Source organism: Pelophylax lessonae (assembly GCF_965119305.1).
Source record: "Pelophylax lessonae genome assembly, chromosome: 2".
Lineage (NCBI taxonomy): Eukaryota > Metazoa > Chordata > Amphibia > Anura > Ranidae > Pelophylax > Pelophylax lessonae.
The window spans coordinates 106660436-106945321 of record NC_138769.1 but is presented as its reverse complement, the minus strand read 5'-3'; the positions used below and the strand labels follow the sequence as shown (position 1 = coordinate 106945321).

Sequence of the window (284886 nt, the reverse complement as noted above, 5' to 3'; positions counted from 1 at the left end):
AGAAAACAAGATGGATAGATAACATCATCAAAACAATGTACATGAAATTAGGAAAGCTCCGGGAGGCAGTGGAGGACAGAAAAGCCTGGAGCGTTATGGTCCATGAGGTCACAAAGAGTCGAATACAACTAAACGACTGAACAACAACAATATATGACCAAATGTTGGCTGTGCTAGAGCAATTAGGTTATGAACACAAATTCTATATGTTACAATTCTTTGCATGCCAAAACACATGTGTAAGTTAATTATTATTATAACATACAAACATACAGTATGTGCAAGTCAATCAGCCACACAAATGGTGTGACACTACTAAAAAGTATTCAAAAGTGAAAACACATAGATATGAAAAGCAATGTGATGCAAAAGGTACACAATCCGCATGCCATGTCCCATTAAATTCCAAAGAAAATCACAATAAATTCCAAGGAAAAACACCCAGCTGTTGAAGATTCTAGCCTCCCCCAGTATACTAAAAAAAAAAAAAAAAAAAAAAAAAAACATTTGATGGCATTGTGTTTCTGATTTAGAGATTTTGCATTCACTTTCTGTCCCAGAGAATACAGTTTCATAGGTACAGAAAGTGAGGAGATATCTCCCTAACTGCAACACAGACAGTAATAAAAGTTAAACAGAGGTTTCAACCCATCCCGATTCTATCAATAAAAAAATAGTTGGCTGGAGTTCCACTTTCATCATGCTGCAGAATAAATGACTTTACTTTATGCTGGTCCAGCAGCAAGGCTTAAACAGCGAGAAAATGGCCTGCAGACAACGTCATTATTATAACAGATCAACATATGAGATATTGCACTCAGCATGATTTATTTCTTATCTCTGAGAACTGGCATAAAGTGAGGACATTCAATAAACGAATGGATGGTGGTGAGATAACTGTACTGTTTCCCAGGATGTCTGCTGCTGCTGCATTCTTGGAATCTCTTTGGCAGTGTGTTCAGACACATATTTTTCATAGATGGAGACAGTAATTGAACAATCAGTAGGCAAATCCTGCTAGATGCACATATTAGACTTATAAGTGTGCAGTTATTCAAATGGTGGGTGACAAACCTTACTGATTGGCCACGTTGCAGTTACCATATTTTTCTTGTGCAGTTTATGGATACATACCTAAATCTGATTCTTCTGGGTGATCATACAGGCTTACATTATTCAATTAAGAGAAGTTTGGCTAATGCTTTTTTGGCCATACTTCTCCTTTGAGTAACAGGAATAACTTTTGCTCTCCTGTGACCCAGAATCAGATGATAGTGGGCTTTGGCCCATTATCAGCTGACATGGCAAAACTACATTAGGCTCTAGAAGGGAGATAAAGTGATAAAAAAAATGGGAGGAAACAGGAGGGAATGGGAGGGGGTTTGAGGATGGGGGTCTTATGCATCAGTCCATTTGGTGAAGATGACACCTCCTTTTTTTTTTTGGCTATTGGTCTAAAAATTTGGGAATGAGGACTTCTCACCCCTCCTGAGCAGAGTTTGGTTGTGGTTTGTGAGTGTGGTCATGTTGGGTGCTGTTGGGGTTTTCCTGGGTTTTTTTGCTTTGTTTTTTATCACTTTGTACTTTATATATATATATATATATATATATATATATATATATATATATATATATATATATTTTTTTTTTTTTTTTTATATAATTCTGTAGCACCCTACCGATAGGTGCTAGGTAAAACCATAGTGGGTCTTGTCTGCTTATCAGCAGGGCTGTGATTTATCTAGACAGGGTGCCAGGGCTTCCAGATGTGCCTGCTGAGGGGAGAAGTATCCCCACTGGCTCCTGTGAGAGGCTTCTCATAGGGCAGTGGGGGAAGCCCAATCAGGGGACACATCCCAGCTTGTAACTACCCCAGAAGGCAGATTATGCTGCAAGGGATTCTGGGAGTGGGTATAAGTTGGGGGGAAGTGCATGGCACAGTGTCTTCGGCGGGAGCAGAGTCCCAGGAAGGAGAGTGCGGCTGTCTCTCCTCCTGTCTGAGGAAGGTGGATGTCTTGGGGTGTCGCCAGAGAATCCAGAGAGTGCTGAGTTGAGCTGAGGGGGATCCGGTGTGCCGAGAGCCTGCGGAGAGAGAGAGAGGGGTCCAGTCCCAGGAAAGCCTACACAGGTTGTGAGTACCATTGCCCATGGGGATCTGCCTAGTGTCAGAAGGGACCACTCCGTCAGAGGTTCGGGGATCCAAGGTCAGCTAGCTGTAAAGGGGGTACCTATGTCGAGGACCCTGAAGTGTAAAGGGGGTGCATAGTCAGTGGACCCTGAAGAGTTCAAGGAGCAAAGGGGGCACCTGCCGTCAGGGCCCTGAATTGTATTGCGTGTGCCAGTTACAGTGTTAACTATTTGGAGTTCTACAAAATACTACCTCAAGCTGTGCCAGGCTGGGGAAAAGTATTCAAAGACTTACACAGTGAAGCAGTGTCAGGAGTTCTACAGTCCTCAGTCTTGGATCTACTGGACTATAGGTCGGGGATTCAACGCTTCCTTTGTTTTACAAAGTGTTCTCAGAGTCAGTGAGCGTTGGCTGGCGCTGGCTAGCGTCAAGTAAGCGCCAACGGGCATTTTTCCAGGATCAAAGTCCCAACTGTAATTAGTTCAAGCCAAGAGGAGTATCCCACTCATTCCCATCCCCTAATTTAGAATAAAAACCACAAACAAAGATGCCAGAGTTGTCACTGTTTCAATTGTCACACCTGGGGACTTAGCTCACATGGGCTGGAGAGGATTCCGGTACGAATGGCAGACCCACATCAGGCCACAGGCCTGGAAACCTTGTTACATTTCATTTAATTTGTTTGTTTGTTTTCTGTACCTCTTGTGTTTTATTTTTTGTATGTCCTCTATAATATCATTTTTTTTCCCCTTTCCAGGTTTTTGGTTGTGAGTGTTGGTTGTCTATGTGTTCACTTGGGGGCAGGTTTGTGGTCCTTGGCAGAGGGAGAATGTTATGCTCCAATGTCCCCGCTGAAGAAGTCACGCCCATTGACGCAACGCGTACGGGGGAGGAGCTGTGACGTCACCCGCAACGCTCCGAGAGGATCACACGTCCGAGCACATCGTTCTTATGTTTGTTTGCTGATCTCGATGCACTAGGAATAGTGCTATCTTTGTAAGTACCTTGTTTTTATTCGCAATAAATGTACATTCCAAACGGAGAGCACTAGATGTCCGTATTATTCTTTCATGTGGAATTCCAAATGCTGATCTGCTGAGGTGCTGAGGTATCCAAGCTTATGAGATTGGGACTGGAGGAGGTCTTCACAGTCTTTTATAATAAGCGCAATGGCCTTTGCGGTCAGTGAATGGAGGTGAGAGGCTGGCATATACTGTGGTGGTGGAAACACGAATTTTTGGTGATACATTCATCCTTTTCAGCACGGGTCACCCTACCTTGCTTTTATCCTCGGCTTTGTGTACTTAAGGACGTTCTCCTATCCATTTTGATTGTTATGGACATTGCTCTTTAGTATTGGTTTTATTATTTACAGCGCTGCACCACTCCTGTATTATATGCTCCAATGTCCCCTGTCTGAGTTGGTGGGGGTAAGTTTGTGCAGTGTGACACGCACCGTTTCCGGAATCAGCCGATCCCAACAAAAGTGGTACAGGGAGTAGCATCTTATCCCACCCCACCATTTCCGGTCATGTGCGGCTTCTAGTCTTTGCCGCACATGCCCGGAAACATACCCACTCACGATCCTGCCGCCATGTACGTAGCGCAGCAGGCGTGAGGTAGGAGTCTCACCCTTGGGAGTCATCTTTCCCCCCTATATGTATATTTGTTACAAGCCTGGCTGTAGCAATCCCTGACCTTTTATGGGCATTGTACATGTATGCTGAAGTTTCAAACTATAAGATCAACATGCATAAGTCAGAAGCTTTAAATATTAATTTGCTGCCAGATGTCCTACACTCGCAGGAGGCTATCTTTCAGTTTTAATTGGGTCCAAAAGAAAATTAAATACCTGAACATATATCTAACTTCTTCAGTTTCTGAGATATTTAGAGAAAACTTTCCTCAGTGGTTGGCTATGATCAGGGCGGATCTGAAACATTGGCACCAACAAACATTTACATAGTTTGGAGGAAATAGTATGCTAAAAATAACGATGCTTCCCCAACTACAGTATGTTCTGCAGACCCTCCTTTGACTATACCTTGATCGCTCCTCTGGGTGACAAAGGCTGAATTCTGACATTGTATTTGGGGTCATAAGACAAAGCAGATTGCCTATTGACTTTTGGCCCTTCTGAAGTGGGTAGTGGTTTCCCAGACCCCTTAAAATACTATTATGCCGTCCACAGGTCCTGCATGTTGGACTGGATTAAACACACCATGGAGAAGGGATGAGTAGGCCTGGAGCAAGACATGTCCTCTCTTCCACTGCGGACCCTGCCATGACAGTGCTCAGCTTTATCACATTAAATTAAATCACATCCCTTAACAGGAACCACTTTAGCAGACTTGAAGAAGGTGGGTTGTATCGCGTTATCCTCCCAGCTGCCAACTCTTATGTCCCAGGTAATCAGGGCATGAGAATTTGTTCCAGGCTTCACAGACTCTAAGTTTAAGACCTTCCTCTTATCAAACCAGTTCTGGATCGCATGTTTCCTGCATAGGGGCTGCTGGAGGACTGTTACAGAAATTCAGGAAATGCTTTCTCCCCCACTTTTTGTGAGCCATGCAAATTTGCCATTTTCTGACGACTATACAGTTGAGGAATGTGTCCCCAGCTCCTATTTCCCCATTCAAGCAGCATTGTTTGAACACTTTACTGCTCCGTCACAAATTATTGATTTCATAGTTCCTAGCCAATTCTACTACAGCGGATCATGTCCTTCCATTTCTCCAAAAATGGATGTCCGTATTTCATCCATCAACGGATGGATGAAAAACAGACAAACGGACAGCATGTGTGAAAGGGACCTTATTGAAGTCTATTTATAGGTAGGTGCAGTTATATTTGACACTCTGATTAAGGGAGATGAAGAACACTAAGATTATGAATAGTTTAAGTTGTTAGGGACAACAGGGAAATAATGATATTAATACACATTTTATGCAGCTTTATTGGTGCAGATAAAACATTTGCTTTAAAGAAGTGCACAGTTCAGATTAATAAGTGAATGCTGGGCCAAAAAAAAGTGGCGCCATAGTGGAACTATTAATTATTAGTATTAATTATTGGACCAATCACCCAAAAATATCTAATTATTGAAATGCTGCATCTATACCACACAAGAATATACCAGAAAAGGAGTACCACAAAATTTGGCGCTCACTAACCCACACAATATACATTAAATACCTATCATAATAAAAATGACACACTATCTACAATGATTAATTGTGTGTGCCAATGAAGGAATTATAAATACCAAACAAAATCATGTGCAAACATATATTACCAAAAATTTCTAACCAGTACATAATATTTAAGTTCTTTTGAACAGATCTTGTATAATGTGCAAAAGCTATAACAAATATATAAATAAAAAACAAGTATATAGTTCTTAAAATGTGCACCCAGCAAGTGCAGCCCATCAATGTCCATCCACTAATATTAAAAATGAAAGTGTCCTCTTATAGTAAAACTAAGGGCAAAACCTTTTTTTTTTTTTTTTTTTTTGGATAGAGTAAGGTTGTGTTATTACCTTTATCAAGTTTATTTTTTCTATTTATATCCCATTAGGGAGATTTATCTTCACTCCCTGTCACATAGTCAAGCAGGTAGTGAGAGGAAATCTCTTCAAAATGAGGGAATTCCTTGCTGTCACTAGGGTCACCAGAACTAATGTCCCCATTAGAAGATATCTGCTATTACTGTTCTGGGGCTAACCTAAAATTTAGGATTTTCTTTACGATTACTTTTGATGATAATGGTAAGAAGGACAAATAGAGATGTTGAATTCCCTAATGCTGGCACAGACAGCAATAAAAACCTGTCAGGGGGTCTAATCACTCTTCACTCTATTGAAAACTGCAAAGAAAAGTTATGTCTGTAGTTATATTTTAAACATGTTTGTGCGCATTATCCAAAATGTGCTGTTATAGTGTTAAAAATCATATTTCAGTTTATTCTTAATAGTGCTTCATCCATCGCTTCTAAGGTGACCCCAGTGACCACACATGCTTACTGGATAAAAACACCCCTTAATTAATAAAATATTTATTATTTAGGTTAGTAAGTGCTGCATTTTGTGGTACTCTTCAATTGGAACTATTATCTATTACCTTAAATAAAACAAGTAATTTTTTTTGTTTCTATGAGGAAGTAGAAGTTTTGCTCCTAAATTGGTATATGTGATGTTCAGTGCTACTGTTGGTCCATTTTTCATAAACCAGCCCTAGAGAGCACTGTATATGTCATGGATTATAGTAGAAATAAACATAGAAGGATATGTATTGGCTATGTATTGACAAATAAAATTGACGAAAAAAGAGGCATTAGCTGCTTCATATAGTTATCAGTTAATAAGGGTACTTGACTTCATGGAGGTCTGAAAGGTATGTCATGTATGAAGATTTCTTTCCTTCCAACAAATTCCACAAATAGCAATAGTTCCTCTTTGTGTCTCCTTCCTGGACAGAGCAAAAGGACAACTGAGGTTCTATTATTACATATTATATACTCAGTATAGAATTCTTCACTGTGCTGAGCGCAAAAATAATTAAATTGTTGCTGGAGAAGTTCTAGCTACAGCATTCTGACATAGATTTTTATATATACTGTATATGTGTATATAGCTATATATATATATATATATATATATATATATATACACAGTATGTAGCACTGCCCCCTTGGGAGCTGCTGAGAACGGATTCCCCTGGGTTACTCTTAGCAACAGCTTGTAAATTCTTAGCACTTTAAGTCTTTGGCTCAGTCAGGATTTGGCTCAGTCCAGGGGATTTGGTTTTTTGTATTTTATTTGAACTTGGATGGGAGAAGGGATGACTGGGATACTCCAACTTGAACTATGCACAAATGTTGAGGACAATACCTCTAGAATGCGGCAAGGCCGCTGCCTCACCTTGATACTGCAGTGAAGATAATAAATGTGATCCTGTTGTGTTGAACCTTCAGGGTCCTACCTTGGCACCCCCTTTCTCTACTTGCGGTGTGTGCTATCCCCTGTCCACTGACTCTCCACTGGTGTGGTCCCCTTCCTGGGCAGACTCTGGCAAGCTTCCCGGTACTCACGGAAACCGTTTTTCCCTGGGTCACTCTGCCTTCAGCTCCACTGTCAGTATCCTGGACCTTCTGGCCCAGCACCACACTCCTGTGCACTAGGCCGACTGCCCGTGACCACCTTCCTTGCTGACAGGAGGAGAGACCAATGTCACCCTCCTTCTGGGACCTGACTTCCCGCCCAAAGTCCGCTCTGTCACATGTGGTCCTGGCTTTTAAAGCCTATCCCAGGATGCACCGTTCTTGTGCCTTTCCTCCGGGATAGCCACAAAAGCCTGTGTGTCACTGGCTGGGTTTTCTCCACTGTCCAATATGCTCCCCTATTGGATACAGCGGGGACACTCTCTCAGACCAAGTGAATCACACATGGACACATGCAACAGGACTAACTACCAATCAGGCTCCCCTGATAAGCAGATGAAGTAAAACAATGCCTTTACCTACCACCTATCTAGAAGGGTGCTACATATATACAGTGCCTTGCGAAAGTATTCAGCCCCCTTGAACTTTGCGAACTTTTGCCACAGTTCAGGCTTCAAACATAAAGATATAAAACTGTAATTTTTTGTGAAGAATCAACAACAAGTGGGACACAATCATGAAGTGGAATGAAATTTATTGGATATTTAAAACTTTGTTAACAAATAAAAAACTGAAAAATTGGGCGTGCAAAATTATTCAGCAGGGACAAGGAAGATGGTTAAAATTGATGGGAAGATGGATGGAGCCAAATACAGGACCATTCTGGAAGAAAACCTGATGGAGTCTGCAAAAGATCTGAGACTGGGACGGAGATTTGTCTTCCAACAAGACAATGATCCAAAACATAAAGCAAAATCTACAATGGAATGGTTCACAAATAAACATATCCAGGTGTTAGAATGGCCAAGTCAAAGCCCAGACATGAATCCAATCGAGAATCTGTGGAAATAACTGAAAACTGCTGTTCACAAACGCTGTCCATCCAACCTCACCGAGCTCGAGCTGTTTTGCAAGGAGGAATGGGCAAAACTGATAGAGACATACCCCAAGCGACTTACAGCTGTAATCGCAGCAAAAGGTGGCGCTACAAAGTATTAACTTAAGGGGGCTGAATAATTTTGCACGCCCAATTTTTCAGTTTTTTATTTTTTTAAAAAGTTTGAAATATCCAATAAATTTCGTTCCACTTCATGATTGTGTCCAACTTGTTGTTGAATCTTCACAAAAAATTATAGTTTTATATCTTTATGTTTGAAGCCTGAAATGTGGCAAAAGTTCGCAAAGTTCAAGGGGGGCGAATACTTTTGCATGGCACCGTAAATCAACAACAGAATGGCTTAAACAGAAGAAAATACGCCTTCTGAAGTGGCCCAGTCAGAGTCCTGACCTTAACCCGATTGAGATGCTGTGGCATGACTTCAAGAAAGGGATTCACACCAGACATCCCAAGAATATTGCTGAACTGAAATAGTTCTGTAAAGAGGAATGGTCAAGAATTACTCCTGACCGTTGTGCACGTCTGATCTGCAACTACAGGAAACGTTTGGTTGAAGTTATTGCTGCCAAAGGAGGTTCAACCAGTTATTAAATACAAGGGTTTACATACTTTTTCCAGCTGCACTGTGAATGTTCACATGGTGTGTTCAATAAAAACATGGCAACATTTCATTCTTTGTGTGTTATTAGTTTAAGCAGACTGTGATTGTCTATTGTTGTGACTTAGATGATGATCAGATCACATTTTATGACCAATTTGTGCTGAAATCCATATCTTTCCAAAGGGTTCACACTTTTTCTGGCAGCTGTATATCTATATATACAGTATATATACAGTATATATATAAAATCTATATATTTAAATATAAATATATATATATATATATATATATACAAACCCAAATCCAAAAAAAGTTGGGACACTGTACAAATTGTGAGTAAAAAAGGAATGGACTAATTTACAAATCTTATAATCTTATATTTTATTCACAATATAATATAGATAGCATATCAAATGTTGAAAGTGAGACATTTTGAAATGTCATGCCAAATATTGGCTCATTTTGGATTTCATGAGAGCTACACATTCCAAAAAAGTTGGGACAGGTAGCAATAAGAGGCTGGAAAAGTTAAATGTACATATAAGGAACAGCTGGAGGACCAATTTGCAACTTATTAGGTCAATTGGCAACATGATTGGGTATAAAAAGAGCCTCTTAGAGTGGCAGTGTCTCTCAGAAGTCAAGATGGACAGAGGATCACCAATTCCCCCAATGCTGCGGCGAAAAATAGTGGAGCAATATCAGAAAGGAGTTTCTCAGAGAAAAATTTGAAAGAGTTTGAAAGAGTTTGGAGTTATCATCATCTACAGTACATAATATAATCCAAAGATTCAGAGAATCTGATACAATCTCTGTGCGTAAGGGTCAAGACTGGAAAACCATACTGGATGCCCGTGATCTTCGGGCCCTTAGACGGCACTGCATCACATACAGGAATGCTACTGTAATAGAAATCACAACATGGGCTCAGGAATACTTCCAGAAAACATTGTCGGTGAACACAATCCACCGTGCCATTCGCCATTGCCATCTAAAACTCGATTCACCAAAAAAGAAGTGTAGGTGTTTTCTCTGGGCCAAGGCTCATTTAAAATGGTCTGTGGCAAAGTGGAAAAATGTTCTGTGGTCAGACGAATCAAAATTTGAAGTTCTTTGTGGAAAACTGGGACGCCATGTCATCCGGACTAAAGAGGACAAGGACAACCCAAGTTGTTATCAGCGCTCAGTTATGAAGCCTGCATCTCTGATGGTATGGGGTTTCATGTGTGTGTGTGGCATGGGCAGCTTACACATCTGGAAAGGCACCATCAATGCTGAAAGGTATATCCAAGTTCTAGAACAACATATACTCCCATCCAGACGTCGTTTCTTTCAGGGAAGACCTTGCATTTTCCAACATGACAATGCCAGGCCACATTCTGCATCACTTACAACATCATGGCGGCGTAGAAGAAGGATCCGGGTACTGAAATGGCCAGCCTGCAGTCCAGGTCTTTCACCCATAGAAAACAATTGGCGCATCATAAAGAGGAAGATGCGACAAAGAAGACCTAAGACAGTTGAGCGACTAGAAGCCTGTATTAGACAAGAATGGGACAAAATTCCTATTCCTAAACTTGAGCAACTTGTCTTCTCAGTCCCCAGACATTTGCAGACTGTTACAAAAAGAAGAGGGGATGCCACACAGTGGTAAACATGGCCTTGTCCCAACTTTTTTGAGATGTGTTGATGCCATGAAATTTAAAATCAACTTATTTTTCCCTTAAAATTATACATTTTCTCAGTTTAAACATTTGATATGTCATCTATGTTGTATTCTGAATAAAATATTTGAAATTTGAAACTTCCACATCATTGCATTCTTTTTTTATTCACAATTTGTACAGTGTCCCAACTTTTTTGGAATCGGGTTTGTATATATATACAGTATATATTTGTATAGTATCCATGGTCACTTGGACCATCTAAACATATTATGTAAAGGGATGTTCAGAAGTCATTCTAGAATGCAGTCCCAAATAAGAAGTGACCATTAGATGCAATCACTGCACAGTCATGTTGGACTTTAATATTCTCCTCCTTCAGTAAATATTAAATAACTCCGTTACACCCTGTCTCAGAAAACAAATTTAGTTTTTACAGTGTCCCCATGGATCTGCCACCCAATCATGCAATAATTTGAATTTTTTTCCTATATTCAACTATTTCTCTTCTGCATTGATCAAAAAAGGATCTTCTGCTTGTATGCTGTTCATAATCTGTGCTGAAATGGAATTAACGATGTGAATACAGTCTGACATTTATCTTTTAAATTATTTATAATACCTTGTTTAATTCAAAGTAATGTATTATTAGTGTGATATTGATATTTAAACACCTTTTGCTAAAGAATCAAATAAATTTACTCACCTCTGCAATAGAAATCAAGAAAACTGCTCTCCTATTCAAAGTGCTTTATTTCTCAGGATAGGTGGGATAATGTACACTGATCAGTCATAACTTTATGCCCACCCACCTAATATTGAGTAGGCTCCCCTTTTGCCACCAAAGCACTTTTGCCAAACAGCCCTGAGCTTTCAAGGTATGGATACCACTAGACATCTGAAGGTATGCTTTGGTATCTGGCACCAAGCTGTCAGTAGCATATCCTTTAAAGCCTATAAGTTGAAATGTGGGGCCTCCATTGTTTGGGCTTTTTTTCCCAACGCATCCCACAGATGCTTGCTTGGATTGAGATTTGGAGTATTTGGAATATCAATATCAATTGGAATATCAATATCAACACCTCAAACCCATTGTATTTCTCAAACCTTTCTTAACCCATTTTTGTAGTGTGGCAGGGCGTATTACCCTGCTGAAAGAGGCCACTGCCATCAGGAAACACTGTTTCCATATAGGGATGTAATTGATCAGCAACAATGTTAGGTGAAAGGTATGTGTCAAGTACCATCCACATACATGACAGGATCCATGATTTCCCAGCAAAGCATTGCCCAAAGCATTCCACTGCTTCTACTGGCTTGTCTTCTTCCCATACTGCATCCTGGTGTCATCTCTTCCCCAGGTAGACAACATACATGCATCTGGCCATCCACATGATTTAAAAGAAAACGTGCTTCATCAGACCAGGCCACCTTCTTCCATTGCTCTGTGGTCTAATTCTGATGCTCATGTGCCCATCGTAGGCACTTTTGGCTATGTACATGGGTTAGCATGGGCACCCTGACTGGTCTGCGGCTACGCAGCCCCATACACAACAAGCTGTGAAGCCCATAATAATAAACATTATAATAACATAAATTAAATTAAATGAACACATAAATATACACACTAGATAAAACTTTAATTTAAACAGCATAAACAGACTTTAAAGTGTTACTAAACCCATGACCCTGTATTCACTATATCTGATCTCCCACAGTACACAGAACATAGAAATGCAATTATTTTAGTAAATATAAACTGCTAAATACCTTTTCTCATCAGCAGTATATACCAGTGTTGTGACTTCTGTCAGTGCCTGGTTAAAGTTTGTAGGAGGAGTCTTCATTCTCCTCTGACTGTCCTATGAAGCTGCAAGACCCCTAACCCTCTGTCTGGACAGTGTTGATTGGCCCTGTGCTGATCACATGTAGCCTCCAAAAAAGAAAAAAGAAAAACTCTCTAGCAATACACACCAAACTGAGCATGTGCAGAGTTCCCTCAAGGCTGTGTACTATCAGGAGATGAATTGGAGACTGTGGAAGAAGGGAAGGAACAGAGAAGACAGGATCAAATAGCCTTTTTATGCAATGTGCAGGATTACCCCTTAGGTTCAGCTATGAGTATAACAAGCATGCTTTACTGCAAATACAGACTGATTTTACTGTTGTGGGTTTAGTAACACTTTAGGCCTCCTTCACACAAATGCGCTTAAAGTGGAACTAAAGTCTATTTTTTTTTACTATATGGGCCCCCAGGTGGGTTATGCCATAATATGCTAGTATGCACCACACAGTGCATTACGACAGACTTTTCTGCCAAATCTTGTCTGTCATAATGTGCCTTCAAGCACTGTCAATGATCCTGCAGGTCCCCGGAGATTCTATCTACGTCAGTCTTCCTTCTGGGTTCCGACTGTTTGGCTGTGATGATGTCAGTCCAGCCTATGCGCACGTGAGTCACATCACAACGGCACATAGTGGGTGCCGTAAATTTGCACTGTGTGTACATTACAGCTGACAGTATGTTTTTAAAAAGTGGCCATGTTTCACCAGGATTCACAGGTGTTCTGTGCATCCACATGCAGGCAGTCCCACTTATGTCATTTGAGATGCAGCAGCTGCATGGACGCAAACTCACGAATGTCAAATTAAGGACAGCAACTGTGCATGGGTATACTTAAGTAAATCCATGTGTACAAGAGCTATTGTGCATTATAGGAAACATGACAGACAATTTATTGCAAACAACTAAGGAGTACCTCTTAGTAACTTTTCAAGTCCACATGGATACATTTCAAATGTAACAATAGCAAAATATACATTAATAAATAGCTTGACCTTGTATTACAATAAAGCCATCCTAGAGCTCCAGACAAGCGACTGTGCCTAAGCCAAGTGCAGTCTGGAAGAATGATGTCATCAGTTTGTAGCATGCAGGAGGAAACATTTCCTCAGTCTCCCGATCTACATAAGACAACATGTGTACACACAAATCAAAAATAATGAGAAAAGGTGGTGTACCAAAAAGAACTGCGCAAATGGATCTTGGTTACACAAATTAGTGCTGTGCTAAACCTTTAAATAATCGTGAATAAAGAGTTATAATTAAATGATTACAATAAATGTGAATATATAATTTGTGGGAATCTCTTCTCCACTGCAAGCAGCAAACAAAACGTATGGAACGTGACAAATGTGCAATTTAGGAAAATTATTGCACTCAACAAAAATATTCACAAAAAGTGCTTGGGTGCATAAATAAATAAATAAATAAAGGCTGATTTACAATCCAACAGTGCTTAAAGACCATCAGTAGCTAAAATAAAAGCGACAATAATAGATAAAAGCACAAACCAGCCTATATATATATATATATATATATATATATATATATATATATATATATATATAAATAAATAAATAAAGTCCTTAAAGTGCTTTGAAATCAAAGTGATTAAATGGTTAATCGCAGCAATGTTTCAAGCATAGACTTGATAGAAGTGATGTGAAACCTTCACCTCCACACCTTCACCCAGTGCTCTTACTAGATACTCCTTACCAGAAGTATATGACCCCTTGATTATAGGGGGTCATAATCAGCATTAGTATCCACAATAACTCCAAGCCATCCACATAAATATCCTCTCGCCAATAGAGATGTGTGACCAGGTATTGATGGAGCTCCGATTAAAGGACATCTACGCACTGTGACAGCCGCCCGCTTTGTGTTTTCCCGCTGCTCTGCTGTCACAGTGCGTAGATGTCCTTTAATCGGAGCTCCATCAATACCTGGTCACACATCTCTATTGGCGAGAGGATATTTATGTGGATGGCTTGGAGTTATTGTGGATACTAATGCTGATTATGACCCCCTATAATCAAGGGGTCATATACTTCTGGTAAGGAGTATCTAGTAAGAGCACTGGGTGAAGGTATGGAGGTGAAGGTTTCACATCACTTCTATCAAGTCTATGCTTGAAACATTGCTGCGATTAACCATTTAATCACTTTGATTTCAAAGCACTTTAAGGACTTTATTTATTTATTTATTTATTTATTTATTTATTTATATATATAGGCTGGTTTGTGCTTTTATCTATTATTGTCCCTTTTATTTTAGCTACTGATGGTTTTTAAGCACTGTTGGATTGTAAATCAGCCTTTATTAATTTATGCACCCAAGCACTTTTTGTGAATATTTTTGTTGAGCGCAATAATTTTCCTAAATTGCACAAATCAAAAATAAAGGCTAAATTCTAAGTACTAGGATGTAAAATGAACGAACCCAATCTACGTTTATTTTTAAGTACCTTGTAGAGTGTTTTATACTTATCTAAGTCCACAATCTGGATCACCAGCCGGCATCATTTTCATGTGCGGGTGAATGGTAATTCAGCCCTGTGATGTGCTCACGTCAGCTGGTCCTTGCCTGTCCCCTCAAACTAATATCATTACCTGCTGACTTTGTTTGTGGATCCTTAGATGTCCCCCGACACTGGAAGCCATTAGGAATTGTCTTCTGTGTACACCTACCTCCTGTACACAGAAGAAGGAAATGAGCATCACTTGGCCATTAGATTCAGAGGACCGTTTTAGATTCAAGAGGACATTTACATAGGGTTTTTAATTTTTTTTTTTTTTTTAATTAGCTAGAGGGATTTTGGGGGAGCCAAGTGTTCAGCTTTAAATGACTGTGACTCAGGGTCTGATTTTAGTCTAAGAACTAGATCCTCAAGCCAAGCAATAAATATTCTCATCTAAATTGATCAAAAGGAACTTATGAATGGGTGTTGTGGTGATTTTCATTCACATTATTCACTTTTTTTTTTTTGTTTTATGTTGTGGATGAAAGATGATTAAAAGCCACCAAAACTGCCAGACATATGACTAGCAAAAAGTCTCTAGGACAGCAAGGGCAGCATACACTACCAACCTATAGGATGGGTGCAAATCTTTCTGGTTACTGCACAAATGTTAACAGGCTTTATGTCAAGCTTTAATGTGTGTTGTGATAAAGCAGCCCATTCATTTTGAGTAGGCTCTCAAAGCACTGCAATGGATCGTTTAACTCACCTGCGCCTTTTTTATTCCTAGAGCACCCACAGTCCATAGATAGATCACAGCTGCGCATTAGGATGCCCTAAAAGTTATGTCCATGGTGGTACACTGGGCAAATGAATGAGGCACTGTGAGGTGAGAGGAGAAGCCTGCATTTTATTTTTATGTCTGTAAATGTAGACGGCACAGCCTAGGCTACCACTATTTTATAGAAATTGAACATCCCTCCTGAGAGCCAGGCTGTGTGGACAGAAGTGGCAGCTTGCTGATTTGAAGGAAATCCACAGGCAATGTCAACTCACCAAGAAGATTTGAAGTGGATTCCAATGTAGTTTATTCCAGACTTGCAAGATTATCGATAGATACAAGCATTATAGCCATTGGAGAAGATTAAGAGGTCCTATATGGTGAAAGATTGTACTTAAACGCTCATCTGAGTGTGAATGGAGTTGAGCGGCCATTACACCTAATGCTGGATTGTTAGCTCACCTACTCATGCACCTGGCTGTCACCGAAATCTTGACTTCACTTTTTTAGTCACCTGATCTTTTAAATGGACATTTGAGCACTTTATTTATTCGCTGCAATCATCTTTTTATTGCCATTAATATTTTTATGGACTTCCTAGCATTTTATTTATTCACGTTTTTGATTGGCACTTGGATATTTATTTATATATATATTATCTATTGAGATTCTCAGGATTTACATTACTTCTCTCACCATCATTATTCTCACTATACTTGCACATTTTGATTTTTTACTACTATTAGAAGCTGAATCACTACCACACTTTCCAGCTACGAATATTATACCACTACTTTTGCACTTATCACTTTATCACTTCAAAATATTCTTTCTATTTATATATTCTTTCCACTATTTATGAATATTTGAGTGATTATTTTATTGTTTTTCCCACACCTTGGATATTTATTGTGACTTTATCACATCAGTTTTGACATATTTTTAGATACATTTTTTATCATTAGTGTTTTTCCATTTTTGCATCTGTTACACTACACTGTGGTATGTGGTGACACTACTGAATTAGCTGCTCAATCCGTGGTGTTCCACTTTAATTTCGTTTTTACATCTTTTTCATCCTTCACGTCTTATACCTACTGGTAGCGCATAGGTTTACTCCTTATATTTTATGATTAAAAATGAACGACACCCCAATGTAAAATGGTTTGCGTGTTACAGTAAAGAGTTTTACTGCATATTACTGCAACACAAAACTATGAATCCAGCCTAATATTCTCAATAAACGGTGAACTGAGTGAAATAGGAAGTTGTTTGTCACCAGTCTAGTTTTACCTGAATCAAGTACAGCCTCAGTAAATTCATATGGTTTTGAGTAAATGGCAGGTAGCCTCAGGTCTCTAAGTATTATCTTTGGTAACATTTCCCAGCAATGCTTCTTAGTTCTATACAGTATGTACAAGTGAGGTTTAAATGTATGGCTTAGTATTTTTAAATCAAGTTTACAATTTTTTTTTAAAATTTAAGTGGTAAGATATAACCATGGACAAAATGCAAAAGTGGAATTTGGGCAATAAATGTCAGCTGTGCTCTAAAAAAAAAAAGTAGTAAGTGAAAAAGTACAACCCGCACCTAGGATTCAGTCACCTTCTGAAGTTGGCAAGGGAATCAGTCCTAGACAGGCTCCTGAATTTTTTATTTTATTTTAAAGTGAACCTAGAATGAATATAAGATTGTTTCCTTTTTTGACGAGCTGCATGGTAACCACACTTTGCTTATTTTTATACTGGCTGAGCTCACATTAGAAACATGGACTCAATTTAAAAGGTTCCATCAAACATGAAAATAGGAGGGTAAATAAACAGGAACATTTAGTACGTGAAATGTCATGTACAACACAGACAGTCCTTTAATAGCCCTGAAAGGCTGATCTGAATTGCTGTTTACTGATGTTTAGTAAATAGCTGCACTTGACTAGGGAGTGGCTGCCCTTTTTAACATACATCAGCCTTCTCAAGAAACACATCACTGACTGAGCTGCCGGTTGAAACATTGATATTATGCAGGCAGGTTTTATGAGGTGTGAATTCATTTTTGTTATCTACACTCAAAATCAGAAAAAAACAAATACTCCCTTCTTCTTAAAGCCTTGCATATGTCACTCAAAGGTGAAAACTAATATTTGATATGCATTAAGGATCATAGCATACCTACCCAAGGCTTCTTTTTAGCTTTAGTTGACCAGGTCACCAGGCCACTGATGTTTCTTTAGATCCTTAAAAATGACATACAATATTCAATTTACTTTTCTTATTTGCTGTGTTGAATATAGCTCTGGTTGTTATATGTGTTCTATAAGTGTAAAGAAAAAACTTGTTAACCCTTCTCCTGCATAGATATACGGTTTGCTGAGTGAGCATTGTCTCCTTAGTACAGGAATTGTGTTACTAGCCATAGTACCAAGTGAAAACAAAGTTAAAAATCCTAAACAAAAAATCAAACTAGTGCAATCTCCACATCTTAAAAGCTGGTAATCTGGAAAATATTTTAGATTTTTCTTTTTCTTGGGTTTAGATACTCCTGCAGTGTTTTCAGGATTCAGCAAGCTTTGAAATCCTAGAAAAAGAGCATGTTTAAAGTATTACTATGGTAAAAATTACAATGCTACTGGAAATGCTGTGGAATCACCCTGCACTGTACAGCAGTGACTACATTTTCAGTGTTCCAGATCTTCCACAATACAATGGGTGTAGGCCACCAGTCATCTCATTTAGGCCTAGCAAAGTAATGCATGAAAGAAAATGTGAGCTGCACATCAAGTTTGATCTGACATAAAATGTTATTAACCATAAGTCAATGCCCGGCATTAGAGAGATCAGTAGGGATGATCGAACTTTTGAAAAGTTCGGTTCGACCAGAACAACCGAACTTCCGCTCCTATCACACCTATATGTGTGTATGTGTATATATACATATATGTGTGTGTGTATATATACCCCTACACAGAAGTTCAGATGTTATGCCTGCCTCCAAAGATGGCCAAAAAATGCCCAATAAACGCCTGCAACAACACGGGCGTTTTTGTTGCAGGCGTTTATTGGGCATTTTTTGGGCGTCTTTTGAGGCAGGCATAACATCAGGCATAACATCTGAACTTCTGTATAGGGGTATATATACACACACACACATATATGAATATATACACATACACACATATAGGTGTGAAAGTAGCGGAACCCCATCCATGCAAATAATTTCATTAGCGCAGGGATGGGGTTCCACTCCTATTACACCTATATGTGTGTATGTGTATATATACATATATGTGTGTGTGTATATAAACCCCTATACAGAAGTTCAGATGTTATGCCTGCCTCCAAAGACTCCCAAAAATGCCCAATAAACGCCTGCAACAAAAACGCCCAGGTGTGTTGTTGCAGGCGTTTATTGGGCACCCTGACACTTAACACTTTCCCTACAGAAACTAGATTATTGAATCTAACTATAGTGGTATATAGTACCCTAACTACACTAGATATCCCTTTCCTCACACTAATAATTGCTAAATGACACTTTTGCAGCAGAACTGCTTCCACTCTCTTCCACAGCCCCTGTATTACAGTGCTAGAGATTTGGCGGGGCTATGTTATATACTGGGGGGGCGTATTCACTACTGATTGGCCTCTGGACCCCCTAGTCACTCCAATCACATTCCTAGCATCCTCCTGCCCCCTCAATTGGCTTTTACTGATGTTTCTGGTCCAATCACGGCTTTTAAAGCCCAGTTCCTGTCCCATTGCAGGTCGGTTCTGGCTGCCGAATTCCAAACTTTTTCCGCAAAAAAGTTTGGAATTCGGCTGAATTTCAAACAGTCAATGTTCGGGTCGAACCGATGGTCGACCTGAACCGTTTGATCATCAAAAGAGATCAGCCCAGGTGGCTAGTTCATTAATTTTTGGCCAAGAAAGTATTATGCAGGATCAAAGCCTGTTGTGTGGTTTACATGTTTCTTTCTCTCTCTCTCTCTCTCGCTCTCTCTCTCTCTCTTTCTCTCTCTCTCTCTCTCTCTCTCTCTCTTTCTCTCCCTCCCTCCCTCTCTCTCTCTCTCTCTCTCTCCCTTTTGCTCTCTCTCTCTTTTCATCTTTTTTTAGTCTCTCTAACATTTGCTGTAATTTATTGGCCCTCAGGATTGGTGTCATACTTCCTATACTAACTCTCTGCCTGGTTACCCTACTTTCTCTCTCTGCCTTTAACATTCCTGCTAATGCTAACATCCAGGCTGTCACTCAACTTCACAACTCAACTGCATCTTTTGACCTAACACAATGAAAACACAACATAACAAACTCTTGACCTTGTATTCTCCCACCTCTGCAATCCTAGCAACATTTTCAACACCCCTCCCACTCTTTATGCTTACAACCTTATCAGTATAATTTTCTCCCATTCTTCAACCCCCTATTCCTCCAACCAGAAAACAGTTACACATAGAAACCTTAACAATTTTTCTATTCTCTATTCTGCAGCTGAAAACTATACTTCTACAATGAAATTTCAGCAATGTCCAGCCCCGACCTGGTCAATTCTGTGTGCAACAGCTGGTTCTCAACCTCTGTGGACATACTTGCACTCCTCACTATGCAAAAAAATGAGGTCCTGATTACTACAATTGTCAAAGAGACAACACTAGAAGTCTCAAACCGCACACCGAGCCATGTTCTTGAGTGAGTGTGGCATAAAACTAAATCCCTGCTGGGCTTCACTATGTATAAATTGTTCCCTCCGTGCTTCCAAACAGATCTATTTTATCACTTACAATGACACCCTCTCATCAAGTCCCCATCAACTCATTTCTACCTGTGACTCTCTACTTTTTTCCTCACCACCTCCAGTCACAAGTCCATTCACTGTCCAGTACATTGCCACTCTTTCAAACACGAGATAGATGCAATTCATGACAAGATCCCCACTGTCTAGATATCTCCACCACATTCAATACTTTTCTCTTTTGACCATGTCACAACACGAGGATGCTAAACTTTTTTTCATGCCCACCTAACCACCTGCCTGTTCCTTTAAAACTACTCCACTCACTCCCTTGCTCTATTCTGCGCAATCTGGTCACCTCCACACTTAAAAGGTTCTTGCTGTACCCTACCAGTGTGAACAACTTAAGACCCATCTCCTTGCTCTCATTTACCTCAAAACTTCTATAACACCTTATCTAACAACCTTCCTAACCTCCTACAGTCTGACTTTCATCCACAACACTTCTCAAAAACGATGCTTCTATAACTTACTAATGTATTACTAACTGCTAAAAGCATTGGTCATTTACTCCTTACACACACTATTACATCTGTCTGATGCCTTTGTTACAGTTACTGACCTGCTCCTTTTAAAAAAAACTCTATTCCCTTGGCCTCCAAGACTCTGTTCATGCCTAGTTCTCTTACCCATTTAAGTGCTCCTTCAGTGTCATGCACAACTGTAGCTCCTACTCTCATCTTCCTCTTTTCTTAGGGGTCCCCCAAGACTCTGTCCTCAGACCCCTCTATTCTCTACCTGGACCTGCTCCCTTGGTTGGCTGATAAACTCCCATGTCTTCCAGTAACATTTTTATGCTAAAGATACATAAATCTCCTTCTGCATCACTAGTTTAATACTTGACATGTCAGTAGAGATGTCACACCATTTCCTCAAATTCAATATTTCCAAAACTGACCTCATAATATTTTTATTCAAATTATATTCTTACTCTGAAAGAAAAGCATTTGTACGGCTACAACTGAGAGAGAGGACTGGTTCTGCAAACATAAAAGTGAAACAAAAATGGAATCCACATGTTCCCCAAAGATTTGACTGTTTTCCTGGCAATTACCACATTCCCTTGGACACCTCAGTCACTTAATTTATTCATGCCTATAGGTTGACTGCCCATACCATATTCAATAAGTTTAAAAAAATTAATAGTTTAATTCCTGCCACAGGAATCAGTATTTGTTAAAGAATGTACATAGCCTCTGAGTTCCAGAGATTCTCTGAAATCAAATGACTGCTTTTCTCCATTACCACACATGAGGATATGCAGGCCAAATGGTGTGGAAAACAGTTCTTCATTATCTTGGATGTGAGGGTTGGCTACTAGCAGGCGAGTACAGGTGAACAGTGATTACTACTGTGTAATTTTTACAGTGGAAATTTAACTTAGCTACCAATAGAAAAATAAAATTTAATAGTAAATTTATTCAACAAAGAATATCACAAAAACATGTGGAGAGTTTGAAAGCATGCTAATAGTATATGACATTAATATGATTTCCGTGACCAGGCAGGACATGATAAAATTATGTGCAAAGTTTTGGAAAGAATAAAAAACATATTAATGTCAACCAAGATATTACCGAATGAATGATAAAAGAAGTAAAATACACACATTATAAATTCAGAGGTCGTAAAGCCAGATTTTAATTTAACTTTATCAATTCAAAACTTGACAAAAATTTTACTAACCAGAACAAGGTGATAAGTGCAACATATTCTATTCTGATCTTTGCCATTAGGAATCCATAAAAAGATATTGGAGTTGGTTCTACTACAAACCCGAATCCAAAAAAGTTGGGACACTGTACAAATTGTGAGTAAAAAAGGAATGGACTAATTTACAAATCTCACAAACTTAAATTTTATTCACAATATAATATAGATAACATATTAAATGTTGATAGTGAGACATATTGAAATGCCATGCCAAATATTGGCTCATTTTGGATTTCATGAGAGCTACACATTCCAAAAAAGTTGGGAAAGGTAGCAATAAGAGGCCGGAAAAGTTAAATGTACATATAAGGAACAGCTGGAGGACCAAATTGCAACATATTAGGTCAATTGGCAACATGATTGGGTATAAGAAAAGCCTCTCAGAGTGGCAGTGTCTCTCAAAAGTCAAAATGGGCAGAGGAACACCTATTCCCCAATGCTGCGGCAAAACATAGTGGAGCAATATCAGAAAGGAGTTTCTCAGAGAAAAAATGTAAATAGTTTGAAGTTATCATCCTCTACAGTGCATGATATCATCCAAAGATTCAGAGAATCTGGAACAATCTCTGTGCGTAAGGGTCAAGGCCAGAAAACCATACTGAATGCCCGTGATCTTCGAGCCCTTAGATGGCACTGCATCACATACAGGAATGCTACTGTAATGGAAATCACAACATGGACTCAGGAATACTTCCAGAAAACATTGTCGGTGAACACAACCCACCATTGCCGGCTAAACCTCTAGGCCAAAAAAGAAGCCATATCTAAACATGATCCAGAAGCGCAGGCTTTTTCTCTGGGCCAAGGCTTATTTAAAATGGACTGTGGCAAAGTGGAAAACTGTTCTGTGGTCAGATGAATCAAAATTTTAAGTTCTTTTTGGAAAACTGGGACGCCATGTCATCAGGACTAAAGAGGACAAGGACAACCCAAGTTGTTATCAGCGCTCAGTTCAGAAGCCTGCATCTATGATGGTATGGGGTGGCATGAGTGCGTGTGGCATGGGCAGCTTACACATCTGGCAAGGCATCATCAATGCTGAAAGGTATATCCAAGTTCTAGAACAACATATGCTCCCATCCAGACGTTGTCTCTTTCAGGGAAGACCTTGCATTTACCAACATGACAATGCCAGGCCACATACTGCATCAATTACAACATCATGGCTGCGTAGAAGAAGGATCCGGGTACTGAAATAGCCAACCTGCAGTCCAGATCTTTCACCCATAGAAAACATTTTGTGCATCATAAAGAGGAAGATGTGACAAAGAAGACCTAAGACAGCTGGTTAACTAGAAGCCTGTATTAGACAAGAATGGGACGACATTCCTATTCCTAAACTTGAGCAACTTTTCTCCTCAGTCCTCAGACGTTTACAGACTGTTATAAAAAGAAGAGGGGATGCCACATAGTGGTAAACATGGCCTTGTCTCAACTTTTTTGAGATGTGTTGATGCCATGAAATTTAAAATCAACTTATTTTTCCCTGAAAATGATACATTTTCTCAGTTTGAACATTTGAAATGTCATCTATGTTGTATTCCGAATAAAATATTGAAATTTGAAACTTCCACATCATTGCATTCTGTTTTCATTCACAATTTGTTCAGTGTCCCAACTTTTTTGGAATCGGGTTTGTACTTGGGGTTGGTACTACTTGACTAGAGGCTGTTCACTTTAAAAAACAGAATAGTTTCTACACTTCTAAATCATCCCAATTATGTGACAGCAGGAAATAGAGCAACTGTTGCTGGGTGCAGGAACGGGCCCTGCTGTTAAAAATTAGAAAAAAAAAAAAAAATTATATTACATGCACTTGTCAAACAGGTGCAGAAAAATTGGGCCTTGCGTGTTGGTGGCACCTAAACACTATATAACATAAATTGTGCAGCCCTCAAATGTTAAAGTGAGTACAATGGGATACACACTGAAATAAAGTCCAATATTCAAAATTAGACAAAAAAGGAAGGTGACCAGTCCCACATAGAAGAGTGAATACTTGTGATAAATCCCACACCATAATAATTATAATTCGCTCACCAGATGGCATGGACCCAAAGTACCTTACAGCAATTGGATCATGCAGGCTGAAAGTGATGATCTCCTTGGAACAGATGGCAGAGGTTTCCATTTCCACAAATTCTCCTCCAAATGGTGGATATAGGAAGGTCACTCAAGGATGGTACACATATGGATATCTGGAAATCCCCACTCAGAAAGGTGTATGTGGGATAAATCGAAAAGACACCATAGCGTGATACCGTTTAAATGGTTTATTAAAGCAAAGAAAGTAATGCACTTACAATGGGTCAGATGGTAAGAAGCATTCAATACAATTCGGCACTCTTGACAATCCTAACACGTTTCATTACACATAACATTTTCAAAGGAATTAATTCCCATTGTGACCCATTGTAAGTGCATTACTGGGTCTGACCCATTGTGGGTGCTGCATCTGAATAACAGTATTTGACTGGCAACCTGGGGATCACTAGAGGAAGTGAGGAGGGCCCGCCATGATTCAAAATGGCATTGTTTAACATTTACAGCTTATCCTTAATCTGTAAAGAAAAATAGGGCCAGTATTAGGAAAATGTTGCTGTTATTTTTTATTATTATTATTCTGACCATAAGGCCCCTTTCATACTTACAGACCGTTCCTATCCACCTGTCAGTTTTTCAGGCGGATCTGAACGGATGCCCCATGCATCTCTATGGGGCATTGGATGTCAGCGTAGATATGTCCGCTGACATATGATCCGATCCTGTCCATCAAATCCGGATGGATGGAAATCCTATTTTCCATCTGACTGGCGCATTGGATTGGATGAGAACGGATAGGCGGTCCGTTCTCATCTGATTCCCCCATAGAGGAGAGCGGGGATCTGACACCTCCATCTCCGCACACAGAGTGGAGATGGAGCTGTCATCCACCTGCTCAGCGAGGGATCGGCGGATCGATCCCCCGCTGAGCAGCACAGCTCAGTCGACGGAACGGAGCTGTGTGAAAGGGGCCTAAAGGTTTTTATTCAATTTTAAAGTAGCAAGATAGTTTGTACTACCTGCAGTTAATTTTTATATGTTACAGAGACTAACAGAGACTGTGGACATGTTACAAAGCACTGTCATATACTGCTTGCATGTACCAAAGCATGCCCGCAAAACAACAGCCTGTCAAAATGAAACAATTCTATTGCATATGATTTTCAATGCAGAGAATATAAACGGAAAGCTTACTGTACATGCTGTCTGCGTTAAAACACTTAAGAAAGACTAATGGTGCCCAACCACAAGACAAAAAATCATTAGAAAAACTGTCATATAGACAGCTTGTTTGTTTCTTGTCCAGTTAATGGGCACAAATTAACCAATGCTATATAAGTGACATATACGGTAAATTGGCAGTGCTATATAAGTACCTGTAATGAATAAATACAATAAATCAGTGGTGTTTAGCAGGTTTACTTACCTCAGTGCCCACACCTGGCTGCTCCCTGTTTCACATGCTGTTCCATTTGCCAGAGTTGAAACTATAATCTAACTATTGAACAGCAGATCACTGTTAACACTACAGCTAATTAGCACAGTTGCATACAGGACTGCTGGAATGCAGAGAACCCCGGTACATTGCACTTTTTTACTACTGCAGCAGAGCATTTTTTTTTTTTACTACTGCAGCATGGGTCTATCGGAGGAGCCTCTATTCCGCTGGTGAGCCAGTCCAAGCCTTTTGCATGTCATCAGAAAGTCTTCATATATACAAAAGAGTTCCCCTTGAGGTATGGGACTATAAATGCCGCTAGACACTGTATACTATATAAAAAATACTTTATTGGTACAGAAAACATATAGTGAAAACACAATATGGGAAGAAACACAAATACACATACAGGGCATTAAAATTGCATGCATTTGACAGACCGAATACCGAACCAAGATGTGGACACCTAGGTACATAGGGCAATCGTGGAACCGGAACCGACCCTACGCGTTTCGGGCGTGAAAGCCCTTCCTCAGGGGTCACCCAGAGTTACCAAATAGAGCACCTAGTGTATCTAGAAAAATAAAGCAGTTTAGTAAATTGTAGAGCAAGTATCTGTGTAGTTGCATATCTCCTAGTGTATCTAGGAAAACAAAATTGCTTTGATATACTTTCAAACAGACATTTGTACAACTATATATACACAGGTCGACAGTTGTAAACTCTGTCTTTCAATATCAGCTCTATGAGGATCGACCTACCCTTTGTGTCCAACCAATGGATTGGATCGATCTGTCGGATAAAAACGGTATTGCTACCGTGTGGAGGGATGCCCAAATTTTCCCAAAGCCCGGACAGGGCATGGAGCTCCGTACGAGTATGAAGAGTATAGTAGCAGTAGCTGCCTGGAGGAATCGACAGGGCACCACGATGACCAGTCAGTGGCTCAACATGGACCGCTCACATGTAGAAGAGTATAAACATTTGTGATACCTAATGCAAAGAATATAAGAGTACAACACCAAGGGTTGGAGATAACTAGGAACAGTGATTCCCTATGAGTTTGACTTAGGCCCATGATGGGGACCATGAAAATATTTACCTTGAGTATATAAGGTGAATATGACCGAAAGGTCAAATAAAGTAGATATAATATAAATCTTATGTTGGCGTGGTCAACATTGTGAAGGTGGTCTGAAAAATATAAAGGAGGGGTATAGAGGCTATTAGGGCCCCAATGGATTACAGAAGGTAAAAATAAAAAGAAAAGGGGGGAGATGTGATGAAGTCAACATCCCAGGTTCGTGTAGAAAAACCAGGAGAACCATGCACAACACATAATAGTGCAACAGAAATTAGAATTACCAACAAATGTGCATAGGATACAAAGTGCATATAACATGCGCATAATGGAGGGCATGGGCGCGCAGGTGCCTGAATTCGTTCATAATGTGCAGCATAACAGTGTGCTATATCTTCACACTGACATGACTTCAAATAGTCAAAGAGGAAATTAACTCAAGCTGTCCACATTGATGTATGCCATAAACATATGGTCAAATATACGTGAGCAATACAAGTTTAAATCCCAGGCAGTGCACATACATGGCCCCCCACACCAACCGGTAAAACGTGCCCCATAGCAGAGTGATGATATAAGGAAAAAAGGGGGTGATGAGTCTTAAATCTTGGAGAAGAAATGAATGTGAGGAAAATACTAGAGGAAAGGGGGGATGGTGTGGTGAGTGAGGAATTGTATGCTGAATAGTAGTACAGACCATTAGACCAATGGTACAGGTCGAGAGCATGCAAAAGTACAATAAGAATCAAAGTAATAAGAAGCCAGGTTAGTGAACCGATGACATATGTCATCGGTTCACTAACCTGGCTTCTTATTACTTTGATTCTTATTGTACTTTTGCATGCTCTCGACCTGTACCATTGGTCTAATGGTCTGTACTACTATTCAGCATACAATTCCTCACTCACCACACCATCCCCCCTTTCCTCTAGTATTTTCCTCACATTCATTTCTTCTCCAAGATTTAAGACTCATCACCCCCTTTTTTCCTTATATCATCACTCTGCTATGGGGCACGTTTTACCGGTTGGTGTGGGGGGCCATGTATGTGCACTGCCTGGGATTTAAACTTGTATTGCTCACGTATATTTGACCATATGTTTATGGCATACATCAATGTGGACAGCTTGAGTTAATTTCCTCTTTGACTATTTGAAGTCATGTCAGTGTGAAGATATAGCACACTGTTATGCTGCACATTATGAACGAATTCAGGCACCTGCGCGCCCATGCCCTCCATTATGCGCATGTTATATGCACTTTGTATCCTATGCACATTTGTTGGTAATTCTAATTTCTGTTGCACTATTATGTGTTGTGCATGGTTCTCCTGGTTTTTCTACACGAACCTGGGATGTTGACTTCATCACATCTCCCCCCTTTTCTTTTTATTTTTACCTTCTGTAATCCATTGGGGCCCTAATAGCCTCTATACCCCTCCTTTATATTTTTCAGACCACCTTCACAATGTTGACCACGCCAACATAAGATATATATTATATCTACTTTATTTGACCTTTCGGTCATATTCACCTTATATACTCAAGGTAAATATTTTCATGGTCCCCATCATGGGCCTAAGTCAAACTCATAGGGAATCACTGTTCCTAGTTATCTCCAACCCTTGGTGTTGTACTCTTATATTCTTTGCATTAGGTATCACAAATGTTTATACTCTTCTACATGTGAGCGGTCCATGTTGAGCCACTGACTGGTCATCGTGGTGCCCTGTCGATTCCTCCAGGCAGCTACTGCTACTATACTCTTCATACTCGTACGGAGCTCCATGCCCTGTCCGGGCTTTGGGAAAATTTGGGCATCCCTCCACACGGTAGCAATACCGTTTTTATCCGACAGATCGATCCAATCCATTGGTTGGACACAAAGGGTAGGTCGATCCTCATAGAGCTGATATTGAAAGACAGAGTTTACAACTGTCGACCTGTGTATATATAGTTGTACAAATGTCTGTTTGAAAGTATATCAAAGCAATTTTGTTTTCCTAGATACACTAGGAGATATGCAACTACACAGATACTTGCTCTACAATTTACTAAACTGCTTTATTTTTCTAGATACACTAGGTGCTCTATTTGGTAACTCTGGGTGACCCCTGAGGAAGGGCTTTCACGCCCGAAACGCGTAGGGTCGGTTCCGGTTCCACGATTGCCCTATGTACCTAGGTGTCCACATCTTGGTTCGGTATTCGGTCTGTCAAATGCATGCAATTTTAATGCCCTGTATGTGTATTTGTGTTTCTTCCCATATTGTGTTTTCACTATATGTTTTCTGTACCAATAAAGTATTTTTTATATAGTATACAGTGTCTAGCGGCATTTATAGTCCCATACCTCAAGGGGAACTCTTTTGTATACACTGATCAGGGATGATGGCCGCTGGCACTGGGCACCGAGCATGAGAATACTTTCTATCCTCAGAAAGTCTTCATGTTCAGACGTGAGCAAATCATGCTCAAATTCCATTTCCAGTGCACTGTGGCAGCCACCTATAAACCCTTCTACACAGCCATTTATAATGAAGGAAATATAAAAATAAAAAAAATGAAGGAAATATGTTTATGTAACCAATTAGTGGAACAATGCTGGGCTACACAGCTGGTTGTCATCAGTAGTATTTTTAGCATGGCCATACCGTGAAGCTACTTTACAACCTGGCACTGCTTGCATTGTGTGCCTAGAAGTGTCTGCATGCAAACAACAAACTGTTTTAATATAAAGGTTTATATGAGAGACAGTAATATTCTCTTTATCTTTACAGTGCGTGGAGGGATTTTGGCTAAACACACACAAACAACAGACCGCAGATTTTCAGGCTGGTCATACTCAAATGTTCTGGATCACACCATCACGAATGGTCAAACCCCTAGAAGAATGTGTTTTCATTTCACATGCACATCCACTGAAGTTCTGTATAAGGTTTAATGTGCTTTGCCAACTTAGCAGAAATCACTTGTAATTCCTAATACTTGCCTATACTGGCTTTAATTATTTCTAAAAGTTACATAGAACCACTGGATTATTTTAAATCTGATCTTATAAAAATCTAGGGGATGTGAAAGAACAGAAATAAAAGCCGCACACCCAGACAGACAGCAGCTACATGGACCTGACATTTACTCCACGCCTTTGTCCAGGCTCCCAGCCGCCACCTGTCTTTCTCAAGACCGCAAATCTTCCCATCCTCACCCAGAATGTTGTGCACCACCACCTCAACAGGAAGGACTTTTTTCAGAGTGGAAACCTGACACCATGCATTCCACGTGAAGTAATGGACTACAAAGCAAACTAGAAAAAGTGTCTCAAAATCAAAATCCTGATGTGTCTGAAAAGACCCGTACGACCACTCCGCATAGCTCAAGCGGGAAAGGAAAGGGATACTCAGAGCCCCCCCCCCCACCGGCGTATAGACTTCTATATCGATAGGGGGAACTGATGCAAGAAATGGTCCATCGTCTCCTCCACACCACCGCACTCCACTCTTGGACAACCACAGTCCTCCGCACAGCGATGCTATAAGTTGCTCTTCACATAGAGTCTGCAATGGAACGAGAGTCAAGCCAAATCCCGAAACTTTAAAGGGATTCTCTCTAGATTAATCAAACGCAGACCCTCCCTTCCTAGGAAGAGACTTAATTTCCTCCGCAGTCACTTGCCACTGCCAAAGCATTTTCAGGGACGGGGCAACGTAAGCCGGGAGCTTACCATGTTGGACCCTGAGACTTTTCACTGGCCCACCATTCTCACAGATTTGCAGAAACGGTCTAAACCAGGACTGAAAAATGCCAACCCACCTAAGCAGTTCCTCTGCCAGCATGTTACCAAAATCATGTTTCAAAAACATCAGAGAAAATAATACCAACGGGTTGACCATACCTAGGCCACCCATCCACCTGGGAAGGTAGGTTACAGACCCCTGATGAGGTTCAGTTTGTTCCCCCATAACAGCTTGAAACAGCTGTAGATCTTTGCATTGAAAGACACTGGCAAAACACAGACAAAGCTGATATACAGAAATACCGGGATCAGGGAAGTTTTAATCAGGTCAATTGTTTCCCTGTAAGAGAGTTTACATTCCTTAGAGCTGGCAACCTTGACATCGGCATCTTGTAGCCTACTTTCCCAATTTGCAAGGCCTTAATTGCCAGGACCAAATTTGATGCCTAAAGCTTTAATTTCCTGCCGGGCCTCTGGGAAGGTGTCAGGAAGCTTGAAGCCATCACCTTCTTCTCCCATCCAAAAAAACCTCACTCTTATCCCAATTGATCTTTGAGCCAGATGCCTCGGCATACTGCTCCATCACCGAGACCACCTCCTCCGCCTCCTCTATCCCCGAGATGAAAACAGACACGTCATCAGCATAGACCACAACCCTCAAAGGGGGCTCACCAGGAATGCCCAAAGGCACCCCGCACAACAGTCCGCTCTCTAACCTCCTGATGAAGGGATCGATTGCGAACGCGTATAGCAGAAGGCTCAAAGGACACCCCTGACGCAAACCCGAGCCAACCTCAAAGGGTTATCTGATCCAACCATTCACAAACATGAAGCTTTCAACCCCTCTGTACAAAGCCTTCAGCCAATCGATAAAGCCCCCCTCAAGGCCATACTTGCCAAGATGCAGCTATAGGTGCTCATGATTGAGGTGATCAAAAGCTTTAGCTTGATCCAATGCCAGCAAGTACTTTCTCCAGCCTGCAGCCCTGCACCTTTCCAGGGCTTCCAGGACAGCTAACACTGCTGAAAAAGTGTTTCTTCCCTGAACCGAACAGTGCTGGTGGTGAGAAAATAGATTGCCCGCTACAGACGATAAACGCCAGAAAATGATTTTTGCCAGTATCTTCCTATCAACATTGAGAAGGCTAATGGGCCGCCAATTCTCATAGAATCTTTACCCTTTGACAGAAGAATCACCGCAGATTGTCACATGGAGGGAGAGAGCGAACTGTCTCTCAGACAGCCGTTAAAAACCTCCACAAAATATGGGGCCAAAGTAACCTTAAAGTGCTTATAAAACTCAGCTGTCATTCCATCTGGCCCAGGCAACATCCTAGCTTATCAATCGCTTTAACCACTTCATCTGCAGTGATGTCCACTGTCAAACTCACAAGAGAACAGACATTTCCCAGTCCTGGAATAGAATCTAGAAAACTTGACATGCCAGCCCCATCAAGGTCCCTCCTGCCCAGGAGGTCAGCATAATATGACCTGGCGGTTTCCAGGATCAGAGACTGATGTGACTGGCTCAGTGATGCCCGATCCTCCCCTCCCTCTGCCCATTCGTAGAAGCCTTTATATCATGTGAACTCATTCACAAAATACAAAAGCTTCTGTAAATGGGCAGCAGAGGGGAGGGATGGGCATAGCTGCTCTGCACGTTTCTCTCCTCTCACAGCCGGAGTGTATCCTCCAGGAGTGCAATAAACCTGTCAGCACCAGATAAAAAAGATAAGTCCCAAAGGGGGGTTATGCACCTATTTGAACTTAACATATAGCGTGCCTGTACTTTTTGCAAAGTTCTTGAATTCCACTTTAATTTCACACCCACATTTTACAGAACAGGCTTCCTGAAATATAGCTCATGAAAGATGGCTCATGAAAGATGGCTCCCTTACTATGGTTCTGGCCCTATGGGCATAGGCCCATTTCCTATCTAAAGGTGAAGCCTGGGGGATAAAATACTTTTCTAGAAGGGCTCCCTGAACATTTTTTTCATGGTCGGGGTGAAATAAATATTCATAATTCATATAGCATTGGGGATGTAATTTTTCTGCAGCAGTTTCACTTTTAATCAGGGACTGTTGACCAAATTCCTGCCTGGAGACAGCTAATTAACCACTTAACGCAACCTGACATAGATCTACGTCGGCTGAACTTAAGTGGTTGTACCGGGAAGATGCCTCTAGCTAGAGGCATCTTCCTGGTACCGTTGTTTAGAGGCGGCGGTCGGCTTTCCGGCAGTAATGACCGATGCGGCTCGGGAGCAGCTCGATCGTTACCTCGGCAAGCGCGAGGGGATGCCCCCTCCTGCCGCCTTCCGCGGCTCTGCCCGGGTCTCCTGTCCCACCGCTGGATGGAGTCCCGATCTAAGCCGGATGTGGCTTCGATCAGGTCTCCGATGACGTAACCCGGAGGCAGCGTCCATGACGTTCCATCCGGGTTACTCAGCTGCTAAAGGCGGCAGATTCAAAAAGTGACTGTATTCAAAAATGCCGTTTTCGTCTTTTAGACCCTGATCCCTCCATTAAGGGTACCTGTCACTGCATATTGCTGTCACAAGGGATGTTTACATTGCTTGTGACAGCAATAAAAGTGATCAGATTTTTAATTTTTTTTTAACCTCCCTGGCGGTATGATTCTGTCAGGAATTCTGTACCAAAAGCGGTACAATTTTTTTCATGGAAATTTGGCGTTATGTATTATAGGCCTACAATTCTTAGTAATTACTGACTTAAACCTGACCAAAACAAGTAGACATCCCAGATGTGATAAATTTGAAACACAAACGCATGAATTATAATCTAATCAATAATATAATTTTATTATATATAATATAATATAATATAATATAATATAATATAATATATATATATATATATATATATATATTACATTATATAATAAAATTATATTATTGATTAGATTATAATTCATGCGTTATATATATTATATATATATATATACGTGTATATATATATATATATATATATATATATATACAGTATATATATATATATATATATATATGTATGTGTGTGTGTGTGTGTATATATATATATATATATATATATATATATATATATATATATATACACATACACACATATACACGTATGTATGTATATATATATATATATATATATATATAATATAAATGTTATGTGTGTGTTTGTGTTTTGTGCAACGTTCAATGTTTGAATTTCCCTCCCTAGTTCCGCTCCCATGCAGCATTGCTGCTGCAGGGAACGGAACTAGGAAGTCATCACACCGACGGAGGACGGACGAGCGGCGGGGATCTCAGACGGCTGGCGATCTCAGCAATGGGAGATCATCGCTGGATCGCCAGGAGAAGGTAAGAGACCGCTGAGCGCTCTGCCCATTCACCCCGAGCGTGACTCGGGGATACCGATAATAGCATGGAAAATCCACCCCGAGTCGCGCTCGGGGATACCGCTAGGAGGGTTAAAACCTGTGGTAAAATTTAAAAAAATAAATAAATAAATAGGAAAAATTTTTAAATTTTAGCCGCCCCCGTCACCGTGAGCTCGCGAACAAAAGAAAACGTATATGGAGGTCGCGCAGAAAATGAAATCGCTGTTCAAACCACTCATGTATCTGTGTGTATATGAGGTATCGCCATGATCGCCAGAGGGTGAGCAATAATTTAAAAAAAGAGCTACTCTCTAACTCTAAACGTGTAAATGTTAAACATTTTTAAAGCGTCGCATATGGAGATTTTTATTGACCGTAGTTTGTCGCCATTCCACGGGTGTGCGCAATTTTAAACCATAACATATTGGGTATCTATTTACTCGGTGTGACCTCATCTTTCACAATATACAAACAAATGGGCTAACTTTACTGTTTAGTTTTTTAAATGCAGGGAAATTTGATTTTTTAAAGAAAAATGGCATTTAAAAGACCGCTGCGCAAATACCGCTTCACAAAAAATATTGCAATGACCTTTGCTAAAAATATATATATATATAATGTTTGGGGGTTCTAAGTATTTTTCTAGCAAAAAATACTGATTTTAACTTGTAAACAAAAAGTGTCAAAAATAGGCCCGGTCTTGAAGTGGTTAAGAGATGACCTGAAATAGACAAAAATGATAGCCTGAAACTGCTAAGTACAAAAATTTCCTAGCAACAGCCTTAATGTAACCTGAACAAAACTAAAAGGGGCTGCAAGGGGTTCACAATCCCATGAGGCCACTTTGTGATTCTTGTGAACTTAACAGGAAGACCAAAGACAATACTGGTCCTTTGCCTTAATCCATACCTCCCAACTTTTTGAGACAGGAATGAGGGAATGAGGGACACCTATTACCACAAGTATGTATGCATAGGACACGCCCCCCTGTCACGCCCCTTTAAAGGAGAATTGTATAAAAAAAAACGATGGCCCTCCAGTTGTTCAGGAACTACAATTCCCATCATGCCTAGTCATCTCTATGAATGTCAGCGTTTTACAATGCCTCATGGGAGTGTAGTTCCGCAACAGCTTGAGGGTCCTAGTTTGAGGATCCCTGAGTTAAGCCCACAAGTTTTTTTTACCACTACTATTCCTTTATATTGGCTTTTGAAATTTGTAAATGCAACAATTTAGAAATTGGATGAAAGGCTTAGAACTGGGAAACACTTTTTGAAAGATACAATTATATAGATCAGACCAAAATGAGGTACAAATGAGAAGGAAAGAGGGACAGAGGGACTTTGTTCAAAATCATGGACAGTCCCTCGAAATCAGGGACAGTTGGGGGCTATGCTTAATCCTGTATTTTTTGGGGCACATCTTCCACAATTCAGATCCTGGATGGAGTGCTGACTAGAATACTGAGAATGTTATAACTGCATGAAATGATGAAATGTGAAATGCAATAGGTGAAATTATTTTATTGCAGGCTAAACAACCAGCAAGGATTAAACTCTGTCTGTTTAAGTTAGAAACCAAGATCACGTCGGATTGGTTACTATGGAAATACTGAAATATTTGCACCTAAGTGCATGTTTAAAAATGACCCCTACCGAATCCCTCATGAAAATTCCACAAAGGTAGAAAACAAAAGTTATTTACATTTTAAGCAATTGGATTGAGGAGAAGGTTGCCCAAACATCAATAGTGTTTTCATTTATTGCAGAATTCCAAACTTTCTCCTGTTTAGAAAGGCAAACTGTTCACATGACTAAACAAAGGCCTTTTCTCTCCTACAAGGTGCACAATACAATGGTGAATACTTGCCCTACATACACCCTGTACTGTACACGGACCATGCTGTTTTCCAAGGACTGTGTTTGACTACAGTACTGACATGGCAGCTTTATTAAATTTGAATACAAAGTAGTGATTTGCATTGAAAATTCTCCCCTAAATTTTTAAATTGAAGCCCAGTTGAAGCAGCAGAAATCATAGATGTGTAGTCACATAGATAATGTAGTAACAACCTACACCTATCAGCCACAACTTTGGGAGCTGACAGGTTAAATGAATAACATTATTTTCTTACAATAGCACCTGAAAGTCAGTGGGAAATATTTGGGAGCAAGAAAACATTTTACCCCTGAAGTTGATGTGTTAAAAGCAGAAAAATGGGCATTGCAGCTTGTGTGTGGGTCTGCGTAGCCGCAGACTGGTTAGGGTGTCCATGCTGACCTGTATCCAAAGCCAACAGTGCCTACAATGGGCATAAGTATCAGAACTGGACCACAGGGCATTGGAAGAAGATGGTCTGGTCTGATAAATCATGTATTCTTTTACAAAATGTGGATTGCCGGGTGTGTGTGCATCACTGGGGAAGAGATGGTACCAGAATCCAGTATGGGAAGAAGGCTAGCCATTGGGGGCAGTGTGATGCTTTGGGCAATGTTCTACTGGAAAACCTTGGGTCCTGTCATTCATGTTGATGTTACTTGACACAAACCCCCCACCTAAACATTGTTGCAAAACCAAGTATACCCCTTCATAGGAATGGTATTCACTGATGGCAGTTGCCTCTTTCAGCAAGATAATGCACCCAGCCACATTGCAAAATGGTTTAAGAATGGTTTGAGGAACATAACAATGAGTTGAGGTATTGAATTGGCCTCCAAATTCTCCAGACCTCAATTCTGTTGAGCATCTGTGGAATGCGCTGGAAAGGCCCCACCTCAGAACTTACAGGAATTAAAGGATCTGCTATTGACAGCTTGGTGCCAGATACCACAGCATGCCTTCAGAGAGCTAATGGCATCCATGCCTTGATGGGTCAGGTCTGTTTTGGCAGCAAAAGGGGCTGTTTTGGCAACAAAAGGGGGATCTATTCTAGATTAGGTGGGGGTAACATTATGGCTGATTGGTGTACATTTTCATAGCCTCAACTGCACTTTCCTTTTGTAGCACTGCCCCCTTGAGGGCTGCTGGTTGATGCGTGTTCCTAAGCATTCCTTTGACCCTATTTACCGTCCAACCCACCTGACACTCTAGGTCCCGACATTATGAGTACACCTTTAAGAATACACTGACACAAAATAAATTAGGTTTTGCTGTTTACTGAAAGGATAAACAGGTATAACTCTATCAGTCAGTCAAATCCCACCTAAACTGGGGAAATTCAGCAAGACTAATGTAGCACTACTCCCAAGGGAGCTGCTGAGTGTGGGTTCCCCTGGGTTACTGCTAGCAACAACAGTACCTTTAGACATGTTTTTCAAGTGTGAGCACCTCAGACAAGAACCAGTCCAGTTTCTTTGGTTTTTAGGGTTTATTTGAGAACTTGGATGGGAGAAGGGAGAAGTGGGATACTCCAACAACTGAACTATGCTCAAATAGGCAGGGACACTGAATAATGCTGCTTGGCGCTATTTAGCGCTTCACTGATGCTGGTTAACGCTTACTGATGCTGGCCTCAGCAAGGCCAGTTACTAGAACTTCACCTCTCACTGTGGAAAAGTCCCTCTGAGCTCCCCAGAATACTCTTCCCTGAGGTAGCTGACTTTAAAGCAAACTGTATTGCTGAACACTTCAAGACCCTTTCTGGCGCCCCCTTTACTCCCCAAACTTCAGGGCTTTGCTACTTGGCACCCCCTTTACTGTATGCTCCTGGTTAGCTGGCTCCTGGATCCCCTTTGACATCACTGGAGTGGTCCCCTCTCCTAGGCAGACCCCTGGGGTAGATCTTGAGTACTCACAACACTGTTTTTCCTGAAGATCTCTGCCCAGCAGCTCCACTTGGTCAGCAACTCTGGATCCCTTCCGCCCAGCTCAACCTCCAGTCCCTGGGCTGACTGCCTGGACCGCATTCTCACTTTTACAGGAGGAGAGACAGCGTCACCTCCTCCTGGGACTTATGCTCCCGCCAAAAGACACTCTGTCAAATGCTCCCTCAGGATTTATTTCTAATCCCAGGATGCATTGCAGCAATGCCCACCCATTGGGACAGTCATAAACCCTGGTGTGCTATTGGCCAGGTTTCCTCCACTGTCCAACAATACCTCATTGGATACAGTGGGGAGACTCCTCAGACTCAACAGACCACACCTGGAAGCATGTGACAGATTAGCTCACAGGCCAGACCCTCCTGATAAGCAGACAGGGCCACATATATGCTTTGTCCTAGCACCTACCTAGGAGTGTGCTACATCAATATAAAGAAATAGCAAATAAAGAATGACAATATTAATAAACAGTAATAACACAATATTCTGTGATTAGAAAAAGTAACTGTTGACCTATATAATACTGCTGTCACTATTGACTTGAAGAAAAGAGCTTAGAGCTGTCCTAGGGCTATTTATGTTCTAACTAGCACTGCTATAAAAGAACTCAAGTGTGTCCCCTTTAAGATGTAACAGATGTCAACACCCTTCCCCTAGCAAGGCCTTGCTCATTCTTCAACGGCAGTTGGAGCTCTTATCACAGTCCAATGTGATATTTGTAATCATAAGAAAATGATGTGTCCAATATTATCTGCTGTCAGTGTGTTGATGAAATAAAGGTTATACTTGCGGTCAGGATTCCACACAGGCACCCTTTCTCTCTATGATGTCCATTCGCAAGGATCCTGCAAGACAGGCAATGCACTCTACTATGCTCTGGCGTCTGGGAGTGAGCGACACTCTGCAGCCACAGGCTGTCCTTCTGGCCTCCACTCGCTTCCTCTTCAGCTATACTGTGTCAGCATCCACATTGTAGGTATCAGCATCTGCTCCGCTGAGTACAAGCTCCGCACTCGGATTAGGCCTCGTGTACCAGGCCTCAGCCACCGACAGTTCTGTGAGCACGCATTTGTCAACAGGCTGATCCGCACTCACTGGGTCTCGGAAGCAAGAGAGAGTTCACACTGTGGAGCAGATAGGCTTATAGTCTCTCCCTTGATCCTTCACTTCCCCATTGCTCCCTGGGAGTACAGTTCCTTCAGCAATCCAGATAACAGTCTGTTCCCCATACAGAACTATATCTCCCACAATCCAATTTTTCCACTTCCTGTGAGAGGCCGATCTCCCTCTGAAAGCAGTCTTAAAGGGGCACACAGGCAACTCCAACAATAATGATAAACATATAAGTGCATGCATATTGTAGTAGTCCGGTCCCGCACTAGTTGGGTAGGAGTTTATTTTTATTGCAGGCATTTATATAGCGCCGACAATTTCAGTGCTTTGCATACAGCCCTTGGTCCCTTTTATAGCACCCAGGACGGGGGGGTTGGACCCAAGGAAATCCACTGCTAAAGACCCTGTAAACACAATTAACCCAACCCTCCTAACCAGGGCAGCATTACCATTACCTGCCTACAAGTATGCTCCTTTTGTGCCTTTATTAAAATGGATCTTTTCGTTTATAGAGAGGTTATGACTCCTATAAAACCTATCAAGATATTGTTTGCTGTATCTGTATTCCTGGAGAGGTTTCCCCTCACTTCCTGTCCTGCAGCAGCAACGGAACAATAGACTAAATATTTTTAAAGCAAATGGAAGTTTGCCCAGAAAGACACTTTAAACCAGTCAATTCAAATGTATTGACATTCAGTAATGCATACATTTCTATGCTTGACTGAAGCGTGAAGCTTGACTTTACATTCACCAACCTGTTTCAGCTGATGTCAACTCATACATTGCAAGCAGTGTTTAGCAACGCTTAGCATCAAAACATAGCATGTAAAACACCTTTGTGACTAATAATGTTAAAAATGTAAGGAATTTATTAAAATCTTAGAAAAACCTAATTGGTTTCCTGATTATGATGTCTTTAAAAATTAGAAGAGAGACTACCCAGAGATACATCATGTACAGGGACTACTTAGAGATACATTATTTTAGTTGAGCGGACACCTGGATGTCCGTGTTCGGCGGGTTTGGCCGAACTTGGAAAAAAAGTCCGGGTTTTCCGAACTTTACCCGGACACCGAACCCCATTGAAGTCAATGGGGACCAGAACTTTCAGGCACTAAAATGGCTCTAAAAAAACAATGGAAAGGGCTAGAGTGCTGCAAATGGCAGCAAAATGTAGTTAAGAGCATGGCAAGTGCTCTTAAAAAAACTGCACTCTGTAGTAAAATATAGCTGAACGCTGCACACAACAGACTGATAAAAATATTTTTTTTTCTCCCTCCTCCTCCTCCTCCTCAGTGGGCTCAAGTGAGGGCAAAAAGATTGTTCACTGCACCACCCCCCCACACAGCAAAATCGATGTAGATCGCTAACGGACGATTGTTCTGTCCTGTGTCTCCTAATCTCTCCCTGCCTAATCTCTCTAGCCTGTCCCTAAAATGCTCAAATATCTTTCCCTGCCTACACTCCGACCTGTCCCTGCATTCTTTTCGGGCACAATGTTGTTTTTCCCTGTCTGTCCCTAATCAGCAGCAGCCAGCACCGTTATGTGTGCTCTCTCCCTACACTACAGCAGACTGACGCACAGCGCGTCGTGTCTCTAGCTTATAAAGACCTGGGTCACATGCTTCAGCTGGCCAATCACAGCCATGCCATTAGTAGGCATGGCTGTGATGGCTTCTATGGCACACCAGTTAAACGCTTGTTGATTGGCTGTTGAAAGCCCGCCATTACATACAGGAAATAAAATTACCGAACACGGATTTTAAACCCGAACATACAGTAAAGTTTTTCGTGGGCGGTGTCCGGGTAACAAAAATCCAATTATCCGGTACGGACCCGAACAATACATTCCGTGAACACTAATTATAATACAAACCTAGGAACATTTGCACTTTGAGGTCCCGAGTCAGTCCATCTTTGGGAGATGATCACGCATTTATGGCCCCAATAGACTTCAATGGGAGCACCTGAATAACACACATAATGCCTAATATTTGCATAATTGCGTGTCTTAAAACCATCCACCAAGGACTAGCTTTCCATAGGGTAAAACAAAAACGCTCAAGCCTGAAAACACGCTCAAGTGGGAATCCAGGCTAAGACAGTGCAGTTCTTAGTGCTGGACTCTACTGTACAGGCTGGTTCACACCACAATTTCTGGATTACTTTTTGCATACGCGTTTGCACATATTTTTATGTGTTTTCAATGCTTCCAGTGTGTTTTTTTCATTTTGACACTTGAAAAATGTAAGGAAATTGTGCAATTTGGTACATTTGTTGTGCATTTACATGCATTTGCTGCGTTCCAGATGAGTTTCATACAGAAAAAAATGCAGTAGGTTCTACTTTTATTGACTGCACTGCAACTGACTACATTGGTGTGAACTAAGGCCACTGGAATACATGGAAAACACTGTGATTGCGATTTTGATGCAGATTAAAAGTACACTGGACTGCATCTGGTGTGAACCAGCACTTAATACCAACATTTCTCATAGCATTAGATGCACCTTTTGAAGTTGAATGCTGGGTTTTGATCAGTCTGGCATTCACATATAAAATGTATTAACAGTATAATTTAATTCTTCTTCGACCAAGATGGTATGGCACACCAGAGAGAATTACTGAACAAGTTTATACACCTGGAATTGGAAAATTCCTATAGCTCAGATGGTACATGTTGCTGTGTCACAGGTTCCTGAAAAGTAAATCTTCAAGCCAGCACTGTATTACATACCCACATATGTTTCTGCATTCCACATAAATACAATATATAATTATACTGCCTGTGGCACCCTCATCATGAAAATGCATACAAAAACATATGACACTGCAAGTACAGAGTGAAAGATTAGTACTGGCGGGACATGATGTAATAGTATATCTGTACATCTATCTTTTGCTAAACCTAAAATCCACAAAACATTTCAGAAAAGAAAGAATGTGACCATTTACCAAAACCACAGTAGTGCAATCCATCAAAAAATGTGCAAATATGTATCTAACCTTAAAAGTTCAGCTGAAATAAATCTCCAGGGTGCCTAGGTTTTCCCATGATCCCCTCTATTCAATGCTGCCTGCTGGCTGACAGGGCTTCCTTTTCTGTGTATACAGTACTATCAAAGACCCTACAGAATAAATTTATGGCTTTCATCTGTCTGCTGGATAGTCAGATAGGATGGAGAGGAAAATAAACCCAAAGTGTCATTGTTGCTTAATTTTTTTTTCTTTTAAAAGCCACCTTGTTTAAGAAGAACACTTATATCTCTGTGTGGGTGACTCCTGTCTTTTCTCTTTTAACTTCTTTAGCTCTGGAAGATTTACCCCCCTCATGACCCAGCCATTTTTTTGCAATACGACACTGCATTACTTTAAGTGACAATTGCACAGTCGTGCGACGCTGTACCCAAATAACATTATTGTCCTTTTTTCCCCACAAATAGAGCTTCCTTATGGTGGCAATTGATCACCTCAGCGATTTTTATTTTTCGCTCTATAAACAAAAAAAGATCGACAATTTTGAAAAAAAAAAATATATACTTTTTGGTTTCTGCTCTAAAACATATCCAATAAAGACATTTAACAATCTAATTTCTTCATCAGTTTAGGCCAATATGTATTCTGCTACATATTTTTGGTAAAAGAAAATCCCAATAAGTGTATATTGATTGGTTTACCCAAAAGTTATAACATCTACAAACTAAGGGATATTTTTATGGAATTTATTTAATTTTTACTAGTAATGGCAGAGGGCGATCAGCGACTTATAGCGGGACAAATCAGACACTGACACTTTTGACACTTTTTTGGGAAACGGTGAACCGGTGACACTAAAACAGTGATCAGTGCTAAAAATATGCACTGTCACTGTACTAATGACACTGGCTGGGAAGGGGCTAACATCAGGGGAAAGCAAAAGGTTAGCTGTGTGCCTAGCAAATGTTTGTGTACTGTGTGGGAGGTGCCTTTACTAGGTGAAGACATGGATCCTTGTCCCTGCTTTGTAGGAACACAGGATCCATGCTCTTCCCTCCTGACAGAACGGCGATCTACCTTGTTTACATCACAGTTCTGCCTCTCTACCGAACAATCGGCAGGTGCCGGTAGACATTGAGTCCATGGTACCCACTGATCAGCTCCCACTGTGTATAATCACAGCGGGAGTAAACTGCTGATAGCAAATATTCGTGCCTGCTTCCCGGAAGTGGAGGATCACGTGTATACAGTATCTCACAAAAGTAAGTACACCCCTCACATTTTTGTAAATATTTAATTCTATCTTTTGTAACAACACTGAAGAAATGACACTTTGCTACAATGTAAAGTAGTGAGTGTACAGCTTGTATAACAGTGTAACTTTGCTGTCCCCTCAAAATAACTCAACATACAGCCATTAACCACTTAAGCCCCGGAGGATTTGGCTGCTAAAGGACCAGACCCCTTTTTTCAACTTGGCACTTCGTGACTTTAACTGATAATTGCTCGGTCATGCAATGCTGTACCTAAACAAAATTTACGTCCTTTTTTTCCCACAAACAGAGCTTTCTTTTGGTTGCATTTGATCACCTCTGCGCTTTTTATTTTTTGCGATATTAATAAAAAAAGAGCGAAAATTTTGCAAAAAAATGACATTTTCAACTTTGTCTTTTAAAAAATATCCAATATACTCAATTTATGTCATTTTTTTTGGCCAAAATATATTTAGCTACATGTCTTTGACAAAAAAAAAATCAATGAGTGTATTTTTATTGGTTTGCGCAAAAGTTATAGCGTCTACAAACTATGGTGTAAATACTGAAATTTACGAAGCTTTAATTTCTGACTGCCTATCTCATTTCATGAAGTGCTAAAATGGCGGGGCAGTACAAAACCCCCCCAAACTACCACTTTTTGGAAAGTAGACATCCTAAGGAATGTTCTGAGAGGCATGTTGAGCTCATTGAATATTTTATTTTTTTGTCACAGGTGTTTTTTTTTTTACACAAAGTTGTCATTGAAATGATATATTGCTCACACATGCCATGGGTATATGTGTAATTACACCCCAAAATATATTCTGCTGCTTCTCCTGAGTACAGGGATACCACATATGTGAGACTTTTTGGGAGCGTAGCTGTGTACGGGAGCCGGAAAACAAATCACCACCATCAGAATTTCAAAGGGCGTACATTTTTCATTGCATTTTCTCACTACCTATAACGGTTTAGGAGGCCCTGAAATGTCAAGATACCACAAAACCCCCCCAAATGACCCCATTTTGGAAAGTAGACACCCCAAGCTGTTTGCTGAGAGGCATGGTGAGTCCATGGAATATTTTATATTTTGCCACAAGTTTCGGGAAAATTACAATTTTTTTTTTAATTTTTTTTTTTTACACAACGTTGTCACTAAAAGATAAATTTCTCACACATGACATGGGTATATGTGGAATGACACCCCAAAATACATTCTGCCGCTTCTCCTGAGTATGGGGATGCCCCATGTGTGAGACTTTTTGGGAGCCTAGCTGTGTACAGGACCGCGAAAACCAATCAACACTCTCAGGTTTTCTAATGGCGTAAATTGTTCATGTCACCTCTGCACTACCTGTCGCAGTTTCGGAGGCCCTAAAATTCCAAGATAGCACAAAACCCCCCCAAATGACCCCATTTTGGAAAGTAGACACCCCAAGCTATTTGCTGAGAGGCATGGTGAGTCCATGGAATATTTTATATTTTGCCACAAGTTCCGGGAAATATATATATATATATATATATATTTTTTTTTTTTACACAAAGCTGTCAGTAAATGATATATTGCTCACACATGCCATGGGTATATGTGAAATGACACCCCAAAATACATTCTGCTGCTTCTCCTGAGTACAGGGATACCCCATGTGTGAGACTTTTTTGCAGTCTAGCCGAGTACAGGACCCCGAAAACCAACCTCCACTTTCAGGCTTTCCAAAGGCGTAAATTGTTGATTTCACTCCTGACTACCTATCACAGTTTCGGAGGCCCTAAAATTCCAAGATAGCACAAAACCCCCCCAAATGACCCCATTTTGGAAAGTAGACACCCCAAGCTGTTTGCTGAGAGGCATGGTGAGTCCATGGAATATTTTATATTTTGCCACAAGTTCCGGGAAATATATATATATATATATTTTTTTTTTTTTTTTACACAAAGCTGTCAGTAAATGATATATTGCTCACACATGCCATGTGTATATGTGAAATGATACCCCAAAATACATTCTGCTGCTTCTCCTGAGTACAGGGATACCCCATGTGTGAGACTTTTTTGCAGTCTAGCCGAGTACAGGACCCCGAAAACCAACCTCCACTTTCAGGCTTTCCAAAGGCGTAAATTGTTGATTTCACTCCTGACTACCTATCACAGTTTCGGAGGCCCTAAAATTCCAGGATAGCACAAAACCCCCCCAAATGACCCCATTTTGGAAAGTAGACACCCCAAGCTGTTTGCTGAGAGGCATGGTGAGTCCATGGAATATTTTATATTTTGCCACAAGTTCCGGGAAATATATATATATATATATATATATTTTATTTTTTTACACAAAGCTGTCAGTAAATGATATATTGCTCACACATGCCATGGGTATATGTGAAATGACACCCCAAAATACATTCTGCTGCTTCTCCTGAGTACAGGGATACCCCATGTGTGAGACTTTTTTGCAGTCTAGCCGAGTACAGGACCCCGAAAACCAACCTCCACTTTCAGGCTTTCCAAGGGCGTAAATTGTTGATTTCACTCCTGACTACCTATCACAGTTTCGGAGGCCCTAAAATTCCAAGATAGCACAAAACCCCCCCAAATGACCCCATTTTGGAAAGTAGACACCCTGAGCTATTTGCAGAGAGGCATGTTGAGTGTTTTGCAGATCTCACTTTTTGTCACAAAGTTTTGGAAATTGAAAAAAGAGGAAAAAAAATGCATTTTCCTGTTTTTTCTTCATTTTCCAAAAAAAATGAGAGCTGCAAAATACTCACCATGCCTCTCAGCAAATAGATTGGAGTGTCTACTTTGCAAAATTGGGTCATTTGGGGGGGTTTTGTGCTATCTTGGAATTTTAGGGCCTCCGAAACTGTGATAGGTAGTCAGGAGTGAAATCAACAATTTACGCCCTTGGAAAGCCTGAAAGTGGAGGTTGGTTTTCGGGGTCCTGTACTCGGCTAGACTGCAAAAAAGTCTCACACATGGGGTATCCCTGTACTCAGGAGAAGCAGCAGAATGTATTTTGGGGTGTCATTTCACATATACCCATGGCATGCGTGAGCATTATATCATTTACTGACAACTTTGTGTTAAAAAAAAAAAAAAAAATTATTTTCCCGAAACTTGTGGCAAAATATAAACTATTCCATGGACTCATCATGCTTCTCAGCCAATAGCTTGGAGTGTCTACTTTGCAAAATGGGGTCATTTGTGGGGGTTTTGTGCTATCTTGAAATTTCAGGGCCTCTGAAACTGTGACAGGTAGTCAGGGGTAAAATCAGCAATTTACGCCATTAGAAAACCTGAAGATGTGGATTGGTTTTCGGGGGCGCGTACACAGCTACGCTGCCAAAAAGTCTCACACATGGGGTATCCCTGTACTCAGGAGAAGCAGCAGAATGTATTTTGGGGTGTCATTTCACATATACACATGGCATGTGTGAGCAATATATCATTTAGTGACAACTTTCTGTAAAAAAACAACAAAAAAAAAAGAAATAATAATTTTCCCGACACTTGTAGCAAAATATAAAATATTCCATGGACTCACCATGCCTCTCAGCAAATAGCTTTGGGTGTCTACTTTTCAAAAAGGGGTCATTTGGGGGGTGTTTGAACTGTCCCGGCATTTTATGCTCAATCTTATCCACACATCACCCACTCTTCTAACCACTTGAAAACCAAGCCTTTTCTGTGCCTTTTTGTTTACATGAAAAAATATTTTTTTTTTACTAGAAAATTACTTTGAACCCCCAAACATTATATATTTCTTTAAAGCAGAGGCCCTATAGAATAAAATGGGGGATGTTGCAAATTTTTTTGTCACACGGTATTTGCGCACAGATTTTCCAAACGCAATTTTTGCGAAAAAAATACATTTTTTTTAATTTATTGCACAAATACACTATATAATTCCAATTTTTTTGGTAAAATTTAAAAGATGATCTTATGCCGAGTTCATAGACACCTGACATGACATGCTTTAAAAATTGCGCACGCCTGCGCAGCGGCAACAACGTACGTACATTTTTAAAAACTTTAAAAGTCTCTACAGGTTACCACTTTAGACTTACAGAGGAGGTCTACTGCAAAAATTACTGCACTCGATCTGGCGATCGCGGCGATACCTCACATGCATGCTGAAATTGCGGTTTACATATGACACTAGACCAACGCTTGCGTGTGCCATTGCGTGCAAGCACGGGGGGAAAGGGGGGGGGCTCAATTTTTTTTTTTTTTTTTTTTTTGCTTTTTTATGTTATTTTGACACCTTTCCTTTAATTTTTTTTTTTTAAATCATTTTTATTGTTATCACAGTGAATTTAGATATCCCCTATGATAGCAATCGGTAGTGACAGGTACTCTTTTTTAAAAAAATTGGGGTCTTTTATACTCTAGATCTCTCCTCTGACCTTAATGTATCTGACCACGCCAAAATTGGTGTGATAAAATACTTTCCCAATTTCCCAATGGCCCTGTTTATTTCTGGCGAAAAAGAAGTCATGAAATGCTCGTAGCCTCTGGCATCTTAGGCCATAGAGATGATTGGAGCCATTCTAATCTTCAATTAGCTCTATGGTTAGATAACTGAACCACCGGCTGCACTCTCGGGTTAACCGGTGGGACAGGAGAGCCCGAGAAAAACCACGGAAGGCTGCGGAAGGCGGCGGTGGGGGGGGGGGAGACCCCTCCCACTGCATGTAAAAGCAGTCTAGCGGCCAATTACCTGCTAGGATTGCTTTTACATGTTAGCCGACCGCTGGCTGTAAAAAACGATACCAAGATGATGCCTAAATCTGCAGGCATCATCCTGGTACAACCACTCAAAGTCCAGCAACGTACCAGTACATTGCTGGTCCTTGTTTGGCATATAGGTTTTTTTTTTTCATGCAGCCTGTGGGCTGAACGGAAAAAAAGAGAACCTATCAGAAATCAGCACAGGAATAATGCGTAGTATTACTCATCATTAACCGCCCAAACAACCACCCACTGAATTTAATGATGGGTATACACGACACTATCCACGTATACCAAAATAGGATTTTAACTGCAGTGCTGAAATCAGAAAATCACCACAGCTGCTATCAGCAAAGGTATCCATATATGCTGAGCGCAAACACTGTTTGTGTCAGAATATATAAAATCAATGCGTGGTAGCCGACGAGGGACCTGCAAGAGAAACAGGTCACAAAAGAATGAAAAAACAAACAAAGTACATTAAAAAAAAGTACATTAGGAAGAGTAGGACATATAAAATGACTGACACAACAAAAGTTTTTGGATTCTCATCATTAACCGCCCAAACAACCACCCACTGAATTTAATGATGGGTATACACGGCGCTATCCACGTATACCAAAATAAGATTTTAACTGCAGTGCTGAAATCAGAAAATCACCACAGCTGCTATCAGCAAAGGTATCCATATATGCTGAGCGCAAACGCTGTTTGTGTCAGAATATATAAAAACAATGCGTGGTAGCCGACAATTACCTGCAAGAGAAACAGGTCACAAAAGAATGAAAAAACAAACAAAGTACATTAAAAAAAAGTACATTAGGAAGAGTAGGACATATAAAATGACTGACACAACAAAAGTTTTTGGATTCTCATCATTAACCGCCCAAACAACCACCCACTGAATTTAATGATGGGTATACACGGCGCTATCCACGTATACCAAAATAAGATTTTAACTGCAGTGCTGAAATCAGAAAATCACCACAGCTGCTATCAGCAAAGGTATCCATATATGCTGAGCGCAAACGCTGTTTGTGTCAGAATATATAAAATCAATGCGTGGTAGCCGACAATTACCTGCAAGAGAAACAGGTCACAAAAGAATGAAAAAACAAACAAAGGACATTGAAAAAAGTATAGTAGGAAGGAGTAGAAGGACATATAAAATTACTGACACCACAACAGTTTTTGGATCCTTTTATTTTACTTTCTAACTGTTCCTTTATTTCTTGATTTGGGAGGGAGTGCGATCTTCTGCGATCTTCTCTTCCAGCTTGGGTCTCTCAAAATGTCGATGGACATCCAACATCCTTCGAGACCCTGTGTTTGTGTGCCCTACACTGTGTCGTGCTGTACCCTACACTAATACTCCACTAGTGTATGGTAGCGCTCAAAACATTCCCCGATGCAGAGACCAGGATGGTCAGGACATTTGGGACAATAATAACGGGTGTCACGCCTAAATCCGCGCCTGCTACAGACACGACATCGTCTTTGGGGTCGTATTTGGGTAGGGGTACTCGGGAGGGCATAAGGAAAATGCCTCTCATGCAGCCGGCTCACTGCATCTGGAAGGGGAAGTTGGGCAGGCATGCCTCTTGGGTACAGGTAGGCAAGGATGACCGCTTCCTGGAATTCCCGGAAGGGTCCAGTTCGTCCTGACGCCCTGTATAGGACAAAGGCGTTCAGCATAGCCAATTGGAAAAGGTAAACAGACACTTTTTTGTACCAGCGTCTGGCTTTACGGGCAACTAAATACGGCGCCAAAAGCTGGTCGTTAAGGTCCACCCCTCCCATGTTAAGGTTATATTCGTGGACACAGAGGGGTTTCTCCATAACGCCAGTTGCCGTAGGGATTTGGACTGTCGTGTCTGCGTGAAGGGAGGACAGAACATAAACATCCCGTGTATCCTTCCACTTCACCGCAAGTAATTTGTCCGTTTTCAAGCAGGCTCTCGCCCCCCGACTAAGACGGGAATTTACAAGCCGTTGGGGGAAGCCCCGGCGATTAGGTCGCACGGTGCCACATGCGCCAATTTGTAAATCAAGCAGGTGACTAAATAGTGGCACGCTTATGTAAAAATTGTCCACGTACAAATGGTACCCCTTTCCGGATAAGGGTGACACCAAGTCCCAAACAATCTTACCGCTGCTCCCTATGTAGTCTGGGCAGTTCGGGGGCTCCACAGTGCTATCTTTTCCCTCATAGACACGGAAATTAACTGTATAGCCTGTGGCCCTGTCACAGAGCTTATACAACTTGACCCCGTATCTGGCACGCTTGCTGGGGAGGTACTGTTTGATAGCAAGACGGCCAGTAAATTTAATCAGGGACTCGTCAATGCAGACAACTTGTTCGGGGGTAAACAAGGCTGCAAACCGCTGATTGAAGTGGTCTATGAGGGGCCGAATTTTGTGGAGCCGATCGTATGCAGGGTCTCCCCGAGGACGACAGATTTCATTGTCGCTGAAATGCATAAATCGCAGAATTTGCTCGTATCTCCCCCTGGACATGGAGGCAGAGTACATGCGCATATGGTGAGCTGGGCTAGTGGACCAATATAGCCGCAATTCACTTTGTTTAGTTATGCCCATGTGGAGGGAAAGGCCCAGAAAGATCTTAAATTCGGAAACCGTTATAGGATTCCAGCCGAATCGTCTGGCAAGGTGCGAATTTGGGTTGGCGGCGATAAATTGTTGAGCATATAAATTTGATTGATCCACAATAGATCTGAAAAGATCTTCCGTGAAGAACAGCTCAAAAAAGTTCAGGGGCGTAAAACCAGCTGTCTCCACGTGGATTCCAGGTTGGGCGGTGAATGGGGGAAGTACTGGCGCTGTAGAATCAGTGGGTTGCCAATTGGGATATGCCAGCGCATCAGGGAGGGCACTATGGGCTCTACGGGCCTGTCTTCGAATACGCGGTGGCTGCGGGCCACTACTTGTGCTAGCCACCGCACCAGCTTCAACTGCACTTAGGGGACTCGCCACGTCACCAGGTCTTACTGCAGTGCTGGTTGTACTAGGTCCAGGTTGTACTAGGCCGCTGGCGCTTGCCAGGTCGCCAGAAGGATGAGCGGCACTAGTACCCAGACTTGTATAAAGTATTCAAAATTTCTACTTGAGTAAAAGTACAAGTGCTCGATCAAAAAGTGACTTGAGTAGAAGTGGAAGTGCTCGCAGAAAAAGTTACTTAAGTAGAAGTACTAAAGTATTCAACATTTTTTTTACTTAAGTATTGCAAGTAGTTTTTTCAAAAAATTTGCTACTTAAGTACTAAAAGTAAAAAGTACCAGTAGTTTTGAAAAAAAATTTCTACTCAAGTACTGAAAGTAGAAGTAGAAGTACTGTGTTATGTAGTTATTAAAGAAAGAAGTCAAAAGTTTGAACATCATATTGTTTTTTATTATTTCAAATGATTTATTCAAATGATTAACCTAAAGGACAATCACAATTCCTTAGGCTGTAACTTTTTGTAAACAAAAAACAGATAAAGTATGTCCCTCCCTTCCCCTTTTAAAGCCAGGGGTGGTCTCCTTCCTGAGCTTCCTCACTCTCACAGCCAGGCAGATCACTTGAAGTTGAAGGGCCAGGGGTGGAAGGTGGTGTTTTTGGTTAGTCCATCTTTTCAGCTGATCAAAAGGCAGAACAGGAGCATGCGCAATCTTCTTAATCGCGGTTTGATTTGATTTGCTCAATTGATGATGATGTGCCAGGCCAGCTTCATCAAACCTACAACGCTTAAAGTGAAAAATGCATCAAAAACTACTTACAAAGTTGCTGTGCTAAAAATGCTAATAAAGTGCCTGCAATTATATATATATATATTCTTCTTGTATTCAAAATCATCGCCCACAGTAACAAAAATAAAGTGACATGTCTGTGCTAAATGCAGTGCAAATTATTCCCACAATGTAAATTTAATTCATATAAAATATATATGACAATACCACAATAAAATAAGTTGTGATTGTGAACAAGATAGGTGCAAGTTTAAGTGTGTAAACTAAACTTTATAACGAAAAGTCCATAACTGAATTCCAGTGTGCAATCTAAGAAGTGCTGTCACTTGCTGTCAGATGCTTCCACCTTTCTTCTGTGATCTGCTCAATAAAGTGGTGGACTGGATAGCCTCTCTCTCTGCCTCTCACCTTAGTAGCACTGGCACTGCACTGGTTCAAAAAGCTGTCTATATTATTTTCATTATAAGAACTTGTCAGAACATGCTTCCACCACCTGTCCTTCACACTAGTAGTGCTCATTTGCTTTGCTCAAGTCAAGTGCCACTGCCAGTGGCCACTGCAGTGCGGGCACAGCCGCACAGGCAGAGGCAGGCCGCAGGAAGCACAGGCACCACCACAACACAACATTTATGGTCCATGGACCATGGATGGTCGGATAATCATCATAGCCGTCAGTCTCACTCTTCTTGGTTCAAAAAAGCCACCCATGACCCGTGTGTATATAATATATTAATATTTTATATTGATTATTTGATTCTCAAATGGCACATTTGCCATGGCAAGGATTAGGCCCTCTCCACGGTCCACCTCACTCACCTCATAGAGAAGAAGATGAGATAACGAAGAAAATGCCGCCCGTGTCACAACTCCTCTCAGTAAGGGCCCTAAGGGGTGGAGTCTGAGTGACACACAACACGTTTAGAGGCGGAGACCTCGAGCGGGAAGACGGCAGCATGGCTCCTCCAGTGCGGTCTTAACTTGATGATCATGACAGTGATTCTGCGGGCCGCGGCGCGAGCGAGGCTGTGGGATTGATTGAATTGAGTTGTGCTGCCTACTGCTACACGCTACCTACTACTAAATTGTGAGTCAGTATATTTTATTTCATTTTTATATATAAAAGCGGTATTGTTGAGCACTACTAGTCACTAGATCTCCTGGCTGTCACTTTGTCACATGTTGGGGAATCACATTGGCTCGGCTCCAGAAGTGGCGGGTGTCCCCGTCATCCTGCCAGGGCCGCCAAGAAGTTCATCACCTAATCTTAAGTTATTAATATCTTATGAGGAGAGGACCTATGGGATTGAGAATTGAAATAATTAAATATATATGGCTTTTTGAACCAGTGCAGTCAGTGCTACAGTGCCACCCAGACGCTATCCACCAGTGCCACCACCATTAAGTGTGTTGGTCGGTCACTCGAGCACTGAAGGAGGTGGAAGCATCTGACAAGTGAAGTGACACTTTAGATTTGCACACTGGAATTCATTTATGGACTTTTCGTTATAGATAGGTTTACACACTTCAACTTGTTGCACGCACCTGACCTAACTTATTTCATAACGTATTTTATTGTAATTTATTGTCATATTTTATATGAATTGAATTTACTGTTACATTGTGGGAATAATTATTTTCACTGCATTTAGGCTTTAGCACATTCATGTCACTTTATTTTTGATACTGTGTGGAGTGTGGGCAGGGCACTGGGGGCAACAATGATATTATATCGATTGCACAGGCACTTTATTCGCACAGCCAAGTTGTGTTTGTTAGTAGTTTCTTGATGCACTTTAAGCGCTGTAGCACCATTTATTTGTTTGTTTCATATTTTCTTTTTATTGGAAAGATTTGGTATAGCAGCTTTTATTATACACAGCCTTTATTTTCGTATGCGCTGATTTACAAATGATATTATACACATTTTTTTGAGCTTTTTAAAAGTAACGAGTAACTATGCAGCACAAAAAAAAAATACTTGAGTAGAAGTATCGAAATCATCGAAAAAATGTAGTGAAGTAAAAGTAGAAGTAGGAGAAAAAAATTCTACTCTAGGAAAGTACAGATACCGCATTTCGGTACTTAAGTACAGTACTTAAGTAGTTCTACTTCGTTACTATACATCTCTGCTAGTACCCACACTCTGCTCCATACGAGCACCCTGCGATTCCTGCATTTCAACAACACCAGAATGGGGTCGGGTACGCCTGGGTCTAACAGGGACCCATCTGTCGTCGGAGCTGCCTGTCAGGGAGCCGCTGCTGTCATCTGGTTCGTATACTGACCCTGATTCTGCCGGTGAGGCTTCCCCATCGCTCTCACCTGACATGGTCATTATACTGTAAATAGCTTCATCACTGTACGAACGTTTAGACATTTTGGTAACTAAATTTACCCGTACAGTGATGCGACTCACAGGTAATAAAAGCACCTGGTTGTCGAAGACTATTTCAAGCGCTACCAAAAAAACTGCTAATGCTAGCAGGGATCAGGCCTGACTCTGCTAACACAGCGGTTTTGTGTCTTGTGTTTTTTGTAAGTGACAGTAATCTATTGATTACTACACTTACCTGGGTGAAAGGGTTAAACGCAGGTGCTGGCCGGAATCAGTGCTGATCGTGCAAACACCGCGTTTTGGGAACCCTAAACTATGGGGGCGCTAGTATAGCTCTGATCAGATCAGATATTGATCTGTTCAAACACTATACTAGAAATGGAAGTGTAGGTGCGTGCGTGCGTGTGTGGTGATCAAGGGGTTACTTCTAAACTATGCGCCGGGGATCTGGGGGGGGGTGGCGGGGACCCTAAACCTCCTTTGGGAAAGAAACTAGCTAGCTAGCGCAACCTCAAGTCACAATGACACCAATACAAAATACAGTAAAAACAGTATATTATGTGTGTATTAGTGCTAATGTGACAGAGGGTGTAGGGGTTAACGGGATGTGATCAGGGGGGGATCAGGGGTTTAAATCTTTATTGGAAGGGACTGGCGGGTATCCTAAGGATAAAAGGAACGGTGGCAAGCGCTAAACCTGGTCACAAGTCACACTTATACGGGTATATAGAAAATGCTATATACTGTATACAGTGTGCGTTGTGGCAGGGGGTGTAGGGGTGATCAGGGGGGGATCAGGGGATTAAATCTTTATTGGGCGGGTGGCGGGGACCCTAAACCTCCTTGGGACACAAACTTAGTCGCCTGCGCTAATTCTGATCACAATCACACTAATACAAAAATACAAAAACACAGTATATTACGTTTGTATTAGTGCTGATGTGACAGAGGGTGTAGGGGTTAACTAGCGGTGATCAGGGGGGGGTCAGGGGAGATCAGGGGCTCAAATCTTTATTAGGGGGGGGGTGGCGGGTAATTCAAGTGGAAAAAAGGGGGTCGCAAGCGCTAGACCTGACCACAAATCACACTTATACGGGTATATAGCAAAATGCTATATACTGTATACGGTGTGTGTTATGGCAGGGGGTGTAGGGGTGATCAGGGGGGGGTCAGGGGCTTAAATCTTTATTGGGCGGGTGGCGGGGACCCTAAACCTTCTTGGGACAGAAACTTAGTCGCCTGCGCTAATTCTGATCACAATCACACTAATACAAAAATACAATAACACCGTATATTGCGTTTGTATTAGTGCTGATGTGACAGAGGGTGTAGGGGTTAACGGCGGTGATCAGGGGGGGGGTCAGGGGAGATCAGTGGGTTAAATCTTTATTAGGGGGGGTGGGGGGTAATTTGAGTGGAAAAGGGGGGGTCGCAAGGGCTACACCTGTTCACAAATCACACTTATACAGGTATATAGGTATATGCTATATGCTGTATATAGTGTGTGTTGTGTCAGGTGCTGTAGGGGTTAATTGGGGGGGCGATCGGGGGTGAAATGTGCCTATCTAACTGTGTATGTACGTGCTTGGTGCTGTACTTACAATTAGATGTGCTCTCCTCTCACGCTGGATCCAAAAAGACCGTTGGGAGGGGAGGGCACATCTCCTCTAAGCCTGTGTTTACATTTCACAGGCTTAGAGGGAGATCTGATTGGGCAGGACCGATCAACAGGTCCAGACCAAAAATGATTGGCCTGGACCTGATGACTGATCGGTTCTGAACCCAATCGAGTCATCGGCGGGACCGCGGGTGCGCGCGCGCGCGCGCCAGAGCGGCGAAGGCTAGTGACGTACCGCTACGTCACTCTGCCTGGCCGGGGCTGACCGCCGCAGTATATAGTCGTGCGGCGGTCGGCAACCGGTTAAGATCTAAACTGCTGGCAACAAAAGTGAGTACACCCCAAAGTGAAAATGTCTAAATTGGGCCCAATTAGCCATTTTACCTCCCCGGTTTCATGTGACTCTTAGTGTTAAAAGGTCTCATGTGTGAATGGGGAGCAGGTGTTTTAAATTTGGTGTTATCGCTCTCATACTGGACACTGGAAGTTCAGCATGGCACCTCATGGTAAAGAACTCCCTGAGGATCTGAAAAAAAGAATTGTTGATCTTCATAATGATGGCCTAGGCTATAAGAAGATTGCCAAGACCCTGAAACTGAGTTGCAGCATGGTGGCCAAGAGCATACAGCCGTTTAAACAGGACAGGTTCCACACAGAACGGGCCTCACCATGGTCGACCAAAGAAGTTGAGTGCACGTGCTGAGCGTCATTACCCGGGGTTGTCATTGGGAAATAGAAGTATGAGTGCTGCCAGCATTGCTGCAGAGGTTGAAGGGGTGGGTGGTCAGCCTGTCAGTGCTCAGACCATACACTGCACACTGCATCAAATTTATCTGCATGGCTGTCGTCCCAGAAGGAAGCCTCTTCTAAAGAAGCCCACAAACAGTTTGCTGAAGACAAGCAGACTAAGGACATGGATTACTGGAACCATGTCCTGTGGTCTGATGAGACCAAGATAAACTTATTTGGTTCAGATGGTGTCAAGCGTGTGTGGCGGCAACCAGGTGAGGAGTACAAAGACAAGTGTGTCTTGCCTACATTCAAGCATGGTGGTGGGAGTGTCATGGTCTGGGGCTGCATAAGTGCGTACTGGGGAGCTACAGTTCATTGAGGGAACCATGAATGCCAACATGTAATGTGACATACTGAAGCAGAGCATGATCCCCTCCCTTCGGAGACTGGGTGGTCGGACAGTATTCCAACATGATAATGACCCCCAAACACACCTCCAAGACAACCACTGCCTTGCTAAAGAAGCTGAGGGTAAAGGTGATGGACTGGCCATGCATGTCTCCAGACCTAAACCCTATTGTGCATCTGTAGGGCATCCTCAAACAGGAGGTGGAGGAGCACAAGGTCTCTAACATCCGCCAGCTTTCTGATGTACTCATGGAGGAGTGGAAGAGGACTCCAGTGGCAACCTGTGAAGCTCTGGTGAACTCCATGCCCAAGAGGGTTAAGGCAGTACTGAAAAATAATGGTGGGCACACAAAATATTGACACTTTAGGCTCATATTGGGCATTTGCACTTAGGGGTGTACCCACTTTTGTTGACAGCGTTTAGACATTGTGTTGAGTTATTCAAGGGGACAGCAGATTTACACTGTTATACAAACTGTACACTCATTACTTTACATTGTAGCAAAGTGTCATTTTTCAGTGTTGTCACACGGAAAGCTATAATAAAATATTTACAAAAATGTGAGGGGTGTACTCATTTTTGTGATATACTGTATATATGTAATTCTGCGCACAGCGGCCGCCCTTTAGCAGTAAAACTGCTATAGGGTGGCCGTAAAGTGATTAAAGAGATACAGGAATTTTCCTTTGCTGTCCTCTGCTGCGTGCTGTGTTTCAGTCTGCCAGCCCCTACAATATGTCAATACTTTATCCTGCAGTGACCAGGGCTAGTTGAATTGAACCATAGCATGCTGTGGAGGACAAGGGGTTTGTCACATCTGGATGTTAGTGGGATGCAGAAGATTTTTTGGCACCATAGGTCTTTAAGAAAACAGGCAATAGTCACTGCCTATCAGAGAGGTAAGCAGTTGTCATCATCTTTTACAGGGTGGCTTTTGAAAGAAAAAAATCTATCAGAATCACAATAAAGTTTAAAGGTCCAATTTTGATAAAACATTTATAAACATTTAGGGCTCTTGCACATGGGCGGCTAAGCCAATTAAAAAAAAAATTCCAGCATCACTCCCCTTCCCATGAATGTGAAACCAGTGTTGCAGCGCTGCTACTTAAAATCGATACAAAATTGTGCAAAATATAGCAATTAGTGCAAATGTGCAAACGATATGCAAATATAAGATATGTGAATCTCACAATATGCTTAATCAGTAATGCTAAAAATACTTAAAACATACTGTTAAAAATCCATAAATAATGTGCTAATAAATAAAGCATAACTGTTGTAATTAAGAAAGTCCACAAATACCCATCAAATTGTTAAAATAATTGTGCTCCGCTGAATCAATCCGGGTGCTCACCCCCTTGTGGTAATCTATTCACCCCAAAACGCTTGGTCAGCCGCAGTTCAATCATAAATGACAGCTTGCCTCGCCAGCTTGGACACAATAATTTGTTGGGATAGATCCTTATATGGTCCTTAGTGCATGATCCGAGTTCCCTCAGGCATAAGAACAAAGGCCAAACATGGTGAAGTACGTTCCACTCAAAGTTTATTTAAAAGACAAGGAAATATACTCACAAACATGCATAACATAAGGGCGTCATGAAAGCACGGCACGGTGGTTTGCTGCTCTCGCAGCGTGCGCCTCACCGGTCGGAAATTACGTCAGGTCCGCTCAGCCAATCGCTAGACGCGTTTCGCCGTCCAATCACAGCGTCTTCTGTAGCTACGGACCAGACGTAATTTCCGGCCGGTGAGGCGCACGCTGCGATATGGATGGATATTTATGGACTTTCTTAATTACAACAGTTATGCTTTATTTATTAGCACATTATTTATGGATTTTTAACAGTATGTTTTAAGTAATTTTAGCATTACTGATTAAGCATATTGTGAGATTCACATATCTTATACTTGCATATTGTTTGCACATTTGCACTAATTGCTATATTTTGCACAATTTTGTATTGGTTTTAAGTAGCACGCTGCAACACTGGTTTTACATTTATTTAAAGGCACATGCACTTTAATTTGCAGCAAGCAGCTATTGCACAGACACTTTAGAGTGTTATTTCTTATATCTATTTCTTATATTTATTTAGTCACACCATAAGCGCAAGGTTTTTTCACTGTTTTACACCCCTTCCAATGAAGCCCAGGTACAGTGTACAGCCTCCCATTGACATGAATGGCTGTGTAGCTCAAGTATTCGCTGATGCCATCAGAAAATTGCTTATTTGCACTACTTCCTTTGTGGTGCAATTTATTTTGAAAATTACACCAGCACCTAGGCAATGCAATTGCAACCTAAGACACCTCAATTATAAATACAACACTACATGTTCGCATATCTGTTTTTATGTTCGTTAAAGGTATGCTGTCAATAAAAGAGGAATGCCAAACAAAGTTTAGGCCTTATATTTTTAAAATTACGAAGTATTAAAATGTTCCTTGTAACACTGTATGTTAGCCCTGAGGCATTCTGTACATAGCCCAAGAAATCTAATGTCCTACCTCTGTACTTGATTTTCCAAATTTTAGATATTCCCTGCAATTGGAGTTTAATTTTTGGTTATATGCTTTATAAGGATCATCCCTTTCTAAGGAATACAAACACTGCAGCTTTTCTCTTTACAAAAATTAGATTGCACCATGCAGATATAATAGAGGTGGATCCTCGCATTCATAAATCAGTTTTAGAAAGGACATAGCAAAACAAATAGTAATTTTTTAAGAACAAAGGAAGATCCGAAATCAGCAAAAATGTTTGTGATACAGCAAGCTGGCCATGGGCAAACAGGCCAACAATGACTGGAGCTGAGATCTGGCATTCAGTTTATTTGTCCAGTACACATACCTCCCAACTTATTGAGATGGGAATGAGGGACACCTATTAGCAAAAGTATGTAGGCATAGGACACACCCTTGCCACGCCCCCTTAAAGGAGAATTTTAAAAAATTAAACCCACAAATGCTTTTGTGCCACTACTATTCCTTTATATTGGCTTTTGAAATTTACAAACGCAGCAATTGAGAAATTGGATGAAAGTTTTAGCACTGGGAAACACATTTGAAAGATAACCAGTACATTTTATATACAACTATATAGATCAGACCAAAATGAAAGACAAATGAGGAGGAAAGAGGGACAGAGGAACTTTGTCCCAAACCAGGGACAGTCCCTCAAAACCAGGGACAGTTAGGAGCTATGCAGTACTTGCTTTGTTCAACAATACTAAGCCTTGATGAAGGGGGACCTGTTGAACCCCTGAAACTCATTGGTTTTTTAAAATGCAATAATCTGAATAGCATTAAATCTATACTTCATATTGTATGTTGTGCTTTTGGAACTTTCCTCCTTGTACACCTAGTCTCTGCTCAAGGTGGTGAAATCTGACTATCTTTAATCAAATCCCTACACTGCTGGGTTAGATTATCTATTTCACTAATGATCTGTCCATCATAAAGTAATTCTATAGAACTGTGAGGGGGAAATGCAGTTTCTAGTGGATGTGTGAAAATGGATGTAATCCATTGTAAACAATTTAGTGCAAAGCCACAACTGAGGAGGAACGAAGCATAATTCTCTACTATGTCTTAGAATCATGGCAACAATTATTGAAAATGAACACCAGGGCACATACCAGAAAGATTTGGACATGTGCCCTTGGTGCCAGCATCTATGAATGCACCTGTTACAAAGGTAACATAACATAACAGAAAACCAAAGGAGTTGAAAGACTTTTTCCTGAATGGGAAAAGTCTCTTTAAAAGAGCCTGTGGCCAGGCTATAGACATTCAAGTATTTAGATATTCTTAGTAAATTTGCTTTAAAACAAGCCCTTGTTGACCTCAGTAGCTGCAGGCATTGTGTAGCAATCCATCATCAAAGTTCATAACAGAGGCACTACGTTTCCAGGTTCACTCCACAGAGTGGGGATTGGTAAATATATTTTCATTGATCCTCCTTCGCAGCCCATTTGCATCAGCCTTGGGCTCCAGTGTTGTACAAGGGCATTTTTATTGCCTTCTCTCCTGTTCTGTCTGTAGATAATTAGAACATAATCCATTTGCACTGTAAATAGTTTGTAGAGAAAAACAATCTGTTACTTTGATGTCTCCTTCTTTCCTAACATGATAGCTAAGAGAGAACTAGGCTGCACAGGTAAAGGTGAACAAATGTCAGCTATCTGATTTTCTGTAAGGTTTTTGCAGGTGGATAATATATCTCTCTATAGCTAATGAAAAACTTGCTAAAGGTCACATCAAAAATTAATTTAAATGGCATGTATGATTTGTTATTTATTTACTTGGTACACATTTTATATCCCAGCAGCTGAGAACAAGTTTTTAAAGTTAAGTTATGTATTAAAGGCTTTACCACTGTATGAAATTGATGTTATACAATGTGAGATATTATGGTAAATAATTTCTTTGTTGGCTGTGTGAATGCCATAGAATTAGCACAAAGTAACATTTCATACTCAAAATGCTTGTAATATGTGTGAAATGCCAGATTATGTTTTTTGCCTTTTGCAGGGAGAATTTAACTTTTACAAACATTTATTCCTAAAAAAAAAAAAAAAAAAGCCTTAAAGTGTTTGTTACCCGAAAAAAAAAAAAATCCTGTTCCCTTAAATCATGTTATACAGCACAGTGCTTGTGCTGTGTAATTTGCCCCCCCCCCCCCGTATCACCTAAAATACCTGGCTGATCCTGCATGGTTCTGCCTCCCCCTGTAAACTGATCACAGTTTATCATGGCTGCTGAGCCCTGACACCGTGGTCAGTTTACCTACTTCCGTCATCCGCAGCTCTCCTCTCTGCTCTCCATTGTCCACCTTCCCCCTCCCCTCCCTGCCTGTCTGCTCCGTCCACTCCATGATCCTCCCCTCCTGCTGCTCTCATATCTATAGTATAAGCATGCTATCCCCTCTTATATATAACACTATGTGTCCCTGTGCCTCTGCTGTATAAAAAAGATGCCGATTATACCTTATATCAGAGCATCTCCAGGCGTCACGTGACTCCTCAGGTCTCTCTCTCCTCTCTCCTCCCCTCCTCCCTGGCTGACGTCAGCGGCAGTGCTGGGCCCCCTCCTGCTATAGCTGTCAGCCAGGCAGAGGAGAGAGCCAAGGAGTCACGTGAGCGCCGGGAGATGCTCTGAAATAAGGTATAATCGTCATTTTTATACAGCACAGGCACAGAAACACATAGCGTTATATAACAGATACAATAGTGGGTTAACAACCACCTTAAGAACATTTGACCAAAAGAGTTTTGGCCAATAGAGAAAAAAGCCTAACACTATAGGCCAGGGGTTCCCAATTAATTTTTCCCTTGGAACCCTTTGACATGGTATAGCAAAACCTTGGAACCCCAAAAAAAAAATGTGTTCCGTAGAATAGTGTAGTGCAAACCTTTCAATGAGCAGAGTGTAATTATCTCTTTTGCTGGAAAATAATTTTTATATCTAGCTTAATTGTTGACAATTGTATTCGCATGTCTGCAGTTGGGTCAAGTCGATTTCGATACTTTGTTTTTGTTGCAGAGTAAAGCGAGAATCCAGTATGCGTTGGCAAATGGCAAAAGAACTTTGATTGCCCGCTTGGACAATTCTGGGTATTCTTCGTGTAAATCATCCCAAAAAACAATAAGAGAAATGTATTTAAATGTATGGCTTAGTGGACTGTCAGAACTTATATCGATCAGATTCTCAAAATCTACATCAGAAAAATTGTCTGCCTTGTCTTTTATGAATGCATTTCAAACCCAGTCATTATTGTTCTCAATCAAAAATGGAAAATACTGATTAATAGATGTGATTAAATGGCAAAGATGATCTACAATTTCATTGTTAATTTCATCTTCAAGTTCAATTTCTGATTCTTCAAGAAAATCCTTAAGTGTTGGCAAAGAGTTCAAGTTATTTTGCTCAACAGAAGGAGATCCAAAAGCTGCAGCTTACGACACAGTGAAAATATTTTATCTCTTGCATTAAAAATATTACTGTTTTTTCCTTGGAGTGATAAACATATGTCATTTAATTTTGTGAATATGTCTGCAAGATATACTACTTTAGATAACCACAGAGTGTTTGTTAATCGATCAGATAATCCCAATGTGTGATCCTGGAAATATGCAAACAACTCTTGATGCAATTCAAACATTCTAACAAGGACTTTCCTCGTGATAGCCAACAGGCTTCTGAATGCAAAAGCAGAGCAGAGTGGTGACTACCCACATATCATTTTAAATATGACTGTAATGTTCGACTTTTTATAAAATGAATAATCTGGACTGATTCGTCTAGCAAAGTTTTAAGTGAGATTGAAATAGTTTTAGCTACCAGTGCATGTCTGTAAAGAACACAGTGAGAACTGGTGCTGTTTTTTACTACATTTCTTATTCGTGTCACAGCACCTGCCACTTTCCCAACCATTGCTTTGGCACCATCACTGCACACAGCTACACATTTGTTCCAATTTATACTGTGTGTGTCCATGAACTTCTGGATACAGTTAAATATGTTCTCAACAGTGGTATGAGTTTTCAAAGTTTCACACAGAAGCAAGTCTTCAATCTGTTTTTCAAAATGATGTCTAACAAAACCAACACCATTAAAAGTCCTGCAACATCTGTGGACTAGTCTAATTGCAGTGAGTACCCATCACATTGATGCAGTCGAGAAATTAGTTCAGTATGGATGTCATCAGAAAGATCATGAATACGGCGCAAAACTGTGTTGTTGGAAAGTGGCACAGCTTCAATTTCTTTTTACTCAACTTCTCACTTAAAATACATGAGACTATTTCTTTTGCACTTGGTTTTATTAGTGATTCCCTAATTGTGTGTGCTTCTCCTGCAAAAAGCTTCTGTGGCTTTTTCATTAGAATTTTTTGCTGATAAATTGCTTACTCTTCTGATACTCCTGTAGCTTTCGCTTAAAAAAGTCAATGTCTTTATCTTTGTACTCTGCGTGGTTTTGCTCAGAATGACGACGTAGTTTAGCAGGCACTAATGAACCGTTTGGCAATATTTTATTGCAAAGTACTTATTGTGCTTCAGAACAATCTTCATTTCTGGCACTCGTGAATCCAAATGACAAGTAGCTATCATCAAATTATCTTTTCTTTGTTTGAGAAGAAGATTGGAAAGCATTGTGTGCTTTTCTTTTTTTTTTTTTTTTTGACTTGTCTCTGCTATTTGAGGAACATTAGATACAACAATTTCAGGCATGTTTTCTGGATTTTTAGTTATATCTTCTTTCTCAGTTTCTATAAGTGCCGAACAGGTAGAAGTAGTAGTAATTTTTCTCTGAAGAGTTCCCTGCTTTAACCAGCTTTCCAAATTCATGGTTGTTTATTGGTAAAAAATGACAAAACACTTTGGAAAATACAGATCTCGCAACCTGACTGAAAAGCATGCTGATTTTGATAACACTCTTAGAAAGAACTAAACTTAAGCAGGATTTTTGAGTTAGACGTGGAGCAAAAAGATTTGAACAATTTGAAAAATACAGTTAACAGTTTTTTGCCCCTCACAGAGTCATTCAATGCCCCTGACAGAGTCTTTCAATGCCCTTGACAGAGTTTTTTAATGTCCTTTACAGAGCCTTTTAATGTCCCTAACAGAGAATTGCAATGCCCCTGACAGAGCCTTTTAATGTCCCTTATAAAGCCTTTTAATGTCCCTAGCAGAGAATTTCAATGCCCCTGACAGAGTCTTTAAATGCCACTGACAGAGCCTTTTAATGTCCCTTACAGAGCCTTTTTTAATGTCGTTAGCAGATAATTTCAATGCCCCTGACAGAGTCTTTCAATGACGCTCAAAGAGTCTTTCAATGCTCCTGACAGAGACTTTCAATGCCCCTGACAGAGCTTTTTCATGTCCCTTACAGAGCCTTTTTAATGTCCCTAACAGAGAATTGCAATGCCCCTTACAGAGCCTTTTAATGTCCCTTACAGAGCTTTTTTAATGTCCCTAGCAGAGAATTTCAATGCCCCTGACAGAGCCTTTTAATTTCCCTAGCAGAGAATTTCAATGCCCCTAACAAAGTCTTTCAATGCCCCTCAAAAAGTCTTTAAATGCCCCTGACAGAGTCTTTCAATGCCCCTGACAGAGTGTTTCAATGCCCCTGACAGAGTCTTTCAGTGCCCCTGGCAGAGCCTTTTAATGTCCCTTACAGAGTCTTTAATGTGCCTAACAGAGAGTTACAATGCCCCTGACAGAGCCTTTTAATGTCCATTTCAGAGCCTTTTAAATGTCCCTTACAGAGCCTTTTAATGTCCCTAGCAGAGAATTTCAATGCCCCTGACAGAGTCTTTCAATACCCCTCAAATAGTCTTTCAATGCCCCGACAGAATCATTCAATGCCCCTGACAGAGTCTTTTAATGTCCCTTACAGAGCCTTTTAAATGTCCCTTACAGAGCCTTTTAATGTCCCTAGCAGAGAATTTCAATGCCCCTGACAGAGTCTTTCAATACCCCTCAAATAGTCTTTCAATGCCCCGACAGAATCATTCAATGCCCCTGACAGAGTCTTTTAATGTCCCTTACAGAGCCTTTTAATGTCCCTAGCAGAGAATTTCAATGCCCCTGACAGAGTCTTTCAATGCCCCTAAAAGAGTCTTTCAATGCTCCTGACAGAGTCTTTCAATGCCCCTAAAAGAGTCTTTCAACGCTCCTGACAGAGTCTTTTAATGCCTCAGACAGAGAATTTCAATGTCTCTACCAAACTGAGCGTTCTATGTCCCTACCCAACAAAGCTTTCTATCTATGACAATACCAGAGATGTAATTATCAGCTCCACTCTCTATCACTCCTCTACCACAAGTGATTGAAAATGGGTGACTGCAGGGCTGGCTGGCTTACTGTTGGGCGGACGGGTTGACGGCTGGGCGGGCTCTCTCACGGACAAGCTAAGTCTAAGTGGCTGGCTGATGGCAGGGCGGGCGCTAGGGCGGGTTCTGACGGCAAGGCAGGCTGATGGCAGTGCGGGCTTAAGACCACGCTCTCACAATCTCTTATGAGATCGCGGTTGTGCAACTCTACTGTCTTTGAGGACAGCGGAACACCAATTGGGAAACGCTGCTATAGGCTATTCAACCAAAAGAGGAAATAAGATAAGGGAGACCAAAAGCATGTGTACAAAATGTACGGAGATTTCTGTGCTCACAACCGACAGTGTTGGAAATCAATTACTGCAGAGAAAGAACTGCTATATACAGTAGAATTGAAACAATGTTGCAGAGACGGAAGTCTATTGTTTACCTTAAGGCTCCTTTTACACTAATACTGTTTGTCGATAGTTAAATCCATGCCTCAGAGAATACAAGCTGTTATAAAAGCCAGAGGTGGTGCAACAAAGTGGTGTACTGTAGTGTTTTGTTTTTATTCCATAATATTTTCCTCAGAATTGAGTGATTCTATATTTTTTTTTTTCTGCTTGATCTTCAAAATCAGTTGCAATTGACTACAGTTTTCTTTCTTTTTTTTAAGTGTTTCCTAAAGCCAGCAGGTTGAAATGTTAGATGAAAATAGTTTTGAGGCATGTTTGTGGTTAGTTTTTTTTCTACACAATGAAACAGCTGAATTAACTTTTTACAAAAAAAAAAAGAATGATTCCATACTTTTTGCCAGGGGTTGTACATTTAAGCTCATGGCTGTGCCCTGGAACTGCTGTATAAAGCTGGTTATTAAACTAAAATAGTTGCAAGTAAGAACATTAAGCAGCTTAAGAGCAAAGTCTTTTAGGCCAGCAAAAAGCAGGGAGACTATCAACGTTTATGCAGAATAATTCAAGAAGTTAGTTCCTTCTAAGGATTGCCATAGATAGGAAAAATCTTACCAAAAATTCAGAAAACATTCTCAGAACTTTTGAATGTTGTTTGAAAGATTTCATTTGATTTTAACATTCAATTTTCGAATAAATTGACTTCACAGAATGAAAAACACATACACTGCTAGAAATTTGTTCATTCAAGAAACATTTTTCATCCTGCTCCATTGAATCTGGTCATAAAGGAACATTGATTTGACCCACAAGTGATTTGGAAAAAAAACAAACATCTCCTAAGAATTTTTGCTGAAAATTCTACCCATCTATGGTCATCTTTTGTCCCATGGATCGATGGAAGTCAGTAAAATAAGAATGTGAGAAGTGCTATGATATAAAAATATTCTTGTAGCTTTTAGTATCAATAAATACTCTAAAAAATGCCTGTTTCACTTATCCATCAATCTCACGTTTTAAACTCTGGACAGGATCACCATTCAGTCTACTGTACAGTACATATTACTGGCAGATAACCATCACATTACTTCAAAATAAGCTTACCACTGTAAATTATGGGGTTTATCATACCGCCCTACATACAACAAATAGAAATGGAGAAAAAACACAAAGCGGACAAATTCTGTAATAAAAACATACATAAGAATCCTAAAAGTTTTTTAAGCAGATCCAAAAAAAGGATCAATCCAACCATGTCACATGAACACATAATCATATCTCACCATCATAAGAGGTAGAGAAAAGTGTCCTCCATAAGGTATATGGGCAAACCGCCCACTTAAAAACAAATATGTATCCGTAGGATTGGCAGCATGATTCCTGGGTCTCCCGAGACCCCACCAAATCACAAAGCAAATGAACCACAAAGGAAACACCCATATTTGTGAGACCACAAGATGGGCGATCTTGAGTGGGGATTGGTGGAGGCTCTCTTGTTAGGCCCTAAGTATTCACCGCTGTGCTCACCTTGTTGATAATCAAGATTAGGGATAGATTGATATGTTTTTTTCAGGGCCAAAACCGATACCAATATTTTGGTCACAGCGTATCAGTATTGGCCGATATGGGCCGATATTTTGTACATTTACAGTTTTGAAAAATAAAGACAATTTTTGACACAAATCTGTTACTGAATAGTTTTGTTTAATTTTTAATGTTTAATGGCTAGCTTGCTGGCATCCTGTGGTGGGTGGCTGGCACCCTGTGGTAGGTGGCTGGCTGGCACCCTGTGGTGGATGGCTGGCTGGCTGGCACCCTGCTGTGGGTGTCTCGCTGTCTGACACTCTGTGGTGGATGGCTGGCTGGCTGGCACCCTGTGGTGGGTGGGTGGGTTACTTGCTGTCTGGCACTCTGTGGTGGGTGGCTGGCTGGCTGGCTGTCTGGCACCCTGTGGTGGGTGGCTGGCTGTCTGGCACAGTGTGGTGAATGGCTGGCTGGCTGGCTGGCACCCTGTGGTGGGTGGGTAGGTGGCTGTCTGACATGCTGTGGTGGGTGGGTGACTGGCTATCTGGCTGGCACCCTGTGGTGGGTGACTGGGTGGCTGGCACCCTGTGGTGGGTGGCTGGCTGGCTGGCTGGCACCCTGTGGTGGGTGGCTGGCTAGCTGGCACCCTGTGGTGGGTGGGTGGCTGGCACAGGGGCTGTGAGTGGCTGGCTGGTACAGGGCCTGTGTGCAGTTGGCTGGTACAGTGCCTGTGGCTGGCTGATAAAGGGCCTGTAGGTGGCTGGCTGGTACAGGGTCTGTGGGTGGCTGGCTTGCTGGTACAGGGCCTGTGGGTGGCTGGCTGTCTGGTACCCTGTGGTGGATGGGTGGCTGGCACAGGGGCTGTGGGTGGCTGGCTGGTACAGGGCCTGTGGGTGACTGGCTGGTACAGTGCCTGTGGCTGGCTGGTACAGGGCCTGTGGGTGGCTGGCGGGTACAGGGCTTGTGGGTGGCTGGCTGGATCGCTGGTACAGTGCCTGTGGCTGGCACAGGGCCTGTGGGTGTGGGTGGCTGTCTGGCACCGGGCTGCTGTGGGTGGGTGTATGGCTGTGATACACTCCCGCGAGACTTATTCTGACTCCAGACGAGGCTGTCCAAGGCGAGGGAGGTGGCCTAAGAAGGCAGAATGGCGTCATGAAAATATCGGTAATATTGGCAAGTTCCGGGGCCGATACCGATATATCGAGAAAAGTTGATATCGGCCCTCCGATAATGGGCTTCGCCGATAATCGGTCGATCCCTAACATCCCGTGCAATACAAAGCACCACAGGGCACGTGGACAAAATTATTAACGTGAAAATGGTATCAACAAGCCGCTGACACCCAAAAGGGCCACACATGAGGGTCCATAAGACTGCCACATGTGCGCCCAAAAAGCACACAACAGCCCTCCACACCAAAGAACTGCCACACATGACCAACCAAGCAGAGGAAACACTGCGATCACGTAGAATCCCCCCAAACAAAAAAGGAAAGAGGGAGGAAAAGGAGAGGAAAGGGAGCCCATCATGGATTAACATCACGCCTAGAAAAACCTCTCTCAAGGAGGCGGGTCCCAATCCTCCCATGTGACCGTGCTGGTGGCCACTGGCCACTCAGTAACCCAGCTCAGTCCCATGAGGCTCAACTCAAACAGAAACAATAAAGCCGCTCTACAAGCCCTGCCAGCTATTCCTAGAAGTAGGTTACTTAAACCACAAAGGGCTCATTCTGGCTCCCACTTTGGGCTCAGGTAACTGTCTGGGTTATACTAACTATTATTCAGACATGGACAAGCAAGCCAATAAAAAAAGCATCTACATATTTGTATATTAAAAGCAATCATGGAAATATAGAGCAGCAAATGTCCCATTGATGTGACGTGCACTGACTGAAAATGCACCACATTTTCCCTTTAAGGGTGCAAAGCTAGAGAGGTAATGGTGAAAATACGAGGCATATCAAGTGACACTAGAGTGCTGAAACAGACATTTAGATTAAATAATCAGCAATAAATATATTTGTTAAGTTTATCACCCCATTACATAATGACTTCCATAAATATTTAGAACGGCTTTTGGATGAGTGTTGCGACGACTGTATATACGATAGTTATGTTTTTCCTAGAAAAAGAAGATCTCAGGACCAAACAGAGACACCCTGAACACATGGTATTGCCAAGTGTTCTTTACAAATGTGCACGTTGGGAGTAGCAGAAGGATTTATAGTAAAGTCTAGTAAGTAGTATTAATTAATTTATTATTATGACTGAAGTAAAAAAGAATGTCTGTAATACCTAAATGTGACATGTACATTTGTTTTCAACACTTAGGAAAGAAAATATTTTAAGCTTAGCAAGTCTGCACATTCTGAACTCCACTTCAAACATATGGACACATTTTATATTTTATCTCTGTGCGGGAGTTCATTTCAAGCGCTGTGGGACCTCTTATGACTTTGAGGTCTAAATGGTCATCAAAGGCCAATTTGGTTGTTGGTGGCTATTGGTGACATCATGGAGGACAAAAATGTATCAGCTCCCAAAATTTCTGTCAAAATCAACAGGTATGTTTTACATTACAAAACGGATATACAGTATCTCACAAAAGTTAGTACACCCCTCACATTTTTGTAATTATTTTATTATATCTTTTCATGTGACAACACCAAAGAAATTACACTTTGCTACAATGTAAAGTAGTGAGTGTACAGCTTGTAAAAAAGTGCAAATGTGCTGTCCCCTCAAAATAACTCAACACACAGCCATTAATGTCTCAACCGCTGGCAACAAAAGTGAGTACACCCCTAAGTGAAAATGTCCGAATTGGGCCCAATTAGCCATTTTGCCTCCCTGGTGTCATGTGACTCGTTGGTGTTATAGGGTCTAAGGTGTGAATGGGGAGCAGATGTGCTAAATTTGGTGTTATCGCTCTCACTCTCTCATACTGGTCACTGGAAGTACAGCATGGTACCTCATGGCAAAGAACTCTCTGCGGATCTGAAAAAAAGAATTGTTGCTCTACATAAAGATGGCCTAGGCTATAAGAAGATTGCCAAGACCCTGAAACTGTGCAGCCAAGACCATACAGCAGTTTAACAGGACAGGTTCCACTCAGACTAGGCTCGCCATGGTCGACCAAAGAAGTTGAGTGTACTTGCTCAGCGTCATATCCAGAGGTTGTCTTTGGGAAATAGACGTATGAGTGCTGCCAGCATTGCTGCAGAGGTTGAAGGGGTGGGGGGGGGTCAGCCTTTCAGTGCTCAGACCATACACTGCACACTATATCAAATTGGTCTGCATGGCTGTCGTCCCAGAAGGAAGGCTCTTCTAAAGATTAGGCACAAGAAAGCCTGCAAACAGTTTGCTGAAGACAAGCAGACTAAGGACATGGATTACTGAAACCATGTCCTGTGGTCTGATGAGACCAAGATAAACTTGTTTGGTTCAGATGGTGTCAAGTGTATGTGGTGGCAACCAGGTGAGGAGTACAAAGACAACTGTGTCTTGCCTAAAGTCAAGCATGGTCGTGGGAGTGTCATGGTCTTGGGCTGCATTAGTGCTGCCGGCACTGGGGAGCTACAGTTAATTGAGGGCACCATGAATGCTAACCTGTACTGTGACATACTGAAGCAGAGCATGATCCCCTCCCTTCAGAGACTGGGCCTCAGGGTAGTATTCCCACATGATAACGACCCCAAACACACCTCCAAGACGACCACTGCCTTTATAAAGAAGCTGAGGGTAAAGGTGATGGACTGGCCAAGCATGTCTCCAGACCTAAACCCTATTGAGCATCTGTGGGGCATCCTCAAACAGAAGGTGGGGTGGAGGAGCACAAGGTCTCTAAAATCCACCAGTTCCGTGATGTCATTATGAAGGAGTGGAAGAGGACTCCAGTGGCAACCTGTGAAGCTCTGGTGAACTCCATGCCCAAGAGAGTTAAGGCAGTGTTGGAAAATAATGGTGGAAACACAAAATATTGACACTTTTGGCCCAATTTTGACATTTTTACTTAGGGGGGTACTCACTTTTGCTGCCAGTGGTTTAGACATTAACAGCTGTGTGTTGATTTTTTTTGAGGGGACAGCAAATTTACACTGTTATACAAGCTGTACACTCACTACTTTACATTGTAGCAAAGTGTAATTTGTGTTGTCACAAGAAAAGATAAAGAAAAAAGATAGAGGCGCCTCTAAGTGCAGACCATATAAAAATTTATTGCGACATATAGATGTGTAAACTCACATTCAGTTGCATAATTAAAAGCTTGGATTAAAACAATGGGCGGAGTTCCTTGGTGAGTCCTGTCTAGCAGATCCGGGTGTTTTTCGGCGGATGGATGAATGGCTTCTTCTCCACTTCCTCTGAGGATGTGCAGACTTCCGGGGAGTGTGGGCGAAAGCGAGGCCTGGACCGCACCTTGGACCGCAGATGGGCCAGTGACGTATCACCGCCAGGAAGCGGAGAAGAAGCCATTCATCCATCTGCCGGAAACACCCGGATCCGCTAGCCAGGAGTCGCCAAGGGACTCTGCCCAGCTTCAGATGCCGTATAACCAATCCTCCATTGCGAGCCATGAATCTTTCCACCTCTTTGTTGATCTTAATGCAGGCCTTGTTAATCTTTTCCACCGACCTGGCCAAACACCAGAATGCACACAATAAGCATACCAGGAAACGCTGTGCAGAGCTGCAGAAAATCGAATTTGACATCATGAATAAGCTCACGCATGAACCTGGCCCCCATGTCATCCCACCTACATGCAGCAACAAAATGTCAGGGGATCTATCAAGGTGAGCAAAGCGATGCCCCTCCGGCACCACCCTACTCCACATCATACCAGGCACCGACGAACTTGATCCGGAATGCAAAAAACAACAATTTGCATGCCTTTTCTGCTCCGGTCGGTTTTGGACCGTCGTATCCATAAGTTAACCGAGTCCTGAGTACAGAACACCTCATGCACCAACAGACCCCATTGGGCCTGTTTGGACAGGCTAACCAGCTCTCTCACCCGCAATGCCCCAAAGAAAGAAAGCACAAATGTTGCCCAAAACAGTTTTCCTGAGGCAGAGGAAACCACGACCCCCCCCTCCCCCTTAAAAATCTGGTTGGTTTAAACGTATGTCCTTTTGGCCCAAACGTAGAGACGTTCTGATAGCAATCTGTTGCCTGAACTGTTCATCGTAGCCTAGCCAGGCCATGCCACCATAAGTCCTGTGAGCCTCACTGATGGCCTCTAGGCCTCTAGGTAGCAGAAAAGCACAGAACAATGCTCAGGAGTCTTTTCCCCAATGACACTCACAAGAATGGCAAAAGCCTGTAACCAATTGGAAAAAGTTTATGGAATTAGATGGTATCAGCGCGTCTCCTCATCCAACTTCTTACACCCCATAGGCTTCAATCTATCAAGATTGAATTTTTCCAGGGGCAGTACTGTAAAAAAAAATCTTCACATACTAAACCTTCAAAATGTTTTCTTTTATGTCTGGTTGGAGATGAGCACCCAAGGGCCCTCAAAACAAACATAGACCTTGCACTTCTCTGAGTCGGCCAATCTAATGCAATCCACCTTTTTTTCTACTTGTCCACCAATGAAGAACTTATGGTGGTTCCCGATCCATGAACAGTACCCGTGGCCTCTCCTGCGGCTGATGCCACTGGTGGCCCCCCAAACCACCGAGCATTTCTGCGGACAGGGAGGACTCCACCGTACTTACCTTGCAACTCCACAGCGGCACCCACTCTATCACAAGTGATGCCCTGGCAACATCACCTGGCTCAAACCAGTTGACCAAATCCTGTAATCCAAGTAACAGATCCCGCAGACCCGCATCTGACCCCACAGTAGCAGAAACAGGTTCCGCTGCCCCGGGGCGGACATCTCACTGGCTCCATTAACCGCCAAACCACCTGTCACAGAAGCCTCCCTCCCAACAACCTGTCACCTGGAGCCTCCCTCCCTAACAAATCCCATAAAACAGACTGCACAAACAAAGAAGACAATACAGAGACACCCTCACCAGGCTGCCCAGAACTAGCCCCAGCAGCCACCTCGCCAGAATTGACTTGGAGCCAGATGTCCCCAGTAATTTTCTGCCTCGGACCCGGACAGTTCTCCTTCCGACCTGACATTCACCTCTGCTGGCCACTCAATCTACACCCCAGGGTTATCTGACCTGGTTGCCGAGGGTCTGTGCCGCTGGTCCTGCCTGTTTCTCCCGACATGCACACCAGACCCACCCACCAATGTCCTGGATTTGCTTCTCCGAACCCTTGATGCAATGGGACCACTGGCCTCCTCCCCAAATGGGCCGCCATTTGCCACAGCAGCTCTCCCACACCAAGCCGCTTTGCTGCCTGGGACATCAGTAGAGGCAGCAGTTGTATGCTCCTGACACAATTGCTGAGCAGAAGTGAAGACGAGTGCGGCTCCTCTTTACCCTCCTGCTGAGCTCTGCCGACATCAGGGAATCCTCCCAGGCTCACCTCCTACCGAAGCTAGAGGACGCTTCTTGGAGGGGCCTGGAGGGTCTCTGTCAGGTCTCCCATGTTGGTGCTGAGCCCCGGAGGAGGAGTCTGGGCTGAAGAGCTCTGGAGGCTGTGACCTCCGAGCACATTGGAGCTCCTGCCCCCCCGAAGGCGGGCCAGTGTCCTGCTCTCCCATCAGTGAAGCTACCTGAGCCTGCAGCCAAGCAGTGCCACGAGAGGCTGCCACAACCCGCAGCTGAGATAGAAGCTGGTCCACCTCCGCCACCACCAACCAGGGGTATCCAGAGGAGGGGAACATGGAGCAGCAGCTTCTGGAAGTTTCTTCTCTTCTGTGCTGCACACGATTGGACCCCTTGCTCCGGGAATACCTGATTGCATATAAGTTGTATGGTAGTAAGGATATTCCTACAAAAAATAAGGATAGTGAAGTGATAACAATATACCAATGATGCTATTATTCAGCAAAAAATTGCTCTTCAATGAGCAAAAACATAGTATATATAAACTACAGATATGTAGTGGCTCAATGAACACAATCTCAGAATAGACAATAACAGGCGACAATATTAAGGCTCTATTCTATTCTGACCTAAAGACAATAGATAGGACCATATTTAGGGCTAGGCAGGCCTGAACATTGACAACCCTTTTGAACAAGCTCCAACCCCTGTGTCGTGTTATTATTTTAGTAAAGACTAATGCCAGTATGTGTTGTTGTATCCCACTGCTACTCTGCATGCTGTCTGCAAACCTCCAGTTGTACAGCTCGGTCCTAGGACATATTTCCACACCAAGCAGACTGCTCCATCACAAGCCTTAGCTCAGTTGTGGATAAGCTCTCCCTATTGGCCAGGTTTTCAACACTGTTCATGTGGCTAGCATCCAAAGGTAGCCTGGACTACTATTGGCTTAAGGAAAGGCATTTCAAAACTTCAGTTTAATCATTTTTGTGAAGCAGTAACCTAAAAAAAAAAAAAAAAAACAGGTGATGTGATTTTAGTCTATAGCCCAAGTTAGAACCAGGAGTCTGCAGGTTACGAAAGTTACATTGTTGAACATGGCAACCAGATGCTTTTTTTCATTTTCTGATGTGCACTTGATAATTTAAAGCTTGAATTATTAATTAACATAATGCTAATATTTCAGTTTTGGTTAGATACTAGAAATTTAAATATATTTAAAAACATATGCAAAGTTATTTCAGTGCCTTGTATACATTATTGAACTTGGCTAAAGGTTGGAGTTGGGCTTTATCTGCATGGATTCTTAGCACTGCTATGTTTTCATACTGAGAACAGAAATACAATTTGGTAGACATTGAAATATAACAGTCCTGATTATTTACCACGGAAAATTACCCACATTGTGATTTGCAAAAAGAGATTAATTTGAATTATAAAGCCAAGTCGGTGCAGCTTGGCATGGTTTTAATTTGATACTGTAGAGATTTCATTCTTAAAGTCAAAAAGAATGCATGACTTTAATGGAAGCCAATCCTTTGGCAGTGGATAACAAATAGTGTTTCTGTAAAATATGTCTGGCATTTTTGTTGGGTGCCAAATATTCATGAGACCAATTTATTCATGTAGGAAGTATTTGCCTGGCAATGTAAAATTTTAGCTAATTTATCAAAGCTTCCCACAGAAACTGTCGACCATGCAAATTAAAAACATGACGTTGCTTCCATTATCTTTTTATGCAATAAAGGAAATACTATACAGTGGTTCTCTAATCATAGCAATCTAACAATTGTGCCTAACACCATGCAAAATGAGATGGACATAGTTCTGTGTTTTCTTAAAGTTGATCTAATGCCAAATGCGACAAAGGGGTGTATTTTCTGCCATGGCCACAAAGCAAAGCATAGCAGCCGCAGCGTGCGTATACCCCTTATATGCATTCTGTATCCAGATGATGGAACAAATAAATAGCCTTTTCAGTTATACTTTTTTGATACATTTATATTTGTACAAAGTTTCTCCCTAAACTTTTAATTTTCTGTTTATAATACTTGAGATATTTGACCTCAGTGGACACTTATACATATGTCGTATTGAGTTATCAATATATCATGTTTTTTCACATATGAAGATTTCTTATATATAAAGTCTTTTTTTAGTGTAATTTTAACACACATACAGGGTCATACCATAGCCCAGGTCCATATGTCACTTTAATTATCTTTTTGGCACTGGTTGTGGACATGAGAAATTACCTTGCACATTGTTTTTTCTATTCAGTAGCTTGAGCCGGCTGCGAATCTGACAAAATGGCAACCGGAGCACTTTTAGTTTCCTGAAAAATGGCGGCATGACACTTCCGGTGTAACGTTAGAAAGCCATACCTCATGAAAATTCCATACCCACGTCACTTCCGGTCAGAAACGTAATGGAGCATGCTCAGAGGGTAGGGAATTTTGACGGTAGTGTGTTGTAACGTTACACCGCATCAGCTGTTGCGGTGGTGACATTAAAACAGCTCGGCTGCAACATGAGTCATCTCCGATTCCTACTCCTGTCACTTCCCTGATCTCGGCTACTAAATGTAAAAGCGGCGGCGGCGGTTTTTTCATAGATCCGCCGCCGCTATTATATTTAGTAGCCAAGATCAGGGAAGTGACAGGGGTAGGAGCGGAGATGACTCATGTTGCAGCCGAGATGTTTTAATGTAACCGCCGCAACAGCTGATGCGGTGTAACGTTACAACACACTACCGTGAAAATTCCCTACCCTCCGAGCATGCGCACTAGTAAGCTCCTCAGCTGTTGAATGACGTAGGTGCGATGTAGGTGCACCGGAAGTGACGAGGGTAGGGAATTTTCACGGTATGGTTTTTTCACGGAACACCGACGCCCCTCAAAATGGCAGTGATGGCACTTCCAGTACGGAATTTTTACATTTCCGGCTTTGTGGCTACTTAAGGATGTTAGACTGACTTGACGTCAGTGATAGGCGGATCCCCCATGCACGAGCACCAAACTCGTCAAGGGGGGGGCCTACGTGCTAAAGTCATTGACACTGCATCCTCGTGGTAGGAGCAGTAGCTGATTTTGTGCGTTTTTGGCCTTATTTGTTTTATGCTGCAGGTTTTGCACTTGATTTTAGGTTTAATAAACGACTACACTATATAAGCATCATTTGGGCTCCCACGGGTACTTTTTTTTGCATAGTGCCTGACCTTATCGGGGACCACCATCCTACCAGTATACCTGGGGGAGATGTCTCTTCATTTCAGAGTAATGACCTAAGGGGCATTTACTATCTGGTGAGTGTACAGATTGGTGGAAATGCACGTGTGTGACTAATTGTTCCCAAGCACATTGTGTGATATTTATCTTATGCTGGATTTTTTCCACATTCTGGTGAGTGCTTAGACTTTTCATGCACAGTGTTGGAATTATGCCGGGTTACACTGAAGATCTGGTGAAATTAGGTCACTGATTCATATATCAGAACTTTATTTACATTTTATGACTGTTCTATACTCATCACAGAAAGCGCTGCACACCTTTTGTTGTTTTATAACTGCCATTTCAGGTTATAAGAGAGCAGTTGGGGGTGGTAAAAACACAGCTCAACCACATTTTTACTGCCTCCAACCACAAGTGTAAAGGAGCCTTTTGTATGCACATTTTGACTCTACCTCCAATTCAGATTTCAGCACCCCCACATTTCACATGTTGCCATGTTTATGTCTATATTGGATTGCAGAATACAGCTATGGCATAACTCTCAATTGGCCCTGATTTGGAGGGACTGTGCCAGGTACCAAATCCCCCTGTTCCTCTTTCCTCCTCAGTTGCCCCTTTTTTTTTTTTTTGGTGTGGTGTACAGTATAGACCATTGTAGCAAAATGTAATACCTAACTACCAAAAGTGTTAAACTAAGCTAAACCTTTTTTCTAACCTCTTACTATGTCACCCAGACTGTTCTTTGTCTCTACGTCACTCTAGCAATGTAGCTACCTGGACTTTGAAATATTGTCCAATTATTGTCCAATTATTGGTGTCAGTGGGAAGAATACTGTCCTGCCGTTGGTGTCAGTGGGAGGAATAGTGGCCTATTGTTGGTATCAGTGACAGTAATTATGCCTCATTAGGGCTGCACTTTGGAGACTGCTGCCCTAGAGCAGGGGCGGGGAACCTTTTTTCTGCCAAGGGTCATTTGGGTATTTATAAAATCATTCGGGGGCCGTACAAAATTATCAACTTAAAAATGTGCCTGTTATATTTGGTCAAAAATTTAATTAACTCACCCCTAATGTGATGGCTGCAACTGCTTCTCTTTGGTGAGGTGTGTGATGTTAGCTGGTAGTGATGATGTTGCTACTCGCAACTGGTTTTCCAGGTTTGCGTCGGTCAGTCTGGAGCGCAGTTGACTTTGTGGTGGTAAGTTTTGAAAAGTAATGCTGGTGGGTATAGCTGGCTGGTACTGCTGGTGGGTACAGCTGGCTGGTACTGCTGTGGGTACTGCTGGCTCAGGCTGGTACTGCTGGCTTGTACTGTGCTGTGGGTACTGCTGGCTGGTACTGCTGGCTCAGGCTGGTACTGATGTCGGTATTGCTGATTCAGGCTGGTACTGTGCTGTAGGTACTGCCTTGGGTACTGCTGGATCAGGCTAGTACTGCTGGCTGGTATTGTGCTGTGGGTACTGCTGGCTAGTACTGCTGGCTGGTACTGCTGGCTGGTACTGCTGTGGGTACTCCTGGCTGCTATTGCTGTGGGTACTGCTGGCTGGTACTGTCCTGTAGGTACTGCTGGCTGGTACTGTTGTGGGTACTGCTGGCTCTGGCTGGTACTGCTGTGGGTACTGCTGGCTCTGGCTTATACTGCTGTGGGTACTGCTTGCTCTGGCTTATACTGCTGTGAGTACTGCTGGCTCTGGTTGGTATTTCTGTGAGTACTGCTGGTATCACGTACCTGGTGGAGACCAAGCTGTAGAGGGGGCTTCTCTTGCACCTCCTGTCCAACACCCCTGATAGAGATGACAGGCGGTGTAGGACACAGAGTGGCACGAGGGCCGGTATAGCAGGTGATGTCTTGGCAGAAGACTGATGGCTGTGGATCACCGGATGAACACCTGGAACTGGAACTCGGTGATGCTGGATGAGAAGGCAGGAGCGAAGTCGGAACACAAGCCAAGGAGTTGTCAACAGCCGGACAGCACGGGTACAGGAACGTGAGGCAAAAGCGGAGTCAGGATACAGGCCGAAGTCGGTACACAGTCTGGCAGCAAGGTACAAAGGCATAAGGCAAGGCAGGGTCAAACACAGGCTGAGGTCACAGGTAGGCAGGCAGGAATCCAAGGAGAGTCAAAGGCAAGCCGGGTCAGTATAACGGGAAATCCACAAGCAGGTCAGGGCACAGGTAGACAGGAACACAAGCTGAAAGACCACTCAGCAATGTGCTCCTGTCACCGCTTGGTATAAATAGGCCGTTTGGCGCCAATTGCGTGCGCACGTTGCGTACGCACGTTCGCGCCTTCGCGCATTCGCACGTTCGCGCATTGGCGCATGCGCATTCGCACATTCCTTCCCGTGTGCCTGGGCATGCGCACTGAGCGTCTCTTACATTGCCCCCCCCCCAATGGGCGGCCTCCGGATGCCCATCTGCAACATCTTCTCAGGATGAAACTGAAAAAAGGTTTGTATTAGATCCGTAGCATGGAGGTTGGCTTCTGGTTCCCATGAATTTTCTTCCGGGCCATAGCCCTTCCATTTAATCAGGTACTGGACAGTACCTCCTCTTTTCCTACAGTCCAATATTGCTTCAACCTCATATTCTTCGTTGCCATCAATAATTTCAGGCGGGGGTGGATCCGACTCACGGTCAGGAAATGGATTGGGTCTGGTAGGCTTCAGTAAGGACACATGGAAGACAGGGTGAATTTTGTATGTTTCCGGGAGTGAAAGTTCGTAGGCAGCAGGATTGATCTGTCTCTTAATAGAGAATGGACCGATATATCTAGGTCCCAATTTTTTAGATGGACATGACAGTTTCAAATTAATGGTGGATAACCAAACCTTGTCTCCCGGTCTGAGGTTCAGATCTCCCCTTCTTTTCCTATCAAAAATTTTTTTGTTGTCTTGCTGTGCTTTGACAATGGCGTCTTGCAATAGCTTGTTGTTGGTTTGCAAAAATGTGGCTCTTTCCTGGACTGCAGGAACCGAGGAATCAGGCATCACATCAGGTATAAAAGCTGGGAAGTACCCATAGTTTGCAAAAAACGGGGCTTGACCCGTGGCCGAATGCACTGCGTCATTATATGCAAACTCTGCCAGGGGTAAAAGTGATGCCCAGTCATCCTGTGAGAATGAAGAAAAACACCGGAGATATTATACTGCTCCAGGGTCTGGTTTGTACGCTCCGTTTGCCCGTTCGTTTGTGGATGATAGGCAGAGGAAAAGTACGTGTCGATTTTCAAAGTTCTGCAGAGGTCTCTCCAGAATCTGGAAGTAAATTGCACCCCCCGGTCTGAGGTGATGTTGCTAGGTACCCCGTGGAGCCGAACCACTTCCTTGATAAAAGTTTGGGCGGTTTCCATTGCTGAGGGAGTTCCTGACATAGGGATAAAGTGGGCCATCTTTGTTAATCTGTCGACCACCACAAAGATGGTCGTGAATCCTTCAGAAGGAGGAAGCTCAACTATAAAATCCATATTTATCATCTCCCAAGGCCTCTTGGGAATGGGCAAGGGCCTTAGTAGACCCCAGGCTTTGGCCTTGTCATTCTTGTTCCGAATGCAGATTCCACAAGTGCTAACATAATTATGGCAGTCAGACCTCAGACCAGGCCACCAAAAGTACCGTTGTACCAGGTCAACCGTCTTAGATATTCCAAAGTGCCCTGCCAAGGGGTGATCATGGCACAGGCCGAGGACCTTGGCACGTAGACTTGGGGGTACGAACACTTTTTGGTTGTAAAAAAAAAGTCCCTCTTGTTCCTGAAGGCACATACCTGATGGTAAAACATCCCTTGTGGACGCCTGCTTCAGCTGTGTTAACAGATCTGTTTGCAACAGTAGAAAACTTTGAGCCGGCAGGATTGTGTCTACATGACTACACTCTTCGTCCTCTGGGTACATGCGGGATAGCGCATCAGGTTTGCCATTCTTGGAGCCCGGCCTGTAGGTGATATGGAAGATAAAACGAGAAAAGAACAGTGCCCACCTGGCTTGACGTGGTTTCAGTCTTTTAGCTGTTCGGAGGTACTCCAGATTTTTGTGATCGGTAAAGATCAGGATAGGGTGGGATGCTCCTTCTAACAGGTAGCGCCATTCTTCCAAGGCTACCTTGATGGCCAGTAGTTCCCGGTCTCCAACATCGTAGTTCCTTTCTGCTGGGCTGAGCTTCCTGGAAAAGAAGGCAACAGGGTGAAGAAGAGATTTCGTACCTGAACGCTGTGACAGGATCGCACCAACGGCATTTTCTGAAGCATCCACCTCAAGAACATAGGGTAATGCAGGATTTGGGTGTTGTAAGATAGGTGCAGTAGTAAATAGGACCTTTAACTGGTCAAACGCAGCTTGTGCTGCCGGTGTCCATTGGAAACGGGTACCTTGCCTTGTTAGCTGGGTGACCGGAAGGATAATAGCGGAGAAGTTCTTGATAAACTTGCGGTAGAAATTAGCGAATCCAATGAACCTCTGTGTGCTCTTCCTGTCTGTGGGAGTGGGCCATTCGAGGATCGATTTGACCTTTTGTGGGTCCATGGAGATCCCAGAAGTGGAAATGACGAGTCCCAAGAATTGGATTGATTCCTTTTCGAACTTGCATTTCTCGGCCTTCGCGTATAATCCATGGTCTTTTAGGCGGCCGAGAACCTTCTTGACATGTTCACGGTGTACTTGAATGGAATCTGAAAAGATAAGAATGTCATCAAGGTAGACAATCATAAATAGATCAAGAAAGTCTCTGAAAATGTTGTTTACAAAATGCTGAAAAGTGGCTGGAGCATTGCACAATCCAAAGGGCATGACAAGATACTCGAAGTGTCCGAATCTTGTGCGAAAGGCGGTCTTCCACTCGTCGCCCTCGCGGATCCGTACTAGATTGTATGCTCCTCGTAGGTCAAGTTTTGTGAATACCGTGGCTGCCCTGAAACGTTGGAATAGTTCAGGAACCAAGGGCAGAGGATATCTGTTTTTGACAGTAACCTTGTTCAACTCCCGATAATCAACACAGGGGCGTAGAGAATGATCCTTCTTTTCAACAAAGAAAATACCAGCCCCCGCGGGGGACGTAGAGGGCCGGATGAAGCCTTTTTTCAGGTTTTCATCAATGTAAAGGCGTAATGCCTCGAGCTCCAGTTCAGAGAGGGGGAAGATACGCCCAAACGGTATCTCAGCACCTGGTAAAAGTTCAATTGGGCAGTCATACGGCCGGTGAGGTGGTAGGATGTCTGCTTTCTGTTTATCAAAGACTTCCAAGAACTCATGGTAAGCTGCGGGCACAAGTTGGGATGCAGAGGGATCAGGTTGCAGGCCCAAAAGTGATGCAGGTTTCCCAGGACTGGGCTGGAAGCAGTTTTGTTGACAGTAGGTGGATGGAAATGCCACTTCTCCTGACTTCCAGTTTATCTGAGGATTGTGTGCTTGTAGCCATGGAATACCGAGAATGATAGGGAACAGAGGAGATGGGATAATGTCCAAACATAAGTATTCTCGGTGGCCTTTATTAGAGATAGCCAGTAATGGGCAGGTTTCTTGGGTTATAGGCCCAGACTTGAGATGGGATCCGTCAGCTAGATGGATAGATAGCTGGCGGGTCTTTGCTTGCAGAGGGATTTGATGACGCTGAGCAAAGTCACTGTCCATGAAGCAGCTGCAAGCGCCGGAGTCAATAATGACTGGGACTTGGATGGTCTTTCCGAGAATCTGTAGCGAGAGAGGTAGGGTAATGTGAGTGGACAGATCCCTCCTATAAGTGTTTGCAAGGTAAGAAGGGAAAGCAAACTGAGACTTACTAGGCCGACCGGGCAGGTCTGAAGGTAATGTCCGGCCTCCCCACAATAAAGGCATAAGTTGTTCCGGCGTCTTCGCAATCTCTCCTCAGTGGTTAGTGGAGAGCGTAAAAGTCAAAGTTGCATGGGCTCCACACTGGAGGTTGTGGGGAAAGAGACAGGTGGACGAAAAGCCGGAGGTGACGGCACTTGAGGCAACATCCAGGTAGGTCTGGAACTTCCAGCTCTTTCCACTCTCCGTTCCCTGAGCCTGCGGTCAAGCTGGATAGTAAGACTAATAAGGTCATCAAGAGAATCAGGCGTACCCACTCTGGCAAGTTCATCCTTAAGGCCCTCTGATAGGCCGAGACGGAATTGATGCCGTAAGGCTGCATCATTCCAGCCTGTATCGGAAGCCCATCTGCGGAATTCGGCGACATAGTCCTCAGCAGGGCGGCGGCCTTGTTGTAACGTATGTAGGGTTGCTTCGGCTGTAACAGATCGCTGGGGGTCGTCATAAAGCTGCGCCATTGCTTCGAAGAATGATGAGATGGTGTTCAGGGCTATACTATTTTGTTCCAGCAGACGGTGGGCCCAGGATTGCGGCTCTCCGAGAAGTAGAGAGATCACGAACCCCACCTTGGTGGATTCAAGTGAGAAAGTACGTGGCTGCAGGGCAAAGTATAGCTCACAAGAATTCCTGAAAGCCCGGAATTTGTGTCGGTCACCCGAAAATCGTTCTGGAGCAGGTACCCGAGGTTCTGGTGGTGGCAAAACCACTGCAGGTGTAGATAGAGCCCGTTCGGGCACGGAGGACCCAGGTGCCGGGGTTGCCGGGATAGAAGCCATGGATTGGATGCGACCCTCTAATTGGAAGTAGCCCTCTTGCAAGGATTTGACTGCTTGGGTAAGCGAAGCAAGTTGCTGGCATAATGTCTCTAGAGGTGAAGCCCCTCTCTCGGTCTCCGACATCTGGCTGAGTGGTACTATCACGTACCTGGTGGAGACCAAGCTGTAGAGGGGGCTTCTCTTGCACCTCCTGTCCAACACCCCTGATAGAGATGACAGGCGGTGTAGGACACAGAGTGGCACGAGGGCCGGTATAGCAGGTGATGTCTTGGCAGAAGACTGATGGCTGTGGATCACCGGATGAACACCTGGAACTGGAACTCGGTGATGCTGGATGAGAAGGCAGGAGCGAAGTCGGAACACAAGCCAAGGAGTTGTCAACAGCCGGACAGCACGGGTACAGGAACGTGAGGCAAAAGCGGAGTCAGGATACAGGCCGAAGTCGGTACACAGTCTGGCAGCAAGGTACAAAGGCATAAGGCAAGGCAGGGTCAAACACAGGCTGAGGTCACAGGTAGGCAGGCAGGAATCCAAGGAGAGTCAAAGGCAAGCCGGGTCAGTATAACGGGAAATCCACAAGCAGGTCAGGGCACAGGTAGACAGGAACACAAGCTGAAAGACCACTCAGCAATGTGCTCCTGTCACCGCTTGGTATAAATAGGCCGTTTGGCGCCAATTGCGTGCGCACGTTGCGTACGCACGTTCGTGCCTTCGCGCATTCGCGCGTTCGCGCATTGGCGCATGCGCATTCGCACATTCCTTCCCGTGTGCCTGGGCATGCGCACTGAGCGTCTCTTACAGCTGGCTCTGGCTGGTACTACTGGCTCTGGCTCATACTGCTGGTTCTGGCTGGTACTGCTGTGTGTGCTGCTGGCGGGAAATGCTTGTTAGCAGCGGCGCCGTGCTGGAGGAAGAAGCGATGTTTCCTGTATTGGTCACAGGCGGAGTGCATTTAATATTACTCTGCCTGTGACTCACTCAGACTGTCAGAACGGAGTCGGAACTATACAGGAAGCATTGGCTCCGTTCTGACAGATCAGCTGAGAGACACAGACTCAGCTGCATGGGGGGCCGGACCAAATGACTTTGAGGGCCGTAAACGGCCCGGGGGACGTAGGTTCCCCACCCCTGCCCTAGAGGATAGAGCAGAGAAGTTGGAGTGGATTCCACTTGTGTTTTTTTTTTGTCTGCCTAAGAGGACTGATGAAAGCTAACTGATGGATTGCAAGTCCCACATGATCTTCACATGCATGTTTCTTGTGTTACTGTACCGGACTCTCAGATTTCTAGAATTACATTACTTTGCTGTCATAAAGTACTGTTATGGCTGTAGCTAACTATTCACCTTATGAGGAGCTAGTGTAACAGACTGCATTACAAACTCAAGGAAAGGCTTTTCAGCGATACACAAAGGTTACATATGGACAATTTCTCTAAAGAAGTTTCTGCTGAATAAAATTAACTGTCTGGGAAGAGACTTTCTTTAAGGTGAATTATACAAAATCAAAAGGTAGTAGATGTACACACATACTTATCAAAGCCAACAAATACAGGTTTGCTAGAATCCCAGCTGAAGAGAGTCTAAAAGAAAACAGCTTCTGCTCTTCTGTTTAAAAACCTAATCATTTTCTGTGACACCAGTGCCATGAACGCTTCCTGTATTAAATATTTATTTGTAAGGCAAATATTTTTTAAATATTTTATAAAGAGAAAATGTGTTTAAAATGTACAAACCTAAAAAAAAGAATGCAAAATAAAATTAACCAAACCCAATATATTTCCCCACTGAAGAAAAACTCCAACAATTGCCGCATTTTTTAAATTGTGCTAGATTATTAGGAGTTAGGCCGAATGTGGTGAATGCCACGTCATGAATGTATCTCTTTTATTCAGTATTTAAATTTTTACTGAGCGCCAGGAGTATAGCTGCAGCTCTAGATCTTCGGGTCTTCAATCTTACAGACACTTTGCCCACCCATCATCTCCTCTTACCCAATCATAGAAGACTTTGTATTATGTAAAGCTATTCACAAAATTCAAAGTATTCTATAAATGGGCTGTGGAAGGGACGGGCAGGCAGCACAGATGCTATGTAAAAGAGCACATCTCCCCTTTCAGATTGTCAGGACAGGAGTATAGCAATATCTGTACTCCCAGCGCTTAGTTAAAAGTAAACAGCAAATGAAGGAGATGAGTCCATTAGTTGGCATACACCTTGTTAGACTTAACACCTTAAAAAAACAGCACATTCTAAAAAGGGCTGTAATTCCCTAAAGTTCTGCTTTAACAGTGCAGTCGCACATCTGCACTGCAACCAACTTACAACTTAAATGTAAGTAAAATAAGAAGATATACTATACAAAGTACACAGCATAGATACATTTCGGACTGCTAAAAGTTAAAAACTGTGATTTTAGTGATGCTATGAATCGCAAGTTGCGTAATTGTAGCTATTCCAGTTCAGTACTGTGTGTAATACTTTTTCATTTGCCCTAAAAGTTCGCTCTCAGGCTTTTTTACATGTTTTTGGGAGAGTTACTTCTATTTTCTGTTAGTACTGCTTGTAATAGATAAGAAAGAGGATCTCTTAAAAGTGTATACTGAAAAATGAACTGTCAGTGCAATTTAAAAAAAGAAAAAAAAAAAAAAAAAACACGTACAGACCTCAGCTATGCTTAAAGATAATTTTCAGAATTGCTAACTGTAAGAGCTCTGTGCTGATACTGATGTTACATGTTGTGTTCATCTGCAGAATCACAGGTACCACTAAAGAACAAGTTGAAGCAATTGCTGGAAGTAATAGGTCTAGGTCCCCCCAAAGAACAATATGCCATGTATTACCACAACCAACCTCATAAAAGTAAACATTTTGCCCTAAAAAAGCAAAGTTTGGCAGAAATCTTTTTCAAAAGTCAATAGACAGTGGCAATGTGGACATATGTGTATAAGAATTATGATAACCCGTGCTTAAAATGATTAATAAACTGTGTATTGCAGCTGCTACTTCACTTTGATAACGCCCCTTTGTAGGCGGGCGAAACGCGTCAACGCACTTCCGGCAGACGGCAACCACACAACGTCACTTCCTGTATCTCGTGGAACGCATGCCGGCTGTGTTCCCGGAAGGAGACAGTGTTTGTTTGTTTCTGATGTGGCTTGCATACGTTTTTACCCCTTACTATATGTGAGTATTTTTAATCCTGACGCTCAAAAGGAAGGTCCATTCCTTCCTTTTGAGCAGTGGCGGCTGGTGAAGTTTTAAGATGGTGGGGACCCCGCCCTTCCATTTTGACCCCTCCCATTTCTCAGAAGCCCCACCCCTTATAGACTCCACCCATTTTGTCCCCTGTATTTTGCTTGCGTGAAAAAAATTCTCCCAATACATCTCATATTAAGGGGTCCATCAGTACTAGTATATCCCATAATAGGGAACAGGGGCCCTATTATGGGATATACTGGGAGAGACATCCTATTATGGGATACACTGACTGAGAGTGGCACAAACCCCACAGTACAGACCCCCCCAGCACAAACCCCTCAAGCACAAACCCTGTACAAACCCCTCAAGCACAAACCCCACAGTACAGACCCCCTAGCACTAATCCCACAGTACAGGCCCCCTAGCACTAATCCCACAGTACAGGCCCCCTAGCACAAACCCCTCAAGCACAAACCCCCTAGCACAAACCCCACAGTACAGGCCCGCTAGCACTAATCCCACAGTACAGGCCCCCTAGCACAAACCCCACAGTACAGGCCCCCTAGCACAAACCCCCCAGTACAGGCCCCCTAGCACAAACCCCACAGTACAGACCCCCTAGCACTAATCCCACAGTACAGGCCCCCTAGCACTAATCCCACAGTACAGGCCCCCTAGCACAAACCCCCCAGTACAGGCCCCCTAGCACAAACCCCACAGTACAGACCTCCTAGCACTAATCCCACAGTACAGACCCCCTTTCAATGTAGTGACCAGCATACATGCCCCTTTCAATGTAGTGACCAGTATACATGCCCCCTTCAATGTAGTGACCAGTATACATGCCCCCTTTCAATGCAGTGACCAGCATACATTCCCCCAATGCAGTGACCAGCATACATGCCCCTTTCAATGCAGTGACCAGCATACATGCCCCCAATGCAGTGACCAGCATACATGTCCCCAATGCAGTGACCAGCATACATGCCCCCAATGCAGTGACCAGTATACATGCCCCCAATGCAGTGACCAGTATACATGCCCCCAATGGAGTGACCAGTATACATGCCCCCAATGCAGTGACCAGCATACATGCCCCCAATGCAGAGAAGTGGCTGGGGAAGCTGCAGCCCTCTTACCCCTCTCCATGGTGTTAGTGGGGGAGTCCTGTACTGAGCTGCGGTGTGGAGGGATGAGGGAGCTCGTCGGCGCCATCTTGAGTGGCAGTGTGTGTCGGGCTGTCGGCTTCAGAGTCTGGACTGGATTGTTGCTGCTTCGGGTGTCTTCCTGCTTGTGGACTCGGAGTATGGGGCTGCTGCGGTGAGTCGCTGGGTTACCGGGCCGTGGAAGGCGACTCCTGGACTCCTGTCCGACGCGACTCCCCTCTCTGCCTCTCTGCGCCGGGAACAAAAGCCGGAAGGTGATCGTGACGCCAGGGCGGTGCACCGCCCCCACGCGTCACGTCACCAGGTCCATGTCCTCCTGTGATTGGTCCAGGCTGGAGTCTGGACCAATCACAGCCCGGACATCAGGAAAGTGGGGAGTTTCGGGGCGCATTGCTCTGCGCCCCGATGACCCCCAGAAGAGCGCCGATCGGCGCCTCTGCCAGCCGAGGGTGGGGTCAAACCCCCCCCCATACCCAGCACTAAGTCCGGCGCCCCTAGTGGGCGAAAAATAGACACGTTTTTTTTTATCTTTTTCTTTCTTCTTTTTTTTTTGGGGGGGGGCGGCGCCCCCCTATCGGTCGGCCGCCACTGCTTTTGAGCGTCATCAGATGGTTTCATATTACTGGAGATTTATTGACCCACTTACTTCAGAGGCGCATCTATCCATTGGGTAACCCCAGAAGGGGACACACTACTGTGCTGAAAGACTACTGGTTTTCAAGGTCTATTAATCATTTAATTCTGGTGAGTGGATCCCCAAAAGGTTTTTTTGGAACACCTTTCCACTGTGTGAAGCACTTTACGCGCCTTCATTTTGGATTTTAGCACCTTATTGAAGCTGCACTTTGAGTGGGACTGTTTACCTAATTTTTTGCATTTTAACACCAATTATTTTATTTTGATTGTTATATATACAGCATCATTGCACTTCATGCACAAGATTATTGCGATCTAGTTTTGGCACTATTGCACTTTCATTTTTTTCAGAAAGTGAAGGCATTTATTGTTATTATTTGGTATAGCCCTATTGCACTTTACACTATTTTAAATGTGGACATATGCATTGATACAACTAGTGCTCTGCTCAGTTTACAGAACAATATGCCATATGAATGAAAGAAAGAATCATTGCAATTTTTTTCAAGACAAAAATGATGAAAGACAAACTGCTTTTCCTCCTTCTTCTCAAAGTAACCTCCTAGAACCTAAACATTGCACTCTTTGTAATAATGCCTTCTCACAGAGCATAATGTCCCACTCTGAGTTCACCTATAGGGATTGTGAGAGCCTACAATAAAGACATATTTTTTTACCTAAAGTTTTTTAAAATAGGTTTCAAGCCCATCTCCAAGCATATGCTATCCTCCTTTTCACTGCCCTCCCATCCATTCACAAGTTTTTTTCATTTTTGTCAAATAAAATACCTTTTGAAGCTTAATTCTCCTTCTTATATTGCCTCTTCAAGATGTGCCAATCAGTGGGTCCAATGCTGCAGCTCCCTCTTCGTGAACTATTAATGCAGCTCAATACACAATAGGAAGTGTCCAAATCACCAAGGCAGTGACGTATACACCTCAAGAAGGAACTTTATCTTCTGTAGGGAAGAACATGGAACACCAGAACCCAGTGCATCACATGACCACGGATTTATTTGGTACAACTTTTATTTTATTTTTTTTGTAGCTAACATGAAAGCAGCACTGATTTCCCACTAGCAATGGCCTTGTTAGCTAAGTGCACCTCCTACCAAACCTCTACCTGTATCCACGTAGGGTGTGTAATCTGCTCAGGTGGTTACTGAATAGCAGTTCACTGTGGGTGCCTGCCCTGGATCACCCCTGCAGACATCAAGGATAAAATGAAACTGTCCACACACCACCACAGTGCTATTGCAAGATTAATCCTTTTATTGTCTTCATATTTAGAGAAGCAAGACAGGACAATTTGTTAACACATTTCCCACTATCATCTTGTGCTTATTCATAATTATGACACCTGTAACAAGGAGAAACTCCACCATCTTGAGTCAGTCACATTCTCCTGGCCTGAGGCCCTCCTCTAGAAAAAAGAAGTGTCCACACATTCAGCCTTATAACAATTTCTACTGTCACAGAGGCATAGGGGTTGATTTACTAAAGGTAAACACACTGTGTAGTTGCTCTCTGCAGATGCAGTTGCCTGAAAGCTTAGTAAATGAGGTAAGGCTTCGCTTTGCAAAGAATACCAATCACATGCAATAAAAATTAAAAAAACATCATTTTTGCTTGCACATGATTGAATGATGGAAGTCAACAGAGCTCCTGCTCATTTACTAAGCTCTGGAGCAACTACACTTTGCAAAATGCACAGTCTTTTTGCCTTTAGTAAATCAACCCCACAATGTCCAGTTTTTTATATCCTGACCTTCAGCTCCGCTCTGCCAGACTCAATATTCATATTCTGCACAGTGCATGTCCAACACAAGCTTAAGATAACCTTCCAAATCTTCCACTGTCCTCACTGCAGGTCCCCAATAGGTGAGATCTCTAACTAAACCCTAGTACACACGCACCGATTTTCCGCCGACCAGTCATCCGTCTTTTGTCCAGAGTGGTATTTTGTTGGTTGGAATGTGCCTAGACTGCACTGGACTTTTGTCGACCGACAAAATTCTACTTCAGAAGTGTTGTCATGTGTTGGTTTGCTTTCTTTGTGTTCTTTCTTCTCTGAGCATGCCCTGTCTTGCTCATAAGATTTTTCCCTGTCGAAATCTGTACTGACTGCACGAAAATCGGCCGTGTTTTGACGGAGGACAAAAATTTTATAGCCTGCACACCAGATTTTTTTCGGCCGAAAAGTTGGAGTCGGTTGTCGGAAGCATCATACTAACAAGCCGAAAATCAGCAGATCGGTCGTCGGACGAAAATTCCCTGCCGAATTTCGACGCGTGTGTACGAGGATTTAGTCTGTCATGGGTCTACACTGAACGATTAACTTGCTGAGGCTACAGCTTACATATCAGCATACCAGGGGTAGCCACATCACCCTCTTCCCCACGCCTTCCAGCTTTAGATTATATATTATGGGCAAGCCCAGCTACCAAATCCACCCAGGGGAGGAACCTTACTGTATTAACCCCTGCTTACATATATAGTAATGGTTTTGTGGCAGAAAAAGGCTGGGGAAGGAAAACGCGACTGAGTTTGAGGGCTTTTTTTGTTTATCTGGAGTTCCACCTCAGTAAAGTATGCTCTGCAGGTTTCCATTTTCTTTCAGAGATGTATTAGTAGCTTTAGTTACTTGGCAAAACTTGTGTAAACACCACTCATAAATCACAGTTTTCAACTAGATTGTTCTGTTTTTTTAGAACTTCCTAGGTTATAAATAAATTAGTTCTCATGTACAGAGCAGTGATTTCACCATTTGGACTACATACATTTCCACTGTGTGCTTTTAAACCACTGAATTTTCTGAAGTAAAATCTAAATTTGGCAATTGCATTGCGTTCCAGAAACAACAAAAAAATACAAAAAGAAAAAAGTGCCTTCCATCTGTTTCTAACACATCAACAGGATGTAACATCCAAAATCTATCACACATGATAGTTTATAGAGGTCAAGGAGGTAGAAGAGATATGAATAACATTGGAATATTAGGAATTCTGCACTATAATATCTATATAAAGCAGGAACTGTTTTTCTGCCCAAACACAACTATATCAATTCTCAAAGACACATCACACCCGAGACACCAGGTGCTAGGTACATTACAGCACCACTGCCAAATATCCCCATGCTCTGTATATAAAGCATTGCTCTCCAAAAACATCATGTAACGGCAATTTTGGAATAAATCAAATACCGTTTCCAATTTTCTTATTTCAATTAGAGATAATAGTAGAGGGAGTGATGAACTACATATTATCTACTCCAGTCCTTGCCAGGAGCTTAGCTTTAGGATATACATCATACCTGAGCAAGGCTCTTGAACAATACAATGGGGTTCATTATAAACCTGCAAAATCTGGATACAGCTGTGCATGGCAGCCAATCAGCTTCTAACTCCAGCTTGTTCAATTGCGCTTTGGCAATAAACCATGAAGCTGATTTGTTTCTTTGCAGTGATGCGCCACTTTTTGCACTCTTTAGTTTCAGTAAATCAACCCCAATGACTTTGGTATAGTTATGAAGCAATCCTATTTTATATAGATTTGTTGGTCAGCTTTTCAGGTAGTATATAAGAGTTGTTATTTGTTGCTTATGACATCATCAAGGTGCCATACATATATTCAATATATGTAATGCTTCAGAAGACTGCAGACATACTACAGAAGATGGTCAGACTGCAGGTTTTCTGCAGGAGATGATCAAAGAATGTAAGCATATGACAAAGGATGGTCACTGGTGACTGAGGGCGTACTACAGGAGCACACCTCCCAACAATCCCAGGCTGGGGTGGACTGTCACACATATTCTGACTGTCCATTGTCCTGAGGCTTTCTCCTGCATCACCCGGCTTTGCAGTCTAATCACAATTCTTTCAACTGCCACATTTATCCCCTCCCACTGAGTCGCTCCATACCTTGTTACAATATGGCCACTGCTCATTCATATGCAAATAACAGTGGCAATTGCATATGAATGAGCTGGGAGGCTCATTCAGTTGAAGGTTTATGGAGGAAAGCGGAAAGGGGGGCAGGGCAGTTTTCTGTATTGAGGAAGCCAGATCCTAATCCGGCACTGGAGCAGAGGAAGCAGTGAAGGAGCTGGTGGAAAGGATAAAGATGAGATGCTGCACACCATTTTAGGATTGAGGTGTTGGAGGGGGTCTATTATTCCCCTTTCTTACACCAACTTTATGGTATATTTTCTCCCACTGACCAGCAATAAGGGGGACAATATTACAAACCACTGCCCTCTTAACGCTACTACTACTTACTCTCCTGACTCCTGCACTGTCCTACCTGTCATCGGAGAACCCGAGTACCTGTCATTTGAGTACCCGAGTACCTGTCATCAGAGTACCCGAGTACCTGTCATCAGAGTACCTGTCATTGGAGTACCTGAGTACCTGTCACCAGCCCATCAGAGTACCCAAGTACCTCTCTGTATCCCATCAGAGTACCCAAGTACATATCTCCAGCTTAGAGTACCCGTGTACCTGTCTCCACCCCATCAGAGAACCCAATTACCTCTCTGCAGCCTATCAGAGTACACAAGTACCTCTCTGCAGCCCATCAGAGTACCCAAGAACATGTCATCAGTGTACCCAAATACCTGTCACCAGCCCATCAGAGTACCCAAGCACCTGTCATCAGAGTACCCGAGTACCTGTCTCCAACCCATCAGGGTACCCGAGTACCTATCTGCAGCCCAATAGAGTACTTGAGTACCTGTCTCCTGCCCATCAAAGTATCCGGGTGCTTGTCCCCAGCCCATCAGAGTACCCAAATACCTCTCTGCAGTACCCAAATACCTCTCTGCAGCCCATCATAGTACCCAAGTACCTCTCTGTAGCCCATCAGAGTACCCGAGTACCTGTCTCCAGCCCAGAGTACCCAAGTAATTGTCTCCAGCCCAGAGTACCCGAGTACCTGTCTCCCGCCCAGAATACCTGAGTACCTGTCTCCAGCCCATCAGATTACCCGAGTAGCTGTCTCTAGCCCATCAGATTACCAGAGTACCTCTCTGAAGCCCATCAGAGTACCCGAATACCTGTCTGCAGCCCATCAGAGTGCCTGAGTACCCATCTGCAGCTCATCAGAATACCTGAGTACCTAGCTGCAGCCCATGCCTCCTAGATTATGTGTTGGGGTGTTTGCTTTCCAAAATGGGGTAATTTTGTGGGGGTTTCCTTTATCCTGGTGTTCCAGGACCTTCAAAAGTGTGATTGGTTGTAATGAAATTATATGTGTAATTTATGCTCCTAGAACACCTGATGGTGCTCCTTGCATATTAGGCCTCTGTATGTGGAAATGCTGTGACAAAGTCTCACACATGTGGTATCGCCATACTCAGAAGGAGTAGCAGAATGTATTTTGGGGTGTAATTTTTGCTATGTACACATGCTTTGTGTTAGAAATATCTTATAAATTGACAATTTTGTGTAAAAAAAAAAATATATGTTTTCATTTTCTTTCCACATTTTCCAAAAACTTGTGGAAAAATATGACATGTTCAAAAGACTCATCATGCCTAATAAAATATACGTTGGGGTGTTCACTTTCCAAAATGGGGTCATTTGTGGGTAATTCCATTGTCCTGGTGCTCCAGGGCCTTCAAAAGTGCGATAGGTCGCTAGGAAATTATATGTGTAATTTATGCTCCTAGAACACCTGACGGTGCTCCTTGCATGTTGGGCCACTTTATGTGGCCAGGCTGTGTAAAAGTTTCACACATGTGGTATTGCCATACTCAGGAGTGTCATTGCAAGTATGCATATACTGTGTGTGAGAAATAACTTGTTATTATGACAATTTTGTGTAAAAAAAATAAATAAATTATTTCTTAATTTTTCCAAGAATTGTGGGAAAAAATTACAACTTCAAAAAACTCACCATGCCTCTTACTAAGTACCGTGGACTGTCTACTTTCCAAAAAGGGGTCATTTGGGGGGTATTTGTACTGTCCTGACATTTCAGGGCCTCAAGAAATGAGATAGGCCGTCGGTACATCAGGTGTGATTAGGTGTGATTAATTTTCAATGATTGGCACCATAGCTTGTAGACTCTATAACTTTCACACAGACTAAATAATAACCACTAATTTGGGTTATTTTTACCAAAGATATGTAGTAGTATAAATGTTGGCCCAAATTTATGAAAAAAAAATTACTTATTTGCAAAATGTTATAATAGAAACTAAAACAAAATGTTTTTTTTTCAAAATTTTTGCTATTTTTTCACTTATATCGCAAAAAATAAAAAACTCAGTGGTGATTAAATACTACCAAAAGAAAGCTCTATTTGTGTGAAAAAAAAAATGACAAAAAATTTGATAGGGTACAGCGTTGCACGACTGAGCAATTATTATTCAAAGTGTGAGAGCGCTGAAAGCTGAAAATTGGTCTGGGCAGGAAGGGGGTGTAACTGCTCTGTATGGAAGTGGTTAAAGTAGTCCTTATGAAAGTGGATAGAATGTGGACCTTTAACCACTTGACCTCTAGAAGATTTACCCCCCTCCATGACCACGCCATGTTTTGCGATACGGCACTGCATTATTTTAACTGACAATTGTGGTCTTGCAACGCTGTACCCAAATCAAATCAATGTCCTTTTTCCCACGCATAGAGCATTATGTTGGTGGTATTTGATCACCTCTGTGTTTTTTATTTTTTGCGCTGTAAAGAAAAAAAAGACCGACAATTTAAAAAAAATATATATATTTTTTTACTCTCTGCTATAAAACAAATCCAATACAAAAATGTAAAAAAAAACAAAAACAAATTTCTTTATAAATTTAGGCCAATATGTAATTTGCTGCATATTTTTGGTGAAAAAAAAAAGCGTCTATTGATTGATTGCAGAGCTACGATCATCTCCGGCAGGGACTCGATCACACCCAACACCATTATGAGGATAGGGAAGTTCCTCCCCCCCCCATTTTTTGGCGCCAATTCGTCACAAACAGGATGCTATTTATAGCCAGAATGATATGGCTAGTACAGGCAGGCACACATACAGAGGAAATGCAAAAGGTATGATCCCTAAGGAGAATATGCCCTCTTCATTCTTATGCTATGATATTTTTTCTGCAGTGAGGTATAACCCTGGACTACCTTATCTTATAGGCTTATTGTTGCCCGGTGTCCATATGAAACCCCATTCCTAATATAGGATGGAGATGTTTTGGAGTGCTACCTGCCCTGGGCTGCCTATATACTGTGTATAGGTAGGTTATCCTGCAGTTGTGAGGGCTGTTAAACCATTCAGTGATTTACTATAATATAATGTTTTATTACCTCTGTTCCATAGGTCCACTATACCTGGCATCCTTAGGGGGAACAACGTTTGTTCCCCTTCCCTTTCTTGACCTTTGATAGACTAGAGGTGTTACCTACTTGATACTCTCTATATGCTGCTTATAGGTATGTTATGGCCTTCCCCCTAAGATCACTTTATATGATGACTATAGTCTTGATACCTGGATGTTGATTTGATATTTATCTCTCTCCTTGTATGATTAGAGCCTATGGCATATAGGACCCTTTAGTCATCCTATTACTGGGATGCCCTTAGCGGTTCTGGCCATATACTATCCACAGAGACATATTGAGGTGGGTCCATACCATTATTGCTATTTAGATGATTAAACTCATTATACAGTTGGACATTCCTATATTCTTCTATTTATGTTTATCTAATTACAGTAGCCAATTTGGCCTGGAATATGGAGATGGATACATATCCATATATGCTGTGATAGTGAAACTTCTGGTCACTGGTGCCAAGTGGGGCAATCATATATACATTGTATCTTTTTGGACATTCTGCTGCGTCCTGCTGCTGCCTGCTACCTCTTGAGTCACACTAGGTCAGTATAAAATTATTGGTTTTCAGATATATAGGCATGCTACTAATGTTATATGCATGTATATAGGAATTTACTGTTTGCTAATTCTTTATATTATACACAATTTGTAGAAATATCGGTCTGTTTTGGTCTCTCTGGCCCTGAGGAAGCCTCGTGCGAAACGCGTTGGCTTGCTGGGGACCTTCCTTGACCGTGTTCCATCTGAGACCCTTACGCCACCTTTCTATACAGGCTAGCAGCTCTCCCTTGTTGGGAAGTATTTCTACATTGTGACTTGATTTGTTTATTTTATCATTTCTAACATGCACATTTTTGCTCATATATAGTTTTAAAGTTGTACAATAAAATTATCTTTTATTATATTTTTTGGTGTTGTTGTGATCCTTCTCCTCCCATTGGCCCGCAAAGCTCCATCTTTTCTCTTCTCATTTTTTGCATATTATCATTCAGGGGTATGGGCCTCATTACACAGTATGCTTGTGTCCCCGTCTATTGATTGGTTTGCGCAAAAGTTATAGCGTCTACAAACTTTGGAATATTTTTATTTATTTATTTTACTAGTAATGGTGCAGATCAGCGACTTATAGTGGGACTGTGATATTGCGGTGAACATTCTGACACTAACTGACACTTTTGACACTTTTTGGGGACCAGTGACACTAATACAGTGAACCATGCACTGTCACTGTACTAATGACACTGGCTTGGAAGGGGTTAACATCAGAGGTGATCAAAGGGTTAACTGTGTGCCTAGCCTGTATTTTTCTAAACTGTGGGGTGTGCTTTTACTAGAGGAAGACATGAATCCTAGTCTCTGCTTTGTAGAGACACGGGATCCATGCCTTCCCTCCTGTCAGGATGGCCTCTCTGCTCGTTCATCAGTGGGAACCAGCAGTGCCCCCTATCCAGAAGAGCCAGATCACGTATAGATACGTGATCCGGCGCACAGGTCCGGCCCTGTAGCAGTATTACCGATCTGTGCCACTGTGCTGTGCCACTGACTGACCTGACAAAGGGTAGGAAGAAGTCATGGCCAAGTGGGATGATAGGGGTGAGGTGTCCATTGCTTTTTGCACCAGACCTCTCCAAGGAATTTGTTATTCAAGTGGCTGCCTCCAGCTAAGCTTAGTAGCCTACTTTAACTCTCTCCTCATTATTTTACATTTACATAAGCTATCACCCCTTCAGTCCATCATAAATGCTGCTGTCAGACTCATCCACCATACCAACTATTCAGTGTCTTGTACCCCTCTTTGCCAATCCCTCCACTGACTTCCGCACACCCAACAAATGCAATTAAAACTACTAACAATAACTTACAAAGCCATACACAACTCTGCCCCCAGCTACATCACTAACCTGGTCTCAAAATATCATCCAAATCGCTCTCTTTGGTCCTCCCAAGACCTCTTGATCTCTAGCTCCCTTGACACCGCCTCCCATGCTCGACTCCAAGACTTCTCCTGCGCTTCTCCCATTCTTTGGAACCCTCCACACCAATCTGTCTGATTATCTACTTATCTATCCATCTTTAGATGATCCCTGAAAACCCCTCTCTTTAAAGAAGCCCATTCTAACTAATACACTGTGTTTTTATTCTGTGCCTTCATTCTTCAAACTGTTGGTGCTATATAAATCCTGTATAATAATATTATTTCTGTCTCAAGAGGTCAATGGGGAGAAACACCCCATAGTTTTACTTGGTAAAATGTTGACGGTCAGCGAGAAAAAATTACGGCATAGTGGAGCGAGAGTGACTGGCTGTTAAGTGGGCTCTAGACTCACTATGCTATTTTCTCCTTGGCAGGAACAATTGTCTGAAAGCTTTATTTGTGTGAAAAAAAAAAGATAAAAATGTCATATGGGTACAGTGTTGCATGACTGTGCAATTGTCATTCAAAGTGAGTCAGTGTGGGGTCATTGTCCTGCTGTAGAATAAATTTAGGACCAATCACACTCCTCCCTAATAGAATGGCATGATGGATAAGTGTCTGCCTGTATTTCTCTGCATTGAGGACACCATTAATGGGGCAACCTTGAGAACCGTGGACACAGTGGTCGGCCAAGGAAACTTAAAGGGTAAGTTCACCTTTGGGAACATGTTACATGTACCACTTTTTTAGGGAGGAACATGTAACCTCTTCCCACTGCTGCAGCCATGCCCAGACTAACCTCCTCTAGTGACAGGATCTTCTCCCCTAGTCCCTGCATCCCTGAGCCTCTCTGGCCAGTAGGGTCTCATGAAGTGGACCTTCACTCTCAAATTAAAAGTCCCTCATGTCCTTCCCTCTTCTGCTCTGCTTTTCGTTGTTTACAAGAGTGTAATCTTGCATCATATATCACTGGTATATTTTACTATACTTTATGACTTTTATGTGATAATCTGCTTAATATTGTTTTACATATAATCACCTGTTGTTGAGGCTTTATCAAACTCTCAGTCTTTCATAAACTGCACTTACAATGATCAACAAGCTTTAAATAGCTGTATACAGCTCAGAATACTGTTATTGACTATAATATTAGGCCATATTTTTAACATATACCAGAATTCTGGATAAGCAGTTGCCTTGGAGTAAAAAGGGATGATCTTCATGACTGCCCACTGGTCTAAAATGAGGAATAAAGTCTTAATTGTATGTGTTTGTAAAAGAAATAAGACATAAAGACATCTTGTGTTTTGGCATGGCTTCTAAGAGTCGGTTCACATTAGCGCAATTTGTCAGGCAACTTGTCAGCCTGACAAGTCGCGCCCTCGAGGTCCATTGACCGCTACAGGACCTGTTCTAATAGGAGCGACACAAGTCGCTCCGACTTAGAAAAAGGGTCCTGTACTATTTCGGGGCGACCTCGGAGCAACTTGCAGAGACTTCCATTATGTGAAGTCCCTACAAGTCGCTCCGAAGTCGTGGTGCACGGGATTGACAAGTCGCCTCCTGAAGTAGTAAGGAGTCATGTCGCCCCAGTGTGAACTGACTCTTACTGTGTTTTTCTGCTTCCTTGTAACATTCTTTCTAAACTCCTGAACCTCTCTTTTCCTTCTTAATTTCCATCTATTTAGAGCAGTGCATGTTAAAATGTCACTAAAGCTACATCATAAAAAACTCCCAATAAATGTTGTGTTACGTGATGTTCATACTTACTCAGTCACTATCAGATTCATTCTCTGTATTCTGCAAAAAACCTGGTTGTTTCTGCTGCTCTCTATCTCCACCCTCTGCTTATGTTCTCAATTCAGCTAGGGATTTTGCAGCTGTAGTGGCAACTCTACACAGCTCAGTTTTCAATGCTAAGTATTTCCTCCCTATCACATCTGAGCAGCCTATGTGACTATAGAGTCACACATGTGGGCGTATATACAGCGGTATATGACAGCCCACTCCCTCCTCCATGCCCACTAACCAGCTAAACACAAAAGGGGTGGGATATTACATGTGGATTAATGGTGGCTTCACCTCCCTCTTATTCTATGACACAAGCTGGAGGGGAGTGGCACAGCCTGTGACTGTCAGAAATTCGCCCACACCATGTTATTTCCACAAAATAATAAACACTTGATTTCAAATATATATATTTGTAGAATTATTTAAAAACAGTTTATTGATATTCTTTATTTATTTTTACCCTGTATTCCAAAGGCTGTTTTTTTTTTAACATGTGACCAGCAGCAGAGGACTAGAAGCTCCTCCTGCTTATGTTTCCCTGAAGACAGGCTGGGAAAGATTTGGGTCACGTGACAGCCGTACTATATATCGATTAGGAAAAAGGTACGTAGATGTTTTTTTAATTAAAATAATTACAGTGCCATCATCCACATACAGAAATAGAATGGCTAATGTAAATTAAACAGTGTGTGTTTAGTATCTGTAGCACCCTCCTAGGCAGGTTCTAAGTAAACACATATGTGGCCCTGTCTGCCTTTTAGGGGGGGGCCTGAATTGTCAGCTAGTCTGTCACATGTTTTTGGGGTGTCTGTTGAGACTGGGGAGTCTCCCCACTGTATCCATTGAGGGACCTTCTTGGACAGGGGAGGAAACCTGGCCAATAGCACACCAGGGTTTATGTTGGTCTCAGTGGGCGGTGATTGCCGCAATGCACCCTGGGATTGGATATAAATCCGGCGGGAGCATGTGACAGAGCGTCTTTTGGCGGGAGCATCAGTCCTAGGAGGAGGTGACGGCTGTCTCTCCTCCTGTCAGAGAGTGAAAGTGGTCCAGGCAGTCGGCCTAAGGGACCGGAGGTTGAGCTGGGCTGCAGAAAGGGATCCAGAGTGTTGCTGACCGAGTGGAGCTGCTGGGCAGAAGCCTTCAGGAAAAACAGTATCGTGAGTACTCAAGATCTGCCCAGGGGTCTGCCTAAGAGAAGGGACCACTCAAGAAGATCAAGGGGATGCAGGAGCCAGCTAACTAGTAATAGTGCCAGTGAAAGGGGTGGCAAGTGTAAAAGCCCTGAAGATAGGGAAGTGAAAGGGGGCACCAGTGTGGGCCCTGAAGCGTTCAGCAGTGCAGCAAAGGTGTACAAGTAGTTACCTCAGGCAAGAGTACCTAAGGGAGCTAAAGAGGACTTCTGTAGTCAAAGGCAAAGTTACAGAGTCAATTTAGCGTTACATGGCATTCAGCCAGCATTAACCAGCGTCAAGTCAGCGTTAACAGGCATCCGGCCTGCATTAACCAGCGTCAAGCAGCAATTTTCAGAGTCCCCGCCAAATTGTGCATAGTTCAGTTGTAGGAGTATTCCACTCATCCCTTCTCCCATCAAAGTTCCTAAATAAACCTAAAAACCAAAGATACTGGACTGGTTTTTGTCTCAGTGCTCACACTTGGAGAAACATGACAAAAGGTATTTGTAATGTTACCACGGTAACCCAGGGGGATCCACATCCAGCACCGTGGCTGGGAACTGTGCTACATATCACTTTAACTGCGGTCCTGTACACTGCTCTATGCACACTACAAATTCCATAGTCCCTATTTTATCTTTGGAGCGATTAAAAGAGGGTAGCCATGTTCCTACCTACATTGGGACCATGGAGAACAAATGTAGCCATCCTCTTACAGGAAGTCAGATAAAAAGGAATTTGGATATTTGGAGGGGGCTGAGATCAAGTCTAACTAAGGGTAAAACTTTTATTTTTTCATTTTGGATAGAGTAAAGGAGGGTTATAACCCCTGTGAGTTATTCCTATTGGAGAGATTTCCCTTCACTTCCTGTCCCATAGCCAGAACATGAAGTGAGAGGAAATCCCTCCAAAGTGAGGAAATCCCTGAATGTTACCAGGGTCACCAGAACAAGTGTCCCATTTGATAGATTCCCTTATTTTCTATTACTGTTCAGTCAACGCCAATATCTTGGGTCTTTCCTTTTTGATGATAACAAAAAACAGGACAAATAGAGACTGTGGATCTCCCTAAGGGGGGCACAGTCTGCAATAAAAACAGATGTTCTAGAATGTTCTCCACTCTATCCAAAACTAAAAAAAAAAAAAAAAAAAAGTTTTGCCTTTAGTTACCCTTTAAGAATACTCACTTGAAATGATTTTTGTTTTGAAAAAAAACAGAGTTTAGTGTCATTTTGAAGATTTAGCAATTGGACAGTACCAACAGTGTGTGGCAATATTGGTATCATACAACTAGGCACAGTGAGTCATGGAGACTGCAAATATGTAAAATGCCATAAAACATTTCTAATATGACCGAGGCTGAACCATAAACATTACCTTTGGTTTGCAGACCGAGACATTGCATTGCAACCACTACTTACCAAACCAGGCCATTGTGTTTAAACTCTTTTAAAGAGCCTTCCTCTATTTAACTATAATATACCACAAGATGGTATATCATGGGTGGCTCTTAATGATGCCATTTATAAAACCGGAGAGTCTGGAACATTTGGACACATTTTAGAATGTCTAAAAATACTGGAAAGTCAAAAATTTTTTCAGGAATAATTTCTTACAATGAACCTTATGTGAAAAGCAGGCCTCTGAAAAAACAACCTGAAATCATTTGTTTAAACAGGGGAGAGGTTGTGGGACACAGTGGTAATCACGGTGGTAGACCACAGACTGGCACACACTATACAAATAATGGAGGAATGGCATTATGTTGGAATACACTGTTGTCCCACACCTGACAAAAGCCAATACCAAATGAAACATAAAGCATATAGGACTAATCATTATTTCCAGTGGTAAAGAAAAGTAAACGGTCTACAACAACATTATTGCTAACAATATAAATTTTAACCAAAATTTTATTATAATGACAGTAGCAATCAGATAAGATTTACACCCCTGATAACAAACGGTCTGTCACGCTTAGACAATTCCATGTTGAACACCGGGTGCCGGTGCTAATACTGATAGTTAAGTAAGTTATTGGCCAGGTGAAGGAGGCCATTTGAGGTGATAGTAAAAGTTAGGGAGGTAAATTATAAAGTACACCAACCTGTGAAGCGAAAACCATACCAAATCTACCACGTTAATCTTTTAACACCCTGGAAGGACCGGGAGCAGGTAGCTTCCCTGGCTGCAGTTAGCTGTAGGCCTCCTGCAGGGGTGGACTTAGTCCTAGTTTCTACCACCCTGTCCAAGACACTAACTTAGCAGGTATAACAGTTTTTATAAAGAATGGAAACATTTTTTTCAGGATTTTCAGATCTTACTAGGGTGATTGCACATTGACATTGTTGAACAGTGTTGGATGATGTTTGGAAAATGCTGGAACTCAATGTCATTAAGGCTCCTTTCACACTATCCGTCCATTGGACAAATTCAGTTTTTCTCAGCGGGGGATCGAGCCGCCGATCCCCCGCTGAGCAGCAGGAGGACAGCTGTGTCTCTGCGCTGTGTGCGGAGACACAGCTGTCAGTTCCCCATGCATCTCTATGGGGGAAATCGGATGGGAACGGACCGTCGGTCCGTTCTCATCCGATCCCATCCGATCCGATCTGCTGGACGGATGGAAAATAGGGTTTCTATCCGTCCAGATTTGACGGATCGGATCGGGTTGGATGTCAGCGGACATGTCTCCGCTGCCATCCGATGCCCCATAGGAATGCATGGGGGGACCGTTCAGATCCGCCAAAAAAACGGACAGGCGGATCTGAACGGTCCGCCTGTATGAAAGGGGCCTTAGGAATCTCTAAGTGAATGGCCATTGCTGTGCCACTGACTGACCTGACAAAGGGTAGGAAGAAGTTATGGCCAAGTGGGATGATAGGGGTGAAGTGCCCATTGCTTTTTGCATCAGACCTCTCCAAGGAATTTGTTATTCAAGCGGCTGCCTCCAGCTAAGCTTAGTAGCCTACTTCAACACTCTCCTTATTATATTACATTTACAAAGGCTATCACCCCTTCAGTACATCAAAAATGCTGCTGCCAGACTCATCCATCATACCAACCATTCTCTGCCAATCCCTCCACTGGCTTCCGCTCACCTAATGAATAAAATGAAAATGACTAACAACGACTTACAAAGCCATCCACAACTCTGCCCCCAGCTATATCACTAACCTGGTCTCAAAATATCATCCAAACCGCTCTCTTTGGTCCTCCCAAGACCTCTTGCTCTCTAGCTCCCTTGTCACCTCCTCCCATGCTCGCCTCCAGGACTTCTCCTGAGCTTCTCCCATCCTTTGGAGCCCCCTACCCCAATTTGTCTGATTATCTCCTTATCTATCCATCTATAGAAGATCCCTAAAAAGCCTTAAAGAAGCCTATCCTGCTTTTAACTAGTAAACTGTGTTTTTATTCTGTTCCTTCATTCTTCAAACTGTTGTTGCTATATAAATCCTGTATTATCATAATAATAATAATAATAATAATAATAATAATAGTCTTTCTGTCTCAAGAGGTCAATGGGGAGAAACACCCCATAGTTTTACTTGGTAAAATGTTGACAGCCAGCAAGAGTTATTATGGCGTAGTGGCGTGAGAGGGACTGGCCGTTAAGTGGGCTCTAGACTCACTATGCTACTTTCTCCTTGGCAGGAATGTTTGTCTGGTGTCAGACCATCCCTTAACAACATGGATGAATCAGAATAAACACATGAATGCCAGGGTAACCGGCTGCGCGCTCCTCAGGAGCATGGGGGGTGCATGCACACGCAGCGATTAACGAAAGGGGACACTGATGTGTGAGGCCGGCGGCTGCGATTGCCGCAGGGCACCTGCAATCACTCCCTGGGAAGACAGAACGGCGGTCTGCTCTTGTAAACACAGCAGACCATTGTTCTGTCAGTTATCATCACAGGGCTCCTGTGTTCCTCCTGTTTAGGAACACAGGTCCCTGTGTTGATCCAATAAGCCCATCCCCCACACAGTTGGAAAACACCCCCTATGCTCACATTTAACCCTTTGATCGCCCATGGGTTAACTCCTTTCCTGCCAGAGTCATTATTACAGTAACAGTGCATATTTGTAGCACTGATTACTGTAGTGATGTCACTGGTCTTCCCAAAAGTGTCAAAAATAGGGGTCCAAACTGTCCGCCGCAATGTCGCAGTCCCGCTAAAAATCACTGATCGCCACCATTACTAGTAATAAATAGATAAAAAGGACATAACTCGTTCCCCTAGTTTGTAGACGTGATAACTTTTGCACAAACCAACCAAAATACGCTTATTGGGATTTTTTTTTTACCAAAAATATGTAGCAGAACACAAATTGGCCTAAAATGGTGAAAAAATCTGATTTTTATTTATTTATTTTTTTGGGGAATGTTATATAGCAGAAAGTGAAAAATATTGTTTTTTTTTTTTTTTTTTCAGAATTGTCGCACTTTTTTTTGTTTATAGCGCAAAAGTAAAAATCGCACAGGTGATCAAATACCACCAAAAGAATGCTGTATTTGTGGGCAAAAAAAAGGACATCAATTTTAATTGGGTACAGAGTCGCACATCTGCGCAATCGTCGGTTAAAGTAATGCAATGCCAAATCGCAAAAATTGGCCTGGTCATTATGAGGGTATAACCTTCCGGTCCTTAAATGGTTAAGCAAGTTATGGTGCACATTTATTTTAAAGTAGAGCCAACCCCAATCGTATAGACTAATTGAAAGAACCCTCTGCGGATATGTGCATACTCCAGCAGAAGCCGAACATCACAGTTTTACTGTGGTATCTAGGCAGAATGCACAGTGCATGTGGAAAGTATTCACAGTGCTTCACTTTTTCCACATTTTGTTATGTTACAGCCTTATTCCAAAATGGATTAAATTCATTATTTTCTTCAAAATTCTACAAACAATCCCCCATAATGACAACTCGAAAAAAGCTTGTTTGAAATCTTTGTAAATTTATTAAAAATAAAAAATGAAAAAAATCACATGTACGGTACATAAGTATTCACAGCCTTTGCTCAATACTTTGTTGAAGCACCTTTGGCACCAATTACAGCCTCAAGTCTTTTTGAGTATGATGCTACAAGCTTAGCACATCTATTATTGGGCAGTTTCTCCCATTCTTCTTTACAGGACCTCTCAAGCTCCATTCGGTTGGATGAAGAGCATCGGTGCACATCGTTTTTCAAATCTCTCCAGAGATGTTCAATCGGGTTTAAGTCTGGTCCCCTGAAGGACATTCACAGAGTTGTGCCACTTTTTTCTTATTTTGGCTGTGTACTGAGGGTCATTGTCCTGTTGGAAGATGAACCTTTGCCTCAGTCTGAGGCCCAGAAAGCTCTGAAGCAGGTTTCAATCAAGGATGTCTCTGTACATTGCTGCATTCATCTTTCTTTATATCCTGACTAGTCTCCCACAGCATGATGCTTCCACCACCATGCTTCACTGTAGGGATGGTATTGGCCAGGTGATGAGCAGTGCTTGGTTTCCTCCAGACATGACGCTTGCCATTCATCAATCTTTGTTTCATCAGACCAGAGAATTTTGTTTCTTATGGCCTGAAAGTCCTTCAGGTGCCTTTTGGCAAACTCTAGGCGGGCTGTCATGTGCCTTTTACTGAGGAGTGACTTCCATCTGGCCACTCTACCATACAGGCCTGATTGGTGGAATGCTGCAGAGATGGTTGTTCTTCTAAAAGGGACTCCTCTCTCCACAGAGAAATGCTGGAGCTCTGTCAGAGTGACCATCGGGTTCTTGGTCACCTCCCTGACTAAGGCCCTTCTCCCCCCCATCACTCAGTTTTGCCCAGAGGCCTGCTCTAGGAAGAGTCCTGGTGGCTGCAAACTTCTTCCATTTATGGATGATGGAGGCCACTGTGCTCATTGGGACCTTCAATGCTGCAGAAATTTGTCTGTACCCTTCCCCAGATCTGTGCCTCAATACAATCCTGTCTACAGACAATTCCTTGGACTTCATTGCTTGGTTTGTGCTCTGATGCACTGTTAACTGTGGGACCTTATATAGACAGGATATACAAATCAGGTCCAATTACCTGAATTTACCATAGGTGGACTCCAATTAAGTTGTAGCAACTGCTCAAGGATGATCGGTGAAAACAGGATGCACCTGAGCTCATTTTTGAGTGTCATGGCAAAGACTGTGAATACTTAGGGTCCTTTCAAACAGTCAGTTCAGTTTTTTCATCCGCTCAGTGACTTTTTCTTTTTTTAAATGGACATTGATTCACTTTTGGAGGGTCTGTCCCGTATGTTCGTTTTTCATCCAACCGTTTGCGGATGAAAAACGGACATAATGCATGTCTATGGGATTGCGGATGTCAGCGGATGAAACCACTGACATCCGTTTTTGCGTCCGTTCCGTTTTTTAAACAGAAGAAAAATAGGGTTCTCTTCTGTTTCAAAAAACTGAACTGAACGGAATGGACGCAAAACGGATGTCAGTGGATGGTCATCGGCTGACATCCGCAATCGCATAGACATGCATTATGTCCGTTTTTGATCCGCAAACGGATGGGATGAAAAACGGACATACGGACCGCCCGTGTGAAAGGACCCTTGTGTACATGTTCTTTTTTGTTTTTTATTTTTATTAAATTTGCAAAGATTTAACCACTTTACGACCGCTCACTGTGCCTCTACTGCGGCACAGTGGCTCGTTATCGTCCAGCGACGTAGTACTACGTCGCTGGACTCCTCCCCTTGTGGGCGCCGCTCACGCGCCGCCGGAGGCTCGCTCCCTCTGTATTCATTCGCAGCGTTGAGTCGGGCCAGGGGAGGAGTAGCGGCGATCGCCGCTGCTCTTCCCCGATCGTCGGGGAATCGAGTTTGGAGATCCGCCGCTTGTGTAAACAAAGCGGGCGGATCTCCTCAGTGACAAACAGTGACAGATTGCAGGGTTCAGCATAGCTGAACATGCGATCTGTCCCTGTGTCACTCAGTCACCTCCCCGCACACACGTTAGTAAGCACCAGGCATACATTAACCCCTCCCTCTCCAATAAAATTAACCCCTTCCCTGCCAGTGTCATTTTTACAGTAACAGTGCATATTTATAGCACTGATTACTGTAGTAATGTCACTGGTACCCCCAAAAGTGTCAAAAAGGTCAGTCAAGGGTCCGATCTGTCCGCCGCAATGTCGCAGTCCCGCAAAAGAAAAACGCAGATCGCCGCCATTACTCGTTAAAAAAAAAACACCAAACATGACAGAAATCCTTCCCTTAGTTAGTAAACGCAATAACTTTTGCGCAAACCAATCAAAATACGCTTATTGTGATTTTTTTTTACCAAACATAGGAAGCAGAAAACAAATTGGCCAAAAATTTTAAAAAATTTTAATTTTTTACATTTTTTTGGGGGGGAATTTCATATAAAAAAATGTGAAAAATATTGCTATTTTTTCAAAATTTACGCTCTTTTTTTGTTTATAGCGCAAAAATTAAAAATCGCACAGGTGATCAAATACCACCAAAAGAAAGCTCTGTTTGTGGGAACAAAAGGACGTAAATTTTGTTTGGGTACAGCGTCGCACGACCCCGCAATTGTCAGTTAAAGTCGCACAGTGCCGAATCGCAAAAAGTGGCCTGGACGTAAGACAGCAAAATCCTCCAGTGGTAAAGTTTGTCATTATGGGGTATTGTTTGTAGAATTGTGCGGAAAATAATTAATTTAATCCATACTGGAAAAGGCTGTAACATAAGAAAATGTAGAAAAACTGAAGCGCTGTGAATACTTTCTGGATGTACTGTACCAGTGCTCTGTGGTACTCATATCCAAATTAGGAGTGCTCAGAAAAGGGTGACTACGCTGTAGCTGAACTGAGTAAGCGTTGTCACCCCGAGTAAATAGGTGCCGGTCGATATACCCTTACTAGTATGATAAAAACAAGAGCAGGACAAAAAAAGGCTTTAACTTTTTGACATGTTGGTGAACACACATTACAGGTATCAGTTAACTGAACGCAGGACATACAAAAAAAATCATTACTTGTTTTTTTTAAATTACAGGAACATTTGTAGCCACATATTTCAGTATTTAGGCTTAGATGCACTTTAATTACAATAAGCTGAGACAGGTATGTCGTAGAATCGAATATATTCATTCTGCATAGGTCAGCCTGCAAAATTGCCATAAGCAGGAATTCCTTTAGGAAAGTTGTAAGAATGATTGCCATGCTTTTCCTTGAACAAGTCAGCACACGGTGCTTGGTAATTCCAAAATAATATAAAGTATTAATGTCAGGATAGCATGTTTCACCATGTAACAAGTGTGCCATGATTAGCCGTGTTACTTTGTACCGTAATAATATACAGCTGTACAAACAAACATATTTTTCATGGGCTTCAGTGATTTTCAGAAATATGGGGCCCTTGCAAAGCCATAAAGAGATCTTATATTTTCCAAAGTGGTGACTTTTCTCCATGTTAAAGATTGTTTAAGACTTTCTGTTTATTTAGGATAACTATTTTTACAAAGGTCCTTCTATGCTGGGGCTAATCTCAGCCTTCTGTCTGGTTGCATATTGATTCATTATATTTATGTACAGTAAATGTATTATTTTAGTCTAGACTGATTTTTTTGTCGCTTTTTTTTTTTAGACTAAACCCACTTTTTTTTTAGAATAGCTTATAATGATTTTACGACTGTTATTTCTCATCCATTCCTTTTAGTAATGCATGTAGTTAAGGCTGTATTTATACTTTTGCATAGCAGGAACGGTCAATCCTGCTCGTGATTTTGGTTAAACGATTTGCATGCGATTTCGGGTGTCGCAAATAGGACAGCCCATTTACTTTATAGGCTGCCCTATGCGCATTTGTCACTCAAAAAGAAGCTCATGCTGCTTTTTGGATGACAAGCGTAGCTGGTTTTTAAAACTTGCGTTTTGTCGCGATCGCCACGTGATCACATTACGAGACGATCATGGCAGAGTTGCATCGCATATGGGGTTCCATTAAAAAATAATGTCACTAAAAAGGGCATTGAACTTTCTGCTACGATTTAGGATTGTGTCCAGAATTGTGCCAATTCTACCTGCGATCTTAAATGTTGAGATATGAATAAGGCCTAAAGGAAAGCTTAAAGCCCCACTCTGGGTTCAATGTGACACCTCACCCACCCCCTCTATTGCTGTTTAAAAAAAAATGGAAAAGGCTATCTACTGTAAGTGTCTTTTTATACCTAACCACTTCTAATTGGACGTCCTGCAGCGAGGTCCTCTCAGGATCCAAATGGAGGGTTGGAAGGGGACCAGTGATCTTAGGTTCAATTTGCACTGTTGGATTTGTGGTCCCTTGCACCCAGAAGCGGCGGTGGCAGGGTCCTGGATGGCGGACTTAGGTGAGTATATTTGGCTTCACAAGGTAAGGCGGATAAATGCCTAGTAGGATGAGTTAGAGGTGGGTGGGCAGTGGGAGGGAGAGATGGAGAAAAAATTGTTTAATCCCAGAATGGGGCTTAAAGTGAATCTGCAATTTGATAGATAGAGCTGGGTAAAGCAACAGGTTTGCTTTAACCTAGCCCTCCTCAGTAGCATAGATATACCTTGCTTTTGCTCTCTCACTACTCTGTTCATTCAATGGGAATGAAAAAAACTACAATGCATACATAACGCATGTGCACTAACGCGCTCTGTACTTTCAACACGTGCTGCAATGAAATGCAACCTGTCCTTTTTTTAACACACACCAACTCAGGTCATTGATGTGAATTGGCATTATTGCAAAACATTTTTTTTTTTTACCTTTGCTTGCATTGGTATTGCATTGGGCAACAAAGCCCCGCAATTACAGTGTAAATAAGACCAAAAAAACTAAATTTGGATAAATTGCATCCTGTCAGATATTAGGTGTGGTGACTTCATTAGATTCCTACATTCAGCCTTGTTTCTTTTATTTTCACCTGGTAATCCTGTAAATGACACACTTCTTGTTCTAGAGTGGCTATGCATCCTTAATTCACTGCATTGGTGTGCGCAGTCTATTGTATTGGGGTGTGCACCCCAGAGCACAAACACACATGCGTATATATCAGCAGAGCCATGGACGGTGTTAGTAGAGCAGAGATTTTGTTATTTTATATTTTTATTATATTTTATTTATTTATTTATTTACTTTTTACAATTTTTTTTATTATTATTTTTTACAATATTATTTTATTATTTTTTACAGTTTATTTAGGAACCTCGTTGGGGGCTTTGGTGAAACACCAGGGGTCTAAACAGAGAGAAAGGGACTGAGGACAGAGCTTCTCCAGTCTCTTTCACTGCAGCCTCAGCTGCACTGGACATTGAATGAATAGGATGTGCTCTTTGCTGTGCGGCTTCCTGTTTATTCACAAACTGAAGCATAGTAAACATAAATTATATTTATTACTTTTGTCTAGTCACCCTTTCGGATTTTAGCCGCTTGATCAGTGCTGCAGGCTATAGACTTCAGCACTGATCAGTATATTCTGATGGCAGGGAAGCAGAATACCAAGACACAGCGAGGAGATTTCCCCATCCACCTCTAAAATATGAATGGGGGAAAAAGGGTTACATTTCTTCATTCGACCCAGTGAACAACTTTACACTGAAATCTTTGCTATTAATCTAACATTACCAGTTATTAGGTGTGGTGACTTCATTCAATTTCTACATTCAGCATTGTTGTTGTATTGTTACTGTATTCCTAAAATGTATTAAAACTCTAACAATACATTTTTCTCTTTTTAGTTGTCTTTTGGCCTGTAAAAAAAAGCCATTTAAAGGGTTTTGTTATATCTCTTTAACAAGTTAAAAAAAAATAGTTGGTCATTCAGCCAGAAACCTTGCTAGCTGATAATTTCCTGTACTCTGTCTCTAGACTATTATCAGTTAGCATATTTTCCTTCTTTCTCTGTGGAATACTAAAAAACACCACAGTTATGTAGTCATAACACACTCCTGGTCCTAGGGTGACAACACCGCTCAGTACTTTTGTAAGACAGGAAGTGAGTTAATGGCTGGACTACAAGGAAAGAAAAGTGTGAAAAAAGAAAAGTGTTGCAGACACCACATTTAAAGTGATTGTAAAGTCTTGTTTTTTTTTTTTTTTTTTGGGTTATGTAGCACTGCCCTCATAGGTCTTGTAAGACGATTTCCCAGGCCTCTTCTCATTACCAGCACACAGTCACTTAGGGAACAGTTCACACATCCCTTCTTACTCCCGATGGCTCATCACTTAATAAACAGTCCAGGGGTATTGGTTTTTAGTGTTTATTTTGGAACTTGGATGGGAGAAGGGAAAAGTGAGATACTCCAACTGTAACTATTTACATTGGATAAGGACAACTCTCACTTGGCCTCACCAGGTTGCTTGTGGAAGCAGCTGCACTGCCTAATCCATACTGCCACATGTATGGAAAGGGTTAAGTCTCCTTGCTCTTTTCGTTCTAGCAATAGACTTGAGTTAAATAGTTGAGACTTGGCGAATCTATATTATCTTTGGGACACTCTCTAGCATCTCATTTACTGGCATTCATCCACTGACTCTTCTAGCTGCAGGGGTGGCCCCCCTCAGGTCAGGCTCCTTGACACAGATCTGCACTCACTGTACAGTAGAATCCGATCCTCCAGTGTCTCCCATCTCAGTCAGATTCCCTTGACCCTCTAGGCTCTCATGTTGACTACCTGAGGCCTCACGACCCCTCTACAGAGGAGGAGGCAGCCGCCCCCCCCCCTCCCTCCGGGACTCTGCTATCCGGCCGAAAGCACATGTGCTTCTAGACATTTTACAGTATCCCAGCATGCACCAAGGCACTTTTCCTCTGCCAAATGACCAGGGCTGTATCAAGCGCCTGTGCACTCATTTCTCAGGTTTCCTCCCACTTTCCAATATACGTCCCTATTGGAACAGTGTGAAACACTCTGCAGACAGAACGAGGTGCACCTGAGCACCATGATTAGACCTCACTAACAGATCCTGCTCTCTGGTAAGTAGAGAACAATATAGATTTACCTGCAATCCTTCTGGTAAGCAGACAGGACTCAAAATGATACTTTCTCTCTAGCACTTACCTAGGAGGGTGCTACAGTTTAAAATAACAAACGTGTATACTTACCTGCTGTGTGAAGTTTTGCAAAGTCAGCCCCGATCCTCCGCTTCTTGGGTCCTCCTTCTCTGCTCCTGGTCCCTCCCTCCTGTTGTGAGTTTTGACCTCAACCCGATAGAATATCTTTGGAATGAATTAGAGCGGAGACTGCAAGCCATGCCTTTTCATCTAACATCAGTGCCTGACCTCACAAATGCGCTTTTGAAAGAATGGCCAAACATTCCCATAGACACACTCCTAAACCTTGTGGACAGCCTTCCCAGAAGAGTTGGAGCTGTTATAGCTGCAAAGGGTGGGCCAACTTAATATTGAACCCCACGGACTATGACTGGGATGCCATTAAAGTTCATGTGCATATAAAGGCAGGCATCCCAATACTTTTGGTAATATAGTGTATATTGCATTATGGCAGCCCAGAAATTTGTAGGTGGAGGAGCATAAAGCATTTTTGGCAGTGCAACAAAATGCACATTAATGTGGTACAATATTTTGAATGGGCCCTCAAAACAAAAACAATACCAATCCATAGAGGATGGTGGCTACATCAGATTTCTTTTTTTCTGTTTTTTTCCTTTATTTTTACAAGAAGATCCTACCAGTAAGTCTGTTATTTTTAACCTCCCTTTACTGGACAAAGCTGTCCAGTAAAAGTGGAAGTTAGAGGGTTGAAACAAACCAATAACACCCTTTTATTTATTTATGCAAAACATTTCTCCCAAAAGGGAAAAAATATTGTTGCAAATGCCTAGAGTGGAGAAGTTTTTTTTTTTTTTTACCTTAATGCATTCTCTGCATTAAGGTAAAAAACCTTCTGTGTGCCCAGTGGTAGTGGCTCTCTCCGCTCTCTCCACTCTCTCCCTCCTCACAGTGCAATTAGATAGCAGCAAGGGCCATTGGCTCCTGCAGCTGTCATTCAATTTCTGTGACAAAGGAGAAGGGGGCAGGACCAAACTGCATTGTCTGTGTCTATAGACACAGGCAGCGTGGCTTGGGATTGATCCATGGGTATGCCACCAAAGGAAGAGACTTCCTATGGTGGCACCCAAGAAGAGGAGGAGCCTGGAGTGGCGGCAGGGGACCCCAGAGGAGGAGGATCAGTGCTGCTCTGTGCAATAATAGCACTTAAGTGTAACATGTAAAAAAAAAATGACCCTTTACAATCACTTTAACCACTTAAGCCCTGGAAGATTTTACCCCCATACCGACCAGGGTTTTTTTTGCGATTCGGCACTGCGTGAATTTAACTGACAATTGGGCGGTTGTGCGACGCTGTACCTAAACGAATTTGACGTCCTTTTTTTCCCCACAAACAGAGCTTTCTTTTGATGGTATTTGGTCACCTGTGCTATTTTTACTTTTTGTGCTATAAACAAAAAAAGAGCGTCAATTTTGCAAAAATAACAATATTTTTCACATTTTTTTATATGAAATTCCCCAAAAAAATGTAAAAAAATCTAAATTTTTTAACATTTTCGGCCAATTTGTTTTATGCTACATATGTTTGGTAAAAAAAAATCGCAAAAAGCGTATTTTGATTGGTTTGCGCAAAAGTTATCGCGTTTACTAACTAAGGGAAACATTTCTGTCATTTTTGGTGGGTTTTTTATAACGCGTAATGGCGGCGATCTGTGATTTTTTTTGCGGTACTGCGACATTGCGGCGGACAGATCGGACCCTTGACTGACACTTTTGGGGTTACCAGTGACATTACTACAGTAATCAGTGATATATATATGCACTGTTACTGCACTGTTACTGCAAAATGACACTGGCAGGGAAGGGGTTAACTTTATTGGGGAAGGAGGGGTTAAGTGTGTCCCTAGGGGCGTGCTTCTAACTGTGATTGGACATAGCTACTGGTGTAGGAACAGTGATCAACGGTCCTACATAGTAGAACCGTATGATCACTATTCCTACACAGGGGAGAATGACAGGCGGCTTGTTTACATCAGCCGCCTGTCTTTCTCCCTTCACGGCGGATGATCGCGAGTGACTGGAGGACCTCCGCGGGCACGTGCTCGCCCGCTATTGGCTCACAAGCAAGTGACAGACGAGTGACGTACCCATACGTCACTGCCTGGCCGGGGCTGACCACCGCAGTATATGTACTTGCGGCGGTCGGCAACTGGTTAAAAGTGTTAGCTGGAGTTCGGCTTTTATTTGTTAGTCAAGTCCATCTAAATCTGCTGGAGCATTTAACACTGCCCTGGTCCCAAGCTGATAATGCTATTGTCATAGTGTGTAGGGATGATCGAACGGTTCGGGTCGACCATCAATTCGACCTGAACATTGTCTGTTCGAAATTCGGCCGAATTCCGAACTTTTTGCGGTAAAAGTTCGGAATTCGGCCACCAGAACCGCCCAAAATGCAATGGGACAGGAACTGGGCTTTAAAAGCCCATGATTGGCCTAGAAACATCAGTAAAATGTGATTGGAGTGACTACGGGGTCCAGAGGCCAATCAGGAGTGAACACGCCCCACATACACCCCCCAGTATATAACATAGCCCCGCCAAAACTCTAGCACTGTAATACAGAGGCTGTGGAAGATAGTGGAAGCATTTGTGTTTCTCCTGCTGCTTGTAAAGCTCCAGTGTCATTTTGCAATTATTAGTGTGAGGAAATGGATATGCAGTGTAGTTAGGGTACTATATACCACTATAGTTAGATTCAAAAATCTAGTTTTTGTAGGGATAGATTTAAGTGTCAGGGTGACCGTAGTGTAGTTTAAGTGACCTGACTCTGCCATGTCAGAGTGACCGTAGTGTAGTTTAGTGTGAACTGACTCTGCCATGCCAGGGGGACCGTAGTGTAGTTTAGTGTGAACTGACTCTGCCATGCCAGGGTGACCGTAGTGTAGTTTAGTGTGAACTGACTCTGCCATGCCAGGGTGAGCATAGTGTAGTTTAGTGTGAACTGACTCTGCCATGCGAGGGTGACCGTAGTGTAGTTTAATGTGAACTGACTCTGCCATGTCAGGGTGACCGAACTCTGCTATGTCAGGGGGTGACCGTAGTGTAGTTTAGTGTGAACTGACTCTGCCATGCCAGGGTGACCCCACTATGCAGATTCTGGGTTAGGGGTATACATATATGTGTATGTATATATATATATATACACACACACACACATATGTATATATATATATATATATATATATATATATATACACATATATTTATATATATATATATACATACACATATATTTATATATATATATATATATATACATACACATATATATATATATATATATATATATATATATATACACACACACACACACACACACATATATATATATATATATATATATATATATATATACCCCTATACAGAAGTTAAAAAAAATGCCCAAAAAACGCATGAAAAATTCCTGAAACATAAACGCTCAGGTGTGAAAGGAGGGTAACACCATCCCTGCGCTACTGAAATTCTAATAAAAATAATCATTTTTTTTCTGGTTCTGGACATGCTACAGAGCTGAATCTTCACAGGTACACTTTTTAGACCCCCCAGACACTAAATCCAAAGAAATCTCTTTTTTTTTTTTTTCAATAATTTTTTCAATAATTGGCTCTCTATCAAAAACCCTAGGCACTTTTTAGGGGCATTTATTGGGTTTTAGGGCTTCAAAATGGTGTTTTTTTATTCCAGAAGTTCGGGTCCCATTGATTTCAATGGGGTTCTGGAATCCGAACCGAACTTTCGGGAAATTCGGGTGTTCTGGTCGAACCAAACTTTTCAAAAGTTTGATTATCCCTAATAGTGTGTCCCTGTTGCTCCTCCATCCAGAATGGAGACAACCAAAGACAGGAAGTCTGTTACCAGCCAGATCACCAGATAAGAAGAAAAGAAAAAAGCCTGGAAATAGAAAATGAATGCAGCCACCCCATTTAAGGATTGCTACACTGCAATATATTAAATGTTTGTTTGTAGGTTTATTACAACTTTAGGCTTTTTAGTAAATTAGGCCAAAATGAGCAGAATGTTGTCTGTTTTTTTTTTTTTAATTTACTGGAATATCAACTAGAATATAGCAGGAATCAGGTCACCTACTATGAATGACTCTTATAACTTCTGGAGAAAAATCTAAGAGCCTTTCCATTTCAGGTATCATACGTGTGTGTGTGTGTGTGTGTGGCTTATGTACCTATACATAAGAGTGTGTTTTATTCAAGCATGCGGTTCATGTCAAGTGTCCCCTTCTCCTTTTGCTAATTGAATTGTTTGTGTGTTTTCTCAGTAAACCTCTAAGAAAGCTCATTTATTTTACCGGTAAACTAGCAGTCCAATGAAAATAAGCAAAACCAGATGAGAAAACAACAGCAATGTCACAAACTACTGCAGATTGCAGTCAATCTGTCCTGAAAACTAAATGGATGGCATCCATCATAGTGAGTGAAAATGTAAATGCGCTCACCACAAGAATAGCCTGTTAGTTTATAGTTCAATAGGGCTATTGACAGGGGACGATAACCTCGGACCTGCAAAGCATAGCCCTTGTCATGGCTGCCAGTCTATTGGAATGTGTGCAAATTCATTCCCATGTAGACCCACTGTGTTCCATTTCATTAAATACATTGTCTGTGGTCTAGAAAAGACCTACTAAACATACATTACGAGTAGTTTTAAGTCAAAGAGCTTGTAATAATATTCAATGAATATTTGTTCCATCAGAAGTGAATATATTTAATGGATAAATAAACCAGAAAGACCCAAACTTCCCAACCTCTGCTTCAGTAATTGGCATATAATGGCATTCCATGGGTCAGGCGAAAAAAGTTGTTTTTCACAATTTCACCTGCTAAGACTCAATGCGGCTTTAACTACCTTGGTTGTAAAAACTGACTTTTTGTTTGATCTGACTTATGTCATTATAAGACAGTTACTGATACAGAAGCAAGTGTAGCAGGTTTTCCAGGCCTGTGGCCTGATGTGGGTCTGCCATTGGTACCGGTTACCTCCCCAGCCCATGTGAGCTGCGACCCTGGGTGTGAGAACTGAGACATGGACGACTCCGGCATCTTGGTTTTGTGTTTTTTATTGTAGAAAAGGGGATGGGAGAAGGGAATGAGCGGGATACTCCTTTAGGCTTAACTAATTATACTTGGGACTTAATCCTAGAAAAATGCCCGTTGGCGCTTCCTTGACGCCAGCCAACGCCAGCCAATGCTCACTAACACTGAGAACACACTGTAGCTTAATAGAAGTGCTGGATCCTCGACAATAAGTCCAGAAGACCCAAGACTGTAAATTGTAGAATTACTGACACTGCCGCACTGCAAAGTCACTGAATACCACCCCCCCCCCGCCTTGCACTGGCTTGAGGTAGTACACTGTATATTTCTGTAAAGCTGCAACTCTCAACTGTCACACTCTGTCCAATTTAGGGCCCATATGCAGTTGCCCCCTTTAACCTTGAACTCTTCGGGGCTCACTGACTATGTACCCCCCTCTGTAACTTCAGGGTCCTCAACCTAGGTACCTCCTTTCAGCTAGCTGACACTGGATCCCAGAACCTCTTCCGGAGTGGTACCTCTGACTTTAGGCAGACCCCCAGGGGCAATCCGCAGTACTCACGACCTTTGTAGGCTTTCCTGTGACTGGACCCCTCTCTCGCACACTGGATCCCCTTAACTCAGCTCAACACTCTCTGGATTCTTAGATGACACCCCGAGATATCCGCTTCCTCTGACTGGAGGAGAGACAGCCGTACTCTCCCTCCTGGGACTCTGCTCCCGCCAAAGACACCCTGTCACGCACTTCCCCCAAACTTATACCCACTCCCAGAATCCTTTGCAGCATAATCTGCCTTCTAGGGTAGTTACAAGCCTGGATGTGTCCCCTGATTGGGCTTCCCACACTGTCCTATGAGATTCCTCTCACAGGAGCCAGTGGGGATACTTCTCCCCTCAGCAGTCACATCTGGAAGCCCTGACACCCTACAAAATAAATCACAGCCCTGCTGTTAAGCAGACGAGTCCCGCTATACATTTACCTGTAGGGTGCTACACAAGGAAAACAGGAAGGCATCTTTAGCTACTTAGACACAAAGGGCAGTGATACATTTTCCAATGTATACCTGTATTTGTGTCTAGTAGATCTAAATCTAACCACTAAAATCTCTTATAAGCTTTAAAATGTTAATGCGATTTTAAAGTTGTTTTCAATTTATTTTACAAAGTATAGGGAAACAATAGAGTTACCATACAACTCAATACAAATATAAAAGGAGGGCCATGTCATGAGAGCTTACAATCCAAAAGGAAGGGCCAGGTGATACAGAAGGTACTAACAACTGTTAAGGAATGAACTGATGGACAAAGTAGAACAGTTTTTGTGTGGAGGTGGGATAGGTCAGACAATTGCTTAGGGAATCATCTAAAGAGGGACAAAGTAGGAGATAGCCAGAAAGATTGGGGAAGGGAAAGCTCTGGAGAAGTCTTGGAGGTGAGCATGGGAGGAGGTGATGACGGAGAGCCGGAGGTCCTGGGAGAAGTGGAGAAGGAGACTGTTTGGATGGTGTTTTGAGATAATGTTTGAGATGTAGATGATGAGTTGTGAATGGCTTTGTATGTTGTTAACTTTTTTTAATTTTTATCTTAGGCTAGTAACAGTCAATGGAGGAATTAGAAGAGAAGGATTGTGGACAATGAACAGTTAGTAAGGTGGATGAGTCTGGCAGCAGCATTCAGAATAGACTGAAGATATATTAGCTTGTGTAAAGGTACGTTAACAAAAGGGAGTTGTAATAGACAAGGCGAGAGATAACTTAGGAGGCAAGAGATTAATTAGTATCTTCATGGTATTATTTGTCAAAAGGCGGTGAGTTTTGGAAATGCTATGGAGGTTAAGATGGTAGGACAGTACAGTGCATCCAGGAAGTATTCACAGCGCTTCACTTTTTCCACATTTTATTATGTTACAGTCTTATTCCAAAATGGATTAAATTCATTTTTTATTCAAATATCCCATAATGGCAACGTAAAAGAAGTTTGTTTTAAATATTTGTAAATTTATTAAAAATAAAAAACAAAAAAAATCACATGTACATAAATATTCCCAGCCTTTGCCATGACACTCAAAATTGAGCTCAGGTGCATCCTGCTTCCACTGATCATCCTTGAGATGCTTTTACAACTTGATTGGAGGTGTGCAAAGCTCCAGCTGTGGTAAATTCAGTTTATTGAACATGATTTGGAAAGGCACACACCTATCTAAATAAGGTCCCACAGTTAATAGTGCATGTCAAAGCACAAACCAGGCCATGAAGTCTAAGGCTGCATTCACATGTCAGCTTATAATCGCGGGCAGAACCGCCGTGGTTCCGCCCGCGATTCGGAGATTTATTGCAAATCGCGGGACGCCTAGCGTTGCCCGTTGATTTGCAATAGCCCCCCAAACGCCGAGCGATGTTGCCGCGATTTACGCCCGCCGAATCGCGGCAACATCGCGCAAACAAAATCGCGGGACGCAATACGCTCCAAAGAAGCTCTTGTACTTTTTTGGAGCGTATTGCGTCCCGCGATTTTGTTTGCGCGATGTTGCCGCGATTCGGCGGGCGTAAATCGTGGCAACATCGCTCGGCGTTTGGGGGGCTATTGCTAATCAACGGGCAACGCTAGGCGTCCCGCGATTTGCAATAAATCTCCGAATCGCGGGCGGAACCGCGGCGGTTCTGCCCGCGATTATAAGCTGACATGTGAATGCAGCCTTAGGGTTTGTCTGTAGACCTCCAAAGTAGAATTGCACCGAGGCGTAGATCTGGGGAAGGGTACAGAAACATTTCTGCAGCATTGAAGGTTCCAATGAGCACAGTGGCCTCCATCATCTGTAAATGGAAGAAGTTTGGAACCGCCAGGACTCTTCCTAGAGCTTGTCGCCCGCCTAAACTAAGCAATCAGGGGAGAAGGGCCATAGTCAGGGAGGTGACCAAGAACCCCATGGTCACTCTGACAGAGCTCCAGCATTTCCCTGCGGAGAGAGTGGAACCTTCCATAAGAGGAATCATCTTTGCAGCACTCCACCAATCAGGCCTGTATGGTAGAGTGGCCAGACGGAAGCCACTCCTCATTAAAAAGCACATGACAGCCCACCTGGAGTTTGCCAAAAGGCACCTGAAGGACTTTCAGACCATGAGAAACAAAATTCTCTGGTCTGATGAAACAAAGATTGAACTTTTTGGCCTGAATAGCAAGCGTCATGTCTAAAGGAAACCATGCACCACTTATCACCTGGCCAATACCATCCCTATAGTGAAGCATGGTGGTGGCAGCATCATGCTGTGGGGATGTTCTTCAGTAGCAGGAACTGGAAGACTAGTCAGGATCAAGGGAAAGATGAATGCAACAATGTACAGAGACATCCGTGATGAAAACCTGCTCCAGAGCGCCATTAACCTCAGACTGGGGCGAAGGTTCATCTTCCAACAGGAAAACAACCCTAAGCACAGAGCCAAGATGACAAAGGAGTGGCTACAGGACAAATCTGTGAATGTCCTTCAGTGGCCCAGCCAAAGCCCAGACTTGAACCCGATTGAACATCTCTGAAGAGATCTGAAAATGGCTCCCTATTCAACCTGATGGAGTTTGAGAGGTCCTGCAAAGAAGAATGAGAGAAATTGCCCAAAAATAGGTGTGCTAAGCTTGTAGCATCATACTCAAAAAGACTTGAGGCTGTAATTGGTGCCAAAGGTGCTTCAAAAAAGTACTGAGCAAAGGCTGTGAATACTTATGTGCATGTGATTGTTTTCATTTTTTTTATTTTTAATAAACTTGCAAAAATGTCAAACAAACTTCTTTCACTTTGTCATTATAGGGTATTGTTTGTAGAATTTTGAGGAAAATATTTGAATTCAATCCATTTTGAAAAAAGGCTGTAACATAACAAATTGTGAAAAAAGGGAAGCGCTTTGAATACTTTCCGAATGCACTGCAATTGAATGTGGGGGTCTGAAGAATAGGTTAGGGTCCAGGACTACAACTAGCAGCCTGACATGACTGGAGGAACTATTAGTTGTGCTATTGATCTAAGGGGCAAAGTCAGACAAGGGAACATGGGGAAGAGGAACTATTATGAGTAACATTTTTGAAAGACTGAGTGGGATTTGATATCCATGTTTCAGGAGACTAAAAGACTGAGCTAAGGAGTAGAGAGACAGATTTGGATTTCGTTGGCATAGAGATTGAATAGGAAGCCATAGGAAGTTATCAAATGACCCAGTAAAGAGGTGCAGACAAAGAATAGAAGGAGTTTGAGGACAGCGGCTTAGATTACTCCTACAGAAAGGGGAAGAGGAGGATTTGTAAGTAACACTTTTGGTGTGCTGAGATATGTAGGACAAGAGCAAGGAAAGAGCAAAGTCTTAGAGGCGGAATGGGTGGTCTACTGTATCAAAGGCTGCAGAAAGGTCCTAGAGCAGGGGTCCCAAACTGGCAGCCCTCCAGCTGTTGCGGAACTAAAAGTCTCATCATGCTTCTGCCTATAGGAGTCATGCTTGTAACTGTCAGCCTTGCAATGCCTCATGGGCATTGTACTTCTGCAACAGTTAGAGGGCCACTAGTTTGAGACCCCTGCCTTAGAATATAGAGTAGTGGCCTTCAGTTTTAGTGGCTAGTAAGTTGTTAATGAGTTTTAGTAGGGCCATTGCAATGGAGTGTTGTGGGCAAAAGTCAGACTGTAAGGGATCAAGAAGATTGTTATTAGAGAGGTAGAAGCTTAGACAGTTGTAGACAAGACGTTCAAGACGTTTCGAAGTAAACAGGATCAAGGCGATGTTCAATCTTAAATTGTTCAAACTGGTGGGGTCCAGTAAGGGTTTTTTAATGGGAGTAACCAGTGCAAGTTTTTTATGGGCGTGACCAGTGCAAGTTTTAGAGGAGAGTGGAAGATGAAGTGTGAGTTATGAAGATGTGATTTAGGTAGAAAAGAACAGAGCAAGTAGGTGACCTAGTCATAGTGAAAGAAATGTGGTCCAGGGAAAGGTTTCATGTAGGTTTCATTAAAAGAATACCTTGTGAACCTGCCATGAAGGCCCTTGTGTAGGCATTTCTTTAATGAAGTGAAAACTGTCTCCCAATTGTGTTTCTGTATTGATACCCTGCCACACACTATCTTGGTGGAGGCTATCAGTAGCCATACTGACACACATAGTGCAACCTTAGTCTGTTGCTGTCATCAATAAACCATATCAGAACCATGACATGCCATGTTAGGTAATGCACTCTGTGCAAGGATAACACCCAGCTTTGTTTAGCCTAAAATTCACGTAATGTTTAAAAAGCTTTACAGGCAAAGACATAATTGGAAAATACCTCCACATCGATGTAATATAATACATTGTAAGTGTACTATATTCCCACAGCATCAAGAGCATTTCAGTCTTGTGTTAGAATGTGCCTATCGCTAATGGAATTTCCATCTTTTGGAAACATTTTTATTTGAAATCGCAATATGAATGTAATTGAAAATCTTCCAATATACTTATTTAAGTATTCTTTTCAAGTGTTCCGAGCTGCACTTTGTATTTAATGAAATCCTGCTTTCCAAAAAATGCTTATTGACATGAGCTGTCCATATAAAATCAGTTCTGGGAGACATTGCACATTCTTACAGTTCCAGAGTTTCCCTGTATTGTGATACAATGTGCTGGGCTCTTTGCGTCTCAAAAAGCTAGCCATTAGTGGACTATCTCCCACTGTACATTACCTACGTACATCATCAGAACCATCCAGTTATCCAATCTGAGAAATGCATATAGATATCTGTAGTTTACAACAGAAAGCATACCAATGCTAGTCTAAGATACTATATTAAACATCTTTTTTTATGAGACTCAACCTGCTTAAAAATGTTACGCTTCTTCTTGTATATTTTATATTCTGAAATATATTCTGATATAAGGCAGGTACATGCTCTGCTGAATAAAAATAAGACACCAACATCTAAGCCCACTATTGAAACCAATGACGTAGGTTCGAACTGCGGGGGCTCACTGAAAGATATAAAGTTATGTAGACCTTCATATACAGGGCAATGGCTGTAATATACTGTATATTTACCATAGCATGTCTCTGGGATAAATACATAGTTACATAGTTACATAGTTGGTGAGGTTGAATAAAGACAAAAGTCCATCCAGTTCAACCTGTGCAGGTGTGTGTGGCTGTAATCATCTTGCATACCCCTGAATGTTCTGATCCTTGAGATGTACGTCTAAGAGTCTTTTGAAAGCCACCATACTACCCGCAGAAACCACCTCATGTGGTAGAGAATTCCACAATCTTGTAGCCCTAACAGTAAAGAACCCCCCACGTTGCCTGAGGTTAAAACGCTTCTCCTCTAATCGCATTGTATGCCCCCGAGTTCTCATGCAATCCCTTCGACTGAACAGCTTTTTTTCTAAGCCTAGATCCCCATTTAGATATTTAAAAATTGCTATCATGTCCCCCCTCAGGCGTCTCTTCTCCAGGGAGAATAAATCAAGCGATTGCAGACGCTCCTCATAATCAAGGTCCTCCAATCCCCTAATTAGTTTAGTTGCCCTTCTCTGGACTCTCTCCAGCTCCAACACATCCCTTCTGAGGACTGGTGACCAGAACTGGACCGAATACTCCAGATGAGGTCGGACCAGAGTTTTATAAAGTGGAAGGATTATAGTCTTATCTCTGGAATACATCCCTTTCTTTATGCATGCTAATATTCTGCTAGCCTTGGCAGCTGCCGCTTGACATTGCATGCTGTTGCCTAGTCTATCATCAACCAAGACTCCCAGATCCTTCTCCATTTTTGATTCTCCCAAGGGTTCCCCTCCTAACGTGTATTGTGCTTTTATGTTTCTAGTCCCCAAGTGTAAAACCTTACATTTCTCCACGTTAAACCTCATTTGCCATGTCTTTGCCCACTCCGTTATTTTGTCCAGGTCATTCTGTAGGATATCTGCTTCATGCTGTGCTGTTATTGTCCTGCCTAATTTTGTGTCATCTGCAAAAACTGATATTGAACTACTGATCCCGTCCTCAATGCTGTTTATGAATAAATTGAACAAGGTTGGTCCTAGGACTGAGCCTTGGGGGACCCCAACCAATAGGAATAGAGTTTCCCATCAGTTCTCCCCTACTCACTCACTATTGGTCAGCATTGCACCAGCCATTTGCATTGGGCTGCCAGGATTTTTAGCTCTTGGCATTCTGCATCGTGTTACCCATATCACATGCTGCAGATTTCAGGGGGTGCCAGTTGGCTTGTGCTGAAATGAACAGTGCATACTGTGCTAATAAATATGTCTGAGTGAAGGATCCTTCCTTCTGTGCCAAGATTTCGGTCACTGGACATCACAATTCATAGCTTTGCAGACACCACATACAATGGTAATCCTAAAGCATCATAACACCAATGGACAATTAGGTGACAAAGTAAGAGGCCCTTACGCGAGTAGAGGCTTAGTCGCATTTGGGACCTCTGCTGCCCTTGTTCTTGTGCCCCTGGTTGAAACATTTACAGTATGTTGTATATAATCTGATTTACCTGCCAAAAGATTTGTAAAGCAATATACATGTTCTTGTGTTCTGCCTACCCCTGCTTTGTTAAATAGCTTAAGAATGACTATACTGCTTAAAGGTGTCAGATGTTGGTGATTTAAATGTGCTCACTTGTTTAAAGCTGAACTCTGGGATAGGTAAATTTTATCTAAAGATAGGTAAATTCCATGGAACCCTAGGGTTCCTCCAGAGGTTGCTAGGGGTTCCTTGAGCAATGAGCAATTTCTGCCTCTTAGAAATGTTTCCACTGACACCACTGATCTTTTTTTAACTATCTGTAAGGGGGGAATTCTTCCCGATGACCACAAGTGTATGGAGCATTCTTCCCATTGACCATCACACCAATGTATCATGAGTTGTTTTAGCAGGGGTTCCTTGGGACTGGAAAGTTATTTTAACCAGTTGCCGACAGCCAGGCAAAGTGATGTATGGGTACGTCACTAGCCTGTCACTTGCTTGTGAGCCAATAGCGGGCGAGCGCACGCCCGCGGAGGCACGCGCCCGCCCCGGCTCGTTCCCTGGGAAATCCGTGCGTGTGATCGGCGGACCCGATGTCTGCCAGTCACTTGCGATCGTCCGCCGTGAAGGGAGAAAGGCAGGCGGCCTGTCATTCTCCCTTGTGTATGAATGGTGATCATACGGTTCTACTATATAGGACCGTTGATCACTGTTCCTACACCAGTAGCCATGTCCAATCACAGTTAGAAGCACGCCCCTAGGGACACACTTAACCCCTCCTTCCCCAATAAAGTTAACCCCTTCCCTGCCAGTGTCATTTTGCAGTAACAGTGCATATGTATAGCACTGATTACTGTAGTAATGTCACTGGTAACCCCAAAAGTGTCAAAAATGTCAGTCAAGGGTCCGATCTGTCCGCCGCAATGTTGCAGCACCGCAAAAACAACGCAGATCGCCGCCATTACGCGTTAAAAAAAAAAACACCAAAAATGACAGAAATCTTTCCCTTAGTTAGTAAACGCAATAACTTTTGCGTAAGCCAATCAAAATACGCTTTTTGCGATTTTTTTTTTTTTTTACCAAACATATGTAGCATAAAACAAATTGGCCTAAAATGTTAAAAAAAATTTATATTTTTAAATTTTTTTGGGGGGAATTTCATATAAAAAAAATGTGAAAAATATTGTTATTTTTGCAAAATTGACCCCCTTTTTTTGTTTATAGCGCAAAAAGTAAAAATCGCACAGGTGATCAAATACCACCAAAAGAAAGCTCTGTTTGTGGGAAAAAAATTACGTCAAATTCGTTTAGGTACAGCGTCGCACGACTGCGCAATTGTCCGTTAAAGTCACGCAGTGCCGAATCGCAAAATACCCCCTGGTCAGGAAGGGGGTAAAATCTTCCGGGGCTTAAGTGGTTAATTAAGGGTTCTTCTGTGTTGGAAAGGTTGAAAAGCATTCTTCCTTGAATCTTGGTGTGCTTTGTGTATTTTTTTCAGGTCTGTGCAGTCATTTAATATGAAATTTCCTGTAATAATTATCGGCCACTGCTGTTCTCTCAACTTGTGCAGGTTGACTGGTCTTGCCTACGCCCCCTCCTGTAGTTTTCTGCAGGGGCCTGTGTAGTAGATGGGCCTGTGGATCCCACCCACAGCATTGTACCAGCGTACAGGTTATGTCCAATGATGATGTTACCACTACTTTTACAAGGCACTATCTGGGTTTTCAAAAGGCATTTGGTGCACACAAAGTGTATTTGTTTCCTTTGTGAATACTAAGAATTGCATTTCAATGAAAGTTTATTGGAACCTGGAGTTCAGTTTAATGTGGAACTGTTAAAGGCGATAAAGGGTTATTATATTACAGTTAGGGTGGAGTTAACATTTTCACAAAGCAGTCTTTGCAAAAACTGAAGTAAAGGGGGAACTCAAACAATCATTTTAGCTTTATTCTTTGTCCTATTTTCTGTGTTTATGTGTTTTGTATTAGCAGCAGCTATTTCACGTAAAGGCCCTAAATACACTTGCTTTGTATAATCCTAGCTTATAAATGTTAGTCTGAAAACAAAGCATGAACTTCATCAAGCATTTACAAAGCATTTAACAGGCTTTATGGGCTTTCCTGACATCCTAAGGAACTCCATTCTCAGAGTGTCTTATATAGTTTTTAACTGTAGTGTTGTCTAATGATTAGAGTTGTCAGATAATTTTAGCAAGCTTCAGTTTGTTAAAAGCTAGTTTAAAGCTACTACCAGGATTCCTCATTAAAGTGTATGTATAGCCAAAATCCCTAATATTTGTTTTGTATGGACTATAGAATGGTCAAAGCCTGGCTCCAGGTTCCTTGTTACTTTAATAGTTTGTTTGGACCAAGTTGACCAGTCCAAAGAAACCTATTGCTTTACTAACAGATGCAGCTGCTGGGAACGCTGTATAAACTGTATGTAACATCGGCTAATCGGCTACATAGAGTATAGAGCACTGTGTTCCAGAAAGGGGATGGAGAATTCCCGTCCCTCTCCTGGAACAAAATTGAGTCAGGCTGAGGGCTGCTCTGCTATTTACAGGCAGCTTTGTATTTCATAGTGATTACAAGGCTAGTTCTGATTGGCTGAGGTGGAGACATTATCTGCCCACCTCTCTACCCAATCAGATTAGGCCCTGTATCCATTAATGACAAACAAGGCTTCCTGTAAAAGGCTAAGCAGTGCTCAGCCCGGCTCAATTTTGTTCAGCGAGTAGGACAGGAAGGCTAACCCTCTCCCCTCTTGATCCAACATGAAAAGAGGAATTGCCTTTAAATATACATTAAAGTGGAACTCAATGCTCCAATACTCACCTCCTATCCAACAATGCAATGTTTGCAAGTTTTCTCAAGGGCGTTGACCTCTTCCAGTTCAGCACTTTCAGCCATCATGATAGGCTGGGCCAGGATGACTTAACACATATGTACTGGAGTTTATTAATAACAGCAGCAAGGAATTTAGAGAATGTACAGTATAACGAGCTGTGAATGCTCGGCCCAATAGACATTAAGGAGATGTTTGCAGAAGGAAGGTAATAAGATTTCATTGCATTGTTGTAGCACACTGGTGCCGAAACATGTAAAGGCATCAAGAAAACTCCATGAAGCTTTTTTATTAAGTTACCTTACTTCAAATTTATAAATGCTTGCTGATGCAATACCATCTAGAAATGAAAATATAAGTGTAAATGAAGCTTGCGTGCTTCGAGCAGACATTGCAGGAAGATAGAACGAAGTGGGTCAGGGAAGAGCCAGGGAAGAATGAAGACTGCTGAACTAAAACCTACTGAGCCACACATGGGTGCTTCAAGGAAAGCATAGCATGTCAGTATTACATGGGTGTATACTAAGGGCCTTCAAACTGTGGCCTGTGGATCTGTGACTCTTTGCCGGCCTTTATCTGACCCTTGAGGCACTATGCCTTTTACTCACCCCAACAATGAGGCATTATTCCTTCCACTGACACCAACAGTTAGACATAATTCCCCCCCACTGAGGCCAACAATGGGGCACTCTATCTACCACTGATACCAATTATCAGGCACTATTCCTCCTATTGACAATCAATGATGGGACACTATTCCTTCTATTGACATTGGTGATTGAGCACTATTCTTTCCACTAACATCAATGACAGGCCACTATTCCTTCTTCCACTGAAGTCAACAATGGGACTTTATTCTTTCCACTGACACCAACAATGGGGCATTATTCCACCCACTAATACCAGTGATGGGCCACTATTCCTCCTACTGTTCATAGGTGCTATGTACATTTTAATTCCCACAGACCACCAGAGGCATTGTTTGCTCTCCAGGGCATTTTCTACCCCCACTGGCCATAGTCCAGCACACCTAATGTCTGAAAGACAGTAAAATGTTCCAAGTAAATTCAATAATTGAGCTACAGATGTTATCCAGCACTAGGGATGAACTTAAGATTTGACGACTGACGGAACATTTACCCTTACAGTGGAAGATGAACATCATGTATAATTACTACCACTGTTATACATGATAGCTTCCCACTGTCAGTGGTTGTTAAGAATGCTGGTGGTGGTGGTGGTCCCACCACAGTCCTTCACAACCAGTGACATCACTGGCCCCATTCCCTTACCATGGCCAGGAATCCCTAATTCCTTCAACTGAACTCTGACTGGGATAAGCAAACACCATCTAAACAAGAGCAATGTGCATTCTAACTTAAACCTTGGTGTGCTTTGTGTATTTCTTCCAGATCTGTGGAATGTCATCAAGTGGGAAACTTTGTTTCTGTACAGGAGCCTTCTGTTTTATTAAGACCAGTCACTGCTGCTCTCTCTCCTTAGAGTATGTAAATGTAAACCCGACATTTAATATTCCCAATATGTGCCTGCTGTGCCATTTTCTTGTATAAAAAATATTGTGTTCTCTTTGTATTGCTTCTTTGTGTGAAATCCCTGGTGTTTCTCTGCTTTCCTATTAAAAACTGACCACACTAAGCAGGAGCAAACACAGTGGTCAGTTCTCTAGCTGTGCTGGGAACTCAGTGTTATCTCCTCCAATAATCAGGCTTGTCCTGACATGCCCCTGCTGCACAGCTTTTCCCTGGGAACCTCAGTGTGCTGCTGTTTCTCCTCCCCAGCTCCTATGCAGAAGAGAGGGAACAGAGGAAAAGTGATCGCTTATGAAAAAAAGGGAAGAAAAAGGTATTTATAATGATATATATATATATATATATATATATATATATATATATATATATATATATATATATGTATATATATATATATATATATACAGTGCCTTTGCGAAAGTATTCGGCCCCCTTGAACTTTTCGAACTTTTGCCACATTTCAGGCTTCAAACATAAAGATGTAAAACTGTAATTTTTTGTGAAGAATCAACAACAAGTGGGACACAATCATGAAGTGAAATGAAATTTATTGGATATTTCAAACTTTTTTAACAAATAAAAAACTGAAAAATTGGGCGTGCAAAATTATTCAGCCCCTTAAGTTAATACTTTGTAGCGCCACCTTTTGCTGCTATTACAGCTGTAAGTCGCTTGGGGTATGTCTCTATCAGTTTTTCACATCGAGAGACTGAAATTTTTGCCCATTCTTTCTTGCAAAACAGCTCGAGCTCAGTGAGGTTGGATGGAGAGCATTTGTAAACAGCAGTTTTCAGTTCTTTCCACAGATTCTCGATTGGATTCGGGTCTGGACTTTGACTTGGCCATTCTAACACCTGGATATGTTTATTTGTGAACCATTCCATTGTAGATTTTGCTTTATGTTTTGGATCATTGTCTTGTTGGAAGACAAATCTCCGTCCCAGTCTCAGGTCTTTTGCAAACTCCATCAGGTTTTCTTCCAGAATTGTCCTGTATTTGGCTCCATCCATCTTCCCATCAATTTTAACCATCTTCCCTGTCCCTGCTGAGGAAAAGCAGGCCCAAACCATGATGCTGCCACCACCATGTTTGACAGTGAAGATGGTGTGTTCAAGGTGATGAGCTGTGTTGCTTTTACGCTAGACATAACGTTTTTCATTGTTGCCAAAAAGTTTGATTTTGGTTTCATCTGACCAGAGCACCTTCTTCCACATGTTTGGTGTGTCTCCCAGGTGGCTTGTGGCAAACTTTAAATGACACTTTTTATGGATATCTTTAAGAAATGGCTTTCTTCTTGCCACTCTTCCATAAAGGCCAGATTTGTGCAGTATACGTCTGATTGTTGTCCTATGGACAGAGTCTCCCACCTCAGCTGTAGATCTCTGCAGTTCATCCAGAGTGATCATGGGCCTCTTGGCTGCATCTCTGATCAGTCTTCTCCTTGTATGAGCTGAAAGTTTAGAGGGATGGCCAGGTCTTCGTAGATTGACTGTCCCAGGACTGTTTGTAAAGGATGCTATTTGCGTGCAGCGCGGAGCTCCAGAAGCAGCTGCTTTGGGTCCTACAACAATTAATGAGCCCGGGGCAGCTTTCCCCTTTGCCCCACGTTAAAGATGGCACTGAAAATGCCATTTTAGTTTTAGTCACCTGAATTGTTTTAGTTTTATTTGTATTTTAGTCAACTAAAATCTCCTACACTTTAGTCGACTAAAATCTGCAGTATATTTAAGTTGATTAAAATATGATAGGTTTAGTTAAATTGTAATGTATTATTTAAGCATTTCTCTAGAATTGCTCAACTACTACACATTATATGCTCCTGGAGTAAAAATTTAATAAGACATTATTTATGTATTATGGTTTTAGCATGCATTACAGACACAGATTTAGCCATTGTGATATATAACATATTTATAAATGAAACCAAGTTTCATAAAAAAACTAAAATATTGCTTTTTGACAAACAAAAGTGCAACTTTAAAATATAGAAAAAAATCTCAAAAAACTGTAAACTGTCTGTAATGCCCTTGCACATATTACCTGAATATATTCCTAACTTTAAATATAAAGAAAAAAAAGCTTTCAGCTGCTTAGTAGATGCCCCCTACTTTATCTTATGTGGTAGTGCAGTGTTAATTTTGACATCAAATTATCAATTTAGTTTTAGTCATAGTCTTTTGACTAAAATGCCCTTTTAATTCAGTCGTATTGTGGTCATATGAATTATTTTAGTCGTATTTTAGTTGACTAAAATAGTGGTTATTTAGTTAGATAAAAATATTTTCATAGACTAAATTAACAAGGCTCTATTTGCAGGGCATTTCCAACCATAACCTTTCCCCCTAGTACCTTCGTCACAGCATATCCCCCCAATCCAGAGCCAGACTTCAAATACAGGGCCAAAACTTTGCCTCCATAGGCGGTGGTCTTTATTGATCTGTTCCGAACCAATAATACCCCCCCCACCCCAAAGTAAACATATCCCACACATACACCGCATCATAAAAATGAGACCTAATTTGGTATTACAATGATGGGATAGTGACGATTTTGAGCCCTGTGGTCCACCTAGTAGGCACCATAGATATAACTTTCACACTTAACCACTTTACCACTAGAGCATTTTGCTGTCTTACGTCTGGGCCACTTTTTGCGATTCGGCGCTGTGCGATTTTAACTGACAATTGCGCGGTCGTGCGATGCCGTACCCAAACGAAATTGACGTCCTTTTTTCCCACAAACAGAGCTTTCTTTTGGTGGTATTTGATCACCTGTGTGATTTTTACTTTTTGCGCTATAAACAAAAAAAGAGCGTTTATTTTGAGAAAATAACAATATTTTCACATTTTTTTATATGAAATTCCCCCCCAAAAAAATGTAAAAACCAATTTTTTTTTTAATTTTTGGCCAATTTGTTTTCTGCTACCTATGTTTGGTAAAAAAAATCGCAATAAGCGTATTTTGATTGGTTTGCGCAAAAGTTATTGCGTTTACTAACAAAGGGAAAGATTTTTGTCATTTTTGGTGTTTTTTTTTTTAACGCGTAATGGCGGCGATCTGCGATTTTTTTTGCGGGACTGCGACATTGGGGCGGACAGATCGGACCCTTGACTGACATTTTTGACACTTTTGGGGGTACCAGTGACATTACTACAGTAATCAGTGCTATAAATATGCACTGTTACTGTAAAAATGACACTGGTGGGAAGGGGTTAACTTTATTGGAGAGGGAGGGGTTAATGTATGCCTGGTGCTTACTGACGTGTGGGGGGGGGAGGTGACTTTGTGAGACAGGGACAGATCGGATGTCCATCTATGCTGAACAGTCCGATCTGTTACTCCCTGTCACTGAGGAGATCCGCCCGCTTGTGTTTACACAGGCGGGTGGATCTCCACACTAGATCCCCGACGATCGGGGCAGAGCAGCGGCGATCGCCGCTGCTCCTCCCCTGGCCTGACTCCCGCTGTGAATGAAAACAGCGGGAGCGCGCCTCCGGCGGCGCGAGAGCGCCGCCTACAGGGGAGGAGTCTGACGACGTAGGTCTACGTCATCAGACGGGAACGAGACACTTTGCCGCAGTACTATTACAGCACTTAACGGTAAAGTGGTTAAACACTGAACTTAAAGTGGATGCAAACCCCATTTATGAAATGTGACCTGGGCACATATATTTGTAGTGTTTACCTTTTTCTCCCCAAAGCCCTAAGTACTGTGTCATTCGTCTGCTCCATTCTTCTGTTATCAGCATGGTAACTTCTGACAAGTTCTCTGACACAGAAGATAAAAGCAGCTGGAAAATTGTATCAGGGGGGGTGCACAGAGATAGATTAACAGAGAGCTGGTCTATTCACAGCTCTGCGTGTTTCTTTCTTCCTCTGCCTATGTGGAGGGGGGAGGGGTGTGCCTTTCCTCCAATCAGCTGTCACACAGTGTATGCCAAGACTTCACACCCAGTGCTGGAACAGGAAGAACAAATTCTAAAACAATGTTCACTTTCTAAACAGTGTAGAAAGCTGAAGACAGCAGATATACAAATAAAACTTATGTCAGTTCATCTCTGTGTTTCATCTGAGGCTGTTCACTTCACTGGGTATAAGTGAAGGTTTACATCCAATTTAACTTTCTTTGAAAAAGTTATCTATGGTTACATACAGTACATTGCTAAAGCTGAACTCTGGGCTAAGCAAATATTGTCTAAATACAAGAGGCGTGTGTTTTCCCAGTTGAATGACTGTGTCTGTTGTGTATTTCCTCCAGATCCGTGCAGTAATCCAGCATGAAATGAACCCTGCACTTTTCCTCGCTGCAGGAGTTTCCTGTAATAAAGGCCGGTGTTCTAAAATTTTCTCGGACCCATGAAAAAAATCGGACCTCGTCACTTCCGGTGGCCCTACGTCATGAAACAGCTGATGGGAGTCTCAAGTGCGCATGCGCACAAGACATTATCTAGGTTTGGTAAAATTATAACACATAGCGGGCAGTTGACTGAGAGGAGGCGGGGCTCAGGTGGGACGGAAGACACGGCCGCGTCATCTGCAGAGCTGAATAGAGGAGGCGGGACGGAGGTGCGGCTGTGTAATAAATGCAGGACTTTAGCGACTCCTTCTGTTTTATTATATTTAGTAATTATCATATTATTTATCCTTAGGATTTCATAACATTTAGTATTTCTATAATACAAAATAAGAAATACTAAATGTAATGAAATCCTAAGGATAAATAATACGATAATTACTAAAGATAATAAAACAGAAGGAGTCGCTTAAGCCCTGCATTTATTACACGGCCGCACCTCCGTCCCGCCTCCTCTATTCAGCTCTGCATATGTGCCTCCGTCCCTGTAATGCTTCAATGACGCGGCGGTGTCCTCCGTCGCACCTCAGCCCCGCCTCCTCTCAATCAGCTGTCCGCTCTCTGTTATAATTTTGCCAAACCTCGAAAAATGTCTTCTGCGCATGTGCACAGACGACTCCCATCAGCTGTTTTGTGATGCTCTGTCACCGGAAGTGACGAGGTCCGTTTTTTTCACGGGTCCGACAAAATTTTACAACACCGGTCTCTGCTGCTCTCTCCTCTTGTGTAGAGTCACTGGTTTTGTATCCGCCCCCCTCTTGTAGTTTTCTGCAGGTAGCCTGTAGTGGGTGTGGCCTGATGGGTCCCTCCCACAACTCTGCTCTCTGTACAGGCTGTATAGGATGTTCAGCTCAGTGATGCTGTTTCCACTCCTTTCATAAGGTAATAACTTGGTTTTAAAGGTGTCTGGTTCACACAAAATGGATTTATATCCTTTGGGAATTTTATTTTAAAAAATTCATTTTTATGCAGAGAATTAAGCTTTATAGTGATATTAAAGGCATTTTTTCTTTTTAAAAACAAACATGTTATACTTACCTGCTCTGTACAGTGGTTTTGCACAGAGCAGGACTGATCCTCCTCTTCTCAGGTCAGCTGCTGGAGTTCCTGGCCCCTCCCTTCCTGCAGTGTGTCCCCATAGCAAGCAGCTTGCTATGGGGAAATCTGAGCTACTGCTCTGTGTGGCTATTCACACACAGAGCGTGGCTTGGCCCCGCCCCCGTTCTCTCCTCATTGACTCACTGACTGTGATTGACAGTAGCAGGAAGGATGAGGGGGGAAAGATTGCTGCTGCTCTTATGCACATCGCTGGATTGAGATAGGGCTGTGGTAAGTTTTTTTTTTTGGGGGGGGCTGCTGCATACAGAAGGTTTTTTTTTTACAAAATCCTTGAGCCTTTACAACCACTTTAAACCCTTAGTGTCTTTTTAAGGGTTTATGTTTTAATCCTTGCCTATGTTTGATCTGGTGCCATGATCACTGCCCCAGGTTTCATGTCTCAGGGTGACTTCTTTCTCTTGGAGCATCCTATGGAGCCACCCTTGCTTGCAGGGACTAAAACTGTGTCTCCCTACACTGTATGCATCTATAGAAAAACATTGGGGGAGATTTACTAAACCTGGAGCTCATGAAGCTGTGGATGATAGCCAATAAGCTTCTAACTTCAGCTTGTTCAATTAGGTTAAGTACACATATATGCTGGTCCAATTTCTGTGCAGAATCTGGTGCGGTTTCCATTCAACGGTTCAGGTGCAATTTGGGTGCGATTTTGAAACTTAAAGGGTAACTCCAATTTCGTGGGGAAAAAATCAGCAAATAAAGAAAAAACAATATAGCGTATACAATTGCGACACAGATCATATTGTAATTGATTGTTATTAAAAATGACCTTTCCTTTTCAATCTGCAGCTGATGTAATTTTCTGAAAATGCAATGGAATATGGCTACCTGGAGGTGTTCTGTATATAAAATGTATACTGACCACACCCCAGAAACATAATTTCCTGCTTGTGTGATTGGCTCACTAGTTTTCCCAGAAGTCTGCCTAAGATACAAGTCAGATTTCTGGCATCCCCTGCAACAAAAATGTCATTTTTGGTGAGATACTCCCAATAGGAACACGTCTAAGACCCCTTTCACACAGGGAGTCCGTCAGGCGGACTCAGTTTTTCTCAGCGGGGGATCGATACGCCGATCCCCCGCTGAGCAGGCGGATGGCAGCTGTGTCTCCGCGCTGTGTGCGGAGACAGAGCTGTCAGGTCCCGATGTTCTCTATGGGGGAATCGGATGGGAACGGACCGTCTGTCCGTTCTCATCAGATCCCATTCGATCCAATCCGCTGGACAGATGGAAAATAGGGTTTCCATCTGTCCAGATTTGATGGATTGGATTGGATGTCAGCGGACATGTCTCCGCTGACATCCGATGCCCCATAGAGATGCATGGGGCGTCCGTTCAGATCCGCCAAAAAAACTGACAGGCGGATCTGAACGGTCCGCCTGTGTGAAAGGGGCCTTAAGGGATGCAGGTCCAGCAGATTTCCTCATTAGAGCCTTGCAGCTGCCACAGCTGACAGATAATTATGAAACCACTCCCATTTGACTCACTCAGCACAGAGGTACAGAGGAACAAACAGGGATTTCTTTAGAATAACAAAAGGTAGAAATCTGCAACAAAGTTTGTTAAAATCCCTGCAAAGTACAGAGATCACCCAGAGGGGAATCTTTTTTCTCAACAAAAGTGAAATTATGCTTTAAATCACACTTGAACTAGACTGAAAAATGCACAGGAGCCTTTTTTCATTTGCACCGCAACTGGCACGCATATATGTGAATCGTCTTCTTTGAAAGCCAGCCTGGTTCACATGTTATGCGAATCTGATGCGGTTCAAAATGCATCTGTTTCGCATATATGTAAACCGAGCCTTAATGCGGAGCTCCACCCAAAAGGGGAAGCTCCGCTTGTCTGCCTCCTCCCCCCTTCTCCGCTGCCACTTTTAGCACCTTTTTTGGGGGGAGCGGGTACCTGGTTTTGACAGGTAACCGCTCCCTCTTCCGGCTGAGTTTGCCACGAGTCCCCCTCCTCCTTCCCCCATGCTTGCGCATTCACAAAGCGTGGCATGCTTCACGCATGCGCAGTAGGGAGTCTCGATGCTTCACTGCTGGATTCCCTTAATGGAGATGGCGGAGATGAAAAATCAGCTCAAGTGAAGAGTAAGACACCACAGGATTACTGGCCAGGTAAGTGCCCTAATATTAAAAGTTAGCAGCTACAGTATTTGTAGCTGCTGATTTTTCATTTTTTTCTGGAGGAGCCTGGAGCTCCTCTTTAAGCTTTGACAATAAAGTCTGGAAACTGATTGATGTCTCTCCAGATATTGCATGCATCAGTTTTAGTAAATCCCTCAATAGCACTATAGTCTAGAATGGCAAGACACTTCCCTGCCCCTCCCTCCTCCTCCTTCCTCCTCCCTCTTCCTCCTCGCCATCACAATGACATCAGACTGCACTGTCCACTGTTAACTCTTTCCTGTGAGGACTGGAAGTGAAGAGAAGGAGCACTGAGAGAGCAGGAGCCAGCAGCAGATAAAGATGTAAACTACAAGTGCTGGGGTAAGAATTTGAACAAATAAGTTTATTGGGAAAGTTTATTTTATTTTATTTTATTGTGCTCAATGTGTTAAGTTATAAAAAAAACTGAGCGTGTTTTACTACTTTATTACCCCATGGGGTTATTAACCCAAATAAATATTGTCCCATGTGGAATTAAATGAACCGTCTGCTCTGGGACCGGCGCATAGTGTACATTCTTATGTTTTAAACATCTGAAAATCAAAATGTTCCAAGGAGTTTGGATGAATTTTGCATACGTCTTGTTCCATTTGCATTTTTTCTTTTAAAATGTAAGCCTGCTCTAAAAGCACAATTGACTTTCCTTTCTCCTCCTGATTAGCTCCCTGGAAAGTACAGCTTGTAGAGGGGATGGGGGACTGAGTGCCTGTCTGTCTGTCTGTCTGCTGCACTGACAGCCCACCTACTCCAGGGGACAGCCCCTCCCACCTGCAGATAAAAGCCAAGAGAATGTTAACAGCAGCTGATCAGAGAACTTTCTCAGTCCCTCACTGTCACATGTCGGCATCATACCTTTCCCTTGGATCTTGTATAACCAAGGTAAGAAGATGGCATGCTTTATTTCTTAGATTTTATACCAGCCTGCAAAATAATGCCCACCTGTTGATGCAGACCAGACAGGTCAGCTGCTGCTGCTGCTGCAGTGCCTATTTCCAACTACTTTTTAAAAGTTTTTGTTTTCTCTTTAATAGAGTTAAATTAGACCCCTGTCTATTTCATTTATTTCTCATTTCTGATTGATAGAGGTGAAGTCAGATCATGGGAAGAGTTCATGAAAATAAGATTGTTTGATCAGGCATGAGTAGAGAGAGGGGGCAGCTGCATTGTTTTTGGATTGTAAATGACACATCAATGCTAAGAAGGTGCAGGGAGGGGATGTCACATTCTGTACTTTGTATTCCCGCACAGATGTTCAGCAGGTGTCCCCAGACAGTACTTATATCTGAAGGCTGGGGGTATTGGGATCACTTGCACTCAATACAAAGCAAAGGCAGGTGATCACATGTCTTATGTTTTGGTCTTCTTGTATAATGAACGGTCACATTTTGACACCCAAAAAATTTGAATCAAACACCTTTTTTTTTTGATTTTTGAAGAATAAACTTGCTCTTAGTCATTACGGAAACCCTTTTGTACATCTCTCCAAGCTTAATGTTTTATCCAGTCGATGATGAGTTAAATTAAAGCAAATCTAAATCCAAGAGCAAAAAGTGATCACATGTCTCTTAAAAAGTGATCACATGTCTCTTACGTTTTAGTTTTCTTGTGTAACCGTCACATTTTGACACCCAAAAATCAAAACCAAAAACTTTTTTTTTTTTTGAAGAATAAACTTGTCCTTAGTCATTATCATTAAGGACAAGTTTCATTAAGGAAACCCTTTTGTACATCTCTCCAACCCTGATGTTTTATCAAGTTGATGAAGAGTTAATATAAAGCAAATCTAAATCCAAGAACAAAAATGGATAGTATTGCAGCTTACCAGTCCTTAAATGTGGTGACTGCATTAGTTTTCTTTTTCCACACTTTCTTCCTTTTTAAGGGTCCATTCACACTAGCGCGACTTGACAGGCGACTTGGTCGCCTGACAAGTCGCGGTCGGTCGCCATTGAATAGTACAGGACCCGTTCTATTAGGAGCGACACAAGTCGCTCCGACTTAGAAAAAGGGTCCTGTACTACTTTGGGGCGACCTGGAGGCGACTTGCATTGACTTCAATTAAATGAAGTAAGTGCAAGTCACGCCGAGGTCGATGTGCGCGCTGTGCACTGCGACTTCACAGGTCGCCCCACAAAATCCTGTCGCGCCAGTCTTAATGGGCTGTTATTGTAACCTAGTAATCCTGCCATTAACTCACTTCCTGTCCTAAGGTGACAACTGTAAAGAGCAACGTAGTCATCCTAGGACAGGGAGTGTGTGAGGACTATTTATTTTTTGTTATTTATTTCAGGTACTTATATAGCGCCATCAATGTAAGTAGAGCTTTACATATATATTTTACATTCACATCAGTTCCTGCCCTCAAGGAGCTTATAATCTAAGGTCCCTTACTCATACATACACATACTAGGGCCAATTTAGATAGAAGCCAATTAACCTACCAGCATGTCCACATCTATCAGCTCCATAACAGGAGGAGGTGTTGTGTAGTCCGTGGAGATAGCAGGAAACAATGCTAACTGATAACAGTCTAGAAACAAAGAGTACACGACATTATCAGCTCACAAGATAGAAGATATCAGCTCACATATAATAAAAGAATGGTATATGTAACAGACCAAAAGGGAGAAAATAAGAGAAATGTATTGTTCAATACACTTTAAATACCTGTTACCAGCTCTATATGTAAAATCATTGCGTTCTCAGCTCTGCCCACCTACCTAGCCTTTACAAGCGATCTGACTCTCGGTTGGAATTCTTCATTAAGAGATAGCAAAAGAAGCACTAAGTTCTCTCACCCCCAATTTTAGCCTACTGCTATGGTTTTGGGGAATATGCAGTAACATCACTGAGACTCTTTCTGATGCTGCAAGAGGAGTGAGACTCCACAATGGGAAGAGGGATACGCTGAAAGCCAGATCTTTCTCTTGGAAAGAGATATAAAAGTCAACTGCATGATTCTTCCAGCTGAGCTCTGAAATATTTACTGTGTATGGCACTACCCCTTAAAAATTAAAGTGTATCCAAACTCTAGCATTACATTTATTTTATTTGTCATTTTATCTTTTGGTCTGTTAAATATCCCATTGAAAGTCTTTTATTATATCTGTTTGACAAGTGCAAAAAAGTAGCAGTTCATCTAGCCAGAAATCTTGTGAACTGATAACTTCTACTAGGTTTAGATGTGCAGCCTCTTTGCCATACCTTTGATCTGTGTTCAGAACACTTTGTAGAGGTGTCTGAGATGATATGATGCCTCCTCAGCACCTCTTTCACCATAGTGATGTACCAGTGTGCTGCAGCCATGTTCATAGCGGCACGTCCCCATTTGCTTTAATGGATTATGTTCAGTGGCAGTAATGCCAGCAGAGGAGTGATCATTTTTGCTGTGGGCACCAAGCAAAGCGTCAAAAACCGTGGCATGTGAACACCCCAATCTATTGCTTTTGCAGCTTAAGTTAGGTGGCATTAGAAATGCGGTTTAACCGTGTGTTTTTAACACCCCCAACTGTAAGTCTAGATGAGCCCTATACTTTCTGGACTGTTATCGCGAAGCATTGTTCCCTGCTATCTCCTTGGACTACAAAACACCTCCCCCTGTTATGGAGAATAAAGGAAAGGTTTCATATCCTTAACAATAACTCTCTGTCCTAGGATGATAATCAGAGTTGTATAAAGTACTCGAAACCCATACTTGAGTAGAAGTGGAAGTGCTCGATCAAAAAGTGACTTGAGTAGAAGTACTAAAGTATTCAACATTTTTTGTACTTAAGTATTGCAAGTAGTTTTTTTTTTTTTTAATTTTGCTACTTAAGTACTGAAAGTAAAAGTACCAGTAGTTTTGAAAAAAAAATTGCTACTCAAGTACTGAAAGTAAAAGTACAAGTACTGTGTTATGTAGTTATTAAAGAAAGAAGTCAAAAGTTTGAACATCATATTGTTTTTTATTATTTCAAATGCAGCTTTTATTTATACATACAGTAGCATTTATTTTCGTATGCGCTGATAATACACATGTTTTGAGCTTCATGAAACCTGCCATCTACTGTTCTGGCAGTGGTAATTTTTACAATTGTAACGAGTAACTATGCAGCGCAAAAAAAATATCGGAGTAGAAGTATTGAAATCATTGAAAAAATGTAGTGAAGTAAAAGTGGAAGTAGGAGAAAAAAATTCTACTCTAGGAAAGTACAGATACCGCCTTTCGGTACTTAAGTACAGTAATGAAGTAGTTCTACTTAGATACTATACATCTCTGATGATAATGCTGCTCATTACTGTTGTCACCCTAGGAAAGGAAGTGTATCAATGGCAGGATTACCAGGGTAAAATAAAGAGGAAAAAAGTGTAAGAAATTAAAAGTAATGTAGTTACTATATCTAAGGACAGGTGAGCTAGAATACTATCAATTTTTGTTCTTGGGTTTGGATGCTGAAAAAGAGAACCTGTTATGTGCAATGTAAAATTATCAACAGGGGTTGCTGCTTCCAGCTTAACTTTGAGTAACAGTTCTAATGAAATTAGCTTTATTTGGTAATATAATTCAAATGACTTGCAATGGCAGCCAGTAGAATATATGTTTTCTGCCAATTATTCTAGTATGGATTAGGTAGAAGGATTTTTTGGTAGCACTTGGTGCTGCACATCTGCATGTCTGCAAGTCTCCTGCAGGTGTTATACAAGAATGCAATAATCTTCTTTCTTTATTAATGTAGTCAAAGCAATGGTGTGCAGTAATCCCTGGCAACCAATCAAAATTTAGCATTGAACATTTACATTTAGCAGCTTAGGTTTAGCAAATTTAATGAAAAACAAACTAGGTGGTTTGTGCACACAACTGCTTGCTGCACAGTTAGTACAAAAGTGCAAAACCGTGAACTACCCGTTTAATGACACAGCTAGATTCCAGGCATACAACACTGCTGTACGTAATGTAAACAATCTCTAAGAAGATTTGAACATACTTCATTTTAGTTTTTTTTTTTCTCAGACCAAAAAACTGCAATTAAAATACCATGTAAAATAAATAAAGGAACTCAGCAGCACATTTGGAGAGATCTTCATTTTCAAAAACTGTGTCTTTACATCAATGTGTTATTCATTACCTGGGTATGTGCTATTTTCTTAAATGTTGTTTTCTAACAGAATGAAGGGATTTTTGTCATTAAAATCTATTTAGCTTATTTCCTATGATTCCCTGATTGAATGGATGAGGGGAATTTTATTTGGCAGAAGTTACTATTTCCTTGAAGACATTGAAAGGAGAACTTCTATGTAACTATCAATTATCTTCCAGTCTTTTTTGGATAAGAGAAGAACACAACGAATACTTTGAAGAACGTACGTTGGCCATACACTAGCAGAACATCCATATGAAAAAGTGTGCAAAAATTCTCAATATATTCAATGACTTGACAAATGTCAATTGAAAGTCTTTCAAAATTTTGTTTGCCTTTAACGTTCGATTTTGGAACAAATTAACTTTCCCAAAAGAAAATCACATTTACTATTAGAAATTCAATAGTTCGTGAAGAGTTTTCCATCCAGTCCTTTGAACTTTCTTGGTACTATTAGGTCCCTTTCACACATACGGTCCGTTCAGTTCATCAGTTCAGTCACGTCAAAATGTATCCGTTTTTCATCCATTTTTCATCCGTTTTTCATCTGTTTTTCATCCGTTTGTTACATCTGTTTTTCGTCCGATCCGTTTTTTTGACGGATGAAAAATAGGACATTCATCCGTTCCAAAAAACGGACATTGACGGAAGCGGATGAAAATGGATGTTAACAGATGATCATCCATTGTCATCCGTTTTTACATAGAGATGCATTGATGTCCGTTTTTCATCCGTCAACAGATGGATGAAAAACGGACAAACGGACTGTATGTGTGAAAGGGGCCTTACGGTCGAAAATGAACGCTGATTTGACCCCGCTAATGATTAGAAAATCAAATGAACGTTCTTAAAATGAAAAATATGGAACAAAATTCTACTATGGCACTTTTCCACTGCAAGTACCGGCTCGGCTCTACTCGGCCCTGCTTGGCCCGGGTTTCTTTTCCACTGCTGGTACCGCATGGTATGGTGTTGGAACTGTTCGGTACGGTATGGTTTGCTTTTCCACTAAAGTAGTGCTAAAGTTAAGTGGGAGGGATAACAACGGGTGTGTGGGATTCTCTGACCAATCAGTGGCTAGTAGTGACTGCATGCAAAGGATTGTGGGATATGGTATCGGGTATGGTACCTCTTGGAACCACAATCGAGGTGGTACTGTTTTTAAGAGCCGTACCGTTCGGTTCCATGCAGTGGAAAAGCGCCGCCGTACCGAACCGTTCCTACACCATACCATGTGGTACCAGCAGTGGAAAAGCACAAAAGGGAGCCGAACCGTTCTGTTCCATGCAGTGGAAAAGCGCCACTAGTGTATCGATTTAGTTGGGGTGTAAACTGTATATGACCAATCCATCGTTCCATGGAATGCTAGTGGGTGGAATTATTTAGCAACTGTCTAGGCCTCCAGTGGAGCCAGTTCTGTCCCACAAGCTTATTGTTTGCATGAACTCACTTCTTCTGCTGGAATCTTCATAATGAAAAATGAAAAATCCAACATGGCGAGTGAGAATCTGGCACAATCAAAGAAACAGGTATACAGCCCTAGGAACCCAGTTACGTAGAACTCACCATTGGGGTACCTAAGATACGCATAAAGATGCTTAGGGATCAATCTTCTAAAAAGTAAAATATGATATTTCGATTGGTTGTTTCATGTTACTGTATTACTTTAGGACAGCCTGCAATGTCTAAAAGCCTTAACTGGGATAAGATGTGAAAATAAATGTTACATTTTTAGTGTTATTGGACTATTGTAACCTACGACGGGCACAAGATCATATAATGGATTCCTGCAGCTATCTCTTTTCTCAAATCTTACACAATCGTGCCATGTCCTGGGCATTTCAATTTTATGATTTTGTTCTGTTGATCTTGTTTATGAATTCTTAGTTACATAAGAAGATCTGTAATTGTGACATTTGTCATTGTCCTTTCTTAAAATTTTACAGCTGTGATGCTTAAGGCCTCATTCGCACTGCTGCTATTAAACTCACGTTTTTGTGAGTTTAGGCATGTTTTTTCTGCCCTTGAACTCCCCTAACGTGGACATTTTTAGGAGTTTAGTAGAAGGGGAGTCTAGAGGATGTTTTCTGAACTCCTTAAAATCACATTCAGGAGAGGGAATTTTGACCACAAAAAAAAAAAACACTGAATGCTGTTTACCACTTGCCAACCGCCAGCAGTACATGCAAGTTGACTCTGTCCCGCGAAATGACGTAACTGTACAGTGTTTTGCGAGATCGCTAGTGAGGGGGCGTGCACGTGCCAAATGGCTGCAGGGGGAGCAAATCAGTGTGTCCGGTGACTGCAATTGCCGTCGGTCACCCACGATCGCTCCCCGTGGAGACAGAAAGGCGGTCTTCTGTTGTAAACACGGTAGACCGCTGTTCTATCAGTAATGAACACAGGGATCCTGTGTTCCTCTTATTTAGGAACACAGGTCTCTGTGTTCATGCAGCAAGCCCCCCCCCCCCACAGTTATAAATCACCCCCTAGGGACACATTTAACCCTTTGATCACCCCTGGTGTTACCCCTTCTCTGCCAGTGTCATTAGTACAGTAACAGTGCATATGTTTAGCACTGATTACTGTAGTAATGTCAGTGGTCCCCCCAAAAGTGTAAAAAATGTCAGGTGTCCAATTTGTTCGCTGCAATGTTGCAGTCCTGCTAATTGCCACCATTGCTAGTAAAAAAAAATTACATAAATCTTTCCCCTAGTTTGTAGACGCGATAACTCCCGATAACCAATCAATATATGCTTGTTAGGATTTGTTTTGCCAAAAATATGTAGCAGAATACAAATTGGCCTAAAATGATCAAAAAAAATTTTTGATTTGTAATTTTTTTTTATTGGGAATGTTATATAACAGTAATATATATATATATATATATATATATATGTATATATTTTTTTATATCACAAAAAAATAAAAATCAAATACCACCAAAAGAAAGCTCTATTGGTGGGAAAAAAGGACATCATTTTATTTGGGTACAGCGTCGCACGACCGCACAATTGTCAGTTAAAGTAACGCAGTGCCGAATCGCAAAAAATGGCCTGGTCATTAAGGGGGAAAACCTTCCGGTCCAGAAGTGGTTAAAGGCGTGTAAATGCAGTTGAACACATTTCTTTTCCAATAGTTTTCATTGAAAGTTTTCAGTAAAAAAGTAAAACTCAACAGGTACATTGAGTGCAAATACAAATTGTACATTAGTTGTGTATCAGAATACAAAAATTCTTGACATAAAGAAATAACATATTGACAATATGAACTATGCTCTGCACAGAACCCAGTCATGTTTCATCTCTCCCACCAATAGCATGTCTCAGGGGGGAGGAATGGGGATGAGGCTGTGGTGTTCTGAAGAATAATGAACCCTTTTACTAGGACCCTATGAATGGGGGGCCAATGGGGACAAACAGTGTCCCTGTCATCCTCAACCCGCAGCACATCCCCAGGGTCAGTTAAACAAAATGAAATGTGCCTAAAGGCGCGTTTAGCACTTCAGCATTTATTTATTTCAATGGCCAGAATAAATTAAAATTCCGGCCAATGAAATAAATAAATGTCTAAACTCAAACACAGCTAAACTCTGCTAAACTCATCTAGACTATTTTGAAAAAATGCAGCTTAGATAAGTTTAAAACAGTGATTTTCTCCTGTCAGGAGAAACATAATTTACATGAAACCAGTGTGCATGAGGCCTAAGGCTCTGTTCGACTTTCAGGCGTTATTACTTGAGAGTTTTTAAGCATTTTTAGAAGCTTAATTCAAGCATTTTACAGCTTTGGGTGTTTTTGTTTAGCCAATAGGAAGCACTGGGGGGTAAGGGGGAGGAAATCAAGGGTGTAGAGCTGCTGTTTGAGCAAAAAACGTGCAACTAAACGCTCACAAAACGCTCAAGTCATGTGTTTTCAGGCTTTTCTATTGAAGTCTATGGGAACAAAAATGCTTGTAATCTACCAAAAAGAAGCTTGTGTACGTTTTTTAGAGTGACAGGCGTTTTGCTTGAGGTGACAGAACGCTCAGATGTAAACAGGGGCCATTGAAATAAATGGGATTTGGCTTCTTGAGCATTTTAGAGCTACAAGTTTCAAGCTGAAAATCGCTCAGGTGTGAACAGGGCCTAAAAGTTTATCAAGCTACTTGTGTTGTTGACTTTGGCATAATTAGTACATTTGTCTGTCTGTCCTGTCATTGGCTTTTTTCACCTGTAATATATTGGCTGGCAAATTAAAATGAATAAGTGGCTTTGTGGCGGTACTATAAAGACCCACCTATTAAAGGATTTCCAGTTCCCCCTGAAAAAGCATTTGATATTTTTCTTTGTTCTAGACAAGGTGTATCCATGGTAAAAAAAAAACAGCTCTATGTCAGGGGACAGAACTCAAACAAGGGGAAAATATGAACCCAGCAAAAGAATCCCAGAACGCTTTGCCAGGTCAATACTTATAGAACATTCTACTTTTGCAATGACTGTTCCCAGAAGTGGTATACATTCTGTGCTACGCGTTCATAATCCTAGGTATTAGATTTACCTGTTTGTACACTTGCCATCCTATTATTTTATGCTGCGGCAGAATAAACGGCTTCATGAATAAGGCTTGCCATGCCTAATATTTGTAACTAGTTGAAGAATTACTTGCCATGGTTGGGCCATACTGAGTTATAATGGGCATTTGCAATCACTTGAAATCTTGTTGGTTGAAGTCACTTAATTGTTTCGTTTTGGATAGAGTAAGGAAGGGTTAGAAGCTCTGTCAATATTCATCTTCTCTGTTTGCCCTGTAGACTATTTTCACCAAGGCACGAAGTGAGGGAACTCCAGATTTTTAGAGTTGTGATCAGAGCAAAGAGGTTAAAGGTATTTATCCAATGGGAACAAATGTTCTGTGACTGCTGTCTAAGACGGAAAGTCCCCTTGGTGTAGGAATGGCGTGTCCCTTTTGGTGAGATTTCATCAAATTTCCGGTTTAATCTCCTGGAGAGGCAGTGAAGGGAAACCTACTTAGTGAAACAACAAAAAAATAAACTAATAAAGTTTTTAACTCTTCCCGAATATCCCCCCCCCCCCCATCTTTCACTTTCTCCGTTTTTGATAAAGCCCTAATACTATTTTTTGTTGTCCAAGGCAGCTGTATATATTCATCCTTTCATTTTTGAACCTGCAGAACAAAATGATAGGTGAAATCTGAGGGTCTTTTATTGGCATTATGGATTCTATCTTTAAAAGCAAATTTATATGGAAAATAGAAATGGGTTTTAGATCTATCCTCTTTCTAGATGGGGCTAATCAAAAACATATATCTACTTCACTGGGAAGTCCTTGTTCCAAAAAAAAGTTCCCTCTAAATCATGGTTGTCCAACCTTTTGGCTTCTCTGGGCCACATTGAGTGTAGAGAAATTTTCTCGGGCCGCATATAAAATATATACTATAGTTAAGATATATAAGTAATAAAATGCCGCCGTGCCCTTCTCGCGCCGCCGCACCCCCCGCACTAATTTAACACAGCTAGAGGATGATCAAATGAAATGGAATCTGTATACAGCGCTTTACTTCTTCTGAGAGATATTAAAGGAACACTCTCTACCACCATGACCACTTCAGTGATTTGAAGTGGTCATGGTGGTAGGAGTCAGAAACACTGCACATGCTCGCCTTCCTCCCCCCCCCCCTTCCCTCCGAGGCAGCCTCTGCCTACCATTAGTTGGAAGCCGCTATGGCCATGCCCCCAACCCGACTTCCTTCCTTCCTCCCCAGCAAAAGAAAAAATTGTCGGGGGGCAGTGGGCCGCATTGCCTGGGGTTCCGGGCAGCATGTGGCCCCTGGGCCGCAGGTTGGACATGCCTGCTCTAAATGATTATGGTCTGCATAAATAGCAATCACACTAAAGCCACCCCATCCAATCAACAAACTATTATTACATAGATTTACTACAGCGCTTTTTGCGCAACCTTACCCAATTGCACCCCTGGCATGCAGCGTGTTATAATTTTTACTGGCTCTGTCTCAAATAAAAGGATATCTGAAAAAAAAAAACAATGTTTCTATTTTGATGTTATCAGGCTGTCCTTTCATTTCTTGTATAAACGCTTGTGATTTTTCTAAACTGATTTTTTTTCTGGCAGTATATTTGGTCAAACTTCTGGCTTTTATTAGAATTTACATTTCTATAGAGCTTTCTTTTTATAATAACCAGCCGCTGACATTGAAACAAAACCGTAGCAATATTTTGCTTTGGGGCACCACAGCACTAAAAATCCCACAAAAAAATAATACAAAGGAAATTTGCTACAATATCTGCTGGAAGCTCTTGCATTGCATGGATGTTAAATGAAATTTCAGCTACTGTAACATATCCCTCATTCACCTACGCATCTGTTATTAATGTTCTGTTAGCTTTAAATATTGCCACTCCAATGGGAAACAGACATGTCTGATTGTCCTTTCTTGTGTTTGGTAAAAACAATACAAGCTAGTTGTATAGACGCAAAACATTTTTTTTTTTTTGGTAGTTATTTTATCCAAATCTGTAGATGGCTATGGATTGCATGAGCCATTGCTATCTTGTATCTGTTGGAATGTAAGGAAAAAGGGGGGAAACAAGTTTTCCCCCCTTTTCCTCATGGGATTGTGGAGGCAGCATTTTCTAGCTGCCCTGTAAGGTTTATGAGGTACTTGTTTCCTCATTGGCCAGCGAAGTCAGGTGGTCTAGGCATATTCCAGAGTTTGGGAAAGGTGACCCAGGATTGGTCCACTGGGTCCCCTGACCTTTGGAAAATTCTGGAATGCAGGGATTTGTCTATAAAAAGGCAGTTTTGGCGCAATTTTTGGTATGTCAGAAGAAGGATTTCTCAGGACAACTCCCCGCACCCCCATCCCTCGTCGCAGCTTTTTATGTGGTGGGACCCCCCCGCCTTTTCAAGAAGAATAAGGAGATGGGGGGTAATTGTTAATCTAGTTTAAAGTTTAAGATGGTAGGCCTGAGCCATAGTGGCTTGGTCATGTTAGAAGTTTCAGTATTTTGAGATGAATTATTCAATAGTATGTTTGTATGGTTAATTCTATTTTGGTTAAAACCAATAATAAAGCCGCGGCCGTTATTTATCCAATTAAGGAGTATGTGTGTTTTTATTTATAAGTAATTAGCTTGCCTCCTACAATACCCATGACCAGAGGTTAGTTCATGGCACCCGAGCTGCCAGATTTCCTACCATATGCTGTTATTTATCTTGGCATTTTGCTGCTTATGATCCAGAAACTGATGCGAAGGTACTCTCATCTGTTGGTGTTCCATCCTGAATGGAGAGATTCACTGTACCAGCATCCACCCATATTTACATGGAATCCTTTCAGCTACAAACAAATGGACCTTCAACTTTGAGGCAGGTGGCTTCTTGATGATCCTCCCATGAAACCAAACTGTCCCTGTAGTAAATTAATTCACTTTAGTTTGACTATGATGAGTATAAAAAGACCAAGCAGCATTGATTGTTTTTTACCTGAAATGCGGAAGTTTGTACATGGGGTAAAAAGGGGGACATAGTGTTATGTTCTGATGGAGCCCATGAGGTACATCATTGGCAGAAGATCAGAAGTGATAGTTTTCAGGGTAGAGTTCCTGGTGCAGAAAGCATTGTCCTACCAAAATCCCCTATCACTCTAACACTTCTTCTAATCCTTACATCCACCATCCCTGTAACCCTTACTTCCCTGTAACTCCCACACTAACCTCCCCTCAAACCTAACATTAATCCTACCTTACATAAATTTAAGCTTTTTTTTGTGCTGAAAGATACCAGCACCAATGTCCCTCTCCTGGAATTGTTGTTTCGAGGCAGGAGGTCTATGGATTCCTCCTCATTTTCTAGTGGTATCATAATGCAGCACCTATCTCTCCTTTACATCCATTTTCACATCTATTTCCACTCTGTTACTTGCTGTTTCAGCTACTATTTGCTGTATTTCCGCTTCTGTCCTAGAGGTAAATCTGCCAGATATGTATTTACCTACCTTAGCTAGTAGCGGAGTCCTGTGTAACAAACTAAACATTCCTTCCGAGCTGATAAATGGTCTTTCAAATATCTTTGACTGAGATACCAGATTCGTTGTGGACTGGGAACCCTGCTACCTGTGTACTGCAAATATATCATTGGAGGTCTAAACTTCTAATATCATAGAATTCCTTCAGAGTTGACATATACATTTTCAAGTATCCTTAACGGAGGCACCAAATTTTGTGTAGACTGGGAACTCTGATAGCAGTGTACTGCAAAAATATTATTTGAGGCCTAATAGTCTAATAATCCTATAGTTTGGTGAACAATCAGTAATTCCTGTTCTCCAAACCCCCCCCCCTTTTTTTCCCCCAGGCTGTTGTGCATTACTTTAATTGTTTGAGCACTCAACTGTAAATTTACCTTAAAATCATTAGTATTCCGATATCCTCCATATTATTTTGATTTGTTTAGCATTCTGTATGTTAAAAACTTTTATTATGCAACAGCATGCTTATAAGAGTCGGTTCACACTAGCGCGACTTGTCAGGCGACTTGTAAGCCTGACAAGTCGCGCTCCCTCGCGGTCCATTGACCGCTACAGGACCCGTTTTAATAGGAGCGACACAAGTCGCTCCGACTTAGAAATAGGGTCCTGTACTACTTCAGGGCGACCTCGAAGCGACTTGCATAGACTTCCATTATGTGAAGTCCCTGCAAATCGCTCCGAAGTTGTGGTGCATGGTAATGCACAAGTCGCCCCCGAAGTAGTAAGGAGTCGTGTCGCCTCAGTGTGAACCGCCTCTTACTCTGTCTCTGTGGTTTGAGTTATGCAGGTTGTTCTAGCGTCAAATTTTTCAAATGACATATTTGCAAATTCTAGCGTAACATATGTGTTTCTATAAACATTTACATTTTGGATAATATTCTTACTGAAATAATAATTAAAAAAAGATTCTAGAAAAACTACAAAACTATTGTAATTACACAAAAGGGGGGATATTTATAAGTAAGAAAGAAGAAAAGGAGAATGGGAACCAAAGCAAAGTCTTTAATTTTCTGGGAATATGAAAAAGTAATTTGAATGGTCACTATGGACAACGATCTAATTTCTTTTTTTTATGCTTCTGAATGGAAGTCAGCATTGAATACTTGGGCAGCTGAAGGGGAAATTCAAGGACTCTTGACAATATAGCTCCTGCAGCATTATGTTTTCTCAAGAAACAGGAGTTTGTAATTTCATAGTTTGCCTTCAGTGTCACCTGCTGGTGAAATCTGGTATTAGGGTTTCAGCATGTGAATGGAATTACATCCAGTATCTCCAGTACTCAATTACTTCAGTATATGCATAGCATTTGATAAAGGAATGAAAAGTAGGCAGTCAATAGTGTCCAAAGACAATAAAAAACTTTTCTGAAGCTCCAGTGTGTTAAAGTCTAATTCATTTTGTTGCACTTTTTTTTTCTTCAGTCAAGATTCTTTTTTACATTGCTGATGAAGCCCTCTTTCCTCAATTGCAGCTATTAAGCGTGGCTATCCTTAGCATGGGAAGAGCCGCATCTGGACTCCTCTGGGCTGGATGTTGCTGGGAAGATAACCCTGGAGTGACTTTTGGGCACTGAGTGCTACCTAGGACATTTTACAGACTCCCTTCGGGTAAAAGTTTAGCTGTTAAGCGCTTTCCAGGTGCAGGGCCGCTGGCATTTCCTCAGTACTTGTCCTGTTTCTGAACACTAACTTCATGAGCAGACCAATCTGACACTCACACCCATTGGCGTAATGTCCAAGCTCTCTTTCTTGAGCATTGAGGAAGCATCTCCCTGATGCTACTCCAGCTTGCAAGACCCACTTGAACTCTAAGTGGAACACTAATGTTTGACCTGTTTCTGCTACTGACCTACACTAACTTTTTTCACCTCCAAGCCTTTTGACCCCCATTTGCTGCCAGCTGTCTAGGTTTCGTGAGCACCTGAGGCCTTGCCACATACTCTGAGCCTTATGTTGCCTCACCACCGCGTTACTGCAAGATGTCTGATTCTAAACAATGGGGGGGGCTGTCCAGCTGTACTGGGTGCCCCCAACAGCCACTCAAACATTGATTTCAAAGCTGTTTGTAGCATGCTTATTGATGGTGCGGATGTCTGAAGTCTACATGCCTGTTGCTCATCAGAGTTCTATTTAGGTCTGTTCGGTGTGGTTGGCTACTTTTTACAGGGGTTTTTATTACTTTATGGCTCAAATTGAGAGACCACAAGCATGCTCTTGCACCCTAACCTGAAGATTCTCTGTATGATTTGCTTGCAGCCTAAGCAGCTTTAGCTCCATTGGACACAGAGACTCTGATTCTGAATTGCCCCAGCCTTTGACTGATAAGCTTACCCCGTAGGAGTCACAGTCTACTGCTATCACTCCCAAATTAAGAGATTCTTTCGGCTCTTAGCAATGCTTTGCACACCACCCCGTAGCTTCTACCAGTAGGGTTTCTAATTTTGGTCCTTTAAAGCTGCTAAGACTGCAGAGATTTTGCATTCATTGCACCAGCTTTTCCAACTATTTCTGTACTGAGACTTGAAACATCCTGACAAGCTGTTTGCTCTCCCCAAATAAATTTTAGCCTTGTGCCCTTTTGAGGAGAATTTTGTACAAAATTGGTCTATTCTCACTGTGGATCAGGCAGTATTCTGTCTTAACAAGGTGACTACCATGGGGGTGAAGGATGCATCTGTCTTTATGGACCTAGCCGATAAGCTGTTGGAAGCCCTCTCTAGAATTCTGTTCTCGCTGGTGGGCCCTGCCATTTACCCCATCCAGACAGTGTCTTTACTTTGACAAACTATAGCTGACTGGTCAAAATCCCTTAAAGACCCTCCCACTTTTGCATTTGATCCCCTGCTTATAAAATGTGGAGCAGATGGCTGTAGATTTCCATTTCTGCTGTATTGTTGGAAGTTTCCCACCTCATCTCTCACATTCCCTATCAGTACACATGCATAGGGCTTTTTGATTAAAGAACTGGCCTGTGAAGCCTGCATTTAAGAAACTTTTAATCTGTATGACCTTCAAGGAACAATGCCTTTTTGGTTCAACTCTTGATACTATTATGAAGGATGCCACTGGTGGCAAGAGCACCCATTTTCATCAGCAGAAGAAGTCTAAGGAACATGCTGACTAGCCTTCCCTCATTATCTTTTTAAGAATATCTATTTAGTTTCTCCACTACTATTCTCTTCACTTTAGGACCCCCCAAACTTGGCTCCCAGTCCTGCTACAAGGTCTGTGGCTCAAATCTGCATGAAGGTAAACCCCCCACTACCCAAAGTGGGAGTTAACTTTTGCAGACATTTGGACAGCTTACATCTCCAAGGTTTGGATACAGGAGGTGGTATCCCAGGGATACAAGCTGGGGTTATATTCCCTCCTGTCAAGGCACACTGTATTAGGACTATTAGGTTTCCCAGGCTTTTCAGCGTCAGGCAACTGTTTTCCAGATTTGCGAAGCTTCAACCTGGTCCTCTGTTCACTAAATCATACCAAGTGGATCTGCTGTCCTTATCTGATTTTAGCTTTTGGCATAAGATCCTTTAGGCATCTCTTTGTATGTTAGTTGTATTGTCCAAGCTTCAAGTACTGCTTTGTTGCAAAGCTAAAGCATGCTGGTAGCAGAAGGGGTTATCCTGGGCTGGCTTGCATTTTTTAGGCAGCAGTATACCCCTAAGTTGAAAGACTTCCTGTGTGCCTCAGTGGTCCCCGAGTAAAGAATTTTACTGTGAATACAAAAATCCTATTGTTTTATCTAACTTTCACATTCTAAATTCTTACTCTCCCATATGTTGGCAATTTTAGTAAATATAGGCATGAAGCTCAATTCATGAAGCTAACTCACCAGAATAAGGATCCTTATTTTCAAAGAAGGTATAAGTTATTTCTGGCCAATTAAGTCTGAAATTATAGTCACATAGCCACAAATAAAAATAATTTTTTTTCGGTAACCCTCAAGTAATCGAGCCTATTGCTGATTAGCCCCTAGTAGGAGCAGTGGCTTTTCCACAGCATCACTCAGCCTTCCTGTTTAATAATTGTTGAGATAGAATATGAGCTAAGCAGAAAGTAGAGCTTGAGTATATACCAAGTTAATGTGTCAGCTTATATGTAAAAACTATATAACATCCTCTGTGTATAAAGTTTTTTTAAACATTAACACACCATAGTGTTCATAGATAGCAAGAAAAACTTACCACAAATTTGTGGCAGTGTTGAATTGTAAGTCTGCTAACTTGCTGCACATTTTTACGGGCAAGTTGTACACTTGCAGAGCACCTGAAGCACAAATTCTAGTTGACAATGTTCCAATGTGCAGAAAGTTTGCGTGCCAAGTTTCTAGCAAGAGCAAAGTTGCAGTGGTGAGTCTACAGCAAGAGCTCTGCAAGTCTACAGCATGAAAATTCAGCCACAGTGACCCCTGTGGTGGGATGACTATTGCATAACATAACTGAACCAGAACTTGCATGTTAGCAAAGAAAGTTGATCTGGAACCATGCAATGCGGACTTGCTGCAATTGTGCAACGAACTTGTGAAGCCTGGCAAGTCTAGCAAAAGCGAAGTCATTTTCAAACTTGTAACACAATTGCTTGCTGATGTTTTGTATATTGCAACATTATGGCTTTCTGTGAAGTTGAGTTGATCTAATATACTTCACTAAGCCTACACAATAGGAATGCATTTATTCTGAATAAATTCTGAATGTGTCTGGGAAGGAATTCACCTACAGAGCCCAGAGAGACTAGTCTTCTGGAAATCTAAATGTTGTGTTTTAGAGTGGTATCAGCTGTGCAGCTATAATTAAATATGTTTTCAGAGTTTTAAGAAGCAGTAGTGAATGTCCCGTTGGATTAAAACCCTTGTCAGACAATAAAAGTTAACTTTGCTCCAGCACACTGTAAATTAACACTGCACTCAGGAAGATAAGGCCTAGAGGCAATGAAAGCTGTGCTTGGCTCCAACTTCTTTTCTGTGGCTGTTTAATACAGTATAACGTTTCTGGGCTTCTTGTCTCTGCTTTGTATCATTATACTCTGTGATTTAAAGTCTGGTGGTTTTTAGACCTGTAGTGACCCCTTTGTTAGCTCAGTTTTTACTGTAACGGTTATATCAGACAACTGTGTTTTTCCAAAGCCTTATATATTATTTCCCATTGCTTGAGTGCTCCTTTCTGCTTGTCAGGTTATGCTATTACACTGTATGTAAAATATGTCCGCTGATGGTATTTACACTCTTTTGCCTTGCCAACAATAGCAGATTTTTGATACTGTACACGGCTGTAAGGTTAACTCCTGTTTTAGATATTTCAAGCCAAAAATTCATAGTCTGTTGCAGGACAGCATATATCAGCATTAGTTCTTTGTACTGGCAGCATGCTACAGACATGTTTTTGTTGTGTTGTGGCCTTTTAGACTGTTCGCTGCAGATTTTGTGGGCCCAATGGTTTAGTAAACCATTGAGGGCAAGGTCTGCCCTCCTATGTTGAGAAAGATTATGCTGCATTACTCATAACCAAGCACATGCAACAAATGCAATGATGTCATAAGACATAACACACATCGTAACATGTATAATGAAGTGACGAATAAAGGGCCAAATAAGGCTGGCGTCTTACATGCCTGTGATCATTATGTTTTAAATAGCATCAGAGTCACTTTTTGCTTGTCACAAATTGTTAAATTTGGATTTTGAGTTTCAGATAGAGCGAGACAGTAAATTTGAGTTATAGTAGGCAATGGACTAAAGAAAAAAAAAGAAAGTAGAGAACAGAAGGAAATCTAAAGAAAATGGAAAGATAGAAATAAGGGGAGAAAAATTGTGAATTACAGGCGGTCCCCGGGTTACAAACATCTGACTTACAAACAACTCCTACTTACAAATGAAGGGAGACAACAAGAAGTGATTAGAAATCTCCCCATAGGAAGGGAAATTCACTCCTGTAAGAGTTCTCATGGGAAAAAGGTGTCTCCACTGAAGCTTTATCACTATTCCTTGTTTCCACAACACAACATTTTCTAAATCCAGTTGTCACAGGGACAGAAAATTAGGTGAAATCTTCTGAACAGGGGCACAGACAGCCAAACAAACGGTACAGGGGTGTTAACCCTTCCCTAGGCTATCCAAAAACATAAAACCTATTATTTTGGCTGGAGCTACACTTAAAAAATTTACCTGTTCCGACTTACAAACAAATTCGACTTAAGAACAAACCTACAGTCCCTATCTTGTTTGTAACCCAGGGACCGCCTAGAAAAATCTGTAAATTGCTAAAACATGATGGAAGAAAAAGGAGAGATGGTAAAAAATGAAAGGAAATGAGATGAGGTTTGGAAACTAGTTATAGAAAGATAAGGATTTTTTTTTTTAAATAGATTGCCTGTAAAGTAAAGCTAGCCATACAAATATAGATTTACATGGTGCTTCACAGCATAGATGGACAAAACTCCCACTTCGGATATTGCATTTTGACAATTAGCCCTGTCTAAATATCTGAACAGTGCCTTGGTTAGATGCAGCCACTACTCGGTCAACAATTTTCTGCCCAACTCCTTTAATTTTTCAATTCAAGCATGTAAGGCGAGAGGCAGCCAACAGGGCCACCCAAAATTCGCTCCATGTATGGAAATACAACAAAGGCATCATTAGAAATGTTTAGTAATGACAGTCTACAAACAGATAAATAATCACACCCTTGTTGTTCCTTGCATGCCTTTTTATTTTATGGAAAAACTGTGATTGTAAGAAGCAGCAAAATATGTTTAATAACTTAATGTAAGAAGATTTCATATCAGAATGCAGAGTTGTATGGGATGGGATTGTACGGATGGGATTTTTAGTGAATGAGGGGAAAAGTCAATTTTACATGCCAGATCTTGATATTGTGATAGAAGGAGTCTTCCTCCTAACTGGTAATAGGGGTGAAAAAAAAAGTATATAAATAAAGTATATAAAAACATTGTACACTATATTATCAAAAGTATTGAGATCTCCACCCCAAACTCGCTCATCTATGTCTTTATGGACCTTCCTTTGTGCACTGGTCCAAATCATTTGGTGGAGGGGGAACTATGGTGTGGGGTTGTTTTTCAGGGGTTGGGCTTTGCCCCTTAGTTCCAGTGAAAGGAACTCTTAAAGTGTCAGCATGCCAAGACATTTTGGACAATTTCATACTCCCAACTTCGTGGGAACAGTTTGGCCCCCTCCTGTTCTAACATGACTGCACACCAATGCACAAACAAGGTCCATAAAGACATGGATGAGGGAGTTAGGGGTGGAGAACCTTGATTGGCCTGCACAGAGTTCTGACCTCAACCCGATAGAACACCTTTGGGATGAATAATAGCGGAGGCTGGGAGACAGGTCTTCTCGTTTTACATCAGAGTCTGACCTCACAACACCTGTGCTTCTGGAAGAATGATCAAACATTCCCATAGACACACTCCTCAACCTAGCGGACAACCTTCTGAGAAGAGTTGAAGTTGTTATAGCTGCAAAGGGTGGGCCATCTCAATATTGAACCCTACGGACTAAGACTGGGATGCCATTAAATTTCATGTGCGTGTAAAGGCAGGCATCCCAATACTTTTGACAATATAGTGTATGTATATTATTTATCAAAAGCATTTTTAATGAAAATATTATTTTAATAATAATCAAATGTAAGAGAGTAAACTCGGGGGCAGGCATGCAAATAGTAATGTAAGTCACATCCATTACCCAAAAAATTTAATTAAAACCCCAAGCATAGAGTAAAGGGTTTGAAAAAGTAAAATCTCCCTAGACAGAAAGATAGATAGATGAGAAAACACAACCATACTCAGAGTATAGCTTAAACTTATTATTACATTTTCACAAAAAAAATTAAAGCCCAATTCAAGCCAAAACCTCTTTTCTCTAATTGAATGGGTAAGAGTCAGAACTCCCATTAAAGTGGAAGTTCACTTAAAATCTAACTAAGGCTAAACCTATTCTATATCTACCCTGTGAAAGAAAAGATGCTTATACTTCTTTATTCTGAAGTCAATCCAGTCCAGTCACAGGTGCCAGCTCTGGCTTTAGCATAGAGGAGGGGCAGCCGACAATGGATGCCCCACAGTAAGCTATGATGTCACTGCACAGGCATTTGCAGCTGTTGTTGGTGATCTCTCCTCTACACTAAAGCTGCAGTTGGAGAGATCATGTGACCAGACTGGAGCAGCTTCAGGATAGGTAGGTATACACATGTTTTCTTTCACAGGGTAGATAGACTAGTCTTAGAACGGGATGGGGGTGGGGTAGGTTTAGCCTTAGTTTGATTTTGACTGAACTTCCATTTAAGTTTTATTGCTGTGCTCACTTTGGAGATTTCCCCTTTCTTCCTGTCAAGGTATCAGGACACAAAAGAGAATGTTACTGTACAGGAATACATAGTTAGGGGGGGTTAGATATTTTAACCTCTCCATACTACAAAATAAATGCTCTTTTGTTCCTGTCTCTGTCCCCATTAGAGTAAGATCCCAGCACTCCCTGTCCTTGTGACAGTAAATTCCCCGAAAGTGGACAGAGGAATAGTTCCCCCTCCCAAATCATATTATACAAACTTTGGCTAGAGTTTGGTTTTAAGTAAGGAATTTATTCTAAAGCATTTCAAGCACAAAACCTTTGTTCACAAAGATTGTCAAAATCCGATTACGTTGAATTAACTTGTACAGTGTAAAATAAAAAAAATTAAAATTATTGAAATTTATACGGAATGCATTGCTTTACCAGGACCAATAATAAGTGCAGGTACCCAAGATTGGAATTGATTAAAGAAGAATTTCTAGTAAAGATATTTTTTACATAGTTATATGGGTCCAGCTTGAACTAATCTCCATTTGCTTCTGACTTCTGATGCATTCTGAACACAGGAGGTCAGCCACTCAGCACAGGCGTCATTCGGAGAATGCTTTGCATTTTCTGAATGAATGCAAAGTGTTCTCTGATTGGACAAACTGGAGAGGCAGGGATCTGATGTCACGTCTTGTGTTTACAATACAACAAGCCAACAAGCACAGGATCTAAAAGCAAGTAGAGATCACTGAGTAGTCGTGTCTACTTAACTTCTTCATGCCCGTGCTATAGCCGAAAGATGTGGACCTAAATTCCAGCAAAAGTGGCCATTTACACCCTCCCGTGCATTAGCTGCCTGTGCACTCCCTGCAGGGTGCGCTTGGCTCGCTCTGTGATCAGCAAGTCCAAGTCCATCAGCAAGTCTCGGGCCCCCGTACCACGTGATCAGCTTTCAGCCAATCACAGCTGATCACGTGATGTAAACAGCACCTGGCAATAAGCTTTTTTTTTCTCCTCAAAAGCCGATCGCTGGCTGCTGTCAGAGGGACATCAGTCCCAAAGAGGAAGAGCAACTGTGCCCACCAGTGCAGGTCAGTGCCACCTACCAGTGTCACCTATCAGTGGCCACCAGTGCCACCTATTAATGCCCACCAGTGCCACCTATCAGTGCCTACCAGTGCCCCATCATCAGTGTTGCCTATCAGTGTCACCTAAAAGTGCCTATCATTGTCCACTAGTGCCACCCATCAGTGCCACCTATTAGTGCCACTGATTAGTGCTCTTCAGTGTCGCCCATCAGTGCCCATCGGTGCCACCCATCAGTGCCACCTTATCAGTGCCCATCATGGCAGCCTATCAGTGCCCGTCAGTGCAGCCTATCGCACATCAGTGACGGAAAAAAAATTACCTGTTTTCAAAATTTTATAACAAAATCTAAAAACTGTTTTTTTTTGTTTTTTTTTTTAATGTTCTGTCTTTTTTTTTGTTTGTTCAGCAAAAAATAAACCCCAGTAGTGATTAAATACCACCAAAAGAAAGCTCTATTTTTTTGAAAAAAAATTATAAAAATTTCATTTGGGTACAGTGTTGCATGACTGTACAATTGTCATTCAAAGCGTGACAGCGCTGAAAGCTGAGAATTGGCCTGGGCAGGAAGGGGGTTTAAGTGCCCAGTAGGCAAGTGGTTAAAGAGGTTATAAAGTCAGAAGATTGTTTATCCTAATGCATTCTGTGCTTTTAGATAAAAAACCTTCTGTGTGCAGCAGCCGCCCTCCAGTTCCTCGGCCTTCCGGGACTCTCTTTCTGATTGGCTAAGACACAGCAATGGTGCCATTGGCTCCCTCCCACTGCTGTCAATCAAAATAGTTAGCCAGTCAGGAGAGAGAGGGGACGGGGCTGAACTGGGGCTATGTGTCTGAATGGACACAGGGTGCTTTGACTCGGCTCGGGTGCCCCCATAGCAAGCTGCTTGCTGTGAGGGCACTCTACAAGAGGGAGGGGCCAGAGGAGCCAAAGAGGGACCTGAGAAGAGGAGGATCCAGGCTGCTCTGTGCAAAACCAACTGCACAGAGGAGGTAAGTAAAACATGTTTTTTATTTTTATAGAAATAAACACGAGACTCTTCAATCACTTTAAGTGATTTCCAGCCTCCAAGGGCATCAGCCAAGTATGGTATGTACAGGGCTACAAGCTAGGCTAAGGTAAAATTATACAATGCATGGAATTCTTTCTATTGGTAGCCATACATACCTGCTGTAGCATACATTGGAAGGCCATCCATCTATCTATGCATGCATCCATCTGTCACAAAACGTTGGGTAGGATGAATTTCATTTTTTTTACCATCTGTACCCAATTGGAGAAATTTCTCTTCATTTCCTGTGCTGCAGACACAACAGAATGTAAGAGGAAATCTCTCTAAAGCAAGGGAAATCCCCACTTAGAAAGTTGTCATCATAACATGTCTGCCCACTGGAAAATTTCCCATCTTTTCCTTTTCTGGTGACAATTTAAAATTGTGCATTATCTTTAACCGTCACTACCACTACCAGTTCCTACCAGGATAAATAAGTAGTATAGTAGAGTAAATCTCCCAAACAGGGACACGGACAGCAGTAAAAAAAAATCACAGGTGTTTACCCAACCAAATGCACTGCTTCTGTTTCTACATCTTTTCTGAAACCACAGCTTTATAGCTTGAATTATTACAACGTCCCATAAAAGCTGGAGATATGAATAATTTCTTTGATTTCTTTGAAGGATTTAAGCTGAGAGAAGTTAAACATACCTCTGATCTCTGATAAACCGATTCTGAGAAAAGAATATCATTCTATACTCCCAAAAAAGGGAGTCTACATATTTGTGCAGATATCAATATCATGCACACTCTAACATTCTATGGAAAGATTCCACAAATTACAGATCTTCTGGGCTCTTTATTTTTACAAATCATACAAAGTTTGAGATATATACAAAGTTTGAGGTTGTATACAAAGTTATTACCTTTTCAATAACATATTTGAGGTTACCAAATACATTTTAATATAATTGTGATTATTTTAAATTGATATTAAAGGCAAACATGTTGTACTTAACCTGCTCTGTGCAATCGTTTTGCACAGAGCAGCCTGATCCTCCCCTTTCCGGGTCACCCACCAACGCTCCTGGTTCCTCCCTCCTGCCCCCACAGCAAGCAGCTTGCTATGGGGGTACCGGAGCAGACTCGCTCCAGAGCTGCTGCTCCATGTGTCCTCTGCTAAACACAGAAGGATTTTACCTTCATGCATACAATTCATGGAGGTAAAAAACCTTGAGCCTTTACAACTACTTTAAATAACATGGTAACATAGTAACAAATCAAATTTAAAAAAGACATACGTCTAAAAAAGTTCCACCAGTAATAGAAAACCTCCCTAAACAGTATTCCGTACCCACAGCTGATCCAGAGGGACACAAAAAACCCTTATACAGCATGGTCCAATTTGCTCCAATAGGAGGAAAAAATAACTTCTTTTCCCCCAGGGCGATCTGATATATCCTGGATCAACTATCACTGGTGTTAAGGGAAAGGATTGTTGAGCCTAAAGTTGACCATACACTTTTAGAAAATTGTTAGAAAAAAACAGTCTGGTTTTTAAAGATGCATTCGATAACTCAATCTAATTATCAACATATTATCAATCGATAACAATATAAACAGTACATTTTTCATCAAAAGATTACACAATCTGGGGTAACATTTTAAAACACATATGCGCTATAGATTTTTTTCTATCTGTTTTTAATCAATTCCACTATTAATGTATCAAAAATTGATTGTTTAGGCTCCAAAAATCTGACATAACGCTTTGCATTTCGATGATCAAACATGTCCCACTAACGTTACGAAAGTTGAACAACTGAGGGTATGGAACACTTTTTCCAATGATTATCTAACCGTGTATGGCCAGCTTAACCTCCATTTTTGTGAAAGAAAATGATCTCAGTCAACTGTGTATGTTACAAGAGTTGAGCAACATTTATTGATCTCTTGCTTCCTAGTTTTCTGTGCATATTCTGTGCATTCAATTTCCAGGTGGGTCTGACTACTATAATCACATAATCAGTCCCAGTGTTCTATTAAGGAACAATGTACCATCAGCATACTAAACTAAGACATACAGTCCACTGCTGACCTTTTGCAAATTCTAGTTGCCTAAAAGTCACGGTGGTGTCAGAACTTATGATCTGTAAGCTTGACCTGTGTCAGAAGTTCCGGAAAATAATTTGCTTACCAACCACCTAAAAAATAGTCTGGGTTTCCAGGGCAGCAGCCATGTCTTGATGAAGAAAGCCAAGGATGAGAGTACATCAATAGTCTCTGGGATTTGGGATTCTGATTGAGTAGACTCTGCAGTGGGCAGAATGATCTTCTTCTTTCTTCAAGTCTGGAAAGTAAACCTGTTGTGTCTGTATACTTATCACATGCCCACTAGGAGTTTGATTGAACCTTTGCTTTGTCCATGCAGGTTAAAGACCTGCTGCCTCCTACCTACAGCACCCCACTTTTGGTTGGAACAGTGATAGGTAGAAGAGAGACACATGAGGGGACAAGATAGTGCTGGCAGCCATCAATGAATGAACTAACGCTAGCAAGGATATATTTTTAGTTTTTCTAAAGTCAGGAAGTCAATGTCATTTACCTGAGTGTTGTGTAATACATTGTAGCCAGATTTATATAGCCTTTTGTCACATTTTTCTGTGCCAGGTAACCTCCCTCTCATGCTGCATTATGTGTAAGTATAATTGTAATGACCTTGAGTTTTGAGTTTGAGCTTGAGTTTGGAAGTGCTAGAACTATGCTTTCACTGGCTAAAACTCATATTGATTACGTGGGAATGATTGATTTACTGCTTTTCTAAGATTTGTTGCATTTATGATGCAAATTCATGGACAGTGTTAGGCAGAGTAAAACACCATCACCGCTGTTTACCAGTATCCTGGTTTCTCATTCATTAATGGTAAATGTGAGTCTTCATAACTGTGTTTATAATATGACCCTTCCAAAATTGACTGGAACCGTTGCCTTTAAATGTTCAATGCAGCCTAAAACCTAACATCTTTAGGCCAATTTTCATCCCCTGCACTGGACCCTGCTTTTTTTCTTATTACCCCCATGCTGGCAGATGGCCATGAAAAGAGATCTCATCCAGGTAGACATGTGGCTAGATTTGACCACTTCTTATAAATGTAAGCCTAATTGGGCATTTAGAAGAATAGGATATGAGTAAATATGATTCACCTGACGGGGCAGGCAGGAGTAGAAGACTAATGCCAGTTGTAAACAGTATGACCAGTGCCCCCTGGTGAGTTTTAATGGAAAATATTCCTGTTGTCTGTAGAAAACCTTAATAATGTATCTAAACCCTAAACAAAAACATATTATCTTTCACATTTCCAGTACTTAGATGTAGTAGCTGCATTTGTTTTGTTTTTTGTAATTTTTTTTTGTAATGTTATTTTCTTTAGATACACTTAGGCCCCTTTCACATGGGCTTTCCGATCAGGTCCGCCTGTCAGTTTTTCAGGAGAACCTGATCGGACACTGCATGCACCCCTATGGAGCGGTGGATGTCAGCGGTAACATGTCTGCTGACACCCGCTGCTATCCGATCTGATCTTGTCTGCGAAACCCAGACGGATAGAAAACCGTTTTCCATCCGCCTGGAGGATCGGATCAGATGAAAACAGACAGGCGGTCCAATTTCATCCTGACTCCCATAGAGGAGAGCGGGGATCTGACAGGTCCGTCTCTGCAAAGTAAGCGGAGATGGACCTGTCATCTGCCTGCTTAGGGCGGATCGGCGGATCGGTCCACGCTGAGCAAAACGGTGTCCGCCGGGCAAAAAGCCAGTGTGAAAGGACCCTTGGTGATTCCTTTAGTAACATACATCTTGTCTTAGGGAGACAGCGTTCACCCTACTTAATTTGAAATTGAACAAGAGCCCCCTTCTCCATATTATAGGGGGTTGGGAGGGGGTTAGGGGGGAGGTTGCTGGGAGCAATAGTAACTGATATCAATCAGCAGAGGAGGGGAGCACACAGGTTGCCACAGTTGTCAGCTGACAAAATTTCTAATATGATGAATAGGTATTTTTGGTACATAAGCTGCCAATACATGGTTCTAATTTCAGCTGATTTCTGTTGAATTGGCCAAAATTCAAGCCGAGGGTGGGTCTGTTGGCACCACCTCGCTCGACACAAGGCAATTTCCAAATCAAAGGAGCCCAATGTTGGCCAAACAGTGACTGCATGTTGGTATTTAGGCAGCTGGCTGTCTGAATACATCAGAGAGCAGAAGAGATCCTTTTATCAACACACTTTTTGGTGTGGATTGGGGAATAAAAATGTATTTCTCTCCTACAGTCCATGGGGCTCTTCAAGAGGAATTTAATCATTTATGGCTAGCCTTACTTAAACAGACACTTTCATTGCAAAATTCAAAGACCAAAGGGGTTACCCAATAGGAAAAATCCTTTGTTAGTGTTTACATTCTCTTTAAAGCAAAAAGCACTGAACAGAGTGCAGATTTTTATTATTAGTTTATCATAATAATTATGGTTACCTGAATATAGCAATCAGAAATCTGAGTATGGCTCCTTGCAGCACTTTCTTAAATAACTCCAATAATTATTATGTTTTCTATTTCTCTAAGTATTTCTAATAATTTACTCAGGCCCTGCAACCTAGGCAAATAACACACGTAACCTTGCAGCTCATCTTCTTAAAGCGTTCTTCCTAGATAACGCCCTTGTCAAAGCCCCATTTTTAGAGGTGCAGAATTTGAAACTCTGGTGTGGTCTTCCAGCAGATGTACTGTCTGGGGAGTCAATTTCCTCTGGAATTTTGCAGTTAAGCTCCTACATCTGCCATGTGTGTGAATTTGGAACCTTCCTCAACCACAAGTCCGAAGTTTCTCTTATGTGAGAAGTGAAAGCATTGTCCCAGATCTTGAGTCAGATGCCAAGATCACTGTTCTTTTCCTTACATTAAGAAAAGATTTGATTCACAACTGTCTAGGATAATATTTGTTTATTGCTAAAAATAGGCAGCTATTAGAAAGCCCACCTATAGTATGTATTACCAAAATATTAGGAAAGAAAAACATATTTAACCTATTTAATAAGTTAAAGTAAATCTCAAGGGAAATAAGCAAACACCTCACTTAATCCAATTATGTATTTATTTAAAAATAAAGTTATTGTTGTATAAATACAGCTAATACAAGTACCTAAATCTGTCTCCATATTACCTTTCTGTAATCCACTGCACAGCACTAGTGAGAAGTGGAGATGGAAGTCAAGAATTGTAAGCCAGTCAGGGCTCTATTGCTCTACATAATGCCATAAATCTATTTCTAACAACAAAAAAATCATTTAATCCAGGTATGTATTAAAAAAAAAAAAGATTTGACATAGTTACATTGCTCTAGTTTGGGGCAAATGTAAGTAAATATCTGCCATACCTGTGGGATCCCTAGAACCTGAAAATTACTGTAGTACGTTGCTCCACCACATTGATGTACACAAGTTTCGGGGTCCCATGCTGAGCGGCACCCCTGCTGCATAGTGAACACAGGGTCTTGGCAATCTTCTTATAGCCTAGGCCAGTGATGGCGAACCTTGGCACTCCAGATGTTTTGGAATTACATTTCCCATGATGCTCACGCAGTCTGCAGTGTAGTTGAGCATCATGGAAAATGTAGTTCCAAAACATCTGGGGTGCCAAGGTTCACCATCACTGGCCTAGGCCATCTTTATGTAGAGCAACAATTCTGTTTTCAGGTGCTCAGAGAGTTCTTTGTCATGTTGAACTTCCAATCATCAGTATGAGGGAGTGAGAGCAATAACATCAAATTTAACACACCTGCTCCCCATTCACACTTGAGACCTTGTAACACTAAAGAGTCACATGACACTGGGAGGGAAAATGGCTAATTGGGCCCAATTTGGACATTTTAACTTAGGAGTGTACTCACTTTTCTTGCCAGCAGTTTAGACATTAATTGTGTGTTGAGTTATTTTTAGGGGACAGCAAATTTACACTGTTAAATATGCTCACTACTTTACATCGTAGGAAAGTGTAATTTCTTCAGTGTCGTCACATGAAAAGTTATAATAAAATATTCACAAAAATGTGAGGGGTGTACTCCCTTTTGTGAGATACTGTATATATTGAATGATTGGAGGATAGCATTAAGTGCAAGGTAGGAATCATATTAAGGGTAACCAGCTAAAATATTTATGATTGCTGTCTGAAGTTCTGGTTCTGGTGCACTGTGCCTAATTTGTATACAAAAAAGCTAAATAAAATTACACTGTTATAATTTTAGAAAAAAAAAAATCAAAGCATTTAGTAGAAAAAAAGGAAACATACTAATCAATGGTACTCATATGCCTCAGTCAAATATCTGTTATTGAAGCTTAGATGTCAAGGCCAAATCTAGCAGTGTCAACATGCAGTTAAAGTTATACCGTGCGCAGACTATGCACTTTAAAGTATTTACAAACTCAGAACTAGCAGTAAAAGAACTTAAAAGTTGTTGTTTTTTTTCTGTACCTATAGGCATTGTAGAGATATTAATTCTCAAAGTTTAAAACTAAAAGCACTGAAATGTTATCTCTTTTTTCTATTATGAAACTCAAAAAGGAACATGGTCACTGAGAGAGCTATCCAGTGGGATGCTTTCGCGGCTTCGCCCAATGTGACTCTGGCAGCCATGCTAGGTCAGCAGAGTCTATTTAAGACCCTGGCTCCCGGGTTTGGCCCACATTTTCATGTGGGTACTGTAGGGACAGGTCACCGGTCTAACAGGGACAGTGATTAGTGAGATGAGTGTGAGATTGAAAGGTATATGGCAAAGTTGAGTAAATGAGTTTATAGTGGGTAACTCTGCACTCTTAAGGTTATTGGTTTACTTGTGACAGTTATCATTCACAGCATACCTTGAATGTAAGTGTTTTGGGAATCAAATAAATAGATGGCTTTAGTTCCAATTTAAAATTTCCTTGCACCTTCTCTATTTTTTTTTCAAAAATACTATTTATTTTTCAAAAATGCTATTTTTTTTTCAAAAATGCTTTTTTTTTTTCAAAATTATTTCTTTATTTTTCTGTTTGTGTGTTAACCCTTTTCCAAATTGTTTTTTTTTTGCAGCTTTTAATTTTTAGAATACTTCAATTCATAAGGTACCATTCTTTGTACCAATAATGTAATTTATGGGTCATGATCAAGCTGACAAATTTTGAGTAATTCCCTTTTCTGTTGAGAAAAAACATTCCCCTTTAGGTGATGAATATACAGGTCTGCACTTTTTTTTATTGATATAAATGTGAGCACGATTTATTTATTCATATGGTTTGCAGTGTTAATCTTTAAAGAATTATACTTTTTTGAGTAATTTTTAGAGTTTTACCAAGAGATGAAAGACTAGGGGATGTTGATCTGCTGACCAACCTGGAATGGAATGATATGCAGTTTTAAATTGATTATTTGGTAAGAGGCTGCACAAGTGGCGTGTAGAATACTTTATCACTGGTGGTGCCTTGATGGTGGTATATTCAAATGTGATATATAGATATGCTTGTCTCCATTTATTTATAAAATGCTTCACTAGATTTGTTTCTTTTGGGTTTCCCATGTGATGCGTTGAAGATATTTGGGAAGCAAAGGTGAATAAAGAAGACATACAGTTGGGGATTTTGACAGTTTATTGAAACCATTTGGCATAAGTGGATTGGAAATCTGGTAAGAGGCTTAGAAAGTCATCTGCAGAATAATATTCGCCTTTTAAAATTGTTGCTGAAGCGCTGGACATTCTATTGAATTTTTGAACTGAGTACGCCAGGGGGCGTTGGTGGTCTGTTTGGGAGACTCTGGGAAGCACTTGTGCACTGGTGGATTCTTGAAATATGAATCTTGTTGCTTGCCTACTGTTCTGCTTTAAGATCACTGGGGTGTTTTACTTGTATGATCATCTGAAGGTGGATATATGTGTAGCAGATGGCTACTGGCAGCTCACTGTCAGGGGAATAATGGTCAGTTAGATTACAATACATGATCGCTCTTGCTGCACTGCTCATTTTCTTCTCCTTCACCTCCCATGACCTGAAAACCCTGACTTTATGTCCTTGGAGATAAATGGTGATATTGTAGCAACCTGTTTTTGCAGCTAAGCCTGGCCTGACATACCACTGTTGCCCATGAGAAGAGCGTAACGCATATGGGTGGGAGGAGCCGTTGCCCGCTACATCATTATTCACCTAGTATCAGCATGGTGAGCTGTGCACATGCTTGTTTTTCACATATTTATGTGAGTGTTTTTAATCCCTTGATCAAATTTTTTTTAAATTTATAGCAGAGAGCACTATGGTTTCTCCATTTATATTTTTTGGTATGTTATGCGTTTGATTGAGACTCAAGAAGGGGAGTAGCATGACTCATTGACGCCAAGTAGACTACTGTCTAAACTACTTTCTGTGTCCCCTTCGGGGAGCTGTTCCCTCACTTTTCTTCTTGCTTCCTTCTTCTTCACTTCCTGCTCTGGCCACATCAAGAAAGAAAAAAAGAGAAGCATAATCACCTCAACATGGATACAAACTGTATTTAAAATGTAAACCCTGCCCTGCTCTATTCAAAATTCTAAAGCAAAAAGTTTTGACTTTAGTTAAGTTTCCGTGTCGAATTACATAGCATGCAGATTTACATACAAATTTTAAAGGCATTTCATTTATTCAAGGGACCACTCTCATAAAAATGGCCACCGTAACCTAAATTAGCCAACATTATGCTCCCTTGGGAACACAGAGAATACTCTCACTCTTGTTTTTCTGCCAGGCAATAGAGGGAGTATAGGTAACAGAGAGCAAGAAGTGTCCTTGCTTTTCAGTTGTATCAAGCATAGTGTAACTAATATAGCTTGTAGCTCAAAAAAGTTTGTTAGCTTATTTTGAGCTACAAGCTTCAAGGATATTTGCACCAATAGCCTTAAATGGGAACTCCCGAAATGCTAACAACATGCATAATAGTATGAATTGCATATTTTTTTCCCTATAGTAACTGGCTTTTCATTGGCTAAAATAATTAAAATAAGAAATGCTCAAGCAAAAACACCTGCAAAAACACTAAAAAATGGCTATATAAATGCTAAGAAAGCCTATAAAGGTAGCGCTCAAATCATGTGTAAATGCAGCCTTAGATGCCAAGCCCTGCTTAGTACTTTTCAGCGTGATGGCTAGTACCCCCCGCGGTACACACACCACTTTTTGGGAGGCAGGTCTCTAATCTACTTTACAGGCAATGTGTCATTTAGAAACATCTGTCTCCTATTTTGACTAATATACTTTTTTATTTAAGAAGTTTTTATGATGGAGATGAAGTTATGAAAGCCTAAATATCTTGCAAATGTATGTCAAACTAAGAAAGGTTAGTAAACTGTGGAACATTTTAGTTTCCCAGGCTCTTTATAACTCTCACACTTGTTTTTTGGAATGAATTGAAATGCTTTAACATTTTTCAAGTATTTTGAGCAGTCTGTTTAATACTTTAAACTATCATGTGCTCCTTAAAGTTTAATTTTGTGTGATTAGTAATGAAGTACAACTCAAGCCAGAAATAACAAAAAAATGCCCTCAAAATGCACTCTCTCTGCTCATTAAATCTAGGGTATGGCTGTATTTCTTACCTGATCCCTCACTACAACAGATTCCCTTGATCTGCAGCCTCCTCCCTTAGTGGCTCTCTCGGCCGTGGTCACAAGTTTGCCCCCTGTCTCAAACACAATGCAGGGCTAATGGCCCTGTATTGTATGTGATGATGTGATGATGCAGGGGACTTTGCACAGCCCAGAGCTTTGGAGAGAAGAGAACAGTACAGGAGCCTGTACCCTTGTTTTTTTTTTTGGGAAGGGGGAGCACAGCAAGGCTTTTTTTTTTCTTTTTGGTGTGCCCAGAGTTGGGTTTTAATTTAATTTAATTTAATTTCAAAAGTTTTCACTCTTTTTAAATTTGATTTGCAGTTTTCTTTAAAGGAGTATCCAGTGATCCTGACATGAAGAACTTATTTCATGCACTTCCAGTTATAAAGTGAAACTGTCTCCCCACTGAGCTTGTGCTATGTCACCCTGTCATATGCACCCCTGGTTGACCCCAGTCCAGAACAATATTGTGCAGATGTCACTGGAAAAGCAACCAGAGACGTATGAAGTCACTCTTTACTCTCTCCTTACCCTAGTTGCATTTAAAATACATTATGTATTTTTTATGATTAAATACCTAAGTACATTTATTTTAGCCCTTGAAGGGTTGTTAATGCCAGGGGACAGAGACTGGCCTCCCAATCATGTGATCACTGTGATTGACTCTCACTGTGATCCCATGATCCGTTCCTAACTTCTGATTGGAAACAGGAACTGAGAGTTGATGCAGTTAACTTGACATTAACTCTACGCCTAATTTTTCTGATTCACAATGGTTTGAGAATTGGGAGCACACATAAAGTACATTTATTTTAGCCCTTGAAGGGTTGTTAATGCCAGGAGACAGAGACTGGCCTCCCAATCCTGTGATCACCGTGAGAATTTTTGAGAATTGGGAGCACACAGAGTCGAACGTTACTGATTTTCTTCTGCATTTGGACTTATAAAGTCGTACAGAGTGGTTGAAAAGGGCTGTATTCCCTTTAAGGTGAACATAAAGTCACATATTATTTGTAGATTTAGCAGGTCCACCTAGTTTAACCAATAGAAAAAAAAACACGTTATGTTTAGGTCTTCTTCCCCAACTTGCTGCTGCCATGGAAAAAATAACATGTATAACACTGAAATACCCTGTTTGCTGCAGTGGGGTCCCTTCTGAACTCACTGGTCCGGCAGCCGAACCACAACTAATTGGACCAGGAAGTATTTCAGATTTGTTCGTGTCAAATTTTTACTCTCCTTTTTATCCACTTTTATCCACATTTTCAAACTATTGCATTGAGAAAGCTTGTGTGCTGTCATCAGAGAAAGATTAAAAAAGATAAATATATTCTATTAGATCAGAGAATAAGCAGAACAAGAAGTGCTGTAATCTGCTATTTATTATCACACATAAACACACATCTGTCCTCACATGTTTCACTGTGTCCATGGAATTCAGTGTCAATAAATCTATTGAAAGCAAGTTTTTAATTGAAGTCCGTATGGCGTAAATTCGTTGTGTCCGGGAATTACGAGGTTCCCTTTGATAGTAGAACATAAACATACTCGGCGTGATTTATAACATAGCTCATGTCGGCTGTCAACAGATGTGGTGCTGTAAAATGTCACAATATTTGAATTTCTTTTTATGTTCTGCACATTTTTCATGTATCATTTCCTAAAGAAAATCAGGCATTCAAATAAGCAGAGTAATGATAATGTGCAAAGTGCAGCATTTGCCTTAAAATTATTGTAACAGGTTCAGTTTCAAAATTATTCCCAAATAATTGGTGTGGGGTACATACCTTGTACACCAAGGAACATGAAGAGAAAGTGGCCGCACACCAAACGATGACTTGATAGTAGAAAAGGGTTTATTATACAAAAATGGATACAAGGTACAACAGAATGGAAGTGGTTGACGCGTTTCACACGAACAACAGCGTGCTGGTTAGTAGTAGTGAATGACTGATTGTGGATATAGATCCACCTGAGCGGTGTACATCTTCCTTGTACACCAAGGATACATACAGAAATTGAGAGAAGAACCTTTGACTGATTTTTTTTCCCCAAAAATATAAGCAGCGGTACATTATTGTATATATTGATTACATTGTTGTTTCTTTGGCTATACATAAATTACGCTGTTTTGATTTTGAAAAAAGAAACTCCTCTTGCCAACTGTAAGCAGGTGAGCTCTTTGCCCGATATATCTAACTTAGTAGCTAAATGCCTATGTTGGGGCAGAGTAATGTTTAAACATATTGGACTAGGTGGGACTTTATATGAGACCCAAGCTGGTGTTGCCCGGCGTCTCCATCCCTATAACAAAACACAAAATGAGGTTGAAGGATTGTAAGAGGTGCATGAAAGTCAGCCAGCCCCCAGTCTGACTGGGGGGGGTACATCAGACTGGGGGCTGGCTGACTTTCATGCACCTCTTACAATCCTTCAACCTCATTTTGGGGCAGAGTAATGTAGCTACCAGGGGGAATAGCAGCAAGGGCAGCCAGAAAGAAAAAATAGAACAGGATTCCCCAAACTCTTCGGCCTATCAACCATTCCATGAAGTTTCGGATTATTCATTGCCCCCCTAACATTTATAATATGAATTAGTTTAATAAGTATGACTATAATTCATAATTTGGATACAAATAATAATGTTCTTGTGTATATTTTTGACACTTCCTTTTGGTATTGGCAGCTGTCACTTTAGTTGTTACAATCATTTCTTTGGCACTGCTCCTATGATCATTATGGATGTACTCACTGGCTCCCCAACAGACTTTGAGGTGGGTGTGCTTACAGGCTCTCCAACAATGATGAAGTACTTCCACTCACTGGCTTTCCAAGAGAGTCTGAGATGCGTGTACTCACTGGCCTTCCAACAAGGTTTGAGGGGGTTATACTCACTGGGTTTCCAACTGAGTTTGAGGTGGGTGTACTCACTAACTCTCCAACAGAGTCTAATGTTAATACACTAACTTACACTCCAACAGAGTTTGAGATGGGTGTACTCAATAGTTCTTCAACTTAGTTTAAGGTTGATGTATCCACTAGCTCTGCCATAAAGTTTAGGGTGCTTATACTTACTGGCTTTCCAACAAAGTTTTTTCAGAATGGGTGAGTATGCTCAGTACAGACCATGAACATGTACAGAACAGTATGTATATCTTTGCAGGAAGGGGGAGGGCTGAAGGTCACAACGTAAAGCACATTGGTAAACAAGGCCAGTAACAACCCACAGCTGATAGGGACAACCCAAGGCTGCTCTCCCAAGCATTTGTCCATCCAGCCTTGGGTAGCACTGTCAGGCCTTTAGTCACCTCATCTTCAGGACTAGAGACTTGAGTGAAGCTCTACAGAGACCTCAAAAGAATTATTGCCTCCAATCTACCTTCTATTACTTACAGTATTATTTATTGATGCACAGATATTTACTGGCCTATTTTTGATGCCCCGCTATTTTATTGTTCCCTTTGGGTATTACAATGAATCCTTGGGGTCAAAATTGACCTTCAGTGATGGTGTTGGTCCTTAACTTTATTCTAACTCTTTAAAAGAGATGTATGTTTTTTGTTTTTTTTTAAGAATCATACTTACCTAGGTGGATGTAGCATTGGTCCGATGCTGCATCTGTCCCCTAGCACCTCTAACACTGAGAACTGAGTGATCGAACACCACAGATTTCTCGGTACTCACAGCTCTCTGCTTTGACCCCCCCTGCCCACCCTGCCCGCACGCTGGTCTGTGAAACAAACCGCGAGCCACCGAGAGCCTGAGCCAGGTGTCGGTCCAGGCATGTGGGTTCCTGACTTCCATGTCGCGATCTTGCCCGGACCGGGCAAACCTCAGGAGGTTTGAGTAAGCGCTGACTTTAGCGCAAAATACTTTACCTTTTATGTTTCTGTCATACCTGTGCTGTGATTTAAATGCTTCAATAAAGATACCAAGGAGTGCAGCAATATTCCAGATTTTTGCATGCTACTAAAGATTTGATTTAATTGAAGGATGGAGAATGATGCCATTTTAAATAATACTATCATTGCATGTGTTAACTGCATACAGGACTTTTACATTAGTTCCCCTTTAAACACAAAAATACATTTTTTATCATTATAAGCTGCGGCTCAGCATCAAAGTTAGAAATATTCCAGGCAGGATTTTGCATTCCAGCCCTGCAATCAATTCTAAAATGTAACAGTTCCCTTCAAGGGACAATGGCTGCAATGGGCTGAACTATTTACACAATTTAGCTAATATTACATTTCTTATGCACATGTTGCCTCATTGTTCATAGCAAAAATATTACAGTGTTTCAGCCTGTGTAATGAATTGATATGTTGGAAGCAAGTGCTGGACTGAACAAATGTCTTTCTTCCTGATCCATGACATATGGCTTCTATTACTATGTTTAATAAGTTTTTGTAATTGACTTGGTGTGACATAGAGTAGGCTTCCTTTATTTCTGCTTTATATCATGACATATGCCAATACAGAACAGAATCAGATTATCTGAAATCTAATATGCAATCTAATGGCTCTGAACGGTTTCAGTGGTTGTACTAAAATTTGTAACTCACAAGTGTAGCACCCTCTTAGATAGGTGCTAGTTAGTGTAAATAGTGTGCTCCTTCTGCTTATCAGGGGAACAGCAGGTAAACCATAGTCTGCTCCATCTGCTTATCAGGGGAGCCTGATCAGTAGCTAGGCCTGTTGCATATGTCCATGTGTGATTCATCTGGTTTGAGGGAGTGTCCCCACTGTATCCAATAGGGGAGCCTGTTGGATAGTGGAGGAAACCCAGCCAGTGACACCCAGGCTTTTATCACTATCCCAGTGGGTTGGCACAACAGTGGTGCATCCTGGGTTATAAAAGCCACGGGCACATGTGACAGGGTGTCTTTGGGCGGGAAGCAAGGTCCCAGGAGGAGGGTGACGGCTGTCTCTCCTCCTGTCTGTATAGAAGGTGGTCACAGGCGGTCGGCCTAGTGAGCCAGAAGTGTAGTACTGAGCCCGGAGGTCCAGTGGATACTGACAAGTTGACAAGGAGCTGAAGGCAGAGCAACCTTGGGGAAAAAACTGTCCTTGAGTACTGGGAAGCTTGCTACGGGTCTGCCCAGGAAGGGGACCACTCCAGTGGAGAGTGAGTGGACAGGGGCTAGCACGCACAGAAAGTGAGAAAGGGGGACCCTGAAGAGGAACTAATTCAGGATCATATTCATTATGTTTACTTCAGTGGCAACGTGAAGCAGCAGCCTTGCTGCACACACTATAGTCAGTTGTCCTCATGATTTGTGCATAGTTCATAGTTGGAGTATCCCACTCATGCCTTCTCCCATCCCAGTTCTAAAAAAAAACACAAAAACCAAATCCCCTGGACTGTTCATTGTCTGAGCCAAGTGTCTAAAGTGTTAAGTTTCTACAGACTGTTGCTATGGGTAACCCAGGGGAATCCAGAAAGTGTAATTCTCAGCAGCCCCAGACCATGACACTCCCTCCACCATGCTTGAATGTAGGCAAGACACACTGGTCTTTGTACCCCTCACCTGGTTGCCGCCACACATGTTTGACACCATCTGAACCAAATAAGTTTATCTTGGTCTAATTAGACCACATGCTTCCAGTAATCCATGTCCTTAGTCTGCTTTTCTTCAGCAAACTGTTTGCAGGCTTTTTTGTGCATCATCTTTAGAAAAGGGTTCCTTCTGGGATGTCAGCCATGCAAACCAATTTGATGCAGTGTGGGGCGTATGGTCTGAGCTCTGACAGACTAACTCCCCACCCCTTAAATCTTTACAGCAATGCTGGCAGCACTCTATTTCCCAAATACAACCTCTGGATATGACGCTGAGCATGTGCACTCAACTTCTTTGGTGGACCATGGCGAGGCCTGTTCTGAGTGGAACCTGTCCTTTTAAACCCCTGTATGGTCTTGGCCCCCGTGCTGCAGCTCAGTTTCAGGTCTTGGCAATTCTTTTTTTCAGATCCTCAGAGTTCCTTGCCATGAGGTGCCGTGTTGAACTTCCAGTGACCAGAATAAGAGAGTGAGAACGAGAACACCAAATTTAACACACCTGCTCCCCATTCACACCTGAGACCTTGTAACACTAACGAGTCACATGACACCGGGGAGGCAAAATGGCTAATTGGCCCCAATTTGGACATGATTACTTAGGGGTGTACTCGCTTTTGTTGCCAGCAGTTTAGACATTAATGGCTGTGTGTTGAGTTATTTTGAGGGGACAGCACATTTACACTATTTACACAAGCTGCACACTCACTTCTTTACATTGTAGCAAAGTGTAATTTCTTAAGTGTTGTCACATGAAAAGATATAATAAAATATTTACAAAAATGTGAGGGGTGTACTCACTTTTGTGAGATACTGTAAGTATTGGGGATGAGAGAGTAACCATACTGCAGTATTGATTTAAAGGGAAACAAATACCCATGTGAAAAGTAATTAAAAGACCTAAAACTTTTTCATGTTTAATATGTTTTATACACATACAGGGGAAAAATTTCAGACTTTGAAATGGATCTGAATCTTAATGATTTGTTTTTTGTTTAGTGCAGTTTCATAGTTCACAATGGGTTAACATTCAAAAAAATATGTGCCAAAATTTGATTCACAATAAAAAAAATGAAAACAGATCAAATGTTTTAACTGAGAAAATTTACCATTTTCAGAAAAATTAAGGTAATTTTGAAATTGTTGTAAAAAAAAAAAGTTGGGAGAGGGCCATGTTTACCATACTGTAGCATCCCCTTTTCTTTTAACAACACACTGTAAATGTCTGGGAGCTGAGGAAACTAGTTGCTGGAGTTTTTGGGAAAGGAACGTTGTCCCATTTGTGCCTAATATAAGATTCTATCTGCTCAACAGTCCTGGGTCTTTGTTGTATTTTTTGTTTCAAAATGTTCCAAATATTTTCAATTGGTAAAAGTCTGGACTGGAGGCAGGCCATTTAGGAACCTGAACTACATAGTTACATAGTTTGTGAGGTTGAAAAAAGACATCAGTCCATCTAGTTTAACCTATGATGTGTGTGTGTGTGTTTGATGTTAACCGTACATTGTATACCCCTTTATGTTGTGGTCTTTAAGGTGCCTATCTAATAGTTTTTTGAAGTTATCGATGCTCCCTGCTGATACTACTGCATATGGAAGAGAATTCCACATCCTTACTGCTCTAACAGTAAAGAACCCCTTACGTATTTTAAGGTTAAACCATTTTTCCTCTAGTTTTAGTGAGTGGCCACGTGTCTTATTGTATTCCCTTTCTCTGAAAAGTTTGTTCCTTATGCTAGGGTCATCACCAGTACAGTATTTGTACATTGATATCATATCCCCCCTCAAGCGTCTCTTCTCCAGAGTCTTGTAGATTGGGAGAATAATCTCTTTATTTCTGGAATGACTCCCCTTTTTTATACATGCCAGTATTTTGTTGGCTTTGCTTGCAGCGGCCTGGCATTGCATGCCACTGCCAAGCCTGTTGTCCACTAGGACCCCAGGTCCTTTTCCATCTTAGATTCACCCAGAGGTTCCCCCCCTAGTGAGTAGTTTGCTTTCATGTTTCTGATGCCCAAGTGCATTACTTTACATTTTTCAACATTAAACCTCATCTGCCATGTAGTTGCCCACCCCATTATTTTGTTCAGGTCCGCTTGTAAGGTTTCCACATCCTGCATCAAGGATATTGGCATGCTTAGATTAGTATCATCTGCAAATACAGAGATTGTGCTAGATATCCCCTCCTCAAGGTCGTTTATGAATAAATTAAACAGGATTGGTCCCAGGACAGAACCTTGGGGGACCCCACTTTCCACACCCGCCCAATCTGAGTACTCCCCATTTATCACCACCCTCTGGACCCTCCTTTGGAGCCAGTTCTCTATCCGGGCACTCACCCTATGGTCCATACCTATGTACCTTAGTTTGTACAGTAAGCGTTTGTGGGGAACTGTGTCAAATGCCTTTGCAAAGTCCAGATACACCACGTCCACAGGCTTTCCTTTGTCTAGATGGCAACTCACTTCATCGTAGAAGGTTAATAGATTGGTCTGGCAAGAATGATTTTTCATGAATCCATGCTGATTATTACTAATAATACCGTTCTCATTACTAAAGCCTTGTATGTAGTCTCTTAACATCCCCTCAAAAATCTTGCAGACTACTGATGTTAGGCTGACCGGCCTATAGTTACCCGGGATATATCTCGGCCCTTTTTTAAATATTGGTACTACGTTGGCTTTTTTCCAATCAGCTGGCACCATACCCGTCTGTAGACTATCCTTATAGATCAAGAATAATGGTCTTGCTATCACCTGGCTGAGCTCTTTAAGAACCCTCGGGTGCTAGCCATCCAGTCCCGGTGATTTATTTATGTTAAGTTTCTTCAGTTTAGTTCTAAGTCTATCTTCTGTTAACCATGGGGGTACTTCCTGAGGTGTATTATTTAATTTAGCATTACAAGCTGGGTTAGTGTAGCCCCCCAATTCTTTTGTGAAGACTGAAGAGAAGAAATTATTTAACACTTTCGCCTTCTCTTTGTCCTCTGTGGCCAGATTCCCTTCATCATTTTTTATGGGGCCAATATGTTTTGGCCTCGCTTTCTTACTATTTATATACTTAAAGAATTTCTCTGGGTTTTTTTTACTCTCTTCCGCTATATGTCTCTCATGTTCTATTTTAGCCACCATGATTTCGCCTTTACATTTCTTATTACACTCTTTGTAATGCTTGCATGCTGCCAATGACCCCTCAGCCTTGTATTTTTTGAAGGCCTTTTCTATAGTATTAATATGCATTTGTATGTTGGAGTTTAGCCACCCAGGGTTTAGTTTTGCTCTTTTAAATTTATTTCCCTTTGGAATGCACTGGCCAATCCCTTTGTTTAGTATGCTCTTGAAGCACTCCCATTTTTCCTCCGTGTTCTTTGTTCCCAGGGTTCTATCCCATTTGATATTTTCTAGCAAAGAGCGCAGTTTTGGGAAATTGGCTCTTTTAAAATTCAGTGTCCTTATATTCCCCATGTATTTCCTGTTACTCTGATTAATGCTGAAACGAATTGACCTGTGGTCACTGTTTCCTAAGTTGCCCCATATTTCTATATCCATGAGCAGGTCTGTATTGTTGGTAATCAGTAGGTCTAGTACCGCATTGTTTCTTGTCGGTGCGTTTACCATCTGACCCATAAAATTGTCCTGCAAAACATTTAGGAACTGCCGAGCCTTGGATGAATGCGTGGTTCCTTCTGCTCAGTCTATATCTGGATAATTAAAGTCCCCCATTATAATGACATTTCCCATCCTTGCTGCCAATCCAATCTGTGAAAGGAGGTACGCCTCCCCCTCCTCCCTCTGGTTGGGGGGCCTATAGCATACGCCCAATATTACTTTCCCCATAGTGCCTTTCCTTTGAAGTTCTACCCACAGGGATTCTACCTCATCCATAGCTCCATTATTAATATCATCCCTCATATTTACCTGTACACTGTTCTTAATATACAGACATACCCCTCCCCCTTTTTTACCTTCTCTATCTCTGCGATAAAGGGAATACCCCTGAATGGTCACCAGCCAATCATGAGAGCTGTCGAACCAAGCCTCTGTAATCCCCACAAAATAAAATAAAAAAAAAATAAAAAAGTCCTCCTCATACATCAGCAGCTCCAGCTCTCCCATCTTGTTGGCCAGGCTTCTAGCATTGGTATACAAACCTCGTAATTTTGACCGGATGCATACTATATCCTCGTTTGATGTTGTTTTTAGGCTGCTCTTTTGATCCTTCCCCTTACCCACCTTAGATTTAGGAACTCTGAACACCCTACCGCTAACGTCCTCATTTGTGCCCGCTGAACCTTGCTCCCCACTGGCTAATTCTACATCTGTACCCTCCCCCCCCATCACCTAGTTAAAATGCCCCTCTAACTTGTTGGCCATCTTCCCACCCAGTATGGTTGCACACTCCCCATTTAGGTGCAATTCGTCCCTACTAAAGAGCCGGTAGCCGACTGAGAAGCCGGCCGTGTTCTCCAGGAACCCGAAACCCTCCTTACTACACCAACTCCTCTGCCACTTGTTAACTTAAACCTAAACTGTTCTTCAATAAAGCCATTCTTTTTTCATAGATGCAGTGTCCGGTTTAGCATCCTTCTGCTGAAATATGCAAGGCCTTCCCTGAAACAGCCATCATCTGGATGGGAGAATATGCTGCTCTTAATCTTGAAAATATCTTTTAGCATTGATGGTGCATTTTTATATAGTTGTCAATACCATACATACTAATGCACCCCCATACCATCTGATATGCAGGCTTTTGAACTAAGCGCTGATAACAACCCAAAAGGTCCCTCTCCTCCCCATGGTTGCCAAAAAGAATGTCAAATTTAAATTTGCCTGAACACATAACAGTTTTCCACTTTGCAACAGACCATTTTAAATGAGCTTTGGCCCAGAGAAGACAATGGCATTTCTGGATCATGTTCAGATATTGTATGGCTTCTTCTTTGCATGATAGAGCTTTCCCTTGCATTTTTGGATGACATGGAAAACTGTGTTTAAAGACAGTATTTTTTGGAAGTATTCCTAAGCCCATGCAGTAATGTCTATCACAGAATCATGCCTGTTTCTAATGCAGTGCCGTTTGAGAACCAGAAGGTCACAGGCATTCAATATTGCGTTTTCGCCTTGTCCCTTGTGCAAAAAGATTTCTCCAGATTCTAGGGATCTTTTGATGATATTATGTACTGTAGATGATGATATATTTAAAGTCTTTGCAATTTTACGTTGAGGAACAATATGCTGAAATTGTTCAATTTTTAGATGCAGCTTTTCAAAAATTGGTGAACCTCTGTCCATCTTTACTTCTGAAACATTCTGACTCTCTAAGACCCCCTTTTTTACCCAATAATGTTACTGACCTGTTGCCAATCAACCTAATTATTTGCAAAATGCTCTTCCAGCTCTTCCTTGTTAGTACCACTTTTGCAAGCTTTTTGTTGCCCTGTCCCAACTTTGCCCTTAATTTCAAAATTACCTTATTTTTTTTCTTAAAATGGTACATTTTCTCAGTTTAAACATTTTATATGTTTTCTATTTTCTATTGTGAATATATTATTGGTTTATGAGATGTATATTTAACACAGCGTCCCAACATTTTTGGAATTGGGGTTTTAAAAAAAATCCTGTCCTTTATGCTAAAATAGGCAAAATAGGGTAATTTAGGAGAAATGTTTGTGGGCACAAAATGTCCAATCATCCTTCAAAAAGTTATTCTCTGTTATAACCATAGCAGTAAAAATGCATCTACATTCTGGTCTTGAAGAGACCTAAACAGTTCATGCAATACAAGCTATGTTCAATGTGAATAGGAATGTCAACCATCAGGAAAAGGTGTCTTTTGAGAAGCAATTTTATATATAGGCTTGCAAATGCCATCACAATTACGCGAGTGTATTCATTTTGTCTCAAGTTTGCTAAAGATTTCTTTAAAAAACATAAATAATAGTAGGTTTCAGTGCAGATAAATATATGGGGGTGCTTCTACCACTAACCTTCTCAGTAGACCTTCAGATTGCCGTAGTGTGGACTCCATTTTATTCATCTTGATTTTTTCCATTGAAAAGGCCACTTCTGATAGTAAATGTCACTAGTTAGCATTTATATGATGCAACAGGTTACAGTACTGGGAATACTATGCAATGTGTATAGACTGTAGTGAAGGTTACTGTTTAGTAGAAACTAGGTCATTTGAAGCTGAGCAGCTCACAGGACCTCATACTCTTGCCCTTTTGAAAAATGCCAGATTAGCAACCAAACCATGCCACGGGAGTTTTAAGTAGAGCTTCTACATATGCAATAACAGTGATAAATGTATGGCCATATTGTTATATAAGATAGAAGTGACTAAAACTATGGATAAGTTGTTAAACAAAAAAGGAATTCTAGTATTAAAGATAAGATGCATACTGGTCACCTATTTGTTATTGCATTGACCCATACCCTACCATTCATCTTCAAGAGCCATTATGAAGCTTTTGAAAGCCAAGGTCCAACAATCCCTAGCATGCCAGAAGTAGCATCATGATTATTTTCTGCTACAACATTTTTGTGAATCAACACAGTACCACTGCTTTGTATGAGTTGCTTGCCCACCAGTTTGCAGAAAAAATGGAAGCACTGAAGGGGAATTTGATCATATTAACTGAAAGCATGGGAAACATTATCCTGTAGAAATGTAAACGTTATCTTTAAACTTTAAACTGTTTGTCTGATCTTTTTCATCTTGTCTTACCTTACAATGTTGTTTCCATACCATTGTTTGAATTCAGGTCCATAGACATATGTTAGATTTATGTACAGTACGTGTGTTGTGAATTTAATTTTTATTTTATTAATATTTTAAAACACATCCTAATCAGCTATTTGCTCCGGGTTTTTTTTAGGGGGGGGGGGTGGAAGCCCAATGAGTTAAAGCGGAGTTCTGGCCTCAAAATGAAAATCTGACATCCGCTTGCTCTAAGTAACCTGAAAAATGATTGGATAATCACGATTTTTTTTTTATTTACTTACCTTGTTTTTGAAGAAAATATATTTACCTTCCTTCCACTTTCTCCCTCTGCGGCCTCAGCCCGTGCCGTCTCTTCCTGCTTGCATTGACTCCTGGGAGCTGAACATCATCGCTCCCAGGAATCAATGCCCTGCACCAGCCCTGCTCTTCACTTCTCGTGCAGGTGCGTCATTCCCTGCTAAACAGCTTCTGGGCATGCCCAGAAGCTGTGCAGGGATGACGCGCCTGCACCGGAAGTGACGAGTAGGGCCGGTGCAGGGCATTCTGGGATTCCGACGTCACCCGAAGAGGACACCGAAGAGAACGCTCTGGCTTCAGCTGCCCACACCTGAGATGGCAGTGCTGGACAAGACATTTTCAAGGTAAGTATTTCTTCTAAAAGGTAAGTGAACCCGGGGACAGTTCAGAGGCTATCATTGCTGAAATACACTAGCCCTGACTGTCCCGGGGGTATTTTTATTGAAAATGTTTTTTTGAGGCCGGAACTCCGCTTTAAGTTCAGTCTTTATTGTCATGGCATAGTCCCATTCAAAGAAGCTGAGAAACGCCAGTTGTTGAGTAGATTCATTTGGTGTACACTCAGGGACCAAGTTTGATTAGAAGTAACACTATTCTGTTAAGCATTATATTATGTTAAAAGCAGAGGAGAAAGAAACGAAGAAACCATTGTACTTTCAGTGGCATTACATAGTCTGCGTGGACAGTCCTCCATATAGGAACAGTCTAAAACCTTTACTAATAACAGGAAAAATGTCAAACATTCTTTATTTCCTCTATCATTTATATTTTTCAGAAATGTAGGTATTGTCATTGGAATGTCAGTCGCTTGCAGAAATAATGTTACTTTCTTATTTTGGCAGCTCATCACTTCTAGATTTGTTTTCATGAGAAAAATAATACTAAAGGGATTTTGTGATTTTGTCAAGTTTTTCCTGGCATCCATACAGCACCATGCTTCTCTGTGCCCAGATGAGACCCCCCAAACTAAAAACCCCAGAAATGCAGTGTAGACTCTAACAGAAGGGAGTTTCTTCTGTAGATAAGTTGCTAATGACTCCTATAAAACAGATTAATCTGCAGAATTGTGCCCGCTGCTTTGTCACTTGATATGGTTCCTTTATAACTGCAGGGAGGACAAGGGGAAATGAAAGACCTGAGTGGAGCGGGCAGAGAGCTTAGTGCTGATTTATTGTATCATACTGGTAGAGAGCGAGCCATGCTCTGCATACCAATACATGGCGGCCTGCAAAGTGCTCTATTCCTCAGAGATTACATATTTTTAGGATTGCATTTATTATGTTGGGTTGGAGATGTATCCACTTGTTAAGAGCAATGTTAAATTTTTTTTTTTTTTTTTTAACAATTATGGTGATTGCTAAGTTGCAGTGGTAGCTACAGTTTTAAAGAGGAGCTATGCGCAAAAAGTTTTGGCTCAGTTTTACATTTATTGTTCTGGCCCCACCTGTATGCATGACCTCTTACAATAATGCCACCTGGCCAGCTAGGCTCTATTAGAAACTCATAGGGGTACTTTAACACACAGCTGGCCATTTTTCTTTGTACTCTGATACATTTTACTACTTCTTATGATGTTACTACCACCAGTTGACGATTGCCCTGCCATTTCTAGTAAAAAGTAAAAATCCTTAAAATGTATGTCAGGGCAAAAAACAAAATGCAGTATATCTCTTCAATATATGCACATTTGCCTGTGTTTTATCCCTTTAGATATCATGCAAGTTTTTTATGCATTATAAAATATAATTAGTAAATCAAATAAAAATAAGTGCTGCGCTATTCAAAATAAATCTAGATATCAGTGTAAACAAATATGAGGCAAACATAATTAAATAAAAATATGTGAATAACAATAGGTGAATGCATACAGTCCGTAATGTAGTGATAACAGTCCATACAAAAGATTGATCACCCACAGTGCTTCTCTTTATAAATTCCATGTCACTCTGGTGTCATATATAAAGGCTTATGAGAAGGAGTATGATGCCCAATTTAATGAGTAGTCAAGATGTGGATAATTCACAGCAATGCCTTGATGTCAATTTCGCTATGGAATTCCGCCATTCTCATATAAGGATCTCCGCCAGGTCTCTCACACATACATCATACACAAGGCAAGCTATACCCATCGGGGTCCTGAATATTGTTTTGTACAGCAAGAATATATGTGAGTGCAGATTTGATTTAATACATTTTTTAGTTACCGGTTTACACTCTTTGGAGCATTTGCCTCTTTTTTGTCCTTGTATGTGTGGGAAAACTGGCAGAATAGCACAGCACTTATTTTTATATTGTGCTTATATCTCATATTGTGCAAGAAGAAGCTTTTCTCTACTTTTCACCTATTTACAACAACAAGAGCAGTTTCATTTTTTTGATTTTCATTGCAATTTTTTGTGGACTAAATTGTGTCAGCCCTGCCCAGTCGTCCTTTGCTAAACTACCAAATCTCTCCCTCTATCCTTATCTCACGACCTAGGATGCTCTTTGTGAAAATACAGTAAGTGTACATATTTTTCACTTAGTGAACATATATATCTAAACACTTTTAATGGTATTTTTAACAGCCCAAACAGGAGCATGTAGGTGGGGTCCAACCAGTGAAGCCAAGATTTTTAAATATTTAATGCGCATAAATGCTTAAACGTTGTTTATATTTTAGAAATTAAATGATCACAGAAATAGGGCAGTTTACAGCAATGCCACTACATACCATATATTGCAGTAGGCAGAAAAGGTAATGTCTATAAGCAAGGCTCTTTTTCAGTAGTGATACAACATGAGCTTGGAGACCACAGAAAGCCCGAGCAATACTTTGCTTGGAGGTAGTATAAGATTACTCAGTTACCCTGCAATCCCCAAAGTCCTTTTCATTATCTGACGGCCGGAGAGAAACACTTCCAGGGAGTTGGCAGAAGAGAAACCCAATAAGTGGAGCCTACTCTTTCCCTTCTCATCGGGTACCTCTCCCTATCTCTAATCCAATCTCTTCCTAACCAGTGGGGCTCTGTCCCTGACATACTCACAGCTTAAGGGCACTCTAAATGCCAAAAAAATTGGATTTTGAGCACTTCTTTGTCATAAAGGCTGCCCAAAGCTCATGGGACTATGGCATCCAATAAGAGTTGCTGGTCTCCCCAAGAGGACTGCTTGGAGCCAATAGGGGACAAGTTAGTCCACAATGGGCCCTTGGCAACCTAAAGAAATGGCACAGGTCAGAAGATATAGTGCAGCCCAATTCTTGTCTATTAGCATATAAGAGAAGTTTGTTGTTCTGGTTTGCTATAGTCTCTAAACAGAGGAACCCAGAGAATTAAAGAGTATTGCTAAATATTGATAAAGAAAAAATGTTTGTGGCACTCTCTCCCAATGCAGAACACTGGGGGTTAAGAAATTGAATTTTTAATAACCCTAATGGGGCAGGTGTACAGGCTACAGCGTCCAAGCAGCTCTAAATCCTGTGTACGCACAGCTGCCCCATCCATCCACCTTGGTCCTGTTTGGAGATATGCTTTGCCTAGCTCCACATCTGTGAGTGCATATTTATTGTTTTTAAATCTTTCTTAAGCCGGCCATAGATGGTGCGATTTCTTCCTCTACTGAACCAGTCGAAATTCAAGCTGTCTATGGCCGGCTTTAATAAACACCACTTACTACACTATAAGGATCCTTGGCACCTCTCTCCTCTTTATTCCTGTTCTATTGTTTTTGCTAAAGCCGGCCATAGACGTTCGAATCTCAGGGCGGTTCAGGCAGTAACCGGCTCCATATATGGGCAGGCCGATTTTACCCAAGTTGATCGATTGATTACCTTGGGTACAACAGGCCTGTCAGATTTTTATGTAATTATTGCCAGCAGCTTAAGCCTCTAGCAATAATTACTGTGTGTTCTCCCGGGAACGGACGGCTTCCTCCACCAGGAGAACACAATAGCGCCACGGGAGGGATTAGTGTTTTGCCCTGTCCCCCAATTGTGTTGATGGAGGAATCGAGCACTTTTCTTTTTCCACAGGTTGCAGGAAAGAAAATCTCACCATTGTCTGGTGAAATATTGGCCATCTGGCCCCCACTGCTTTTCCGTTATGATCCCTTTATCTTATTGGACATATGTGTTTAGCATTCTCAGTTGTTTCAAGTCTGTTAGTATTTGATATGTGTTTGGATAATCTAGGGATTAGACATCAAATACTGAGAAATTCTAAAAACATTACCAAATTTATTTGTAGAGGATTTGGAAATGCATTATTGATCTGTCCAAGGAATGTTTACTGAATTTGAAACATTTACTTTAAGTAATCAAGAACATGTGAAATATGAGCTCTTATATTGGCTGGATGCAAACAATGGAAGAACTTAATGAACATTTACAGGAGGCATTTCAGTAAAATGCAAGGTCTGTATATACTGTAATAGCTTCCTCCCTCTGAAAAAATCTGATGTCAGTAAATATAAGAGGTACCTGGTATGAAAAAAAAAAAAAAGATTCACATTCACATACCCCTGTCTTCCACCTGTGGCACCAAGGCTAGGGTGACGTCACTCTCCTTCTGGATAGGACCTGGGGAATATAGAGCCAGATACTCTTGCAGTGGACTGTATTCCCCAAGAATCTTCTCAGAAGGAAGCTCTCATACCCAGCTAGGCAGAAAACAGGAATAACTATACATTGTTTTTATTACAGGTAACTTTTACAGCTATTGTTAAAAGGTGATTTATACAGTGGTGGGGGCCCAGACAGCATATGCAAATCTGGCATTGTACTACAAAGTCCGCTTTTATTGATGTCTTTCTTATTGTGATGTGAGCACTTCACTCAGTACTAATACTAATTATTAAGACCTTAATTATTTTGACCAAAAATAAGAGTCAGGTTTAACATAAATATAAATAAATCCACACCACAGAAATGTGATGAATAAACAAAATAAAAAATTGAATAAATAAATTAAGCTGCGGTCACTATGAACACATAGTTACATAGTTAGTAAGGTTGGAAAAAGACACAAGTCCATCTGGCTCAACCAATAAAAAACAAAAAACAGTAAAGAAAACCCAACCATACAATCCCATATACACAATCCTATACCCGCAGTTGATCGAGAGGAAGGCGAAAAATCCCAGCAAAGCATGATCCAATTTGCTACAGCAGGGGAAAAAAATTCTTCCTGATCCCCCGACAGGCAATTTGATATTCCCTGTATCAACGTTACCGTTAAATATTAGTACCCAGTTATATTATTTAAACTTAGGCTTTTTTTTTTTTTAATGCAATCTAGTGAGCTGGCCAGAACCACCTCTGGAGGGAGTCTATTCCACAATTTTTGGAGACAAAATCTCTTTTCCTGTGCCCCCTTGTCCTCTGGGATGACCTTAAATTTCAAAAAACTCAACACCAAGTTTACTATATGGACCCCTTATGTATTTATACATGTTAATCATATCCCCCCTAATCTCCTCTTCTCAAAAGAGAATAAATTCAGTTCCTCTAATAATGTGTGGATGTAAAAAAAAAAAAAAAAAATATGACCACGCTCAAACACTTGTGTAGTGCGAAACCAATGTCTGTGCAAATTGAAAATAAATAAATCAATCTAAATAAATCAATCTATCATAGTGCAAAAATAAATATATCTGCAAAAAAATACATCAAGTGTTCAGAAAGTGCTGGTGCAAAATAAATCTGTACATAACTCAATCTGCAGAGATAACACAAAATGTATAATTAAAGGTCTATATGAGATGAATCAAACCATTGTCCAAAACAATAACGCAAAAAAAAAAGAAAGTGCTGACTTTCCCCACGCAGTGCAAAAAGAATAATGAGTACTGAAAATTCACCAAGTGTCCTTCACCTCACAAAAGTTTTTGCCTCACCTCCCCAAAAAACTGCTGTCCTTGGGAAGTAACACAATACACATGGGGATCTTGATTCAATCAAATCACATCTATATCAAGGGATCATCCTGCCTTAATGGGTAAGTGCTCCTCTTTTGAATTTACTCGGCATTGGTGGATCTCGATCATCATCATATCAAGCAATCCAATATGATGAACATGGGGAATGTAAAGGGAAACTCCAGTCAAAAATGAAATTTTTCCTATTAATAGTATGTTAAAACCGTTATATTTGATATTATTCATCTTCTGGCCAGATGCTTGTCTAGCTTAGAAATTCTTATCTAAACTAAACAAACAGCTCCTTCCTGTTCCTCACTGACAATGCTATCTCCCTTTATTTGAATTTGCTAAGCTGTCTTTCACAGCCTGAAAAGGTTGTCAGTCTTTCTTAGACAGGCATGCATAGACCTGCCCAGCCCCGCCCCCATCCCTCCCATCCTTCAAAGAACATGATCTCCTGTCTTCATAACCTCAATTAGGCTAGCGGGTTATCCTAAAAGAGAGAGAGAGATAGAGGAAGGGGGGGGGGGTCACGTGACCGGTGCAATATGTAAAAAAAATAACGTACAAAGGAACATTGTTGAAAGTTTAGAAGGATACAGATCGATTTCTATTGCTCATTACATGTGAGTAATGAGTTATAGGCTCCGTTTCTACTAGTGCCACTTGTCATGCGATTTTAGACACACAAAGTCTCATGACAAGTTGCACCTGTTCCCATCTATGCCACTTTGAAGATCAGCGACATTGAAAAGGTGCCTGCACTACTTTAATGTGACTTTGATCTAGAGAGTGTAAAGTTGGATCAAAGCTGCACTCAAAGTCACACTCTAAATCACACAACTTAAGAGTCAAATACTGTGGAAGCGTAGCCACTAGGCTAGAGTGCGACTTTGGAGTGCAGCTTTAGTCCAACTTTACACTCTCTGGATCAAAGTCGCATCAAAAGTTTCATCAAAGTAGAGCAGGTACCTTTTCTAGGTCGCTGATTTTCAAAGTCGCAAAGATGGGAACAGGTGCCATTGAAATCAATTAGAATGTACAATGCATCCATATTGATGAAAGAACACTGGGCGGGAACCTATGATCAGCTCCTCCCATTCTGTATATGCCTACTGGCTACACAGAAACAGTGTCCCTCCCTGGAAGTGATGTCACTAGCTTTCAGTAACCACACCCACTTGTTGCTCTTGGACTCAGCAGGAAGAAGAATTGAAGTCATGTGACAGCACTGAAAACTGCAAAATAAAGGTAGAAAAACTGGGATTTTTTCATTTTGACACAAAAGGCTGAACTCCGCTCACATTAATGATTGCAGGGGAGAATTTAGGGTATTAGGCTGTACTTCCGCTTTAAGGATAGTTCCACATAGTGTAGGACATAGTTATGCAGGTCTCAGTCATGCATTCCTAGACACCTTTTTTTTACAGAAGAAGCATAGTAAAATGGTCTTCTTTTTCTATGGCGACACTGGATCGACCCTTAAAGCAAATATGTCACCAAGAAAAAGTGATGAGACCAGTAATAGTTCAAGTTGCCCTCCAGCCAACACTAAACATAACACCAGAAAATGTATATGAGGGGTCTGACAGTCAGGTGCTCCCCTGTTTCATGTAGTTGTTGCTGTAGTTCATTGCCCTTATTCTGTAGATCTGGAAGTTTATGTCGGATTTCATTATTTTTATGGGTACAGCACTTTCTATTTTGCCCTTGCAACAGTAGTTCAGAAGTCAAAGTCCCATTCCACCCATTCCAGGGAGAACATTGATGCAAGCTAAACCAAAGAAGACTCTTTGACTTCCAGTTGCTTTTACAATCCTTTTAAAAAGATTTTCAAATTTATATTGAAATTGTATAGGTCAATACCCGTGAAAGCAAAAAAGCAGCTTTTAGAGCAATTCTCACCTCCTCTCCAGTTCGCCCCCCCCCCCCCTTCACCCCACCCTGCATTCCATTCAGTCCCACTGTCACCACTCTTCAACCTAAAGCCCCGTACACACACACCAATTGTTGGCCGACCGATCGGCCGTCTTTTGTCCAGTGTTGTTGTGTTGGTTGAAATGTGCTCTAGACTGCACACGAATTTTGTCGGCCAACAACAACCAACTGCAGAAGTGATGTCATGTTCTGGTCTACTTTTCGTGTGTTTTTTCTTCTCTGAGCATGCCCAGTCTTGCTCATCTGACTTTTGTCGGCCGAAATCTGTACTGACTGACGAACAATCGGCCGTTCTGGTGAAGGCCAACAAACATTTTATAGCATGCACACCAGATTTTGTTCGGCCGAAAAGTCGCAGTCGGTTGTCGGAAGCATCATACTAACAAGCCGACAATCGGCCGATCGGACGTTGGCCGAAAATTTACGGCCAACAATCGGTGCGTGTGTACGGGGCTTAAGTCCAAGGCATTGAGGACCCACCCCAGGAGGGTGATCAGTGCTAACAGTACAGTGTTGCAGAGAGCTGAGCGAATACCATTACTTGAATGTCGCGCATCACTGAAAGCTGCCCTTGGCTGGCCAGGAAAGAATCACAAGAGACCTGGAAAATAGTATTATAGAAAATAATTATAAACGTAGATTTGAAGTAGGTTTTAAAGTACAATGAGTTTAATTTTACAGTAAATTGCAGTGATAAAACATACTCCAAATGTCTACTCAAGAGTCCAGGGCTGTATGCAAATTCCAAAAGTTCAGTAGACTTGTAAAGACTACCCACTGCATCCTGCACTCCTCTATTGGCCCGACACTATGATTGATGGCCTTTCTGACCAATAAAAAGTGCAGGAATTGGCAGAGGAGGGGCCAGCCTTTAACTTTGCTTTGCTAACAAACCTTGAGAATATGTTTAGAGATCCTGTATTTGAAGACATTGCTGTAACCAATTTCAGATGTCAGTACAAGTGAGAGATGCATAGGCGGGATATAAGGTATATGCAGGGGACTACTATTTTTTGCTCATGGACATTAGCGGTCATTTGTTTACAACTCTGCCACTTTATCACTTGTTTATTGCTAGGGACAGTGTTGATTCTGGAACCATTGAACACATTAGTATGTATTTTGGCCCCTAGTTCAAAATGTAAGCATAGCACAAACTTTTAAAATGTGCTTAGCAGGACAGCCATAAGAACAGGTTGAATGTCAGGATGCAAGTTAGATCCACTTAGCAGGTAGGCTGTGCCAGGTCCAGCAATGGAAATCAAGTTGCTTCTGAAACTCCTTATAATCAGTGTTTTTTAAGGACCAAGCTGCCCTGCAATATAAAAAGTTAAGCAACATCAAGTTCAATACCGACGTTGGACAATTGCCACTGGATGTGTTTGGTTCTGCTCCCTTCTCCTGATTTTACTGGCATACATGTGCATTCTGGCAATCCAAGCCTACTCTGTTTTTGACAATCAGCCATTAGGCAAACTTGCACTGTCACTTCTCTTGGGCTTGTGAGCAGCTTAATTATTCCCCTAAACCGTACCCGTTGTTCACAATCTGCACAGTATACTACAATGGGTATTGGGTGCTTTGTGCTGGCACTTGTAGGTGTTTGTTATTGATCCGAAGTCTCAGTGAACTAAACACAGCCACAGTTTATTAAACTTGTCAGTGGGAGTCCAAAGTGTTCCAACCACTGTATGGTTGGAAAAAAAAAAAAAAAAAAATTACTTTAGCTAAAGCTTACAAAAGGGGTTGGAGAATGGTGCAGCCTGGCTTTTTATTTTTTACTTAAATCTTAACTAAGCCTACCACATACTAAATCAAGAATTGTTACTCGGGCTGAGGGTGTGTTTTCTGACAGTTGGTTGATGTATCGGAATGTGGATGTTCACCAAATTATTGTTCCAACTTTCAGTGCTGTTCTCCATTAGACAGAGTTGCCATAATAAAATCTTATTTACGCTGTCTCATGATCTTCATGTCTTCCAGGTTCATGAGTTGGCCAACTAGGACAATCATTTCTTCATTTTAGGTTCACGACTTACCATAAAAAATATTGCTGTATTAATATCAATATGTTTTGTTACTGGATTTCCATCCACATTTTTCTTCTGTTTTATATTTTAGAAAAGCCCAATTATGAGATTTCATGACCCTTAATCTCCTGTAAGCCTCTAGTAAGATGTTCTATGTTTCCATACGCCAGTGGAAATTGGATCAGAGCATTTCGCTTGGACTTTGATCCAGTCTAGTGTTGGGACTTTGGCCAGTACATATTGGGAAACCATTGCCACCTAGGATACAAAGTTGTACTAGACACCAATGTAAAATCCTGTCTGAATAGTAACACCTCAATGATTAGATAGATTTTTAATATATATATATATATATATATTGTATATATATATATATATATATATATATATATATTGTGACAGGAAGTCAGGTAAATCTGTGGATGTAGTCACAGACAGGAGATACATTTCCACCTGGTTTAGAAAATTCACCAATTACTATAGGGTGTCGGCTGAAGAGATAGCCAGCAGGAAGTTGAAAACCATTCAGCTGTTCAGAATGAGGAAATGAAGGCCTCTATAATTTGTCCAAAGGAAGTCTAAGGATTGCTGCCTCCTGACGCTGTGTGAGCTGGGGAGAGGAGGACAGTCAGATGTGTGCCCCCTGAAAGCTGTGTGAGCATGGGGAAGACCTCCTGAAGCGATGTGCGCTGAGGAGGGTAACAAGTGTGAAGACTACTCGAGGTGAGGTCTTGGATCGTTTCTATGTGAAAAGAAACCAATGGACATTTCCTGTGTGAAGGGGAAATTAATTAAGACTGAAGACTACTCAAGGTGAGGTCTTGGACTATTTCTATGTGGAAAGAAATAAATGCACTGTTTGCTATGTGAAGAGACAAGCAAAGGAATGGTTGCTATGTGAAGAGTGTGAAGAGACAAACAAAGGGATGTTTTCTAGGTGAAAGGAAAGTCCAATGAACATGTGCTGTGAGAAGAGAAAAAGCATGGACTATTGAGTGTCTGCTGTAGGATCAGCAAAGTTTGCCCAACAGTAGGTTGGAGACAGACTCCGTAGGTAGGTTCCTGTGTGTGAGAAGGTAGCCGCCCACAGTGGCAAGGATTTATTTTATTTATGTTTATTTTGAATTAAGCTGTTTTTGAAGCTTGCACTTGTGTGAAGAAAATTGCAAGAATAAAACCTTACACTGTTGTTTTCAACCACTTCTCGGCTATCTCCCTGTGTAACGAACCCCCCCAAGGGGTCATCCACGCCCGCCACCGAGCTAATCTCCCACAATATATATATATAATAGTCCACAATAGTGGTTCTGCAGTACCTCAAATTTGATTTAATTCCTTGCAAAATCAAGAACAGAAACTCTACAATATGTGGAGTTTGTGGTAATATGATAAATCCATGCAATGTGTACAACAGTTTCCCATTGTATTGTAATTATTATATAAATGTTATGTGTTCGTTTCATTCATATCGCTCTGTGAGAGCAGTTCTTTGATACAACTTGGTAGAAAAATGAGTCCAGAGGTAATACATGTTAGCAGTTGTAACTTACATATAGGGCCAGTTCACACCAGAACTCGATGTGGGGAAGGACTTTCCATACAAGAACTGAATCAGCTGAAATAATCCAAAATTCATTTGGTGGTTGTCCTGTCAGCACCACCCGGTTTGACAAAAGTCGATTTTTCAGTTGATTTTTTTCAAAGAAGCCAGGCAGAAAACAGTGCCTGCACCCAATTAGGTGTATTCATTCCTCATCACCTGCGTCTATCAGAATTCAGTAGCCAGCACTACAAATTTGTTCATCCACGCTATTTAGCATGGATTAAAGAATCAAGTGATTTCTCCTATTGAGCCTGCAAGGCTGAGCAGGAGAAATCCTAATGTGTGTGGCCAGCAATGCTGGGACAAGGTCATCCAGCGCCCACGGCAGGGATGCCAAACTGCGCCCCCCCCCCTTTCCCTTAGGGTTGGGGTCAAGGCGCCTCCCCATCCCTGCAATAAACCATTGTGCCCAGGGCAACCGTCCCTCCTGCCCACCCCTTGTCCCGACCCCGGTGGCCAGCTTTAGTTATTTTACTTCTGTTAACACCAGTCTTAAAGAATATTTTACCTCAACATTTCATATTCCTGATATGTGACTACCATGTACTTGTGTTAAAAAGTATCCTGTTCTCTTTGTATTGCTTGCAATTGTGAGCATTGCTTGCTTTTAGAAAGCTATTCTGGGTGGAACATACAACTAACAATCAGGCTTTTAAAGCTTGCTAGTTCTCTTTGTGTGTCTTTAATTTTAAAATATATGGCTGAACAACCACATAGCCAAATCTTACAAAATGCTAGAAATAAAGCACAAATATGCAAACTATATGTGATGTTAAATTCATCCTGCCTGTCCAGTGTATCACAACAATTCCTTTTTTTTTCACCAAAACATACCCCAATAATTGGCCAAACTTAGCTCCAGACAATTAGCTAAATACACATATTGAATAAATATAAGGGAGCTGCTCTACTTGCCAAATGATTTGCATTTCTATTCATTAATTTTGTTGTAAATCCTTACATATACTCAGTGAAGTGCCTGGCCTTTAGGTGATACACAGAGATTAAACAAATTATCCATCAGTTTTACCTGTTTATCTGCAGTCTTCTCTTCTCAACATCTGTTCAAAGTACAGAATTTTTACAGCTTGTCTGAGCTTTCAGAAAGTGTGTGTGTGTGTGTGGGGGGGGGGGGGTGAGGGGGGAAGCTGTAGTTACACTCTGCAGGGCTCAGTAAGGAGAGCTTTGAGCTGATAGGAGGGAAGGGACACACCCCCCTTCACACAGCACACAGGAACAGAGCTGAGGCTGACAATCACAGGCTATGTGCTGGAGATCCTTCCCCTGTCACCTTTTTTTCTTTTGGTGTCAGGGAAACTTGTCAGAAGGGACTAATGATAAAAGCAAAGGAATGAGGCAGCAAGGAGAAATTACACTTAGTGCCCTGGATAGCAACAAGTACACACTTTAGATGGCTATGCTTTGTTCATATTTCATGTCTGTGGTTTACAACCACTTTATGTCCTGATATTTACACAGCCCCATCATACAGTTACAGACGAGCAATACAATGGTGTCATCTGCTGTGACAGCCAACTGATTGGACATTGAAGGAGTAGCAGGAGATTGATAAGGTCATCTCTCTTTTCACTCTACTGTCTTCTCTTTTCAGCTTGTTCCTTCTTGCTAATCCTATTTAGGGGATTTAAAGAAGCTAAAACTAAAAGAATGTCACTTGGTGCACATCACACTTGATCCAGCTGAAACTTGTGCAGTGGGTACAAGGTCATATAAATCCCCACCCATTGCTATCAGACCATGCTGAATAAAGCAGATGGGGATGAAATTTGCAGGGGGAGTTGAATAGAAACTGTCAGCTTATTCTGTGAGTCACAGCCACTATAGATGAGCGCTGCCATTCACAAAAACCCAAGCCTTCAGCAACACAAGCCAGCTACTGCATTACTTGATGTCAGAATAGATCTCCTCACACTCTTCCCTTGCATAGTTGATGGTGAGCAGGTGGGTCTCAGCTCGGTCTTTTTCTTTAGTAGACAGAAGTTTGTTCACTACTATGAAGCTGTCATAGGGGTACAGTGGAGGAATTGTAGGGCTGCCATAAGGACAGAACTGCAGAGTTTGTTCCTGGCAGCATTCAGAGGAGGAGGCAGGTTTTCTGTGGACTGCTTTGTGTGTACTCTGTAACACCCAGAAGATATGGCAGAGGATGCAAAGTCAAGCAGAACAAATGGGGGGAGGTGGCTTCAGTGCTGACTGTACCTCCCTCTCAGGTATGCCCATAAATTGGGCTTCAGCCTGGGGTGTAACTACAGCCAGTACTGACACTAATAAAAATGTAATTTTTTAAGTCTTATTTAAAATACTTATTTTGGTTGAATGAAAAAATACTATGTAATGGTTTATTAACCACTTGTTAATCGGTACGTCACTAGCCTGTGAGGCTCTGGGGAGCGAGCGCGCGCCGCCGGCGGCGCGCTCCCGCTCCCGCGCGGTCACGGACCCCCCCGCGCGTGTGACCGGCGGACCCGATGTCCGCCGGTCACTCAGCGATCGTCGGGGGAGAGGGAGAAAAGCAGGCGGCTAGTGTAAACAAGCCGCCTGTCATTCTCCCCTGTGTAGAAACAATGATCATACGGTTCTACTATGTAGGACCGTTGATCATTGTTCCTACAGCTCAAGCCACAGCCAATCACAGTTAGAGTCATGCCCCTAGGGACACACACAGCCCCTCCCTCTTAAATAAAGTTAACCCCTTCACTGCCAGTGTAATTTTACAGTAACAGTGCATATGTATAGCTCTGATTACTGTAGAAATGTCACTGGTAACCCCAAAAGTATCAAAAATGTCAGTCAAGGGTCCGATCTGTCCGCCCCAATGTCGCAGTACCGCAAAAAAAATCGCAGATCGCCGCCATTGCGCGTTAAAAAAAACAACAAAATGACAAAAATCATTCCCTTTGTTAGTAAACACGATAACTTTTGCGCAAACCAATCAAAATACGCTTTTTGCAATTTTTTTTTACCAAACATATGTAGCATAAAACAAATTGGCCGAAAATTTTAAAAAATTTGGGGGGAATTTCATATAAAAAAATGTGAAAAATATTGTTATTTTTGCAAAATTGACGCTCTTTTTTTGTTTATAGCGCATGATCAAAAAATTGCACAGGTGATCAAATACCACCAAAAGAAAGCTCTGTTTGTGGGAAAAAAAGGACGTCAAATTCGTTTAGGTACAGCGTCGCACGACCGCGCAATTGTCCGTTAAAGTCACGCAGTGCCGAATTGCAAAATACCCCCTGGTCTTTCAGCAGCCAAATCCTCCGGGGCTTAAGTGGTTAATACAAATTGTCATTAATGTGTCTTTTTATATCTGTCTGGAGTCCAGCTTTATTTTACCCTGCAATCATGGGTAGCATTACTGTCATTTCTGGGATACTGCTTTATTATTTACTGAAGCTGAACCAGACACAAAACACCTGGAGGGTTTCCAGACATAACCTGACTTTTGGATTTTACTGGCCGGGAGCTTGAATAAATAGAATCAGACAAGGGTGTCATTTTCTTGTGTTGCTCGGTGCTATAGGCTGTGCATTTCTCCAAGGACCAGCAGATCCAATTATGAAAACATTTCTAGGAATACGACATGGTCCTCTTTTAAGACACATTTTTCCCATCTCCGAACCGGCTTAGCCCTCGGCCAAATCGTCGACATCATTACTGGTGAAATCTCTGTTTATTTTTCAAAGCCGAAAATTGCTATTCTCTCTTCCCAACACTTTAATCTGTTTTTTTACATGGACTTCAAACCTTGTTTATGCACACGTACAACTGGGGCAGTCAAAACAAGTCAGATTTGGATTAATAGTCCAAATAGACAGAGAAAAATTGAGCCCAGTAATTAAAGACAGGATCAAACTGATTAGCTTGTCTCGGATTATTGTCATTGATTTTCAGCATTGTGGTTTTTTAAACATTTGGTGATATTTATGAACATCTGTAACCCTGATGTCAGAATTCTTAACTCCGAGTCTGGTGATCAGCCAGTCTGGTTTCAGCCTTTGCCAAAAGAAATTAAGGTCAGATATTACTCGGGAGCTTATTTGATGGATAGATAACTAAATGACTCACTTTTTCATGTTTTCTACATTTTTGTGCAATTCATCAGGGGAAGTCAAGTTTTCCAAACAGGCAAACATGGATCATGTGCACATTCCTGCCTTGAAATACCGACTGCAAGACTAGACTAGATCTTTCATAGACAACCTGTGTCCTGCTAACATGTGTTTATCTATAGCTCCTAGAATGCTTTGCGGTATACATAGAAGAATTAAAGCCCAATTTAAGTATCTATACAAGCGGGATCTTATGCGGTACCACTTTAAGTTGTTAATTAAATGTATAATTAAAGATAATCAAGCAGCTGATCACATTGAATCTATGTGTCCTCATGTGTATATAAATAAGAAATTGAAATAAAAAATGTGGTGCTTACTCCAATAAACTTGTCGCAAAAATATCGATAAAATTAAGAAAAAAAATGAATACTAAGTATTTTGCTGGTGCTTACTTTCCCACTTAAGGACTGTCCTATAGCAGATATACTGCTACAAGGCGGCCCTCCTTATATATACGCGATTCTGAACTTCCCCTATGGGCACGCGTGTGCGTACCACCGGCGAGTTGCTTCTGCTGTGATTACTCACAGCAGAAGCCGATCTGTGGGTGCCGGCCGACATCCATTCCGATTGTCGGGACACAGAATAGCGCTCTGCATATGTAAAAAAGACATAGCTCTGTTCTGACAGGGGGAAATTAGTGGATTTTCCTTCCCTTCAAAGCAGGGAATAAAATCACTCAACATCCCTTAGTAAAAGCAGCACATAAAGTACACAAACACTGGCTAGGCACATAGTTAACCCTTTGATGGCCCTAGATGTTTAACCCCTTCCCAGCCAGTGTCATTAATACAGTGACAGTGCATATGTGTAGCATATATTTATTTATTTATGCATGTGATTCAACCTTTGTGCTTACAGTGCCATGCTCCACCCTTGTGCAAAAATGGCCGCTCACCTTCAATATAAACATACTTTCATATATCTATTTGCGCTTGATGGATATTCCACTTAAAGTTTTCCGCTTTTGTGTATATACACCATATACTTCCTCTCCTCTTCACAGTATATCCAGCAATAATAATCAGTGTAAAACTGTAACTGATTTCTTAATTCCTAAAAAAAAGTAACACCCTCACATTTAAAAAAAAAAAAAAAAACACCCTTAGCTGGGTGTATGGGCTTTGTAAACAATTCAAGTGTCCTCTCACCAGGGCTTCCGGTCTCGGCCATGACCAGAAGTGACTCCGTCCAAGATGTTGCACCCATGCTCACATGACTTCTTCAGAGAGCTCTGATTTGTTGGATATACTGTGGAGAGGAGTGGAAGAGGAAGGATATGGTGTATATACACAAGACTGTAAACCTAAAAGAGGAATATCCATTAGGCGCAAATAGACCTATATTAAAGTATAGGTCTATATTGAAGGAAAACGGACATTTTTGCACAAGGGTGGAGCACGGCATTGTAAACACAAAAATATTGAATCACACGGATTAAGAAATATATAATGTTGGACATTTTGTTAAAAATCAATATATTGCAGTTGTGGACTTTCTACTAGCACTTGTGTGGTTGGATTGACAGCACTGGGAGTGTGGTATGAATCTCTGTATGGGATATATCAGAAATTGCTGCTTTTTTCCATATTATTTATTTTTCACTGAACTTACAGCACTGGAATTATGATATTAACCCACAGTAGGATTGGTAAAATGAGGAGTTAATGCGCACTTTAACTTTGTATGGAGCACTTTGCACTTGGACTTTAAATGTATGAATTAACTGCATACGTTTTATTATTTAAGCACCAGTGAAGTATTTAGTATTCTTTTTTTTTTCTTCAAAGTTATCTATATTTATGTGGCATGTTTATTGGCACATTTTTTTAATTCAATTTCCGATTTAAGTATCAGTCCCAATGTTTCAAATTAAATTAGGAGCAAGGTGCAGTAAAATCCTTAGTGTCTTGTGTTTGTCCATTTTTTTTTTTTTTTTGTTAAAGACAGAGGGCTCCCTGCATTGGACCAAAAGTATTTGGCAGAGTTTTCATTAAAGCGGTAGTATACCGCTTTTTTTCACTTTTAGCTACAGGTAAGCCTATAATAAGGCTTACCTGTAGGTACAATTAATATCTCCTAAACCGGCACGGTTTAGGAGATATTTGCAGTGCATGCAGCCGCTGACGCAAGCGGCGCATTTGCTCTGAAGGTCCGGCGGACCTTCAGCTTCCCTTGCCGGGAGCTTCCTGGAAAATAACATGCGATGCATACTAGCTCATTATGCCTTTGTCTTGCAGGTTTTTTGTTTTTTTTATTTTTTTATTTTAGGTTTACAACCGCTTTAACTGCATCTGCTGGGGTTCATGGGCCTCATGCAAACTAGACGTTTGCTTAACCCCTCTGAACGCCTTTTATTTCTTGAAAGGAAAAAAGCTGCCTAAGAAACAATCAGAAAGCTGTGTATTGTACAAGCGTTTAGATGCGTTTAGGCATTAATGTATTCCATTTGTCAAAATGTTTTATTTATTTTGGCCATTGGAATGCATTAATGTTCAAATACACCTGAACACATTAAGGCGCGTCAAGCATTTTTCTTTGTTTGAATGCTCCTCTCCTGCACATGCAGGTTAAGGTTATGTTTTGTTTTTTCAGCCTGTAAATTCTCCTTTTCTTATACACCTGTAAAGGACTATGTGTGCGTGGACACATTGGCTAACATAGAGGTGCTTTTACAGGTATTTTTATAGCCCAGTGTGCATAGGCTCTTATCGTTTAACAGACAGTCATTGAGGTTCCAGATTATGTTCCTGTGTATGGTTATACAGTCCAGTCCATAACTATTGGGACATCGACACAATTCTAATCTTTTTGGCTCTATACACCACCACAATGGATTTGAAATGAAACAAACAAGATGTGCTTTAACTGCAGACTTTTATCTTTAATTTGAGGGTATTTACATCCAAATCAGGTGAACGGTGTAATTAAAACAGTTTGTATATGTGCCTCCCACTTTTTAAGGGACCAAAAGTAATGGGACAAAAAGATTAGAATTGTGTCGATGTCCCAATATTTATGGACCTGACTGTATATACAAAAATTAGCAAAAGTGTGTCCGTTCACTGAATGAAGAAATGTGGATGAGCCAGTGATATTCATATTCATATTTCTACTTATCAATAAGACAGCACTGTGATCATTAGCGGGTTGGAGTATATAATATAGAGCACATCGGTCAGAGTAGAACAGTCTGGCGTATGCAATGTACTGCACAGTATACAGAAGGCAGCAGTCTACAGTATTTCATGTACAACACAGTGTACAGGAGAAATGTTTACCTTTCCCTCACTACACTAAGCAACACCTCACTATTCACCGCTATACATAAATCGCACCCCACAATGCAGCTCTACACACATCACACACCACATCATGCACCCCAGGGGAGCAGTCAGGAGGATGTCACACACAGCACCATGTATGAAAAGGGCATCTCACCATTCTCCCATTACACTAAGCACACCTTCCCATTCACCCCTATATACTCAAAATATCCCATCATGCACCCCTGTACACTCAGCACCCCCTATGATGCATACCTATACACACAACACACCCCACTATTCACCCCTATACACTCTCCATATCCCAACATGCTACCCCTATACACTCAGCACACCCCACTATGCACTCCTAAACACTGAGCACACCCCACTATGCACTCCTATACACTCAGCACACCCCACTATGCACTCCTATACACTCAGCACACCCCACTATGCACTCCTATACACTCAGCACACCCCACTATTCACTCCTATACACTCAGCACACCCCACTATGCACTCCTATACACTCAGCACACCCCACTATGCACTCCTAAACACTCAGCACACCCCACTATGCACTCCTAAACACTCAGCACACCCCACTATGCACTCCTATACACTCAGCACACCCCACTATGCACTCCTATACACTCAGCACACCCCACTATGCACTCCTAAACACTCAGCACACCCCACTATGCACTCCTATACACTCAGCACACCCCACTATTCACTCCTATACACTCAGCACACCTCACTATGCACTCCTATACACTCAGTACACCCAGGGCCGGCGCTACCTGTAAGGCGACCTAGGCAGCCGCCTAGGGCACAACTTACCAGGGGGCGCCAGCATCCTGCACCCGGATTTAGTACGCCGCCTAAGCGTTACAGCAAGCCACGCTATGTGAGGGCCCCAGGGTCACCAAAATGCCCATAGGAAAGCACTGAATAATGCTTTCCTATGGGGAGGTTAAATGCGCATGCACGGCCATTGCCGCGCATGCCCATTAGATCTCCCCCGCCGACGTCAGCCGGCGGGGGAGACCTAATGTGCATGCGCGGCAAAGGAGAGTAGGCGGAGCCTGACCCATCACAGAGGTAAGTCACTGAAGGGGTTTTTCAGCAACTTGGGATGGGGAGATGGAGGGAGGGTCCTGCAGTGCCAGGAAAACTAATATGTTTTTCAGGGGGCAGCAATTTTTATTTTGCCTAGGGCGGCAAAAATCCTTGCACCGGCCCTGAGCACACCCCACTATGCACATCTATTTACTCAGCACACCCCACTATGCACATCTATACACTTAGCACACCCCACTATGCACTTCTGCACACTCAGCACACCCCACTATGCACATCTACACACTCAGCACCCCCCACTATGTACATCTATATACTCAACACACCCCACTATGCACATCTTTATACTCAGCACCCCCCACTATGTACATCTATATACTTAGCACACCCCACTATGCACAACTATATACTCAGCACACCCCACTATGTACATCTATTTACTCAGCACACCCCACTATGTACATCTATACACTTAGCACACCCCACTATGCACATCTATTTACTCAGCACACCCCACTATGCACATATATACACTTAGCACACCCCACTATGCACATCTGCACACTCAGCACACCCCACTATGCACATCTACACACGCAGCACACCTCACTATGCACATCTACACACTCAGCACACCCCACTATGCACATCTATACACTCAGCATCCCCCACTATGTACACGTATACATTTAGCACACACCACTATACACATCTATACACTCAGCACACCCCACTATGCACATCTACACACTCAGCACACCTCACTATGCACATCTACACACTCAGCACTCCCCACTATGCACATCTACACACTCAGCACACCCCACTATGCACATCTATACACTCAGCACCCCCCACTATGTACACGTATACATTTAGCACACCCCACTATACGCATCTATATACTCAGCCATACATACAAATGCACTCACACAAACCACTGTTCACACCTATACATTCAGCACACCCCTCCATGCATCTCCTGTGCACTCAGTACACCCCACCATACACCTCTATACACTCAGGACACCCCACCATACACCTCTATACACTCAGGACACCCCACCATGCACCTCTATACACTCAGGACACCCCACCATACACCTCTATACACTCAGGACACCCCACCATGCACCTCTATACACTCAGGACACCCCACCATGCACCTCTATACACTCAGGACACCCCACCATGCACCTCCAAAGTTGCATAGTTAGTCTGGTTGAAGAATTGGATTCAATATACTCCAGCAGGGGAAAAAATTCCTTCCTGATTCCCCGAGAGGCAATTGGATATTCCCTGGATCACCTTTACCTATAAATATTTGTATCTAGTTATATTATGTGTATCTACGAAAGAACCCATGCCTTTTTTAAAACAATCTACTGTATCTATAAACTCAACAGATCTCATCATACACGCCTATATACTCAGAACACCCCACCATGAAAATCTGAGCACTCAGGACACCCCACTGTCCACCTCTATAAACTAAACACACTCCATCATTCATTTCTGTACACTCAGCACGCCCCACCATTCACCTGCTGGTTGTGCACTAGGCCTTTAGCCAAACTGATTTTATTTCAGGTGTGTTGTCTTTTTTGAAATACTTATACAAATATCCTTTAGGCTCGGCTCACACTACTGTGACCCGAAAGTCGCGCAGCTTATGCTGCGACTTTGCCCAGCTCTCAATGACTAACATGGGATTTCACATGTGATGCAACTTGGGGGTCTCACAAGTCAGATCTCAAGTCACGGCAGTGTAAACTGAGCCTCAATGTGACTTTGTCCTCTAAAATAAAGACAAAGACATATTTGGCACTTAAGGAAAACACTGAGTGTTGACAGCAATGCTTGGATTTATTACTGTACATAATATTACAGTTAGAGGCTCCGAATATTCATGCAAACAGAACACTTTAGTTAAAGATCAGGCTTTTTAATTCCAGAAGTTCTAGACATTTGCAGAAGATTTTCACAAACTGTCAGATTTATGCGCTCTGCCAGACTGCTGAAGTAAATGGTTACCTAATTCCCTGTGAAATAAAAGGTGTTATTGTTTCATAAGCAGCTACTGTGGTAGATTTGCAGATATTTTAAGAGTATTAATTCAGACGGAAGTAGATTTCTTGAAAGGGGTAGAGGCAATAATTCAACACAAACTTAAAGTGACACTATCTTACAAAAAACGATCAATGTTTTATAGTAAGAGTAATCTTCTACTAACGTTCGGGTATTTTACATCCTGCACTAATCTCAAGGCTTGGTGTGACAATAACTTAGGGAATGAATATTTAGGGATACCTCTACAAATGTTTCTGTCATAGTAAATGCACAATATTGCACACGGAGGCTGTCCAGCCTGCTGGAAAGTTTCTATGTATCCTAGTTGATCCTTCCCTCAGTCCGGAGGAGGAGAAGGAGATACGGATCACTCTATGCTCCATTTCTTGTCTGGGGTGCAGAAGAGACAGCAGCAGGTACTGGAGATAGGAAGGTGTTGGTGACACATCTGCCCATCTATGCCTAGAATAGGACACGTACATGTTAGAAGCAGTGATTTTATTACTGTTTCATATATTACAAACATGAACTGTGAAAATTACAATATTACTGTTTAGCTGATTAACTCACTGTATGGTATCTTACAGTTTTAAATCTGTTACATTAACTTTAAACCTCTAATGGGAGGGTAAAGCTGAACTCCAGGAAAACAGCTATATACACAGTTGTAGTGTGCCTCCAATCTGTGATTGGGACAGTGATGGAGAAGCAGTAGACTGATGAGGTCATCACTCTGCTCTCCCCCTGTCAGCATATACCTTGTCAGTACATGAGTACTACAGCATACTTGACTGGTTTTTAGTGCTGCCCACTCCTCTCCCACTCTGAGTGAGGGGATTGTCTATTTAAATGTTTATATTAACACATATTGCTTTTAAAATGCAAATAATGATTATTTTTAATAATGCATAACTACATAAAGTGGTTGTAAAGGCAGAAGGTTTTTTTTTTCCCGAATGCATTCTCTGCTCTTAGGTAAAAATCCTTCTGTGATCATACCCCTCTAAATACTTACCTGAGCTTGATTCTGAGCCAGCACTGTGCCCATGAGAGCAGCAGCACTGCTCTCTTTCTTTCTCCACACTGGAAATGGAGGCAGCAGCAGGAGCCATTGGGTCCTGCTGCTGTCAATCAAATCCTGTGAGGAGGGGGGGGGGGCTAGGCTGCACTGTATATGTCAACACACATAGCCCAATTGGAAGCGAGACCACACAAGTGCCCCCATAGCAAGCAGCTTGGAATGGGGGCACTCAGAAGGGAGGAGGAGCCAGGAGCGCCAGCGGGGGGACGCCAGAAGAGGAGGATTGGGTTTTCTCTGTGTAAAACTATTGCTCAGAGCAGGTAAGTATAACATGTTTATTATTTTAAATAAATGCACCTTTAGAATCACTTTTTTATTTTTTTTGTTATATCTGCCCCCTGGTTTAGCTTTCATCAGCTCTAACCAGGATGATGTCTGGCATTTTTCCACTGTCATCATATGTATTGTGCAAACATTTCAGAAGGCCAGAAGCTGGTTTCTTTTATGTCTGGAACTGCTTTTCAGCAACGGTTTACCAATGTTATGTTTCACTAATGTCTATTAAAGTGCTGTTTTGTATTTGGAATAGGAACTTTGAGTATTCATATACCTGTTTTAACTTTGCTGATCCATTAAATGCCTCTAATCCGTTCAATTTCCTGCAGCATACACATGATCCTGCACATCTGAATACTCAACATCAGAAGGTTGTAAGGGTATCAACTGTATAAGTGGACACATTTTAAATATATTTGGACTTTGGAATCTCAGGAGATCCAAATGATAATGACAGACTCTTACTGGTGGAACAAGAAGTAGCTAAGAAAAGGTAGTATACTGAATTTTTCTGATCACACCTACATATTTATCAGTATAAATATAAATCTGAACACATACTGTATACTGTGCGTGTATATATATATATATATATATATATATATATATATATATATATACACTATATTGTCAAAAGTATTGGGACGTCTGCTTTTACACACACATGAACTTTAATGGCATCCCAGTCTTAGTCCATAGGTTTCAATATTGAGTTGGCCCACTCTTTGCAGCTATAACAGCTTCAACTCTTCAGTGAATTGAAAGACAGTTTGTGTCCACGGGTTTGGGGGTGGAGGAACCTGACTGACCTACACAGAGTCCTGACCTCAACTTCAAGACTTTGAGCCAGGCCTTCTCTTCAACATCAGTGTCTGACTTCACAAATGTGCTTCTGGAAGAATGGTCAAATTTTCCCATAAACACACTCCTAAACCTGTGGACAGCCTTCCCAAAAGAGTTGAAGCTGTTATAGCTGCAAAGGGTGGGCCAGCTCAATATTGAACCCTACGGACTAAGACTGGGATGCCATTAAAGTTCCTGTGCGTGTAAAGGCCACCGTCCTAATACTTTTGGTAATATAGTGTGTATATATATACATGAAAAAAAATGATTGTGCAGCTGCCAGCACCACAATACAACAAAATCGTGTAACAAAGAAAAATATTAAAAGTGCCACGTTTAGTGAGAGGTGTACCCATCATGTATGAACTGGTGTACCTGTATAGACAAGTGTACTTATTAAACAAACAAATTAAAAAATATGATGCCATACAATAAAGTGCAATATGCAATAAACATATTCAAATCCATACATATGAATGTATGATAACATTAGCTGATAGCTGTACAGAAAAGTATCATAAAAATAAAGTGCATAAAGTGACAGTCCCCTGTAAATGTGAATGGGGAGCTGCCTCTATTGTAGCAGTCCAAACAAGCAGTCAGGAATAGAGTCCACGTCAACCAAAGATGTCTTAATCCAAAGAGGCAGTCACCAGGACGTGTACATCCACCATCCGGGAGGGGGAGTTAACACTCTTTCCGGATTTCGTGGACTCAACTGCCAGCGGCAAAGAGTCAATCAAGCGTGAAACTGGAGTGTAGATAATGATAATAATCTCTGGCAGGCTGACATCACCCTTTTCCCTTTTTATCAGGTCCCTTCTAGTGGATCATGGACATGCCTCTCACTAAATACCTTGGGATGTCTATTTAAACATTTTGCACACCGGTCCTGACTAATATTCCAGTGTTTGTCTTCTCCCTTAGTTTCTCTTCCTTGCTTAGCTAATCTGACTCCAGTGCTGTCGGAGAGGGGCAAAGAAGAACACCATGTAATGCACAATGAAAACCTGTGGTTTTGTGTAACTAAAAGGCAGGCCTTGTCCACCTGCTGGCTTGTATACAGTTTGGGGGCAATTTTTAGGCAATTTGCCAAGGCACCCCTGAAAAATCCTGAGGACACCCTGGTTGAAAAAGGCTGACCGAACATTATCAGGCTGGTTTCATCATTGTGCTTATTCCGTGATACAAAGCAGATATGATGTTCAATAACCAGTCAGAAATCACTTTTCACAGATTAATCTGCATGGAGCTGAATTCTGATTGGTTGCTATTGTGTACTGTGTTTTGCAACATTATCATTACTTTTTGATCTCTTTTATTAAATACCCTTGTGAATTTTAGACCTAATATAGTGCATGAACTGCTTCCTTTATCATCTTTTGCAACATAAAGGGTCTGGTTAACCAATAACCATATCTCATTCATTCCAGGTGCTGACGGTCAAAACACTTGTACATTTATATGAAAAGCAAAGAGCACTTTCGTCAACATCTAGAAACATTAACGTAAGTCTTCTAATTATATGTGGATATAGGGCTATGTTACAGTGTGGTCATTTCACAAATAATATCACACAAGTTCTTGTAAACTTGTCACCACAATACATATACCAGGTTGAACATATGATGTACATTCAGGGACTAAGCATTTACTGAAGCTTCTTGTGTGGTATTAATCCACAATTCATCTTTCAGCTGTACACTTCTGACAATTCTAGGAGTGTCTGGGACCTTCTCTTCCGCTCACAGATTGCTCTCACTGGTTACATCCAAAGCCTTGCCCTAAGGCTTCCATCTACCTTGGTCAGCAGTGGCCTTGGATAACATGATTGTGAACAATCCAGTCATGTGACTACCTGGAAGATTTTGAAAATGCGCAGTCCTTTCTCCATTACCATCATGTATTCTGAAGGGTTACAAAACCATTATTAATCTTTCTATATTGCGTAATACAGTATGTGTGTTAAAAGTTTATAGTTTATTCATTTTGCATCATCTTAAACATGGTCATTTTAAATCCATGCAATGCTATTCCAAGCCTTTAGAACAGAGATAGGTAACCTAAGGCATGAGTTTGAGGGTGGGCACACAATGTTATTTTTAGTGAAACCCGGAAGATTGTCAGATGGCATGTGAGCGGGCTGATATTTGCCCACTTGGGGATCCTCCTGTTGGCCCCTGATCTCTACATATACAGTACTGCTGCCATAAGCTGTAATTACCAGCTCACTAAATTGTCAATTACAAAGCTTGGCCTGCCCTTTCTGGCCAGTGGCTCACCTACCTCTATGACATTTTAGAAAGGCCTGCCTGCTGTCACTGGCATTAAAGTGGAGTTCCACCCTAAATTTATACTTACCTCCATCTTCTCGCTCCGGGTCACCTGAAAACCAAATGGATAATCGCATTTTTTTTTTTTTTACTTACCTCGTATAGAAGAAAGTATACTTACCTTACTTCCTTCTTCCTCCACTCGGCAGCCACGGCCCGTCGTCACTTCCTGGCTTTGCAATGATTCCTGGGAGCTGAACGTCATCGCTCCCAGGAATCATTGCGCCTGCACCGGCCCCGAGGTCAGTTCCGGGGCGCGCACGTCATTCCCTTCTAAACAGCTTCTGGGCATGCCCAGAAGCTGTGGAGGGATGACGCGCGCGCACCGGAAGTGACGGCGGGGCCGGTGCAGTGCATCGTGGGACCGAAGAAGACGAAAGAGGACGCAGAAGAGGATCGCGCTGGCTTCAAGCTGCCCCCACCTGAGATGGCAGCGCTGGACAATACTTTTTCAAGGTAAGTATTTCTTCTTGCAGGTAAGTGCAACCCGGGACAGATCAGAGGCTAGCCATTGTGGAATGCACTAGCCCTGACTGTCCCGGGGGTATTTTTATTAAAAAAAGTATTCCCAGGGTGGAACTCCGCTTTAAGGTGCAGGCCCTCATTCCAATACGACATAGACCTGCCTGTGACTTTGTAGGTCATTCATTACATGAAGACCTATACCTCTTTCTGGTGGAATCACCAGCTGCAGCAGAAATAAATGTAAATCCTATGTGTTTTAAAGGATGCAGTAATTGAGCTGTTCAACAAAATTTCAGGAAATCAAAACCGCTTAATTTCCTTGTTTGTCTTGCTTGACCATAAGATTTATTTTGAAAATGTACAGACTTGCACAGCTAAGCAATCATCAAAGAGAAAACCTTTCTGGGTTTCTCAAAGTGCCTACAAGCAAGAACTTTGTGTGAAATGCAACAAAGGTTTCTTCTTTGATGTTTGTTTATCTGTGTAAGCCTGGACATCTTCACAATAGATCTTATGGTGGAGCAAGACAAACAAAGGAATGAAGAGGTTTCATTTTATTGCAATCATTTTTTTTTTTAACACACCAGAACTAGATATGATCTAAAAGTTGTGATCCTTGAATTGTGGGGTATGTAAAGCCAGCTTCTCTATTTTCGTGTTTTCTGTAAGGAACTGGGACTGATCTATGGCCTTGTGTCATGTGATTATTTTAGTAAATATGAAAGCTGTTTTACAGCTTTAGTTTTAGTTTAAATAGGTCGTTTGGGCCAAGCTGGCCCAAACAAACTTTCTTTTACTAACATGTGTGGCTGCTTGATGTGCTGTCACACACCTGGAACAAAATAGCTTTAGTCTGAGAGGCATCTTCATAGAAAACGTTGTACTCTATCAATTAATGCAAACCTTCCTCTAAATGGCAGAGTCAGAGATTGTGGCACCAGCCCTCTGGAAGGTCTTGTCACACACCTGGAACACAATGCTGTATACTGTATGTAGCCTTAGCCATATACAGTTTAGACAGCACATCAAGCAGACACACATGTTAGTAAGGGAAATGGCTCAATTGGGCCAGCTTGGCCTGAACTATATATTTAAACTGAAACTAAAGCTGGAGATCAGATTTAACTCTAGAATATACTATTGAAGAAAGCATGTTGTATGCTTTATTTTACAGCGTTTTTTACTGTACAAACCAGCAAACAAGAGAAAAGAGAGAGGGCTTTATGTTTCTAGAACTCTAGTAAGTCTTTTGACTCCTCAGACACGCACCCCTATATCCCTACACCCCTGTACCTAAAAACGTCCATAGATGGACCAAAAGAAAAAAAAAGAAAAACCTGATCATAGTATCTGCATTCTGAGACTTAGTGCTGACTTCCCCTCCCCCTTACTTTGCTGCCCATGAGAGTGGCCCTCCATTGCCATATGGTACATACAGTACAGCCCTGATTAATTATAGAATCTGCGTGGGAAAATGCAAAAAGTACATCCCCAAATTAAACTTTATGTGCTGATCAGCGTTATTCTAATATGACTCACCATCCAGACATAAATGGGTAATCAAATAAAAATTGTTAGCTTGGATGCCGCTTAGAAAAGACAATGTCCTCATTGCACAGATGGCTCCTTCAGTAGAAGATATATTGGGCTTAAAAGATCCAAAGAATCTAAGAGCAAATTGTGACATTACTGAAATATTTAACTCTTGCATTGCTGACTCTTTGAGAAAAGGCTGTATGCTTACAGCTGCTACTGCAGCTGGATTTTTTCAACAATGCTGGCAACTAACTGGACTTAATAAGTAAACCAAATAATAGGAGAAAACATGTCTGACTACATGATGCTAAATCTGAAAGTCCCAGCATGTCTGGCTGTCCAACTGCCGAAGGGCTACAAGCACACCATACTTTTACAAGTCCTAGATACAGAGATTTTTTTCTTCATAAGTTCTTCAAGTGTTTCTAATGTTCATCCTTGAGGCTGGGCTCACATATATGCAAATTTGATGTTGGTTTCCCTTCATCCAATTCACATGATATGCAAGTGTGACCAGCTCTCAATAATATCAGCTCACACAGGTCTGGGGTGGCCTCGAAGCAGATTGCAAAAGTGTCCTTTGCGTGTTTGGTTCCGGTTTAGGTGCAAATTCAGGCAAAAATTCATATTACATGGTATGCTGTGATATAATAAATGTTTACTTAATTGCTTACTGAATTTAATACCACTTTAACTACAGTATCTCACAAAAGCGAGTACACCCTCACATTTTTGTAAATATTTTATTCTATATTTTCATGTGACAATACTGAAGAAATGACACTTTGCTACAATGTGAAGTAGCGAGTGTACAGCTTATGTAATCGTGTAAATTTGCTGTCCCCTCAAAATAACTCAACACACAGCCATTAATGTCTAAACCGTTGGCAGCAAATGTGAGTACACCCCTAAGTGAAAATGTCCAAATTAGGCCCAATTAGCCATCCCCCCCCCCCCTGATTTCATGTGACTCATTAGTGTTACAAGGTCTCGGGTGTGAATGGGTAGCAGGTGTGTTAACTTTGGTGTTATTGCTCTCACTATCTCCTACTGGTCACTGGAAGTTCAACATGGCACCTCATGGCAAGGAACTCTCTGAGGATCTGAAAAAAAGAATTGTTGCTCTGCATAAAGATGGCCTAGGCTATAAGAAGATAGCCAAGACCCTGAAACTGAGCTGCAGCAAGGTGGCCAAGACCATACAGCGGTTTAACAGGACAGGTTCCACTCAGAACAGGCCTCACCATGGTCGACTAAAGAAATTGAGTGCACGTGCTCAGCGTCATATCCAGAGGTTGTCTTTGGGAAATAGACGTATGAGTGCTACCAGCATTGCTGCAGAGGTTGAAGGGGTGGGGGGGGGGGGGTCAGCCTGTCAGTGCTCAGACCATACGCCGCACACTGCATAAACTTGGTCTGTATGGCTGTTGTCCCAGAAGGAAGCCTCTTCTGAAGATGATGCACAAGAAAGCAACAAACAGTTTGCTGAAGACAAGCAGACTAAGGACATGGATTACTGGAACCATGTCCTGTGGTCTGATGAGACCAAGATAAATTGATTTTGTTCAGATGGTGTCAAACGAGTGTGGCAGCAACCAGGTGAGGAGTACAAAGACAAGTGTGCCTTGCCTACAGTCAAGCATGGTGGTGGGAGTGTCAAGGCCTGGGGCTGCATGAGTGCTGCCGGCACTAGGGAGCTACAGTTCATTGAGGGAACCATGAATGCCAACATGTACTGTGACAGAATGCTTGGATGTATAGGGAGAGGTATAAGCAGTAGAAAGAGAGAAGTGCTTATGCCGCTGTACAGAACACTGGTGAGACCTCACTTGGAGTATTGTGCGCAGTACTGGAGGCCATATCTCCAGAAGGATATAGATACTCTAGAGAGAGTTCAGAGAAGAGCTACTAAACTAGTACATGGATTGCAGGAAAAAACTTACCAGGAAAGGTTAAAGGACCTTAACATGTATAGCTTGGAAGAAAGAAGAGACAGAGGGGATATGATAGAAACTTTTAAATACATAAAGGGAATCAACTCGGTAAAGGAGGAGAGCATATTTAAAAGAAGAAAAACTACCACAAGAGGACACAGTTTTAAATTAGAGGGGCAAAGGTTTAAAAGTAATATGAGGAAGTATTACTTTACTGAGAGAGTAGTGGATGCATGGAATAACCTTCCTGCAGAAGTGGTAGCTGCAAATACAGTGAAGGAGTTTAAGCATGCATGGGATAGGCATAAGGCTATCCTTCATATAAGATAGGGCCAGGGACTATTCATAGGATTCAGATATATTGGGCAGACTAGATGGGCCAAATGGTTCTTATCTGCCGACACATTCTATGTTTCTATGTTTCTATGTGACATACTGAAGCAGAGCATGATTCCCTCCCTTGGGAGACTGGGCCGCAGGGCAGTATTCCAACATTATAACGACCCCAAACACACCTCCAAGATGACCACTGCCCTGCTAAAGAAACTGAGGGTAAAGGGGATGGATTGGCCAAGCATGTCTTCAGACCTAAACCCTTTTGAGCATCTGTGGGGCATCCACAAACGGAAGGTGGGTAAGAGCAAGGTCTCTAACATCCACCGGCTCCGTGATGTCGTTATGGAGGAGTGGAAGAGGACTCCAGCGGCAACCTGTGAAGCTCTGGTGAACTCCATGCCCAAGTGGGTTAAGGCAGTGCTGGAAAATAATGGTGGCCACACAAAATATTGTCACTTTGGGCCAAATTTGAACATTTCCTCTTAGGGGTTTACTCACTTTTGTTGCCAGAGGTTTAGACATTAATGGCTGTGTGTTGAGTTATTTTGAAGGGATAGCAAATTTACACTGTTATACAAGCTGTATTCTCACTACTTTACATTGTAGCAAAGTGTAATTTCTTCAGTGTTGTCACCTGAAAATATATAATAAAAGATTTACAAAAACACGAGGGATGTACTCACTTTTGTGAGATACTGTATAACCAGTGGCAGATTCCTACTCTGAATTATGTAAGTGCAGTAATCTGCAAACTTTCAAACATCATACTATACTAGTCTGAGTACAGTGAACTGAAATCTGCTTGGTTGTCTGTAATCTCTTTTAAAAATGGATTTATATACTGTAAATTCCACAGCACAACCTTGTTGCATTGAACATAGCATCCCTAGCTCTATCCTTAGGTTCAATACACTGGAGGTTTTGTCTTCAGTTTAGATTTTGAATGTCTAAAGTGATGCCAGGGATACAATTATTTCTTAATTAAACACTGACTAATCATGTGACTGTGACCAACACGGAACCTTAAACTTCACTTTAGAAAGATCTTCATAAAAATAGGGCAGCACAATGGCTAAGTGGTTAGCACTCCTGCCCGGCAACACCAAGGTTGTTAGTTCACATCCAAACCATGGCACAATCTGCCTGGAGTTTGCATGTTCTCTCTGTGCCTTCATAGGTTTCCTCCCAGTATCCAAAGACATGCTGGTAGGTTAATTGTCTCCTGTGTAAATTGGCCCTAGTATGTGTATTTATGAATGTGGGTTGGTAACTTCTGCCTATTTTGCTATTGGAAAATAGTAGGAAGATGATATTGGTATAATACTGTGACATATTGTATATGAGTGACTTGGCTGAAGATATGGGGCTGTGTAGTGGACAGGGTAATGTCAGTAATCCTTCTGTGTTTCTGGGAATTTGCAGAGGAGACACATAAATGAGCCAAAAAGTTCCACATACAAATTTATCATCTGTATTGCCACTATTGGTTTTGTGGAAAGGCACACATCTTATACTTCAGAGAATTTCTAGTTTTGTTGGAGGAAAACATCATCGTTTTCCAGGTACCCAGCTATGTTTCATGGCTTATGGTAAATAGTGTTGGGATGTTCTGTGTTTTCTGCCGTCATATGAACAGTTCAAAAGTTATTTTGAGAGACAGAATCCATGGTATTCCTTAAGGCATGCAAAACTTCCAATGCATTAATTCTAAGGACCGTACAAGGAATAATTAATTCCATTAACTAGACTGCCGTAATTTGAACTCAAGCTTCATGCAGATTACTGTTTGTTGCAGTGAGGGAATTTCAAGAGCAGGATTTACAGCAGGTCTAAAGAACTACTAGTGTTACCTGGATGCAAGGAAGAGAAATTCATTTTTCTGGATTTTGATGAATGGTTGGCAAGCTTGTCTTGCAGCTCTGGATTCTGTGCTTAGAGTTCTCCCAATATTTGCATGTGTGCCCTCTGGGTGTTCTACACTCCAGCAACATACTGGTTTATTGAGGATTGCTCTTAGATTGTATAGGGGATATTAGATTGTGAGCTCTTTTGGAGAACAATGACTGATGTGAATGAATCTATGTACTCTATGGAGTTCTGCTAATAAGTTAGCGATATTTAAATATTGGATGTAAATGATATGTTATATTAGGTATATGTATCAACCTATTTATTGGCTGTAGAATGGAGTCCAATGAACACTACTTAGAACTCTAAGGGCTTGTTCACACTTGACTAAATTTCTAACGCTTAACAAAAGCTCCTATATTGTTAGTATGGGCATTAGACTCGCTTAGGCATTTTACAAGCGTTAATGAGGAGTTAAAAAATCTCCCCAAATGGCCTATGGGCAGTTCTGAAGCGTTTGACAAGCATTAACCCTCCTCTTATGTTAGCTTTCTGTTACTATCCATGATGTTAACGGGTCGGTTTTGACCCGTGTCTTAAATCAGCCATAAAATACCCTCTGAACAATTATTTATCATCCAATTTGTTTCTTACCTCTTGGTTAACTTGTTAGGCTTCTTTATCCTTGAAAAGATTGGTTTTAATATTTTTCGTGTGACCCCTTAGACCTTTCTTTTGATAGCATACCTCTCATTTTCAAATTTAAAAAATGGTAAAATAAAGTCAGCAACTCTGAAATGTATTGGTCCTATGTTTCTTCACTTTATTTAGAGAAGCAGACAAGCAGGCAAAGAGATAGGTCCCTCCCTAACTACAGCTCACAGGGTTGAGAGGTGATTGGCTGTCAGTGTTACTAAGCAGAGAGAGTGTTTATGATTTTAGTTTTGGCACTTATTAGTGTCCTAAAATCCTATATTATAACTGGGTCAGAATTGACCCTAACACCATAAACGTCTTAATTTTCACCACAGTATTTTATCATTTAGTGAAAAGGATTCTTTTTCTATTACATTGTTTAAATAGAGGTTCCTGACAAAGTAAAAAAATCTTGATGCAATAAACAAATTTATGTGATACTTATAGACATTCAAAACCTGAAAACGGGTCGCTTCTGACCCTAACATAAGAGGAGGGTTAAGGCACGTTAAAACTGCTCCACAAATGCCTATTCCATTACTGCTAATAAGCTAATCTTAACGCCCCACAACTGCCTGCCAAAGCATTTGCGAAGCGTTACCATAGACTTGAATGGAGGCATTGGACGGCTTCAAGCGCCTCCTGACTCGACATGAGGCTTTAATTTTGAAGCGACACGATGCTAACACATCGTGTTTTGATAGTGTGAGCAGCACTATGTGCTGTCTATTGTATTTTGGAAAAATTAAATAAAATTTAACAGCTGGAAATACTGTAGCTGCTGACTTATAAAAAAGGACACTTCTCTGTCCAGGGATCCTGCGCCGTCCACATCTGGGATAGTTCTTTACTAGTGTCCGAGTTTCCGGCGCCGACATATTAGTGTGGGAATCTGGCTGCGACTGCTTTCGGGTTCACAGCCAGCTTCCTATTGCGCATACGCAAGCTGCACTGCGCTTTGTGAATGGTCCCAAAACCTTCCGGGACCTGAGACTTGTCCTAGAAAGCCGCAGGTCAAGAGAGGGGGCCGAACTTCTGCTCAGATCACCTAGGTAAAAACTAGGCACTAGCTACCCCCAAATAAAAAATGACATGCCAAATGTGGCATGGGGGGTAAGAAATTAAAGCCCTTTTGGGTGAAGTTCCGCTTCAATGAGCAGTTATGTGACCCATTCCAGGTGGCATGTAATATCACATGACCCCAAACTGTTTCCCACTTCTACACATTCTTTAGTTGCTACTGATTGGCAGTGGAGGTACATGCATTGCAGAAGACTGAAGTCTGATTGCAGTAAAGCATGTCTTTAGAACAGGGATGTACATACCATAAACCCCTTATGAGCCAGTTACTAGTGTAACACCCTCCTAGGTAGGATGCTATGTGGTAGGTACATTTAGTTTGTTTGAGTCTGTAAGAAAGTGAAATGGCATTTAATTGCTTTGGTCTGTTCTGACTCTCACTGGCTGCAGATTTGACTGCTCTCCCCTGTATTCTGGGGGCTTCTAGAACATAAGGAGGGGGAGAGTCTGATGAGGCAGCTGGAATATTGCATGGTACTCAGCCTATCCCTGGGAAGCTGTGCCCAGCAGGGGTCTGAGGAGCTAATAAATAATTTGAGAGGTAGACAGTGGGGGTTCAGTTGGTTCTGGAAGTTCCCAGCTTGAGGAGTTGCTGCTCCAAAGGGCACCATTTTCTGTGTGCAGCTGATGCCCCCCCCCCCGGCTTTGCTCCAGAGGATCCTGTCAGAGAGCTCATTTAGGGATGGGAGCTAAATCTGGGCAGCTGCTCTGTTGTCTTGTGCGTAGATGACTGTCTGAAAATGCAGGTAATGTTTGATGCTATGGGAATGTATGTGTCAGGACAGCGATATACAGGGGACAGCTTTCATAGCAGGCCTAATCTGACCATTCCCTTCAGTCCTGGGTGGGAATTGCAACGCCAAAGAATAGAGAAGATGGTGTCCTCTCACTTTGGAACTTAGAATAATTTGGAGTATCCCATGCCCTATACCCCTCCCCAGTTAAAGTCTTCAGGCTTTAAAGCACAAAAAAAACAATTAAACCCCTAGAGTGATTATTGGGTCATTGTGCTTGGAATGGGTGTGGTGTGTGTGCTTGCAGCCTCTGCATAATCAGGAAAGAACCCCGGTTATCATTGTCATCATCATCATCTGTGTTGCAGTGGATAGTAGATGTTCAAAATCTGGGCTTCTATTGCATTCAACACCAGAAATCTGCAGTACTTGTGAGAAGTAGAACTGAAGATGAGAGGACACACAAGACTCTTTGTAGTTGTTGTAACATGTAACCATGACCTTTTTCTCTGCAGACTCTTGATTGGTAGACCAGTTTTAGCACTGTGCCTAAAGCACATAGCCTGTTGCTTTGTTTAGCAAATTCTGTTATATTTTTGCAGTGAGATTACATATCCTGATTGGTGGTAAAAGGGATTGCCCATGTAGGAAAAAGCACTACACCACTTACATGAACCAAGCCTAATCCTCACAAGTATGCCTGATTCTGATGTTGAGATACAATTGTTATAGAATCTCTTGGGACTTCCAAGGCTATTTACTCAGCTGAGCATTCCCAACCCAACTGTTCCCCTGTAAGTCATCTCCTCTGCCTCTGTTGATGTGCCTGAATACTTTCAGCCATAACACTGACAATATTTTTAAAGAACATAAATATAAACTTTTCCTGGTAAGAATTACAGTATACATGTGTGGACTTACACAAATAGGGCTTTATAGCGGTGCCCATGATTCATAACACAAATATCAGACATGTAAGTTGTCTTTGTCTTTAATAAATGTGCATGGAATATCTTCTCTCTCTTGCACATCTGAGGGTGTTATAAAAACACAACGTCCACATACTTGTCCTATTAGTAAATGTGTGACTTTGAAAGAAAGAGGACAGGCACCATAAACATCTTGAGCACATGATGAAGATAGTTTGTCTCCAGACTCATGTGAACTCTAAGAATTTTCACATTCCCGCTAGTCTTTCAACACACACTGTAAAGTTTACTTTTCTAGGGCAAGGTAAATGCTGCATTCCTCAATCCAGGGACCCATTCCTAAGTTTATAGCTGTGTTTATTTTGGGTTACCTTCCCATAGACAATGGCCCTGAGTATGCTTTGACCTACAGAGAGAGGGAAGAATAGATTGCAAATAATGCAAACGGAAGGTCTATATGAAATACCGGAGACATACGAAGGCCACAGCATGCTCAGTGGGAGTTCATGAGCCTAAAGCTGGCTATAGATGGAAATTAAATGTGTCTGTAGAATCCACCCACCTTTACTAGATAGATATCTACACATACATCCATATCATATGACCATGCATATGACCCGATTTCCAAACCACTTGGCTGGAAAAACCAACCAGGACAAGAGTCTTTCATGCCCCATCCTCAATTGACTGATGATATACCATGATTATTAATATGTCTTTTACAGAAAGGCAGGATTGGGTAAGGCTCACCTTTGGATATTTTGAGGTTTTCCATCTAATATACGATTGGATTGCTTTACTCAACTTTGGTTCAACACTACAGGATTTACATTTTTTTTAAAAATAACTCTTCCAGACAAGTTGAGGGCGGCAGTAGATCCATTTGGGGTTGATTTACTAAAGCTGAAGAGTGCAAAATCTTATGCAGCTCTGCATAGAAGCCAACCAGCTTCCAGATTTTTTTGTCAAAGCTTAATTAAACAAGCTGAAGTTAGAAGCTGATTGGCTACCATGCACAACTGGACCAGATGTTGCACTCTCCAGTTTTAGTAAACCAAACCCATTGCTGTCTTGCAAATAGCTAAACATACAGTGACCCATATTGCTGTTTGCAGAGGCCTTTTTAACAATACATCCTTTCCAATACATTTTGAGTTTTTTCAAGTAAAATGAACATAATACATAGAGGGATCATCCATATGAGAGAATTGCAGGTGACATAGAATCCATGTACCCAGGTAAAATAGCAGTTATAGAGATCCCCGCATGGAGGGTACTCAAGAAGAAAAGTTGTAAATGAGGACCATCAACGGTGTAAAATTCAAAAATGTATTTAAAGTGCTGGCATAAAGTGTAAATGACAAAAATTAGTGGTAAAAAACAACCCAGACATCCAGTGGAAAACACAAAAATAACATTGTCTAGACAAGCACATAAAACGGGCCCCAAGCACACACACACATACATTCCAAAAACCTCTCATAAAGCATATGAAGATATTCTTAGGTCATTGCTGTAGGGGAAAAAAATATTCCAAAAATACTTCCCAGTGTATTCAACAAATGGGCTTGATACTAGCATTGACACAAAACAGATGCAAAGTGAGATTAGGCCAAATCTACAGCCCAAAACAGAAGCAGACACCCAGATGAGTAGGTAGAGAATTGCAGGTGACATAGAATACATGTACCCAGGTAACCCGAGTGGTAGGGAGATCATTCAGTATATAGACTACAGATCTTCTATAACATTGAGTAGGAGTTCTTTACAGGACAGCCATGACGCAAAAAAAAAAAAAAAAAAAACTTCCTGGCATAGACCCTATCCCCTTCATTCATGGATGCACAAGAGCCTGAGCTGAATTCTGTACATGTCCTGCATGAGTTGGGAAGATTAAAAAATATGTAAACCCAACATTCCATATTCCTGATATGTGCCTGCATTACCATGTACTTGTATGGAGAAGTATCCTGTTCTCTTTGTATTGCTTACTTTGTGTGAAATCCTTGGTGTTCCTGCCACTCCCTCTGCTTTCCTATCAAAATCTGACCACACTAGGCATGAGAGCACAGTGTAGTCAGTTCTCTAGTTGAGCTGAGAAGTCGTTCTGCTCTCCTCCAATGAGACTTGTCCTGACCACCCCCGCACAGCCATTCACTAGGAAGACAGGTGGGATGCTGTTTCTCCTCCTCCAGCTCTCTGAGCTCTCTATGCAGCTGAGCACAGAGGTTAGGTGATTGCTTAAATAGAAAATAAAAAAGTGTGGGGGGGGGGTCTTTGATTTTTTTTTTTTTTTGTTTTTATATCCATACACAAATAGTTTGCTTTTCACTTCTATTTTAAACTAAATAGCTTGTTTTACAAAGTAAGGGTTTACATATACTTTAAGTAGGGCTCCCCCTACATGGGGTTTTAGGTTTTTTCAGTAACCACTGGTCTTAAACTTCACTTATGCTTTTATAGGCTTTGGCTATATGCAGATATAACCACATTCCAGGAATTTGAAATCCAAGCCAAACTTCCAAGTCTGAATTTCAAAGACACATTTAGCAGTCATATGCTAGTAGATACATCTTCTACATCCTATATTTGATATCGACAGAAGTGGGTTAGCCATGAGCGTCAGTATCACAGCATACAAGGGCCTATTTTGTTTAGTAACTGATCTAAGCAAGGGCACCTTAAACCTACCTATAACCATCACACAGTATAAACCACATCGGCACAGTCATGCAAATCCGAAGTAATGAGTAGAAATTGTCAACACTGAAGTCAACCTGGCTTAACAAATCTCAACTAGGAGGAAAGTAAAATATATTTATCTTTTTCTTTGGAGTGACTGACTATTCCTAAATGACAGGTCAGAATCCTCATGTGTGGGTATTGTAACCTAGAAAGGCTTATTGCATGGTGTCTGAGGTGCATAGGTGTGCGCAGCCTATGGCATTAGGGTGTGCACCCCAAAGCTCAAACACATGTATAAATGTGTACTGAATACATTGTGATCAGCCCAACTTACCTTCTTCTGGTAGACTGAAGTCCGTCCCACACTGCAAGCTGTGTTTACTCCTCCCTCTCCCACCCCCTCCAGCTGCCGGCACCTCCTGTTGTAAAGTCAAATAAGGTATGCTGGGGAAGGGGGCGGGTATATTGTCATTCTTATTAGCTAAGGAGGCAGCAGAGAGGTGGAGCACCTGTAGCCTCAAGCTTTTTACAGATACTGCATGGTTGGCAACCTTGTTGATTAGGGTGCTATGCTGAGGTGATCATGTGGTACAGATTAGACAGAAAATGTCTAAAGTGTAAATAATAGTATTAATAGAAACCCTTCACAGTCTGGGGCCTAAGGAAGCTGACTTAATATGTTTGCACCAGAGATGACTTTACTTTGTTCACTGCAACTAGTCAATATCTAAGGCTGCTTTCTATCACAGTCTCTTTGGTCTAGTGTGAAGCATCTAGGCCCAAGGAAAAGAACCCAGTCCACCTAGCGGACTAACACCATCAATCATCATGTAGCAGTTAATTAAAGTAGAACTATAGGCAACATTTTTTTTGTCTCATTTTGGATAGAGAAAGGGGGGTTATACCCCCTGTCAGATTGTTTTCGCCATCTGGGCCTCATATCTCATAGCCAAACAGGAGGAGAGGGAAAATCCCTCCAAATGAAGCGAATTCCTTGAGGACCCCCAGGTCACCAGAACTAATGTCCCCATTGGAAGATTTCCCCGCTGTTGCTTTTCTGGGGACAACCCAAAATTTGGGATTTTCTTTTACTTTCACTTTCAATGATAATGGTAAACAGACAAATAAAGAGGGTGAATCTTCTTAATGGGGGCACAGACAACAAAAAAAACTACGGGGGTTCTAAACTCGCTGCACTCTATCCAAAACTAAAAAAAAAAAAGTTTTGCCTTTAGTTATTGTTTAACCACTTTAGCCCCGGAAAATATGGCTGCTCAAAGACCAGGCCCTATTTTGTGATTCGGCACTGCGTGACTTTAACGGACAATTGCTTGGCCTTTCCAAGCTGTACCCAAATGAAATTGACGTACTTTTTTCCCACAAACAGAGCTTTCTTTTGGTGGTATTTGATCACCTGTGTGATTTTTTTTTTGCGCTATAAACAAAAAAAGAGCGACAATTTTGAAAAAATAACAATATTTTTCACATTTTGTTATATGAAATTCTCAAAAAAATGTAAAAATCAAAATTTTTTAACATTTTAGGCACATTTGTTTTCGGCTACATATTTTTGGTTAAAAAAAATGGCAATAAGCATACTTTGATTGGTTTGCGCAAAAGTTATTGCGTTTACTAACTACGGGAAAGATTTATGTAATTTTTATAGTTTTTTTTTTTAACTAGTAATGGCGGCGATCTGCAAATTTTTTTGTGGGACTGCGACATTGCGGCGGACAGATCGGACCCCTGACTGACATTTTTGACACTTTTGTGGGTACCAGTGACATTACTACAGTAATCAGTGCTATAAATATGCACTGTTACTGTAAAAATGACACTGGCAGGGAAGGGGTTAACTTTATTGGTGATCAAGGGGTTAAGTGTGTCCCTAGGGGTGTGATTCTAACTGTTAGGGGGCATGGCTAGTGAAGTAACCACAGAGACATGCGATCCTATATAGCAGGATCGCATAGCCTCTGTGCCTACTTCAGGGAGAATGACAGACGGCTGTGTTTACATTAGGGATGTAACGATATCAAAATCTCACGGTACGATACAATTTCGATATTGACCTCACGGTACGATATTTATTGCGATATAGTGGAAAAGCTCATGGTATTGTTAAATAGCTCATGATAGTGTTTGTGATGATAATAGCAAAAAAATACCGACATTTATTCTGCTTTTGCCAGTCAACAGGCAATTTATTGTTGTATTTATGGATCCATGACAACATAAAACACTGATTTGTTCCGCGGGACTGTGTTTACTCCTCTTGCTTTTTGACGGACACCTGTCCTTTTAATATTGTAACCCAACCACGACGATATCGCGATACGACCACGACGATATCGAGACGACCACGACGATACGATATCGCGATATCTTCGATAACGTTACATCCCTAGTTTACATCAGCCGTCTGTCTTTCTCCCTCTCCTGCGGGAGATCGTGAGTGGCCGGCGGCCATCGGAGCCGCCGGTCACACGCGCTTGCTCTGCAGGTCTAAGTCGATTTGCCTGTAAGCGGCTGAGTGCCGCAGTAAATAGACGTGAAGCTGTCGGCAAGTGGTTAATACAGAGCAGAGCTCCAATGTTGTGGGTTAACCTAACTTGAAAAATTGCCGATAGTCCTATCTCATCTGTTTTCATTTTCAACATTGTTTTGAGAAAAATAAACAATCAAAGTGTTGGTGTTGCTGACAGAAATACGGCAGATAGAATTTGATTTCCAGCTATATACCAGGTATGTCAGACTTTTTTTTTCCAAAAAAAATTCTCAGCGAAAGCCCCAAACATTATTATTATTATTTATTTTATACAGGATTTATTTAGCGCCAACAGTTTACGCAGCGCTTTACAACATGAGGGCAGACAGTACAGTTACAATAAAATGTAATTAAGTAGGAATCAGAGAGCCCCGCTCGTTAGAGCTTACAATCTAACAGGGAGGGTTAAGAGCCCATTCACATTAGCCCATTCATTCATATGTCGCGGTCCATTGAGTAGTACAGGACCCGTTCTAATAGGAGCGACACAAGTCGCTCCGACTTAGAAAAAGGGTCCTGTACTACTTTGGGGCGACCTCGGAGCGACTTGCATAGACTTCCATTATGTGAAGTCTCTGCAAGTCCCGCCGAAGTCGCGGTGCACAGTGGTGCACGCGACTTCACAGGTCGCCACCCGAAGTCGTGTCGCCTTAATGTGAATGGGCTCTAAGAGATACAAAAAAATTAACTAAAAACAACAAGAAACAGACTGACCCAAGGCACTCAAGTGGGCTAGCAGTTTTTTTGTTGTAGTAACATGCATTCTATTGACCCTGTCCTGACCTGCATGCAATCCACTGGAGGACTTGGGATATACAAAACAGAAATGCAAAGGCCATATGCTGCACACTGGTAAAGTCAGGGTATCTATGAGAAACAAGTAGATACATTGGAGGGTGTTGAATAAATTAATAAAACTTGCTTGCAAATAAACCATTAAATAACATTTATTGTGTGGCGATAGATAAAGCACACAGTCCAGATAACAACACAGTCTAGTTTTAAAAGGTAAAAGCCCAAGACTCATCCAACCTCAAACATTAAATGGAGGGCCCAGCACTTGTTATGGAAACAGGATTATCTCCATCCTGTAAGCGGCCATCTTCTTAGTGGGCTTCAGCCTTACTACACACCACACTGATGTGTGCCTTTGCTGCAGGACACCAACAGCTGATCCAAGCAAGCCTTCTGGTGGGTAGGTGAACCTTGAGCCTATTTCCATCACAAGTGCTGGGCCCTCCATTTAGTGTTTGAGGTTGGATGAGACTTGGGCTTTTACCTTTTAAAATGAGTTTGTGTCATTCACCCATGACTGTGTTTTTATCTGGACTATGGCCACACTATAAATGTTACTTAATGATTTATATGGAAGCAAGTTTTATACGTTTATTCATCATCCTCAAATGTATCTACTGGTTTCTCATGGATACCTTGACTTTACCAGTGCGCAGCATTTAGCCTTTGCAAAAAGTAATAACTCTGGGGGAGGGGGGTGGGCTGATAGAGAAAATAAATGTACAGTTGTTAGGTGGGGGCAGGATAGGCTTCTCTGAAGAGATGATTTTCAGGGATTATCTGAAAGTGAACAGAGTAGGACAGAGTTGGACAGATTGGGGTAAGGGGTTCCAGAGAATGGGAGAGGCTCTGGAGATATCCTGGAGACGAGCATGGGAGGAGGTGACAAAGGAGTTAGAGAGCTGGAGGTCTTGTGAAGAATGAAGAGAACATTTAGGTTAGTATTTTGAGACAAGCTTAGTGATGTAGCTGGGGGCAGAGTTGTGGATGGCTTGGTAAGTTGTTGTTAGTATCTTGAATTTCATTCGCTGGGTGAGCGGAAGCCAATGGAGGGATTGGCAGAGAGGGGTAGCAGACACTGAGCAGTTTGAAAGGTGGATGAGCCTAGCAGGAGCATTAAAAATGGACTAAAGGGGAGGAGCCTATGTAAGAGTAAGCCAAAGGAGTTGCTGTAGTCGAGGTGAGAGATGATCAGGGAGGGAATTAAGCTTTCTGGTGTCATTTGTTAGGAAATGACTTATCTTGGAGATGTTACGGTTAGATATATCTAACTGCTGCCATTATCTGTCCCACACCAACCTTTGCTCCCTAGTTTTCATCCAGCCAGGTTACCATGTTTCTGTTATCAAGGGGAGCATTTCCAGTTGTGGATGCTGACCTTATGAAAAATCACTCCTTCATTGTACTCCTGGCTTCTGCCCTTAAGAATGGAAGAGCAGTAGCATCAGCACAAAACGCTTAGTGCAAGTATTGGCATATAGTTAGAATTTTTTCAAAAAATAAGAAATAATAATGTTTTTATTCATTTGTTTGTTTTTTTGATAATCCTTAAAGCATAATATGTTGGGGGGGGGGGGGAGATTTTAAAACTACAAGGTATTTTCTGGTGATATCTTTTTTAAGGGAAGAGTTAATGCAAAGATCAGAATTCAGTAACAAATAAACCCGTTTTGCATTTTTACTTTTTAAGCACTGTTGGGCAGAAAAAGCAATGAGCCTTATCATGTCTGCCTGCTATAACTCCAAAGCCCTGATTGCAGCACAAGGGTTTCTGTGTATACTCAGGAGGAACACACTGGTCACTGCCAATTATGTAAACTGACAGAAAATATACCCACCAAAATTAATTCATATGAGATAGTTTGTATGGAAACTGGGGCATGAGATGCTGGACTAATAAAGAGAAGCAAAATAATAAATATATATATATACAGTATATATATATATATATATATATATATATATATATATATATATATATATATATATATATATATATATATATATACAGTATATATATATATATATATATATATAGACACACAATCCTTTTTTAATGAGTTTTCCATCTAGCAAGCTTCAGTCAACTATAGATTTCTAAAACTGAAAACAAATTAAAATGATGTTTTAATGCACCTATAGCCAACTAGCAGAATCCTCCCAGAAGAAACGTTGTTTTACCTGTAACTGGATTGCTGCTTTCCAAAAAAGCACAGAGTTTATAGATTATAGAAATTTCCTCTACATTTGTGGCGAGATATTTTTCCTCAAATAAGGCAAAAATGATGCTAATGATACTCTTTTTCCTGTTGCAGTATTGACTAGTGATCGACCAATATCTTTTTTTTTTAGTGCCGATACCGATATTTTGGTAATCGGATATCAGTATCGGCCGATATTTTCAGACATTTAAAATACATTTTTTTTTCACAGGTACAGTTGTGGAGGGATTTGGGATTCTAAAAGACCCCAAACCCCTCCTCTGCACTTAAAAGCAATCAAAACAGCCAAGTTTGGCTGTTTTGAATGCTGTCATTTTTTTGAATCTGGCTCCAAATTCCCAAAAGTAATGTCATGACATCACTTCCGGGTTTTTACATGGAGACCCGATCAGAGCCGAATGCGGCTTTGATCGAGTATTCTCTTCTGCGGCCATGGAGGTAGGATGCCTGGGTCTCCCGGTGGGACGGGAGACCCGGGAGGGGGCAGGAGGGGGACACGGAAGGTGGCAGGAGGGGGGATGTCCCCTCCCGCTCCTTATAATGACAGCCAAGCGGCTTCTCAGCCGCATTGGTTGTCATTACAAGACAGCCGACCGTTGGCTACTGACGCTGGTATCACTCCGGTACAGCACTTTCCTGGAATATCGGCAATATCGGTAACCTCAGGGGCCAATTCCGATATATCGGAGAAAGTGCATATTGGCCCCCGATATATCGGCGTTGCCGATAATCGGTCGATCCCTAGTATTGACACTGCTCAGGTGGTGAAAATGGTGAAGTCTGCCCACTTTTAAGCTTGAGAAATCAGGTGGTAAAGCTTAAAGTGGTATTAAACCTAAAAACCAACATTTATAATATTACAGCTTCCCAAATTCTGAGGCTGGGTTCACATATGTGCGAATTGGATGCCGAACCATTTTTGGCAAGGGTTCCCTAAGATTAGAAAGGCTGATCTAGAGTGTAGGCACCCTAAAGCTGGATACACACTATCCAACTTTTGTGGTTAGATTTCCTTCAGATTTACCTTTTCTTTGTAGTGCATGGCCACAGAGGTTTCCAACTAACTGTAGGCAGAGGCTGCCCGGGAGGGTATCATCCACTCCACTAGTTGTGTTAAATTAGTGCTGGGGGGGCGTGGCAGCGCGGGAAGGGCGCAGCAGCGTTTTATTACTTATATACCTTAACTATAGTATATACTGTATTTTATATGGGGCCGAGAAAATTTCTCTACACTCAATGTGGCCCAGAGAGGCCAAAAGGTTGGACACCCATGCTTTATACAGTTTTGACCTATGATGCTCTATGCAGAATAGACCATCACAAAATCTTCACATGACCATTCCCAACAAGATTTAATAGCGTCTTCACTCTTCACTTCATTACCTTCTTCTGGGATGACTATAAACATTTCTTTGATACCACAGAGTTATTAAAGAAAGCAACCAGAGATTTTCTAATGTTTGTAGGCCTCATTCTCTTATAAACTCGATATACAGTTTTGGTCTTCTTCTTTTGGTCTGCCTATACCCATTTAGGAAACCACAAGTGTCATTTGCTAAAGTATTCTATAATGAAGGTGGTTTGTGTTCAGCAGAGAGAACTGGAATGTTTTGGTACAGTAAGCTCAGATTTCATTAACATACACTAAAACGTTTAATTACTGTGATATAGATCAGATTGCTATAGCTGGCATGAATATTCTGCAGCTCTGGAGATGGAGGCTGGCTTGCAACCAAAAGAAATACCTTGAAAAGTATAAACACCCATTACAGAAAAATCACTGTTGGGGGAATCCAGCTTGTTAAACTTACAGTACATCTGGAGCCTCAATGCAAAGATCCCCCTGCTTTAGGTCCTAGATTTCTGACCACCGCAATCAATGATACTATGCGCTATTACAAGCATAATCATATAGTTAATCGTTGCCTCTTGCCCTCTTTGTTTCTTGCGTAGTAGAAGTGAAGAAGTAAAAGTAAAGTAGGAGAATCCTTAGGACTTCTTTTTTTTTTTTTTCCAAAATCTGATTTTATTGAGTTATACAGAGAACAAGAAGTAGTTGCCATACAGAGAGCACTTTTAATCCAGCACACATAACTCAGATCAAGGCAAATAACCTCATATTGCGTATTGCAGCATTGTATAGAAGAAATGTGATGCCATGTAGGCAATAGAAACATAATTACCATTACATAGAGAGAAGATTAAATGAAAGAACTGTCATCATGCATCCTGAAGCTAGTAACAAATATCAAAACGTGCGTCCCATTTAATTAGCAATATACTACTTAAGACTCACCCATCATTTTCTTGAAAGTTTTAGTAAAATGAATCCAACTAGCCCAAGAAGTTTTCAATTATTTGTAATGGTCCTGCACGTTACGTATATACATTTTCCTCAGCATCCATAGTATCTTGAACATCAAAGTGACACGACTACAATGGAGATCATCTGGCAGGATGTATTATAAAGAGGATGTATTATAAAGCCTTTGCTATCAACTTTCACCCCTTGCCAGAAAGGTCTAATATAAGGAAACTCCCACTACAGGTGTAAAAATGTACCCTGTTCCCTACAACTCTTCCAACATTCTGCATCAACTGAAGGATATATCAGAGCCTGCGCCATCTTGATAAAAGCAGGGGTACCCAAACTACGGCCCTGCAGCTGTTGCAGAACTACACATCCCATGAGGCATTGTAAAACTCTGATATTCACATACATGACTGGGCATGATGGGAATTGTAATTCCTGAACAACTGGAGGCCCGTAGTTTGGGAACCCTTGTGTTATGAGTTATGAGTGGATGGAGGAGGTATGGGTCAGCCTAATCTTTCTACTCAGATCCTTTTCCCATAACCTAAGATGTAAAGCCCTAAGGTGTGATGACCTTAAGATGTAAATATGTACCCGTCATTGAAGGGCTACTTGGTTGTATTGCACAACCCCGCAAAAGTTCCCGGTCGTCCTCTGCCCCCTTTATCATGGTTTGAAATACTTGCTTACATGCATAGGTGGTTGACTTAAATGGAATAAAATGAATCCATTGACAGAGTTTCTTGGAATGTTTACTGCAAGAATGTCACAGCTGGTTTGGACTCTATTCTGTAAAGGAAACAATGGGAAATGTTCACATTAGGGGCACAGATAGCATTAGGAACCTTACAGAGGTTAAAGGAGGATATATCTGTCCAGTAGTGCTATAGACAGAAATAAAACTTCAACAGAAGATCTAACTCTTCACCTATAAAAAATTGTATATTTATACACAGTCAACACTCGGGACTGTGTTGCAGCAATTGTGACATGTATTAAGAAAGAGAATGAAAAAATAAGGGCAAGTATTGCTTTTATAATGTATACATCCTACTGTAAGGTCACAATGGGGCATTTCTGATTTCTGTAAGAACAATAAGTTATTTACATGAGATATACTGTAATTCTTAGGAACTGCCTTATACATTTTTCAATCTTAGAGCCATACCTCTGCCAATGTTACATACAGTATCTCACAAAAGTGAGTACACCCATAACATTTTTGTAAATATTGTATTATATCTTTGACATGTGACAACACTGAAGAAATGACACTACAATGTAAAGTAGTGAGTGTACAGCTTGTATAACAGTGTACATTTTCTGTCCTCTCAAAGTAACTCAACACACAGCCATTAATGTCTAAACTGCTGGCACCAAAAGTGAGTACACCCCTAAGTAAACATGTCAACATTGGGCCCAAATTGTCAATATTTTCTGTGGCCACAATTATTTTCCAACACTGCCTTAATCCTCTTGGGCATGGCGTTCACCAGACCTTCACAGGTTGCCACTGGAGTCCTCTTCCACTCCTCCATGATGACATTACAGAGCTGGTGGATGTTAGAGACCTTGCGCTCCTTCACCTTCTGTTTGAGGATGCCCCAGAGATGCTCAATAGGATTTAGGTCTGGAGACATGCTTGGCCAGTCCATCACCTTTACCCTCAGCTCCTTTAACATGGCAGTGGACGTCTTGGAGGTGTGTTTGTGGGTAGTTATCATGTTGGAATACTGCCCTGGGGCCCAGTCTCCAAAGGGAGGGGATCAGGCTCTGCTTCAGTATGTCACAGTATATGTTGGCATTCATGGTTCCGTCAATGAACTGTAGCTCCCCAGTGGCAGCAGCACTCATGCAGCCCCAGACCATGACAATCCACCACCATGCTTGACTGTAGGCAGAACACACTTGTCTTTGTACACCTCATCTGGTTGCAGCCACACACACTTGACACCATCTGAACCAAATAAGTTTATCTTGGTCTCATCAGACCACAGGACATGGTTCCAATAATCCATGTCCTTAGTCTGCTTGTCTTCAGCAAACTGTTTGCGGGCTTTCTTGTGCATGATCTTTAGAAGAGGCTGCCTTCTCAGACGATAGCCATGCAGACCAATTTGATGCAGTGTGCAGCGTATATTCTGAGCACTGACAGGCTGACCCCCACCCCTTCAACCTCTACAGCAATGCTGGCAGCACGCATATGTCAATTTCCCAAAGCCAATCTCTGGATTTGACGCTGAGCATGTGCACTCAACTCCTTTGGTTGACCATGGCGAGGCCTGTTCTAAGTGAAACCTGTCTTGTTAAAAGGCTGTATGGTCTTGGCCACCGTGCTGCAGCTGAGTTTCAGGGTCTTGGCAACCCTCTTATAGCCTAGGCCAGCTTTATGTAGAGCAACAGATCTTTTTTTCCGATCCTCAGAGAGTTCTTTGCCATGAGGTGCCATTTTAAACTGCCAGTGACCAGTATGAGAGAGTGAGAGCGATAAAACCAAATTTAACACACCTGATTCCCATTCACACCTGAGACCTTGTAACTCTAACGAGTCACATGACACCGGGGAAGGTTTGGCTTGTATACAGTTTTGGGCAATGTTTAGGTATTTTGCCAAGGCACCCCTAAATAATCCAGGAGGCACCCTGGTTAAAAAAAGTTGCTCTAGTCTATCTATCTATCTATCTATCTATCTATCTATCTATCTATCTATCTATCTATCTATCTATCTATCTATCTATCTATCTATCTATCTATCTATCTATCTATCTATCTATCTATCTATCTATCTATCTATCTATCTATCTATCTATCTATCTATCTATCTATCTATCTATCTATCTATCTATCTATCTATCTATCTATCTATCTATCTATCTATCTATCTATCTATCTATCTATCTATCTATCTATCTATCTATCTATCTATCTATCTATCTATCTATCTATCTATCTATCTATCTATCTATCTATCGCTACATATCTATCTATTCCTCTAAGAGGGGGCATATAAGGTTTTGCATGTGAGACATTTTTGTCTGAATAGTATTTTATAGCACACAAACAGCAGACATGTGAGAGAAATGGCAGCTAGCTGATACAAGTCACATATTCCCGGTTCCTCTCTTCATCCGTCAGTAAATTTCTGTCACTGCACATATCCTCATTGTGTTCCACCAGAGACAGCCTTGTCTGGTCTCTTCCGGCTACCTAACCAAAACCACTGAAAGTTTCTAGTGAAAAAAGGTAACGAGTAACCTATGTTAAATTACAGACTCAAAGTTTTGTTTAATGAAAATGATTTATAGGTTGTGATTTTCCTGAAGCACTCTGTTGGTGATATATGTGTTGTTCTGGTATTAAGTGTGTTTTGCTGTACTTGTGGTCAACATTTGAGAAGTCTACGTAGCTGGCGGTGCACAGCCACAATGGAGACAACTGTGTTTTTATTAGCTTTCACCCTTTTTCACTACAGGTTAAAGCAAAGTGTAGTAACCCAGAGCACCCAATTAGACTTCATCTTCAAAAAAAAAAAAAGGATTGCTAAGCTTTCAGTTCACTCTTTGTATTGAACAATTTACAATAATTAGTTAGTATTTAGTATTCCATGGTTGTACTGCAATTTATGATTGTACTTCACGTATTAGAGCTTTTAGGAGATGTGAGAGGTCTAAAGCTAAACTCCAGTCAGCTAAAATCACCCCCTTTTGGTAGTTTCTGCCTCTAAACCACTGTATAGTAATGCAGGGTATACAAGGGCCAAAAATCATCTGAAAATGGTCAGTTTGGCAGGAATCGGTAGACTTTAGGCCAGTGTTTACAGCTCCCTGGCCGACAGAAGCCAGTCTCATGACCAGCTCCTGTCGAATGAGTATGCTGGAAAACCAACATCCAATCAGCACTGGCAGCCAATGGCTGCCAGCGCTGATCCGTGTGTCCTGGCAGAGTGGAAGTCCCCCTCACAGAGCACAATAGCTCAGCAACAGTTTGCTGTACTAACAGCGCTTGTGTCAGTACAGCAATTTGTCAGTTTTAGAATGTGCCAAGCTTAGGGCTCTAACATTTGTTCACCTACAGGACATGAGGTAGGCCAAACTCTCTTTTTCCTCACTCATGCAGGCCTCCTCCTCTCCAGTTGACCAGTCCCACATTTCCACTCCTCTTCGCTAGTCCTTTTGCTATAATCACAGTCAGGATGTTGATGACCCACACACATTCTGGGGCAAGAGCAAGACCAAAGGTGAGTGCTGGCTGCCAGAGGAGTGAAAAATAAGGTAAGTATCCTTCTTGTTAAACCCAAAGATTAAACCAGCATTAAAGCCTCATTATAGTGGGAGCATAGTGGTGGAGTCAGGAGACACAAAAAGATGCTTTTTGCAAACTGACTGGAGTTTAGCTTTAAAGGAGACTGTGCCTCGCCCATTCAGATCTGTTCTGCCACTGGGAGCAAAGAGAGTTAGCCCAGCCTAGTCTCCAAGTCTTGACTGGGAGCTTACAACTGACTGATGGCACTGTCTGTTCGGCAACAAAGGAGTGGCACAAGAGGAAGCACATTAAGGTCATAGAGTGGCCTAGCCAGTCTCCAGACTTTAATCCTATAAAGGGAAGGGAGCTGAAACTTTGAGTTGCCAAGCAACAGCCAAGAAACCTTAAGGATTTCGAGAAGATCTGTAAAAAGAGGAGTAGACCAAAATCGCTCCTGAGATGTGTGCAAACCTGGTCACCAACTACAAGAAACGTCTTACCTCTGTGCTTGCCAATAAGGATTTCTCCGCCAAGTCATGTTTTGCTTGGAAATCAAATAATTATTTTACTCACTGAACTGCAACCTAATTTTATTTAGCATTTGTTTTCTGTGTTTTTTCTGGATTTGTGGTTGATATTCTGTCTCTATCATTTAAAATACACATATGATAAATATAGACCCTTCATTTCTTTGTAAGTGAGCAAACTTACAAAATCTGCAGATTAAATAATTATTCCTCACTGTTTATCCTGTGCCTGCCCCTGTACCTACTTAGTCAGCACCAGTTGTGGGATTCAGCCGGTTCGCTGGAACCTGTTACTAACATTTCACAAGTTTTTTGAACCGGTGCAAGCCAGAGATCAGGCCGGTCCATCTGTCACAGGGTTGCCACCCAGCCGGTAATTTACTGGCACAGCTGGTATTTGTGGATTGCCAGCGGTATTTTTATTGCAGTATCTGTGTGCAGTAGACTGGTTGCTAGGATGGCCAGCCGACTGGCATCTAGCAACCAGTGACGTGCAGAGGAGGAGAAGACCCAACATGCACTGTGAAGGAGGCTCTTCCTTGTCCTCCGTGCCTGGGTCTGGCTCCACCCACCTCCTCCCTGCATCTTCACAATGCTGCCGCTGCAGATGGGAATCTGCCTGACAGAAGACCTCAGAGCAGACACAAACTGATGATTCGGTGAGTCTCTCCCTCTCTCTCTCTCTCTCTCTCTCCTTCTCTCTCTCTCTCTCTCCCCCTCCTCCCTCCCTCCCCCCCTTCTCTCTCTCTCTCTCCCCCTCCTCCCTCTCTCTCTCCCTTCATCCCTCTTTCTTTCCCCTTTCTCTCTCTTCATCCCTCTTTCTTTCCCTCTATCTCTCCCTCCCTTCATCCCTCTTTCTTTCCCCCTCTCTCTCTCTCTCTCCCTCCCTTCATCCCTCTTTCTTCCCCCCCCCCTCTCTCTCTCTCTCCCCCTTCATCCCTCTTTCTTTCCCTCTCTCTCCCTCCCTTCATCTATCTTTCTTTCCCTCTCTCTCTCTCTCCCTCCCTTCATCCCTCTTTCTTTCCCTCTCTCTCTCTCTTCATCCCTCTTTCTTTCCCTCTCTCTCTCCCCCTCCCTTCATCCCTCTTTCTCCCTCTCTCCCCCTCCCTTCATCCCTCTTTCTTTCTCTCTCTCTCTCTCCATCCCTTCATCCCTCTTTCTGTCCCTCTCTCTCTCCCCCCCTTCATCCCTCTTTCTTTCCCTCTCTCTCTCTCTCCCTTCATCCCTCTTTCTTTCCCTCTCTCTCTCCCCCTTCCTTCATCGCTCTTTCTTTCCCCCTCTCTCTCTCCCTCCCTTCATCCCTCTTCCTCCCCCCTCTCTCTCTCTCCCTTCATCCCTATTTCTTTCCTTCTCTCTCTCTCCCTCCCTTCATCCCTCTTTCTTTCCCTCTTTCTCTCTCCCTCCCTTCATCCCTCTTTCTTTCCCTCTCTCTCCCTCCCTTCATCCCTCTTTCTTTCCCTCTCTCTCCCTCCCTTCATCCCTCTTTCTTTCCCTCTCTCTCCCTCCCTTCATCCCTCTTTCTCCCTCTCTCCCCCTCCCTTCATCCCTCTTTCTCCCTCCCTTCATCCCTCTTTCTTTCTCTCTCTCTCCCTCCCTTCATCCCTCCTTCTGTCCCTCTCTCTCTCCCTCCCTTCATCCCTCTTTATTTCTCTCTCTCCCTCCCTTCATCCCTCTTTCTTACCCTCTCTCTCTCCCTTCCTTTATCCCTCTTTCTTTCCCTCTCTCCCTCCCTTTATCCCTCTTTCTTCCCCCCTCTCTCTCCCTTCATCCCTCTTTCCTTCCCTCTCTCTCTCTCTCCCTCCCTTCATCCCTCTTTCTTTCCCTCTTTCTCCCTCTCTCCCTTCATCCCTCTTTCTCCCTCTCTCCCCCTCCCTTCATCCCTCTTTCTTTCCCTCTCTCTCTCTCTCTCTCCCTTCATCCCTCTTTCTCCCTCCCTTCATCCCTCTTTCTTTCCCTCTCTCTCTCTCCCTCCCTTCATCCCTCTTTCTTTCCCTCTCTCTCCCTCCCTTCATCCCTCTTTCTCCCTCTCTCCCCCTCCCTTCATCCCTTTCTTTCTCTCTCTCTCCCTCCCTTCATCCCTCCTTCTGTCCCTCTCTCTCTCCCTCCCTTCATCCCTCTTTCTTTCCCTCTCTCTCTCTCTCTCCCTCCCTTCATACCTCTTTTTTTCCCTCTCTCTCTCTCTCTCCCTCCCTTCATCCCTCTTTCCTTCCCTCTCTCTCCCTTCATCCCTCTTTCCTTCCCTCTCTCTCTCTCCCTCCCTTCATCCCTCTTTCTTTCCCTCTCTCTCTCTCTCTCCCTTCATCCCTCTTTCTCCCTCTCTCTCTCTCCCTCCCTTCATCCCTCTTTCTTTCCCTCTTTCTCTCTCCCTCTCTTCATCCCTCTTTCTTTCCCTCTTTCTCTTTCCCTTCCTTCATCCCTCTTTCTTTCCCTCTCTTTCCCTCCCTTCATTCCTCTTTCTCCCTCTCCCCCCTCCCTTCATCCCTCTTTCTTTCTCTCTCTCTCTCTCTCTCTCTCTCTCTCCCTCCCTTCATCCCTCCTTCTGTCCCTCTCTCTCTCCCTCCCTTCATCCCTCTTTCTTTCCCTCTCTCTCGCTCCCTCCCTTCATCCCTCTTTTTTTCCCTCTCTCTCTCTCCCTTCCTTCATCCCTCTTTCTTTCCCTCTCTCTCTCTCCCTCCCTTTATCCCTCTTTCATTCCCTCTCTCTCCCCCTTCATCCCTCTTTCCTTCCCTCTCTCCCTCCCTTCATCCCTCTTTCTTTCCCTGTCCCTCTCTCCCCCTCCCTTCATCCTTCTTTCTTTCCCTCCCTTCATCCCTCTTTCTGTCCCTCTCTCTCTCCCTCCCTTCATCCCTCTTTCTTTCCCTCTCTCTCCCCCCTCCATCCCTCTTTCTTTCCCCCTCTCTCCCCCCTTCATCCCTCTTTATTCTCTCTCGCTCTCCGCCGCCGGTCCCTCCCTCTTCATCCTTGCTTTCTCTTTTCCAGCCCTCTCCCCCTCCCTTCTTCTTTCTTTCCCTCCCTTCATCCCTCTATCTGTCTTCCATCCCTTTCTTTCCCTTTCCTTTCCCTCTCTCGCTCTTCATCCTCTCTTTTCCTTCTCCTCTCTCTCTTCATTTCCCTCTTCTCGCTCCCTCCCTTCATCCCTCTTTTTTTCTCTCTCCCTTCATCCTCTTTCCTTCCCTCTCTCTCTCTCTCCCTCCCTTCATCCCTCTTTCTTTCCCTCATCCCTCCCTACATCCCTCTTTCGTTCCCACTTATCACCATCACACCCTTCCCTCTCACCTCCGTTCACCCTCTCTCCCCCTCCCTACATCCCCCCTCTTTCTTTCCCTCTCTCTCTCTCTCTCTCTACTACTCCTCTCTCCCTCTTTCTCCCCTCCCTTCATCCCTCTTTCTTCCTCTCTCTCTCTCCCATCCTTCATCCCTCTATCTTTCCCTCTCTCTCCTCCCTTCATCCCTCTTTCTCCCTCTCTCCCCTCCCTTCATCCCTTTCTCTCTCTCCTCTCCTCTCCCTCCATCTGTCCCTCTCTCTCTCTCCCTTCATCCCTCTTTCTTTCCCTCTCTCTCTCTCTCCCTCCCTTCCTACCTCTTTTTTTCCTCTCTCTCTCTCTCCCTCCCTTCATCCCTCTTTCCTACCCTCTCTCTCCCACACCCTCTTTCCTTCCCTCTCTCTCTCTCCCCTTCTCCCTCCTCTCTCTTTCTTCCCTCTCTCTCTCTCTCTCTCTCTCCCTTCATCCCACCTTTCTCCCTCTCTCTCTCTCTCCCTTCATCCCTCTTTCTTTCCCTCTTTCTCTCTCCTCTCTTCATCCCTCTTTCTTTCCCTCTTTCTCTTTCCCTTCCTTCATCCCTCTTTCTTTCCCTCTCTTTCCCTCCCTTCATCCTCTCCCTCCCCCCTCCCTTCATCCCTCTCTTTCTCTCTCTCTCTCTCTCCCCTCCCCCCTTCATCCCTCCTTCTTCCTCCCCCCTCCCTTCATCCCTCTTTCTTTCCCTCTCTCTCGCTCCCTCCCTTCATCCCTCTTTTTTTCCCTCTCTCTCTCTCCCTTCCTTCATCCCTCTTTCTTTCCCTCTCTCTCTCTCCCTCCCTTTATCCCTCTTTCATTCCCTCTCTCTCCCCCTTCATCCCTCTTTCCTTCCCTCTCTCCCTCCCTTCATCCCTCTTTCTTTCCCTGTCCCTCTCTCCCCCTCCCTTCATCCTTCTTTCTTTCCCTCCCTTCATCCCTCTTTCTGTCCCTCTCTCTCTCCCTCCCTTCATCCCTCTTTCTTTCCCTCTCTCTCCCCCCTCCATCCCTCTTTCTTTCCCCCTCTCTCCCCCCTTCATCCCTCTTTATTTCCCTCTCTCGCTCTTCATCCTTCTTTCTTTCCTTCTCTCTCTCTCTCTCTCCCTCCCTTCATCCCTCTTTCTTTCCCTCTCTCTCGCTCCCTCCCTTCATCCCTCTTTTTTTCCCTCTCTCTCTTTCTCCCTTCCTTCATCCCTCTTTCTTTCCCTCTCTCTCTCCCTTCATCCCTCTTTCCTTCCCTCTCTCTCTCTCCCTCTTTCTTTCCCTCTCTCTCTCTCCCTTCATCCCTCTTTCTCCCTCTCTCCCCCTCCCTTCATCCCTCTTTCTTTCCCTCTCTCTCTCTCCCTTCATCCCTCTTTCTCGCTCTCTCCCCCTCCCTTCATCCCTCTTTCTTTCTCTCTCTCTCCCTCCCTTCATCCCTCTTTCTGCCCCTCTCTCTCTCCCTCCCTTCATTACTCTTTCTTTCCCTCTCTCTCCCCCCTTCATCCCTCTTTCTTTCCTTCTCTCTCCCCCCTTCATCCCTCTTTCTTTCCCTCTCTCGCTCTTCATCCTTCTTTCTTTCCCTCTCTCTCCCTTCATCCCTCTTTCTTACCCTCTCTCTCTCTCTCTCTCTCTCCCTCCCTTCATCCCTCTTTCTTTCCCCCTCTCTCTCCCTCCCTTTATCCCTATCTCTCTCTCTCTCTCTCTCTCTCTCTCCCTTCATACCTCTTTCTTTCCCTCTCTCTCTCTCTCCCTTCATACCTCTTTCTTTCCCTCTCTCTCCCTTCATCCCTCTTTCCTTCCCTCTCTCTCTCTCCATCCCTCTTTCTTTCCCTCTCTCTCTCTCCCTTTATCCCTCTTTCTTTCCACTCTCTCTCTCTCCCTTCATCCCTCTTTCCTTCCCTCTCTCTCTCTCCCTCCATTCATCCCTCTTTCTTTCCCTCTCTCTCTCCCTTCATCCCTCTTTCCTTCCCTCTCTCTCTCTCCCTTCATCCCTCTTTCTTTCCCTCTCTCTCTCTCCCTTCATCCCTCTTTCTTTCCCTCTCTCCCTCCCTCCCTTCACCCCTCTTTCTCTTATACTCTCTCTCTCTCTCTCCATACAGGGGAAGGGGGGAGGTTGCTGTGTCCACCACCACTCACTAATATACTAAATCCCTGCTTTTAATTTAACCACTTCTGGACCAGAAGATTTCCCCCTTAATGACCAGGCCATTTTTTGCGATTCTTACTTAACTGACAATTGCACGGCCGTGGGAAGCTGTACCCAAATAAAATTGATGTCCTTTTTTTCCCCCACAAATAGAACTTTCTTTTGGTGGTATTTCATCACCTGTGAGATTTTTTATTTTTTTTGCACTATATTTAAGGCCAGTTTGTTTTCTGCTACATATTTTTGGTAAAACAAATCCCAAAAAGCGCATTTTGATTGTTTTGCGCAAAAGTTATCGCGTCTACTAACTAGGGAAAAGATTTATGTAATTTTTGTTTAGTTCTTTTACTAATAATGGTGGCGATCTGGGATTTTTAGCAAGACTGCAACATTGCGGCAGACAGATCGGACCCCTAACTGACATTAGATAAAAAAAAAATTAAACCATGCTTGAAAGTCGGAACTGGTTACTAAAATTTTTGAATCCCACCCCTGGTCAGCACCATCACATGGACTGCGCTGATCAATCAGAATCCATCTGGTCCATCCTTGCAGCACTGTATAAAGAGGAGAGAAAGCAGTGGGGATTTCCAATTCATGGACTGGTGGAACGGCTTGTGGGAGGTAAGTACAGAGGAGACCGGGGGTGTGGGGAGGGGGCCCAGTGTTAGGTCACTTTTACAGATTTTCTTTAAAGGTGAACTAACCCTTTAAATCAAAACTATACTTAGCACATATGTTAGGGACCCTCAGAATATACTTACCCTCCAAATATTCTATACAAATACCACCTTTCTGATTACCGGTATTTGCATTAGGCTAAACAGGCTCCCCACTTCCATATTCTAATACTTGAGCCTTTGGCTGATCAGACAACATGCATTGCTTTGTGTGTGGAAGGAAATTAGCCTATTTTTTAAATTTCCAGAAGTCTGTGTTTCCAGGTAGTTGTAAACTAATTGAAGCCTATAAAAGGTGAAAGATTTTCACAAAGTGAACCTCCAACCAAGGACTGCATCTTGAAAAGAATAACGCAGAGCTAGAACGTCTGTCAGGTTTTCTATGTACCACTGCCAGATATTCTAATTCTTCCCTACTCTAGCCAAATCTGGAAATAATGCATAGGCTAGAGTTCTGCTTTAATGGGTGAATCTGAGTGAGGAAAGTTACATTCACATGTACATAAATACAGTGATAATTATAGAAACCAACACTTAAAATATAAATAAATCTGGATTGATGAAATAATTTTAAAAGGTATTGGTAAAAAATGATGGTTGTAAACAAAGTGAACGATGGCAAATATCGTGAATCCTGTATGAATATGACAGTCAATCTTTCCATAGAACCTAATACAGATTTTTTTCTTTGCTGTAATTTACTAGTTTAATGCTGCCACCTAGTGGTAGTTAAATAACTTGCATTGTGTATTGTTCAGTTCTTGAGTTTTTCATTGCAGTAAGCAAAAATGATAATGAATCGTGTTAGCTAGGAATAAATATAAAAGTAGAGAAGGCAAAAAAATGTTGCCAGAATAATACCGTGTTATAAATTAAACGAATACCTTGCGATTAATTATTCTACTAATTTATTAAGGTATCATGAACCCTGGCCATGTGTTAAACCCTACCTGCAGTGCTTAAAGGATATCTATGGTCGTGGCATACACTTTAATTTTATAGCATCAGCATTCAAATAACAGTACAAACAATAGTTATTTTTGACTATCCAATATAAGCTTTCTTAAAAAAAAAAATCGTCTTTCATGTTGTGAGTTCTGCTTGTCTGTTGGCTGTCTCTTTCTACAACTTCCTTACAGCGTCTAAGAACTATTCACAAGACATAAAGAATATGTGTCACAGAATCCAAGCATCTACATTTTTGGAGATCTTCATATAGTTTACAATTGACAAGATTGTTCAGATAAATAGGAGTAAGCTAGAAATAATTGAAAACAGTGTGGAAATGAATATATGATTTTACATTTTGACCATAGATAAGTTTTAACCATTGTTGACCAGCCGCCGCAGTTATACGCTGGCAGATTCCCGCAAATTCGAGACTCTCCGGGTGGGAAGCCAATCCACGGGGCCGGCAGCCGCGATTGCTCCCGTGAAGAGAGAACGGCGGTGTGTTGTAAACACAGCAGACTGTTATTCTGAGTTAACCCCTTCCCTGCCAGTGTCTTGCAGTCCATCTGCCCCCCCCCCCCCCCAGGCCCATGGAGCACCAGCCGCCACTACACTTGCCTACTGTGCACTTTCACCTCTTTCCTCCCCACAACAATTTTCAGCTTTCAGCACTCTCACACTTTGAATGACAATTACAGTATCTCACAAAGGTAAGTACACTCCTCACATTTTCGTAAATATTTTATTATATCTTTTCATATGACAACACTGAAGAAATGACATTTTGCTACAATTTGCTGTCCCCTCAAAATAACTCAACACACAGCCATTAATGTCTAAACCGCCGGCAACAAAAGTGAGTACACCCCTAAGTGAAAATGTCCAAATTGGGCCCAAAGTGTCAATATTTTGTGTGGTCACCATTATTTTCTAGCATTGCCCTAACCCTCTTGGGCATGTAGTTCACCAGAGCTTCACAGGTTGCAACTGGAGTCCTCCTCAATGAAGACATCATGGAGCTGGTGGATGTTAGAGACCTTGTGCTCCTCCACCTTTCATTTGAGGATGCCCCACTGATGCTCAATAGGGTTTAGATCTGGGGACATGCTTGGCCAGTCCATCACCTTTACCCTCAGCTTCTTTAGCAAGGCAGTGGTCGTCTTGGAGGTGTGTTTGGGTCGTTATCATGTTGGAATACTGCCCTGCGGTCCAGTCTCTGAAGGGAGGTGATCATGCTTAGCTTCAGTATGTCACAGTACATGTTGGCATTCATGGTTCCCTTAATGAACTGTAGCTCCCCAGTGCTGGCAGCACTCATGCAGCCCCAGACCATGATACTCCCACCACCATGCTCGACTGTAGACAAGACACACTTGTCTTTGTACTCCTCACCTGGTTGCCGCCACACGCTTGACACCATCTGAACCAAATAAGTTTATCTTGGTCTCATCACACCACAGGACATGGTTCCAGTGATCCATGACCTTAGTCTGCTTGTCTTCAGCAAACTGTTTGCGAGCTTTCTTTAGAAGAGGCTTCCTTCTGGAACGACAACCATGCAGACCAATTTGATGCAGTGTGCAGCGTATGGTCTGATCACTGACAGGCTGATTCCCCACCCCTTCTGCAGCAATGCTGGCAGCACTCATACGTCTATTTCCCAAAGACAACCTCTGGATTTGACGCTGAGCATGTGCACTCAACTTCTTTGGTTGACCATGGTGAGGCCTGTTCTGAGTGGAACCTGTCCTGTTAAACCACTGTATGGTCTTAGCCACTGTGCTGCAGCTCAGTTTCAGGGTCTTGGCAATCTTCTTATAGCCTAGACCATCTTAATGTAGAGCAACAATTCTTTTTTTCCGATCCTCAGAGAGTTCTTTGCCATGAGGCACCATGTTGAACTTCCAGTGACCAGTATGGGAGAGTGAGAGCAATAACACCAAATTTAACACACCTGCTCCCCTTTCCCACCTGAGACCTTGTAACAATAACGAGTCACATGATACCAGGGAGGGAAAATGGCTAATTGGGCCCAATTTGGACATTGTCACTTAGGGGTGTACTCACTTTGTTGCCAGCGGTTTAGACATTAATGGCTGTGTGTTGAGTTATTTTGACCAGCAAATGTACACTGTTATACAAGCTTTACACTCACTACTTTACATTGTAGCAAAGTGTAATTTCTTCAGTGTTGTCACAAGAAAAGATATAATAAAATATTTACAAAAATGTGAGGGGTGTACTTACTTTTGTGAGATACTATACATGGTCATGGAACACTGTACCCAAATTAAATTTTTATAATTTTTTTTCACAAATGAAGCTTTCTTTTGGTGGTATTTAATCACTGCTGGGTTTTTATTTCTTACTAAAAAAAAAAAAAAAAAGCCCGAAAAGTTTGAAACAAAAATTTTTTTTGTTTGTTTCTGTCAGGAAATTTTGTAAAAGGGAATTTTTCAACCTTCACTGATGTGAAGCCTCAGGGTAGTCACATTGATTTGAATTAGCTTTTTCTTCTGTTTGCTCACTTTGCATTTTGTAAATTGATAAAAATAAATAATTGAAAAATACATTTTTAACCACTTCCAGACCACCCACTGCATATATACTGCGGCAGGGTGGCCAGGCTGTGCAAAATCACGTATATGTACGTGACTTTGTGCAGGGGTTCTCGGGGCTGTGCGCAAGCCGCCAGTGCACCGCTCTGGCTGTGTTTAGACACAGTGGGAGCCAATCAGCGGGTCCGGCGGCCACCGGCAATCATGCGGGAGAATGACAGAATGGCCGTCTGTGTATGTAAACAATGGAGACAGCTGTTCTGTCGCAGAGGAAGAGTGAGATCTTGTGTTTCAGCTAAGTTGAAACACAGATCTCTCTTTTCTTCTATCACATCCATCCCACACACAGTTAGAAAGCATTCCCTAGGAGCACACTTAACCCCTTGATCATCCCTAGTGTTAACCCCCTTCCCTGCCAGTGTCATTTCTATAGTAACCGTGCATTTGTTTTTTATAGCACTGATCACTGTATTGGTGTCACTGGTCCCCAAAAAGTGTCACTTAGTGTCAGATTTGTCCGCCGCAATGTTGCAGTCCCACTTAAAATCGCTGATCGCCACCATTACTAGTAAAAACAATAAAAAAAATGAATAAAAATGCCATCAATCTATCCCCTAGTTTGTAGACGCTATAACTTTTGCGCAAACCAACTAAATACAATTATTAGGATTTATTTTACCAAAAATACTTAGCAGAAAATATATTGGCCTAAATTCATGAAAACATTTGATTTTTTTTTTTTTTTTTGGGAATGTTTTAGAGCAGAAAGTAAAAAATATAGTTTTTTTTTTCAAAATTGTCGGTCTTTTTTTGTTTATAGTGCAAAAATATTTTTTTGGGTACAGTGTTGCATGACCGTGCAATTGTCAGTTAAAGCAACGCAGTGCCGTATCGCAAAAAAATGGCCTGTCATTAGGGGAAAAAACCTTCTGGAGTTGAAGCCTTTAAAGCATTCTTACTTTACAGCGTTTCTTTACACCTTTCCACAGTACTGTACATATGGGGGGAAGTAAATATTTGATCCCCTGCAGATTTAGTAAGTTAGCCCACTTACAAAGAAATGAAGGGTCAATCATTTTTATCATAGCTGTATTTTAAATGATAGAGACAGAATATCAACCAAAAATCCAGGAAAAAAAAAACGAATACTATAAATTAAATTGTTGCAGTTCAGTGAGTGAAATAAGTACTTGATCGCAAAGCAAAGCATGACTATATTGATCGATAACTACTCATAGTGAACAGAAAAATATCTCAGATGCTCTCAATTTTTGCCACAAATTTTTTTTGGAATGAAGAAACATGCTGGTATTAAGGAAGTAAATCTGTGGTGTTAATGTGACACTGCCCTGCAATATATTTTTTACACTGATGACAGGTCCACTTTAAGTAAAAGAGCACATTCGGTAAGTTGTTCTTAATAATCTGGGCTCAGAATTTAAGTCCAGGAAGGATTTGCAACATTAACTTATAATAATATTTAACCCACTTTGTACAAGAAAAGCAGAAACCTTTTTTTCCTTCCAATTAAAACTCATTCAGGTTCGGGGAGTGGAAGTGAAATCTCATGAACACATGGCAGACTTGTGATTCTTACACATAGTTTCTGTTCTGTAGTGTTCCCTGGACACAGCTTTTGTAAGAATCATTCCCGGAAAATATTCCACTTGTCACTTTCATTAATCATAGCCTTCATTACAGCTGTCTTAGAAAAGGGATTTCGGAGGGAGCTATCATCGGGTCAGCACAGAAGCATTCCTAGCTTTTTACATCAATCTAAAAGAAACTTTTTGCAGACCGCTATGATACAGAACATCAAAGGCCTTGAGTTATGTTTTGCAGCCAGTAAGGTGTCAGTGGAAACAGCCAATATTTAATTGTACACATTTCCTTACTGCACTATGGCGTAAGCGCAGCGTGAACTTTGAGCCTTTCATGATGTCAGCACATATTGATCTTCACCTATATACAGGTCATACACCATATACAATTATTTCTTGGACAACCGTGTAACAGGGTTATTACTGAACAACTTTTCCAAATCATTTTCCTTTATTCTTGGTTTGTCTCTTTAACAAATTAAGTATAGTCACTTTAAAGTGGTTGTAAAGGCTGAACATTGTTTTACCTTCACGCATTCTGTGTGTAGCACCCTACAGGTAGGTGCTAGGTAAAGGTATAGTGGGCCTTGTCTGCCTAACAGCAGGGCTGTGATTTATTAGTCAGGGTGTCAGGGCTTCCAGGTGTGCCTGCTGAAGGGGGAGTCTCCCCACTGGTTCCTGTGAGAGGCTTCTCATAGGGCAGTGGAGGAAACCCAATCAGGGGACACATCCAGGCTTGTAACTACCCCAGAAGGCAGATTGTGCTGCAAAGGATTCTGGGAGTGGGTATAAGTTTGGGGGTGGCGCATGACACAATGTCTTTGGCGGGAGCAGAGTCCAAGGAAGGAGAGAGCGGCTGTCTCTCCTCCTGTCTGAGGAGGAGGATCTCGGGTTGTCGCCTGCAGATCCAGTGCTGAGCTAAGCTGAGGGGATCCGGTGTGCCGAGAGCCTGCGGAGAGTCAGAGGGGTCCAGTCCCAGAAAGCCTACACAGGTCGTGAGTCCTGAGGATTGCCCCTGGAGGTCTGCCTCAAGTTAGAGGGGACCACTCCGAAAGAGGTTCGGGGATCCAGTGCCAGCTAGTGGTGAAAGGGGGTACCTAGGTTGAGGATCCTGAAGTGACAGAGGGGGTACATAGTCAGTGGACTCTGAAGAGCTTAAAGTGTAAAGGGGGCGCCTGCGGTTTGGGCCCTGAAGTGTCATTGCACAGTGTGAAGTGTGCCAGTTGAGAGTTGCAGCAGTACAGAAACCTACAAGGAGCTTTCTTAGCCAGTGCAGTGCTGGAGGGAGCCATTCAGTGACTTTGAGCTATAGCAGTGTTACAAGTCAAGCAGTTCTACAGTCATGGATCTTCTGGACTAAAGTCGAGGATCCAGCACAGTTTTCAGTGATATACAGTGTGTTCAAGTGTCAGGAAGCATTGGCTAGCGTCGGCTGGCGTCAAGACAGCGCCAACAGGCATTTTTGCCAGGAAAGTCCCACAATTGTATTTAGTTGAGCCTAAAGGAGTATCACATTCATTCCCTTCTCCCATCTCCTAAAATACAATAAAACAAAGATGCCGAAGTTGTCAATGTCTCAGTGCTCACACCCGGAGTCGCAGCTCACAAGGGCTGGAGGGGTAACCGGTACTGATGGCAGACCCACATCAGGCCACAGGCCTAAAAAACCTGCTACATGTGCATGAAGGTAAAAAACCTGTGTGTTGGTCCTAGGGAACACAGAGCCACCGACATGACCGCGCTGCGCACTCCCGATCGCGCATGCGCGGTCATCTTCTGGGCTTTCCTATTGTGATCGGCTGTGTGATTAGATCACAGCCAATCATGTGGGAAACAGCCATGCCCATTGGCTGTTTCCCCCCTGCCGGTGACGCGCTGTGTCCCGGGGATACGACGCCACCGACAGTGCAGGGCGGCGCCCACACGATCGAGTGCCTGCCCTGCCTGAATGGGCCGCCGTCATATGACGGCGGCCCAGAACAATGGTCGCACTGCTCTGCCGTCATTTGACGGCGGGCGGGCGGCAAGTGGTTAAAGAAGATCTTCATTAAAACCTGCAACTGTTGGGATAATAAACACCTTGATCAGGGCTATGTAATGTACAACATACTGTGTAGAGTGCAGGGGTCACATACAAAACATCATAATGTATAGATTATAGGGGCCATGAGTAAAGCTCGCCATACATGGTTCAGTATTTTTCATTCAGCCAACTGAACAAAAACTGAATACATTTTCCCATCCACACATGCCAAGGTGAATGGGGAAATCCTCCCTGTTGTGTCTGTATGTTCTGACAGCAGGATTCCCCCACTGTCAGAATACACTGATCAGCATTGCAGTCACTGGCTGCATGTGCTGACCGAATACTGCAGGACTGTTTATCAGAAGCCAGTCTATCAGACAAAACAACAGATAGAGTGCTGCAGTCAGGACAAGCCCCCTTGTTTACATGAATGTCCCCCTTACATCATAAATCCCCACCCCCCTCTTTATCAGAGTCCTCCCCCTTACATCAAAGAACCTTCCCCCTTATGTGCCCAGAGTCACCCCCCCCCTTACACAGGGGTCCCCAGTGTCACCCTCCCCCCTTACTCCAGGGTCTCCAGAGCCACCCCCTTTACATACAGAGCCCCCTCACATCAGGGTCCCCACAGAGCGCCCCCCCCACATCAGGGTCCCCACAGAGCCCCCCCCCCACATCAGGGTCTCCACAGAGCCCCCCCTCACATCAGGGTCCCCACAGAGCCCCCCTCACATCAGGGTCCCCACAGAGCCCCCTATCCCGCATCAGGGTCCCCACAGAGCCCCCCATTTCCACATCAGGGTCCCCAGAACTGCTCCTACTCACGTTTTAGGCTGACACTCAGACTCACTGTGCTGTGCTGGAGTAGCTGGAGGGAGGAGGGGGGTAGAGCCAACACTCCACTCGGCACGCAGCAGAGGAGGAAGGAGGCTCCGCAGTGAATGCTGGGCCTCACTCTCCTCCTCAGATGACCTAACTGGTTGCTAGATCCCGGGCGGCGATAGCAAACAGTGCACTGAAGTACTGGCCAGCGGCGTGGCAGCTCTGCCACCGCTGCTGGCCTGGGCTGGGTCTCAGATGTGGGGGACTCACTGGTCTGGCTCTAGAGTCTGGACTGGAGTGGGAAATATTCTCAGGGGTGGGGGCAATTGACCCGTTGCCCCCCCCCCCCCCTGGATCCGCCACTGCTTTAAAGTCAGTCTGTCAGCATGGAGAATAAAAGGAAGAGGAGGAGGGAGGAGCAGGGGAGTGCCTTGCCTTCCAAGGCTATGAGGCTGTGCATTCCTATTTATGCACACAGTGTAGGGAAACAATTCTAGTCCCTGCATGCAAGGATAGCTTCAAGAGAAAGCAGCCACCCTGAAACAGTAAACCTAGGGCAGTGGTCATGGCACCTTCTTAAACTGAATTTAGGCAAGAATTAAATGATAAAGACACTGCATCCTTGGTAGGTGAATAAATTAGCTACTGAAAGTGCAAAAAGCCCCCAAAAAAAACAACTTCAGGGTTAGAGTTCAACCGCTTACCGACTGTACATATACGGTGGCAAAGAAGCTCCCCTATGCAGTACATGTGACTCTTCTGGGTCTGGGGCATGCACGCCAAGCAGCAGGTCCAGCTGACGCGATGTCCGTTGGGACCCACTGATCTCTCGGGAGACAGGCAGATCACCGTTCTGTGACAAGAGAAGGCTGTGATCCTGTGTTTCTGTTAAGCAGGAACACAGATCTCTGCCTTCCCACAGTACAAGAACCTCCCTAACACAGTTAGCAAGCAATCCCTAGGAACACATTTAACCCTTTGAGCGCCCCTGATGTTAACCCCTTCCCTGCCAGTGTCATTAGTACAGTGACAGTGCATATTTTTAGCACTGATCACTGTATTGGTGTCACTGGTCCCCAAAAGGTGTCACCCCGTGTCTGATTTGTCTGCCACTCTAAAGGAAAGGATTGGCCAATCTGAGCTCTAACATTCCCCTTCCTCAGAGATCACATGACAAGGCGCTTAGGCATTTGCTCATCTGTCTAGCCGTTGCGGGATCTGGAACAGAGGTTTCTCTTCCTCTTTAAAAAAGGTTCTTTAAAGTAATAAAAATGATGTAGCTTCTAATTTAACAGCCGATCTTCATTCATGTCTCTTACAAGTGGCAACAGGTCCCTTGTCCTGCTTAATATACTAATATTAGAAGCTGCCTTCCCAAAAACAGTGATGATAAAGTATTGTTTAATATTTAGATTTAACCTACGCATGGCAATTAATTAATTTCTCCTCTTGGTCCTAGTGATAGGATGGCAATTTAGAGGGGGTCTCCACATTGTTAAATTGGGGGCCAAGTGACAACAACATGCTTGATTTTGGTCTGAGAATTCCTTTAAATTAGCTATATATCTCATAAATTACATTAGGGAGGATTCTGAACTTACTGTAATCAAACTCATTTTCTTGAATGTATCTGCCGTTTGATAGTATAGCATAGCACCACGGAAAGGTCCTTTTTTAACATTTAAATAAAATAACTGAAAGTATGTACACACTTCATTAAAAAAAAAAAAAAAAATAGAAATTGAAGGCTATTTGCGCAGTCTACTATTTTACTAGCAACAATACAATGATAGTGACCCCCACTCCAGGTACCCAGCTCTTTAGCCTCCCTTACCTCAGATAATGGCCTTCTTTTGGCTTGTTCCAGCCCCATGGACACAGGGTCCAAGAAAATAGACATTGTACACCAGGTGACAAGCCAGAAATCATTTTTATTGTTTGCAGCACAGCCTGCAGGAACTCCTCCTCCTTCTGACATGTTTCACTAAAATGAAATTGATGGTGAAGCAATAATTAAGCTCTTTGCATCGAAAGTGTGGTAGGGGTTAGTGCGGGTTGTGGTGTGAACAGTAAAGTTGATTGCGGGATTATCATTTAGTGTGCGGCTGCCATTTTCTTGAATCCTACTATTTTACTACTCTGCTTCACCATATCAAATTTGTCATAAAGGTGGAGTTGTACTTTAAATGGCAGGCTTACTAGAATCATACTTTTTTTTCTCCCTATCTTCTCACACTTGTATCGCTCTGCTTCTTTAGGTAATGGCGCTACCACGAGGTCCTGTGCAGAAGATCCCGTTTCTTTCACTCATCTTGTTGGGCCTCCTGAATTTCAGCAGCGGAGGTGCCTACTATGGCATGAAGCCATTACCTCCACAGATACCACAGTACCAGCCACTCGGACAACAGATGCATCATATGCCAATAGGAAAAGATGGCACACCACTTGGGCACATGGGAAAGGAGAAGGCACACATGCCACATTATGGAAAGGACATTCCTCAGATGCCAATGTTTGGCAAAGACATGATGCCGAGAAAAGACGGGAAAGGAAATGGAAGAGGTAATAAAATCATTTGTTTTCTATGTTACAAATGGTGAATTTAAAACAATGTACTCAAGAGGTCAAGTATTATTATTATTATACAGGATGTATATAGCGCCGACAATTTATGAAGCCCTTTACAACATAAGGGCAGACAGTACATATACAATACAATTTATTACAGTAGGAATCCGAGAGTCCTGCTCATTATAGCTCACAATCTAAGAGGGAGGGTCAAGAGATACAACTGGTAATAACTGAGGGGAATGGACTGACGAGAAAATAAATGTACAATTGTTAGTTAGGGGCCAGGTAGGCTTCTCTGAAGAGATGAGTTTTCAGGAATAGTTTGAAAGTGGACAGAGCAGGAGATAGTTGGATAGATTGGGTTAGGAATTTCCAGAGGATGGGAGACGCACTGGAGAAGTCCTGGAGGTGAGCATGGGAGGAGGTGACATGGAAGCTAGAGAGCAGGAGGTCTTGTAAAGAACGAAGATAACTATTTGGTTGGTATTTTGAGACTAGGTTAGTGGCCAGAGTTGTGGATGGCTTTGTAAGTTGTTGTTAGTATCTTGAATTTAGTTTGTTGAATGAGCGGAAGCCAGTGAAAGGATTGGTAGTGATTGGATGTGGGTTGAAAGAATAGCTAAGAGTCCAGGATTACACCTAGAACCATAGGGGGGGGGGGTAATTTTGACAGAGAAATCAGGGGTAGAGGCACGCGGGGGGAGGAAATAAGATGAGCTTGGTTCTGGATAGATTGAGTTTGAGGAAGTAGTGTGACATCCAGACTGATATGTCTGTTAGTCAATTTGTGATGCGTGAGGAGATTAATGGAGTGAGCTGAGGGGTACAGAGATAGATTTGGGTGTCATTGGTGTAGAAATGGTACTGAAAGCCAAACAACTGGCTCAGGGAGGGGGTGTAGATTGAGAATAGGAGAGGTCTAAGAACAGAACCTTGGGGGACCCCGACAGAGAAAGGGAGAGGAGAGGAGGAAGTAGAATGACACAAGTGACACAGAAGGTGTAGTGGAATATGTAGGATAAGAACCAGCAAAGAGAACAGTCACAGAGACTAAAGAAGTGGAGTTTTTTTTTTTTTTTGTTTTTTGAGGAGGGGGTGGTCCACTGTGTCAAAGGCAGCAGAGAGGTCCAGGAGGAGTACAGAATAGTACAGAAGAGGCATGATGGTCCGTTAGAAGAGGCATGATGGGATTTGTAGTTTCACCACTGCTGAGGTTGCCTACCTCTTTCCCAAAAAGTATCTAAAAGGTTAGGTTGACCTTTTTACGATAAAAGAAAAGGTAAACCAGATCCAAATATCTTGGACACCCCTCTGCACATGGCGGCGGTGACCCCCCGTGCTGCCACTGTAGAGGTCTGTAGACCATGCACCACAATACACAGGGAACAACCTCCTGGAAGTAGAAGTCCTGCATGTAATCTCCAGCATCTGAGGACATCTGAGGTGCAGCCAGAAGATCCCAGAGTAAAGGGTCGATTCACTGTTCTTAAGACTTTAGGGCAGGGATCTTCAAACTATGGCCCTCCAGTTGTTCAGGAACTACAATTCCCATCATTCCTAGTCATGTCTGTGAATGTCAGAGTTTTACAATGCCTCATGGCATGTGTAGTTCCTCAACAGCTGGAGGGCCATAGTTTGAGGACCCCTGCTTTAGGGGGTGCACACTGGCCAGAGTAGGTAGAAAATGTCATGGCATCAGTGGCTCAGAGGCAAATGGAAGTAAAAATGCCTAAGGCTTGGTGGTCAGCAGGAGTAAAAAATGACTAAGGGCATTAATCTTCCTCCAAGGTCAATTATTGATGTCAGTGGAAGGAACAGTGTGCTATTGTTGGTATCAGTAGAAGAAATAGTGTCCCGTCATTGGTGTTATTAAAATGAATAATGCCCTATCGTTGAAATAAAGTCCGAAATTGTTGGGTGTCAGTGGGAGGAATAGTGTTCCATTGCTAGTGTCAGTAGGAGAAATTATATCTCATCAGTGGTGTCTGTGGGAGGAATTAGGACCTGTCAGCGGGCGAAATTGTTCCTTATTTGTGTGGTCAATGGAGGAAAAAATGCACAGTTTAGAAAAGGGACAGTTTAGAGACAGCAAAGGGCCACATACAGCCCTCGGGCCACAACTTGGGCGCCATTTCTGTGTTTATTACATATAACTATGGCTAAAAAATGTTTGGCATTGGAAATATACCATTTTCTTGTGGAACTCTCATTATGATCCTTTTTATAAATGGGTAAATCTAAACTCTGATGGAAATATTTAAGTTTTTACAGGTTTACTTTGCCTTAATCAATAAATAGCGGTAACTATCTATTTTTCCCATCTTATTTGCATTCCGTTGCCACATATAATTAACGCAGAATGCATTTTCCTGACAAATGGTGAAATAAAAACTGGTGAAAAACTGGATTTTTGACTTACCGTAAAATCCTTCTCTCTGAAGTTCATTGACAGACGGAGCTCCATATTCTTCTTGACCTTTGGGTTATGCTGCCCCCTACAGGAGTAAGACACTAGGCAGGAAAAATCTTTACCACACATATGGGGCAGTCCCTGCAGGCATACACCCACACACACTCTGCTATAGGATTCAGTTTTGTTGCAAGCAGTGTTTAGAAGAAAAAAAAACCCCATCCCACTCATAATTAGAGGGGCGGGTGCTGCATCTGTCAATGAACTTCAGAGAAAAGGATTTTACGGTAAGTCAAAAATCCAGTTTTCTCTATCGTTCATTGACAGACGCAGCTCTGTATTCTTCTTGACCATTGGGATGTCCCAAAGCAGTATTTACATGAGGGGTGGGAAAACAACGCAGAAAATAACGTAATTACCCAAAAGGCTAAACTTAGCCAACCAGTGAACAGGGAGCTCAATCAGGAACAACTGGAGCTCACCTAGAAAAAACATACACCCTCAAAGAGAAAATTTTCTCTTTACACAGCAGCCTGCAAAACCTTGCGGCCAAAAGAAGCATCCGACGATGCCAACAGATCTACTTTGTAGAATTTTGTGAACGTGTGCACAGACGACCAAGTTGCTGCCTTGCAAACTTGCATTACTGACGCCTGATGGCGAAAAACCAAAGAGGCACTTAGCGCCCTAGTAGAATGCGCCTTCAGAGGAAGGGGAAACCCGACCCTTCAGTGAATAAGCCTGATCCATCTGGATATGGTCGCAGCAGACACAGCCAATCTTTTTCAAGGTCTTTCCGTGAGGACAAAGAGAGAGTCTGATTTCCTGAAAGATTCAGTAGCCGCCAGATAAACCCTAATTGCCTGAACCACATCCAAAGAATGCAAGGGAATTTCCTTGGGATGCTTGGGCTTAGAATAGAGTGAAGGCAGCACAATGTCTTCATTCAGATGAAAATCAGAATCCACCTTAGAAAGAAACGACTGATTAGGTCGAAGTACCACTTTATCTCTGTGGATCACCAGATAAGGTGAATGGCAGGATAGCGCTGCCATTTCAGACACTCTGCGGGCAGAAGTAATAGCCACCAATAAGGCAACCTTATGTGACAGTGTAAGCAGAGGAACTCCCTAATGTACTCAAAAGGAGGTTTTTGAAGAACAGAAAATACCAAGTTAAGATCCCACGGAGATAGCGGGGATCGCCTCAGAGGAACCATATGGCGAACCCCTTGTAAAAAAAGTGTGAATCAAGGTAAGCGTAGCTAAAGGACGTTGGAAAACACAGCCAAAGCTGACACTTGGCCTTTGATAGTGCCCAAGGCCAACCGCTGTTCAACCCCCTTTTGAAGAAAGGTCAAAATCCTAGCCACCGAAAAAGGCGAGGATGCACCTTCAGCGATTCACACCATGAGATGTACGATTTCCACGTATGATGATAGATCTTCCTGGAAGTAGACTTTCTGGCCTTTAACAGTGTAGGAATCACAGAGTCAGAAAGACCCCTGTACTTCAATACCTGGTTTTTAACAGCCACGCCGTTAAAGCCAGTGATTGTAAAGCAGGATAGAAGATCAGCCCTTGAGACAGCAGATCTTCCCTGAGAGGAAGTCTCCAAGAAGCATCAGCGACCAACCTTACCAGATCTGCGTACCAAGAACGATGAGGCCAGTCTGGGGCCACCAGAATGACCAGAATCCCTTCAACTTCTATTCTGTGCAGAAGCCTCAGCTGGAGTTTCAGCACAGGGAATGCATAGATCAGCCGATATTGACCCCAAGGAAGCCACCAGTTCGACTGTGGCATCGTCCGGAGGATCCCGCGACCTGGCTACAATCTTCTGAACCTTTTTGTTGAGTCAAGAAGCTAACAGGTGGATGTCAGAAGTCCCCCACTGGACACACAGGAGATGAAACACCTCTGGGTGCAGAGACCATTCCCCCTGATCCAACACCTGACAACTCAGGTAATCCGCCTGCCAGTTTTCCACACCTGGGTTCTAGCCTTTAGAACCACTTTAACCCTTGCAGTGCAGAAGCTGGTGATGCAATGGAGTTTACCTTTAAATATGTATTTTAACCCCTTCATGTCGACAGTACGCATATATGCAGCTTCTCGGTGGGTGTGCCTTGGCCCCGAGCGGCCGCATATTTGCACTGCTACAGTTGCCGGTGGCTAACGGAAAGCTTCCGATTGCTTCTTCAATCGAGAGCTTTCCGATCAACTGACCACCATGACAGCCAATCACGACATTCACATGATCATAAACCCAGTCTCCCTTCATCTGAAAGCCATTAAAGGGCCGAGTGGAGCCGGCGCAAAGGGGTTAAATATAAATGTCAGCTCAAGGTATGCATGGTTGACAAACATTGAACCAAACAACGATGTGGTATAAAAAGTTTTGTGGCAAAGCCATGGCACCAGAAGCAACTAAAATAACTAGACTGATAGAATAGGACTGATATAGGCTGACAGAATGATGGATTTACAGACAAACAGCTATTTTACACAAATCTGACTTCTGCCTGTTCCTAACTCAATCACACACATTTTCATAAGGTTCACTGTATTGCAATTGTATGTCTCTACTCTCTTGTTTAACTTCCATCCATTGACAATTCAGCTATGGGTAGAGTCCCGTGGGCTGATGGGTACTTTTATGACTTGAGCTGTGAGAATTTACAGCATAGAGTTTACGAGTCTTCCCTTCATCTTTGTCATCTCTTTCCTCCTGCTGCATTCTCCATAATATCAAAAAAAGAAAGTCTGGATGCAGCTGCAAGACTTTCCTCCTAACAGTGTGGATGGGGGGACTTTAAAAGTTCACTTCAATATATAGATCTTTCCACCAAAGTTTCTGAGTCAAGAAGGTGATGGGCTCTCAATCCATTGGCATCTACCATTTATTAAAATATCGGGTAGACTAACCCTTTTTTAACATGTTTGCAAAATCTGACCAAATCAGTAGAAATATGATTATTTAATTGCAGGTTACACCAATCCAGATGTTATCTTGCACTAAAACAGCATGAGAAACTTTACTGTGCCAACTCAGTAGTTAGAGTCAGCTGCTGATTGTTGCCTGAGATAGTGAGCCTGAGAAGCCATATAAAAACTTCTCATCGCTAAAGTCGGCACTTTTCATCCAGGTGTGTATAAACCTAATGCGACTGTTATCGAGGAAGGAACGCAGATGTGATAAGAAAGGCTTTATGTCACCAGGCTTGGGTTGTTTAGAAAAAATTAGTTGAGCAAATATTCAACTATTTTTATTGTCATTCTTGGTGTGTGGCCAAGGATAAGAAAGCAGTTTTAATTTGATATAGCTGCTCTCTGATCTAGAAACACTGCTGTGAGATGTTGTGTTGATTTTCTGCCAACTTCCACTAGCTATTTAGTACAATTAAAAGTGCTCCTGTCAGAGCTCTAGTGATGAAGGTTCATTTTCAGGATTTCTAAAGACAGAGGTAGCTTGGTTAAAGCTTAAAGTCGTTGTAAAGTCAGAAGGTTTTTATCTTAATGCATTCTATGTGATGTTGCACTCCAACGATGTTGCAAGAGGTGTCTCGGCTGCCTGAGACTCTCCCTCCTCATTGCCTAAGACGGCAGTGCCGCGCCATTGGCCCCCTGCTGCTTTCAATGAAATTCAGTGGGCCAATGAGGAGAGTGAGGGACTGGGGCCGAACAGCGGCTCCATGTCTGAATGGACACAGGGAGCTGAGGCTCGACTCGGGTGCCCCTAAAGCAAGCTGCTTGCTGTGGGGGGCACTTAACAGGAGGGAGGGGCCAGGAACACTGAAGAGGGACTCAAGAAGATGAGGATCTGGGCTGCTCTGTGCAAAACAATTATACAGAGCAGGGAAGTATAAAATGTTTGTTGTTGTTTCTTCTGGAAATGCTGTCCACAAGGTTTAGTAATGTGTTTATGGGAACGTTTGACCATTCTTCCAGAAGCGCATTTGGGTTGAGGTCAGGACTCTGTGCAGGCCAGTCAAGTTCCTCCACCCCAAACTCATTTATCCATGCCTTTATGGACCTTGCTTTATGCAGTGGTGCACAGTCATGTTGGAACAGGAAGAGGCCACCCCCAAACTGTTCCAAATTAAATTGTCCAAAATGTCTTGGCATGCTGACGCCTTAAGAGTTCCCTTCACTGGAACTAAGAGGCCAAGGCCAACCCCTGAAAAACAACCCCACACCATAATCCCCCCTCTACCAAATGATTTGGACCAGTGCAAACTGTAAGACATGGATGAGTGAGTTTAGGGTGGAGGACTTTGACTGACCTGCACACCTGCTAAGGGTCCTGACCTCAACCTGACAGAGTACCTTTGGGATGAATTACAGTGGACACTGCAAGCCAGGCCTTCTCGTCTAACATCAGTGCCTGACCTCACAAATGTGCTCCTGAAAGAATGGTCAAACATTCCCGTAGACACACTCCTAAACCTTGTGGACAGCCTTCCCAGAATAGTTGAAGCTGTTATAGCTGCAAAGGGTAGGCCAACTCAATATCGGACTAAGACTAGGATGCCATTAAAGTTCATGTGCGTGTAAAGGCAGGCATTCCAATACTTTTGACAATAATATAGTGTACTTTCCTATTGCCTCATTAATATAAGGGGCTGCCTCACTTTCCATGTCAAGCAACCTTCAACAGTAGCAGAATGTGCCTACACTTTGCCCTTTCAAAGTGACTTAGCATTCAGGTAGCTTCAGTACTTTCCAAATGACTGATCCAGAGAAGGCATGCAGCAAATAAACATAGAGTTACGTCAGAGCTGCTGATCTGTATAGTTGTTCCTGCTTTGAGATTTAGAAAGTACCAAAACTATCGAATCAGGATGACAAACAGGCTACTGGCATTTTTAGGAGGAAAAGCAGAAATGGCAGCTTCAGCACAGGTTTATGTTATAGTAGAACTGTGAGCTAAATATGGACATTTACCTATTTACATATTCTTTATAAGCAGGACATTAGCTTTAAAACAAGCCCTCACTGACTTTTGTAGCTGCATGAGGCCTAAAAGAATACTATACCTGATATATAACAAGTTAATGGTACATATCCATATTCCCTTATATATTACTTTATTATAACTAAAAGATTATCCCAGAACTGCAACTGTATCTGTCTACCTAAGGGAGTTATCCCTTTCTATATTATCTGTCTATGTAATCTCTACTAACCTTTGCCAGCATATCTTTCCATTCCCCACGTCCAGACTTCAGAGCCCTGGAAGTAACTCTCTCCCACCCAAGCGCATAGTGAATGTGTTACTCAATTTTAATTTCAGTCTTTGGCTCTTATATACAGTATACAAAACAGGACTGTTTATTCAAACACATGAACAAAGATATATACACTGTGGGACAATCCCCCCTACCCCTTAGCAGCCAATCCACATACACATATACATCCCATAATAAGTTTATCTTAAGGCAGACAGAAACAATAGATCAAAGGAATACAGGCACTTACCAATAACAAACCCCACCCCATCTCACTATCTAGCAGGGGTCTATGAGACACTCCTGCAATATTCTAGCAATCTGAAAAGTCAAACCATTCATATGCACACATTTCCTGAGAGATATTGCTGACAAATATTACTGTCCCACTTGAAGCAATCTAAACCATTAAGTATCTGTCTTTCACTCATAGTGACAGTTAGTACCGTCACATATCTTCCCCCGAAAGGTAGACCAACCAGGTACCAGACCTCCAATTGGTCTGTGCCTGAGTTAGTCAGTAACAAGTCCCAAAGACTCAATCCATCATGCCAGCTTCCTTGACAAAGTTCCACATAGTTTGTAAGTTTGTCCTGGCAAGGCGCATGGAGCTCTCATAGCCGATCAGTCTGTGGGAGTCTGGTTTGGGCAGGCCAGACTGGGCTTCTTGGTCACCCTGTGTCCCTAATAGAAACAAGGTGACTTAGACATAAGGGGAGCCTAGGGGGCTAAGAGAGCAATTTTCCAACCTCTCTAAGGTAGGTTGTGTTCCACGGGCCCTCCCAATGTCGGCACCCACCCAGTACCCCAAACAAATTGCCTGGAAAACAGCGTTACTTACCCAGCCAACCTCTGCATCTCTCGTAGAACATACCCGCCGATGTGGATAAGCATGGACTGGCCCTTCTCCCGGGAGTCCTTTCAGCCACTGGAGAGAAGACAGGGTGGCGGGGCTCACTTTGTCAGGCTGTTGGGGATCTGGGCCGACTGTCCAGCATCCCTGGGATATAAACGTGAAGACTGCAGTCCCATCCACTACCACAGGAACTCCATCTTTTGTATGTTGAGGGCAGAGGCCAACCGCACTCTGCTCTGTTGCCAGCTCTTCTGCTGGGTTGGTGTCATCATTCTGGGGCACCGTCTGCTGCTGGGAAGGGGAGTCAGCTGCTTCATCATCATTATCCTCATCTGGCGGTTGGGACAACCATTCTCTGGTACCGTCTCCCAGATGCACAGATCCTGGCTGGGGAGGGAAGACAGTTTCCTCTGCTCTGACTGACTGTTGGGGAGGGAGGATAGTAACCTCCTCTCCCTTCTCACCCTGGGCCTCCGGAACTGCAACAGGTGTGGGGCAGAGGTTGTTTACTCTCTGTCCGGCTGCCAGCACTTCAGCTGGGTGTAGAAGCTTCACTTCATCAGCTTGTTGCTAGGGCAAGGTGCCGATTTCCCAAGCTTCCTGGAACTCTGTAGCTTTTGCAGGGGGAAGGGCAGAGGTTGGTAGCACTCTGCCCTGTTGCCAGCACTTCTGCTGGGGACTCCACAAAATCCGCTCTGGCTAACTGTTGGGGAGGGAGACTGGCTTCCTCCGCTCCCAGACTGTGGATCTCTCGCTGGGGAGGAAGGATGACCACCTTCTTCTCCAAGCTTTGCAGCTGCTGTTGGGGAGTGATCATCACCTTCTCACCCTGGGTCTCTTCTCTCAAGGAGGCTGAAGCTGCTGTTGGTGTTGGGCAGCGCTCAATGATGTTAGGCTCCGTTGCCAGCTGTTCTGCAGGAAAGTAAACTGAAAAGTCAGTGGCCTTGCACACATCTTCCTTTCCTGGGTCACCAATTGTTGCAGGCAGAGGTCAGCAGCAATAGGCCTGGATGCCCACTCTTCTGCTGTAGACTCACTGGGACGTTCCTCCTCAGCAGAAAAATCTATTAAATCCCCAGTCTCTGGAAATGCTGAAAGTCCAGGGCATGGGCTGGTGGCACTTGGGCCCAGTGCCAATACTTTGGCAGGTGACTTATCATCCATAACATCCTCCGATGAAAAGTCAATTACATCTGTGATCCGTGGTTGGGGAATGAAGATGGCTTCCTCTTCTCCCATACCTTTATCCAGTGGCTGGACAGATGCATTCCTCCATCTAAGCTCGTCCTGTGCAGAAACAGGTTCATCCAGGTGAGTCAGCACTTGCTGCATCCGCCATAAGACATCTGCATCCGCATCCAAGACCGTGGGTGCAGGTGAGCAAAGCACACTATTACTGTGCCATATTGTCGATTCTTCAGTCAGGATTTCTGGACTGTCAGCTGGTTCTTCTGGATATTCCCAGGCAAGGGGAGCCCAGCCCTGGAGCTGAGCAGAGTCTAGCAGCCGTCTGTAGGCGATCTCTAGCTCCCATTCCTAAATGGCCAGAAACTCCATATCTTCCAGCGCCCAGAGCACTTCCGAGATGTTCAGAATCCTTTCTCTGTAATCCATAATTTTCTCTAACCGCCACTCCAAATCGTTCCCAAAGTTAGGGTCCCCTGACAGCTTCTCGTACAACAGTCCCCAGCCGTCGTAGCCAAAGCCTTCCGTTGGCCTGTCATCCGCTATTCAAGGGCATGTTTGGGATACATGCCACCGGAGGGCTCTATAGCGCTCTTCTAACCGCATCTCTGCCCAGACCAGCCTCCTTAACTCAGCTGTCTGCTCCTTGTGCGGTGTATCTCCCAAAAACAGCTCCCGCAATCCATACTGCGACCAGTACCTTTTCTGGATGGAGGGGAGAATTTTTCCCTGGTGGCGCTGCTCACGGGCTAGCGTTTCCTTCCTGAGATCTAAGCGCACAGAATCATGCCATCCTAGCAGGACCTGCTCTGACACTGGTCCCCTGTGCTGTATCTGCATCTCTCGCAACCTCCTTACGAATTCCTCTTCCATGGCGGCTGATATCTGTACCTCTCCTCTTCTTATGGGGATGCTGCACGGGTGTTAGCTTGATCCATAACGTTACCAATGTCTCCGAGAACTGCTTCTCCTTGCACTAGGAAGCCATCCCGATTGCCACCAATGTAACGGATCAACCGGCACTCCGACTGGGTACCTCCGTTGACAGATGCTCCTAATGCTTCCCGAGAGCTCCAAGCACTCCACCAGACACCATAACCACCTCAGACCCCATGAACCGCCGCAGCTTGGTTGTGGTCTCGCCGTATCCTACCCACCCTGGACCTACGACAAGGGTCCAGGTTCCAGTGGGTGAACCTCTCTTTCCCCAGAGAGTGAAGCAGGAACAGGAACAAGCTCTTACAAGAGCTTAGTGATTATCCAAGGGAGTATGAAGAGCATAGCAATCCGTTGTAGCGGATTCCCCCAATAAGAGACAGGACTCTAGATTGAGGGTGAAATTGAACTCAAACTGTTTATTCAAACACATGTACAAAGTGATATACACTGTGGGACAATCCCCCCTCCCCCTTAGCAGCCAATACACATACACATGTACATCCCATAATAAGTTTATCTTAAGGCAGACAGAAACAATAGATTAATGGAATACAGGCAGTTACCAATAACAAACCCCAAGGGTCTGCGAGACACTCCTGCAATATTCTAGCAATCTGAAAAGTCAAATCATTCGTCTTCATATATTTGAGAGATATTGCTGACAAAGATTACTGTCCCACATGAAGCAATCCAAACCATTAAGTATCTGTCTTTCACTCATAGTGACGGTTAGTACCGTCACAGACTTTTACATCCTCAACAGCAAAAATGTCACACTCAAGCATAATGGAATCACAGGCAGAATGGCGTGATTTTGCCTGCAATTCCAGAATTGCAGCAAATTGCGGGACGTGTATGCTGTGCTATTATTTCCTAATGGCAACCCAAATTAAATTTTACTGTGATTGTCATGCAACAAAACACACAAAAATCACTGCAAATAACGCATTGCCAAATGTGCCTGGCTCAGCGCCAAAATGTGTTACATGAGCTTCTTTGGTGCATTTTTGGAGCAGAGGGAGGCCCATTGAAAATAAATGGTGCCACTCCAAAAATGCACCACAAAACTGCGTAAAAAAAAAAAAAAAGCGTTGCAGAAGCATTTCTCAGATGTGGATAGGGCCTGAAGCATCAGATACCATAGTTGCCTTTTGTTTGCTTTATTGTAACCTCTGTTTCAAACGCAACCTGTTCTGCATTGCTAGACGCTGGCATAAAGGCCATGTATCTTGGATCTTCTGTTGAATGCCTCTCATCTCCTCCATAGTTTTGAGTTTTTTTTTTTTTTTTGCATCATTTACATCAATTTTATAATTTCAGTGAAAATTCTATGTCAAATAGATCTATGGGAAGGCTAAGTTTTATGCCAACTTGAACTTGTTTGTTTAGCCTGGCTTCATACAGGAGCGATACAATAATGCATGCTACAGCACTAAAGTGCACATGGCATGCATCTTGATGTGCTGTATTGCCTTAAATGTGGCAGGTGTGGTATTTGTATATTTAAAATGAGTGGACTAAGTTAACCACTTCAGTACTGGGCACTTTCACCCCCTTCCTGTTAAGGCCAATTTTCAGCTTTAAGTGCTGTCCGACAATTGCACAGTTAAGCAACACTCTACCCATATTCAATTCTTAACCACTTGCCTACTGTGCACTTAAACACCCTTCCCATCCAGGCCAATTTTCAGCTTTCAGCGCTGTCACACTTTGAATGACAATTGCGCAGTCATGCTACACTGTACCCATATGAAATTTTTATCATTTTTTTCACACAAATAGAGCTTTCTTTTGGTGGTATTTAATCATCTCTGGGTTTTTTATTTTTTACAAAAAAAAAGAATAAAGACAGAAAATTTTGAAAAAAAAAAAAGTTTTTCTTATTTTCTGCGAGTAAATTTTGAAAATAAATGTTTCTCCTTCACTGATGTGCGCTGATGAGGCGGCACTGATGGGCACTGATAGGCTGCACTGATGGGCACTGATGAGGTGGCACTTATGGGCACTGATGAGGTGGCACTTATGGGCACTGATGAGGAGGTACTAATATGCCGCACTGATGAGCACTGATAGGCGGCACTGATGAGCAATGATAGGCGGCACTGCTGGGCACTGAGAGGTGGCACTGCTGGGCACTGAGAGGTGGCACTGCTGGGCACTGAGAGGTGGCACTGCTGGGCACTGACGGGCGGCACTGATAGGCGGCACTGATGGGCACTGGACACTGACGGGTGGTACTGATGAGCGGCACTGATGGGCAGCACCATCAGTGCCCACACTCAGTGCCCATAGTGCTGCCAGTCAGTGCTCATCAGTGCCTAGATGAGCAGGCACTGATGGGCACTGACTGGCAACACTATGGGCACTGATTGTGGGCATTGATGGGGGCACTGATGGCGGGCACTGATGGGGGGGCACTGTGTGTATGTTTTTACCTTTTAGTAATCAGGGCACTGGTGATCAGTGCCCTGATTACATGTCTCTGTGTCCCTGGCGCTGTGATGCTCCCCCTCCTTCCTCACACTGCAGGCTCTGTGTGAGGAAGGAGCGCCGGCGATGAGAGATGGGGGGCGTGTCACTGGGAGGCCGTTTAAAAACAGCCTCCCGAAAATTCAAGTCTGCGCTGCAGCCGTATATAGGCTGTAGCGCGGATGGGGGGGAGGTTAATAAAATGCAATAAATACTATCAATAAAATTATTTAGCTCCAATCGCATTCAGCAGCGCTCAATATGTGCATGCATATTGTTAATCATAAAACGTCCTCATACAATGAATGAGTCTATGTAAATTCAGTCTTTGGTTGCTTGCACCCTTTGGTAGCCTCGAACAGGAGCGCTCCTATTGGATGACCACTGCTATCTGGTGTTCCTCAGAGACCGGACCGTACCTTAGGCTGGCCATACATGTTCAACCTCTGTTGCACAATTCTCTGCTAGATCTGTTCGAAGCTACCAAAGGGTGCAAGCAACCTATGCTTACAGGCGAATGATCATTGGCTTTCTGGTGAGTGCCCATTCCTAAGGGGAGCACTTATGGTGTGGTGAAGGCGGACGCCAGATTTGTGTGTGGAGCACTGGGAGTACCAACGTTTCTTGTGGAAACCTGTTTTGCCAGCAAAAGACTGAATTTACATAGACTCATTCATTGTATGAGGAAGTTTTATGATTAACAATATGCATGCAAATATTGAGCGCTGCTGAATGCGATTGGTGCTAAATAATTTTATTGATAGTATTTATTGCATTTTATTGAGATCTCTTAATTTTTACAGCGGCTGCTATCAGTGAATTTATGATGTTTTAAATTTATTTTATTGTTTTATGGAATATTCCTGATATCACGAGCGCTGGGCGAGTGTTTGAAGTTTTTCCCTCAACCACTTTTTCTATTTACATATTCAATTCTTACCAATTTTTGAGACATATAGAGATTTCTTTTGGTACTATTTCCTTACTACTGATATTTTCTGTTTTTTGCTAAACAAACAAAAAACTACTGAACATTTTGATAAAAATTTTTTTCTAGTTTCTGTTATAACATTTTGCAAAAAAGTAATTTTTCTTCTGCACTGATATGCACTGATGGGCACTAACGAGGCTGCACTGATGTGTGCTGATGAGGGTGCACTGGTGGGCACTGATATGCATTGAGGAGGATGCACTGATGGGCACTGAAGAGGCTGCACTGATGTGCAATGAGGAGCAATGATAAGCTGCACTGACGAGGCTGCAATGTTGAGCACTGATAGGTGGCACTGATGGGGCTGCACTAACAAGCAGGGCACTGACGATAAGTGCCCTAAATATCAGTGTAAATGTGCCCTGTCAGCCTTGTGACAGTGTGTGAGGCAAGGAATACTGATACCTGGCAAGTCTGTTTACATGTAATCAGCTGTGATTGGACACAGCTAATCACATGGTAAAGGGCCGCAGTGATTGGGCCTTTACCTAGATCTGTCTTCAGCTGTGTCCGAAGGAGACAGCAGTCACAGAGCATGCCCATTGCACTTCCCAGGGGGTGCATAGGAGGAGTGTTCTGGGAGGACACCCATGGACACTCTCACAGAACAAGAGAGCCACGCTGTAGCCATCTTTCAGCTATGGCGCAGTTCTGAGGTGGGTAATAGAGTGCACTCATGGCATACAAACTCCAATACACTTGGATTCTACCTTAAAGAAGAACTTCATTGAAATTGTTTGAAACTACAGGTGGTCCCCAGGTTACAAACGACTCCTACTTACAAACGGAGAGACAACAGGAAGTGAGGAGAAATCTAAAACTAGGAAGGGAAATTCACTTCTGTAAGGGTCCTTTCACACGGTCCGCATCCGCCGACTGAGCCGTTCTGCTCAGCGGGGGATCAATCCGCCGATCCCCGCTGAGCAGGCGGATGACAGCTCCGTCTCTGCTCTGTGTGCAGAGACAGAGCTGTCAGATCCCCGCTGTCCTCTATGGGGGAATCGGATGAGAACAGACCGCCTGTCCGTTCTCATCTGATCCCATCCGATCAGATTCGCTGGACGGATGGAAAATAGGGTTTGTATCCATCTGGATATCAGGGATAGGATCGGAAGCAATAGCTGCGGGTGTCAAACAAATGGTACAGGGGTGTTAACCCTTCACTATGCTATCCAAAAAACGTAAAAATTATTATTTTGGCTGGAGCTAAACTTAAAATATTTACCTGTTCCGACTTACAAAGAAATTTGACTTAGGAACAAACCTACAGACCCTATCTTGTTTGTAACCCGGGGACCGCCTGTACTGAGAAACCAGCAACTGTTGAGAAAGGTGTTGGATTTCCACAGATAGACCACTGCTTCCACACACATTAAGGTATTTTCATTGCAGCATTACTGGCAAGAGACGGATTTTCTAAGGCTACAGCTGCTTTTTAAAGAAAATTAACTGTTAATACTTTGATTACCTTGTGTTTTGATGCACTTGAAATATATTTACAGTGTACCTGGAAAGGATTCACAGCACTTCACTTTTTCCACATTTTATGTTACAGCCTTATTCCAAAATGGAATAAATGTATTATTTTCCTCAAAATTCTACAAACAATACCCCACAACATAAAAGAAGTTTGCTTGAAATCTTTGGAAATGTATTAAAAAAAAAAATACATGTACATAAGTATTCACAAGGAATTGTCTGTAGATCCCCGAGACAGGATTGTATCAAGGCACAGATCTGGGGAAGGGTACAGAAAAGTTTCTGCAGCATTGAAGGTCCCAATGAGCACAGTGGCCTCCATCATCCATAAATGGAAGAAGTTTGGAACCACCAGGACTCTTCCTAGAGCGGGCCACCCAGCCAAACTGAGCGATCAGGGGAGAAGGGCCTTAGTCAGGGAGGAGACCAAGAACCCGATGGTCACTCTGACAGAGCTCCAGCATTTCTCTGTGGAGAGAGGATTCCCTTCCAGAAGAACAACCTCTGCAATCTGCGCAGCACTCCACCAATCAGGCCTGCATGGTAGAGTGGCCAGATGAAGGCCACTCCTCAGTAAAAGGCACATGACAGCCCATCTGGAGTTTGCCAAAAGTCACACCTGAAGGACTCTCAGACAATTAAAAACAAAATTCTCTGGTCTGATGAAACAAACATTGAACTCTTTGGCCTGAATGGCAAGTGTCATGTCTGGAGGAAACCAGGCACCGCTTATCACCTGGCCAATACCATCCCTACAGTGAAGCATGGTGGTGGCAGAATCGTGCTGTGGGGGTGTTTTTCAGTTGCAGGAAGTGGGGGACTAGTTAGGATCAAGAGAAAGATGAACCCAGCAATGTACAGAGACATGCTTGATGAAAACCTGCTCCAGAGCACCTGGACCTCTGACTGGGGCAAAGGTTCATCTTCCAAAAGGACAACCACCCTATACACACAGCCCAGATAACAAAGGAGTGGCTATGGGACAAGTCTGTGAATGTCCTTGAGTGGCCCAGCCAGAGGCTTGAACCTGATTGAACATCAGAGAAATCTGAAAAGGCTGTTCACCAACGCTCCCCATCCAATCTGAGGTCCTGCAAACAAGAATGGGAGAAACTGCCCAAAAATAGGTGTGTCAAGCTTTTGGCATCATACTCAAAAATACTTGAGGCTGTAATTGATGCCAAAGGTGCTTCAACAAAGTTTTGAGCAAAGGTTGTAAATACTTATGTACATGTGATTTTGTTCGCGTTTTATTTTTAATAAATTTGCACTTATTTTACATTGTCATTATAAGGTATGCTTGTAGAATTTTGGAGAAAATAATGAATTTAATCCATTTTGGAATAAGGCTGTAAAATAACAAAATGTGGAAAAAGTGAAGCGCCGTGAATACTTTCCGGATGACCTGTAGTGGAGGTAAACTATAAGTCCGGTTGAGCTTTAAATGTGAGTGGTCAGTATTTCTTAAATGTGGCTGATCAGTGGTCCATGCCCCCATAAATGTGGCTGTTTGGCTGCTATTCTGCATTTTTGGAGTTCAGACTATAATTTTGTAATAGGGTTATGGTTTATTTTTTAGTGTTTTAATTTTTTTGAATGGCAACCTTAAAAAGGATGTAGGAGTGGTTCATTTAACTTGTATTTATACATCCACTTGTTTCTTCCCTGACTGGATTTGACATTTTTTGGGGTTTCAATGACCGAACAGTAGCCATTGTTGAAGCAATTGTTGCTTCATAACTGCTAAGATTTCTGGTGAATTCATAAAGTCAATATAGAGATTTCTGATGTTGTAAAAGGTCACCCCCACAGGCTTCTCTTAAACAATAGTTGTCCTACGCTACTCTACAATTTTTTTGCATGTTTTCGTGTTTATCAACTGTGTGTATTATTTTTAATTCTTACATAAAATTATTTATATTATAATTAAATTTTTGAAAAAAAAAAAAAAAAAACACATAATTGCAGGCTGCTTTTGTAACTGAGTGTTGGCAGAAGGTAACTTGACTTTCTAATTCGAAAGCCCAGCTGTAACCTCCCACATTCTGACTGCATTTATTTGATTGAAATCGACAGTTAGGTCCATATACAGTATCTCACAAAAGTGAGTACACCCCTCACATTTTTGTAAATATTTTATTATATCTTTTCATGTGACAACACTGAAGAAATGACACTTTGCTACAATGTAAAGTAGTGAGTATACAGCTTGTATAACAGTGTAAATTTGCTGTCCCCTCAAAAAAACTCAACACGCAGCCAATAATGGCTAAACCGCTGGCATCAAAAGTGAGTACACCCCTAAGTGAACATGTCCAAATTGGGCCCAATTAGCCATTTTCCCTCCCCGGTGTCATGTGACTCATTAGTGTTACAAGATCTCAGGTGTGAATGGAGAGCAGGTGTGTTAAATTTGGTGTTATCGCTCTCACTCTCTCATACTGGTCACTGGAAGTTCAACATTGCACCTCATGGCAAAGAACTCTCTGAAGATCTGAAAAAAAGAATTGTTGCTCTACATGAAGATGGCCTAGGCTATAAGAAGATTGTCAAGACCCTAAAACTGAGCTGCAGCACCGTGGCTAAGACCATACAGCGGTTAAGGAAAGGTTCCACTCAGAACAGTGAGTGCACGTGCTCAGCGTCACATCCAGAGGTTGTCTTTGGGAAATAGACGTATGAGTGCTGCCAGCATTGCTGCAGAGGTTGAAGGGGTGGGGGGTCAGCCTGTCAGTGCTCAGACCATACGCCGCACACTGCATCAAATTGGTCTACATTGCTATCGTCCCACAAGGAAGCCTCTTCTAAAGATCATGCACAAGAAAGCCCGCAAACAGTTTGCTGCAGACAAGCAGACTAAGGACGTGGATTACTGGAAACATGTCCTGTGGTCTGAAGAGACCAAGATGAACTTATTTGGTTTAGATGGTGTCAAGCGTGTGTAGTGGTAATCAGGTAAGGAGTACAAAGACAAGTGTGTCTTGCCTACAGTGAAGCATGGTGGTGGGAGGGTGGTGGGAGTGTCATGGTCTGAGGCTGCATGAGTGCTGCCGACACTGGGGAGCTACAGTTCATTTACATAGTTATATAGTTTGAGGTTGAAAAAAGACATCAGTCCATCCATTTCAACCTATGGTGTGTGTGTGTTTGCTGTTAACCGTATATTGAATACCCCTGTATGTTGTGGTCTTCAAGGTGCCCATCTAATAGTTTTTTGAAACTATCAATGCTCCCTGCTGATACGACTGCTTGTGGAAGAGAATTCCACATCCTTACTGCTCTGACAGTGAAGAACCCCTTACGTATTTTAAGGTTAAACCGTTTTTCCTCTAATTTTAGTGAGTGGCCACGTGTCTTATTGTATTCCCTTTCCCTAAAAAATTTGTTCCTTATGCTAAGGTCATCACCAGTACAGTATTTGTACATTGATATCACATCCTTCCTCAATCGTCTCTTCTCCAGAGAGAATAAGTTTAGTGCTTGTAGTCTTTCCTCATAGCTGATGTCCTCCATTCCCCTAATTATTTTTGTTGCCCTTCTCTGGACTCTCTCCAGTTCCAGCACATCCTTCCTGAGAAACGATGCCCAGAACTGGACAGCATACTCCAGATGTGACCGGACCAGAGTCTTGTAGAGTGGGAGAATAATCTCTTTATTTCTGGAGTGAATCCCCTTTTTTATACATGTCAGTATTCTGTTGGCTTTGCTTGTAGCCGCTTGGCATTGCCACTGCCAAGCCCGTTGTCCACCAGTACCCCCAGGTCCTTTTCCGTCCTAAACTAACCCAGAGGTTTGTGTAAATTGCAGATTGCACTAGATATCCCCTCCTCTAGATCATTTATGAATAAATTAAACAGGATTGGTCCCAGGACAGAACCTTGGGGGACCCCACTTTCCACACCCGCCCAATCCGAGTACTCCCCATTTATCATCACCCTCTGGACTCCCCCCTGGAGCCAGTTCTCTATGCAGGTACTCACCCTATGGTCCATACCTACATTCCTTAGTTTGTACAGTAAGCGTTTGTGGGGAACAGTGTCAAAGGCCTTTGCAAAGTCCAGATACACCACATCCACAGGTTTACCTTTATCTAGGTGGCAGCTCACTTCATTGTAGAAGGTAATAGATTGGTTTGGCAAGAACGATTTTTCATGAATCCATGCTGATCACTACTAATAATACCGTTTTCATTACTAAAGTCATGTGTGTGGTCCCTTAACACCCCTTGCAAAATCTTGCAGACTACTGATGTTAGGCTGACCGGCCTATAGCTACCCGGGATATATCTCGGCCCTTTTTTAAATATTGGTACCACGTTGGCTTTTTTCCAATCAGCTAGCACCATACCCATCTGTAGACTATCCTTAAAGATCAAGAATAATGGTCTGGCTATCACCTGGCTGAGTTCCTTAAGTACCCTCGGGTACAAGCCATCCGATCCCGGTGATTTATTTATGTTAAGTTTCTCTAGTTTAGTTCTAAGTCTATCTTTTGTTAGCCATGGCGGTACTTCCTGAGGTGTATTATTTAGTTTAGCATTACAAGCTGGGTTAGGGTAGCCCCCCGATTCTTTTGTGAAGACTGAAGAGAAGAAATTATTTAACACTTTCGCCTTTTCTCTGTCCTCTGTGGCCAAATTTCCTTCATCGTCTTTTATGGAGCCAATGTGTTCTGGCCCCGCTTTCTTACTGTTTATATACTTCAAGAATTTCTTGGGGTTCTTTTTATTCTCTTTCGCTATATGTCTCTCGTGTTCTATTTTAGCCGCCTTGATTTCGCCTTTACATTTCTTATTGCACTCTTTGTAATGCTTGAATGCTGCCAATGACCCCTCCGCCGTATATTTTGAAGGCCTTTTCTTTAGTATTAATATGCATTTTTATGTTGGAGTGAAGCCACCCAGGATTTAGTTTTGCTCTTTTAAATTTATTTCCCTTTGGAATGCACTGGCCAATCCCTTTGTTAAGTATGCTCTTGAAGCACTCCCATTTTTCCCCAGTGTTCTTTCTTTGTTCCCAAGGTTCTATCCCATTTGATATTTTCTAACAGAGAACGCAGTTGTGGGAAATTGGCTCTTTTGAAATTCAGTGTCCTTATATTACCCTTGTGTTTCCTATTACTGTAATTAATACTGAAACTTATTGACCTATGGTCACTGTTTCATAAGTTGCCCCGTATTTCTATATCCGTGAGCAGGTCTGTATTGTTGGTAATCAGTAGGTGAAGTACTGCATTGTTTATTGTCGGTGCGTTCACCATCTGACCCATGAAATTGTCCTGCAAAACTTTTAGGAACTGCCGAGCCTTGGCTGAATGCACGGTTCCTTCTGCCCAGTCTATATCTAGATAATTAAAGTCCCCCATTATAATGACATTTCCCATCCTTGCTGCCAATCCTATCTGTAAAAGGAGGTCCGCCTCCCACTCCTCCCTCTGGTTGGGGGGCCTATAGCATACGCCCAATATTACCTTTCCTATAGTGCCCTACCTTTTAAGTTCTACCCATAGGGATCCTGCCTCGTCCATAGCTCCATTATTAATATCATCCCTCATATTTACCTGTACACTGTTCTTAATATACAGACATACCCCTCCCCCTTTTTTACCTTCTCTATCCCTGCAATAAAGGGAATACCCCTGAATGGTCGCCATCCAATCATGAGAGCTGTCAAACCAAGTCTCTGTTATCCCCACAAAATCAAAGTCCTCCTCAAACATCAGCAGCTCCAGCTCTCCCATCTTGTTGACCAGGCTTCTGGCATTGGTATACAAACCTCGTAAATTTGTCCGATTCCATACTATATCCTCGTTTGATGTTGTTTTTAAGCTGCTCTTGTGATTTTTCCCCCATACCCACCTTGGATTTAGGTACTCTAAACACCCTACCACTAATGTCCCCATTTGTGCCCTCTGAATCTTGCTCCCCATTGGCTAATTCTACATCTGTACCCTCCTCCCCATCACCTAGTTTAAAAGCCCCTCTAACTTTTTGGCCATCCTCTCACCCAGTATGGTTGCACCCTCCCGATTTAGGTGCAATCCGTCCCTACCAAAGAGCTGGTGGTCGACTGAGAAGTCGGCCCAGTTCTCCAGAAACCCAAAACTCTCCTTACTACACAAGCTCCTCAGCTAACTGGTTAACTTCCCTAATCTCCCGCTGCCTCTCTGGTGTGGCTTGAGGTACAGGTAGTATTTCTGAAAATACTACCTTGGAGGTCCTACTCCTCAACTTAGCGCCTAAGTCCCTGAAATCGTTTAGGACTCTACATCTTCCTCTACCCATGTCATTGGTACCCACGTGTACCATGACAGCTGGGTCATCCCCAGCCCCACCCAGTAATCTGTCCACCCGATCCGTGATGTGCCAAACCCGAGCCCTCGGTAAACAACAGACTGTTCGGCGCTCATGGTCTTTGTGACAGATTGCACTGTCTGTCCTTCTAATGATTGAGTCCCCTACCACCAGCACCTGTCTTTCCTTTCCCTTTCTCGCGGCCTCACTGGAGGAGTTCTTCCCCTGGCAGCTAGGGGCGTCGCTCTGCTCCAGCAATGCTGACCCCTGACTGGTTTCCCCAACCTCATGCAACGGGGCGTACAGTGGGGATCGAAAGTTTAGGCACCCCAGATAAAAATTTGTATTAATGTGCATAAAGAAGCCAAGGAAAGATGGAAAAATCTCCAAAAGGCATCAAATTACAGATTAGACATTCTTATATGTCAACAAAAGTTAGATTTTATTTCCATCATTGATACTTTCATAAATACAGAAAACAAAAAAATGGTGTCTGCAAAAGTTTGGGCACCCTGCAGAATTTATAGCATGCACTGCCCCCTTTGCAAGGCTGAGACCTGCCAGTGTCATGGATTGTTCTCAATCATTGTCTAGGAAGACTAGGTGATGTCAATCTCAAAGGTCTTAAATGCCCAGACTCAGAACAGCTCGCAGGATTGTGAGAAAAACAATTCAAAACCCACGTTTGACTGCACGATCCCTCCAGAAAGATCTGGCAGACACTGGAGTTGTGGTACACTATTCCACTATAAAGAGATACTTGGAGAAATATGGTCTTCATGGAAGAGTCATCAGAAGAAAACCTCTTCTACGTCCTCACCACAAAAATCAGCGTTTGAACTTTGCAAATGAACATATAGACAAGCCTGATGCATTTTGGAAACAAGTTCTGTGGACCAATGAGGTTAAAATTGAACTCTTTGGCCGGAATGAGCAAACGTACGTTTGGAGAAGAAGGGGCACAGAATTTAATGAAAAGAACCTCTGTCCAACTGTAAGCATGGGGGTGGATCAATCATGCTTTGGGGTTGTATTGCAGCCAGTGGCACAGGGAACATCTCACGAGTAGAAGGAAAAATGGATTCAATAAAATTCAGCAAATTTTGGATGGTAACTTGATGCCATCTGTGAAAAAGCTGAAGTTAAAGAGAGGATGGCTTCTACAAATGAATAATGATCCTAAACACACCTCGAAATCCACGGGGGATTACATCAAGAGGCGTAAACTGAAGGTTTTGCCATGGCCTTCACAATTTCCTGACCTCAACATAATTGAAAATCTATGGATAGACCTTAAAAGAGAAGTGCATGACAGACAGCCCAGAAATCTCAAAGAACTGGAAGACTTTTGTAAGGAAGAATGGGCAAAGATACCTCAAACAAGAATTGAAAGACTCTTGGCTTGCTACAAAAAGCGTTTACAAGCTGTGATACTTGCCAAAGGGGGCAGTACAAGATATTACCTCTGCAGGGTGCTCAAACTTTTGCAGATGCCATTTTTTTTGTTTTCTGTTATTTTGAAAGTGTAAATGATGGAAATAAAATCTAACTTCTGTTGACATATTATAAGAATGTCTAATCTGTAATTTGATGCCTTTTGGAGATTTTTCCATCTTTCCTTGGCTTCTTTATGCATATTAATACAAATTTTTACCTCAGGGTCCCCAAACTTTCGATCCCCACTGTATTTATTGGAGTGCTCCAGTCCAGGATTGGCCTCCTTGCCTTTTTCCCTTCGACCCCTCCTGTCACCCATCTACTCTGCTCTGATGCCTGCACCTCCGTTTCTCCGATCTCCTCTGTGCTGGCCCCGGCCTGCACCTGTCAGGTACGATCCCAGCTCTCCTTTGGTATGGACATTCGTCTCAGTGTTGCCAGCTGCTTCCCTAGATTCAGGATCTGAGTTTCCAGGGAAGCAACGTGCTTACATTTTGTGCATTTGTATTCGCCCTCGATCGCATGATCGAGGAACGTACATACCACTAAGAGGGAACCATGAATGCCAACAAGTGTTGTGACATACTGAAGCAGAGCATGATCCCCTCCCTTCAGAGACTGGGCCTCAGGACACTATTCTAGCATGATAACTACCCCAAACACAGCTCCAAGACAACCACTGCCTTTTTAATGAAGCTGTGGTAAAGGTGATGGACTGGCCAAGCATGTCTCCAGACCTAAACCTTATTGAGCATCTGGGGGACATCCTCAAATGGATGGTGGAGGAGTGCAAGGTCTCTAACATCCACCAGTTCCATGATGTCATCATGGAGGAGTGGAAGAGGACTCCAGAGGCAACCTGTGAAGCTCTGATGAACTCCATGCCCAAGGGGGTTGGGCAGTACTGGAAATAGTGGTGGCCACACAAAATATTGACACTTTGGACATTTTCACTTAGCGGTGTACTTACTTTTGTTGCCAGCGGTTTAGACATTAATGGCTGTGTGTTGAGTTATTTTGAGGGGACAGCAGATGTTCACTGTTATACAAGCTGTACACTCACTACTTTACATTGTAGCAAAGTGTCATTTCTTCAGTGTTGTCACATGAAAAGATATAATAAAATATTTACAAAAATGTGAGGTGTACTCACTTATGTGAGGTATTGTATATTTGGACACAGGCACAATTTTAGATTTTTTTTTCAGGTTTTCACCAAAACATATTTAAGCTTTAGGTATATAATGGATATGGGCTGAAATTGCACATTCTCAGGTTTAATTTGAGGGTATGTACATCCAAATCAGAGGAAGGGTTTAGGAATAACAGCTCTTAAGAATAGCCACCCCCCCCCCACTTTTTCAAGGGACCAAAAGTAATTGCACAATTGAATCAGAAGCGGTTTCATGGCCAGGGGTGGGCTACTCCTTCGTTATTTATTCATCAATTCAGCAGGTAAAAGGTCTGGAGTTGATTCTAAGGTGTCCTTTTATGAAACGGAGATGAGCAGTGATCCAGCTTATTTCCGATCATTCTCAGTTTATGAAACAGAAATGATCAGCGGAGAACATGTTCTTCGCTGATCATCTCTTCACACAGGAATCTGTCATTGACAGACACAGAAACAGCCAGGTTATGGAGCTGCGATCTCTGCACTTCACTGGCGATCTGTGCCAGAATTCACACTCCCGGATTCACCAGCCTGGAGCTTGTGAATCGGGGAGTGAAGACCAAATCGGGGGAGAACTGAGGGGGAAGAAGGAAGATTATTGACATCCTTCTTCCTCGTTCAGACCCCCCAACACAGTAATCATGTCCCCCTGCCATATTTATGTATGTATATACATGTGTATATATATATATATATATATATATATATACACACACATACATGTAGATATATATGTAATGTGTATATATATATATATATATATATATATATATATATATATATATATATATATATATATATAAAATGTATGCGTGTGTGTGTATTCAGTGTATATATATATATATATATATATATATATATATATATTTATATAAGGGGACTATTATTTATTAACATTAGTGGGGATCGTGTATTCAGCAGTGATAATATATCACTGCTTGTTAAAAGAGCGCCAGTGATTTTCATAGTACGGTAATCTCGCTTTGTCTCACGAGATTACAGGCGCCCCATTCACTTGTATAGAGATCTCGGCCGTTCGCCGAGGAAACACTTCTCCTCTGATCACCCTGGGAGAACTGAAGTTCTCCACTTCATAAAAAGGGTGCCAGAGGAGATAATTTTCCCCGGAGAACTGCAGAGAAGCGAACAGAGAAAAAAATTCACCCTTTCATAAACGTACACTTAAGTGTGATATTTGCATTTGGAATCTATTGCTGTGAACCTACATTGTTTGTTTAAAGGAGCTGTCCATGAAACAGGCTATTAAACGGCTTTAAAAACAAAATAAATCCATCAGAGATACAGTGCCTTGCGAAAGTATTCGGCCCCCTTGAACTTTGTGACCTTTCGCCACATTTCAGATATAAAACTAATTTTTGTGAAGAATCAACAAGTGGGACACAATCATGAAGTGGAACGAAATTTATTGGATATTTCAAACTTTTTTAACAAATAAAAAACTGAAAAATTGGGCGTGCAAAATTATTCAGCCCCCTTAAGTTAATACTTTGTAGCGCCACCTTACAGCTGTAAGTCGCTTGGGGGAATGTCTCTATCTATTGCACATCGAGAGACTGACATTTTTACCCATTCCTCCTTGCAAAAAAGCTCGAGCTCAGTGAAGTTGGATGGAGAGCGTTTGTGAACAGCAGTTTTCAGTTCTTTCCACAGATTCTCGATTTGATTCAGGTCTGGACTTTGACTTGGCCATTCTAACACCTGGATATGTTTATTTGTGAACCATTCCATTGTAGATTTTGCTTTATGTTTTGGATCATTGTCTTGTTGGAAGACAAATCTCCGTCCCAGTTTTAGGTCTTTTGCAGACTCCATCAGATTTTCTTCCAGAATGGTCCTGTATTTGGCTCCATCCATCTTCCCATCAATTTTAAACATCTTCCCTATCCCTGCTGAAGAAAAGCAGGCCCAAACCATGATGCTGCCACCACCATGTTTGACAGTGGGGATGGTGTGTTCAGGGTGATGAGCTGTGTTGCTTTTACGCCAAACATATCGTTTTGCATTGTTGCCAAAAAGTTCGATTTTGGTTTCATCTGACCAGAGCACCTTCTTCCACATGTTTGGTGTGTCTCCCAGGTGGCTTGTGGCAAACTTTAAACAACACTTTTTTATGGATATCTTTAAAAAATGGCTATCTTCTTGCCACTCTTCCATAAAGGCCAGATTTGTGCAGTATACGACTGATTGTTGTCCTATGGACAGAGTCTCCTACCTCAGCTGTAGATCTCTGCAGTTCATCCAGAGTGATCATGGGCCTCTTGGCTGCATCTCTGATCAGTCTTCTCCTTGTATGAGCTGAAAGTTTAGAGGGACGGCCAGGTCATCGTAGATTTGCAGTGGTCTGATACTCCTTCCATTTCAATATTATCGCTCGCACAGTGCTCCTTGGGATGTTTAAAGCTTGGGAAATCTTTTTGTATCCAAATCCAGCTTTAAACTTCTCCACAACAGTATCTCGGACCTGCCAGGTGTGATCCTTGTTCTTCATGATGCTCTCTCCGCTTTAAACGGACATCTGAGACTTATCACAGTGCAGGTGCATTTATACGGAGACTTGATTACACACAGGTGGATTCTATTTATCATCATTAGTCATTTAGGTCAACATTGGATCATCCAGAGATCCTCGCTGAACTTCTGGAGAGAGTTTGCTGCACTGAAAGTAAAGGGGCTGAATAATTTTGCACGCCCAATTTTTCAGTTTTTTATTTGTTAACAAAGTTTGAAATATCCAATAAATTTCGTTCCACTTCATGATTGTGTCCCACTTGTTGATTCTTCACACAAAAATTACAGTTTTATATCTTTATGTTTGAAGCCTGAAATGTGGCAAAAGGTCGCAAAGTTCAAGGGGGCCGAATACTTTCGCAAGGCACTGTAGCACCAACATATGGAGTTGCCAAATTAACAGTTTGGGACATTCTGAGGAAAGAAGAACGCACTGTTGAGCTCAGCAACATAAAAAGACCTGGACGTCCAAAGAAGACAACAGTGGTGGATGATCGCAGGATCCACTCTATGGCAAAGAAAACCCATTCACAACATCTAGACAAGTGAAGGACACTCACCAGGAGGTGGGCAGTATCATTATCAAAGTCTACCATCAAGAGAAGACTTATCGAGATCAAATACAGAGGGTTCACCATGAGGTGAAAACCATTCATAAGACTGAAGAATAGAAAAGCCAGATTAGACTTTGCCAAAATACATATAAAAAGCCAGACCAGTTCTGGAAAAGCATTCTTTGGTTGGATGAAACTAAGATTAATCTGTACCAGAATGATGGGAAGAAAAAAGTGTGGAGAAGCCTTGGAACAGCTCATGATCCAAAGTACACAATGTCATCTGTAAAACATGGTGGAGGCAGTGTGATGGCATGGGCATGCATTGCTTCCAGTGGCACTGGATCATTGGTGTTTATTAAGGATGTGACAGAAGAAAGAAGCAGCTGGATGAATTCTGAAGTGTTTAAAATTATACTGTCAGCCTAGATTCAGCCAAGTGCAGCAAAGTTGATTGGATGGCACTTCACAGTACAGATGGACAATGATCCAAAACACTGCAAAAGCAACCCAGGAGCTTTTCAAGGAAAATAAGTGGAATATTCTGCAATGGCCGAGTCAATCACTTGATATCAACCCAATTGAGCATGCATTTCACTTCCTTAAGGCAAAACTAAAGGCAGAAAGACCCACAAACAAAGAACAACTGAAGACAGCTGCAGTTAGAGCCTGGTAAAGCATCAGAAAGGATGAAGCCCAGTCTTTGGTAATGTCCATGGGTTCCAGACTTCAGGCAGTCATTGCCAGTAAAGGATTCTCAACAAAATAATAAAAATTAACATTTTATTTATGATAATATTTTATTTTGTCCAATTACATTTGAGCCCCTGAAAATAGGGGGAGTGTGTATAAAAATGGTTGCATTTCCTATAATTTGTACTTAATATTTACAGGATCTCACAAAAGTGAGAACACCCCTCACATTTTTGTAAATATTTTATTATATCTTTTCATGTGACAACACTGAAGAAATTAAACTTTGCTACAATGTAAAGTAGTGAGTGTGCAGCTTGTATAACTGTAAATTTGATGTCCCCTCAAAATAACTCAACACAGCTATTATTGTCTAAACCGCTGGCAACAAAAAGTTAATATGTCCAAATTGGGCCCAAAGTGTCAATATTTTGTGTGGCCACCATTATTTTCCAGCACTGCCTCAACCCTCTTGGGCATGGAGCTCACCAGAGCTTCACAGGTTGCCACTGGAGTCCTCTTCCACTCCTCCATGATAACATCACGAAGCTGGTGGATGTTAGAGACCTTGCGCGTTCCAGTAATCCATGTCCTTAGTCTGCTTGTCTTCAGCAAACTGTTTGCAGGCTTTCTTGTGCATTATCTTTAGAAGAGGCTTCCTTCTGGGAAGACATCCATACAGACCAATTTGATGCAGTGTTTGGCGTATGGTCTGAGCACTTACAGGCTAACCCCCCCACCCCCACCCCTTCAACCTCTGCAGCAATGTTTGCAGCACTCATACGTCTATTTCCCAAAGAAAACCTATGGATATGACGCTGAGCACGTGCACTCAACTCCTTTCGTTGACCATGGCGAGGCCTGTTCTGAGTGGAACCTGTCCTGTTAGACCGCTGTATGGAATTGGCCACCGTGCTGCAGCTCAGTTTCAGGCTCCTGGCAATCTTCTTATAGCCTAAGCTATCTTTATGTAGAGCAACAATTCTTTTTTTGCAGATCCTCAGAGAGTTCTTTGCCATGAGGTGCCATGTTGAGCTTCCAGTGACCAATATTAGAGAGTGAGAGCAATAACACCAAATTTAACACACCTGCTCCCCATTCACACCTGAGACCTTGTAACAGGACACCGGGGAGGGAAAGTGGCTAATTGAGCCCAATTTTGACATTTTCACTTAGGGGTGTACTCACTTTGGTTACCAGTGGTTTAGACATTAATGGCTGTGTGTTGTTATTTTGAGGGGACAGCAAATTTACACTGTTATACAAGCTGTACACTCACTACTTTACATTGTAGCAAAGTGTCATTTCTTCAGTGTTGTCACATGAAAAGATATAATAAAATATTTACAAAAATGTGAGGGGTGTACTCACTTTTGTTTGATACTGTATGTTCAACCCCTTTAATTGAAGCTGAAAGTCTGCTATTCAAATTCATTTGGATTGTTTCATTTTAATATTATTCTGGTGGCATACAGAGCCAAAAGTATGATAATTGTGCTGTGTCCAAATATATATAGACCTAACTGTATTTGGCTTAGAACTGGAGGGGGAGAGATGTGTGCCTTGTTAGCATTTAAAAATAATTTAATATAGGCACTATTCTTTTTTTTTTTTTTACATTTCCAGTCTTGAAGATAACACAAAAACAAAAACACTACACCCTATACCCATCCTTTAAATTATAAAATTCTCTCAAATATTGCGTTATACCTTAAAATGGTTGTAAACCTCAAACATGAAATATGAACACCGAATATCCCTCTATAGGGTGTACTTGTCTCAATTAAGAGCAATAAGTGTAATTTCTGTCAGCTGCTTCATTCCTCTGCTTTCAGCATTAATCACTTCTGAGAAGAGAAAAAAGGTGACAGGGAAAAGACCTCCAGCTGATTGAAAGCCTCTGCTCTGTTTCTATGTGAAAGGGAGTGTATCACTTCCCTCGATCAGCTCTCAGAGCTCTCCTCACTGAGTTATTCAGAGTGTAACTTCAGCTCTCCACCCTCTTTTTTTTTCTCTGAACCTTGAGACAAGCTTTAAAAATTCTGCAATTTGAACAGATATAGAGAAGAGAGGGCTGCAGATAAAACAGGTACAACTTATATAGGATGTGTTTTTTTTTATCTCTGTAGATCACCTAAGGCCAGTCACTTCACTGGGTATATGTAAGGGTTTACAACCAATTTCATTATATCTGATTGAAGGAGCCAGAGTTCACCAGCAGGTGATGATGCTGACATAGAATCAGAAATTCCTGATTTTTCAAAAGTGCCAAAATGATTTTAAAGTGTAAAACAGTTGGTATAGTTGGGATTTTTTAAATGATGTTCATTAAAGATAACAAGTTAGATTGATGGGTATAAACAGAATAGTAGAGAACAAAAAACACTGTAAGACTATATTATAATTTTTTTTCCTTCTGAGTGTTTATTACTATTATTCATTGAAAGTACACTTTAGGTTTAATACCGTTTTGATATTTTAAGCCTTGGTAAATCTACATCTGTGGCACTTCTTTAAAGTACCTTAAGACTAAAGGTGGTATATTTTGGCAAAGCATAGATACAAATATGTTATAATTGTTTTGCCCATGCTGTTACTCTTTTTTTTTACAAAGACTAATTATTATAAAATGTTTATTTATTTTACCAGAACTTCCATTATCTGGGAGGAGAGGAGATCAAGGCCCACCTGGTGAACCTGGACCAAGAGGACCACCAGGACCTGCTGGACCACCAGGACAAGGAATGCCAGGACAAAAAGGAAACCCAGGTCCATCTGGCCCACCTGGATTTCCTGGAATGGGCAAGCCAGGAATGCCAGGCATGCCGGGAAAACCAGGGGGCATTGGAATACCAGGTCCAAAGGGAGATCACGGACCTAAAGGAGAGTGTGGACAAACAGGACAGCCAGGACCACAGGGAGCCCCTGGGCCTTTAGGTTTATCAGGCATTGGTAAACCAGGTGAACCAGGTTTACCAGGGCTTCCAGGGCTGAAAGGTGAGCCAGGATTTAAAGGACCACCAGGATTTCCCGGAAGTGCAGGCCCAAAAGGAGATAAGGGAGTTGGGGTACCTGGATTACCTGGGCTCAAAGGCCCCCCTGGACTTCAAGGACCCCCAGGCCCATCTGGCCTTCCTGGCATTGGTAAACCAGGTATGAATGGCTTCCCCGGACCAAAGGGGCATCAAGGAAACCCTGGGTTACAAGGTCCACCAGGGCAGGAAGGACCAGTTGGTGCACCTGGGCTTCAGGGTCCACCAGGAATTCCAGGTGTTGGAAAACCAGGCCAAGATGGTCTTCCAGGTGAAATTGGATTACCAGGTGTTAAAGGTGACCAAGGACTACCAGGTTTACCTGGAGCTCCTGGTCTTCCAGGAATTGGTAAACTAGGTTTTCCTGGAATAAAAGGAGACCGTGGATTTGGTGGACCACCTGGACCCATGGGACCAAAAGGTGAAAAAGGTCATATAGGTGAACCAGGTATAGGAGGCCAACCAGGTGAGCCAGGGCCTGCAGGTCTGCCTGGATCTATGGGACCGCCAGGTGTTGCTGGTTTTCCTGGTCCCAAAGGAGATCGTGGCAATGGGGGCCCTGATGGATCAACAGGGCCAAAAGGTGAACCAGGAATTCAGGGGCTTCCAGGTAAACAAGGATTTCCAGGTGAGGTGGGGCCTCAAGGTCTTAGAGGATTACCAGGACCAATAGGCCCAAAAGGAGAACCTGGACACAAAGGTTTAACTGGACCGCCTGGTCAACCTGGATTGCCTGGACCCAAAGGAGAAGGTGGAATGCCTGGTGAGCAAGGTATGCAAGGACCAACTGGAATTCCTGGTCTTGCAGGACCAAGTGGCCCAATTGGACCTCCAGGACTTCCAGGGCCAAAAGGAGAACCAGGAGCATCTGGGGCACCTGGTCTACCTGGTGTGGGGAAGAATGGTATACCAGGACCCCAAGGTCCTGCAGGACAACCAGGCCCAGTGGGGCCTCCAGGACAGCGTGGATTGCCAGGTCCTCCAGGACCACCAGGTGCACCCGGACTACCTGCAGAAATCCCACCCACACCGCCAGGCATGGGACAGTATTTACCAAACATGGGGCCTGCAATTGATGGAGTGAAATCCTATCAAGGTTACACAGGAAAGAAGGGAGGCACGGTGCCCATTCACGAAATGCCAGCATTTACGGCTGAACTGACTACTGCCTTCCCTCCAGTAGGAGAACCTATCAAATTTGAAAGACTGCTGTATAATGGTAGACAAGGCTACAATCCACACACTGGCATATTTACTTGTGAAATTCCTGGTATCTACTACTTCTCTTACCATGTCCATTGCAAAGGAGCCAATGTTTGGGTGGCACTCTATAAGAACAATGAACCATTAATGTACACATATGATGAATATAAGAAGGGCTACCTAGACCAAGCTTCAGGCAGTGCAGTGGTCCCACTGATGCCTGGAGATAAAGTATACATTCAAATGCCCTCTGATCAAGCATCTGGACTCTATGCTGGGCAGTATGTCCACTCATCATTCTCCGGATATTTATTATATCCAATGTGAATGGCAATAATGATAAAAACTCTTAAATTAATTTGGCTTTTTACTTTTTTATATCAGTAATAACTGCCTTAAACTCTCTGCTACCAGTGGCAAAAATGTTGCTAAAAATGTTCCAGGCCTCTGAGGTGACAACTAACAGACCGGCAGGTGGACCACCCTTACCCAGGCTTTGTCTTCTATCCTACTATGCACATTATATACAGAGTGAAGAATTTATTGACATTGTGGACTGGTGCTGCCTTCTTTAATAGAAAAGTGTCTTGGCACATATTGCACACGAGGATCCTAGCTGACACCAGTACTATTTCATCAACACTACAGTTCAAATTACTCACCATAGAATACAGGGAAAAAACAGAATCTGAGAAATCAGGACTTATGTTTGATAAAATTCCCAGAAGCAAAAATACATCAAGACACTGTCGTTAAAGTAGAGCTCCAATCAAAACAAGCACCATCAATAAAGTATTCATATTCTTGTTAAATGTATTAGTCATATTCTAATAGGAGTTTCAACAGTCCTAGTAGTAATATCAGTGCTACAGCTAAGCAGATTTAGTATTTCATTTTTGAATTAAAAGCTGCGTTTGTAATTTAAACAGGCAAAAGCCAGTGGCAATGACATTAGATGGGGTTTGTTAATAATATTTTTTTCCCACTAATATATGCAAAAAACACAGGCAACCAGGTGTTAATACAGCATATTTATTACAAAGTGTTATCTTTTGACTGGAGTTCCTCTTTAAAGGGAATCTGTCACCATGAAACCTCCCCAGGCCTCTGACCCCTGGTGTTCAGATATATCTTCCATGTCAGTGCAATGTACAACTTTGTTATTGGTTGAGTCACTAAACTAGAACACATATGCAGCCAGTAGAAATTCCTGAGTTGCGTACTTGCCCACATCAGCAACTTTGCTGGTTTTAAAACA

At 42.1% G+C, this 284886-nt stretch overlaps 1 protein-coding gene across 3 annotated transcripts; it reads left to right on the top strand.

The window, feature by feature from the left end:
- Positions 1-138108: 138108 nt before the first annotated feature.
- Positions 138109-284505, top strand: COL8A1 (collagen type VIII alpha 1 chain; the record flags this gene model as incomplete). 3 transcript variants are annotated; one of them, XM_082245487.1, is made up of 4 exons in its annotated part: positions 206908-206978; positions 208759-208833; positions 250846-251149; positions 282043-284505. In XM_082245487.1, the coding sequence occupies 2 exons, from the start codon at positions 250849-250851 to the stop codon at positions 283953-283955; spliced, it is 2214 nt and encodes a 737-aa protein (XP_082101613.1). In that variant the 3' UTR covers positions 283956-284505. The 3 variants fall into 3 exon arrangements, with proteins under 3 accessions (XP_082101615.1, XP_082101613.1, XP_082101614.1); XM_082245488.1 differs by having other exon boundaries at positions 206911-206975; XM_082245489.1 differs by lacking the exons at positions 206908-206978; positions 208759-208833 and adding an exon at positions 138109-138198.
- Between the last annotated feature and the right edge of the window lie 381 nt (positions 284506-284886).